The sequence below is a fragment of the Anomaloglossus baeobatrachus genome, chromosome 3, assembly GCF_048569485.1.
Source record: "Anomaloglossus baeobatrachus isolate aAnoBae1 chromosome 3, aAnoBae1.hap1, whole genome shotgun sequence".
Classification (NCBI taxonomy): Eukaryota; Metazoa; Chordata; class Amphibia; order Anura; family Aromobatidae; genus Anomaloglossus; species Anomaloglossus baeobatrachus.
Window position 1 is genome coordinate 487506127 of NC_134355.1, and position 288358 is coordinate 487794484.

At 47.2% G+C, this 288358-nt stretch overlaps 2 protein-coding genes across 4 annotated transcripts; one reads left to right on the forward strand and one right to left on the reverse strand.

Moving 5' to 3' along the window:
* The first annotated feature begins 17920 nt into the window (after positions 1-17920).
* On the forward strand, positions 17921-181474 carry PHC3 (polyhomeotic homolog 3). Of its 3 annotated transcripts, none has more exons than XM_075340638.1 (15): positions 17921-18291; positions 26642-26781; positions 44081-44239; positions 66804-66878; positions 70141-70299; positions 72841-72942; positions 95911-96151; positions 97713-98584; positions 100332-100488; positions 102207-102451; positions 129776-129935; positions 146910-147024; positions 152750-152897; positions 161365-161578; positions 178092-181474. In XM_075340638.1, the coding sequence occupies exons 1-15, from the start codon at positions 18234-18236 to the stop codon at positions 178244-178246; spliced, it is 3000 nt and encodes a 999-aa protein (XP_075196753.1). In that variant the 5' UTR covers positions 17921-18233; the 3' UTR covers positions 178247-181474. The 3 variants fall into 3 exon arrangements, with proteins under 3 accessions (XP_075196753.1, XP_075196752.1, XP_075196754.1); XM_075340637.1 differs by having other exon boundaries at positions 17922-18291; positions 146907-147024; XM_075340639.1 differs by having other exon boundaries at positions 18258-18287; positions 146907-147024.
* Positions 181475-243752: 62278 nt separating this feature from the next.
* GPR160 (G protein-coupled receptor 160) lies at positions 243753-255551 on the reverse strand. The gene is made up of 2 exons (XM_075338556.1): positions 255245-255551; positions 243753-245066 (listed from the first exon to the last, which is right to left on the reverse strand). The coding sequence occupies exon 2, from the start codon at positions 245041-245043 to the stop codon at positions 243931-243933; it is 1113 nt and encodes a 370-aa protein (XP_075194671.1). The 5' UTR covers positions 245044-245066; positions 255245-255551; the 3' UTR covers positions 243753-243930.
* Positions 255552-288358: the final 32807 nt, after the last annotated feature.

The window sequence follows — 288358 nt, forward strand, 5'->3', positions numbered from 1 at the left end:
ATGACCACTTTTGAACAAGAAACATAAGATAAAACGTCAAGACTGGGTGTCAGTTTTCTGGGATTTCCAGTTTGCTTCTGAAGGATCTTGCCCTTTGTTGACATGGAGTTTTCTGTTCTGTTGCCCTACTTCCTGTTCATCTGTTTAAAAGCCCACCCCTAAGCTTAGTCTAGTTGCTTGAGTATACTGCTTCCTGTCTACGCCTGCTCCACTGCTCTCATTTCCTGGTTGTTATTTTGGATCCTGGTGAATCACGAGATACCGGCCCTGGACTCCACCTGGTCTCATCAAGCTGTGCCCTCGCTGGTCCCGGACTCTGTCTGCCGTCTCTGGTCGGCGCTTGTGCCCGGTCCCTTCCAGTCCATATCCACCCTAGGACCCGCATTCCACATCACGTACGGACATTTTTGGACGATAACCTGTTGCCCTTTCGTGTCCCGGCTGCTGCGCATTTAGGCCTTCTAGGGTGATCGCCAGACAGCCCCTGTATAGGGGTTCGCTCCTGGTAGCCTCCCTGGGGGAGTCCGGTGCGCGGTCCTGGGAATTCCTTCTTGCTCCGAACCTGGCAGGTATATACTGTGTTTATGTTCTTTTCTGTGTACATATTGTTGGTTGCATATTATAAAACTTCTTTACACCAAGAACCTGTCTCTGGTTGTCATTGCCCTAACGCGATCGAAATCCTCAGTTCATACAATAGTATTACATTATACTCAAGCCTAAAATAAGAGGATTTCGCTGGGGCAATGACGGAGACACGAGTGGATCAACTTTTCTCCATGATTAACTCCTTGCAGCAGGCGATGGAGGCGGTGCAAACTAAACTTAGAGACGTGGAGGTACAGCTGGGCTACAATCACCAGGTACTTGGTCAGGCTCTTCAGGATGTGCAAGCCAGAGTGAAGGCTCAGGAAGCCGCCCCCACTACATCCGTATCAGCTCCCGGTATGCCTAGGTTACCTCCATTTCGTTTCAGTGGCGATCGAAGTCTGTTCCGTGGGTTTATTAATCAGTGTATACTGTTTTTTGATGTACATGCTGATTATTACTGGTCTGACCGGTCAAAGGTGTTATGTATAATTATGTTCTTAACATCACGAGCACTGGCTTGGGCTAATCCTATGATTGAGAATCGTGATATCCGTTTAGATAACCTGGATGACTTCTTGACAGCAATGGCACAAATGTTCGATGACCCAAATCACCGTGCTACCGCTGAATCGGCTCTGCTTTCCTTACGTCAGGGAAAGGGGTCTGTCATCGAATACGCCACCGAGTTCAAAAGGTTAGTGGTAGACACCGACTGGGAAAATAATGCACTATTGTCAGTTTTCAGAAAGGGTCTGTCCGGTACCATCAAGGACGAGTTAGCTCGTGCCGAATCTCCACGGGATTTTGAACAGCTTCTCCGACACTGTGTGCGTATCAATACCCGCTTGACGGAACGCAGACAGGAAAAATGGGCAGCTATAAACCGGGTAACCAACTTTGCTTTTCCTTCTAGGGAACCCGCTAACAAGACGCCACGGGAGGCAGAGGATGTTCCTATGCAAGTGGACTCTCTGCAAAGACGAGAGACCAACGAACGTCGTGAACATCGGCTCCGTGAGCGTTTGTGTTTCTATTGTGGTCAATTGGACCATTTTCTGATTGACTGCCCAAAACGTCCTAATCGCCCGAATAAGGTACTGGCAGCAGTGACAGAGTGTGACAACACGGACGCAGAGTCCGACGTCTCTGAAGCAAGTCTACATCTCAATGCGGTATTTCCCTCGACATTGATGTCAACTTCACCTAAGGACCCGGAAGGAAAATACACCCATTGCTCGCTTCCCATTCAGATTCGGTGGGAGGGGCAGTTAATTCCTACATCTGCTATGATAGACTCTGGGGCAGGGGGAAATTTCATGGACTCTTCTTTTGCCAGGAAACACGGTATCCAGACTCAACAAAGATCCTCACCGGTTACCATGGAGACGGTAGACGGTTCTCCATTAGTTACCAGACCAGTTAATCGGGAGACAGTACCCCTTGAATGTGTGATGAAACCGGGTCAGCAGGAGACTATTATTTACATGTTGATTTCTTCTCCTCATTTGTCGATTATCTTAGGAATTACTTGGCTGCGGTCTACAAATCCAGTCTTCGATTGGGAGACTAAAGAAATATCCTTCCCACCCCAGAGTGGTCCGACCATTTGTCCAACTGTACCGGTTAAAGTAACACAGAGCGCGGAGGGCACTATACAGGTACCTGTCCTACCCCCGGTTTATAATGAATTTGCAGATATATGCGACAAAAAAAAGCAGATCGGCTTCCCCCGCATAGACCGTATGATTGTCCTATAGAGTTACTCCCAAGGGCAGAAATCCCGTTTGGTCATGTCTACCTGTTGGCGGCCCCTGAGTTACAATCACTGAAAGATTATATCGATGAAAACCTAGCCAAGGGATTCATTCGACCTTCTACCTCACCAGCGGGGGCACCCATCTTTTTCGTGAAGAAGAAAAAGGGGACTCTGCAACCTTGTATCGACTACCAGGAACGTAATAAGATAACCATCCGGAACCAGTATCCGTTGCCGTTGATTCCCGAACTATTGGAGAGAGTACGGCAGGCCAAAATATTTACTAAATTGCATCTCCGTGGGGCATATAATCTACTCCGCATATGTCCCGGGGACGAGTGGGAAGACAGCGTTCAGATGTCGGTATGGACATTATGAGTATCTAGTGATGCCCTTTGGACTCTGTAACGCTCCTGCGACTTTCCAACACCTAGTCAACGATATTGTTAGGGATATATTGGACCAGTTCATGGTGATTTACCTGGATGATATCTTGATCTTTTCTGATTCCCTACAGGAACACCAGGAGCACGTCAAGACAGTACTTGCCCGTCTGAGGGATAACCACCTGTATATTAAACTGGAGAAATGCGAATTCCATTGCTCAAAGCTTCAATTCTTAGGATATGTTATCTCTCCTCAGGGACTGAACATGGAGTCTGGCAACATCTGGGTAATTCTAGACTGGCCGGAACCGGGAAGCATCAAGGAGGTACAACGCTGTTGGTTTTGCTAATTGTTACAGACGTTTTATCCGCAACTTTTCGGAGATCGTTTGTCCTATCACCTTGTTGACCAAAAAGGGGCAGAAGTTTGTGTGGTCCGCCTAGGCACAGGAAGCTTTCGATCGTGTCAAGGTTTGTTTTACCTCGGCACCCGGATCCTGCACTCCCTTTTATTGTTTGAGTCGATGCTTCCGATTATGCACTAGGGGCTATCCTTTCACAGAGGACTGGGGACAAGGGTCTCTTGCACCCGTGTGCCTTCTTTTCTTGCCGGTTGTCCCCTGCAGAAAAGAACTATGACATTGAAAACAAGGAATTGTTGGCTATTATTTCCGCATTTAAGGAATGGAGACACCACTTACAGGGAGCAGCGCAACAAGTGGTAGTTCTCACAGACCATTGTAACCTGGAATTCCTTAAATCTGCCAGGTGCCTGTCTCCATGGCAAGCCCGGTGGAGCCTGTTCCTTAACCAGTTCAATTTTATTGTTACGTACCGTCCAGGGTCACGTAATGGGAAAGCCAATGCCTTGTCCAGAATCCACGCTATGGACTCCGTGCTTGGAACCCCGTCTCAGACCGTTTTATCAGACGCCAATCTTGTTGGAGTAATCTGGGAACAGGATTGGTGGAAGGACATCAAGCTGGCCTATGATGGTGACGTACTTCTTGCTGCCTCCCCGAATGATGTGACTCTTGTCCTTCGGAATGGTGTGTGGTTGAGAGAGCGACGTATTTATGTCCCGGAGGCTGTAAGACTTCGGGTTCTTAAGTTGGTCCATGACTCCGTGTTGGCAGGTCATAGGGGGGTACAGAAGACGCAGGAATTTCTGAGTCGTTTTTTCTGGTGGCCCACCTGTTTGAAGGATGTGAAAGACTATATCCACTCGTGTGTGGTTTGTGCCCGGTGCAAGGTCCCTCGTGTTGCTCCTATGGGACTCTTTTAACCATTACCAGGACCATCTCGCCCTTGGGGATCCATCTCAATGGATTTTATTGTAGAATTTCCCATCTCGGGCGGTAATAATACCATTTTGGTGGTAGTGGACCGGTTGACAAAGGCTGCTCACTTCATTCCATGTACCAGTCTTCCCTCAGCCGCAGAGACAGTGGATTTGGTTATCCAGAATATATTTCGGTATCATGGGGTACCGGATGAGATCATCTCTGACCAGGGCGTGCAGTTCACTTTTAAATTCTGGAAAGGGTTTTGTTCTGCACTCCATATTGATGTCTGTTTGTCCTTTGCGTACCATCCCCAGACAAATGGGCAAACAGAATGGACTAATCAAACCCTGGAGCAGTACCTGCGATGTTATGTCAGCCATCTGCAGGACGATTGGTTGAAGCTGCTTCCTTTGGCGGAGTTCTCGTATAACAACACTCAGAGCAGCTCCACTAAAGTAACGCAATTTTTCGCTAACTTGGGTTATCATCTGAGTATTTTGCCTAGGTCACCGGTAGCAGTTTCGGTGCCAGCGGTGGAGGACAGATTGACGTAGCTACAGCAGAATCTAGAAGTTTTGAAGAACTCTTTGGCTTCGGCTCAGGAGCGTTACAAGAAGTTGGCAGACACTCACCGGAAACAGGCGCCCATGTATAAAGTAGGGAACTCGGTGTGTTTGTCTATCAAGAATATAAAACTGGGTGTTCCTTCGCAGAAGCTGGGGCAGAAATTCATTGGTCCGTTCAAAATCACCGGGATAGTGAGCGCTGTGGCCTGTCGGCTGAAGTTACCACTGCATTTGAAGGTACACCCGGTCTTTCACGTTTCCCTGCTGAAACCAGTTTTCCCTAATTAATTTCAGGGACGTATCGTGCCTCCTCCTCCACCGGTGTTGGTTGATGGCCAGGAGCAGTTTGTGGTTGAGGACATTCTTGACTCCTGGCTCCATAGGCATCGGCTTCAGTATCTGGTTCGTTGGCAGGGGTACTCCCACAAAGACGATTCCTGGGAACCTGTGGGTAACATCCGAGTGCCCCAGATGATTGCTCAGTTTCATCGGAGGTACCCAGACAAGCCTGGCCCTGGTTCGCCCTGAGGCCGTTTCTGGAGGGGGGAGTACTGTCAGTGTTCCGGGATTTCCAGTTTGCTTCTGAAGGATCTTGCCCTTTGTTGACATGGAGTTTTCTGTTCTGTTGCCCTACTTCCTGTTCATCTGTTTAAAAGCCCGCCCCTAAGCTTAGTCTAGTTGCTTAAGTTTACTACTTCCTGTCTACTCCTGCTCCGCTGCTCTCGTTTCCTTCTTGTTATTTTGGATCCTGGTGAATCAGCCGACACCGGCCCTGGACTCCACCTGGTCTCATCAAGCTGTGCCCTCGCTGGTCCCGGACTCCGTCTGCCGTCTCTGGTCGGCGCTTGTGCCCGGTCCCTTCCGGTCCATATCCACCCTAGGACCCGCGTTCCACATCACGTACGGACATTTTTGGACGATAACCTGTTGCCCTTTCGTGTCCCAGCTGCTGCGCATTTAGGCCTTCTAGGGTGATCGCCAGACAGCCCCTGTATAGGGCTTCGTTCCTGGTGGCCTCCCTGGGGGAGTCCATTGCGTGGTCCCGGGAATTCCACCTTGCTCCGAACCTGGCAGGTATATACTGTGTTTATGTTCTTTTCTGTGTACATATTGTTGGTTGCATATTATAAAACTTCCTTGCACCAAGAACCTGTCTCTGGTTGTCATTGCCTTAACGCAATCAAAATCCTCAGTTCATACAATAGTATTACACTGGGCCAAGAAATATCTTAAGACTGTTTTTTCAAAGGTTTTATGGACTGATGAAATGAGAGTGACTCTTGATGGGCCAGATGGCTGGCCAGAGGCTGGATCATTAAAGGGCAGAGAGCTCCACTCTGACTCAGACCTTATCGGGTTGAGTATGGAGTGAAGCTCAACTCCCAGACCTACTGCCAGTTTCTGGAAGACAATTTCTTCAAGCAGTGGTACAGGAAGAAGTCGGTATCGTTCAAGAAAAACATGATTTTCATGCTGGACAATGCTCCATCACATGCATCCAACTACTCCACAGCGTGGGTGGCCAGTAAAGGTCTAAAAAATGAAAAAATAATGATATGGCCCCCTTGTTAACCAGATCTGAACCCCATAGAGAACCTGTGGTCCCTTATAAAATGTGAGATCTACAGGGAGGGAAAACAGTACACCTCTTGGAACAGTGTCTGGAAGGCTGTGGTGACTGCTGCACGCAATGTTGATCGTAAACAGTTCAAACAGCTAACAGAATCTATGCATGGTAGGCTGTTGAGTGTCATCCTAAAGAAAGGTGGCTATATTCGTCACTAATTATTTTGGGTTTTGTTTTTGCATGTCAGAAATGTTTATCTCTAAATTTTGTGCAGTTATATTGGTTTAAATAAACAAGTGAGATGGGAATATATTTGGTTTTTATTAAGTTGCCTAATAATTCTGCACAGTTAGACGGTAGTTACCTGCACAAACAGATATCCTCCTAAGATAGCCAAATCTAAATAAAATCCACTCCAACGTCCAAAACTATTAAGCTTTGATATTTATGAGCCTTTTGGGTTAATTGAGAACATAGTTGTTGGTCAATAATAAAAAAAAAAATACAACTTGCCTAATAATTCTGCACTTGGTATATATATATATATATATATATACACACACACCTATATACACACACCTATATACACACATATATACACACCTATATACACACACATATATATATATATATATATATAAATATATATATATATATATATATATATATATACTCCCTGACAGAAGTTCTGTCGCTTATCCATGTTGTGTAAATAGAAGCTTATAACTTCACTTTAAATTCATCCATTGGTTTTATAAATTACTCTCTCGAAAGCTGAAAGCCTCCCAAATTTGGTTTAGGTTATGAAAATAAAGTTGCTGCAAAGCTAAAATATTGATCATTTAATGAACACAGAAAGGTCAGATTTTGGCAAGACAAAAGTTTAGTTGCTTTGTCATATAATGCACCCAATCCTAGTTTACATCCTCACCTGTGCTCACTAAATGATTGGTTAATTAGTGGATGTGTATAAAAAGAAACCCAGCACCCCAGACCTTCACTTGAACTGCAACTTGACCTCTGACAACATGACAAAAATCCACCTTGCGATCAAAGCCTTGATTATCAAGATGCTGAAGACCAGATCCACTGCAGAGGTGGCAAGCACCTTTAATGTGTCTCAGCATCAAGTACAAAGAAGTAAGAAAGGATTTGAAGAGACTGGAGACAAGCCCAGGTCTGGCAGACCCTGCAAGACAACTGCTCAAGGGGAACGTTTTTTGGTTAGAAAATCCAAAGCCAGCCTCTCTTCTACTGCAGCAGAGCTCCAACAGGCCTGGTCACCTCAAGTCCCTGTGTCAACTAGAACAGTTTGTAGGATTCTGTCTTGAAATGGTCTCCATGGTCGAATCAGTGCCCAGAAGCCAGCACTAAACAAAAGGCAATTAAAAAAACGTGTGGCATTTGGCAAGTCCCACAGCCTGCTAAACAGATGGACGCTGGAAAAGTGATAGAAGGTGGATTTCTCTGATGAATCTTCAGTTGAATTACACCCTAGCTGCCACAAATCCTGCAGGAGACCTACTGGAGCCTGTATGGATCCAAAATACACCCAGAAAACAGTTAAGTTTTGTGGTGGAAAGATCATGGTCTAGGGTTACATTCAGTATGGTGGTGTGCAAAACATTTGCAAGGTGGAAGGCAATAAAAATAGCCTAAAATATCAAGAAGTATTAGCTATCTCTTACATTCCCAATCATAAAAGGGGTCAAATTCTGCAGCAGGATGGTGCTCCATCTCATACATCCATCTCTACAACAAAGTTCCTCCTGGCAAGGAAGATCAAGGTGCTGAAGGACTGGCCAGCCCAGTCATCAGACATGAACATCATTGAGCATGTTTGGGGTAGGAAGAAAGAGAAAGCTTGGAAGACAAAACCTAATAATCCAGATGAACTCTGGGAGGCATGTAAGACTGCATTCTTTGCTATTCCTGATGACTTCATCAATAAATTGTATGAATCATTCTTGAACCGCATGGATGCAATCCTTCAAGTTCATGGAAGTCACACAAAATATTAAATATGGCTCTAATAGCACCACAACTTCATTCACCAATGTTATGCAACATATCTTTGTATTAGAAGTTAATTATTTGTTTGAATTTCACATTACTTTCTGTGGGCGACAAAACTTTTGTCTTGCTAAAATCTGACCTTTCCGTGTTCATTAAATGATCAATATTTCAGCTTTGCAGCATCTTTATTTTCATAACCTAAACCAAATTTGGGAGGGTTTCAGCTTTCAAAAGAGTAATTTATAAAACCAATGGATAAATTTAAAGTCAGGTTGTAAGCTTTTATTTACATAATATGGATAAGTGACAGAACTTCTGTCAGGGAGTGTACTAGCTGTTCTCAGCCAGCTAACGCTTGGCTCAAGGGTAAGCTCTCCTCCCCCCAAGATTATACAGCTCACCTCCTTGATATATAGCTCCACCAAAGATATACAGCTGTCCTCCCTCCAAGGGTATACAGCTGTCCTTCCCCCCAAGGGTATACAACTCCCCTCCCCCCAAGAGTTTATAGCTCCCCTTCCCCAAGGGTATATAGCTCCCCTCCCCAAGGGTATACAGCTCTCCTCCCCAAGGGTATATAGCTCTCTTCCCCAACAAGGGTATACAGCTCACCTCCCTGGTATACAGCTCTCCCCCAAGGGTATACAGCTGTCCTTCCCTCCAAGGGTATACAGCTGTCCTTCCCCCAAAGGGTATACAGCTCTCCTCCAAAGGGTAAACAGCTCCCTTCCCCCCCAGGAGTATACAACTCCCATCCCCTGGGAATGACCGGTGAGTATACCGTACTTATTCACTGCCCCCCGCGCTGATGTTGATGTGCAGGGGACAGTAAATATAGCCACACATGATCACTCCAGGCTGTAGTTGCCAGGGGTGATCACGTGGGTTGGCCGTTTACTATGCATGCACCATCAACCCGCCCACCTGTCAGCGCCGGCTTCAGCGCTGAGAAATGATGGGTGGGAGGATGCATGCATATGAAATGAGCAGGCCCACGTGGTCATGGCAAGAGCTGCTACAGCCTGCGCATGCCGCCGATGACCAGCTCCGCTGCAGCCCCCTCATTTTCTGCAGCCCTACATTCAGACTATAAGGGGTACTTTACATGCTGCGACATCGCTAGCAATTGCTAGCGATGTCGAGCGCGATAGCACCCGCCCCCGTCGTACATGTGATATCTTGTGCTTGCTGCCTAGCGAACATTATCGCTACGGCAGCTTCACACGCACATACCTGGTCGGCGACGTCGCTGTGACCGCCGAACAATCCCTCCTTCAAGGGGGAGGTGCGGTCGGCGTCACCACGACGTCACTAAGCGGCCGGCCAATAGAAGCGGAGGGGCGGAGATGAGCGGGACATAACATCCTGCCCACTTCCTTCCTTCCGCATTGCCGCTGGACGCAGGTAAGGAGATGTTTGTCGTTCCTGCGGCTTCACACACAGAAATGTGTGCTGCCGCAGAAACGAGGAACAACATCATATCATCAGCAGGATCGACATTATGGAAATGAATGATGTGACACAGATCAGCGATTTTTGTCACTTTTGCGCTCGTTCATCGTCGCAGATAGGATTTACATGTTGCGATGTTGCTACTGGCGCTGGATGTGCATCACTAATGACGTGACCACGACGATATATCGGCCTCGATGTCGCAACATGTAAAGTCCGCCTTAGACGCACCCTTCCACTTTCCCCCAACATTTGGGGGGAAAAAGTGCGTCTTATAGTCCGATAAATACGGTAATTTACCTGTGTGTAATGAAGTCTCCGTATAAATTCACCTGCTCTGTGATAGTCTCAGTGTTCTGTTAAAGCGCTGATAGCATCATGAAGACCAAGGAACACAACAGGCAGGTCCGTGATACTGTTGTGGAGATGTTTAAAGCTGGATTTAGTTGCAAAAAGATTTCCAAAATTTTAAACATCACAAGAAGCACTGTGCAAGCGATCATATTGATATGGAAGGAGTATCATACTACTGCAAATCTACCAAGACCCGGCCGTCCTTCATAAATATCATGTCAAACAAGAAGAAGACTGATCAGAGATGCAGCCAAGAGGCCCATGATCACTCTGAATGAACTGCAGAGATCTACAGCTGAGGTGGGAGAGTCTGTCCATAGGACAACAATCAGTCGTACACTGCACAAATCTGGCCTTTATGAAAGAGTGGCAAGAAGAAAGCCATTTCTCAAAGCTATTCATAAAAAGTGTTAATTAAAGTTTGCCACAAGCCACCTGGGAGACACACCAAACATGTGGAAGAAGGTGCTCTGGTCAGATGAAACCAAAATCAAACTTTTTGGGCACAATGCCAAATGATTGGCATAAAACAAACACAGCTCATCACCCTGAACACACCATCCCCACTGTCAAACGTGGTGGCAGGATCATGGTTTGGGCCTGCTTGTCTTCAGCAGGGACAGGGAAGATGGTTAAAATTGATGGGAAGATGAATGGAGCCAAATACAGGACCATTCTTGAAGAAAACCTATTGGAGTCTGCAAAAGACCTGAGACTGGGACGGAGATTTGTCTTTCAACAAGACAATGATCCCAAACATAAAGCAAAATCTACAATGGAATGGTTCACAAGTAAACGTATCCAGGTGTTAGAATGGCCAAGTCAAAGTCCAGACCTGAATCCAATCAAGAATCTGTGGAAAGAGCTGAAAACTGCTGTTCACAAACGCTCGCCATCCAACCTCATTCTGCTCGAGCTGTTTGCAAAGGAAGAATGGGCAAGAATTTCATTCTCTCGATGTGCAAAACTGATAGACACATACCCCAAGCAACTTGCAGCTGTAATCACAGGAAAAGGTGGCGCTACAAAGTATTAACTTAAAGGGAACCTGTCACTAGAATTTTCGCTATGAAACTAAAAGAATCCCCTTCTGCAGCTCCTGGGCTGCATTCTAGAAAGGTTCATCTTGCTACTAGGCCACCTTTCAGACCTAAATAAACACTTTATAAAATCCTACCTTTTGGTATGCCCAGTGGCACTATTGCGGGACTGAGCACTGTTCAAATCGCCAGCGCCGATGATCTTATTGCGCAGGTGCGAGATTATGGGCGGGTACTTGGATGACGCTGGTGATGACATTGTCATCACCAGCATCATCCAAGTAGCCGCTTATAATCTCGTGCATGCGCAATAAGAACACCGGCGCTCGCGATTTGAACAGTGCTCAGTCCCGCGATAGTGCCACTGGGCATGCGCGAGACTTCAGGCGCACTGTGGAAGATGTGGGCGGTGGCTTCATCTGTGTGTCAATCAACACTGGGGGACGGCGAACAGCGGCAGGAGGGGGAATAACAGACGAAATACAGCCTGACCCTATGGCCAGGAAAGCTCATTAGCATACCAAAAGGTAGGATTTTATAAAGTGTTTATTTAGGTCTGAAAAGGGGGGGGGGGCAATAGCAAGAGGAACCTTTCTAGAATGCAGCCCAGGAGCTGCAGAAGGGGATTCTTTTAGTTTCATAGCGAAAATTCTAGTGACAGGTTCCCTTTAAGTTAATACTTTGTAGCGCCACCTTTTCCTGTGATTACAGCAGCAAGTCGCTTGGGGTGTGTGTCTATCAGTTTTGCACATCGAGAGATTGAAATTCTTGCCCATTCTTCCTTTGCAAACAGCTTACTTTTGCAAGGCACTGTACTGTATGTGTGTATGTACTCTGTGTATATATATATAATGTTTGTATTTGTGGTCAATGTATGCATGTGTGTGCTATGTGTATACATATCTGTGTATGTGATCTGTGTATTATAATAATAATAATAATTTATTTCTATAGCGCCAACATATTCCGCAGCGCTTTACAATCCAAGAGGATCATATACAAGCAAGTAACAGTTATAGAAAATACAATAATTAGAGTAGAAAAAAAAAAGACAACCCTGCTCGTGAGAGCTTATAATCTACAATGAGATGGGGGAGGACAAGGTACAAGTGCAATAACAATCCAGCCATCTCAAGGAAATGGGGGATAGGTAAAGGATGCTTTTACCAGTCAGCCAGAACCTTGAGATGCATTTGGGTGCGGTGGAGTTTGACGTGGAGTTATGTTCTGTTATGTTCAGGTCACCCTAAAAAAATGCTTTTTAGGCCCTGTGCGCACTGGAAAATAGAATTTTCTTAAGAAAATTTCGCAAGGTCTGAAAGATTACCGCACCCGCGGTAAAAAACCGTGGCAAACCGCACCCGAAAACCGCATGCGATTTGCCGTGGTTTTACCGTGGTATTGTTCGTGGTATTGCCGCAGTTTTGCCGCGTGCGGGTTGCTACATGTGTTTTAATGCATTCAATGCAATAAAACACATTGAAGAAAAAAAAAAAAAGTCATTTCCTTCTGAGATAGATAGACAGATAGAAGAATAGATAGAAGAATAGATAGGATAGAGAGAGGGATAGATAGATAGATAGATTCCCTGTGAGCACACGCTGCATTTCTCCCGAGCGGTACTGAGTTCACATTACCGGCTGTGGGAAATGCCCTGTAGTTACCTCTGCAGTCTCGCTGCGAGGCTGCATTCAGCGCTGTGTGTCAGTGTTAGTCGCGGCCTGGATGCAAGCATCGCAGGACGTGCATTACGTCGGAGCTTTGTTTTGGGAGGGATTAATAAACGGGTGAAAGAGAAGGCTTTTTTGTGTTTTATTTAAAATAAAGGATTTTTCGGTGTTTTATTTAAAATAAAGGAATTTTCGGTGTTTGTGTTTATTCACTTTACTTACGGGTTGATCATGTCAGCTGTCACATAGACGCTGCCATGATCAAGCCTGGACTTAGTGGCGGCGATCCGCCGCCATTAACTCCTTATTACCCTGACTGCCACCGCATCACGGCAACAGGAAGAGCCGGGGACACTCCGGTACTGTCGCATAATGGATGCGACAGTCCCGGGGCAGCTGTGGGCTGATATTCTCGGCTGCGGGAGGAGACGGGACATTAACCCTGGCCCTCGCCCTCCCCAGCCTGAGAATACCGGGCCGCCGCTGTGTGTTTACTTCGGCTGGACGGTAAAAATACAGCGGAGGCCACATGTTTTTTTTTCTATATGTCCGTTTGCTTTCTATGTGCATTCTATATGTCTGTGTGTGAGTGCGATGTGTGTATTCTATGTCTGTGTTTGAGATGTGTGTGTGTTTATTCTCTGCTCCACTTCCTCGCATAATGACATCACTTCCCTGCAAACTGCAAGGCAGCGATGACCATTACTGCAGGTAAACCGCGAAATACCAGAGGGAATAACGCAGGAAAACGCAATGAACCGCACAGAATTTGCTGCCTGCGTTATTCCCTGCGGGATTTCACGATTACATTGCAGTCAATGGACGCAAGCGACGTGCGGAAAAGAAGTGACATGCAATTGTTTTTGCTGCGGGAATCCCGCAGCAAAACATGCAGCTGTCAAAATCCGCATAGTGCGCACAGCATTTTTTTCCCCATAGGTTTTGCTGGTGAATCACTGCAGAGATGTTATGAACATAACATGCAGCGAAACATGCAGCAAAACCGCAGGAAATCCACGGCAAAAAACGGCAAGTGCGCACAGGGCCTTAGGGAGCGTCTGAAGCTGAGTAAGTTGTGGTTCGTCCTGATTTCTTGGGGTAGAGCATTCCAGAGGATTGGTGCAGCTCGAGAGAAGTCTTGGATCCGGGAGTGGGAGGTTTGGATTAGTGTGGATGTTAAGGCCCCGTTACACGCAACGACATCGCTAACGAGATGTCGTTGGGGTCACGGAATTCGTGACGCACATCTGGCCTCGTTAGCGGCATTGTTGCGTGTGATACGTACGAGCGACCGCTAACGATGCAAAATACTCACCAAATCGTTGATTGTTGACATGTCGTCAATTTATCAAATATCGTTGCTGGTGCTGGACGCAGGTTGGTTGTCGTTCCTGAGCAGCACACATCGCTACGTGTGACACCCCAGGAATGACGAACAACACCGTCCTCCGGCAACGAGGTGGGAGTGACATTCATGCGGCTGCTCTCCACCCCTCCGCTTCAATTGGACGCCTGCCATGTGACGTCGCTGTGACGCTGCACGAACCACCCCCTTAGAAAAGAGGCTGTTCATCGCCCACAGCGACGTCGCTAGGAAGGTAAGTACGTGTGACGGCTCCTAGCGATATTGTTCGCCACGGGCAGCGATTTGCCCGTGACGCACAAACGACGGGGGCGGGTGCTTTCACGAGCGACATCGGTAGCGATGTCGCTGCGTGTAAAGCGACCTTTAGTCGAATGTCATTTGCAGAACTTAGAGAACGGGTAGGGTGATAGACCGAGATGAGGGTGGAGATGTATGGGGGGCCGCAATGTGGAGAGCTTTGTGGGTGAGAACATAACTTTGTAGGTGTATACATTTGTGTATATGAACTCAGTGTATCCATGTGTGTATGTGCTCTGTGTATACATATGGGGTATGTGCTCAGTGTATACGTGTGTGTGTGTGTAATATGCATTGTGTGTGTTATATGCTGTGTGTATGTGTAGTGGGTGGGCAGACCCCCTACAAAGGGAGCACAGTTAACCCGGAAATGTTATTATTAAAAGTGTTTTAATGTTTTTATGTGATGTGTCAGGTGGTTCCCCTAGTGGCCGGGTGGGACGGCTGTCACCACAGAAACAGAGCAGAAAGGGGAGGGAGGAGACAAGGTGCTAGAAAAGGTGGGGGCCAGAGTGAGCAGTTGTGTCCGGGACGGGAGAGAAGCAACAGCCAGGGGCAGAGTGTGGAGCTGAGTGGGCAGAAAGCAAGAAAGAAAGAAGGGAGCTGGAAATCAGGGAAGCCGGTGAGAAAAGGAGCGAGCGGAACCTCATAGTGTGAAGCAGTCCGGTGTGGGTCCGGGCTGTGGGTAGCCAGCAGTGGGAGCCGGGCGAAGTGGAGTAGTCAGGCACATCACCACTGGAGGGGACGCAAGGACGGGCTTCCCCCAGCTAAGAAAGCGTCTCAGCACCTTTATGGCTTTGTTCGGGACTTGGTGAGAAGTAGCATCCGGGACAGCAGTGTGTGCACGTCGGGCAGAGTGTGAGCGAACCATCAAGGGACACCGGAGATAAGGAGGTGGACGTAACCTCAGAGCCTATTCTGCCGGTGTGGGTCCGGTGTATGCTTGGCTGAAGAGTGGGTGACCCGAAGGAAGTAGAGTACGGAGGGCATAACCCCACCAGAGGTGACGTTTGGTCAGGGTGTTCCCCAGCTCCACAGGAATTGTCATCTGCCAGATTTATTGCTGACCGGATTGCTTTGTCGGGACTTTTATCTGTGAAGAATAAAAGAATGCTTGTTTCTTGCACTGTACCCTGCCTGAAGCGTGTTTGTGCGCCGGATAACATCTACACTACCACCACACTCTGCCCCACCAAGACATCTCCCGTCCCGGTAGTGACGGCGGGTCCAGGGGTAAGCCTGTCAGCAAGGGCCACGACTACAAGCCCGGAGGCACCCCTGGCACCCCGTTACATGTGGCGTAGTCGGCAGGATCCGGATCGTATGCCAGGGGACCCGCTCCAAGAAGATGGAGACCAAGTGGTGCCGAGGGCCCCTGATCCGGACTCTCAGCGAAGATTTGCAGTCCCATGGTGGGAAGAGGAGACGGTGCCTGAGGTGAAGGACCGGGCACAAGATGGCGGCAAGATGGCCGTTGTCTGTGAAGACACAGAAGGCGCGCGCAGAATTGGCGCCAAAAGAAGAGCCTGGGGCTGGCCGGTGCCGAAGAAGAAGGCCGGAGTACTCCGCCCAAAGAGGGGAGGCGCCAGCTCCAGGACACGGAAGAAGAAAAAGAAGTACCTCGGCGGAGGAGTCGAGATGATGCGTGAGGCTGGGGGTGGAGTCTGTTCAAGAGCGGGAAACGAAGACCTGCCTCCACTTCCTCCAGCCTCAGCATTGACACCGCCGCCATTACCAGCAAGATTGGCAGGGGCAGGGACACCTTCACCACCGAGAGGAGCTGCAGCAGCTGTACCCGTGGAGCCACCCTACGCCCCTGTGTCCTTCCAGAGGATCCGTCGGCAGCCGGGACAATCGCTGGGGGCATACATCCAGGCTCAAGCGGAACAATGGAAGCGGGCCTGGCCCCCAGAGTAAGTCACCACTGCTGATCTGTTGTTTAAGTCCGGCGCCGTTTAGCCGGCAGAAGTTTCTTTAAGGTTTACGGGCCTGTTGCCCTCCAGCAAAGACCGGGAGCGCTATTGAAGCCTCCGGGCACCTTCAGCAAAGACCGGGAGCGCTATTGAAGCCTCCGGGCGCACATCTAAGACCGGGAGCGCTGTTGAGCCTCCGGGCGCTATCCAGAGACCGGGAGCGCCGCTGAACTGGTGCCGCTGTTGAGGACGGACCCAAAAGGTTTTTATGTGTTTATGTGTTTAAGAGCCTTGCCGGGAGGCTCAGGCTTTAAGAGGGGAGGTATGTAGTGGGTGGGCAGACCCCCTACAAAGGGAGCACAGTTAACCCGGAAATGTTATTATTAAAAGTGTTTTAATGTTTTTATGTGATGTGTCAGGTGGTTCCCCTAGTGGCCGGGTGGGACGGCTGTCACCACAGAAACAGAGCAGAAAGGGGAGGGAGGAGACAAGGTGCTAGAAAAGGTGGGGGCCAGAGTGAGCAGTTGTGTCCGGGACGGGAGAGAAGCAACAGCCAGGGGCAGAGTGTGGAGCTGAGTGGGCAGAAAGCAAGAAAGAAAGAAGGGAGCTGGAAATCAGGGAAGCCGGTGAGAAAAGGAGCGAGCGGAACCTCATAGTGTGAAGCAGTCCGGTGTGGGTCCGGGCTGTGGGTAGCCAGCAGTGGGAGCCGGGCGAAGTGGAGTAGTCAGGCACATCACCACTGGAGGGGACGCAAGGACGGGCTTCCCCCAGCTAAGAAAGCGTCTCAGCACCTTTATGGCTTTGTTCGGGACTTGGTGAGAAGTAGCATCCGGGACAGCAGTGTGTGCACGTCGGGCAGAGTGTGAGCGAACCATCAAGGGACACCGGAGATAAGGAGGTGGACGTAACCTCAGAGCCTATTCTGCCGGTGTGGGTCCGGTGTATGCTTGGCTGAAGAGTGGGTGACCCGAAGGAAGTAGAGTACGGAGGGCATAACCCCACCAGAGGTGACGTTTGGTCAGGGTGTTCCCCAGCTCCACAGGAATTGTCATCTGCCAGATTTATTGCTGACCGGATTGCTTTGTCGGGACTTTTATCTGTGAAGAATAAAAGAATGCTTGTTTCTTGCACTGTACCCTGCCTGAAGCGTGTTTGTGCGCCGGATAACATCTACACTACCACCACACTCTGCCCCACCAAGACATCTCCCGTCCCGGTAGTGACGGCGGGTCCAGGGGTAAGCCTGTCAGCAAGGGCCACGACTACAAGCCCGGAGGCACCCCTGGCACCCCGTTACAATGTAATATCCATTTATAAATCTTGGATGTTCAGAAGTGTAAATACATCGGCAATCACCCAAAGAACCAACAAAATGCTGCTCATTCATCGGTGATTGGATTGTTTATGGGGAACACAAATCCTTGTTCTCAGCAGCACATCGGCCGACGGCAATCTCAGACGTGCTGCTGATAACATGATCCTGTATGGTGGCAGATTGATCTATTCGTGATCGTTCTGTGCCCATCATTGTTCGTCATCCAGTGTAAAGAGGCGGGAAACAAGCGCTGAAGGACATGAATATTGGTGATCGCTCATTACCAGTCTGCACTCAGCCCATGTAAATGTCACCTAATGTCTGAGTGTGATGGCGCAACATGGGAGCATTTAGGCCCCACGTTGCGCCCACCTCTGCCAGTTGGTGACAGTGCAGACTGGATGTTAGGAGGGCTTTTCTTGTGCAGTGGTTACGTGTGCAGTTACAGCATTGTTAGGGGCCGCATGACTATCATGACAGAAGAATCGCGACAGCTCTCCCGGATATTTAGTGAGAAATGTGGTCAGTGACTGTCAGGCGCTGGACCACCGTGCTGAGGCGGACACCAGCCCACCGTGCACAGTAGGCGCCGCTGATAATCACCCAGCAGAAGACAGACGGGGTTAATGCCCGTACCAGCTGAGAGTCACACGGCAGCATGACGCATGCGCAGCGACACCTAGTGACGAGGATAGAAAATGGCGGAACCTCAGTGAGTAAGTGAGTGTGAGCGTCCACTGGGGGAATGGAGATGCTGGTGGGCGGGAGTGGGAGCTGATAACCCGGGGAAGTCGTGCACCACAGTGCTCAGCTGGGAGGGGGAGCGTAATGTAAAGAGGCAGAGACGTCCAGCGCTGGGAGGGGAGGACCAGCATATCCTCCATAGGGAAGGCTGTCATAGAGACAGGTGACAGCAGCCCTGGGGTGAGAGGGCACAGCATGGGCAGCACCAGGGAGCACTACAGCACATGTCAGGGGCGTCATATTGTGATAGTCACTGATGATGTCCTGACACACAATAGTGAGGTCATCTATTGGAATATACAGTAATGATGCCGGCTACCATGATGTACAGTAATGAAAGTATCCCGATATATAGCAATGATGCCTTCTATCCCGATATATAGCAATGATGCCTTCTATCCCGATATATAGCAATGATGCCTTCTATCCTGATATATAGCAATGATGCCTTCTATCCCGATATATAGCAATGATGCCTTCTATCCCGATATATAGCAATGATGCCTTCTATCCCGATATATAGCAATGATGCCTTCTGTCCCGATATATAGCAATGATGCCTTCTGTCCCGATATATAGCAATGATGCCTTCTGTCCTGATATATATAGCAATGATGCCTTCTGTCCTGATATATAGCAATGATGCCTTCTATCCCGATATATAGCAATGATGCCTTCTATCCCGATATATAGCAATGATGCCTTCTGTCCCGATACATAGCAATGATGCCTTCTGTCCCGATATATAGCAATGATGCCTTCTATCCCGATATATAGCAATGATGCCTTCTATCCCGATATATAGCAATGATGCCTTCTATCCCGATATATAGCAATGATGCCTTCTATCCCGATATATAGCAATGATGCCTTCTGTCCCGATATATAGCAATGATGCCTTCTGTCCCGATATATAGCAATGATGCCTTCTGTCCTGATATATATAGCAATGATGCCTTCTGTCCTGATATATAGCAATGATGCCTTCTATCCCGATATATAGCAATGATGCCTTCTATCCCGATATATAGCAATGATGCCTTCTGTCCCAATACATAGCAATGATGCCTTCTGTCCCGATATATAGCAATGATGCCTTCTATCCCGATATATAGCAATGATGCCTTCTATCCCGATATATAGCAATGATGCCTTCTGTCCCGATATATAGCAAAGATGCCTTCTATACCGATATATAGCAATGATGCCTTCTGTCCCGATATATAGCAATGATGCCTTCTATCCCGATATATAGCAATGATGCCTTCTGTCCCGATATATAGCAATGATGCCTTCTGTCCCGATATATAGCAATGATGCCTTCTGTCCTGATATATATAGCAATGATGCCTTCTGTCCTGATATATAGCAATGATGCCTTCTATCCCGATATATAGCAATGATGCCTTCTATCCCGATATATAGCAATGATGCCTTCTGTCCCAATACATAGCAATGATGCCTTCTGTCCCGATATATAGCAATGATGCCTTCTATCCCGATATATAGCAATGATGCCTTCTATCCCGATATATAGCAATGATGCCTTCTATCCCGATATATAGCAATGATGCCTTCTATCCCGATATATAGCAATGATGCCTTCTGTCCCGATATATAGCAATGATGCCTTCTGTCCCGATATATAGCAATGATGCCTTCTGTCCTGATATATATAGCAATGATGCCTTCTGTCCTGATATATAGCAATGATGCCTTCTATCCCGATATATAGCAATGATGCCTTCTATCCCGATATATAGCAATGATGCCTTCTGTCCCAATACATAGCAATGATGCCTTCTGTCCCGATATATAGCAATGATGCCTTCTATCCCGATATATAGCAATGATGCCTTCTATCCCGATATATAGCAATGATGCCTTCTGTCCCGATATATAGCAAAGATGCCTTCTATACCGATATATAGCAATGATGCCTTCTGTCCCGATATATAGCAATGATGCCTTCTGTCCCAATATATAGCAATGATGCCTTCTATCCCGATATACAGCAATGATGCCTTCTATCCCGATATATAGCAATGATGCCTTCTATCCCGATATATAGCAATGATGCCTTCTGTCCCGATATATAGCAATGATGCCTTCTGTCCCGATATATAGCAATGATGCCTTCTGTCCCGATATATAGCAATGATGCCTTCTATCCCGATATATAGAAATGATGTCTTCTATCCCGATATATAGCAGTGATGCCTTCTATCCCGATATATAGCAATGATGCCTTCTATCCCCGATATATAGCAATGATGCCTTCTATCCCGATATATAGCAATGATGCCTTCTATCCCGATATATAGCAATGATGCCTTCTATCCCGATATATAGCAATGATGCCTTCTATCCCGATATATAGCAATGATGCCTTCTATCCCGATATATAGCAATGATGCCTTCTATCCCGATATATAGCAGTGATGCCTTCTATCCCGATATATAGCAATGATGCCTTCTGTCCCGATATATAGCAATGATGCCTTCTGTCCCGATATATAGCAATGATGCCTTCTATCCCGATATATAGCAATGATGCCTTCTATCCCGATATATAGCAATGATGCCTTCTATCCCGATATATAGCAATGATGCCTTCTATCCCGATATATAGCAATGATGCCTTCTATCCCAATATATAGCAATGACGCCTTCTATCCCGATAAATAGCAATGATGCCTTCTATCCTGATATACAGCAATGATGCCTTCTATCCCGATATATAGCAATGATGTCTTCTATCCCGATATATAGCAATGATGCCTTCTATCCCGATATATAGCAATGACGCCTTCTATCCCGATATATAGCAATGACACCTTCTATCCTGTTATATAGCAATGAAACTATCCTAATGTAAAGTAATTACGCTTGCTACCCTGCTGTACAGTAATGAAAGTATCCCAATATATAGCAATGACGCCTTCTATCCCGATAAATAGCAATGATGCCTTCTATCCTGATATACAGCAGTGATGTCTTCTATCCCGATATATAGCAATGATGTCTTCTATCCCGATATATAGCAATGATGCCTTCTATCCCGATATATAGCAATGATGTCTTCTATCCCGATATATAGCAATGATGTCTTCTATCCCGATATATAGCAATGATGCCTTCTATCCTGATATATAATTATGACAACTTCTGTCCCGATATATAGCAATGACGCCTTCTATCCCAATATATGGCCAGGATGCCTTCTGTCCCGATATAGCAACGATGCCTTCTATCCCGATATACAAAAATGGAAGTATCCCAATATATAGCAATGACGCCTTCTATCCCGATATATAGCAATGAAACTATCCCAATATACAGTATTCACGTCTGCTACCTTGCTGTACAGTAATTAAACTATCCCGTTATATAGTAATGACGCCTTCTATCCCGTTATTTAGTAATGACGCCTTCTATCCCGTTATTTAGTAATGACGCCTTCTATCCCGTTATTTAGTAATGACGCCTTCTATCCCGTTATTTAGTAATGACGCCTTCTATCCCGTTATATAGTAATGACGCCTTCTATCCGGTTATATAGTAATGACGCCTTCTATCCAGTTATATAGTAATGACGCCTTCTATCCCGTTATATAGTAATGATGCCTTCTATCCCGATATATAGTAATGAAACTATCCCAATATACAGTATTCACGTCTGCTACCCTGCTGTACAGTAATTAAACTATCCCGATACATAGTAATGAAACTATCCCAATATACAGTATTGACGCCTGCTACCCTTCTGTACAGTAATTAAACTATCCCGATACATAGCAATGACGCCTTCTATCCTGATATACAGTAAAGATGTCTTCTATCCTGATATTGAAACTCTATCGCAATAGAAATATATCATATCTCTACAATTAACCCCTTCACTCCCAGGCTATTTTCCATTTTTGTTTTTCCTTCCCCTTCTTCCAAGAGGCTTGTCTCTTTGTGGGATGAGTTGTGCTTTTGAGTGAAGCCATTATTTTTACCATATATTTTACTGGAAGACAGGGATAAATTTCCAAGTGCGGTGAGATTGCAAAAAAAGTGCATTTCCACAATTGTTTCTTTTTTTTAATTTACCATGTTCACTATATGGTAAATTGATCTGACAGTATGCAGATCCCAAACATGCATGGCTTTTTTATTTTTATTTAAGTGGTGAAAAAAAAAAATAAGAAATTTGTCCCAAAAAAAGATTTTTGCTATTGTTTGCCTTTTCCGAGACCCGTAGCATTCTCATTTTTGGGGATCTGGGGCTCAGTGACTGCTTATTTTTTTGTGCCCTGAGCTGATGCAATAACTGATACCATTCTTGGTGTAGATATGATGTTTTGATCAACTTTTATTGTATTTTATTGCAATGTTGCATCAACAAAAAAAACATAATTCTGGCCTTTTGATTTTTTTTCTTGGCAATATAAAGTGTGTATTTTTTTTCTAATTCTTTTATTTTTAATGGGGCAAAAGGGGATTGATTTGAACTTTTGTGTTTTTTTTCCTACTGTTTCCATTATTAAGGCTGCTTTCACACATCCGTTTTTTGCCGTCAGGCACAATCAGACGAATGCCGAATAAAACGGATCTGGCGTTGGATGCGTTTATATCCTCATTGAATTGTATTAGTGCCAGATTGTGCCTGATGCCCTTGCGTTTCATCCAGTGTGCGCCGGATCCGGCGAAATTTCTGTGTCCGGCTGCCGGAAAGAACGCACAAGGGAGCGTTTTTTGTCAGCGGTAAAAAAACGCACCGCGCTGGATCCTGCACCGAGCGGCGTGTTGTGAAATGAAAGCCTATGGGCTCCGGATCCGTCGTAATGCTGCAAAAAACGCATTCCACCGACGGATTCGTTTTTTTTAACTGAGCTGTGAGCTCCATGGAGCAACTGAAGTGAGTCACGGTATCAGTGGTGACATCACTCAGGTTACCTGCGGCCACCGCTGGATTTTTGGTACAAACTGCTACAACGGATCCGTTCGTTTACCGGATTCATCGTATCAGTTTTACCACAATCTGCGCCGGATCCGTAGCATCAGGCTCACACCGGATTGTGCCTGACGGCAAAACAACGCAAGTGTGAAAGTAGCGTAACTAGTCTCTTTAGGGGGCTTGAAGCTGCCATCATCCAGTTGCCTGGGCTATACTGAGCAATGCATCAACACTGCTCTGTACAGTAGAAATACCTGTCATCAGCTGACCCCCGGCTGTCATGACAACCCATCGGCGCCCTGCGAGGTGGGGCCACTGATGGATGGGATTAATTATTCGCTTCCTGTCAGTGCTTGTTAAATGTTACTGTCAGAAATTGACAGCGGAATTTAACTGGTTAAGAGGTGCGGGTGGATCTCCGATCCCAACCGTGGCTGTTAGAGGCACTTGATGGCTGATCAACTCGGCTATCAAGTGCCGGGAAAAATGCAGGATCAGCGTGTGAGCCACATCAAAGCCAGGGACACCGTGGATGACATACATGTGCGTCATCAGTCGTGAAGGGGTTAAGGGTGGTTGGTACGCTGGAAACACATCGTGGGTGCAATATGGAGCCATGCATGTAAGTTTTTAAAATAAAGGAAACCGGATTTTTAATGTCCTACCAAGTGCCAGCTCTTTTTGTTTGTTGTTTTGTTTATCCCGATATATGGTAATTAAACTCTCTATCCTGATATACCATAATGATGCCTTCTGCCTAGATTTATAGTATTGATGTCTCTGTCCCGATATACAAAAATGAGGTCCTTTTTCCCTAGTATTCAGTACTTAGGTGTTCTATTGGGACACACAATAATGATGACCACTATCCTGATATACAGCAGTCAGTTCCTCTATCCTGACAGATGGATATAATGCTTGTGAAGTGCAGTTCGGTGTATTTTCTCCACATCAAAGGCTTTATTTGTAGAGCAGAGATACTAGTGATGGGAGCCATGTGCGGACTAATGAAAGAATTTTTTAAGGCATTTTTATTACTTTCTGCAAAGTCAAAAGTTTACATACACAAAGAGTACTATGCCTTTAAACAATATGGGACAGCCCATATGATGATGTCATGTCTTTAGAAGCTTAGGCTAGGTTTATGGGCAACATCTGAGTTAATTAGAGACACACCTGTGGATGTATTTTAATGCACACCTGAAACACACTGCTTCTTTGGGTAGTATCATGGGAAAGTCAAAAGAAATTAGCCAAAATCTCAGGAAGAGAATTGTGGACTTGCAAAAGTCCGGTTCATCCTTGGGTGCAATTTCCAGATGCCTGAAGGCATCTTTACAAATAAGTATATGCAAGTACAAACAAGATGGGAAAGTCCAGCCATCATACTGCCCAGAAAGGAGATGGGTTTTGTAAACCAAAGAAAAATGAGCTTTGGTCAGACATGTGAATATCAACCCAAGAACAAAAGCAAAAAACCTTGTGAAGATGCTGGCGGAAGCTGATAAGATTGTGTCATTATCCATAATGAAACGAGTACTGTATCAACATGGGCTGAAAGGCCACTCTGCCAGGAAGAAGCCATTACTCCAATAGAAACATAAAAAATCCAGATGAATGTTTGCAAATGCACACAGGAACAAAGACCTTAATTTTTGGAGACATGTCCTGTGGCTAATGAAACTAAAACTGAACTGTTTGGTCATAATGAAGAAAAATGGAAAAGCTTTGAAGCCTAAGAACACTGGGATGGCAGCATCATGTTGTGGGGTTGTTTTTCCGCAGGAGGGACTGGTGCACTTCACAAAATAGATGGCATCGTGTGAAAAGAAGTTTATGTGGCAATACTGAAGCAACATCTGAAAACATCAGCCAGGAACTTAAAGCTTAGGCGAAAATGGCTCTTCCAAATGGACAATGACCCGAAGCATACTGCCAAACTTTTTACAGGGTAAGCATACACGGCGAGAAAAACGTAGCAAGTGGAATAAGATAAAAAGAAAAAAATCGCATTCCACCCGCACCTATGTTACTCTATGCGTCAGCTCCCATGAGCAATTTTGTTTCTCAGCTCTAATTGGACCAAGAAAACAATCGCAGCATGCTGCGGGTGCAATACGATTCGTTTTCACTCGCACTCATACAAGTCTATGAGTACGAGAGAAACATTGCATTGCACTTGCATTATAACGTTGTAATGTGAGTGCAGTGCAAGAATCGCATCAGCTGACAATGGAGGAGATGGGGAGATTACTCCCTGCCTCTCCTCAGCAGCACCCGCCCTCCTCCTCCGCAGCTGTGCTGCGATCGCAGGATAGCATCACAGTGGTATGACATTCGCATGACACTCGGCTTACACTCCAGCAGAGCGGGAGCCTCTGTGTCATGTGATTCAATTGCATTAATGACCATGTGGCCGCAGCCTTAAGGATAAAGTCAATGTTTTGGAGTGGCCATCACAAACCCCTGATCTTAATACAATTGAAAATTTAGGGACAAAGCTGAAAAGGCAGGTGTGAGCAAGGCGACCTACAAACATGGCTGAGTTACACCAGTTCTGTCAGGAGGAATGGGCCCAAATTCCTACCAACTATTGTGAGAAGCCTGTGGAAGGATATCCAAAACGTTTCACCCAAGTCATACATTTTAAGGGCAATGGTACCAAATACTAATGAAATGTATATAAACTTTTGACTTTGCAGAAAGTAATAAATATGCCTTATAACATTCTCTCTCATTATTCTGGCATTTGGTAAATATAAATCATTTGGTTCCTAATTGACCTAAAACGGGAAAGGTTTATTTTGATTTCCTGTCAGATAGTGAGAAAAACATGCAGATGTGTCTTTATAGAGTGTATGTAAACTGGTTTGACCTGCATGTCTTCTCACTTTCTATGTGTGATCAGGCCTCACTCCTCGTACCTCTCGTGGCTGTAGTGCGTGAGATCAGTATGTCGAGATGTGAATTGCATTATACCAATAATATAATAAAAAACTGCTGGTATCACTGTATTCAGAGAAAAGATGACTTTTCACGGTATTTTCGGTGTCTATATGAATATATAATAATGGCAATGATCCTTGTCCTCTGGGTCACATTACATGGCCTCTGCTGCCAGAGATCGCTTTTTTTGCAGACTTTCCTATGTGCAGTTGGCCCCATTGCTACAGCCGGGATGCAGAGACTCTGACAACTTCATAAACGTCTCCGTTATATTAATTAGTGTTGTAGTAAAATAATTGATCGATAACTGATAGCGCGTAGCTTACCTATATGATTATAACTTACAAACTTTACATTTAATACACTGATAGCATATATATGCATATTTTTTTATGCCAGAGTCGGAAATGTTAGTATTTTTTTTTTTTCAGACAGAATCGAACATATACCAGTAACCATGGAAAGTGAACATACCGTGACTACATCGTCACCATCTCCAACCACTATCACCACTTCTGCTTCCCATCCTCCCCCTATATCTGTGTACAGCTCAGACCGCCATGCTGTGCAGGTATGTGTAAATGACTGAATGCTGGATAATACTGCAGAGTAGCTGCCTTTTCTTGTGTTACGCCAAGTGGGGAATATTCTTTTGCCTTCAAGTCTTCTTAACCACTTTTTTATAATTTGAATGAATCCTTAAAATGAACCTGTGGCTAGCGATTAAGTTTTCTGCACACACTCCTGACAGGAGCAGGTCGGCTGTATGTATTTCCATGGAGCTGAGACGCTCCTGTCCAGAGAGTGTGCAGCCGTGTCGGGTGATGCGATGTGAGACTAACGCGAGTCACTCGCAAGTGTAACTCTAGCGCCGAAGCATTCACTACTGTATGCTGCGTGAGCGTACCATTGGGTCCTCACACTGGCTAATGGCAGTGTGCTCAGGACTTACATTGTGAGCGGGGTTAGCGCTCTGCGTTCCCGTCCCACAGAAGACGAGCAGCAGCTTCACGGCTTCCAGCACTGTGTGCCTACCCTCTGGTGCTGTGTGCCCCTCCCCAGTGCTGTGTGTGCCCGCTGTGCTGTGTTCCACCCATAGTGCTGTGTGCCCCTCCTCCAGTTCTCAGTGGCCCTTGTACTTTGTGTGCCCCCCTATGTTGTGTGCCACCCATAGTGCTGTGTGCCCCTTCTCCCCCATTGCTGTATGCCCTCTCCAGAGCTGTGTGCTACCCCCCTGTGCTATTTACCACCCCCAGTGTTGTGCCCCCCAGTGATGTCCATGTTCCCCTGTGCTGTCCGTGCCCCCCTTGTGATGTCTGTGCTCCCCTAGTGATGTCTGTGCTCCGCAAGTGTTATCCATTTTCCCCAGTGCCCCCCAAGTGCTGTCTGTGCCCCCTAGTGCTGTCCATGCTCCCCTCATGATATCCGAGCCCCCCTTGTGCTGACCGTGCCCCCCCAGTGATCTCCGTAACCCCCAGTGATGTCGGTGCCCCCCTAATGATGTCTGTGCTCCGGAAGTGCTGTCCGTGCCCCCCTAGTGATGCTTGCTCCCCAGTGATGAGTGATGTTTGTGCCCCAATAGTGCTGTCCTTGCCACTCCAAGTGCTGTCTGTGCCCCTCAGCCATATATATGCCTCCCAGTGATGTCTGTGCCCCAGCGTCTCTTGTGATGTATATATCCCAGCCCCTCCTGTGATGTGTATGCCCCCAGCCTCTCCAGGGGCATATACATCACAGGAGGGACTGGGGGCATACACATCACATTGGAGATGCTGGGGGCATATACATCACAGGAGGGGATGGGGCAAATGCATCACATTGGAAACGCTGGGGACATACACACCACAGGAGAGCCTGGGGTTTATACATCACAGGAGGGGCTGGGGGCATATATATATATATATATATATATATATATATATATAATCTGGGGCATATACATCACAGGGGGGGCTGGGGCATATACATCACAGGGGGGGCTGGGGGGGCTGGGGCATATACATTACTGGGGGGGCTGGGGCATATACATCACAGGGGGGCTGGATCATATACATCACAGGAGGGGCTGCAGGCATATGCATCACATTGGAGACGCTAAGGCATATACATCACAGTGGAGAAGCTGGGGGCATATATATCAGAGGAGGGGCTGGGGCATATACATCACATGGGGGGCTGGATCATATACATCACAGGGGGGCTGGATCATATACATCACAGGGGGACTGGATCATATACATCACAGGAGGGGCTGCGGGCATATACATCACGTTGGAGACGCTGAGGCATATACATCACATTGGAGAAGCTGGGGGTATATATATCACAGAAGGGGCTGGGGGCATATATATCACAATCACATGAGGGGCATATATATCAGATGAGGGGCTGGGGGCATATACATTACAGTGGGGGCTGGGGACATATACATCACAGGCGGGGTTGAGGCATATACATGTCCGCAGCCCCTCATGTGATGCATGTGCCCCCCAATGTCTCCTGTGATGTATATACAGCAGTCCCAATGTCTCCTATGTTATGTATATACAGCAGTCCCAGCGTCAGTTGTGAGATATATGATTTACCAATCTTATTGTCACAACGAGTTGACTGTGCTCTAGACAGAGACAAACTGGAAAAGTAGTTGTGCAAAGCAACGTTATGTGATCAATATAACCGAAAATTAACCGCCGCACCAAAGAGAAGCAGCTCCGGCCACCACAGTAGGGGTGAGTTAATTAATTGCTTGATCAAATATAGGTGGGTAATTTTCACATTGATAATTTTATGTGGCCCCCGAAGGTTGTTAGAAATTTACAAATGGCCCCCAGCAGTTAAAAGTTTCCCCACCCCTTCCATATGGTATACTCACACGTCACAGTTTTGGACAAACAAATGTAGCTTTTTACTGTCTTAGCAAAGTGAATGTGATGTCTGAAATCTCATGAACTTTTCTTTATTTTTTATCTATAAAAAATAGGCTAGTTTTATTATTATCGTGGCAAAAATGCTACTTGTGAATACAGTCTAAGGTCGGGGGAGACGGCCATAGATTTCCTCATCCGAGAGAATCTGGTCGATAATTCAAATGACAAAGTTTGATCTGAGCGTCAGCTTAGTGTGATTCGATTTTCTTGAATGTGAGTATCAGAGCACACTGTGAGAAGAAGATAAGAGAACAAAATATCTCCATTTTCTCCATTGTTTGAGCCTGCAGAAATCATATGTCATGTGAGTGCAGTCCGATATTTCCCACGCACTCATTGACTTACATGGCCGAGTTTGATCCGAATTTTGGATCAAACTCATACATATACATGCAGCGCCTTTTTTCTCCTTGGCTAGCCACTTTACCAGGAAAAAAATCTGACATGTTCGACCCCGTAGACTAACATTGGTCCAAGTGTGAGCCGATGTTTTATCGGATTGCACTCGGACCGAAATATGGTTGTCTGCACCTGCCCTAATTGTGTAATTTAGTCTAATATGCAGCAGACTGTGACCAGTTGTGCACAGGTTTATTCTATGCTATACAGCATGGGAAGGATTATATATGGCGATCTGTTATTGGTAAAAAGTGAGGGACCTGCCATAAATCCACACTCCTAATTTTGGGTCTACTTGTAATTTTGTTTTCTTTTTTTTAATAATTGTTATAAAGAAAAAAAAAAGTCACTTTTTTTCTTATAAACTGCTTTTCTGGTTTTGAGGTGGACACAACCCTGTTCGATACATGTTGCAGTATTTAAACATGTGTCATGCATCTTTCCTGTACTGTATTTGTCTGTATATATGTATATCACCACTAGGTGGCGATACAAAATGCAATAGATGGAGTGAAAGCTTTACCTACTGATTTCACCACCTCTTTTTGAGTGTAGTTATAGAATCTTGATAATTGTGTTTTAAATTTTATAAAAAAAAGAAAAGAAAAGTGGAAGAAAGTAAATTGAATCTAAGAGGGAAAGAGTCCCAGGTCATCTTGTAGGATGTCAGGTCAGTGTAAACTCTACATCTCTTTTCTCACACTTATTCACATTTACCTCTTGTTTTCTGCTGCATTTAAAGCACAGAAATCACCCAGCCGCCCTTTTTAAAGTCATTAGTTTAGTAATATGGGCACTTCTATGGCTGATGAGATCCGTACTATGTTCTGGCTCACCTCACGTTTGACCTTTGCCTTGTTTGCCCCATGATGATATCATACACATAAGACTAATTTCATATGGACATACTAGTATTGCAACAGCTAGACCTCTCTCTGTCCATATGGGCCAGACTTAAATCACCATATGGTCCTAAGTTTGGTTCCTTTCAGCTGTGAGAGATACCACCACAACATCTGTACACAGTTTTGGTACAGGAGACTGCACCTATCATTGATTTCTTGTTATAATGGCCCATGTGACTGAATGGGATATACTCGTGTCACACCACACATTAATGGAAAGCTCGCCGTGAGGCCAAAGTTACAATTAAAAAGGGGTAACACCACAACAAAAAAGGGGTACATCTGGGACACTTTAAAAATGGTCCTGATACTAGGGAGAGGGAAGATGGACACCTCCACTTAACTGCTGCTATACCCTGCACTCCTAGCCAGTCCCTTTAAAGGTTCCTTACCTGTCCCAGAGCAGGAACCTGAAGCCCTGAGTGACCCTACAATAGTCCTGGCTAGTGAGTGGGCAGGTAAGGGACGCTAGCTCCTCCGCTGCACTAAAACAACACACTAGGGAAGGAAGACAGACAGGGAAGAAACACAACGATGAACTGCTGCAGTCAGCACCAATACTACAGCCACTACAGCAACTTCAACAGAGGGTTACAGCAGCTCCTTCCACCTCTTGTCCAGCATCCAAATGGCAAAGAAAATAACCAGCACCCTCTGTTGATGGCAGAGGGTATATAAAGGGACTTGGAGTTGTCAAACTGGAAACACCTGAGCTGGTAACTGCTAGCCTCCTAAACTGACATTAACCCTACGACTGCCAAAGGAAAGGAAACACATTTATATTGAGAGTCAAGAATGGAAATGACTCTCAAGTCCTTAATCTGTCACTAGTCTCATTATGCAGAGACAGTCGTGACAATTAGGCAGCAGGTAGACGGTCACTTTTCAGATTGTTTTGTTGAAAGCAGAAGAAATAGACAAGTGCAAAGATGTGAGAGAGCTCGACAAAGGCCAGATTATGAGATGGCTAGATACAGTCATATGAAAACGTTTGGGCACCCCTATTAATGTTAACCTTTTTTCTTTATAACAAATTGGGTTTTTGCAACAGCTATTTCTGTTTCATATATCTAATGACTGATGGACTGAGTAATATTTCTGGATTGAAATAAGGTTTATTGTACTAACAGAAAATGTGCAATCCGCATGTAAACAAAATTTGACCGGTGCAAAAGTATGGGCACCCTTATCAATTTCTTTATTTGAACACTCCTAACTACTTTTTACTGACTTACTAAAGCACTGAATTGGTTTTGTAACCTCATTGAGCTTTGAACTTCATAGGCAGGTGTATCCAATCATGAGAAAAGGTATTTAAGGTGGCCACTTGCAAGTTATTCTCCTATTTGAATCTCCTATGAAGAGTGGCATCATGGGCTCCTCAAAACAACACTCAAATGATCTGAAAACAAAGATTATTCAACATAGTTGTTCAGGGGAAGGATACAAAAAGTTGTCTCAGAGATTTAAACTGTCAGTTTCCACTGTGAGGAACATAGTAAGGAAATGGAAGAACACAGGTACAGTTCTTGTTAAGCCCAGAAGTGTCAGGCCAAGAAAAATATCAGAAAGGCAGAGAAGAAGAATGGTGAGAACAGTCAAGGACAAGCCACAGACCACCTCCAAAGACCTGCAGCATCATCTTGCTGCAGATGGTGTCAATGTGCATCGGTCAACAATAGCGCACGTTGCACAAGGAGAAGCTGTATGGGAGAGTGATGCGAAAGAAGCCATTTCTGCAACCACGCCACAAACAGAGTCGCCTGAGGTATGCAAAAGCACATTTGGACAAGCCAGTTACATTTTGGAAGAAGGTCCTGTGGACTGATGAAACAAAGATTGAGTTGTTTGGTAATACAAAAAGGCGTTATGCATGGAGGCAAAAAAACCACGGCATTCCAAGAAAAGCACTTGCTACCCACAGTAAAATTTAGTGGAGGTTCCATCATGCTTTGGGGCTGTGTGGCCAATGCTGCCACCGGGAATCTTGTTAAAGTTGAGGGTCGCATGAATTCAACTCAGTATCAGCAGATTCTTGACAATAATGTGCAAGAATCAGTGACGAAGTTGAAGTTACGCAGGGGATGGATATTTCAGCAAGACAATGATCCAAAACACCGCTCCAGATCTACTCAGGCATTCACGCAGAGGAACAATTACAATGTTCTGGAATGGCCATCCCAGTCCCCAGACCTGAATATCATTGAAAATCTGTTGGATGATTTGAAGCTTAACTGAACTGGAATTGTTTTGTAAACAGGAATGGTCAAATATACCTTCATCCAGGATCCAGGAACTCATTAAAAGCTACAGGAAGCGACTAGAGGCTGTTATTTTTGCAAAAGGAGGATCTACAAAATATTAATGTCACTTTTATGTTGAGGTACCCATACTTTTGCACCGGTCAAATTTTGTTTAAATGTGGATTGCACATTTTCTGTTAGTACAATAAACCTCATTTAAATCCAGAAATATTACTCAGCCCATCAGTTATTAGATATATGAAACTGAAATAGCTGTTGCAAAAACCCAATTTGTTATAAAGAAAAAAGGTTAACATTAATAGGGGTGCCCAAACTTTTTCATATGACTGTATCTGGGTCAGAGAGTCTCCAGGTCGTGTGACGTGTCTTTGGTATGCAGTGGTTAGTAACTACCAAAAGTGGGTGAAGGTAGAAAACTAGTGAATCAGTAACAGAGCCCTGGATGCCTGGGATGCATTGATGTGTGCAGAGCAAGCCCATGTCTATGGTACTGTAGCATAAAGCTCTGGTTGGCTGTAATAGAAGCGGACTGACAGGCTGGTCAATGTGCCCATGGTCACCACAGTCCTCCCACAATAGTGTCTATGACGGACACATGAGCGGCAGAACTGGACCAATGATGATGTTGGCCTGGTCTGACTAATCACATTTTCTTCTACATCACATGGACTACAGAGAAGTGCAACATAAAAAAGCGAAATCCAGTCACACAGTGAAGGTTGGTGTATGAAACTCTCTAAAGATATGTGCACACGTTGCATTTTTATTTTGTTTCCCCCCACTTAGTTTTGTCACAAAGCCTGCCGTGCCTGAGATTCCTGAAGCCTCGTGCACACGTTACTTACCTTTTTCCTTGCAGATTTGCAGCAGATTTCATCCATACTAATGAGAGGGGAAAAGTCTGCAACAAAAACATTTGTATGAAGTGTGCTTATTTTCTGCATCATTGTTCTGTCCAGCACATCAGGATTTGCAGCAGAATGTTCTGTTTTCATATATTTTTATTAAGATAAGGTTAACAGAATAACATATCAAATCCACACAATCAAGATATTTTCATGCATAGCATACCATTATTTGAATACATATGGGGATCTATTGTATGAATACAACTTTTTTATCTGAGGGGGATAGGTATAGGAAAAGAGAAAGGAGGGGGAGGGGGAGGTAAAGTAATTACTTTATTGGGGATGAAAAAGGGGAGGAGGGTGGAGGCAAGGAAAAACAAGGTGAAGAGGGAGTGGGTAAAAGGAAGAACAATGAAAATATACAAATCTCAACTATGTTAACAGGCTTCCATTCTAGGAATATAAGCATATTGTCAAGAAAGTATGGCTGAAGGTTTGAATAAAAGGATTCATGCTATAAAAAAGGTTTTTAAGTAGTTATAAATATTTATTTATGTAATACCTTGTGTAAAACTAGTGATCCCATCTTCGGTAATAGGAGGCAAAGGCATTGTTAATGGTAGCAAAGTACTTCTCGAAGTTGTGAAGAGAAGTAATCTCTACGACCTCAGAGATAGTGGGCACAGTAGGTTTCTTCCAATTAGAAGCTATAAGATTTCTAATAACTAAAAATAAATGAGTTAGGATAGGTTTATATATAGGGTCAAATTTTTCCAAATTAAGTGAAAGCAGGGCCATTTGGGGAGTTACCTGAATTGTGGAGTTAGTAATATGATTAATCAGACTAGAAATATTTTTCCAGAGATTCTTTAATTTGGGACAACTCCAGAAAATGTGGAGTAAAGTACCTCTCTCATCGCAATCCCTCCAACATAAAGGAGACGTCTCTCTATTAAATTTAGCAAGTCTGCATGGAGTGAGATACCAACGCGAGAGAATTTTGAAGTGAGATTGATGGAGAGAGGCACATGCATTTGAAGAATAGGTTAGTGAAATGGCTTTCTGCCATTCCTCATCCGTAAAGCTATTAAGGGTGCTTTACACGAGATGATCTATCGTGCGATAGATCTTCGGGGTCACGGTTTTTGTGACGCACATCCGGCATCGCTTGCGACGTCGGGATGTGTGACACCTCCGAGCGACGCAGTATTGCTCACAAGTCGTGAGTCGGGTACTCGTCGCTCGGTTTCATAATCTCGTTTAATTAAAATGGCGCCGGTTGCTCATCGTTCCCGGGGTAGCACACGCCGCTCCGTGTGACACCCCGGGAACGATGAACAGCAGCTTACCTCCGTCCCGCGGCACCCGCTGGCTATGCGGAAGGAAGGAGGTGGGCAGGATGTTTACGTTCCGCTCATCTCCGCCCCTCCGCTTCTATTGGCCGGCGGCTGTGTGACGTCGCTGTGACGCCGAACGTCCCTCCCACTTCAGGAAGTGGATGTTCGCTGCCCACAGTGAGGTCGTCCAGAAGGTAAGTACGTGTGACGGGGGTTAAACGAGTTTGTGCGCCACGGGCAGCGATTTGCCCGTGACGTAAAAACGACGGGGGCGGGTACGATCGATTGTGAAATCGCACAATCGGTCGTCCCGTGTAAAGCAGGCTTTACCCAAATCTTTTTCCCAATCTAGCATATATTTGCTTTTGTGGAATGTTAGATCGTTATTGAAGTAGTTATAGATATTTTTACAACACCATAGGGACATTTTGGTTGGGTTACAGAATAACATGCAGGTTATTTCTAAAAAAGGGGTTTGTAAATAATAATTTTGTCTTTAAAATTTCCCTAAATTTGATGAGGGCCTTAGGCTCTGTGCGCACTAGAGCGTTTTACCCGCGGATTTACCCGCGGATTTGCCGCGGAAATTTCTTGAGAAATGTCTGCAATCTTTGTGCAGACATTTCCCAGCAAATTCTATGAGAAAAAAAAATAGCTGTGCGCACTGTGCGGATTTTTCTCAAGAAATTTCCTTGAGAAGAATTTCTCGAGAAAATTTCTTGAGAAAATGAGCATGTCAATTCTTTTCCGCAGGTACCCTGCGGATTTCGGCAGTACAGCCTGCAAAATCCGCAGGGCACCACCCGCGGGAAAATCGCGGCAAATTCGCGGCTATTTCGCGGCAAATCCGCATGCGGATTTGGTGCGGATTTTTTCCGGAGGTCCGGAAATCTTTCACTCCCAGAAGTTTCTCAAGAAATTTTCTTGAGAAACTTCACATTTCTAGTGCGCACATAGCCTAAAAGTCAGAGTCTGGGAGCTTGTGTTTGACCTTTATATCCAGGAAGTTTATAAAGTCTTTTCCGTTGAAGATGTCTTAAACCGTTTTTAGATTTGACTCCTGCCATGTTGAGTGAATTTCTGAGTTATCCAGAATCGCCAAAATTTTTAGGGGAGTATTTCTAAGAAGACGATTTTTATTAAGATTAGTCGGAGTTGCTGCCAATGCTGTACATGTGCACACACCCTAAAGATATTTGTCTTTGTTGCCAGTAGCGGTCAACCATAGAGAAGCTTTCTTTTTGTATTCTGCTCTTGAAAAATGAGCTGTGCTGTGATTGGTTGGTATAGGCAACAGTCATTTTTTTTGTTCCTTTATAGAGTTTTCTTAATGGGAATCTATCACCAGGTTTTTACCACCTAATCTGAGAGCAGCATAACGTAGGGGCAGAGATCCTGATTCCAGCGATGTGTAGGGCTCCGTAGTGTAGTTTTGATAAAATCACTGTGTAATCAGCAGTAGATTATCATTAGAGGACTACTTGGCATGCTGCCAGGTAGTCCAGCATATTCATGAGCTCTGTATAACTGCTAGATCTGCAACAGGGAAAACATTTTATCAAAATGACAGCAAACAGCCCAGTAAGTGACACATTCACTGGAATCTGGGTCTCTGTCTCTACATCATGCTGCTCTCAGATGGGGTAGCAAAAACCTGGTAACTGATTCCCTTTACATCTACCCAAATAAATATTGATTCTGATATAGGTAGAAGTTAGGACCGTAGTGAGATGTTATCAGTGAAATTAGTGGTGCTTCTAGTCAAAGTTCCCCGCACTTAGTTGTATACTCACCCTCCGACATCTTTATCTTCTTTCACTGCTGCTACTGTTGTCTCCAGCATTTTATGACCTGTCTCAGTGGCCTTGTTTAATGGAGTGTGCTGTAAGGGTACCTTCACACTTAGCGATGCAGCAGCGATCCGACCAGCGATCTGACCTGGTCAGGATCGCTGCTGCATCGCTACATGGTCACTGGTGAGCTGTCAAACAGGCAGATCTCACCAGCGACCACTGAACAGCCCCCAGCCAGCAGCGACGTGCAAGCGACGCTGCGCTTGCACGGAGCCGCCGTCTGGAAGCTGCGGAGACTGGTAACTAAGGTAAACATCGGGTATGGTTACCCGATGTTTACATTAGTTACCAGTGTGAGCAGGGAGCAGGGAGCCGCGCACACTGAGCGCTGGCTCCTTGCTCTCCTAGCTGCATTACACATCGGGTTAATTAACCCGATGTGTAATGCAGCTACATGTGCAGAGAGCAGGGAGCCGCGCACACTGAGCGCTGGCTCCTTGCTCTCCTAGCTGCTGTACACATCGGGTTAATTAACCCGATGTGTACAGCAGCTACATGTGCAGAGAGCCGGAGCCGGCAGCACAGGCAGCGTGAGAGCTGCTGGTAACTAAGGTAAATATCGGGTAACCACCTTGGTTACCCGATGTTTATCTTGGATACAGCTTACCTCAGCTGTCAGATGCCGGCTCCTGCTCCCTGCTCGCTTCATTTGTCGCTCTCTTGCTGTCACACACAGCGATCTGTGTGTCACAGCAGGAGAGCGGCTTTGAAGAAAACGAACCAGGGCTGTGTGTAACGAGCAGCGATCTCGCAGCAGGGGCCAGATCGCTGCTCAGTGTCACACACAGCGAGATCGCTAATGAGGTCACTGCTGCGTCACAAAAACCGTGACTCAGCAGCGATCTCGGCAGCGAGCTCGCTGTGTGTGAAGCACCCCTAAGTCACTCTTCAATGCAAGTTTAAAAAAGTATGCTGTGGATAAGAAGCCCAGATAGGGTCTTATCTGGTGCGATTTGACAAGACAAACTGGTAGGGTACTCACCTGTAGAGGTTGTGCCAGTCACAACTCCTACATAGGCATAAAATGGCCTCTGCTGCAGCCCCGGAGAGATATGTTACAGATGTGATAAAAGGAAACCGGGATATGCCGCGCTGACATCAAACATCCAGAAGTTGATTAATTTCTTTTTTATTTAATCAGGTCTACGCGTTTCAGAGGACGCAGCCTCCTTCTTCAGGACAATTATTACAGAAAAGTAGAAGAGTAAGGTTGATTTTTCTGTAATAATTGTCCTGGAGAAGGAGGTTGCGTCCTCCGAAACGTGTAGACCTGATTAACCCTCGGATGGGATTAATGTGCCTGACAGACGCTTCTCTTTTACTTTCATTTCTCCCTCCTCACCAGATATTCAGGAAATCCCATCTCTCCAGGTAGTCTCCTGGCTCTAGCTGCTGTGTGAAACCTGATACCACAGTTGGTCTGCAGAGCTTCAGGAGGGCAGATATACCTGTGCTGGCTTCTCAGGCTCATTGTTCCCGAACACATCACACTTTATAAGGTTGCTCTTGCTCTTTGCTCTGCAAATGTGTTGTTTTCTGGGGAAACTTCAGGATCTAATTCTGAATAATTATGTGTGTAATATTATTTTAGGTGCCTTGAAATCATGTTTTTTTGCCAAATTTTTTAGATTTTTAATAACCGTTATGTGTTATAACTGGAGGCTATTTGGTGGGAGTTTTGAAATGTGTGTATTTCAGAGTTATTACTTTTATTTGAGTAAATGGGTTTGTTTTGCACCTGATTATGTGTCGTCTCTTTTATTGCATCCCTATGAAGGTCTTTGATCACTTTTAGAGCACTGAAATTGCAAAAATTAGATATCATAGGTATTTTTCTAGCCTGTGCCTGACAGGCACATTATTCCCAAACTCGTTATTAAAGATATTGTTCCCACCAGAGGGTTAAATAAAAGAGAAATTAATCAACTTCTGGATGTTTGAAGTCAGCGTAGCATATCCCGGTATCCTTCTTTCACATCTGTTCAATGCAAGTCTATGAGAACCTCATTCTGGCTCCCATAGACTTTCATTGAGTGCTTCTGACCGTTACCTCTGACTTCAGGCCAGTCAGAAGTTGTGATCAAAAGATTGCGCAGCAGGACCGAAGCAGCGCTGATCAAAGGTAAAGACGCTGGCGGGTGCTTATAATATTAGGGTCAGGTAGTGGTGCTTTAAGGTGCATTTACACTGCACGCTTATCAAGAGCGTTTATAGGAACTCTGATTTAACAATAAATGTGTAATCTAAACAGACTGTCAATCACCCTACAAACAAGCAAAACATTGGGGTGAAGTGATCTCTTGGATTACCAAATAAATCATCGTTCTCAGCAGCACATAGACCTGTGTAATCATGTTTACTGACAGCCTACATGGTCTGAGCGATCTATTGCAGATCATTCACATCTGAAGCTGGGTCGGCTTGTGTGATCAAGCTGTTTGACCCACCGCCGACTAACAAGCTTGTTAGTGCTTGTTTAAGGGCATGTGCGCATGTTGAGTCGTGTCCATGCTGCAAATTCTGCAGCGATTTGGCAGTGCATGTGCGCTTCAACTCGCTGCAAAAACACTGCATAATGGAGGCAGTGTGTTTGCAGAATAGATGCCTATTTCATGCGCTTGGGATGCTGCCTCTTCCATAGACAGAGTAGGAGCTGCACCCAAAGCGTACGAAAGAAGTGACATGCTGCATTTTTGAACGCAGAGATTTTGTCAAATTTTTGACTCACAAAACGCTGCGTTCAAAAAAGCAACATGCGCATGGATTATGCACAATTATCATAGATTGTGCAGGGGACGCAGGACGCATGTTTTACACTGCAGTGCTAGACGCAGCGTAAATGCATGATATTACGCAACATGCACACATAGCCTATGGGTATGTGCACATCTTATAGACACCAGTGCACCCATGTTAATTTTTTCCAAGAAAATGTACTTTAGGAAAACACCAACATATTTTTCCTGAAGCGTCTTTTTACCCAACGTTTCAAATGTCTGTATTAATGGTGAGTGTCTTCCAAGTGTAAGTCGCTGCAAGAATGTACTGGTGACTTCTTTAGGCTATGTGCGCACACAGCGTTTTTTTGACGCTGCGTTTTTGGCCGCAAAAAACGCACCCGCGGCAAAAACGCACTGGTAAAAAACGCATGCATTTTTACCACGTTTTGGCTGTGTTTTGCTGCGTTTTTGATAACTGCGTTTTGCTGCATTTTTCCAATGCATTGCATGGGTGAAAAACGCAGTAAAACGCAGCAAAGGATTGACATGTCCATTTTTTTTAATTAGCTCAAAAACGCAGCTAAAAAAAAAGTTGTGTGCAGACAGCAAAAATGAAAAGTCATAGACTTTGCTGGGGAAGGAAAGTCATGCAGTTTTGAGCCCAAAAATGCACCTGAAAAACGCGCAAAAACTCCTAAAACTGCTTGAAGACCTGAAGTAGTTAAAAAAGCTACGAAACATGGAACATGTGCACAGCAAATCATTTTTACATTGCAGTGCACCTGTTCATTTTTCAGGTGGAATATGTCGGAAAAATACTCTGTGTTCAAATACCCTAACACTGACCATCGCACAATGTAAATGCACCTTTAGTTTTTCTCAATTATGAAGAGCCTCAACAGTCAATAACAGCAAATGTAATTTTCTCTATTTTTTTGAGTCTCCCTGAGACTTAAATCCAAAACGTTTACAATTGCAAGCAACAACTAAAGCCATGAGCCCAGGCTTCAGTGACATCAGTGGGTGAATTTAGTATACTTGATCTGCCGGTAACTATTACATTTAGGCTATGTGCGCACTGGGAAATGGAATTTTCTCAAGAAAATTCCGCAGGCATTGAAAGATTACCGCACCCGCGGTAAAAAACCACGGCAAACCGCACCCGAAAACCGTATGCGGTTTGCTGCGGTTTTACTGCGGTATTGTTCGCAGTATTGCCGCGGTTTTGCCGCGCGCGGGTTGGTACATGTGGTTCATTGCATTCAATGCAATAAAGCACATTGAAAATAAAAATCATTCCCTTCTGAGATAGATAGTAGATAGATAGATAAATAGACAGATAGAAGAATAGATAGAGAGATAGATAGATAGATAGAGGGATAGATAGATAGAGGACAGATCGCTGCATTTCTCACGGTCGCTAGTGAGTTCACAATACCGGCCGTGGGAAATGCCCTGTGGTTACCTCTGCTGTCTCGCTGCGAGGCTGCATTCAGCGCTGTGTCAGTGTCAGTCGCGGCTGGATACCAGCATCAGAGGATTACGTCGGAGCTTTGTTTTGGGAGGGGTTAATAAACGGGTGAACGAGGATTATTTGTGTTTTATTTAAAATAAAGGATTTTTCAGTGTGTGTGTTTTCACTTTACTTACGGGTTGATCATGTCAGCTGTCACATAGACGCTGCCATGATCAAGCCTGGACTTAGTGGCGGCGATCCGCCGCCATTAACTCCTTGTATTACCCTGACTGCCACTGCATCACGGCAGCAGGAAGAGCTGGGGACACACCGGTACTGCCGCATAATGGATGCGACAGTCCCGGGGCAGCTGCGGCTGATATTCTCGGCTTCAGGAGGTGGGAGGGAGGCGGGGGACATTAACCCTGCCCCTCGCCCTCCCCAGCCTGAGAATACCGGGCCGCCGCTGTGTGCTTACCTCGGCTGCAAGGTAAAAATACGGCGGAGCCCACGTGTTTTGTTTTCTATATTCTATATTCCATTTGATGTCTATGTGTGTTCTATATGTCTATGTCTGTGTTCTGTGACTGTGATGTCTGTGTGTCTGGGATCTGTGTGTGTTTACTCTGCTCCGCTTCATCTTCCTGTCATAATGACATCACTTCCTTGCAAAACCACAGGCAAGCGATGTACATTACCGCAGGTAAACCGCAGGGAATAACGCAGGAAAACGCAGTGAACCGCACAGAATTTTCTGCCTGCGTTATTCCCTGCGGGATTTTACGATTACATTGGAGTCAATGGAGTGAAATCCCGCAGCTACGTGCGGAAAAGAATTGATATGCAATTGTTTTTGCTGCGGGAATCCCGCAGCAAAACATGCAGCTGTCAAATTCCGCTTAGTGCGCACAGGATTTTTTTTTTTTCATAGGTTTTGCTGGTGAATCACTGCAGAGATGTTATGAACATTTTCTGCAGCGAAACATGCAGCAAAACCGCAGGAAATCCGCGGCAAAAAACGGTAAGTGCGCACAGGGCCTTACTGCGAACAAGTATACTAAATTCACCCATTGATGTCACTGAAGCCTGGGCTCATGGCTTTAATTGTTGCTTGCAATTATACAGTTAGGTCCAGAAATATTTGGACAGTGACACAAGTTTTATTTTAGCTGTTTACAAAAACATGTTCAGAAATACAATTATATATATAATATGGGCTGAAAGTGCACACTCCCAGCTGCAATATGAGAGTTTTCACATCCAAATCGGAGAAAGGGTTTAGGAATCATAGCTCTATAATGTATAGCCTCCTCTTTTTCAAGGGACCAAAAGTAATTGGACAAGGGACTCTAAGGGCTGCAATTAACTCTGAAGGCGTCTCCCTCGTTAACCTGTAATCAATGAAGTAGTTAAAAGGTCTGGGGTTGATTACAGGTGTGTTGTTTTGCATTTGGAAGCTGTTGCTGTGACCAGACAACATGCAGTCTAAGGAACTCTCAATTGAGGTGAAGCAGAACATCCTGAGGCTGAAAAAAAAGAAAAAATCCATCAGAGAGATAGCAGACATGCTTGGAGTAGCAAAATCAACAGTTGGGTACATTCTGAGAAAAAAGGAATTGACTGGTGAGCTTGGGAACTCAAAAAGGCCTGGGCGTCCACGGATGACAACAGTGGTGGATGATCGCCGCATACTTTCTTTGGTGAAGAAGAACATCAACTGAAGTCCAGAACACTCTCAGTGAAGTAGGTGTATCTGTCTCTAAGTCAACAGTAAAGAGAAGACTCCTTGAAAGTAAATACAAAGGGTTCACATCTAGATGCAAACCATTCATCAATTCCAAAAATAGACAGGCCAGAGTTAAATTTGCTGAAAAACACCTCATGAAGCCAGCTCAGTTCTGGAAAAGTATTCTATGGACAGATGAGACCAAGATCAACCTGTACCAGAATGATGGGAAGAAAAAAGTTTGGAGAAGAAAGGGAACGGCACATGATCCAAGGCACACCACATCCTCTGTAAAACATGGTGGAGGCAACGTGATGGCATGGGCATGCATGGCTTTCAATGGCACTGGGTCACTTGTGTTTATTGATGACATAACAGCAGACAAGAGAAGCCGGATTAATTCTGAAGTGTACCGGGATATACTTTCAGCCCAGAGTCAGCCAAATGCCGCAAAGTTGATCGGACGGCGCTTCATAGTACAGATGGACAATGACCCCAAGCATACAGCCAAAGCTACCCAGGAGTTCATGAGTGCAAAAAAGTGGAACATTCTGCAATGGCCAAGTCAATCACCAGATCTTAACCCAATTGAGCATGCATTTCACTTGCTCAAATCCAGACTTAAGACGGAAAGACCCACAAACAAGCAAGACCTGAAGGCTGCGGCTGTAAAGGTCTGGCAAAGCATTAAGAAGGAGGAAACCCACCGTTTGGTGATGTCCATGGGTTCCAGACTTAAGGCAGTGATTGCCTCCAAAGGATTCGCAACAAAATATTGAAAATAAAATTTTTTTTTTTGGGTTTGGTTTATTTGTCCAATTACTTTTGACCTCCTAAAATGTGGAGTGTTTGTAAAGAAATGTGTACAATTCCTACAATTTCTATCAGATATTTTTGTTCAAACCTTCAAATTAAACGTTACAATCTGCACTTGAATTCTGTTGTAGAGGTTTCATTTCAAATCCAATGTGGTGGCATGCAGAGCCCAACTCGCGAAAATTGTGTCACTGTCCAAATATTTCTGGACCTAACTGTAGAGGTTGTGGGTTCAATTCCCAGGGAGACACATAAAAAAGGAGAAAGCTCCTAGTGATGAGCGAGCGTGCTCTCCACTGCTCGATACTCTATTGAGTTTCGCGGTTCTCCGGCGCGAATCGAGTACCAAGTATAATGGAAGTCAACAGGAAACTCAACCTTTTTTTTAACTCCGGCGCTTGATTGTGAAACGAGCAGTGGAGAGCACGCTGGTTCATCACTAAAATCTCATTTACTGCAAATCAAGTATACTAAATTCACCTACTGATGGCACTGAAGCCTGTGGCTCATGACTTTAATTGTTGCTTGCAGTCAACAGCAACAAACCACAAACATTTATAGCAACAGTAAATTCTGACAATTTTCTTTTTGTTAAGTTGTATTATTCATTCTCTTGCAGGTTATTCAACAGACACTGAATCGCCCTCCAAGCTCTGCAGCCCAATACCTTCAGCAAATGTATGCAGCTCAACAGCAACATCTAATGCTACAGACAGCGGCACTGCAACAGCAGCATTTGAGCAGCACACAGCTTCAGAGTCTGGCCTCTGTTCAACAGGTAATATATATATATATGTTTTGAGGCATAACTTGTCCTTGACCTGTGTGCAAAATCCCTACAGAGACCCTCATCATTACAACTTATGTGATGCCATCTTATATAGCCTCCACACTAGAGTTGATCGAATCCATCAAAAACCGGGACCGGCGGATCCCTCTCGGATTGAAAATAAAATCCGGATCCGTTCCGGATTCCGATGCCCATATAAGTCTACCAGAATCCGGAGACTAAAAACGTTTGTAGAGGGGATGGGGGGCATACCCAAGGCGGTGTCATGGCGGCACACTCCTTCCGGGTCACGCTTTTCCCTTTCGGAGTCGGCAATTCAATATTCATTGTTTTGTCCGCCAACCAGCGCATGTAATTGGTTGCAGCTAGACGCGCCTCCACCCTGATTGGCAGTGTGTCAGCTGACTGCAACCAATCACAGGCGGCAGGGCGGCTGGTGGGTGGGGAAAGCAGTGCAAGTGTCTGCGGGTCAGTATGGTGAACGTGCATGTCTTTCAGAAACACATGCACGCTCCTGTCAGAAGTGTGTACGGCTGTGCCGGTGATGCGCTGTCAGACTCGTACAAGTCTGACATGACATCAGGCGGCACAGCCTGTGCTTTCTGAGCATGAGTGTGCATGTACACAGAAACACATGCACGCTCCTGTCAGAAGTGTGTGCGGCTGTCTCAGTGATGTGACTTTTTTTTTTCTTTTTATTATTTAAATAAATAACAAAAAAAACTATATGTCCCCCCTAATTTTTACCCCCAGCCATGATAATGCCGGCTGGGGGCTGATATTCCAGCCTGCAGCTGCCCGGTATTGCCACTTCTCTTAGATGTGACAATCCCAGTGCAATACCGGCTCTTCTCGATTGCCCTGGAGCAGTGGCAATCGAGAACATAAGGGGTTAATAGCAGCACACAGCTGCTACTAAACCCTAGGTTGGTAATGGCATAGGCGTCTATGAGATACCTGCATCACACTAAATGAATATAAATAAACACAGACACAGAGAAAAATCCTTTATTTGGAATAAAATACAAAAATGCACCCTCCTTCACCACTATATTAACCCCCAACACCCTGCAGAACTGGCGTAATCCATATGAGGTTCACACCGCTTCAGCTCTGCTACATAGCCAGCGGCCATAGAGTACGTCCGCTGGCTGTGCAGACAATGACAGCCAGATGACTGCATGGCAGATTCTGTCACAGGCTGGGGGCACGGTCTGCCTGCAACCAATCACATATAGAAATAATAGAGTCTGGCTCACTTTTTTAATGAGAAGGTGCCACCAAGGAAATATAGCAATCTGGAGAAGTGAACTCGGGCACACAAAAAGAAAAATAAAGACCAAGGGAATACTTGAAATTCAGTCTATTCGTTTTATTGGTGCGGAAGGTCAAAAAAGAAGGGGGAGGTACATAATTCCAACGTTTCGGCCCCTATCTCGCACCTTCGTCAGAGATATGGATATGGATTGGAAAGATGGATACCTTAGTTGGTCACCACTGTCAGTATGGAAAAAAAACTCAAAATGTCTGACGTATTATAGCTTATATGTCTGGAGCCACCAGAATCCACCAAGAGATCACGTATATGCTTGTGAAAAAAAATTATATATTTTTTATATATTTACTTCTATTGTTCAAGAATGCATAGGAGAATCCTTGTAGTCTAGATGAATCTTGGATAGGGATCGGTATATGTTACAGCAATATGCTGGAGACCAAGAATGGGGACTATGTCCTATCAAGTTGGATTGGAGATGTGGCAAAATCTTAATATTGGATGAGGATCATAAACAAAAACCAGAGAGCTGGTAAGAGAATATCTGTGATGTACCTGTACTCCAAGGTGAGGGGATCCTGTGGGATGCCGTCTCCATGTGAGGTATGTGGCTTGACACAAGGAACGTGACAGTTGTAGCCCATGTCCTGGATATGACTGTGTGTGTTGGCTCTTGAAGCACTGACTCCAGCAGCAGTCCACTCCTTGTGAATCTCCCCCAAATTTTTGAATGGCCTTTTCTTAACAATCCTATCAAGGCTGCGGTTATCCCGGTTGCTTGTGCACCTTTTTCTACCATACTTTTTCCTTTGACTCAACTTTCCATTAATATGCTTGGATTCAAAAATCTGTGAACAGCCAGCTTCTTTAGCAATGACCTTTTGTGGCTTACCCTCCTTGTGGAGTGTGTCAGTGACTGCCGTCTGGACATTTGTCAAGTCAGCAATCTTCCCCATGATTTTGTAGCCTACTGAACCAGACTAAGGGACCATTTTAAATGCTTAGGAAGCCTTTGCAGGTGTTTTGTAGTAATTATTCTAATTTCCTGAGGTAATGACTTTTGGGTTTTCATTGGCTATAAGCCATAATCATCAACATTAACAGAAATAAACACTTGAAATAGATCACTCTGTAATGACTCTATATAATATATTTGTTTCCCTTTTTGTATTGAATTACTGGAATAATTAACTTTTTGATGATATTCTAATTCATTGAGATGAATTTGTACATAAAGTTCAGCACAGATTAATCTCAACTGATAGCCTAGATTCTTTTATCACGAACAGAACCTTTATAAGGCCCTGTGCGCACTTGCCGGTTTTTGCCGCGGATTTCCTGCGGTTTTGCTGCATGTTTTGCTGCATGTTATGTTCAGAACATCTCTGCAGTGATTCACCAGCAAAACCTATGGGAAAAAAAATGCTGTGCGCACTATGCGGATTTTGACAGCTGCACGTTTTGCTGCGGGATTCCCGCAGCAAAAACAATTGCATGTCACTTCTTTTCCGCACGTCGCTGCGGCATTTCACTCCATTGACTGCAATGTAATCGTGAAATCCCGCAGGGAATAACGCAGGCAGTAAATTCTGTGCAATTCATTGCGTTTACCTGCATTATTCCCTCCGGTATTTCGCGGTTTACCTGCGGTAATGTTCATCGCTGCCTGCAGTTTGCAGGGAAGTGATGTCATTATGACAGGAAGAGGAAGCGGAGCAGAGAGTAAACACACACATATCAGACACAGACATAGAACACACGCAGATCGCACTCACACACAGACACAGACATATAGAATACACATTCAAATCAAACAGACATATAGAAAAAAAAACACGTGGGCTCTGCCATGTTTTTACCCTCCAGCCGAGGTAAGCACACAGCGGCGGCCCGGTATTCTCAGGCTGGGGAGGGCGAGAGCCAGGGTTAATTCCCCCCCCCCCCTCCTCCTGCAGCTGAGAATATCAGCGCGCAGCTGCCCCAGAACTGTCGCATCCATTATGCGGCAGTACCGGAGTGTCCCCGGCTCTTCCAGATGCCGTGATGTGGTGGCAATCCAGGTAATAACGAGTTAAATGGCAGCGGATCGCTGCTATTTAAGTCCAGGCTTGATTATGGCAGCGTCTATGAGACAGCTGACTTGATCAACCCGTAAGTAAAGTGAAAAAACACACACACCGAAAAATCCTTTATTTTAAATAAAACACAAAAAAAGCCCCTGTTTCACCCCTTTATTAACTCTCCGAAACACACAGCTCCGGCGTAATCCACGTCCTGCGAAGCTTGCATCCAGCCGCGACTGACACTGACACACAGCGCTGAATGCAGGCTCGCAACGAGACAGCAGAGGTAACCACAGGGCATTTCCCACGGCCGGTAATGTGAACAACACATTATCGCTCGGGAGAAATGCAGTGAACTGTCCTCTATCTATCTATATATCTATCTATCTCAGAAGGAACTTTTTTTTTTTTTAATGTGCTTTCTTGCATTGAATGCACTAAAACACATGTACCAACCCGCACGTGGAAAAGCCGCGGCAATACCCCGAACAATACCTTGGTAAAACCGCAGCAAACCGCATGCGATTTTCGGGTGCGGTTTGCCTCGGTTTTTTACCGCGGGGGCGGTAATCTTTCAGACCCTGCGGAATTTTCTTAAGAAAATTCCGATTTCCAGTGCGCACAGGGCTTAAGACATTTCAAACGTTCCCAAATTCTTATGAAAAAATATGCAGCGCATACTGCATTGAACTGCTGTATATATTTTAGGTCGGAGTCAACCCATTTTATACCCACTCCAACTCCGACTCCACCAAAGTGGACTCCGACTCCCCAGCCCTGGTTCCAAGCTCCCACATCTTCATATTGTCCCCCCACTCTCCTACCATTTTTGTAAAAGCAAAACTACAGATAAAATTGTGCCATTGTGTTTTTTCTCTGTGCAATTTCCCGACACTTAGAAGTTTTTCCCCTTTTTCTAGCACATTGAATGGTAAAATGAATAGTGTCATTCAAAACTACAACTCCTGTTAAAAAAAACACCCTCACACGCAGATGGAAAGATAGAAAAGCTATGGTTCTGGAAGCAGCGGATACCCCACAGTAAAATGTCATTTCTCTATCGCTTTCATTGGGGGACACAGGACCATGGGTGTATGCTGCTGTGACTAGGAGGCTGACACTAAGTAGACTGAAAAAAAAGTTAGCAGTGTACACCCTGAGCCGGAGGCGGACCCATGCCAGTTTTTTTGCTTAGTGTCGTAGGAGGCTGAAGTGGGCCCATATCTCTGTGGGCCAACCTCAGCCTAGGCTATTGCTTTTTTCCGTTTTTTTCGTGCTATACTGCGCCGCTCAGCCTTCTCATCTCTTCTAGGTTATTTGTCTCTTCTGCAGGGTTAAAGTCCCTGCATCAGAGAGAACCCTCGCCTTCTCCTCCCCCACGGGGTACCGTCCCCAGGGGTGTCTGAGGGCTCAAGACGCCAGGCCCTATCCCCCTCCTGCCCCCATGGTACCACCCCAGGGGCTGCTTGGGGACCGACATGGTTAATTTTTAAGGGCACACACTCCCCGTCGACCCCTATGGTACCGTCCCAAGGGGTGCTTCTGGTGGAGGCGACGAGGGATCTCTGCCAACCAGGACCCGATGTCAATCGCAGGCTGCAGCGCAGGAGCGCTCACAGCACCAGGTCTCCCCCAGCGTTCTTTCTTCTACCCTGGGCCCAGGCAATGGATTTCTTCAGGCAGCGCAGGAACGCTCTGCAGCGTTCCCCAAGCTCCCCAGCGCTTCCCCCTGGTGTCTCCCAGGGGCAGACTGGACTCACCGGCAGCCGCAGCATCAGAGGATGGGGCCCTGGATCAGAGCGACGCCGCCAGGACGCAGGTAGGATCTTCTCCAGCAGCGCTGCGCTCCCGGCGGCCGCTCTCTAATTTAGCTCCCGGCTTCGGGCCGGTGCGCTCCGCCCCCCTGTTTGCGTGCGTGCGCGTTTTTCCGGCCACGCCTCCCTCGACTTCTGCCTGGAGACAGCCAGCTCAGTGCTGCAGCACGCCCCCATTCCTCCCAGCGTCCCCTACGATCCAGGATCCAGGGAGAGGATCTCAGCTGCAGCGCAGGAGCGCTCAGCAACACCAGCCTCCCCAGCGTTCACAGGAGATCGTGGTTACACAGCGCAGGAGCGCTCAGCAGTTCGGCAACTCTCCAGCAGGCAGGATGGGACCGAGGATCACAACGACGCCGGCAGAACGCAGGTAAGACTTCTCTGCGCTCAGCGCTGCGCTCCCGGCAGGCCGCCCACTAATCTAGTCCCCTGCTTCGGCCTACCTCAGACCATCAGGCCTCCGCCTCCCCGTGTTGCGCGCGCGTGTTTTTTTCCCAAGCATGACCCCTGCAGGTCCTGCTCGGTCCCAAGACGGCCAGCCCCCTACTGCAAAAAAAAAAAAAAAAATGAAGGGCTGCTTTTCTTCTTCAGCAATGCTGCCCCCGCAGGTGCTGAGACCTCTGCGGACCTGGGTGGGACACAGGACCTGGGTGAGTGCTGCTCCTGCTTAGGAACAGACGATATCTCTTTAATTTTTTCCCCTTTTCTCCTGTCTCCCCCGTAGCGTCACTAGTGGTTTTTTCTAAGCACCTTATAGCTTTTAATGCATGCACAGCCTGCTAGGTAAAATCCTCCCAATCCAGGCTACGCCCCCCGCTCGGCTTACACCCCATGTCACCGCCAGCACCCGAGCTCCGCTGCGCCCCCTTATCCGGAGGGGCAGACCCTCTATCCCAGTCTGGGGACTCTCTCTCAAGGGCGTCTAGGACCATCGCGCAGGCGTTGCAGTCGCTTCCTACGCCCGGCCATGCTCCCCCGGTCCAGCTGGCTCTGGACAACAGTCGGTCTGATCCAGACCCTACCACTGGAGCGCAGAAGAGGACCTGCTGGGCCTCCTCTCAAGCCCTCCCGGAGATCTCCATCACCTCCAGGCCCCGAGTGTTCCTCGGCCCCGAGACCGGCCGACCCTTTTTTCAGGAAAAGAGTCGGATGCAGCCTCGACGCTGATTCCAGATCAGAGGGCTGACGTCAGAGGTAGGGTGGATAGTCCGGCCAAAGCAGTAAGTCATACGCTAGAGCTCCAGACGGACTCTGTGGCTACCCAGTGCTTGCATGTCTCCTTAAAACAGGTTAAGCGGGCACACAGGCAATTCGGTGACCATCCAGTCGCTGAAATTCTATACAAGCACAGACGACAACCGGTCAAGATATTCAACAAGGGTAAGTCGTTTGATTTTCTTTTTCCCCCTTCCTGAGGCTCTCAGGAAGGAATGGGCAGGCTCGCCTATGGTCGCCCTGCTGTTTTTTTCCAGCGGTCATCTTCCAGTACTATCTCTCCTGCATGGGTCATCGCTCCGAGACGCCACAGATCTAAACACTGGGAGAGTTGCCCGTTCAGTTTTTCTTCAGATGGCAGACACGGTACTCCTACTGCCCTCGCCGCCATCTAGCTGGCAGCATCCATGATGTCCGGGTCCGATAACCTCCACAGGGGTTTTTCGCGCGGGATTGAGCAATCCGGAGTTCACAACCTGGCACACAGTTTGCTCTAATGGGTGAGTACATACTCATCGCATCTGTGTCAGCAGCTTACCGCCCAGTGAAAACGGCTAGCAGCACGGGGACCATCTGTCGGGCGATCTGGCTCAGAGCCTAGTATGTGGACGCGGCTTCTAGGATATCACTTACAGCCCTCCCCTGTACAAGAGGTCGTTTGTTTGGGGACTGGCTGGATCAGGTTATCGACGAGATCACGGGAGCTTCGGTTCCACACGCACAAGAAAACCAGGTCCCCGCAGAAGAACTGGTAGATTCCATACCTCAACGCATGCCTTTTTCTGGCGTTTCTCAGCCACGCCAGCCATCGACGACGACGTCCGGATCACAGTGCTACCCCGCAAGATGACTCTTTGTCGTTGCGCGCGGGCGCAGACCAGGTGGAGGGAGGGGGCGCCTGTCTCATCTCAATCACGTCTGGCGGACTTGGATCTCGGACGCCTGGGTCGGAGAGATGCTGGACTCAGGGTACATAATAGAGTTTTTCAGCAGGTCTATCGTCGGACTTACAGGTCGCACCTAATTTGCCAACAGCACAGATGTTGCTGCGTCTCGCAATAACAGACGTTCATTTTTGGTGATTCCGTATCTGGTCGCCTGGTTGATCAGGGGTTCTTCTTTTTGACGACTGTCTCCTAAGTGTTCAGATCACCATCGATATCCTGTCCCGACTCGGCTAGCTCATCAATCGGAAGAAGCCCTCTCTTGCCCCGGCCAGCAGGATTACCTGTCCTGGCATGGAGTTCGATACCATCCAAGGACGCGTGTCCCTCCAAAGAGACCTCCGGATCCTCCGTCACTCCAAGCCGGAGAGTCCTCAGTCGGATGGTTGCGGCAATAGAGGCGGTTCCGTTTGCCGCTTCCACCTTCGTCTCCGTCATGCTGACTTGGCCGAACAGATGGGCAATTCTCTATTCACCTTGAATCGCAGGATCCAATTGACTCCGGGAACCCGCCGCTCGCTTTTATGGTGGACCAGCGGCCCTCATCGGTCCAGTGGAATGTCTTTCATACCAGTACACTGGCAGGCAGTCACCAACGAGACCAGTCTTCTGACTGGAGAGCGGTGTTCCGAAACACATGGCTCACGGTCGGTGGTCCTCCCAGGAGAGCCGTCTGCCTATCAATTTTTGTTTAGGGATCAGAGTTTTTTCTTTGAGCCCTACAGATTTTTTTCAGCCCTTCATACAAGAATCGCCATCCAGAATCCAGTCGGTCATCACCTGGGCGGAACAAGGAGCGTCATGGCGATGACATAGGTGAAGAAGATCTTACAGTGGGCATAGCCTCACCACTCCAGATTTTGTCCGCAATCATTTTCTCCGCCGTGGAGAATTAGACAGCAGACTATATCAGCAAGGTCTGGCGGCAGGCGAATGATCACTCAACAGAGAGGCTTTCGAATGGATCTGCCTCAGATGAGATATTCCGAATGTGGACCTGATGGCTTCTCGATTCCACAATCAAGTCACAAGAGTCCTCAAGAAACTCAGAGCAGAGGGCATCCCAGTGTGTCAGGTTTCCAGGTTTTCCAGTTCTCTTTTGAATGAGCTTGCCCTCGGTTAACATGGAGTTTACTGTTCTGTTGCCCTACTTCCTGTCCAGCTGCTTAAAAGGCCGCCTCTAAGCCTAGTCCAGTGCCTGAGTATACTGCTTGCTGTGTGCTCCTGCTTTGCTGCTGCTAATCCTGTTTGCCTTTGGATCCTCCTAAAGACTACCGACCGACCGACACTGGACCTTACCTGGTTTCTCAAGCTGTGCCCGGATTCCGTCTGCCATCTTCGGTCAGCACTCTGCCCGGTTCTCTCTGGTTCGTAACCACTCTGGACATTCATTCCGTACGGACACTCCTGGACTTTTAAAGCTTGCCCCTTGTGTCCCGGCTGCTGCGCATTTAGGCCTTCCGGGGTGATTGCCGGACAGTCCCTGTATAGGGGTTCGCTCTGGTGGTCTCCCTGGGGGAGTCCGGTGCGTGGCCCCGGGAATTCCCTTCGCTCCGTTTCGGGAAGGTATTGTGTGTATTTGTACCGCTGTGTTTTCCGTTGTGTATCTACCGTGGTTACATATTATAAAATATCTTGTACCAAGAACTCGTCTCTGATTGTCATTGCCCTACGCTATCGAAATCCTCAGAACATATATAAGTATTACATTATACTCAGGCCCTAAGAGGATTTCGCTGGGGCAATGACTGAGACACGAGTAGATCAGCTCTTCTCCATGATTAACTCCCTGCAGCAGGAGATGGAGGCGGTGCAGAATAAACTTAGAGATGTGGAGGCACAGCTGGGCCATGATCACCAGGTACTGGGGCCGGCTATACAGGATTTGCAAGTCAGAGTGGAGGCTCAGGAAGCCGTCCCCACTACGTCCGTATCAACTGCCGGTATGCCTAGGTTACCCCCATTCCGTTTCAATGGTGATCGTAGTCAGTTCCGTGGATTTGTTAACCAATGTATACTGTTTTTCGATGTACATTCTGATTATTACCGTTCTGATCGGTCAAAGGTGTTATGTATCATCATGTTATTAACCTCACGAGCACTGGCTTGGGCTAATCCCATGATAGAGAATCGGGACATCCGTTTGAATCACCTGGATGACTTTCTGAATGCAATGGCGCAAATGTTTGATGATCCGAATCGCCGTGCTACCGCTGAAGCGGCTCTCCTTTCCTTACGTCAGGGAAAGCGTTCTGTCGTTGAATACGCCACTGAGTTCAAGAGGTTAGTGGTAGACACCGATTGGGGAAACAATGCTTTATTGTCTGTTTTCAGAAAAGGTTTGTCCGGTACCATCAAGGACGAGTTAGCTCGTTCCGAATCTCCAGGGGATTTTGAACTGTTTGTCCAGCACTGTGTGCGCATTGATACCCGTTTGACGGAACGTAGACAGGAAAAATGGGCAGCTGTAAACCGTGTAAACAATATTGCGTTTCCTTCCAGAGAACCCGCTCTCAGGACGCCACGGGAGGCTGAGGACGTACCTATGCAAGTGGACTCTCTGCAAAATCGAGAGACCAATGAACGTCGTGAACACCGGCTCCGTGAGCGTTTGTGTTTCTATTGCGGTCAATCAGACCATTTCTTGATCGACTGCCCGAAACGTCCAAATCGCCCAAATAAGGTATTGGCAGCCATGGCGGAGTGTGACAACACGGACGCAGAGTCCGATATCTCTGAGGCAAGTGGACACTTGGATGCGGTGTTTCCCTTGACGGTAATCTCTACCTCACCGAAGGACTCAGAGGGGAAATATACCCATTGCTCACTCCCCATTCAGATCCGTTGGGAGGGACAGCTAATTCCTACCTCTGCAATGATAGACTCTGGGGCAGGGGGAAATTTCATGGACTCTTCCTTTGTCAGGAAACACGGTATCCGGACCCAGCAAAGATCCTCACCGGTTACCATGGAGACTGTAGACGGATCTCCGTTAATCTCCGGACCAGTGAATCGGGAAACCGTACCGCTCGAATGCGTGATGAAGCCAGGTCAGCAGGGGACCCTTGTTTTCATGATAATTTCTTCTCCTCATTTTCCGGTTATTTTAGGTATTCCGTGGCTACGGTCTACAAATCCCGTCATCGATTGGGAGACTAAAGAAATATCCTTCCCACCACAGAGTGGTCCGACCATTTGTCCAACTGTTCCGGTTCCAGTAACATCAAATACGGAGGGCACTGTACAGGTACCTGTTTTACCCCCGGTTTACCGTGACTTCGCTGACATATGCGACAAAAGAAAGGCCGATCAGCTTCCCCCGCATAGACCGTATGATTGCCCCATAGACTTACTCCCAGGGGCGGAGATTCCGTTTGGTCATGTCTACCCGTTGGCGGCACCTGAGCTAGAAGCACTAAAAGAGTATATTGATGAAAGCCTAGCCAAGGGATTCATTCGTCCGTCTACCTCACCCGCAGGGGCACCCATCTTTTTCGTGAAAAAGAAGGAGGGGACTCTGAGACCCTGTATTGACTACCGGGAACTGAATAAGATAACCATCCGGAACCGGTATCCGTTACCGTTGATTCCTGAGCTATTGGAGAGGGTCCAACAGGCAAAAATATTCACCAAATTAGACCTCCGTGGGGCATATAATCTGCTTCGTATACGTCCCGGAGACGAGTGGAAGACCGCGTTCCGATGTCGGTACGGACATTTTGAGTACCTAGTAATGCCTTTTGGACTTTGTAACGCTCCCGCGGCATTTCAACATCTAGTTAACGATATTTTTAGGGATATCATGGACCAATTCATGGTGATCTATCTGGACGATATCCTAATCTTTTCTGATTCTTTACAGGAACACCAGGAGCACGTTAAGACCGTACTTACCCGGCTGAGGGAAAACCACCTGTACATTAAACTGGAGAAATGCGAGTTCCACTGCTCGCAAATACAATTCTTAGGTTATGTCATCTCTCCTCAGGGACTGAACATGGAATCTAGCAAGATACAAGCCATTCTCGACTGGCCGGAACCGGGAAACATCAAAGAGGTACAACGCTTTGTCGGTTTTGCCAACTTTTACCGACGTTTTATCCGTAACTTTTCAGAGATTGTTCGTCCCATCACTCTGTTAACTAAAAAAGGACAGAAGTTTGTGTGGTCCGCCCAGGCCCAGGAAGCATTTCATCGTCTCAAGGTATGTTTTACCTCAGCGCCAATTTTAGTACATCCGAATCCAGCACTTCCCTTTATCGTGGAGGTTGACGCTTCCGACTATGCATTAGGGGCCATTCTTTCTCAAAGGACTGGGGACAAGAGTCTCTTGCATCCGTGTGCCTTCTTTTCCCGCCGGTTGTCCCCTGCAGAAAGGAACTATGACGTTACGGACAAGGAATTATTGGCGATTATTTCCGCTTTCAAGGAATGGAGACACCACTTACAGGGAGCCGCGCAGCAAGTGATAGTACTCACAGATCATCGTAATCTGGAATTTCTTAAGTCTGCCAGGTGCCTGTCTCCACGGCAAGCCCGTTGGAGCCTATTTCTTAACCAATTCAATTTTATCGTTACCTACCGTCCAGGTTCACGTAATGGGAAAGCCGATGCCTTGTCCCGAATCCACGCCGTGGACTCCGTGCCTGGAACCCCGTCTCAGACCGTGTTATCAGATGCCAATTTCGTTGGAGTAATCCAGGACCAGGACTTGTGGAAGGACATCAAGCTGGCCTATGATGGTGACGTATTTCTTGCTGCCCCCCCGAATGATGTAACTCTTGTTCTTCGGAATGGTGTGTGGTTGAGAGAGCGACGCATTTATGTCCCGGAGGCCGTAAGACTTCGGGTTCTCAAATTGGTCCATGACTCCGTGTTGGCTGGTCATAGGGGGGTACTGAAGACGCAGGAATTTCTGAGCCGTTTTTTCTGGTGGCCTACCTGTTTAAAGGATGTGAAGGACTATGTCCGCTCATGTGTGGTTTGTGCCCGGTGCAAGGTCCCTCGTGTGGCTCCTACGGGACTCCTCCAACCGTTACCCGTGCCATCTCGCCCTTGGGGGTCTATCTCCATGGATTTTATTGTGGAGTTGCCAGTCTCAGGCGGGCACAATACCATTTTAGTGGTGGTGGATCGATTGACTAAAGCTGCTCACTTCATTCCGTGTACCGGTCTTCCCTCAGCCGCAGAGACAGTGGATCTGGTTATCCAGAACGTATTCCGATTGCATGGGGTACCAGACGAGATCATCTCTGACCGGGGCGTGCAGTTCACGTCTAGATTCTGGAAGGGGTTTTGTACGGCACTCCAGATTGATGTCTGTTTGTCTTCTGCATACCATCCTCAGACAAATGGGCAAACCGAACGGACAAATCAAACCCTGGAACAATACCTTCGATGTTATGTCAGCCATCTCCAAGACGATTGGTTGAAGATGCTTCCGTTGGCGGAGTTCTCATACAACAACACTCAGAGCAGCTCCACTAAGGTAACGCCCTTTTTCGCTAACCTGGGTTACCATCCGACTGTTTTGCCTAGGTCACCGGTTGCGGTTTCGGTGCCAGCGGTGGAGAACAGATTGACAGAACTACGACAAAATCTGGAGGTTCTAAAGGACACTGTGGCTACGGCCCAGGAGCGTTACAAGAGGTCGGCAGACACTCACCGGAAACCGGCACCCATGTACAAGGTAGGGGACTCTGTATGGTTATCTACCAAAAACCTGAGATTGGGTGTTTCTTCGCAGAAGCTGGGACAAAAATTCATCGGTCCGTTTAAGATCACCGGGATCGTGAGCCCTGTGGCCTGTCGGCTACGGTTACCGCACCATCTAAAGGTACACCCGGTTTTTCATGTGTCTCTCCTCAAACCCGTTTCCCCTAATACGTTTCATGGTCGTGTTGTGCCTCCTCCTCCGCCTGTGATGGTCGACGGCGAGGAGCAGTTCGTGGTTGAGGACATTATTGACTCCCGGCTCCATCGTCGTCGGCTTCAGTATCTGGTACGTTGGCAGGGGTACGCCCCCGAGGACGATTCCTGGGAACCGGTGGGTAACATTCGGGCACCCCGGAAGATTGCTCAGTTTCATCGACGTTTCCCGGACAAGCCAGGCCCTGATCCGTCCTGAGGCCGTCTCTGGGGGGGGGGAGTAATGTCAGGTTTCCAGGTTTTCCAGTTCTCTTTTGAATGAGCTTGCCCTCGGTTAACATGGAGTTTACTGTTCTGTTGCCCTACTTCCTGTCCAGCTGCTTAAAAGGCCGCCTCTAAGCCTAGTCCAGTGCCTGAGTATACTGCTTGCTGTGTGCTCCTGCTTTGCTGCTGCTAATCCTGTTTGCCTTTGGATCCTCCTAAAGACTACCGACCGACCGACACTGGACCTTACCTAGTTTCTCAAGCTGTGCCCGGATTCCGTCTGCCATCTTCGGTCAGCACTCTGCCCGGTTCTCTCTGGTTCGTAACCACTCTGGACATTCATTCCGTACGGACACTCCTGGACTTTTACCGCTTGCCCCTTGTGTCCCGGCTGCTGCGCATTTAGGCCTTCCGGGGTGATTGCCGGACAGTCCCTGTATAGGGGTTCGCTCTGGTGGTCTCCCTGGGGGAGTCCGGTGCGTGGCCCCGGGAATTCCCTTCGCTCCGTTTCGGGAAGGTATTGTGTGTATTTGTACCGCTGTGTTTTCCGTTGTGTATCTACCGTGGTTACATATTATAAAATATCTTGTACCAAGAACTCGTCTCTGATTGTCATTGCCCTACGCTATCGAAATCCTCAGAACATATATAAGTATTACATTATACTCAGGCCCTAAGAGGATTTCGCTGGGGCAATGACTGAGACACGAGTAGATCAGCTCTTCTCCATGATTAACTCCCTGCAGCAGGAGATGGAGGCGGTGCAGAATAAACTTAGAGATGTGGAGGCACAGCTGGGCCATGATCACCAGGTACTGGGGCCGGCTATACAGGATTTGCAAGTCAGAGTGGAGGCTCAGGAAGCCGTCCCCACTACGTCCGTATCAACTGCCGGTATGCCTAGGTTACCCCCATTCCGTTTCAATGGTGATCGTAGTCAGTTCCGTGGATTTGTTAACCAATGTATACTGTTTTTCGATGTACATTCTGATTATTACCGTTCTGATCGGTCAAAGGTGTTATGTATCATCATGTTATTAACCTCACGAGCACTGGCTTGGGCTAATCCCATGATAGAGAATCGGGACATCCGTTTGAATCACCTGGATGACTTTCTGAATGCAATGGCGCAAATGTTTGATGATCCGAATCGCCGTGCTACCGCTGAAGCGGCTCTCCTTTCCTTACGTCAGGGAAAGCGTTCTGTCGTTGAATACGCCACTGAGTTCAAGAGGTTAGTGGTAGACACCGATTGGGGAAACAATGCTTTATTGTCTGTTTTCAGAAAAGGTTTGTCCGGTACCATCAAGGACGAGTTAGCTCGTTCCGAATCTCCAGGGGATTTTGAACTGTTTGTCCAGCACTGTGTGCGCATTGATACCCGTTTGACGGAACGTAGACAGGAAAAATGGGCAGCTGTAAACCGTGTAAACAATATTGCGTTTCCTTCCAGAGAACCCGCTCTCAGGACGCCACGGGAGGCTGAGGACGTACCTATGCAAGTGGACTCTCTGCAAAATCGAGAGACCAATGAACGTCGTGAACACCGGCTCCGTGAGCGTTTGTGTTTCTATTGCGGTCAATCAGACCATTTCTTGATCGACTGCCCGAAACGTCCAAATCGCCCAAATAAGGTATTGGCAGCCATGGCGGAGTGTGACAACACGGACGCAGAGTCCGATATCTCTGAGGCAAGTGGACACTTGGATGCGGTGTTTCCCTTGACGGTAATCTCTACCTCACCGAAGGACTCAGAGGGGAAATATACCCATTGCTCACTCCCCATTCAGATCCGTTGGGAGGGACAGCTAATTCCTACCTCTGCAATGATAGACTCTGGGGCAGGGGGAAATTTCATGGACTCTTCCTTTGTCAGGAAACACGGTATCCGGACCCAGCAAAGATCCTCACCGGTTACCATGGAGACTGTAGACGGATCTCCGTTAATCTCCGGACCAGTGAATCGGGAAACCGTACCGCTCGAATGCGTGATGAAGCCAGGTCAGCAGGGGACCCTTGTTTTCATGATAATTTCTTCTCCTCATTTTCCGGTTATTTTAGGTATTCCGTGGCTACGGTCTACAAATCCCGTCATCGATTGGGAGACTAAAGAAATATCCTTCCCACCACAGAGTGGTCCGACCATTTGTCCAACTGTTCCGGTTCCAGTAACATCAAATACGGAGGGCACTGTACAGGTACCTGTTTTACCCCCGGTTTACCGTGACTTCGCTGACATATGCGACAAAAGAAAGGCCGATCAGCTTCCCCCGCATAGACCGTATGATTGCCCCATAGACTTACTCCCAGGGGCGGAGATTCCGTTTGGTCATGTCTACCCGTTGGCGGCACCTGAGCTAGAAGCACTAAAAGAGTATATTGATGAAAGCCTAGCCAAGGGATTCATTCGTCCGTCTACCTCACCCGCAGGGGCACCCATCTTTTTCGTGAAAAAGAAGGAGGGGACTCTGAGACCCTGTATTGACTACCGGGAACTGAATAAGATAACCATCCGGAACCGGTATCCGTTACCGTTGATTCCTGAGCTATTGGAGAGGGTCCAACAGGCAAAAATATTCACCAAATTAGACCTCCGTGGGGCATATAATCTGCTTCGTATACGTCCCGGAGACGAGTGGAAGACCGCGTTCCGATGTCGGTACGGACATTTTGAGTACCTAGTAATGCCTTTTGGACTTTGTAACGCTCCCGCGGCATTTCAACATCTAGTTAACGATATTTTTAGGGATATCATGGACCAATTCATGGTGATCTATCTGGACGATATCCTAATCTTTTCTGATTCTTTACAGGAACACCAGGAGCACGTTAAGACCGTACTTACCCGGCTGAGGGAAAACCACCTGTACATTAAACTGGAGAAATGCGAGTTCCACTGCTCGCAAATACAATTCTTAGGTTATGTCATCTCTCCTCAGGGACTGAACATGGAATCTAGCAAGATACAAGCCATTCTCGACTGGCTGGAACCGGGAAACATCAAAGAGGTACAACGCTTTGTCGGTTTTGCCAACTTTTACCGACGTTTTATCCGTAACTTTTCAGAGATTGTTCGTCCCATCACTCTGTTAACTAAAAAAGGACAGAAGTTTGTGTGGTCCGCCCAGGCCCAGGAAGCATTTCATCGTCTCAAGGTATGTTTTACCTCAGCGCCAATTTTAGTACATCCGAATCCAGCACTTCCCTTTATCGTGGAGGTTGACGCTTCCGACTATGCATTAGGGGCCATTCTTTCTCAAAGGACTGGGGACAAGAGTCTCTTGCATCCGTGTGCCTTCTTTTCCCGCCGGTTGTCCCCTGCAGAAAGGAACTATGACGTTACGGACAAGGAATTATTGGCGATTATTTCCGCTTTCAAGGAATGGAGACACCACTTACAGGGAGCCGCGCAGCAAGTGATAGTACTCACAGATCATCGTAATCTGGAATTTCTTAAGTCTGCCAGGTGCCTGTCTCCACGGCAAGCCCGTTGGAGCCTATTTCTTAACCAATTCAATTTTATCGTTACCTACCGTCCAGGTTCACGTAATGGGAAAGCCGATGCCTTGTCCCGAATCCACGCCGTGGACTCCGTGCCTGGAACCCCGTCTCAGACCGTGTTATCAGATGCCAATTTCGTTGGAGTAATCCAGGACCAGGACTTGTGGAAGGACATCAAGCTGGCCTATGATGGTGACGTATTTCTTGCTGCCCCCCCGAATGATGTAACTCTTGTTCTTCGGAATGGTGTGTGGTTGAGAGAGCGACGCATTTATGTCCCGGAGGCCGTAAGACTTCGGGTTCTCAAATTGGTCCATGACTCCGTGTTGGCTGGTCATAGGGGGGTACTGAAGACGCAGGAATTTCTGAGCCGTTTTTTCTGGTGGCCTACCTGTTTAAAGGATGTGAAGGACTATGTCCGCTCATGTGTGGTTTGTGCCCGGTGCAAGGTCCCTCGTGTGGCTCCTACGGGACTCCTCCAACCGTTACCCGTGCCATCTCGCCCTTGGGGGTCTATCTCCATGGATTTTATTGTGGAGTTGCCAGTCTCAGGCGGGCACAATACCATTTTAGTGGTGGTGGATCGATTGACTAAAGCTGCTCACTTCATTCCGTGTACCGGTCTTCCCTCAGCCGCAGAGACAGTGGATCTGGTTATCCAGAACGTATTCCGATTGCATGGGGTACCAGACGAGATCATCTCTGACCGGGGCGTGCAGTTCACGTCTAGATTCTGGAAGGGGTTTTGTACGGCACTCCAGATTGATGTCTGTTTGTCTTCTGCATACCATCCTCAGACAAATGGGCAAACCGAACGGACAAATCAAACCCTGGAACAATACCTTCGATGTTATGTCAGCCATCTCCAAGACGATTGGTTGAAGATGCTTCCGTTGGCGGAGTTCTCATACAACAACACTCAGAGCAGCTCCACTAAGGTAACGCCCTTTTTTGCTAACCTGGGTTACCATCCGACTGTTTTGCCTAGGTCACCGGTTGCGGTTTCGGTGCCAGCGGTGGAGAACAGATTGACAGAACTACGACAAAATCTGGAGGTTCTAAAGGACACTGTGGCTACGGCCCAGGAGCGTTACAAGAGGTCGGCAGACACTCACCGGAAACCGGCACCCATGTACAAGGTAGGGGACTCTGTATGGTTATCTACCAAAAACCTGAGATTGGGTGTTTCTTCGCAGAAGCTGGGACAAAAATTCATCGGTCCGTTTAAGATCACCGGGATCGTGAGCCCTGTGGCCTGTCGGCTACGGTTACCGCACCATCTAAAGGTACACCCGGTTTTTCATGTGTCTCTCCTCAAACCCGTTTCCCCTAATACGTTTCATGGTCGTGTTGTGCCTCCTCCTCCGCCTGTGATGGTCGACGGCGAGGAGCAGTTCGTGGTTGAGGACATTATTGACTCCCGGCTCCATCGTCGTCGGCTTCAGTATCTGGTACGTTGGCAGGGGTACGCCCCCGAGGACGATTCCTGGGAACCGGTGGGTAACATTCGGGCACCCCGGAAGATTGCTCAGTTTCATCGACGTTTCCCGGACAAGCCAGGCCCTGATCCGTCCTGAGGCCGTCTCTGGGGGGGGGGAGTAATGTCAGGTTTCCAGGTTTTCCAGTTCTCTTTTGAATGAGCTTGCCCTCGGTTAACATGGAGTTTACTGTTCTGTTGCCCTACTTCCTGTCCAGCTGCTTAAAAGGCCGCCTCTAAGCCTAGTCCAGTGCCTGAGTATACTGCTTGCTGTGTGCTCCTGCTTTGCTGCTGCTAATCCTGTTTGCCTTTGGATCCTCCTAAAGACTACCGACCGACCGACACTGGACCTTACCTAGTTTCTCAAGCTGTGCCCGGATTCCGTCTGCCATCTTCGGTCAGCACTCTGCCCGGTTCTCTCTGGTTCGTAACCACTCTGGACATTCATTCCGTACGGACACTCCTGGACTTTTACCGCTTGCCCCTTGTGTCCCGGCTGCTGCGCATTTAGGCCTTCCGGGGTGATTGCCGGACAGTCCCTGTATAGGGGTTCGCTCTGGTGGTCTCCCTGGGGGAGTCCGGTGCGTGGCCCCGGGAATTCCCTTCGCTCCGTTTCGGGAAGGTATTGTGTGTATTTGTACCGCTGTGTTTTCCGTTGTGTATCTACCGTGGTTACATATTATAAAATATCTTGTACCAAGAACTCGTCTCTGATTGTCATTGCCCTACGCTATCGAAATCCTCAGAACATATATAAGTATTACACAGTGACTCTCATTGCCATGGATTGACCCAGGCAAGCGTTGTTCGCAGAACTCACGCAGCTCATCAGACACCCCTTGGTGGCTTCCAGATCGTCTGAACCTCCCTGTCGCAAAGTCCTCTTTGCCATCAATATTCAGGGGTTCTCAATTTGACCGCATGGCTGTGGAACCATGGCTACTAGCCCAGGCAGGTTTTACCCCACAGGGGTTACAGACCATGGTCAGAACTCAGAAGCCTCTGTCTTCAAACATCTACTACCGCACCGGAAAGGCCTCCTTTCAAGAGTGTGAGGTCAACGTCAATTCATCTACACTGGATCTCTCACTCCCAGTGTTACTGGTCTTCCTACACTCAGGCTTACAGGCGGGTCTCTCGCCAGCAACCTTCAAAGGGCAGGTGTCGGCTCTATCTCTCTTTTCCAGAGAAATCTTGCATCTCGGCCGCAAGTCAGGACGTTCATCCAAGGAGTTGTCCATCTGGCACCACTAGATCCCGCTAGAACCATGGGACCTCCTGCTGGCCCTAGGGTCTCGTCAATTAGCTCCATTCGATCCTCAATCTCACGCCTATCCGGGAAGGTGGCTTGGTTGAGGACAGTCACTTCAATCGGAGGAAGGTCTGCTCTGTCAGCCCTCTCATGCGGGTCATTTTTTTCTTGTTTTTTTCACCAAGACGAGATTGTTCGGCACCCGTCTCAGGTTTTTTCCTACCGGAAGTAGTATCTGAATGAGGTGATTTTGCTTCCATCCTTCGGTCCAGCCTCCATTCGATCCTTGGAGAGGTCACGGCTTACACCGGATCTAGTGCGAGCTCGGAGGAGTACATTTCGAGATCCACGCCCTTCTGCATCTTGGACGGCCTATTCGTCCTGTCTACTGGACCCAGGAGGGGCTTGCTGGCGTCCAAGGCTACCTACGGCGAATTGGATCAGGCCGACCATTTCAGAGGCCTACAGGATTAGAGTCAGGTTTTCTCCGAGGGGTGTAAAAACCTTTCCACCCGTGCAATTGGGGCGTCTAGGACAATCAGACGCCAGGCGTCAGCCAAGCAAGTCTACAGAGCCGCCGCGTAGTCAAGCTTTTCTTACCTTTTCCAGGGTTTCCAGGATACAGCAAGGGGCTGTCGCACACCTCTGATAGGCCGGTTTACTTTTGCACCGAGCATTCTTACAGGGTTTTGGATATGTTTTGAATCTGTATGATTACTACTGTACCCACCCAGGGACTGCTTTTGGACGTCCCATGGTCCTGTGTCCCCCAATGAAAGCGATAGAGAAAGAAGGATTTTTGTGTACTCACCGTAAAATCTCTTTCTCTGAGTCTTCATTGGGGGACACAGCACCCACCCTGTTTGGATATTGGGTTGCTCTTAGTTGCCGGATGTTACTGGTTCTTTATGGAAACACGTTCTTCTGTACCCGGCTTATTTATGTTTTTATATATATATATATATATATATATTTATATACAGTATAGGTTTAGATAAGATACTGTGTGTTTCTTGTTATTACCTTGATTAGTTATGGTTGTTCAGGTTTCTCCTACTACTGCTTGTACACTAAACTGGCATGGGTCCGCCTCTGGCTCAGGGTGTACACTGCTAGGGAGGAGCTAACTTTTTTTATGTCTACTTAGTGTCAGCCTCCTAGTCACAGCAGCATACACCCATGGTCTTGTGTCCCCCAATGAAGACTCAGAGAAAGAGATTTTACGGTGAGTACACAAAAATCCTTCTTTTGAGGGTAGTTTCACGCTACTGTTTCCCCCATATCAAAGAAAACAGTCCAATTATTCTAATCAGGCCTTGATCTGAGTGGCATCTGTGTTTCACAGATAAGGAACGGTAAAGAAAAAACTTTATTCACTGAACCATAGACTTGAAAGGGTGTCTGCCATTGGATTCTCAGAGAAAAATTGTATATGCTGTAATTTTGTTTTGTTTTTTACACACCGAATCAGTCAGTAGAAAAAAAGCCTTTATCTGCACTGTCCCATTGAATAACATTGGTCCAGGTGTGATTCATTTTTTTTAACAGTTTGCACTCGGACTAAAAATACGGTAGCGTGCACGAACACTAAGGCTACTTTCACACATCCGGTTTGAGCCCTGCGGCTCAATCCGGCTGTGAAAACTATGCAACGGATGCGGTGAAAACACCGCATCCTTTGCATAAGTTTTTACATGCGGCCGGTCCGGTTTTTTCCGGTTGCGGCATGCTACTGAGCATGCGCAGTGGAAAATACCGCATGCGGCGACCGGATGCGTTTTTTTTCCGCATCGCGCCGCATCCGGCCTCCATAGGGATGCATTGAAAAATGCGCCGCAGCGGCCGGATGCGGCGCGATGCGGTGTTTTTTGCCGGAGCAAAAAACGTTGCAGGGTACGTTCGATCCGGCCGCCGCATCGGCTAAATCTGCCGCATGCGGCAAAAACCGGACCGAACGCAAGCCCCTGCGGCACAATGCGGCACTAATGTAAGTCAATGCAAAAAAAAACCGCAATCGGCGTTACAAAAGCCGGTTGCGGTTTTTCTGCAGAACGCCGTATTGTGCCGCAGAGCAAAAATCCGGATGTGTGAAAGTACCTTAAAAGACATTTTGATTTTTGTGCGATTTTTTTTTTTTTAGTATTTTTAGTGTATTTTTACACTAGGTGTCAAGCTAACCCTAAAATACTTTTAATTTAGGTAATCAATATCAGATCAGTGGGGGGCTGATATCTCCACCAATTAGCAGATATTTTGCGCTACTGTCAGTGTTAAGGCCCCTTTACACACTGTAACGTCACCGGTTTTGTGATGTAATAGCGACCTCCCCAACGACATTGCAGTGTGTGACACGCATCAGTGACCTGGCCCCTGCTGTGAGATCGCTACAGGTCGTTCAGGACCATTCTTTGGTCCTTTTTTCCCGCTGCGCAGCATGTATCGGTGTGTTTGACACCGTTACAACGACATTGTTAGCGACCCAGCCCATAGGCGTGCTAGTGTTCCCTTTCCAGCGAGGTCGTTCTGCAGGTCCGTATTGCTGCTGCGTCATTGGCCAGATCTGCTTGTTTGACAGCTCACCAGCGACTGTTAGAGACTTTCCAGCAATCCCAGCCAGGTCAAGATCGCTGGTGGAATCGCTAGAACGTCTCAGTGTGTAAAGGGGCCTTAAGTATGCATGGTATGAAACTGGAGCTAGTGGTCGTTCTCAAATACTACAGCTCACTTGTCATTCACTTCAGTGCTGTAGTTTTCCTTTTCAGTACACTGTGCACTTCAACTGACCGCAGCACCTGGTTTACGTCATATGTTGGACCCTCACCGAGATGATATTTGGCTCTGCTTCATGTAATGTTCATCTTCTTGTGTTTGTCTCTAGACAGGTGTGTCTGGCGACAGGCGGTCTGCTTCCCCTTGTGCTGTTAGCCAGCAGTCCACTGTTCCTCAATCATCTGTAAGTTTCATTGTTCAAGTTTTATTGTGACTTTGACCTTTTCTAGTTCCTTGTAATGGAACATATTAATAGAAAAAAATTGCCATGAATAAGCTAGGATCAAAATCTGTTTAGGACTCCCTGGAATATTTACCGTATATCATGCAGCATGTTAGCTTGTGTAGAATATATATATATATATATATATATATATATATATATATATATACTATATAGTATATGTATATATTTATATATATATATATATATATATATATATATATATATATATATATATATATATATATAGGGTGGTCCAAAAGTAGGTGGACAGTATGTGTAATAGGGTTATGAAGGGGGAGATTTATCAAACATGGTGTAAAGTGAAACTGACTCAGTTGCCCTTAGCAACCAATCAGATTCCAGTTTTAATTCTTCACAGACTCTTTGGATAATGAAAGGTGGAATCTGATTGGTTGCTAAGTTTTACAGATCTAGTTTTCACAGATAAATCTCCACCAAATATGTTTTCTTTTCAAATAATTCAGATAACCTATAACGGCAAATAATTTAATTACAGATCAAAGAAAATAGATTTTAAAAGAATAATTGGAAATCTCAAAATGCTGAAACCGTTAGAGCAAATTGGGTTGAAACATTTGGTACTCAAGCCCCAAAGAGACAAACCATTTACCGCATTTGTGAGAAATTCGATGCCACTGGCTCAATCCTTAATGCTCCAAAAACTGGTCGACCCAAAACAGCCTGTACAGAAATTAATAACTTATTGCTGAAACGTTTGTTCAGAGTCCAAAAAAGTCCACGAGAAGAGTGTCTTTAGAATTGGGAATTTCACGAGCTTCTATCATGCGAATCCTGAAATCTATTGGGTGGAAAGCTTATCATCCACGTCTAATTCATGGTTTATCGGAGGATGATTCAGACAGGCGGCTGCAATTTAGTGAGATTATGCTTAACGAAATTGAAGAAAATCCAGTAATTTTAGATAACATTATGTGGAGTGATGAAGCTTCTTTCAAATTATCCAGCCATATTAACAGATATAATTGTATTTACTGGTATAATGAGAACATGCATTTAACATTAGAGCAACAACTAAATGAGCCTGGTGTCAATGTTAGGGGTGGTATTTCAAGCTTTGGTGTTTTAGGATCAATATTTTTTGATGTCGCATCACAGGAGATAAGTATCTCGTAATATTAATATATTAATGAATCAAGTTGTTCCCCAGTTACAGCAACAGCCTAATTCACATGACCTTTATTTCCAACATAGTCATATTTTCTGTCCACCTACTTTTGGACCACCCTGTATATATATATACATATATATATATATATATATATATATATATATATATATACTGAACAAAAAATATAAACACAGTACTTTTGTTTTTGCTCACATATTTCATGAGCTGAACTCAAGATCAAAGACTTTTTTGATGTACAGAAAAAAAAAAGTCCATGTTTTGTGTGACTATCATTTGCCTCATGCAGTGCAACACATCTCCTTTGCATAGAGCTGATCAGGTTGTGGATTGGGGCCTGTGGAATGGTGGTCCACTGCTCTTCAATGACTGCGAAGTTGCTGGATATTGACAGGAACTTGAACACACTGTCATATACATCGATGTAGAGCATCCCAAACTTGGTCAATGGCTCTATGTCTAAAACTGAACACGGACAAAACAGAATTCATTATCTTTCCTACTCACTCAACCCCTCAAATGACCTATCCATCATTGTCAATGGCTGCTCACTTTCCCCAGTCCCACATGCTCGCTGCCTAATCTCTCCTTCTCGCCACACATCACAGCCCTCTTGACCTCCTGCTGCCTCCAACTCATAAATATATCCCAGATTCGTACATCCCTTTCACAAGAAGCTGCAAAAACCCTAGTGCATGCCTTTATTATCTCCCGCCTTGGCTATTGCAACCCCCTGTTTTGTGGCCATCCTCCTAACAGTCTCGCACCCCTACAATCTATTCTAAACTATGCTGCCTGACTAATCCACCTGTCCCCCTGCTGCTCCCCAACCTCTCCTCTCTGCCAATCCCTTCTCTGGCTTCCCATTGCTTAATGACTCCAGTTCAAAACCCTAACCATGACATACAAACACATCTACAATCTGTTTCCTCCTTACATCTGTGACCTAGTCTCCTTGTACTTACCTGCACGTAACCTTCGATCCTCACAAGATCTCCTTCTCTACTCCCTTTGTATCTCCTCTTCCCATTATTACATCCAAGATTCTCCTGTGCATCCCCCATACTCTGGAACGCCCTGCCACAACATATCAGACTCTTGCCTACTTTGTCAAGCTTCAAAAGTAACCTGAAGACCCACTTATTCCGATAAGCCTACAACCTGAAGTAACCCTCAGTCTGCTATAACTCCGCATGATCATCTCCACCCTCACCTCCTGACTTTGAGTCCACGCGGGCAGGGCCCTCTCTGCTCCTGTACCAGTCTGTACCTTGTTTTGTTTAATTATTGTAATAGGGACAACTATTATGTGTAGATCTGAAGAAATGGCGCTATAATAAATAATAATAATAATGGGTGCCATGTCTGGTGAGTATGCTGACCATTCAAGAACTGGGAGGTTTTCAGATTCCAGAAATTGTGTACAGGCCCTTGCAACATGGGGCAGTGCATTGTCATACTGCAACATGAGGTGATGGTCGTGGATGAATGGCACAGCAGTGGGCCTCAGGATCTCATCATGGTATCTCCTTGCATTCAAAGTGGCATAAAAAAATGCTCCTCTGCTCATTGTCCATAACATATGCCTGCTCATACCGTAACCATACCGAAAAACTCTTAGATCTTTGAGTTCAGCTCATGAAATATGTGACCAAAAACAATAGTGTTGTGTTTATACTTTTGTTCAGTGTATGTAATAGACATTAGTACATTACATAATGCAATAGTGACAAAAATTTAATTTTTCTATACATCTTTTTTTTGGCCAAGAGACATGTTTTGATGCAGAAAAGTCTGAAGCAAATACTTAATGTGTACTCAAACCCTATTGTAGCATTTTCTAACTTGGTGAATATTGAGGTGAAAAAAGTGATACTTTTCTCTTATTTGTTGTAGCTTTTCTTTGTTTTCTGAATTGAGAGCTCGTATAAAGTCATTTTTTTCTACTTTGAAATTGAACCAATTAGTTTTTTAATTAACATATAGTGTATACTGCAATACTTCTGTTCTGTTATTGAAGTCTCATAGTTTCTCTTATTGTTTTCTGTCAAGCTTAACCTCTCCACTTCACCTCCTCCAACGCAAATTGTAAGTCGATCACAATCATCTAGTACAACCAGCAGCAGTATTACACAGAAAACAATGTTACTCGGAAGTACTTCTCCATCTCTGAGTGCAAGCCAGGCTCAGATGTATCTACGAGCCCAAATGGTAAGATGGGGCTTTTGTGTAGGTTTGTGGTTGCTATTTGTATCTTTGATCTGTGTTTTTCTTTTCTATTCATTGTTGGTATTTTGATGTGATGATAGGGCTTATATTATACATATAAAAAATATCTAATTATAAATATCCTTATTGCTGTATCCAAAAGGAAATCTACCAGAAGGAAATACAGCCTGCAGATTGGACTTCACCATTCCATGTCCTCTTTATAATTTATAACAGGACATAGTTCAGGGGCCAGATTACTCGCCTCGTCTGCCAGCTCTGTTTCTTTGTGAAACACAACATTTTTATGTTTATGGAAGACAAATTTGCTTGCAGCATTTGAAGTGGCGTCAAATCAAGGATTTAGTTAGTGAAATCTATTGTATGAAATTCCTTCACCTTAAAGGAAACAAATCACCAGGTTTTTCCCCTATAACCTGCGGCCACCACCAGTGAGCGCTTAGATACAGCATTACAGAATACTGTATATAAGAGCCCAGGCCGCTTTGTTGAACGTAAAAAAAAACTAAGGGTAGGTCCAGTTCAATGAGTGTTGCTGCTCTTGGTCTGATGCCTCCTCCATCTTGTGGGATTGTCATCCTCCTGCCCAACCCCCATGTACATGATGCGTTCTGTGTCATTCACAGAGAGGCCTCCATTACGCTCCTGCACAGGTGCACTCTGATCTGCCTGGCTGAGGGCAGATCAACGTACTGTAGTTCGCATGCGCGGGCGGTCTTTGCCCTTTTCTCATGTCTGTGCACTACAGTACTTTCCTCTGCCCTCAGCAGGGCATATCAGAGTGTGCATGTGCAGGAGCTCAATGAATTCCTCTCTGTGAATGACGCAGGACGCATCATGGACACGGGGCTGGCCAGGAGGATGGCGATCCCACAAGATGGAGGAGGCGTCAGACAGAGAGCAGCGACACCCATCAGACCGGACTGCCCTCTAGGTGAGAATTATAAAGGTGTTTTTCACGTTATACAGAGCGGCCTGGGTTCTTATATACATTATTCTGGAATGCTGTATATAAGGACTCACTGGTGTTGGCCGCAGCTCATAAGGGAAAAACCTGGTGACAGGTTCCCTTTAAACCATTTTATATATTAGAGATAGCACAGAGAGATTCACTTGACAGATGCCCCAAGTATTCTGTTGTGATTAGCATTAGGAGGGAGCAGGATGAACAATAAAAAAACGCTGCATACTTTGATGTATGTGTAATCCATTGCATTACATGCAATGCTGGAAGTATCTCTATTTTCTGCCAGACACATTTTGACTCAACGCTCCATGTTCCTGAAAATATCGGGGGGATAGCAGCAATTTCACATTGGATGTTTTCCTTCAAATCTTCCATTTGAGGCTTGTTCTGTTTGACTTTTTCTTTGAGCTTGCAAAAATGAAGGAAATCCAGTGGTGTAAAATCCGGCCATCGTGGTGGCTAAAAAACCCTTTCAAAATGACTGTTTTTCCGAAAAAAAAACCCCCTCAATTTCTGCCATGCTCCTTGTCGATGTGTGACATGCTGCTCCATCTTTCTGAAAGTACTCTGGAACTAACAATCATCCACTTGATTCACTCATTTTTTAAAAATGTCCATGGTGGTGTTATAGAAAATGAGGCCTATGATGTGCAAGCTAGGCATTGCACAACATACACTGACTTTTTGATCATATAGTAGTTTCTGGTGAGTGGCAAAGGCATTTTCCACTGCCCATCAACAGGATTGTTGTGCAAGTTAACATAACCTGACAAGTAGAACCACACTTCATCTGAGAACCACATGATGTCCAATATTTTTTTGTTGTCCCTTACAAACTTCAGGAACTAATAAGTCTCTGACTCCATATCACTTTCTTTAAGTTCCTTAAGATGACCCGATATGCAAGCAATTTTGTCCCTTTTGAAGATTTCCCAGTCTCCTGTGTTAGTTATCTCAGAGGTTTCATATGCGACTTCTCCAGTCCATGTTGTATATCGTCAATTGTGTCTCCTAAAATTTTCAGACAGCCTCTGCCATGAGAAGCTTTCAATGATCCTGATGTTTCCATACCTTCTCCTGAATAACACTCTGTGAGGGTACGAATAGCATATTTCTTCCTATATTAATTCTGACTACTTAAAGGAATTAGTTACCCAATAGCTTTGCATTATGAAGATACACTTTTAATACTGTTCACCACCATCTTGATCAGAAGTCAAGTGACTGAGTGGAGGGGTATGAACCTGAACATCGCAAACAGAGGTTAAATATGGTGTTGGTTATCCAGCACCTTCCTCATCGCTTTGATGCAGGGACATCCAGACTTGCTCCAGGTTCCATATACTGAGAAGCAAGCACAATTGTTTCTTTCATATTTCCTTGTTATAACAAGAGTTATTACATAATGTTTGGACCTGTTTTGAGTTAATCTCCCTACATTTTATTGTATTTATTAAACCTGATGTAAAGCAGATAACATTTTATTAGTGCAATTCACAGATCTAGGTAAAGTTTGAAAAAGGATGAAAAATTAATAACGTTTTCTGTGTTTTCAGTTGATTTTTACTCCGGCGGCCACTGTTGCCGCTGTGCAATCTGACATTCCAATGATTTCATCATCTGCATCTTCAACCTCCACTCAGTCGTCTGCCACCCAGGTAAGCAAATGTAAGCAACCTAAAAAAAATAAATCTCCATCTTTGAAGTGCATAGATTATGGAGCCTCAGCTGCAACATACACTTTAAAAACTACCCTCAGAAGAAACTGCAACTTAAACTGTGTCAGACATGCAAAACCCAAGGCAAGATCTGGCTTGGTGCTTGCTTAATTCAAACCAACAAATTTTGTTGTAATAAAAACTATCCTTTTGGTAGAACAAAGTGGGATAAACGATCTTGGGCCAATTTTTAGTTTCACTGATATATATTTTTTGTTTTATTGAAGGAACAATCTTCATGCAGAAAATCGTGCACTTCCAACGGTACTTTTAAAGTTTGAAAAATGACCATTTACATGTTAGCATGTTAGAACAATATAAAAGAATCCTTCACCATAAAATGTCCAAAATTTACTTCCTACAAGGATTATAGATAAGCACACTAAAAGGGTGAGGTATTGCCCTGGACAAAAAGTAGTGGACAGTATTGTAGAAATAACTTCTTTAATAATTTCAAGATACAACTAAAAATATTAAAATAATAATCAAAATTTCTGTATAAATATCACCATTAAATTTTATTAGATATCAAAAAAACCTTTAGATAAAAATCCGTAAGGATTCAATAAATAAAGGAAATGATGATGAAAAAGATGATGTTAAAAAACGGATTTTTGTGTACTCACCGTAAAATCGTTTTCTCTTAGCCATCATTGGGGGACACAGGACCATGGGTGTTATGCTGCTTATCCATATAAGGACACTAAGTAGATGCAAAGATGTTAGCTCCTCCCCTGCAGTATACACCCCCTAGCCCAGCCAGGCTACTTCAGTTTTAGTACACAAGCAGTAGGAGAACAAGTAACAAAAAACGTGAGTGAATACTCATAACAAAAAAGTACTGAGAGACAAAAAAGCTAAGGCCCAACAGGGCAACAGGGAGGGTGCTGTGTCCCCCAATGATGGCTAAGAGAAAACGATTTTACGGTGAGTACACAAAAATCCGTTTTTCTCTGACGCCTCATTGGGGGACACAGGACCATGGGACATCCTAAAGCAGTCCCTGGGTGGGTAAACAAACAACGCAACCCAAGGACTAGGAACCAGTCCCAGATAGCCAGGAGCGCCTACTGAGATAGGTGCTCCACTATCGTTTGCAGAATTTTCCTACCTAGGTTCACCTCAGCCGAAGCCTGGGTATGAACTCGGTAATGCTTTGAAACAGTACGTAGGCAAGACCAGGTCGCAGCCTTACACCCCTGTTCCACTGAAGCCTGATGCCCAAGAGGCACCAACTGCTCGCGTGGAATGAGTCCGCAGCCCACTAGGAATGGGCTTGAGTTTCAAGTGGTAGACCTTCTGGATCGCAGAGCGAATCCAGCGAGCCAGCGTTGCCCATGAAGCTGCCTCTCCTTTCTTAGGCCTTCCAGGAATGACGAACAAGGAGTCCATGTTCCTAAAGGGGCTGTCCTGGGTACGTAATATCTGAGAGCCCTCACAAGGTCTAGCGAATATAGGAACCTTTCCACCCTATGGACTGGGTGGACAAAAGGAAGGCAGAACAATGTCCTTGTTCATATGAAACGGGGAAGTAACCTTCGGAATAAAATCCGGAAGGGGGCGTAGAACCACCTTGTCCTGATGAAAGATCAGAAAGGGTTCGCGGCAAGAGAGTGCTGCCAGTTCCGAAACGTGTCTGATGGACGTAATCGCCACTAAGAATGTTACCTTCCAGGAGAGAAGAGCAAGAGAAGATTCCTTAAGAGGTTCAAAGGGGGACCTCTGGATACCGTCCAAAACGAGATTGAGGTCCCATGAGTCCAACGACCGTTTGTACGGGGGAACTAGATGGGAAACGCCCTTGAGGAAAGTCTAGACTTGTGGATTGCAAGCTAGGCGGTATTGATAGAATATTGAGAGAGATGAAACCTGCCCCTTAAGGGAGCTGAGGGCCAACCCCTTTTGCAACCTGACTGCAAAAAAAAAGTCAAGAATTCTGGGGATCGCCAGAGGCGTAGGTTGGACATTAGATTCCCTGCACTGGGAAAGGAAAGTTTTCCACGTACGGTGGTAAATACGGGATGAAGGCCGGCTTTCGGGCACTGTACATGGTGGAGATGACCACGGGAGAGAATCTCGCTCTTGTTAAAGTCCAGGTCTCAATGGCCAGGCTGTCAGCTTCAGGGCTCTGGAGTTCTGATGGGAAATGGGCCCTTGGGTCAGCAGGTCTGGGATGCTTACGAGGCGCCATAAGCAATTGTACTAATTCGGGATACCAGGCGCACCTGGGCTAATCCGGTGCTATTAGTATCACCCGGACTCCTTCTGCCTTGATGTTCATGATTACTCGCGGCAGCAGGGGCAGAGGCGAAAAACATGTAAGGTAGACGGAAGCGACTTCTGGAGACTAGAGCATCTGCGCCGATGGACTGTGGATCACGTGACCTGGCTAAGAACGCGGGTACCTTTGCGTTCAACCTTGAGGCCATTAGATCCATGTCTGGTGTACCCCAGCGAGTGCAGATGTGTGGGAACACTTCTGGGTGGAGAAACCACTCTCCGGTGGCCAGGCCTTGGCGACTTAGAAGGTCCGCTGCTGATTTTCAGGATGATTTCTGGGAAGGGAAGACTCCTGGGGCGTCCAACGTCCCCAAGCAGTGTGGAACCAGTGCGCTGCTCCCCAGACTAAGAGGCTGGCGTCCGTAGTCAGGAGTAGCCAGTCCACTTGGGGGAGAAAAACTCCCTCTCGATATGGAAGAGGACTGAAGCCACCAGCAAAGCGCATACCTGACTGAAGGTGTCAGGTGAAAAGTTTGTCCAAGGAAAAGGGGCTCTTGTCCCAGGCAGCTAGAAGCACAAGCTGAAGTGAGCAGTGGTGTGGCTAAGCGAGCAGCACTGACTCTATAGCTGCCAATATCCTACCTAGCACTCTCATACTGAATCGTATGGAGCGAGAGGAGTATGTAGAAGGCAGTGTACCGCTTGCTGTAGAGCGGTCGCCTTGTCTTGAGGGAGACATATCAAGCCCTGAAGGGTGTCCAGGGACATGCCCAGGGAGGTGACGGATTTTGACGGGACCGGGGAGGATTTGACTGGAGTCAGAAGCCGCCCTAAGCGGGATAGGGTGCCCACAGAGATCTGGACGCTGGTTGAGCCCTTGATGAGGAGGTCATCCAAGCAAGGCATAACAGCCACTCTCTTAGCGTGAAGGGCACTGTTAAGACCCTTGGTGCTGTGGCAGAGCCGAGGGTAGGGTCACAAATGAAAAAAAAAAAAAAAGTCCTGAACAGCGAAGTGGAGGAACTTTTGGTGAGCTGGAGCGATGGGTATGTGCAGGTACGCGTCCCTGATAGCTAGGGAGGCAAGGAATTCTCCTTCGACCATAAAGGTAAAAATGGACCCTAGGAATTCCATTCTGAATCTCCTTACGTTCACATGTTTGCTCAGGTGTCAGAGGTCCAGGATGGGTCGAACTGACCCGTCCTTTTTTGGGGACCACGAGAGGTTGGAATAGAAGGCCTTGAACCTCTCGCCGTCCGGAACAGGTACCATCACCCCCGCCGTTTGGAGGGAGTGGATCGCTGAGGAGAAAGCCTCTCTGTGTTTTGGAGCCTTTGGGGGGGTTTGAGAGAAAAATATGACCAGGGGATCGGGTTCGGAATTCAATGTGGTAACCAGAAGACACAAGGTATCGCACCCATTTGTGGTCTGAGGCGGCAGCCCAGATGGAGGAGGACGAGACTGCTCGGTCTTTGTCTAGACTGCCAGGACGAGGTGGACTTGGGGAGGGCTGAGAAGGTCGGGCCCTGCATGTCTAGTAAAAAACATCCTGGGCTAGAGTTGGGGAAGGGAGGTACTCTTTTCCTCCCGTGGCGTCAGACAAAAAAAGAGCCTGTCCAGACGATCGGCAAACCATCGGTCTGGAAAGGAGTACTATGAGAGGCTTCTTAGAGACCGAGTCCGCTCTCCATTATCGGAACTAGAGGGCCTTACAGATGGCTATGGTATTTGAGGCGGCAATAACTGCGCAGGTAGCAGCGTCGAGGAAGGCCTGCATGCGGGCCGCAGCAATGTGAACTGTTACATCTGTGAGGGTATGAGGGAAACTGGTAGTCCTGGTGCCTGTGCGACCCACACGGAAGGGGAGAGGGACCTGCAGCCTGAAGGCGGAGCGATCAAGCTGCTCCACTTGTCTGTCCGTCGGGTCCTTGAAGGAGGATCCATCAAGTAAAAGACAGGAGGGTCCTTCAGGCAGGCGGAAGGCAGGTGAGGGTCCACCGAGGCCGGATCGGCCCAGCCCTTAGAGACAGCTAAGCCAAAGGGGTACCGGGACTCCACGAGTTTACAGATACCTAAGCGGCGTCAAAAAACTTTTTTTTTTTTTTTTTTTTTTTGAGGTTTCTTCACCCTTTTAAAGGAGACCGCAGGGTCAGTAGTGAATGGGAGATCTTCCACATGCAGAGTTTTGGTTGATTGCTGCATTAAGGGAGTCCATCGCAGCTTGATCGCTCAGGGAGGTTTAAACCAAGGAATCATCCCGGTACAAACATCATTCCCCTTCCTCCGGCTCCTCAGAGACCGCGGAACACGTGGGAGAACCCCATCTGTGTACCCCAGAGGGAGAACCATGGGGGTCATGCTTTTTTTCTGATCTGCAACCGGTGAAGCAGAGGGCTGATTCTTATCAGAAGGACCCTCTATAGAGGTGTCATCAGGCTGCGTTCTGTCCAGGGGCCCCGAGGGGTGTGAGGACGATGTTGCATCGCCAGCCCAGGTTCTGGGAACTGTGCCCTTTCCGGGGAACTGGGAGCCGTAGGCTCTGAGTTGGCAGCGGTTGCTGCGGTGGTGGCGGGGGGGAGCTACAGGGGCACCGGACTCACAGAAGGAAGAGGTGCTATCATCCCCTAGTAGCTCAGCGTGGCAGGATGCATTAAAAGTCTTATAGTTGTTGCTGTAGTTGTGCAGGGCATAAAACATGTGACTCCAGCCTCTGGCTGATGAGCCACAAACTCTAGCTGTGCAGAGCATTGCTCCCTCATTACAATCAATGTGCAAGTGAGGCTATAACTCACCCAGAACCTGATGGCCCTTCCCCCCCCTCCTCCTGTGTCCCAGTTCCTGTGGGAAGGAGGAAGCCAGCTCTGAGAGACACCCACAGGCTCTGTTCACAACAAAAGGGAGCAATGCTCTGCAGGGCTCCTGTGTGAGGAGAGGTACGCGCGCTTTCGTGAGGGAGCGTGGCTTATCGAGTGTCGGAGGGGACGGGGCTTAGCTCTGACAAGAAGGCATGACAAAATATAATAAAAAAAAAATGGTGGGAAGGGACTTCCCTTCCCCCCTCCAGCCCTGCACAACAATGGTGGACAGAAAAAACTCTATAAGTGTACCGCAGCTGCGGTTGCACTGAGTCCTGGGAGCTGTCCCCTCCCCCCGCCACAGGTGGAATGCTTTGCAGGAGTCTGCAATTAGCCCAATCCAGTCAGTGTGACCTTTGCTCCAATTCCTGTCTGCTGTGCCCGGTCACAGAGCATGTATTAACTTAGACCCTGCCAGAGGGACTGAGGAAGTTTTTCATCTGCTCTGGGGCTCTGGAAAAATCAGAAGGATCTCTCTTCAACTCCTGTGGAGATGGCATTCTGATGACTACTGCCTGGTCACACTGGTGCGGAGCGTGTATCAACTCAGAGCCTGCAAGAGGGACTGAGGAAGTTTTTCATGTGCTCTGGGCTCTGGAAAAATCGGAATGATCTCACATCAGCTCCTGTGGAGATGGCAGTCTGGTCACGCTGGTGCGGAGCATGTATCAACTCAGAGCCTGCAAGAGGGACTGAGGAAGTTTTCATCTGCTTTGCATCGGCTTGGAAAATCACTGCCATGAGACCTGTCGTCCAGTGAATAACAGCCCAGGATCCAGCGTCGCAGGAGGGGGTACGGGGAGGTGACACTCCGCGTTCCCGCCTGTTGATGGTTTGGGGAAATCGGTCCCCGAAGGAACTGTCGCCCTCTAAAAACAAAAAATTCTTGCTGCAGTAGTCTGCAGAGATGTGCCTCCTATAGACACTAAGCTAAAACTGAAGTAGCCTGGCTGGGCCAGGGGGTGTATACTGCAGGGGAGGAGCTAACATCTTTGCATCTACTTAGTGTCCTCCTATGGAGAAGCAGCATAACACACATGGTCCTGTGTCCCCCAATGAGGCGTCAGAGGAATTAATAGCTTTATTCAATAATTAAAATAAATATTTAATACAAATCCATATAAATATAAATATAAGGCAGGAAAAAGTCCCATACATATGAAAAAGATTATGGTATAATTATTCTATATAACAAAATATTATAGCCATATACTGATTTGTAAGGAGAATTAGAGCACGCCCTGAGGAAAGGATCGCTGAAACGCGCGTCGGGGCATTAGCGGCATACTTTTGGATCATTCAAAGACCACTTTGTAGGTATAATTCTCCTTACAAATCAGTATATGGCTATAATATTTTGTTATATAGAATAATTATACCATAATCTTTTTCATATGTAGCATATCATTTGGATATTTATAATCTGCACTGTGCATTTTGTTATATATGAAAAATAGATGGATATTTATTAAAAAGTGGTCTTAGCACTAAGCACTTTATTTTCCTAGTAAAACTGCTGCTATATTTATGGGACTTTTTCCTGCCTTAAACTTATATTTCTATGGATTTAATAGTATGAAATATTTATTTTAATTATTGAATAAAACTATTAATTTTAACATCATTTACATCATCATTTCCTTTATTTATTGAATCCTTATGGATTTTTATCTAAAGGTTTTTTTAAAAAAAATATTAACTCCTTCACGACCGGCCGATTTTTCGCTTTCCGTTTTTTTTTTCCGCCATTCTTTTTCTGAGAGACGTAACTTTTTTATTTCTTTGTCGCTCCATTGGGAGACCCAGACAATTGGGTGTATAGCTTATGCCTCCGGAGGCCACACAAAGCATTACACTTAAAAGTGTAAACCCCTCCCCTCTGCCTATACACCCCCCCGTGCATCACGGGCTCCTCAGTTTTATTGCTTTGTGGAAGGAGGCACACATCCATGCAAGCTCCACATTTTAGTCAGCAGCAGCTGCTGACTATATCGGATGGAAGAAAAGTGGGCCCATACAGGGCCCCCAGCATGCTCCCTTCTCACCCCACTCTGGTCGGCGGTGTTTGTTAAGGTTGAGGAACCAAATTGCGGGAACAGAGGCTGGAGCCCACATGCTGTTTTCCTTCCCCATCCCTTAGGGGCTCTGGGTGAAGTGGGATCCTAACCGGTCACCAGGCACTGGGACCGTGCTCCCTCCGCAGCCCCTGAGGGAATCTGCTGGACAGGAGACCGGGTATCATCAGGGACAAGGCCCTGCTACTCTGAGGTACTCTGTGTCCCCTTGGGGACCGCGCATAGAGCGCCTGTGTAATGGACACTGCAGCAGCTGCTGGGTGTGTTTGTGCGCCGGGACTACCGCGCTGGCCGCGCTTGTTTGCCGGCCGCGCTTATAACTTTAGTCCCCGGCTTTTGCGGCCTAGTACCGCATATTCCCGCCCCCGGGCCTGCCAGTCAGGGGTAAGGGCGGGACGCTGCACTGGACGTCAGCGCTGAGGGCTGGAGCATACTTTGTATCCTCCTCCCCCCTCACTGAGCACCGTGGGGCACCAGATTCCCGCACTTTTACAGGCACGCCCACGGCTCCCTCCTCCTCTCTGAACGCCGGCAGCCATTGCTACAAGCACTTCAGACGCTGGAGTACTTCAGAGGGGAGACAACTCCGAGCTCCACAGCTCTGGGAGGCCCAGGCAGGGAATCTGGTGGTCACACAACCGCTGAGAGCGGTCGGTAAGCCGCACCTGTTATAGGTGCTGGTCCCCCTGGGTGCCGAAGTGTATATTTATATGCTTATATTGTATACATTTACTGTACGGCCGCACTACTAGCGTTTGGCTATATACCCTCACTGATTACTCTAAGAGGAGAAACAGCATGTCGTCCGCAAAAAGCAAGGGTACCAAAGCACAGGCTTACTTTGCAACCTGTACCTCATGTGCGGCAATGCTTCCTGCAGGTTCCACCTACCCTCATTGTGTGCAATGCTCGGCCCCTGTGACACTCACTCAGCCGGAGTCTCAGCCACTGGTGGGACCCCCGGCCCAGGTGGAACCTCCGGCCCCCACTGTCCAGGTGACAGGGACAGAGTTTGCAGTATTTGCTGACAAACTTTCTGAGTCTATGGATAGATGGTCTGCTAAGATTCTAGAAGCTTTGCAGTCCAGACCTGTAACACAGGCCCTGGGCACTGTTGATTCATTGCCCCCATGCCCCCCTCGGTCGGAGCAGCAAAGTGCTCCTGGGTCGACTCATAGGTCCCACGGGGAGGACTCAGACACGGACCGCAGTCCCAGACCGACTAAGCGGGCTCGCTGGGAGCTTCCCTCGACTTCATCTCACTGTTCAGGGTCTCAGCATGAGGACTCTCTGGAAGATGAAGCGGATGTGGCAGATCAGGGCTCTGATCCTGACGCCGCGCTCAACCTTGATACGCCTGAAGGGGACGCCATAGTAAACGACCTTATAGCGTCCATCAATCAGGTGTTAGATCTTTCTCCTCCAGCCCTTCCGATTGAGGAGTCAGCTTCTCAGCAGGAGAAATTTCATTTTAGGTTTCCCAAACGTACACGGAGTGCGTTTCTTGATCACTCCGACTTAAAAGATGCAGTCCAGAAACACCGAGCTTTTCCAGATAAGCGCTTTACTAAGCGCCTTCATGACACACGTTATCCCTTCCCCCCTGACGTAGTCAAGGGTTGGGCTCAGTGTCCCAAAGTGGATCCTCCAGTCTCTAGACTGGCGGCCAGATCCATAGTTGCAGTGGCAGATGGTGCATCACTCAAGGATGCCACTGACAGGCAGATAGAGCTCCTGATGAAATCCATCTATGAGGCTATCGGTGCGTCCTTTGCTCCGGCATTTGCAGCCGTATGGGCACTCCAAGCTATCTCAGCTTGTCAGTCTGAGATTAATGCGGCCACACGGGCCGCTACTCCGCAGGTTGTGTCATTAACCTCTCAGGCGTCGGCGTTTGCGTCCTACGCCATGAATGCTGTACTAGACTCTGCGAGCCGTACAGCGGTAGCATCCGCCAATTCAGTGGCAGTCCGCAGGGCCATGTGGCTACGTGAATGGAAGGCAGACTCTGCTTCCAAAAAGTTTTTAACCGGTTTGCCGTTTTCTGGCGACCGCCTGTTTGGCGAGCAATTGGATGAAATCATTAAACAATCCAAGGGTAAGGACTCGTCCTTACCCCAGTCCAAACCTAACAGACCTCAACAACGGAAGGTACAATCGAGGTTTCGGTCCTTTCGGCCCTCAGGCAGGTCTCAATTCTCCTCGTCCAACAGGCCTCAAAAGGGTCAGAGGAACTCTGATTCATGGCGGTCTAAGGCACGTCCTAAATAGACCGCCGGAGGAACCGCTCCCAAAGCGGCCTCCTCATGACTTGCGGACTCCCCAAACCGCATCCTCGGTCGGTGGCAGGCTCTCCCGCTTTTGCGACGCCTGGTGCCCACATGTCCAAGACCGATGGGTGAGAGACATTCTGTCTCACGGTTACAGGATAGAGTTCAATTCTCGTCCTCCGATTCGTTTCTTCAGAACATCTCCGCCCCCCGAGCGAGCCGATGCTCTTCTTCAGGCGGTGAACGCTCTGAAGGCAGAAGGAGTGGTTATCCCTGTTCCCCTTCAACAATGGGGTCACGTTTTTTACTCCAACTTGTTTGTCGTACCAAAAAAGGACGGATCTTTCCGTCCCGTTCTGGACCTCAAACTGCTCAACAGACACGTGAAAACCAGGCGGCTCCGGATGGAATCCCTCCGCTCCGTCATCGCCTCGATGTCCCAAGGAGACTTCCTAGCCTCAATCGACATCAGGGATGCTTATCTCCACGTGCCGATTGCACCAGAGCATCAGCGCTTCCTGCGTTTCGCCATCGGGGACGAACACCTTCAGTTCGTGGCACTGCCTTTCGGCCTGGCAACAGCCCCACGGGTCTTCACCAAGGTCATGGCAACAGTGGTAGCAGTCCTACACTCTCAGGGACACTCGGTGATCCCTTACTTGGACGACCTTCTTGTCAAGGCCCCCTCTCGGGTGGCATGCCAACACAGCCTGAACATTGCTCTGGAGACTCTCCAGAGGTTCGGGTGGATCATCAATTTCCCAAAGTCAAAGCTGACACCTACACAATCGCTGACATATCTCGGGATGGAGTTTCATACTCTCCCAGCGATAGTGAAACTTCCGCTGGACAAAAAGCGATCACTACAGACAGGGGTGCAATCTCTCCTCCGAGCCCAGTCGCACCCCTTGAGACGCCTCATGCACTTCCTAGGGAAGATGGTGGCAGCAATGGAGGCAGTTCCATTTGCACAGTTTCATCTGCGTCCTCTTCAATGGGACATTCTCCGCAAATGGGACAGGAAATCGATGTCCCTCGACAGGAACGTCTCCCTTTCTCGGGCAGCCAAGGCCTCCCTTCAGTGGTGGCTTCTTCCCACTTCCTTGTCGAAGGGGAAATCCTTCCTGCCCCCATCCTGGGCTGTGGTCACGACGGACGCGAGTCTGTCAGGGTGGGGAGCGGTCTTCCTCCACCACAGGGCTCAGGGTACCTGGACTCAGCCAGAGTCCTCCCTTCAGATCAATGTTCTGGAGATAAGGGCAGTGTATCTAGCCCTAAAGGCGTTCCAGCCGTGGCTGGAAGGCAGGCAGATCCGAATTCAGTCGGACAACGCCACGGCGGTGGCATACATCAACCACCAAGGCGGCACACGCAGTCGGCAAGCCTTCCAGGAAGTTCGGCGGATTCTGCTGTGGGTGGAAGCCACAGCCTCCACCATCTCCGCAGTTCACATCCCGGGCGTGGAAAACTGGGAAGCAGACTTCCTCAGTCGCCAGGGCATGGACGCAGGGGAATGGTCTCTTCACCCGGACGTGTTTCAAGAGATCTGTTGCCGCTGGGGGAAGCCGGACGTCGACCTAATGGCGTCCCGGCACAACAACAAGGTCCCGGCATTCATGGCACGGTCTCAAGATCACAGAGCTCTGGCGGCAGACGCCTTAGTTCAGGATTGATCGCAGTTTCGACTGCCTTATGTCTTTCCTCCTCTGGCACTGCTGCCCAGAGTGTTACGCAAGATCAGGTCCGACTGCCGCCGCGCCATCCTCGTCGCCCCAGACTGGCCGAGGAGGTCGTGGTACCCGGATCTGTGGCATCTCACGGTGGGTCAACCGTGGGCACTACCAGACCGACCAGACTTGCTGTCTCAAGGGCCATTTTTCCATCTGAATTCTGCGGCCCTCAACCTGACTGTGTGGCCATTGAGTCCTGGATCCTAGCGTCTTCAGGGTTATCTCAAGAGGTCATTGCCACTATGAGACAGGCCAGGAAACCAACGTCAGCCAAGATCTACCACAGGACGTGGAGGATCTTCTTATCCTGGTGCTCTGATCAGGGTTTTATTCCCTGGCCATTTGCCTTGCCCACTTTTCTGTCCTTCCTTCAATCCGGAATGGAAAAGGGGCTGTCTCTCGGCTCTCTTAAGGGACAAGTCTCGGCGCTCTCTGTATTTTTTCAAAAGCGTCTAGCAAGGCTTCCGCAAGTACGCACGTTCCTGCAGGGGGTTTGCCACATAGTCCCCCCTTACAAGCGCCCGCTAGAACCCTGGGATCTGAACAGGGTGCTAACGGTTCTTCAGAAACCACCTTTCGAGCCAATGAGAGATATTTCTCTTTCTCGCCTCTCGCAGAAGGTGGTCTTCCTCGTGGCAGTCACATCACTTCGCAGAGTGTCTGAGCTAGCTGCACTGTCATGCAAAGCCCCCTTCCTGGTGTTTCACCAGGACAAGGTGGTTCTGCGTCCGGTTCCGGAATTTCTCCCTAAGGTGGTATCCCCTTTTCATCTCAATCAGGATATCTCCTTACCTTCTTTTTGTCCTCATCCAGTTCACCAATGTGAAAAGGATTTGCACTTGTTAGATCTTGTGAGAGCACTCAGACTCTACTTTTCTCGTACGGCGCCCCTGCGCCGCTCGGATGCGCTTTTTGTCCTTGTCGCTGGCCAGCGTAAAGGGTCGCAGGCTTCCAAGTCAACCTTGGCTCGGTGGATCAAGGAACCAATTCTTGAAGCCTACCGTTCTTCTGGGCTTCCGGTTCCTCCAGGGCTGAAAGCCCATTCTACCAGAGCCATGGGTGCGTCCTGGGCATTGCGGCACCAGGCTACGGCTCAGCAGGTGTGTCAGGCGGCTACCTGGTCGAGTCTGCACACTTTCACGAAACACTATCAGGTGCATACCTATGCTTCGGCAGATGCCAGCCTAGGTAGGCGAGTCCTTCAGGCGGCGGTTGCCCACCTGTAGGAAGGGGCCGTGTTACGGCTCTATTACAGAGGTATTCTTTTACCCACCCAGGGACTGCTTTTGGACGTCCCAATTGTCTGGGTCTCCCAATGGAGCGACAAAGAAGAAGGGAATTTTGTTTACTTACCGTAAATTCCTTTTCTTCTAGCTCCAATTGGGAGACCCAGCACCCGCCCCTGTTCCCTTCGGGCTGTTGTTCTTTTGTGTACACATGTTGTTCATGTTGAATTGTTCTTTGGTTCATGGTTTAAGTTCTCCGAACATCCTTCGGATTGAATTTACCTTAGACCAATTTATAAGTTTCCTCCTTCCTGCTTTTGCACCAAAACTGAGGAGCCCGTGATGCACGGGGGGGTGTATAGGCAGAGGGGAGGGGTTTACACTTTTAAGTGTAATGCTTTGTGTGGCCTCCGGAGGCATAAGCTATTCACCCAATTGTCTGGGTCTCCCAATAGGAGCTAGAAGAAAAGGAATTTACGGTAAGTAAACAAAATTCCCTTCTTTTCAGTCAATATGGTCATGTGAGGGCTCATTTTTTGCGGAACGAGCTGTACTTTTAAATGAAACCATCAGTTTTACCATATAGTGTACTGGAAAACGGCAAAAAATTCCAAAAATGCAGAAAAATTGCCAAAAAAAGTGCGATAGCACTATGGTTTTTGAGATATTTTATTCACTGTGTTCACTATATGGTAAAACTGATGTGTGAGTGTGATGCCTCAGGTCAGGGCGAGTTCGTAGACACCAAACATGTATAGGTTTACTTTTATATAAGGGGTTAAAAAAAAAAACGGAAGTTTGTCCGAAAAAAGTGGCGCACGGTTTACGCCATATTCCGTGACTCGTAGCGTTCTCATTTTTTGGGATCTATGGCTCAGTGACGGCTTTTTTTTTGCGTTTCGAGCTGACGTTTTTAACGGTACCATTTTTGCGCAGATGCTACGTTTTGATCGCCTCTTATTGCATTTTGCGCAAAACTTGTGGCGACAAAAAAACGTCGTTTTGGCGTTTGGAATTTTTTTAGCTGCTACGCCGTATACTGATCAGATTAATTGATTTTATATTTTGATAGATCGCGCGTTTCTGAACGCGGCGATACCAAATGTGTGTATATTTTTTATTTTTTTAACCCTTTAATTTTCAATGGGGCGAATGGGGGGTGATTTGAACTTTTAGGTTTTTTTGTTTTTTTTTTTAATTTTTTAAAACTTTTTTTTTTACTTTTTTTTTATTTTACTAGTCCCCCTAGGGGGCTATTGCGATCAGCAATCCGATCGCTCTGCAGTATCTGCTGATCACAGGTACACGGCTGTAAACAGCAGATACGCTCTCTTTCTCTTTTGCTGTGCCGCTGGCACAGCGAAAGTGAAAGCAAGTCAGGTGTAGTACAGGAGTCATCACATGACCCTGTGCTACCTTGACAACTATCGGAAGTCACGTGATCGCGTCACGTGACTTCCGGTATCGGGCGGTAAGTAAAAGTTTACCGCGATCGCGCTTATAATGGCGCTGTCACATATTGACAGCGCCATATAAGGGGTTAAACGGCACGAGCAGATAACGATTCTGCTCGTGCCTAGCAGGCACACATCTCAGCTGTGAAAATCAGCTGAGATGTGTGCCGATCGCAGCATGATGCTGCCGGCAGACCGCGGGCAGTAACGTTATGACCACTAGGACGTAATTTTACGGCCCGCGGTCGTTAAGGGGTTAAAATAATACAAAACATTGCTTCTAAACTGAGGTACACTTAGGAGACCAGTAGGTAGTTTGGTTGATTAGATGGTAATAGATGCAACTGGAGCACAATAAAATAAATATAAATCCCTATGGGTAACAGATTAATCAGCATAACTGCATTTGAAGAGCCCCACTCATAGTTCCTTAAGTATATGTGGCCATAATGCAGCCATATAAAGTGCAATAGGCGATTAGGTATCAATGAATGCTAGTAAATCCATATGGGACAAAGTGCAACTAATAATAAAGTGCATCTGAAAAGTTAACCTTAAAATGGTAGTAGAAAGTAAATGGCTCCATCTCCTTTCACCCCGACGCACGTTTCACCCAGCTTCTTCACAATCCCTGAAGAAGATGGGTGAAACGTGCATCGAAGTGGAGGCACACAAAGTCATTTACGGTCTACTACCATTCTTAGGTTAACTTTACAGTTGCACTTTATAATTAATTGCACTTTGTCCCATATAGATTTACTAGTATTCATTCATACCTAATCACCTATTACACTTTATATGGCTGCACTAGGGCCACATATACTTAAGGAACTATGATTAGGGCTCTGCAAATGCAGTACTATACTGATTAATTTGTTACCCATAACGATTTATATTTACTTTATTGTGCTCCTGTTGCATCTATTACTGTTTATTCAACCAAACAACCTACTAGTCTCCTATGTTTCCCTCAGTTTAGAGGCAATGTTTTGTATTATTTTAATATTTTTAGATGTATCTTTAAATTAGTAAAGAAATTATTTCTACATTGTCCATCAGTATCCATCAAGCTGGTGCTGGGAGTCAACTTCTGAAGGCACAAGCTTAGAAAGTGCTCTGTCACACCCAAAGCACTTAACGCCTTATTTCCAAAATAATTAAAATATCTATTTTTTTCAGCAATGCAGGAACAGATAGAAGATATAAAGGAGTCTATAGATTTAGCTTTCAAAGACCTAAATGCCTATAAATTTAGTTGAGGGGGAGGGGGCTAGCTCTTACTGACAGAATCTTTTTAAATTAATTTTCAACTTTGATGTGGAAAATTTTGACTCTTAACCCAATAAAAAAACGGTTTTGTGGCTGAATGGATGCAAATCTTGCTGGTCATCTTTCAAATGGGCCAAGTCTTCCCAGGAGCCATAAAGAGGTGATTGAGGGACGACCAACATTTTACTTATAGACCTAAGAAATGGAATATAGAAATTGTTATTCAGTGAAAAAAAAGAAAGTGTAAACTTGTTTTTTATTATTAATCCTTTTTATCATAACCTGATTCTCTAAAATTAGAAGCTCGAGACTGAAGCTGTATTACTGAGAGATTCTAATGACATGTCCCCTTATGATTTTTCTGTGGAGATCCATTTCACTTATCAAGATGTTGTGTGGGTTGAATTTACCATGCACCATACATTTCAAGTTTTTGAAAACATGGCATTTCTGACCTTGTATTTCAATTCCGGAACTCATGTATTTTCTGTGGTGATCATTTATTGCCACATTACTGGTGCAATGAAGGGGGGTACTTGGTCTCCAACAGCATTTTAATATAGTCTGTAAATTAAGTCTTTATTTCCCTATGTTTGTGCAAAATAAAATGTTTGTGTTTGTGTCTGCTTGAATAAATATATATATTGTGTGTGTGTGTGAATAAATATATACAGTGATGGGCAAAAGAGTAACAATATTTTGAACTTCTAACTTTAAAGCTCCATTTCTCACTATACACTACAGCTTCAAACATGTGAATACCTTAATCTTATAGACCATCATCTTCCCGATCTATTACATAAGTTTGACTTGCAACCATTTAGCATATGATAAGTTAAGCAGATTCTTGTCATGTCACTGCATTGTTACTGGTGGTGGAAAAATCTTTTTCTTCTGGTATACTACAAATTACAACCAGTTCTCACATTCCTTTATAGCTCAGTGTGTTATTAGGTTGATTCCCAAGCGAAAGGTCACTGGTTCGAATTGAGGATCAGCCATGAACATTTCCCAAGAAAAGAGAAACCGCATCTTCCAGCTCATCAATATTGGTGTCTCAGCCAAGAAACTTGCCAAACTGCATCATGTGTGTGCCATTACAGTTGGAAGAATCCAAAATGAAGTCCATTCATCCGTTCAAAAGCCAAGAGGTGGACGTCCAGGCAAAATATCGGAGTCAGCAAGTCGGCTCCTCTCAAGGTCTATCAGTTCTGGTGCGACAAACAAGGCAGCGGAGGCGGCTCGTTATATATAGTGAGATCACAGACGTCCATGCAAGAACTATGCGACGCACATTGCACAAGTCTGGAACGGTGGCACGAAAAAAGATGAAGAAGCCTCAACTTCAATATCATCAGTCTCGTGTTTGCAAAAAAGTATGAAAAGTGGACAGCAAAAAATTGGAAATGGGTGATTTGGAGCAATGAGATGAAAGTGAATAGACAAGGCTCTGATGGGTGCAAATATGTCTGGAAAAAAACATTGTAAAAAGGTGGTAATGGATCGAAAAGTTGAAGGAACTGCCAGATTTTGTGGAGGAAGCCTGATGATATGGGGTTGTTTCACAGCCAAAGCCGTTGGACCAGTATCGATAGGTTCTCAATGCTGAGCTATATGTGAGTATCCTACAAGATGAGTTAGTTCGTACACTCAAGTACTATGGGTATGAAAAGTACTACATAGTGCTCCAGCAGGACAACAACCTGAAGCATATGTCGAGATTGGTGTAGAAATGGTTTAATGACCATGAAGTAGAGGTGCTGGATTGGCTCCCAGAGTTCCTAGACCTCAACCCAATCAAACACTTTTGGATAGAGTTGAAGAAAAAGCTGTATACATACCAATTTGAGTATACCTGTATGCAATGCAATGCAACAATGGGAATAGGTAGAAGACCTGCGATTAGATTTTTGTCAAGACATGCTTGAATCTGATAGGGCGCATGCCCAGAAGAATTCAAGCAGTGTTGAAAGCCAAAGGTGGATTTACAAAATACTAACATAATAATAAAGATTTTTAGGAGCAAAAGAGTAACAATGTTGTGGCATGACAAGAATCTAAATAACTAATCATATGCTAAATAGTTGCAAGCCACAATGATGTCTGAGATAGCCAAGATGATTGTCTATAAAATAAAGGTAGTGTCACATTTGAAGCTGTAGTGCAGGTGAGATCTGAAGCCTGAACTTCAAAAGTTGAACACATTGTTACCCTTTTGCTAGTCAGTGTAAATATATAGACAGTATCACAAAAGTGAGTACATCCCTCACATTTTTGTAAATATTTTACCGTATATTTTCATGCGACAACACTGAAGATATGACACTTTGACACAATGTAAAGTAGTCTGTGTACAGCTTGTATTTTGTGTAAATTTGGTGTACCCTTTAAATAAGTGAACACACAGCCATCAATGTCAAAACCATTGGCAACATAAGTGAATACACCCCTAAGTGAAAATGGCCAAATTGTGCCCAATCAGCCATTTGAAGAAACCTAGCAGACTAAGGACATGGATTATTGGAACCATATCCTGGGGTCTGATGAGACTAAGATAAACTTATTTGGTTCAGATCGTGTCAAGTATGTGTGGAGGCAACCAGTGGAGAAGTACAAAGACAAGTGTGTCTTGTCTACAGTCAGTCATGTTGGTTGGAGTGTCATGGTTTGAGGTTGCATGAGTGCTGCCGGCTGTGGGCAGCTACAGTTCATTGAGGGAACCATGAATGCCAGCATGTACTGTAACATACTGAAGCAGAGAATGATCCGCTCCCTTCGTAAAATGGGCCGCACGGCAATATTGCAAAATGATTATGAATCGAAACACATGTCCAAGATGACCACTGCCTTACTAAAAAAATGAAGGTAAAGGTGCTGGACTGGCCAAGCAGGTCTCCAGACCTAAACCCTATTGAGCATCTGTTGGGCATCCTCAAACAGAAGGTGCCAGAGCGCAAGGTCTTTAACATCCATCAGCTCTTTGATTTCATCAAGGAGAATACAAAAGATTCCAGTGGCTCGTGTGAAGCTCTAGTGAACTCCATGCCCAAGAGAGTTAAGGCAGTGCTTGAAATAATGGTTGCCACACAGAATATTGACATTTTGGGCACAATTTGGCCATCTTCACTTAGGGATGTACTCACTTTTATTGCAAGCGGTTTTGACATTAATGACTAAGTGTTGAGTTATTTAGAGGACACACCAAATTGATACTGTTATAGGCCTAAAACACACTTCCGCATAAAAAACGTACGTGTCTCATGTTCCGTTTTTCGGGTCCGTGTTCTGTTTTTTTATGGGCGTTTCTCCGGTACGTATGACATGCGTGTGATGGCGTATGCTCGCCGTGTGTACGTGTGTAACGTCCGTGTTGGCATTAAATACATACGTGTGTTGTCCGTGTGACTTCCGTTTTTTGAGATCCGCTTTCATACCCAAATTACGTTGTTAATGCTTCATTATGCGATTCTGGTGGGTTTAATTGGTCAATTTCCGTCCCTCATATGTTTATTAGGTTAAACATCGTTTAAATTCATTGTTTCGGGGCTCTTCCACTCATTATACAGACTCCAAAATGTCTCTATCAAATGAAGCAACCATGTATTTGCTATGGTTGATATCTAGGAGATTTGGTGTTAGGTGACATATGATTGATTATGAACCACCTGTTGGAAAAAGGATGTGGATCCACCCCCTTGTCAAGCTAAGGATAACGCATGGACATTTTAACATTCTTTATGGTGAAATGCGCAAATATCCGCCAAAATTTCAAGCATACTGCCATATAACCATAACGTCCTTTCACAACATCCTTGCCATTGTGCATCACCAATTGAAACATCAGTACTTTTGACAATTTGACAATTGACCTGATAGATTGGAAACAAGTGTTGCTGATGTTTGTATTAAAAACGCACACGGACGGTACGTGCTGCACACGGACATGCTACATGCAGGCCTGGACCCATTGACTATAGCGGGTCCGTGCCTGCGTGTTGACGGCCAAAAACGGACATGTCGACCGTGTGGAAAAACGCACACACGTGATAACCACACGGACACACGTTCTGTGTGGTTTTACGTGTGTGTGCCTTCTACCATAGGGTAACATTAGTCTACGTGTCTCTGTGCCGCCGGTACGTGCAAAAACGTGCCAAAACACGTACCGGAGGCACGGATGTGTGTCACAGGCCATACAAGATGTACACTGACTACTCTACATTGCATCACAGTGTCATATGTTCAGTGTTGTCTCATGAAATCATATAATAAAATATTTACAAAATGTGAGGGGGTTAGTCTCTTTTGAGAAAACTGTTTGTGTGGGCTCCTTAGACAGTGTTTCTATGGATGTCTGTATTGATCCTATACTTGCACAGAGTTTTGTCAGACAAGTGTCAGCTCGGCTGCAGAGGCATGTATGAAGAGGCCAGGAAAGTTTTATTCTCAGGCTGAAATTCTTATATTATGAATATGAACAATACAGCAGGTGAAAATATGATTTTTGACCCCAATTTTACAGAGTTTGAACATTAGACCATGATGGCTGATTCAATAGTAACTTGAAGGGTTATTCCCATCTCTGAGATCCAATCCTAATATGTAGTAGGTGTAATAATAATAATATTCACAAATAACTCTAATTAGAAATGTAGTATAGTTCTCCTGATATAGCCATGCGTCTTGCCTCATGTGCAGGTCCACTCATATCATGACAGTTACTTAGTTGCTTGTGGTAGTAACTAGTAATGGGCAAACCCGAACTGGAAAACTGTACATCATAGCTGGACTTTAGGGAGACAGACAGGGCAAAAGTCAAATGTAATTTCATAGCAATATAACAGGAATTATACAATAATGCAGAAATAATACAATACTGTATAATTCCCAAGTTGTGAGACATACTGTAACTATATTATTGCAGAAAAAAATAGAAATTTTTAAGATAGTTAAAAAATATCTAGTATACCAAGTATATCCTAGATTACTGGAGGTATCAGTAGTTCAATTACCCCTCTACCTTACAGCAGTGGTATAATATATAATGATTTTGGAAACATATTGGAAATTGTAACAACTATAGTAAGTGATTACAAATGGCTGGGGGTAGTAGATGAAAGTAGATGAGTGCCATGATTAGTAGATGATGTCATCACTTACTCTTAAGGCCCCGTCACACACAGAGATAAATCTTTGGCAGATCTGTGGTTGCAGTGAAATCATGGACATATTGTTCCATTTGTACACAGCCACAAACCTGGCACTGATTGTCCACAATTTCACTGCAACCACAGATCTGCCGCAGATTTATCTCTTTGTGTGACAGGGCCTTTACTGATAATAGGGGTCTTACTGCTGGGACACCCACTGCTTCTTAGGCCTCTGTCATACGTTCGTGCCTCCGGTACGTGTTTGACAGTTTTCTCACGTACCAGAGACACGTACACACGTGGACCTATGTATTCCTAATGGTTTGGACACACGTAAGTATTTTGGAACGGAACGTGTGTCCGTTCCGTACTTACTTGTGTCCGTGTGTTTCTTACGCTGACATGTCCGTTTTTCGCCGGCATCACGGGTGTCACACGGAATGCACCCGTACCACACAGATGTAGTGTGGATGCGGTCCCGTGTGACACGCGCCGGAGAAAACTCACGCGTCAGAGAAAAAAATAATAAATCTTTACTCACCTTCTTCTGCCCTCCTGTCTCTGCCGCTGCTGTCACTTGCTGCCGACCGCCGCTCATTATGCTCATTTAATATTCACTTCACTGCGGTCGGAAGCAGCAGCAGCGGGGAGTCGGCAGGGCTGGAGACCGAAGATCAGTACCCTGGACAGTAGCAAGGACCATGTGAGTATGAAAATTACCGGTTCTCCGTGTGTTATTGCGGATAGCACACGTAGAACACACATGGTCCGCATGTACCGGAGACACGTACTTATCAAACGCAACACGCAGGGAAAATACGTGTCTCGCTGCACATGCGTGATTTTCACATACCGTATTTTTCGCTTTATAAGACGCACTTTTCTTCCCCCAAATTTTGGGGGAAAGTAGGGGGTGCGTCTTATAATCCGAATATACGGGGGGGTGTATATATATATATATACACAGAGTCCAGTGGAGGTGCAGGCAGCTCTGGAGCGGTGCTGGGGACTGCTTGGGGCTGGGAGCGGCAGCGTTTGATCTCCTGCTCTCCCGCTCATATAATATGCACAGCCGCTGTCCATCAGAAGCGTGGTGCTGAAACTGCATCGCGCTGATGGGCTGAGGGAGCTGTGTATATTATCTGCCTGTGCTTACCTTTGATTGCACAGGATCTCCCCTCCCCCTGTGTTAGATATAGCCTCCCGTGCTGCTGCTGTAGTAAAATAATAAACTCTTTACTCACCTCCTCCAGCGTCTGGCCGGTCTCCCTCCTGCTGGCTGTGATTAGACACACAGAGATTTCACTCTGCCGTGCCGATCACATGACCTCCACTAGAACTAGGAAGTAGGAAGTGCAGGAGACAGGAGGAGTTCAACCCCGAGGAGGGAGACACGAGACAGGACTGTGCTGCAGAAGGTAAGGAAAGAGTTTCTTTTACTAAAAGCAGCAACATGGGGGCGATATGCCACAGAGGCTGATGTGGCCCTGTCTGCCTGCCACAGAGGCTGATGTGGCCCTGTCTGCCTGCCACAGAGGCTGATGTGGCCCTGCCTGCCTGCCACAGAGGCTGATGTGGCCCTGCCTGCCTGCCACAGAGGGTGATGTGGCCCTGTCTGCCTGCCACAGAGGCTGATGTGGCCCTGCCTGCCTGCCACAGAGGCTGATGTGGCCCTGTCTGCCTGCCACAGAGGCTGATGTGGCCCTGTCTGCCTGCCACAGAGGGTGATGTGGCCCTGTCTGCCTGCCACAGAGGGTGATGTGGCCCTGTCTGCCTGCCACAGAGGGTGATGTGGCCCTGTCTGCCTGCCACAGAGGGTGATGTGGCCCTGTCTGCCTGCCACAGAGGGTGATGTGGCCCTGTCTGCCTGCCACAGAGGGTGATGTGGCCCTGTCTGCCTGCCACAGAGGGTGATGTGGCCCTGTCTGCCTGCCACAGAGGGTGATGTGGCCCTGTCTGCCTGCCACAGTGGCCCTGTCTGCCTGCCACAGTGGCCCTGTCTGCCTGCCACAGTGGCCCTGTCTGCCTGCCACAGTGGCCCTGTCTGCCAGCCATAGAGGATGTGTGCCAGCCATAGGGGAAATGTGGCATCACTGGGGGACGTGTTCAATATAAGGTGGCCATATCCAGATTAAGGGGGCTAATTTTAGGATGAGGGGGCTATGAGGGACATATACCCTATATTATTTGTTAGACGGACACTGGCATTATAAGACGGACCCCATTTATTAAAAAATTCTCTATTCCTTCACCAAATTTGGGGGTGCGTCTTATAATCAGGTGCGTCTTATAAAGCGAAAAATACGGTATGTGTGGCAGAGGCCTTACAATGTAGTGGCCTCAGTGCCTTCACTACAGTGTATTCCTGCACAGCAACACTCCCGGTCCCCCTTTGTAGAATACACTGTATCAGCGCCCCACTTACTTGAACTGGGTTGTGTAGCACTTCCTGCGCAATAGATGAATGTCTCTATCAGTTATTCATAACATTTTATTTGTATAAATGGTAAACTGGTTGGAGGATTTAATTCTGTTTGGTTGTATGAGATATAGCAAGTATTAATGAAAAATGTCAATTTGTAAATGTTGAATTTTGTCAATAGCTTTCAATAATTATTTTCTGACAAGTGTATTTACTATATACAGTATTTTTTCTCAGGTTCAGAATTTAACACTACGGAGCCCACCAATATTGGAAATCTCGTGCCCTCAAAACAGTCCTCCAAAAATAAATAACCATGACCAGTCCCTTGCTATGTGTCACAAGACCACTGTCACAAGTTCCAAAACCATACACACTGACTCGTATGAGCCAAGCCGGAAAGGAGACAGTCCAGGATCCGAATCCCGCTGCACAGCTGTAACACGTACAGCAAGTCTACATCAGCTGCTCGCACCAGGCATGTTTTATTGTAATCAGTTTTTTCCTGTTATTCTATGAAACTACAAGTGCATTTTAAGTGTGAATAATTTCTACTATAATAACACACTAGTCAGGAACCTCAGTGCTTGAGCAGCCACACCTCACCGTTTTATTACTTGTCATTGGGGCTTTAATTGCACCCTTGGAGTGGTGCTTTACATGCAAGTCCCCTGACCCCTGTCTTTTACTCACCTTCTGACATCTTCACCTTCTATCACTGATTTGTGATCTGCCGGCAGCTCTAGTGTTTCATGGAGCGCGTGGAGGTCACAACTCAATACAAGTCTATGAGAGCTTAGTTTTGGCCTTGTTCTGACTCTCATAGAGATGCATTGTGACCTTGTGACATAACTTCCGGTAAGTGTACAGTTAAATACACACACACACACACACACACACACACACTGGAAAAAATAGTTAATTGAATAAAGACTTCCCCACACTCCCTTGTTCACTAGTTTATTAATGAAAAAAAATCTCGAAATTCCAATGTAATCCAATGGTGTAAGGTCTTACTGACCATGACTGACCTATGGAGCCTCGCTCTGATCAGCTCCATAGGTCAGCAGCTTACCCGATATTTCTCATGAGCAAGAAATATCATGCCTGCCGCTGCCCAGGAATGACCTATGGAGCCTCGTTCGTGGGACATTACACCATTGGATTACGTCGGAACTTTGAGAATTTCTATTTACGGTAATTAATATATAGTTGAATAAGAGAGTGTGAAGGAGTCTTTATTCAAATTACCAATTTTTTTTTCCTGTGTGTTTGTTTTTTTTAACTATACACTTACTGAGTTAGTAATGGTAGTAATATAGGGTAAAACCCGGCTCAACTGTAGTATTAGGTGCTCTGAAGAAAATTAAGTCAATAGAAACAATGTAATGATAGTGTCTGATGCCTCTCCATTACTAACCCCAAAAGCATTACCCTGAATGCCACCGCAGCAGTGCAATCGGGAAGAACTGTCTGCTTTACCTACACTGGTTATCAAATATAGGGTAGACCCCACTTTTTTTTTTTAATTTACTCCCTGTCCACATTTGTTTGCAGGACAATTGTCCTGCTCCTAGCCCCATTTTGCTTCCTTATGCAGCCCCTGAGCCCTTACTATGACCATTTTACAGCACCTAAATTCGGTTCCCATTGAGCTATATGGGGTTCGGGTCTGGGATCAAATCCGGGTACTGAACCAAACTTTTAAATTCCTGCCAAACCCAGCGAAACCGGACATTCAGGGTCTGCTCATCTTTACCCCTAGCAGTAGGGCTCTCAGTGCGGCGGCTGCACGGCGACAGAGTACTGTTATCCTGCAGATGAACCCCTACAGGTTAGTAGCATTGATTACATGGCAGGTTCTTTTTAAGTGGCTGTTACAAAGTTTCCTATGGGATAAGTACCATGTCTCTTGAATGATTATCTTGTTGTAGTAGGGATAGCAGTTATGAAACTCTTGAGTGATGTGACAGAAGAATATTGCTATGCAATGTCTTCATTGACTTGCTTAGTGTATATTTTACTATTTCTCTTCACAGTATCATATTCGTCAGTCCAGCCACATTCTTTGGTTAAACATCCAACAATCCAACTTCACCCCGATCCACCAAAGCTGCCACATCATCAAATGATACTACAACAGCAGCAGCAGATACAACATCGGCATCAGATTCAGACCATCACCTTACATAACCCAGCCTTAGAGTCTCCATCTACCCAACAGTGTGTGCCAATTCAGAGCCCGGCATTCCTGTCCCTGCCCAGCAGTGCTCATTCACATCACAGTACCCCAGCCCCAACTCCTCCTCCTCCATCTCCAACCCTCACACACACTGCTCAGCAATCTGTAGTTGTGTCACCATCAGCAGCACAGACCCCATGTCAGTCTCCAACTATAATCATTCATCCACAAGCCCTAATTCATTCTCAGCCGCCTCTGCTTGTGCAGTCAACACTTCCAACCAGAGAAAACACACAGCTACAGAGCACATTGCATGCATCACCACAAGTTGTCATTCCAACACATCCTTCATCTATAGTCACCCCAGGAACCAATACTGGAACATCGCATCAGCACACAATGGCATCCACGGCCCAACATTTACTGTCTCCTATAGACCCAATGCAGTCATCACTACAGTCCTTGTCATCACCAATTGCAACCTCCCCCAATATGCCTGTATCCCCTGCTTCCCAGCTCCAGTGTCTGCCCTTACAGTCCATGCAGACCATATCAGTACAGCCAGAAATCCTAACTCCAGGCCAGGTTCTGGTGCAGAATGCATTACTAACAGAAGAAGAACTTCCTGCTGCCGAAGCTCTCGTTCAGCTGCCTTTCCAGACACTTCCACCACCTCAGACTGTTGCGGTAAACCTGCACATACCATCAGCACAAGTGGAGTCACCAGTGGTAAGTTATCAATATGAGGTTACATAGGTAAGGATGGTTGACCTCGGGGAGATCAACATCCAACACCGCGGATACACCATCACGTGTTTCTCAACGCAGTGACACTAGAACAAGGCCCCCAGGGAAAATATGCAAAACAAGGATGCCTCGGAGACACCATCACATGTTTCTCAACGCTGGCAAGAAACTAGCCAGGTCTTTCACCGGGAAGGAACAACCACGGGAAGGGCAGTCTCCAGTCAAGGAAACTGCCTATACCAAAGCATGGTATCCATCCACAGACAGCTGTTTCGGGGTATTTGCCCCTCATTAGTGTGGAGTAGGAAGCACCTTGCTTTGACTGACTTTCATAGGAAATCTGCCTAGCTATGCAGTTAAACATCTGGAATGAGTGACAACCTCTCTCCATGGCTTCCATATTTGATTATTAGCCAACTGTTCCTATTTACAATTACCTAATCGGCCACTAATAAAATATGAAAGCAGTGGTGTTCAATGGTAGTTTCTCCAGCTGTTGAAAAACTACAATGCCAGCATTATTATGTGCTAACTTTGCAATGACTTGAGATCCACATCTTTGGGATGACTCGGATGGAAGGATATATGAAAGCACAAAGGGATTCTTTGTTGCTGCCTTACGTCTCTGGCAGCTGCTTACCTGCTGGAGAACAAAAGGGTCGGCCATTGGAAATTCAACAGGTCAGATGCTTCTTTTTTCCAGACATCACCTGTCAGGGAAGAGTTGGGAGACCCCATATACATTAGAATGTTGGCCGATACCAGCAGGTTCTGTATGGGGGCCATTTGTTCTCTGTAACTGATCTCCAAATATTAGTAACGCTTACGGTAGTTCTGTTATTTAATCTGTTATTTTACTTAATCTCATAAGACCCCATTCAGTAGTTTTGTGGGCATACGAGATGAAAGCAGACCCTTTTACATCATTATAAAAAAAGAGTAAATCAGCTCACCACCATGTAGTCATTCCAGGAAGGAAAATCCGGACGGTGCTCATGGGTCAAGAAGGCTGTAGTCAATCAAAAAAGGCGGATCCTCAGCACAAAGAACGTCCATAGAAGCTTGAAATATAGCTAAAATTTGATTTTATTCCAATAATGGACCATGACTAAGGACGATCGCGTCTGAAACGTGTATATCGGAGGAGTTATGTTTTATTCCTTCTTCCTCCCTTTTTAACCATTATTGGAATAAAATTAAATTTTAGCTTTATTTCAAGTTTCTAATGACGTTCTATGGACGTTCTTTGTGCTGGGGATCCGCCTTTTTTGACCTTTTACGTCATTGTTTTAGATCTGATTTTTAGATAATTTTGTCCCATGTGTGAGCTTTTGCAATATTTCCAATCTTTTCTTACCAATTACACCGTAAAATGGGACATTGTATTTCTTTTTTGTTTGACCCACTGACTTGATGGGAGAGATCAGATCCACATAAAAATAAACACATAGACAGCCCCATAAACTATAATGGGTATGTGCTCTGTTCTATCTTAGATTATGAACAGCAAAGTTAAGGGGCTCATTTTTTTTATGGTGGACATAGTATTGTTAATATTTTGTTTCTGTTTGCACATTTTACTGAAGGCTATGCTTCAAACTAAGTGCTTTAGTGCTTTCTTCACCTTTCGATTGGAAATGTTGGCAAAAGTTTTAGTTATAAGGATAAAATAAAGGAAATGTTTTGATTAGCTGCATTGTTCCCAAAGATACCTGCATTTCCTATCCAGGTTTACCAAGTAGAAAATTTGTGTCCTGAAGAAGTGCCAATGGAGCAACACGAATGTGTACGTGTGATTACTCAGACCCCCACACCGCCAACGCTGTCTCCCCCTGCACTTCCTTTAGAGAGTGGAGTGGAGCTTCCTGCAGATCATATCATGCAAGGTAAAAATAACCATATATTCCATGCTAATGTTTCTAGAGGAGCTTTGGCTGATACAGATTCCTTATAGTAATCTGGAGGATTTCCATGGCTTCCTTAGCCTCATGACAGATCTGTGGTATTTTGTATGGCTGCTGGTACATTTTTAGTTTTGTAGAGACATTTAAAAAAGTAGTAGAACTCTTTTTGGATGTTGCATAACTTTCCAATTTTCTGCATGAAGTTAGCACATGTCACACAGGGACTATGGGGATAGCGGGTATTTAGAGTCCCTAAGCTGACCCACAGAATAGGGTGCCCTGTGCTATCCTTATTCTCAGAGATCCACTAATGGTGGGGATGTCTGAGTCTCCTTCCTGGCTCTGCTCCTCACCAGCCTGATCTTATACCCCCTCCCCCAGGGGTGGGGGGACAGGAGTATGATTTCACCCACAGAAATAGACAATCAGGGTAAACCAAAACCCTGTCACGTAGCAGGCACACACAGAGGAATAAGACAATAACAGATTAGGAGGAAAACAACAGCTGGGTGGAAACAACAAGACGACAGTTAACTCCACAACAGCACAAAGCAACTCTTTCTCCAGCTAGCCTGGGACACCACAACTCACAGACCAACACAGCATAAACTATAGTTGGCATAGGTAGAAGATTCCCTCCAGGCTAAAAATGGGAGTAGCAGAAGGGATTGGCTTCCTTTCAACATGTGAGCAGGGACGTCTAACGAGCAGGGTAGCAGAGGCCAACTCTTGCTAGCCTGTCTGTGAAGGAGCCGACAGCAGGTCGATGCCCGGGTCTGCCTGTCAGAAACACAAGAGAAGCCATTGGATGGAGTGTAAGACTCTGCAATATAAACAGAGCCTGACGTCTCCATGACAGAAGGTGAGTTTTGTGCAAAACGCTGTGTGACAGCAATATATACAATGGATATTTTCCACTATTGTGTTGTTATGTAAAACGAGCATATCCTTAGAGTACCTGTATTTCTTCTAGTCAAAATACCCACTTATTCAAATGGTCACTGATGTTTCCGTAAATGTTGTCTTATCTCATCGTCGTTGTAACAACTAACAAAATTGAAAACAACTTTATTTACCCCAAATTTATGTTTTCAGCTCCCCCCAAAAGCATACCAAATGCTTGCATGAAGGTTTCTTCCTTACTTCAAACTTACTGTACATGTCGTGCGGGAATAGAATAGAAAGACCATGCTTTTGCTCCGGGTTTGAATGAAATGATTAGTACACTTTAAATAACGTGCTCAGGTGGGTGGCATGACAACCGATGCATTTGGGATTGGCATTGGTTTCGGATAGCATCCCCCGATCTAGCTAAGGAAATGTGGCTTGAAACATTGATGATATGCCCATAGGATAGGTAATCAAAATGGGATGTGCTGGCATATGACATCCAGCATCCCCACCATTCAGCTGTTATTATCCCCTGCAGACGCTAAATGTAAATGTTGATCGGAGCAGCACTCTACAGCTTCTTTCATTGTTGTAGCCTTGAAGCTCCTGTTTATAAGCTCCTGTCATTGCTTGCACCTGGTCATCGCCATAGTTAATAACAGCTGATCGTGGGGGAGCCAGGTTTCAGACTCCCATAAACTGTTATTGATGACCTATCCAAAGGATATCACATGACCAGACTACCTGTTTAACATATGATATGTTGCTGTACTTGGTTATAGTGAAGTTCTGTTTTTATACATTTCTAGGTCTCCCAACAGCAGTGTCTTCAGTTAGTGCCTCAGTAATCAAGTTCCCATCTGACAATTCATATGCCTCTATACCAGCACCACCACTACTTCTACCAGCTGCTACTACAAGAAGCAATAGTACACAGAAGCCTAATAGCATTCCAGGTTTGGATAGCAAGCTTCCTCAAGCCATAGTCAAACCACAGATTCTCACCCATGTGATTGAGGGATTTGTCATTCAAGAAGGCCTAGAACCATTTCCTGTAAGTATAAGCAAAGTCACTTTAGTAGTCATAAGATAAAAAAGGTAATCTGTGTTATATATATACACTTTTTGCCAGTCTGATTGCAGTCACCTTTTCACAGCGCTGTACTACTTAAAGTGAACCTGTCTGGTCCAATATGCTAAGAGGGCTGACTGGTCCCTGCGCTCATTAGCATATCATAAAGGATCTTTAGAAATTCTTTTTCTAAAGATCTCTTTATCTATGCTACTAGATACATGGAGAGTTAGGCAGGGATTAGAAATATGCACCAAGAACTGAGTATGGTTCTGGGTGCATATTGGACCTGACAGGTTTCCTTTAAAAATGCTAATTCTCATTCATCTGATTGGGGTACACAGAACCGTGGGATAGTCTGCTGATACTATTATTGCATCTAAATAAAATTGGCTTTTCTTTGTCGCTCCATTGGGAGACCCAGACAATTGGGTGTATAGCTTCTGCCTCCGGAGGCCACACAAAGTATTACACTTTAAAAGTGTAACCCCTCCCCTCTGCCTATACACCCTCCCGTGCATCACGGGCTCCTCAGTTTTATGCTTTGTGTGGAAGGAGGCACACATCCACTCATGCATTCTCAGACTTAGTTATATCGGTTGGAAGAAAAGAGGGCCCCCTCGGGGCCACCGGCATGTTCCCTTTCTCACCCCACTTTGTCGGCGGTGCTGTTAAGGTTGAGGTACCCATTGCGGGTACAAAGGCCGGAGCCTCATGCCGTTTTCCTTCACCATCCCTTAGCGGCTCTGGGAGAAGTGGGATCCTGACCGGTCATCCATTCACTGGGACCGTGCTCCCTCCGCAGCCCCTGTGGGAATCTGCCGGACAGGAGTCTATTCATCCTCAGGGACCGGGCCCTGCATCTCTAAGGTACTCTGTGTCCCCATGGGGACTGTGCATGGAGCGCCTTCTTCCCGGACGCTGCAGCAGCTGCTGATTTGTGAAGACTGGCGGACTTCCGCGCCGACCGCGCCTGCTTGTCGGCCGCAGTCTTAAATTTAGTCCCTGGCTTCATCGCGGCCTAGTAGCAAAAATCCCGCCCCCGGGCCTGCCTGTCAGGGGTAAGGGCGGGACTGCCGACCTGACGTCGGATGTGAGGGCCGGAGCATCCTGTATGTTTCCTCCCCCCTCACTGATCACTGTGGGGACCCCAGATTCGCGCACTTTTTCTAGCACCGCCCACGGCTCCACTCCTCCCCTGAGAGCTCCGGCAGCCATTTTTTTGGCATTCTGCCGGTGGAGGATTATCAGGGAAGAGCTCTGCAGCTCTGGGAGACCTAAGGCAGGGAATCTGGAGGACACACACTCCGCTTTTTAGCGGTCGGTAAGCCACACCGGTCACCCGGTGCTGGTCCCCCATAGGGTGCCGGAATAGATACGTATTCTATATATATATTTCTGTTCGGTCGGGCTGTATACCCTTTCCCATATACCTTCAGTGATCACTCTCCTAGGAGACAACAGCATGTCGTCCACAAGGAGCAAAGGTGCTAAGGCACAGGGTTTTTTTGCGACCTGTACCTCTTGTGGGGCTATGTTACCTGCGGGTTCCACCTACCCTCACTGTGAGCAATGCTCGGCCCCTGTTTCGCTTGGTCAGCCGGAGCCTCGGTCACTAGTGGGCCCCTCGGCTCAGGTAGACCCCCCTGCTCCCCCTGTCCAGGCGGCAGGGACAGAGTTTGCTGCTTTTGCTGAGAAACTCTCTGAGTCACTTTCACAATCCATGGCTCAGTCTATGGACAAATGGTCTGCCAAGCTGCTAGAAGCTTTGCAGTCCAGACCGGTCCTTACACAGGCCCCGGTCCCTGTTGGATCGTCGCCCCCAGGCCCCTCTCGGTCCGCGCCGCAGCGCGCTCCCAGGGTGGGCCCTAGGTCTCACGTGGAGGACCCCTGCCCGGACCACAGTCCCAGACCGGCTAAGCGGGCTCGCTGGGAATCTTCCCCAACTTCTTCACGCTGCTCGGGTTCCCAGCTTGAGGACTCTCTGGAGGACGAGGCGGACGTCGCAGCTCAGGGCTCTGAACCTGACGTTGCCCTCAATCTTGATACACCTGAAGGGGACGCCTTAGTAAATGATCTTATCTCGTCCATCAACCAGGTGTTAGATCTATCTCCCCCGCCTCCACCTGTAGAGGAGTCGGCTTCTCAGCAGGAGAATCACCAGTTTCGGTTCCCCAAACGTACACGGAGTGCGTTTTTCGATCACTCTAACTTCAGAGATGCTGTCCATAAGCCCAGAGCGGTTCCGGACAAGCGCTTTATTAAGCGCCTTACTGACACACGTTACCCCTTCCCCTCTGACGTAGTTAAGGGTTGGGCTCAATGTCCCAAGGTGGATCCTCCAGTCTCTAGATTGGCGGTGTGAGACTGTGACCTGGGTTATCTATGACGGCCGGTATGTCTCGCCCCGGCTGTGCTCCCTCCATGATAGAAAGTAAATCCACTCCAGGGTCAATGCTGTTTCCCTACAGGCTGAAGGAAGGGTTAAATGGAAACAGGAACGAGAGCAGGTGTGCCGGGTGTGAGGGAGTGAACAGAACTCCCTGAGCTTTCTGCTGGAGAGGCGTATGTATTTTGTTGTGGACTTTTGTTTTGGACATTAAACCGTGTGCTGTGAACCTTAATGCCTGGATCCCGTGTCTTCTGCTGCGCAGCCGACCGTGCTACCTCACATATGGTGGAGAATCGGCGGGCATGACAGCCGGTGAGGTGTAGCATCCATCCCTGGTGACCCAGCAGCACATGTCCTGGATTTGAGCGGCTATACTACAGCCCAAACCCGGCGACGCCATGGAGGACATACTAAGGCAGCAGCAACAGACTAATGCACAGCTACAAGAGGCTAATGCACAGCAGCAACAGACCAATGCACACCTGCTCCGGGCGTTGGAACGTCAGCAGCAATCCTTACAAGCGCAGGAAAAAAGGCACCAAGAACAGATGGTTCTCCTGGCCAAGTCGATCCGTGCCGGACCGGCAGCAACAATCCCGGGACCGGGTGACGACGGCAGCGTCCGGAAAGCGGTGAGACAAGCGTTGCAAAAGATGACCCCGGGGGATGATGTGGAAGCGTTCCTGGCGGTGTTTGAGCGGGTGGCCGAGCGGGAAAAGCTGCCGACCCCCCAGTGGGCTGAGGTATTGTCGCCCTATCTGACGGGGGAACCCCAAAAAGCGTACCTGGACCTCTGTACCGAGGACGCCATTGACTATGTGACCCTGAAAGCCGAAATACTGGCTCGGTTGGGGGTGAATACCTATGTACGGGCTCAGCGGGTAAATCAGTGGTTCTGTGAGGAAGCCAAACCCATACGCTCCCAGGCCTATGACTTGTTGCATCTTGTAAAAAAGTGGTTGCAGCCTGACACTCTGAGCCCGGCGCAAATGGTGGAAAGGGTAGTAGTGGATCGTTTTGTGCGCACTTTACCCGTCACCGTTCAACGGTGGGTCGGACAGGGTGACCCAAGTACCCTGGACCAATTAGTGTCCCTGGTAGAGCGGCATGTGGCTACGCAGGACTTGATACGGGACACTGAGACTTTGCGTACCGCTCGTCGGTCCGGCCCCTCCAAGCCTAGGGCCAAGGACCCACCGCTGACAACGGTGCAGGAGTCCCCTACCGTCCCGTCTGAGGCCGCGCCCACCATTCCTGAGGTCCGGAAGGTTCTGTACCCTAAACGACAACCCGTCAAGGGGGTTTCCGTCCCCATTAGATGTTGGCGGTGCCAGCGGGTGGGACATATGGAAGCCCAGTGTCCACTCACCACGGAGCCCATGGATTGTGGGGTTACCCGGCGGGGTTCAATGTATGCTCAGGTGGTGTGTACCGCTGACCTGGTCTCCCCAGAGACTGAGCCCCACTTGTGCCAAATACAGGTGAATGGATGTCCGGTTACAGGATTGTTGGATTCCGGAAGCTTAGTGACCCTGGTGCGATCCACCTTGAGGGCTAAAGTAAAGGCCACAGGACGTACCGTGGGGGTGGTTTGCATACATGGGGACCGCCGAGACTATCCCACGGGGATTGTCACCATCACAGCACCTTGCGGTCAGGTGCAACATGAGGTGGGACTTCTTAACACTCTTCCCTATGACGTGATCCTAGGAAGGGATCTGCCCTATTTTTGGACTTTATGGAAGGGACCCCCTAAGTCTCCTCAGATATTGGTCAGGCCGGGACCTGAGCCCTACAATCCTGAATCCGGGACACCTGCCGTAGGGGTCCCCATGATAGGGACAGAATGTGAACCCGATAGGTCGCCCCTAGAGGTATTGGCAGGAGAGGCTGAGACGGTCGAACCCATCCCGGAGTTGGAGGCGTCCCCGGATACGTTTGGGACAGCCCAACTCCAGGACCCTACAATAATACATGCCCGGAGTCGGGTGACAGTAATTGACGGGGTGGCACAGCTGCCCGGTGCCCAGGTAAGGTACCCCCATTTCGCTCTTAAGCAGGATTTACTCTACCGGGTAGATGAAATACGGGGCGTGGGGGTAGAGCAGTTGGTGGTGCCCCAGCCGCATCGCCGGCGGGTCCTCGACTTGGCTCATAAACACCTGATGAGTGGCCACCTAGGGGTCAAGAAAACGCAGGAGCGAATATTGCAAAGGTTCTATTGGCCTGGGGTCTTTGGGGAGGTAAAACGGTTCTGCGAAACCTGCCCGGAGTGTCAGCTTACCGCACCCCTGACCCATTTTCGCAGTCCGTTGGTACCGTTACCCATTATAGAAGTCCCTTTTGAACGGATAGGGATGGATCTGGTGGGGCCCCTCGTAAAGTCCGCTCGAGGGCACCAACACATCCTAGTGATCGTTGACTATGCCACCCGGTACCCCGAGGCGATACCTCTCAGACATACTGCAGTAAAGCTTATAGCTCGGGAGTTGTTTGCTGTGTTCTGCCGGGTGGGGTTGCCCAAGGAGATCCTTACGGATCAGGGGACCCCATTCATGTCTAAAGTGACCAAAGAGCTATGCCGGCTACTCCAGATCAAGCAGTTGCGTACGTCTGTGTATCATCCTCAAACGGACGGTTTAGTCGAGCGTTTCAATAAAACCCTGAAAACCATGCTCAAAAGGGTGATTTCAAAAGACGGGAAAGACTGGGATATGATGCTTCCCTATTTGATGTTTGCCATCCGTGAGGTGCCACAGGCATCCACGGGGTTTTCGCCTTTTGAATTGTTATACGGGCGACATCCCCGGGGATTGTTGGACCTGGCAAAGGAAACATGGGAGCAAGAGCCCACCCCCCATAAAAGTGTGATTGAACACATTTTGGGTATGCAGAACCGCATAAGCGCGGTCATGCCAATTGTGAAGGAGCATTTACAGGAGGCTCAGGCCGCGCAAAGCGGTCGCTACAATAGACAAGCCACCGTGCGGACCTTTAAACCCGGGGATCGGGTGTTGGTATTAATCCCCACAGCGGAGAGTAAATTCCTGGCTCAGTGGCAAGGCCCCTACGAGATAAAGGAAAGAGTCGGGGTGGTTAACTATAAAGTATTGCAGCCCGGTAGGCGGAAACCTGAACAAATATACCATGTCAACCTATTAAAACCTTGGCAGGAACGGGAAAGCCTGATGGCTGTTTTTTCCCCATCTCCCTCCTCTTCGGGTCGTTCACCTCCGGCTCCAGCGACCTCCGGAGAGGATGAACCGGAAGTAAGGATTGGAGAAGCCCTCACCAAGACTCAGAGGCGAGAGGCCAGACGGTTGGTTCAGCAGAACCCCGATGTCTTCTCCGAGCTGCCCGGTAGGACCAGTCTGATACGACATGATATTGTCACCGAGCCCCACCTGAAGGTACGCCTGAAGTCATACCGGGTACCGGAGGCTCGACGACAAGCCATATCGGAGGAAGTAAAGACAATGTTACGCCTGGGGGTCATCGAAAAATCCCGGAGTGAATGGGCTAGTCCGATTGTCCTAATACCAAAACCCGATGGCTCCTTAAGGTTCTGCAATGACTTTAGGAGATTGAACGAAATATCCAAGTTCGATCTCTACCCCATGCCCCGGGTGGATGAGCTGATTGATAGGTTGGGACAGGCGCGATATTTTACCACGCTCGACCTGACCAAGGGGTACTGGCAGGTGCCACTGACGGAGTCCGCCAAGAAGAAAACCGCTTTTGTTACGCCGGAGGGTCTCTTCCACTATGTTGTCTTGCCTTTTGGGTTACATGGCGCTCCGGCCACGTTCCAGAGGTTGATGGACTTAGTGCTGGAACCCCACCAGGCGTATGCATCAGCGTACCTTGATGACATCATTATTTACAGCTCCGATTGGCAGACCCACTTGGAACAGGTACAAGCGGTGGTGGACGCGCTTCGAACAGCCGGATTGACAGCCAATCCCAAGAAATGTGCGTTGGGACTCACGGAAGCCCGCTACTTGGGCTACTGAACCGGAAGTAAGGATTGGAGAAGCCCTCACCAAGACTCAGAGGCGAGAGGCCAGACGGTTGGTTCAGCAGAACCCCGATGTCTTCTCCGAGCTGCCCGGTAGGACCAGTCTGATACGACATGATATTGTCACCGAGCCCCACCTGAAGGTACGCCTGAAGTCATACCGGGTACCGGAGGCTCGACGACAAGCCATATCGGAGGAAGTAAAGACAATGTTACGCCTGGGGGTCATCGAAAAATCCCGGAGTGAATGGGCTAGTCCGATTGTCCTAATACCAAAACCCGATGGCTCCTTAAGGTTCTGCAATGACTTTAGGAGATTGAACGAAATATCCAAGTTCGATCTCTACCCCATGCCCCGGGTGGATGAGCTGATTGATAGGTTGGGACAGGCGCGATATTTTACCACGCTCGACCTGACCAAGGGGTACTGGCAGGTGCCACTGACGGAGTCCGCCAAGGAGAAAACCGCTTTTGTTACGCCGGAGGGTCTCTTCCACTATGTTGTCTTGCCTTTTGGGTTACATGGCGCTCCGGCCACGTTCCAGAGGTTGATGGACTTAGTGCTGGAACCCCACCAGGCGTATGCATCAGCGTACCTTGATGACATCATTATTTACAGCTCCGATTGGCAGACCCACTTGGAACAGGTACAAGCGGTGGTGGACGCGCTTCGAACAGCCGGATTGACAGCCAATCCCAAGAAATGTGCGTTGGGACTCACGGAAGCCCGCTACTTGGGCTACGTGATAGGCCAAGGAGTGATTAAGCCCCAAATTAACAAGGTTGAGGCGATCCAGAAGTGGCCTAGACCCCTGACCACGAAGCAGGTTAGGGCCTTCCTGGGTATCGTGGGGTACTACAGGAGGTTTGTAAAGGATTTTGCGGGACTATCAGCCCCCTTGACGGACCTTCTCAAAGGCAAGAAGTCCGTCATGGTGCGCTGGACTCCGCAGGTCGAGGACTCCTTCCGGGCCCTGAAGGGGGTCCTGTGCGGACAGCCCGTTCTTGTACACCCTGATTTCCGGAAGGAGTTCATAGTACAGACTGACGCCTCAGAGGTCGGCCTGGGGGCAGTGTTGTCTCAGGTGGTTCAGGGGGAGGAACACCCCGTCACCTTCTTAAGTAGGAAGCTCACCCCTCCCGAGCGGAATTATAGCGTAGTGGAGAAGGAGTGCCTGGCGATCAAGTGGGCCTTGGAGTCCCTACGCTATTACCTGCTGGGACGGCAGTTTCGCTTGGTGACGGATCACTCTCCACTGGTCTGGATGAGGTCCGCCAAGGAACGGAATGCCCGGGTTACCCGGTGGTTCCTTTCTCTGCAGAACTTCCGGTTTACGGTTGAACATAGGGCCGGTGGGTTGCAGGGCAACGCCGATGCCTTGTCCCGCGGCCCGTGTTTGATGGCGGGAGTTCAACCCCGCACGATTGAACTGAGGGGGGGGGGTATGTGAGACTGTGACCGGGGTTATCTATGACGGCCGGTATGTCTCGTCCCGGCTGTGCTCCCTCCATGATAGAAAGTAAATCCACTCCAGGGTTAATGCTGTTTCCCTACAGGCTGAAGGAAGGGTTAAATGGAAACAGGAACGAGAGCAGGTGTGAGGGAGTGAACAGAACTCCCTGAGCTTTCTGCTGGAGAGGCACATGTATTTTGTTGTGGACTTTTGTTTTGGACATTAAACCGTGTGCTGTGAACCTTAATGCCTGGATCCCGTGTCTTCTGCTGCGCAGCCGACCGTGCTACCTCACAGCGGCTAGATCTGTGGTATCGGTTGCAGATGGTTCATCGCTAAAAGATGCCACTGACAGGCAGATAGAGCTCCTGGTCAAATCCATCTATGAAGCCACGGGCGCGTCTTTTGCCCCGGCCTTTGCAGCCGTGTGGGCACTCCAAGCTATCTCAGCTTGTCTGGCTGAGATTAATGCGGTCACACGTAATTCTGCTCCGCAGGTTGCGTCTCTGACTTCTCAAGCGTCAGCTTTTTCTTCCTACGCCATGAACGCAGTCCTAGACTCTGCTAGCCGTACAGCGGTGGCATCCGCTAATTCTGTGGCAGTTCGCAGGGCCATGTGGCTGCGCGAATGGAAGGCAGACTCGGCCTCCAAGAGGTTCTTAACCGGTTTGCCGTTTTCTGGCGACCGATTGTTTGGCGAACGATTGGATGAGATTATTAAGGAATCCAAGGGAAAGGACTCCTCCTTACCCCAGTCCAAACCTAAGAAACCTCAGCAACGAAAAATTCAATCGAGGTTTCGGTCCTTTCGTCCCTCCGCCAAGTCCCAATCCTCTTCGTCCAGCAGGCCGGAGAAAGGCCAGAGGAACTCCTATGCGTGGCGGTCTAAGTCACGCCCCCAAAAAGCCGCCGGAGGCACTGCCTCCAAGGCGGCCTCCTCATGACTCTCGGCATCCCCGAACCGCATCCTCGGTCGGTGGCAGGCTCTCCCGCTTTTGCGACGCCTGGTGGCCACATGTTCAAGACCGATGGGTGAGAGACATTCTGTCTCACGGTTACAGGATAGAGTTCAGCTCTCGTCCTCCGACTCGTTTCTTCAGAACCTCTCCGCCCCCCGCTCGGGCCGACGCACTTTTTCAGGCAGTGGATGCTCTGAAGACAGAAGGAGTTGTGATTCCTGTTCCCCCTCAGGAACATGGTCGCGGCTTTTACTCCAACTTGTTCGTGGTGCCAAAGAAGGACGGATCATTCCGTCCCGTTCTGGACCTCAAACTACTCAGACATGTGAGCACCAGACGGTTTCGGATGGAATCTCTCCGCTCGGTCATCGCCTCGATGTCACAAGGAGACTTCCTAGCATCGATCGACATCAAGGATGCTTATCTCCATGTGCCGATCGCACCCGAACATCAACGCTTCTTGCGTTTCGCCATCGGGGACGAACACCTTCAGTTCGTGGCATTGCCTTTCGGCCTGGCGACAGCCCCACGGGTGTTCACCAAAGTCATGGCATCCGTTGTGGCGGTCCTACACTCTCAGGGCCACTCGGTGATTCCCTACTTAGACGATCTCCTAGTCAGGGCACCTTCTCGGGTGGCGTGTCAACACAGCCTTACAGTCGCTCTGGCGACTCTCCAGCAGTTCGGGTGGATAATCAACTTCCCAAAATCCAAGTTGACACCGACCCAATCACTGACTTACCTCGGGATGGAGTTTCACACACAGTCAGCGGTAGTCAAGCTACCGCTGGACAAACAGCTTTCTCTGCAGGCAGGGGTGCAATCTCTTCTTCGGGGTCGGTCACACCCCTTGAGGCGCCTCATGCACTTCCTGGGGAAGATGGTGGCAGCGATGGAGGCAGTGCCGTTCGCGCAATTCCATCTGTGGCCACTCCAATGGGACATTCACCGCAAATGGGACAGGAGGTCGACTTCCCTCGACAGGAACGTCTCTCTTTCCCTTGCAACCAAGACGTCTCTTCAATGGTGGCTCCTTCCCAATTCTCTATCGCAAGGAAAATCCTTCCTACCCCCAACCTGGGCTGTGGTCACCACGGACGCGAGCCTGTCAGGGTGGGGAGCGGTTTTCCTCCATCACAGGGCTCAGGGAACCTGGACTCTGGTAGAGTCTTCCCTTCAGATCAATGTTCTGGAGATAAGGGCAGTGTATCTAGCCCTATTGGCTTTCCATCGGTGGCTGGAGGGCAGACAGATCCGTATACAGTCGGACAACGCCACTGCCGTCGCATACATCAACCACCAGGGCGGCACGCGCAGTCGTCATGCCTTCCAGGAAGTCAGGCGGATTCTGCAGTGGGTGGAAGCCACAGCCTCCACGATCTCCGCAGTTCACATCCCGGGCGTAGAAAACTGGGAAGCAGATTTTCTCAGTCGTCAGGGCATGGACGCGGGGGAATGGTCTCTTCACCCAGACGTGTTTCGAGAGATCTGTCGCCGCTGGGGAACGCCGGACGTCGATCTCATGGCGTCACGACACAACAACAAAGTCCCGGCATTCATGGCCCGGTCTCTAGATCACAGAGCTTTGGCGGCGGACGCATTAGTTCAGGATTGGTCGCAGTTTCGACTGCCTTATGTATTTCCTCCTCTGGCGATGCTGCCCAGAGTGTTACGCAAGATCAGGTCCGACTGTCGTCGCGCCATTCTCGTCGCTCCAGATTGGCCGAGGCGATCGTGGTACCCGGATCTGTGGCATCTCACGGTGGGTCAACCGTGGGCGCTTCCAGACCGCCCAGACTTGCTGTCACAAGGGCCGTTTTTCCATCTGAATTCTGTGGCCCTCAACCTGACTGTGTGGCCATTGTGTCCTGGCTCCTCGCGTCTTCAGGATTATCTCAGGATGTCATTGCCACTATGAGGCAGGCCAGGAAACCAACGTCCGCCAAGATCTATTACAGATCTTGGCGGATCTTCTTATCCTGGTGCTCTGATAATGGTTTTACTCCCTGGCCGTTTGCCTTACCCACTTTTCTTTCATTCCTTCAATCCGGAATGGACAAGGGTTTGTCACTCGGCTCTCTCAAGGGACAAGTATCGGCGCTCTCCGTATTTTTTCAAAAGCGCCTGGCCAGGCTTCCGCAGGTCCGCACGTTCCTGCAGGGAGTTTGCCACATAGTCCCACCTTACAAGCGTCCGCTGGAACCCTGGGACCTTAACAGGGTGCTAACGGCTCTTCAGAAACCACCTTTCGAGCCGCTGCGGGATGTCTCTTTATCACGTCTTTCGCAGAAGGTGGCATTTCTAGTGGCAGTTACTTCACTCCGAAGAGTGTCGGAGCTTGCAGCGCTGTCATGCAAAGCCCCCTTCCTGGTTTTTCACCAGGATAAGGTGGTTCTGCGTCCTGTCCCGGAATTTCTCCCTAAGGTGGTATCTCCTTTTCATCTCAATCAGGATATCTCCTTACCTTCATTTTGCCCTAATCCAATTCACCAATGTGAAAAGGATTTGCACTCATTAGATCTAGTGAGGGCACTCCGGCTCTACGTGTCTCGCACGGCGCCCCTGCGCCGTTCAGATGCGCTCTTTGTCCTTGTCGCTGGCCAGCGTAAGGGTTCGCAGGCTTCCAAGTCAACCTTGGCTCGGTGGATCAAGGAACCGATTCTTGAAGCCTACCGTTCTTCTGGGCTTCCGCTTCCTTCGGGGCTGAAAGCCCATTCTACCAGAGCCGTGGGTGCGTCCTGGGCATTGCGGCACCGGGCTACGGCTCAGCAGGTGTGTCAGGCAGCTACCTGGTCTAGTCTGCACACTTTCACGAAACACTATCAGGTGCATACCTATGCTTCGGCAGACGCCAGTCTAGGTAGGCGAGTCCTTCAGGCGGCGGTTGCCCACCTGTAAGAGGGGGCCGTTTCGGCTCTTTTTATTGAGGTATTCTTTTACCCACCCAGGGACTGCTTTTGGACGTCCCAATTGTCTGGGTCTCCCAATGGAGCGACAAAGATGAAGGGAATTTTGTTTACTTACCGTAAATTCCTTTTCTTCTAGCTCCTATTGGGAGACCCAGCACCCGCCCCTGTGCCCTTCGGGTGGTTGTTCTTTTGTGTACACATGTTGTTCATGTTGAATTGTTCTTTTGGTTCATGGTTTTCAGTTCTCCGAACATCCTTCGGATTGAATTTACCTTAGACCAATTTATAAGTTTCCTCCTTCCTGCTTTTGCACCAAAACTGAGGAGCCCGTGATGCACGGGAGGGTGTATAGGCAGAGGGGAGGGGTTACACTTTTAAAGTGTAATACTTTGTGTGGCCTCCGGAGGCAGAAGCTATACACCCAATTGTCTGGGTCTCCCAATAGGAGCTAGAAGAAAAGGAATTTACGGTAAGTAAACAAAATTCCCTTCTTCCCCGACAGACTATATCTCGGCTGCCGGAGTCACACTTCCTCAGTTTCTAGTAGTGTCAGTTGAAGGCAAGGTCTGTCCCACACCTGTCTCACGTTAGACGCTAACTTTTCTTTTGTGTTTTTCAGATGGATATTTTATGGGTAACAGAGTGCAATTGTGCACAATGTTTCACCCACTTAGCAGCAGAGTGTGTAGGTTGTAATTGTTCAGTCCATGTCCTCTCCTGACGATGTGGCCGGACCATTTTACCTCTACACAGTCAGTAGTAGGGTACAGGGGCGGTGGCCTTTAAACCAATTAGCTCTTGCCCACTAGCCCACATAATGTGCATGTGCATGGAGCAGAAGATAGGAAGTTCTGGATCTTCAGGATAAGTAACTATGACCCTGTCATGAGTCCCCCTTTTCTTCGTGTACCCTCCACTCCTTTGTGTGTCCCGTCCCCCCCAAATTCCTTTCCTTACTGTTGTAGTTACCGGTGATTGGTGGATGGTCTATGCGCAGAGGATTGGTGCAGCTACTGGCTGTCCTGCTTGCCCATCTGAGCATTGTCTGCTCAGTGGGTTGGAACTAGACCGTGTTGCTCAGCTACCTGTTTTTCTGCGAGTTTCTCTTCCTCTGCATTCGGGTGTAGTGGGCTGGACGCTATTGGTGAGGGTCTTACAGGCAGTCTGCAAGTATGTGCGGCTGTTTGGAGCCCTCAGCCAATCGGCTGGCACACAATCAGTGGGAGTTTTTCATTTGGCCAATCAGTGCGACCAATTCAACCAATCAGAGATGGTGGTTAGACGACACACTGGTTTACCACCCCTCTGGCTTTGCCTCCTTTTAAATGGTGTTGAGCACAGAAGCACCTTAGTGTCCAGATTCCAGTAGCATGGATGGGATAGGTTGTTCGCTTCTGAAGGCTAGTATTAAGTACTCTTAACAGTTTTATCACATTTTAAAGTGAACTCTAGTGTTTTTTTTCTGGTTTTATTTCCTATCTTTTGGAGTGCCGTAGTCTGGAGAAGACAGTGCTCTCCATTTAGCACAACTTGCACTTGTTACTTTCTATGCATATACATGCATAGAAAGTAACAAGTGCAAGTTGTGCTAAATGGCGAGCACTGTCCTGACCTTTAATGCTAAGTTTTCTACCGGTCAGTTTGTGGCCTATTGTGCTGCCTGTACCCCTCGTGCATCCCAGCTGGCAGCCGCCCAGGGAACCCCAATGACATCGCAGGAGAGTATGGCTCCTCCTGTCTGGGTTTGTGGTTAAAGCTCAGTCTAAAGCCAAATTAACCAGTGTGTCCAAGAAGTTGACGTCTCTCTAAGAGTTATAGCTATACCACCCCCTCCCATTATCAAAACAGAGTTTTATAGGAGTGGTAAGCTGGTGGCTAGGTCTTTTTCTAACCTTGAAGTATTTTCAGAGGTTTTGCAAAGAGCTTTGGAGCACCCAGACAAATTCTTTTGGAAGCATATTCACATGGAGGTGTTGTATCCCTTTCCCAGCAGAACTGATGGCCTCTTGATCTACTCCACCAGCTATGGATACCCTGGTATCTCGTTTATTCAAAGTGACCACTCTGTTGCTGACAGAGGTTGCAGGAAAATATCTCTGTTCAGCAACTTAAGATGCAGCTAAGTGCTCTGCCCAGGCGACGAGAAATTGCCTGGCGATCCGCTGTATGCTCTGGCATAAGGTGTGGAGGGCAGGCATAGCTTCAAAGAAGTCACTCACAGGTCTCTCATTCCAAGGTTTTCGCTTATTTGAGACAAGGCTTGATAAAATTATTTCTCAAGCTACAAGCAGCAGAAGCACCCTGCTTCCTCAGTCCAGGACCAGCCGTCCTTTTCGGAAGTGGGGGCCTTTTCAGGGTCACCTCTTTCGTCAATTTCCAGCACAGGAGGTGTCAGGTCAGTAGGTCAGGCCGAAGGTTCCTCACATATACAGAGAACTACCTTTAGGGCCACTCCAGAGGTATGGCTCTTTGGATTCGGGTCTAAGTCCTCAAGATCCAGAGGCAGTAGAGAAGTCAATATTTGACGGGTGGCCTCCACTTGGGAGTTTCAGGGGCAATGAGCGATCTTTGGGTCAGGGAAGTCATCTGTTCAGGTTACAAGATAGAGTTCACCATCCTACCTCAGGATTATTTTTTTCATTCTCATCTTCCAGCATATCGGTTTCGATCGAGCCATAATGATTGAAGGAGTTCCCTTTTCAGAGCACTTCACAAGGGTTTTATTCAAACCTGTTCATTAACCCCAAAAAGGATGGCTCAGTGGGCCCAATTTTAGACTTAAAGCATCTGAACAAAAGGGTTCGGCTTCGTCGCTTCAAGATGCAGTCGCTTCATCTGTGATCGCATCCATTGAAGCTGGGGAATTTCTTTCATCGATCGATATTAAGGACGCTTATCTAATGGGGGAATTTTTCCAGCTCATCAACGTATTCTCCATTTTACAGTCAGACAGAATCACAATTAGTCCAGGGTTCTCTCATTAGGGCTAGCCACAACGCCCAGGGTGTTCACGAAAAACGACAGATCATTTTTCAGACCCCAGAGCAATTCTGTTGGATTGTCAACAAGACAAAGTCTGTTCTGGTCCCAACGAAGCGGTTATGATTTCTGGAAATGACACCATTGAGGATATTTCTTCCGGAGGATATCAATATTTCTTTTTCGGAGGAGAAGAGATTTTCTCTTCAGTTGTCCGTTAGGGCATTGAGACGTTCGTGCAAGTATAACCCTCGGTTCTGCATGAATGTCCTAGGGAAAATATTTTGGTCGAGAATTCTGCACGAGATGCTTCTAGACCCTTGGGACAGATCAATCCAGTCCCTGGATTGGCCTATCCATCTCCCCCTTCATTGATGTCGGTCTCTATAGTGGTGGCTAACATCTCCCCTGTTACTTCAGAGTCACTAATTTTGTCCCATGCAGTGGCAAGTGCTCAGCACAGATGCCATCCTTTCCGGCTGGGTAGTGGTCATCTGTCATTTCACGATTCAGGGAATTTAGAGCGACCAAGAAAGACTTTTCCTAATCAATGTGTTAAAACTCAGAGCAGTTTGTCTAGCCCTTTTACATTGACAGCACATAGTCCGAGGGTTGTTGATCACACTCCAGTCGGTAAATGCTACTACAGTAGCCTATATCAATCAAAGGAAGCCCAAGAAGTTCATCTGCCATGATGGGGGTCGCAGTAGTTTTAGAATGGGCAGAAGACAAAAATTCCTTAAATTTTGGTGGTTCATAAACCAGGCATTGAGAATTGGGAGGTGAACTTTTTAAGTCGCTAGCAGCTTTACATGGGGGAGTGGTCTCTCCATCCGTAAGTGTTCAGGCAAATTTGTTGATAGATTTGTTAATGTTGGGGTATGAATCTTTTGGCATCCAAGGTGCCGAAATTTGTGACAAGATGCAGGGACCCTCAAGTGTTCTGAATTAATGCGTTAGTAAATTCTTGGTCCCAGTTCTCTCTGCCTTACCTAATTCCACCTCTATCACTTCTATCCAGACTTCAAGAAGATCAAAGCAGAGGGTGTTCCAGTCATTCTCATTGCTTCAGACTGGCCCCGAAGAGCCCGGTATTCGGAGGTGGTCAGTCTCCTGGCTGATGTCCCATGGTTCTTCTGTTCCACCCAGACCTTTTATCCCATGGTACGTTTTTCCATCCAAATTTACAGGTACTCAATTTGATAGCGTGGCTGTTGAAACCGTGATTTTGAGGGCCGCAGAGCTGTCTCAATCTGTTATTCAGACTATGTCTAGGGCCCGGTAGCTATCTTCATTAAGAGTCTATCATTGCACAGGGAGTTCTTATTTCTGTTGGTGTGAGTCTACCAATACTTTGCCGATGTCGATTTCCGTGCCAGCCCTGCCCTCCATTTTGCAGTAAGGATTGGATATAGGGTTGGCGCTTAATTCCTTGAGGGATTGGGTGTCTGCCCTAACTATTTTGTTTCAGAGGGACTTGGCTTCTAAATCTCAGGGTAAGACCTTCCTCCAGGGAAATGATGCTTAGTATACCACCCTATCAAGTTTCCCTGGAGCCTCTTAAGTCCCACCTTTTAAGCCTATGAGGGAGATCTCTACACTTTTGATCTCTTATAAGGTTGCTTTCCTTATAGCCATCACTTCAATTAGGAGTCTCAGAGCTTGCGGCTCTGTCGTGTCATGCTCCCTACCTTGTTCTATATCAAGATAATATAATGTTGAGGCCAATTCCATCTTTTCTCCTGATGGTGGTCTCGAGTTTTAACAAAAAATGAAGATATTTTGCCCTCCTTTTGTCCGGCTCAAGCTCATCATGTTGAGAAGGCGCTGCACAGTTTAGATGTTGTTAGAGCTGTAAGGTACTATTTATCGGCCACAGCCTCATTTAGGCATTCTGATTCATTGTTTATTATACCAGAGTGCCCTCGAAGGGGTCAGGCTGCTTCTAAAGCAACCATCGCCCACTTGATCCAGACTGCGATTTATCCAGGCCTATGGTGCTAAGGCTAGGGAGACTCAATTGAGAGTTAGACCACATTCTACGCGAACAGTCGGAGCCTTCTGGGCGGTGCATCATCACGCATTGGCTTTGTACCTCTGTAGTGCATTGGTGCATGCATTTTTTAAGTTTTACAGAGTCCATATTTTTGCCTCATCGGATGCAAGCCTTGGCAGAAAGATACTGCTGGTGGCAGTATCCCAAACTTCTGCTGGAGTTGGGGCAGAATGCTAGGTGATAACAGTATGTTTAATTTTAGGACATCCCATGGTTCTGTGTCCCCCAATAAGATGAATGAGTAAGTAGATTTTAGCGCTCACCGTAAAATCTGTTTCTCATACTTTTCATTGGGGGACACAGCTCCCTCCCTTGGTTGCCCGGTTGGACTTGTGGTTATATTTTCTTTTCTTAATTCCTTTTCCTTTCTTTCTACTTTTACTGCTTTCTCACAAAATGGAGGAAGCATGATTTCGGCAGGCAAGGTATAGTCTGCAGGGGAGGAGCCAATTTTATTTAGATGCAATAATTCTATCAGCCTCCAGGTGGCAGTAGGCTATCTCATGGTTCTGTGTCCCCCAATGAAGACTACAAGAAACAGATTTTATGGTGAGTACTAAAATCTACTTTTGCCCCCAATTTTCTGTGATTTTGCAAAATTTGACAAAAAATAACCTAAGTAAATACAAAATGATGATTACTGGACATGTGAACTCAGCCTTTAATTGTTCTGTGTATATAAACTGTCATTAGTCTTGGCAGCACATTTCCTATTTACACAGGCCAACGTGCTGCCAAGAACAATGAATTTTAAGCCTGTTTTAAAAATTATTTGGACTGCTAAACATGCTTTTTGCTGGTTCGTTGAGTGATTGGCAGCCTGTTCACACTGCCTGATTTTTTTATTTTAAAAACTAGTGCTCCTAGGAATGCTTGCTTACAATAATTGAGCAGTATAAATGCAGCTTAAACCTGACTACATAGGAGACTGTAGTCAAATTCCACTTGTTAATTCTATTCAACTGTAATAAATATGCAAAAGAGTGAAACAGAACTCAGGCAAAATATGTAAAAGAGTTACATTACAAAGTGATATTTTGTTATAATTTATAAGTAATGTCTCCAACTTCCTTAAAGAGAGTCTGTCATCAGGTTTTTACTATGTAACTTTAGAGCAGCATAATCATAATATAGAGGCAAATAAACTGATTCCAGTAATGTATCTGCCTGACCCAGGGCCGTAGGGTACCCAGTCCCAGGCTTTTAGTTTTCAGGGGATTGTCACAGGTGGCTGGGCACAGTCCCGAGACCCTGGTGGTAGTTAAAAGAGGTCTGGTGTAAAAAATAGTAAAAAGTGTCTTGTGATGCCACCTACAGTTCCCGGTAATATTACCGGTGTTGCTTGCAGACCTCCGGGTGATGATAAAGCAGCTAGTTTGTCACGCTCCCTGTAGGTGGAGCAATGTCCACCGGGCCCTTGGAAAGGATCAAGAGTTTACACACAGGGAGGTAGCTTACCACACGAGTCTTGATACCGGTTTCCTCAAGGCCACTGATGTGCGGCTCCCCATGTTCAGGCAAACGACGTCCATAGTGAGAGCTGTACCTTTGATAATAACTATCACACACATACACACACACACACACACACACACACACACACACACACGCCTGGTCTTTCTTTCTATACCTTTACTGATGTTGTTGGCAAAGTTAAGTCCTGGGTACAATCCGGGTGGTCAGGTGGCAGTTAGGTTTTCCACATTTGTAAGTTATGAGGCCTCCTTGTTACTGTCTGTTTGTTTAAGCCCTGGGCTGTCTAAAACCTAGCCCTGACCACTCCTTATCTCTCCCTTGTATAGCAGGCGATGAGAACAATTCTCCTGGGTACCACTAACTCCGCTGTGGTCCCTGGCTCTATTAATGGCGGTGCTACAAGTGTTCCTGCGCGAAGAGACTGAAGTCCCCTTCGCTCTCCGGTCTTTTCTGCTGGGCCTGACTGAACCCGTGCAGACTCAGACTCCGGTGTCCGGGTTGCTTCTTCTGGGTTGAACCGAACTGGTCCCTCTGCCCCCTTTCTCTCTCGCCTCACCTCCGACCCTCACACAGGATCTCTCTCACTTCACTCGACTGACTCTGCCAACTGTCTCTTTTGGCTCGCCCTGACTGGAGATAACCGGCTCTGACTGGAAGTAACTGGCTTCCCGCCCACTCACCTCAGACACCTCACCCACTAAGCTCTACCCCCAGGCTGGTTTCAGGGACAGTGCTCACCACCATACAAGTTCAGCTGCACTAGACTCTAACCACGGTTTAGTGGAGTGTTGTGATGAGTCCGGTCTGTGTGCGTGTGTCATGTGAATTCTACTAATGTGGAAATCCCTTCCTGTACCTACCAGGTGTTACTGTGGCTACTTAACCATAGGGTGCCACACTCCCCCCTAGTTAATTTCAGTACTCCGGGACTGAGACACCTTATTTTTAAACAATAATAATAACAACTATGACAATTAATATATCAGAGTCTTACAAACAAAGAAATAAATTAATAAAAAACAATAAAACTGATGGAAAGCGAATAATGAAAAAGTGCAGTCTCTACGGCGCTAGTCCATCCGCCGCAGCTGTTAAATATTAATTACACCAAGTCTTTACCACAACCAGTCCTGTGGCTAATGGTCTATTTTCAATTTGAACATTCCAAGAAGGATACAAAAAGTTCTAAAGTTCTCATAGTATAGTCTCTGTAGGCTCAATATGCTTGATGGTTACTGGGTTTCTTTCTTTTTTAGTTGCAATAAACATTCAAAATACATAAACACTTACATTTTTCTAACTTTATATTCATGGGGTTGAGCCTAGTTTCCCCACCCTTCTGTACACTACTATTTATAATCTGTTTACATAAGGACACCTTTTTACTCTTTTCATTTTTACACCCACTCTCCGTACCGCGACGGGGGCTGACCAAAGTTGCTACGGCCGGACCTACATAGTTTAGGTGTCTCAATTTGTCCTTGCTGTACTCTGGTGTCTGGTGTTAGTGTCCCACCAGTGTCTGTACTCTGGATAGACCTGTGTGTTATAGGTAGACTGGGTAATTGTCTGCGACTCCTTAAGCGGGCTTTACACGCTACGATATTTCTAGAAATTGCTAGCGATATCGTACGCAAAAGCACCCGCCCCCGTCGTGCATGCAATATCGTGTGATCGCTGCCGCAGCGAACATTATCACTACGGCAGCGTCACACGCACTTATCTGGTTAGCGTCGTCGCTGTGACTGCTGAACAAACCCTCCCTCAAGGGGGAGGTGCGTTCGGCGTCACAGCGACGTCACCGCGACGTCACTAAGCGGCCGCCCAATCAAAGAGGAGGGGTGGAGATGAGTTTGACGAACATCCCGCCCACCTTCTTCCTTCCTCATTGCGGGCGGGACGCAGGTAAGGTGAGGTTCCTCGCTCCTGCGGTGTCACACACGGTGATGTGTGCTGCCGCAGGAACGAGCAACAAAATCTGTAAACAACCATTAACAATTTTTGGTTTTAGGACGACCTCTCCATGGCGAACGATTTTCATCACTTTGGAGGACGTTTAAGGTCGCTGGTAAGTGTTACACGCTGCGATACCGTTAATGACGCCGGATGTGCGTCACTAACGACGTGACCCCGACGATAAAACATTAATGATATAGTAGCGTGTAAAGCCCCCTTAAGTCTTACTATAGAACTGACAGGTTCACCAATTGCAGGCTCTTCTGGTTCTGCTACAATAAGTGGTTCTTCTGGAACTTGAACGAGTTCTTCCAGTCTTTCTTGTACTTCTACTGGTTGCTGGAAAGTGAGCATTAGCGATGTTGCTGCGTGTGACACCGATGACCGATGAGCGATTTTGTATCGTTGCAAAAACGTGCAAAATCGCTCATCGGTGACATGGGCGTCTATTCTTGATTATCGTTACTGCAGCAGTAACGATGTAGTTCGTCGCTCCTGCGGCAGCACATATCGCTATGTGTGACGCCGCAGGAACGAGGAACCTTTCCTTACCTGCCTCCCGGCCGCTATGAGGAAGGAAGGAGGTGGGCGGGATCATCACCGCCCCTCCGCTTCTATTGGGCGGCCACTCAGTGACGTCGCTGTGACGCCGCATGGACCGCCCCCTTAGAAAGGAGGCGGTTCGCCTGTCACAGCGACGTCGCCGGGCAGGTAAGTATGTGTGACGGGTCTGCGCGATGTTGTGCGGCACGGGCAGCGATTTGCCCGTGTCGCACAACAGATGGGGGCGGGTACCCACGCTAGCAATATCGGGACCGATATCGCAGCGTGTAAAGTAGCCTTTAGTCGTAATCAGGATAGGCCAGGATTTCCTCACCAGTCAGTGCCCATCTTATCTGTTTGAAGGAGTTCTCTTCTTTTTCACCCCATTCAAATGGAGGACCAGAAATCTTGACCTTCTTTGCCTGGCCTACCAGGACATCTTGCAAAGGTGCCGCCATCTTCATATAGCCCTTTATGAATCTCCTGTAGTATCCTACCAGCCCCAAGAACTGACGTACCTCTTTGACGGTGGTTGGTCTCGGCCAGTCCTTAATGACGGTGATCTTTTCAGGGTCTGGTGCTACTCCTTCTGCTCTGACCACATGCCCAAGATACTGAACCCCCTGCTTCAGCAAATGGCATTTCGATGGCTTTAGCTTTATTCCGAACTTTGACAGTGCTTCAAATACCTCAGCTAGATGTGTCAGATGTTCTTGATAGGTCTTAAGCCTGCTTTACACCAGGCAATCTATCGGGCGATAGATCGTCGGGGTCACGGTTTTTGTGACGCACATCCGGCATCGCTGGCGATGCCGGCCTGTGTGACACCTCCTAGCGACGCAGTATCGCTCACAAATCGTGAGTCGGGTACTGCTCGTTAGGTTCCATAATATCGGTTACTTTAGTCGCCCATCGTTTCCGTGGTAGCACACGTCGCTCCGTGTGACACCACGGGAACGATGAGCAGCTCACCTGCCTCCCGCGGCCGCCGCCGGCTCTATGTGGAAGGAAGGAGGTGGGCGAGATGTTTACATCCTGCTCATCTCCGCCCCTCCGCTCTGATTGGCCGGCGGCCGTGTGACGTCACTGTGACGCCGAACGTCCCTCCCACTCCAGGAAGTGGACGTTCGCCGCCCACAGCGAGGTCGCACGAGAGGTAAGTATGTGTGACGGGGTTTAGTAACTTTGTGCGACACGGGCAGCGATTTGCCCGTGACGCAAAAAGGACGGGGGCGGGTACGATCGATTGTGAAATCGCACAATCGGTCGTACCGTGTAAAGCAGGCTTTAGAGTACACTATAACATCATCCAGGTTTAGTAATGTGATCTCAAAGTTTCGGTGCCCCAGGCAACACTCAATCAGTCTTTGGAATGTTCCAGGTGCATTGCTGAGTCCGAATGGCATGCTGTTAAACTAACACAGGCCCATTGGTGTTGTGAACGTGGTCTTCTCCCGGTCTTCTTCTGCTACAGAGACCTGCCAATATCCACTAGTAAGGTGGAAAAGTAATTAGCAGCTTTCAGTGCAGCAAGTGACTTCCCTATGCAGGGTAACGGGTAAGTATCCTTATGTGTCATGCGATTTATTTGCCTATAATCCACACACATCCTCATTGTGCCATCTTTTTTTCTAACCAGGACCAGTGGAGCTGCCCAGGTGCTACAACTGTCTGTAATAACCCCAGCCTCTTTCATGTGTCGTAACACGCTGATAGTGAGCTGGTGGTACAGGCCTATATCTCTCCTTAATGGGTGGATGATTTCCTGTGGGTATATGGTGATGTACCCCTTTTATCCTCCCTATTGTCCTCCTGAAATCTAATGGATGTTTACTGAAGACCTGTTCATACTCTTGTACTACCCGATAAACTCCGTGATTTTGGTGAGAAGGAGTGGAATCAGTACCTACATACAGCTTCTGACACCAGTCCTCTAACTGTTCCTTGGAACTATTATCCTCCGCCAGGTTGACAGGATCAAAGGTTCCACTGCCTGGATGGAGTTGTTGCTGACAGTGAACAGCTTAGCAACGGTAGCGTATCTGGGCAGTTTGGCTTCCTCCTCTCCACAGTTTAGCACTCGTACAGGTACCCTTCCCTTGCATACATCAACCAACCCCCTGGCTGTCAGGATTGTAGGCCTACTCTCTGAGTATACGGGCTCAACCATTGCCTGGTAATCCTGCTCTCTAAGGCCTATTGCGGCCCGACACCATTTCAGCAATCTGTTGAAGTAAAAACAGCACTTCTCCTAGTCAATGTTCAATTACATTAGTACCCAAAATCATCTGTGGATTTTTCTCATTACTATCAGTTTCAACCACAATCAATCCTTGACCCTTTAGCTCCACCCTCCCCGCTTTTAAGGTTACTTCTCTGAACCCTATTTGATTCACTGGTAACCCATTAGCAGCATATATAGTGAGGTCCGAATCCGGACGAGTGAGCTCAGTTTCGGACAAAAAATCTCTTATAAAGGTTAAATGGGATGGTAGTCACCTGCAAGCCGGTGTCCAGTAATGCAGATGTGGGAATACTGTCCAGCGTGATGCACAAGATTGGCCGACCTCCCACATATCTATCACGCCAATCAGACGGGCCTGGTCGCTTTACTCCTGGGGGTTGGCCCTGGGCCCCAGGGGTTGCTGGTTTAAAGTACATGCTCTGGCGATGTGGCCTGACCTGTTGCAATGAAGGCAGATGGGTTGTCCAGATGAGTGGTAGCGATCACTGTATCTTCCTCGAAACGATAAGATCCTCTTCCCTCGCATCCATGGAACGTCCTCAGCGCAGTCGGCCAGCTGCTTCTCCTGTGACGACTTGGGTTCTGGCTTGAGCTGCATGGCTTTTAAGATCATATTCACATCCTTATGCGGGCATTACACGAGACGAGCTATCGTGCGATGCATCGTCGGGGTCACGGTTTTCGTGATGCACATCCAGCATCATTCACAACGTCGTCTCGTGTGACACCTCCGAGCGATGCAGTATCGCTCACAAATCGTGAGTCGTGTACTCGTCGTTCAGTTTTAAAAAATTGTTTAATTAAATTGGCGCCGGTTGTTCATCGTACCCGGGGTAGCACACATTGCTCTGTGTGACACCCCGGGAACGATGAACACTGCTTACCTGCGGCTCCCGGCGGCTATGCGGAAGGAAGGAGGTGGGCGGGATGTTTACGTCCCGCTCATCTCCGCCCCTCCGCTTCTATAGGCCGGCGGCTGTTTGACATCGCTGTGACGCCGAATGTCCCTCCCCCTTCAGGAAGAGCATGTTTGCCGCCCACAGCAAGGTCGCTCAGCAGGTAAGTGCGTGTGACGGGGGTTTCACGACTTTGTGCGACACGGGCAGCGATTTGCCCGTGACGCACAAACGACGGGGGCGGGTACGATCGATCGTGAAATCGCACGAACGGTCGACTCGTGTAAAGCCCACATTACTCAGCTGTTCCACCTGATAACGTAGATCATCAGTAGCACCTGGTGTCACAGTCTGTCCATTAGTCTCCATGGTGGTTAAGGTACAGGGCTCTACTCTCAAGGGGGAGGTGCTGACTTGCCATGACTGAGGAGCAGGGTCTGTAGTTGCAGGGAATTGCAGTGCTTTTATGGCCCGGTCTTTTATGACAACAAAGTCTGCATCAGGGTGTTATAAAGCCCACAGGCGCAACTGCTTGCGATCCTGAAATGATGGTAACCCTTCAAGGAATTGCTCAACCATCATTTTATTCTCTTCCTGCACACTGATAGGGACTACATGTTGTAAAGTCCGCAGTGCTCCTTGAAGTCGTAAAGCATAGTCTCTTATACTGTCCTGCGGCCTTTGTCTGCAGTTATAAAACCTCATCCTCAGCTCTGCCTGAGCGCGGGTCTCAAAAGCAATTTTTAGTTTTTCAAAGATCATAGTTACTGATTCTCGTTCTGTATCTCACCAGGTCTCTACCTCAAGCTCTGCTGCACCTGTTGGCTGTCTCAGCACAACAGACGCTCTTTGTTTGCCAGTCATTGCATACATGTCTAGTACATTGCAGATCTTTTTCTTGAATCCTATCAGGGTATCTGGTTTGCCATCGTACTTCGCGAACCATGCCGCTCCCGGGACACATGGCAGGGTGATCGGCATGATCAGTACCACAGCTCCAGGTGTTGCGGCTTCTCCGCCAGTTGAAGAAGCTTCTCCACCAGCTGATGTTTCATGGTGGGGAAGATTTGGGTTAATAATTACAGCATCAATGACACCTTGCTCCCCCCTAGTGGACCTTACCAGGCTCTGCGCTTCTCTTTCATGGAGTACAGGGTTGATTAACCGTTGCTCTGATGGCGGGCTTTCTTCGCGCTCTTTTTCTGGCACGCCCCCTTTCTCCCTGTGCACGGCGGGTTTAATGGCGGCGACAGTTTACTATTGCGCAATTCACCAGTTTATAAGCACACAGTACTTAGGCACCGAGCACGCAATCCTGTTCGTGACGACAAGAGCTGCCTGACCCAGGGCCGTGGGGTTTAGTTTTCAGGGGATTGTAAAAATAAATAAAATAAAAGTGTCTTGAGATGCCACCTACGGTTCCTGGTAACATTACCGATGCTGCTTGCAGACCTCTGGGTGATGATAAAGCAGCTAATTTGTCACGCTCCCTATAGGTGGAGCAATGTCCCCTTGGCCCTTAGGAAGGATCAAGATTTTACACACAAGGAGGCAGCTTACCACATGAGTCTTGATACCGGTTTCTTCAAGGCCACTGATGTGCGGCTCCCCATGTTCAGACAAATTAAGTCCATAGTGAGAGCTGTACCATTGATAACAATAACTATCACACACACACACACACACACACACACACACACACACACACACACACACACACACACACCAGGTCTTTCTTTCTGTACCTTTACTGATGTTGTGGTCAGGTGGGAGGTAGGTTTTCAAGATTTGTGAGTTATGAGGCCTCCTGGTTACTGTATGTTTGTTTAAGCCCTGGGCTGTCTAAAACCTGGCCATGACCTCTCCTTTATCTCTCACTTGTATAGCAGGTGATGAGAACTGTTCTCCTGAGTATCACTAACTCCGCTGTGGTCCCTGGCTCTATTAATGGCGGTGCCACAAGTGTTCCTGTGCCAAGAGACTGAAGTCCCCTTCGCTCTCCGGTCTTTTCTTCTGGGCCTGAATGAACCTGTGCAGACTCGGACTCTGGTGCTTCTTCTGGGGTGAACCGAACTGGTCCCTCCGCCCACTTTCTGTCTCGCCTCACCTACGACCCTCACACAGCATCTCTCACACTTCACTCGACTTGACTGACTCTGCCAACTGTCTCTTTTGACTTGCCCTGACTGGAACTAACTGGCTTCCCGCCCACTCACCTCAGACACCTCCTCACCCACTAAGGTCCACCCCCAGGCTCGTTTCAAGGGTAGTGCTCACCACCATACAAGTTCAGCTGCTCTAGACCCTAACCACGGTTTAGTGGAGTGTTGTGATGAGTCCGGTCTGTGTGCGTGTGTCATGTGAATTCTTCTTATGTGGAAATCCCTTCCTGCACCTACCAGGTGTTACTGTGGCTACTTAACCATAGGGTGCCACATATCACTTACTAGACTGCAGTTTTATTAGAATCTCTGTTTTCTCTGCTGTATATCTAGCACTGTTCTGAATGCTGAGCTCTGTAAAACACTGTTAAAGGGGCAGTCGGGGGCCATTGTAGTTGGGCCAGATACTGTTGTTCTTTGTTCTTCCTCTGCACCCCAACCACCACTTTAGTGCAATACAGTAATAATCATACTTTTTCTTCATGCGTCACAAGCACTGACACTGTCACAAGTTCTGTCAACCAAACTTCTTTTACTTGTCAACTTCAAAAACATTTTTTTATCTCGCCTGAGGACGGCACAATCTTGTTCCCCGAAGTGGTTTCCATTAGCAACGGATAATAATTTATACATTTTGCCAGCCAACCACTTCCCTGGTACTCGGGCTCCCATTGGGGTCCCTAAGCTCCTCATCCTCCCATTCAGCTTCATTGTTCATGGCAGAAACAACAGTCTTTCTGGTTAGTAATGACCTCACACTAACTGACTTCTTAACTGTTATTTTTCAAACTAAGCCCCTCCCCTTCACTAACTCCCTCTAGCCCAAGAGTAACCAGGGAAGCAGCTTACACATTGTGGCCACCTAGTGGCCATTTAAACACATTACACTATAACATAAACTTTAAATATTGCATTTCATACACAGTTGATTTGCAGGTCTGGGGCGGCCGAGCTTTACACCCCCTTACAACACAACAAACACCACTGATTGGCTGTTTTCTCTGTACATTGACAAACAACTGCTAATCAGGGGAGTGAGCCTGGGTTATACACAGTTCAGCAATGTACAGTGTACACGGAAAACTGACAATCAGCGGTGTTTGCAGTGTTTTTACACAGCTCAGCATTCAGAGCACTGCTCTATCTGCAGCAGAGAAGATTACAGCATTGCTGGCATCAGAATCTCATTATGCTGTTCTCAGATTACATAGCAAAAACTTGGTGACAAATTCCCTTTAAGACACTTCGTTTTATATTCTAGGTCAGTCAATCTTCTCTAATGGTAGATGAACTTACCAAAGGGCAACTACCACTTGATGAACAGATGATGAACCTTACAGACATGGAGTCGGATATTCAGAGTACAGCCAAGCTTCCAGATAACTCCACTGACTCTGATGTAGACGATCTAACAGCTGATGGTTAGTCTGTGTTTCTTATTTTCCTTTTCCTCCTTTTTATTAATTGTCAGAAGGTTTCTGCCTTCCATTGGTACAACCAAGGATTTCCTAATTTCATACTACATAAGATATAGAGAGACCTCGGTACTCAGGAGCTCATAGTGGTAAAAGACTACAGTTATTTCCTGTTTCCCAAACTAAAACCACAAGAACATTGTTAGTACGTTCTCATTACATAGCTGTATTTTCGCTTCCCGCATTCAAAATTTCAATATGAAAATAATCTGTAGGATCTGAAACGTACAAGGAATAGTTTTCCTATTACCCCTCAGGTCCCAATTATCGGTTCACTCTACATTTGCTGCGGATAAGTCTCATTTCGTAGAGGTGGGAATGTTCTTCACAGACTATGCCGTATGACTTTATGCTTATCGCTTTGTAGCCATTTCCTAGATATGTTTCTTAAAGTGAAATGAAAGAAAAGCTATTGCCTTTAGATATGGCGTGCTACAATTTACAAAGTTTAATTTTCCTCAAAGCTGCCATTCCAGAGCTCCTCAGTCAGGAACGCACATAGAAATTATGGGGCCCCATAGCAGAATTTTTAATTGGCCCCCACCCACCCCAAAAAAAAAAATAAAAAAATAATAAGCATATTCAGCTGGGTAACAGAAGAATACTTCACAACCTTACAGCCCTTATTGCAAAGTAATTTCCATCCTATTGCAGTCCCTAGATTCCCCTTTCTTTGCAGCCATAAACTATGATGACAACAAACACACACTGTATGATACCCCACAGAATATTCCTCAATAGTACCCTCCACAAGCAGAGTATGATGACCCTGGCAATGAACGGTGACTCTGACACAGTAAGATCCCCAACTGTGACTGCCCACACAGCCCTCCATGCAGTATAATGGCCCCTACTATCCCTCCAAATAGTATATTGGCCCCCACACAGCCCTCCATGCAGTATGCTGGCCCCACAAAAACCTTCACGTTGTATATATGCTTGCCTACAATATAATGTCCCTCAAATAACTGTAGATACAATTTTATAAAGGCTCCCTCATAGCTCTCCAAATAATATAATGGACCCCACAAAGCCTTCTGTATAGTATAATGGGCCACATATAGTCCTCCATATAGCATAATGTGCTCTCCCATAGTCCTCCATATAGTATAATGGGCCCCAAAAAGTCTTCCGTATAGTCTAATGCAACCCATAGTCCTCCATGTGTTTAAATGCTCCCCCATAGTCTTCCATATAGTTTAATGCACTCCACAGTCCTTCATATATTATAGTGCACTCCCGATAGTTATCCATATATTATAATGCACACTGCATAGTCCTTCATATATTATAATGCACTACCTATAGTTATCCATATATTATAATGCACCTCATATTGCATCATATAATATAATGCAGCCCACATATTCCTCCATTTAGTATTATGCAGACCTCATATTCTGCTATATAGTATTTGCAGCCCCCATATTCCCCATATAGTATTATGCATACCTTATATTTCTCCATATAGTAGTATACACCCCTTATATTCCTCCATAAAGTAGTATGCACCCCTTATATTTCTCATTATACTTGTATGCTGGCCCCATGTAGTGCACCCCATATTGTGCGACCCCGTATAGTATTGTGCACCAACATATAGTAATATGCAGCCTCATATACTTTTATGCAACCCTCTTATAGAAGTATGCAGCCCCGATAGTACTCTAGCCACTGTGATTAAGTACATATTCACGTCTCCTCATTCCCCCGCTGCTCTGGTCTCCTCAGCGTGTCCACTGTTCTGCCGCTCTGACAGTTCAGCACAGAAGCGCGCACAGGAATGATGTCATCACACACTTCTGTGCTGAGCTGTCAGAGCGCAGACACAACGTGAGAATGATGAGATAGGGAGCGTTCCTCTCACTCTCTCATCACTGCTTTCAATTGTATCGGCATCTCTGATGCCGATACAATTGAAAGTGTACTCCTCAGTGGGGGGCCCATCGGAGGGGGGCATGTTGCCAGTGTTGGCACCGGGTCCCCCTGACTCACGGGCCCCATAGCAGTCGCGTGATCTGCCTCTCTTGGCGGTATGCCACTGTCCTCAATGTTGTTCTTCTGTATTCTAAAGTGTACTCCTGAGCATAATATCCAGTAGATGGAGATTTTCCTGTGCAGACCTCCATAGGCTGTGGTTCGGCACAGGATTAAAGAAGACCTCCCATGAAGTTTATTTTTTCATTAAACTTGTATATATATGTATTTAATGTAGTGCGTGTGTTCATATATTCACCTATGCTGCCTTCTTCGAGATCTAGTGCCTCTCTGCTCCTTTTCTCAGTTAGATCACTACTCTTCAGGCTTTCTGGCTCACTCAATACAATGTAAGTATATGGAGCCTCATTTTGATGTTCATAGACTTGCATATATGAGTATATTAATACATTCACACTGCACATTAGATATAAAAAATATATGTTCATGGGAGTGTTTCTTTAAAGTTGTTGTCCACTACTATTATATTGATAACCTTTTCTCAGGATATGTAATGAATTTCAGATCAGTTGAAGTCCGACACTACATTATTAGCCGCTACCAGCTTTGGCCGGATGTAAAAAAAAAAAACATTTGGAGTAGAGCACTGCAGCTCTGTCATGCTGTTCAGTGGATGCTGCTGGTTCTGCAGATGAGCTCCTATTCACCTGAACAGCTGCTGATCTGCTGTATCTGGGAGTGGCTACTAAACAGTGTGACGAGCTGCAGTGATGACGTTCCAGTCGGAGCTGGTAGCTGCTGATTTGTGGTGTGGCTGGGTGTCAGACTGCCACCAATTTAATATTGATGACCTATTTAATACCATAAGAATTGGTCATCAATATCACAGTTATGGAAAATCCCTTTATAGCACCACTACAGTAAGTTTTTTTTTTTATCACTGGAGTAGTGCTTTAAACCCAAGTCCCCTGCCACCAAACTTATATTTACCCTCTGGTTTTGTCAACTTTTTTTCTGCGTCGCTCCTATCCTGCAGCGCCTTCTTGTGACTGTAAGGGGTACTTTGCACGCTGCGACATCGCTAGCCGATGATAGCGATGCCGAGCGCGATAGTACCCGCCCCTGTAGCACATGCGATATCTTGTGATAGCTGCCGTAGCGAACATTATCGCTATGGCAGCTTCACACGCACTTACCTGCCCTGCGACATTGCTCTGGCCGGCGAACCGCTTCCTTCCTAAGGGGGCGGGTCGTGCGGTGTCACAGCGACGTCACACGGCAGGCGGCCAATAGATGCGGAGGGGCGGAGATGAGCGGGACGTAAACATCCCACCCACCTCCTTCCTTCCGCATTGGCGGTGGAGGCAGGTAAGGAGATGTTCCTCGCTCCTGTGGCTTCACACACAGCGATGTATGCTGCCGCAGGAATGAGGAACAACATCGTATCTCCTATTGGTGCAACATTATGGAAATGTCCGACGCTACACAGATCACCGATTTACGACGCTTTTGCGATCACTTATCAGCGCATCTAGGCTTTACAGGCGTTGCAACGTCGTTACCGGCGCCGGATGTGCGTCACTTTCGATTTGACCCCAACGATATCGCAGTAGCGATGTTGCAACTTGCAAAGTACCCCTAAGAGCTGGCTGGCCACAAGTTAGAAATTACGTCACAAGGTCTCAATACAAGTCTATGAGAGCAAGAATGAGGCTCTTATAGACTAGGAGCTACCAACAGGTCACAAATCATCACAGATTAACGGGAGACGTAGGCGGGCTTTGCACGTTGCGACATCGCAAGCCGATGCTGCGATGCCGAGCGCGATAGTCCCCGCCCCCGTCGCAACTGCGATATCCATGTGATAACTGCCGTAGCGAACATTATCGCTACGGCAGCTTCACATGGACTCACCTGTCCTGCGACCGTCGCTCTGGCCGGCGACCCGCCTCCTTATTAAGGGGGCGGGTCGTATGGCGTCACTGCGACGTCACACGGCAGGCGGCCAATAGGAGCGGAGGGGCGGAGATGAGCGGGATGTAAACATCCCGCCCACCTCCTTCCTTCCGCATATCCTACGGAAGCTGCAGTGACGCCGGTAGGAGATGTTTCTCGCTTCTGCGGCTTCACACACAGCGATGTGTGCTGCCGCAGGAACGAGGAACAACATCGGACCGTCACGTCAGCGTAATCATGGATTACGCCGACGCTGCACCGATGATACGATTACGACGCTTTTGTGCTCGTTAATCGTATCATCGAGCCTTTACACACTACGATGTTGCATGCGATGCCGGAAGTACGTCATTTTCAATTTGACCCCACCGACATCGCACCTGCAATGTCGTAGTGTGCAAAGCCCGCCTTAGATTTAAAGCACCACTCCAATGGTGAAATAAAAAATTTTTTTAAAACACTGTAGTGGTAATTTAAGCTTTGGCCTAGAGGATGACAAAAGGCGCTCTCTTGAGCAGTGATCCACAAAAGTTTCAAAATGATTATGTTTTAATGTTGACATTAGGGAAGCTATACATTGTGGCATAGTCTGTGCAGTCTGTCCATGAAAACCTGGTGGAATTTCCCACTTAATAATGCAAAGAACTGCTACTTTTCTCCAAAGCTTTGCTTTATTTTTATGCAATCAATTAGTCTTCCTGCAAGTAGATATTTTTTTTCCAAGTCAAGTGTAATAATTTGGGGCAGTAATGTTTCTCTTAATTTCATAAGGTATTCTCCCTAATCCTAGTTTTAATGGTGTACCCCCCAAACAGAAGTCCCAAAAGCAAGGCCCAGGAAAAAGCGCTTCTTCTATGAAGATCTTACACTGGAATTTAGCAGGTGAGGTGCAGGCAGGTAATGCTATATTATAAGCTCACAGGAGGTTTCAGGAGGACCCCTGTTTATTGCTAGGGAAGCCGGCCATTACATGGAATATATAATTTTTGAGACAAGTATAAAGCTGGCAGATTACATCAATCCAGTGGTAAGTATTTTCCGCTAGCATTTGTTGAATGTCTACCTGTCTTATCCTGATGCTTCTGATTTGCAGAAGTGACACGACAGAAGTTTTCTTTAGTGAGGATTCAAGTTTGTAGACCCCATTTATTGTATTGTGGCCCTTCAGCTATAATTGTCTTTACTTAGCTGTCATCAGGAAGGCATACGGTATACGAATCATTGACTTAAGTTGTTTTCACAGATCTTGAGCTGACTCTCTCAGGTATAAATAAGGCAGAGAGATTAGGTTAAGAGACCCAGCGGTCTGGCTGGGTATTGGATCCAAGCAGTCTGTGTTTCATGGACATAAAATCACGTGACTTACCCAATAGGGTACATTGTTTAGTTGAGTTCTTCTGTCCCTTCAGTTCAGTGATTGGTTCAGGTCTCTACACTCAAAACCCCACTGATCAAAACTTCTGACTTGTCACTATGGGCTCAATCAAAGGTGACATCATGCAGAAATGTTGGGAGCTTTAATGGCAGGTAACAACACAGTTTAAGGGCAGGTTCACATGACCCTAGATTCTCTTTTTTGAGAGACTTGGGCCGATTATGCTTATGACACTTTGATAAAATTGTGATCTGAGTTTCGTGAGCGTCAGCATAGTGTGATCCGATTCGCTAAGATGAGAGAATTGGAGCGCACTCTGAGAAGATGGAAAACAAAATTTCTCTTTTCCATTGTGTGAGTCCTCGGAAATTGGACTGAAGTTGGATAAAATCCGAGTTGAGTTAAATGTTTTCCACGCACCCATAGATTTGAAGGGGTGAGGGGCATCCGATATAAGAGTGAAACTGACAAATGCTGCCATTTTATTTTCCCTGAGAGATTCTGTCAGTGCAAAAAATTGGACATCGACTCTGCCCTTTTGAATAGCATTGGTCCGAGGGCTATCAGATAAAAAAAGAAGGATAGCACTCCTCCAATTTATACGCTCATGTGACCCAACCCAACAGTAGCTTTACATTTCCATTCTTGGAATAAAGCTGCTCATGGGTTGCTTAGTTTAGGAAACCTTACTAAGATACAATTATACAATTAGTGCCATGATCGGGATGGGGGAATCTTTTATCATTTGAAAACTAAGATGAAAAATATGTGTATAAAAAAAATTACAGACTAATTGTGGCTAATATAAAGATATAAAAAAAGGACAAAACATGAGGCCGAGAAAGAACCTTTTGTGCGACGTATTTAGTGCGAACAGAACTAAAAGAAGAAGAAAAACTTTTAGAATAAGGTGCAGAAACGGCATAGAGATTGCATACTGCAAGGGGCAGATTCTGATACATGTCTGATGAGTGTGGGGTATGCTAGCATTTTTTTTATGTTTCTTTTTTAAATATTGCTGTGCAAGAGAAACAGTGAATAACAAAAGATTGGCAAAGATTGAGGTAGAGTTGGAGGCATCACTAAATATTAAATTGTTGGCCCATCATGACAAAATTGGCAGATTTGGATGCTTTGGAACTATATTTTTTGGCTAGCTGTTGATTTCAAAATTACACTCCTCATTTCTTTTTGGAAACTAGCAAGCTTTGAAAGAAAATAGGTCATTTACATACAATAAAGATCAAAATTAGAGAACAACACACAATGTTCAGGTCATTGTTTAGTCCTATGTGATTACATCCTAACATGAGTAATCTAGCAGTATTTTAAGCTTATTTCATAAATTGAATGTATTATTAAGCACATAATAAAAATGTAAAGGAGATAAGTGAAAAAGAACACTGATCAAAATTAATTAGAGAACACTTTCAGATACCTGCAAGTTATTGGTGTTAATCTGGCAACTGGTGCTAATTTCCTTAATTATCTGACAAAACCTATTTATCTGGCAGCCTAACTTTCCAGTTTGCGCTGACTTTGCAAAAATGGAGTGACGTTCCAAAGTGACTGAAACTCTCCGGCAGCATGATGTCCAGATGAAGGCCAAATGGGTGACCCTATCAGTCATAGCAAGAGAAGTTGGTTGTTCCAAGTCTGTGATTTTGAGAATATTGCATCTTTACAACATCACAAATTCTTTCAAGTTCCCCTAGAAGGCTGGTCGCCCTTGAAAGACAAATGCAAGAAAGGACATGATAACGCATAGAATCTTCATGGGTAATCATTTGAACACTGCAGCTGGAATTGCTCTGTAGTTCAGAACTGAACAGGGTAAAGATCTGTCTCATCATACAGTGTCACATCGGTTAAGAGCATTTGGACTGAAAGCCCACTCTGCAGTGACCAAACCTCTCATTAGCAGAAAGAATCAAAAGGATTGTTGTGTGGACAGATGAGAAGTGGTCCACAGTTCATTTTAGTGATGAAAGAAAGTTTAATACTTGTCTCTGATGGGAAACATTATGTTCGTCAACAAACTGGGGAAAGACTGAACGCAAAGCGTGTTAAGAAGTCAGTGAAAGTTGGTGAAGGAAGTGTCATGGTTTGGGGAATGTTTTCTGCAGCAGGAGTTGGACCACCCATACAGCTACATGGCAGAGTGAATGCAAGTGTGTATCAGAACCTTCTTCAATATCACGTGGTTCCTTACTTGCGTTCATCACTCAATCAACCAGCAATTTTCATGGTGAACAATGCCCCCTGTCACACAGCAAAACAAGTAAAAAAGTTCCTTGAAATAGAAAATGAAATGGCCAGCCCAGAGTCCTGATCTAAACCCAATAGAAAACCTCTGGAAAATACTTGGTGACAAAGTTATGGCAAAGAAACCCAAAACAGTCAAAGAACTATGGAACAGACTGGAAGACGAGCGGATCAAAATCACACCAGAGCAGTGTGAGAGACTAGTGATGTTCTGTGGCCGCAGATGTGCTGAAGTCATTCAAAACAAAGGCCTGTACACTTCTTACAGATTGGTGACTGTTGTTACTTTCAGAACATTTTGTTATAATTTCTCTCTGTTCTACAGTTATTGTTGTTCTCTAATTATGATCATGTTTTGGGCAAAATAAAGGTTTTATGTTGATAAACTTTGGATTGATTGTAAAACACTTCTAGTGGCATGATGTACCCCTTACAAAAAACCTTAAAAATGTAGATTACATTATTTCCGAAAAAGCAAGTGATCATACATTGTTCTCTAATTTTGATCTCCAATGTACATATTACTGTTTACACTTGTGGGTTAAAGTATGTGAACTATCACACCTACAAAAGCTTCCAAGTCCATACACATTATTATGGCATACGGCCTCCTTTTGTGGCTATACCAGTCTTCACACTTCTAGGAAAGCTTTTCTTAAGACTTCAGTGTGTCTGTGAGAATTATTACCTATTCAGCCAAAAGAATATTTGTGAGGTCAGACACTGATCAGAATTCCAATTAATCTGTACTCTGTGCAGCCATTCAACACCCTCCATATCAACCTATACAACCCTGTATTGAAGTTTCCTTTGTACACAGACGCACAGTCATGTTAAGCAAAGGAAAGGGTCTTCACATTGTTGGAAGAATAGATTTATCTAAAATGTCTGTGTAAGCTCTAGCAATAATATTACCCTTAACGGGACATACAAGGACATGTCCCAAACTCTGTAAAATAGCCTCAAACCATTATCTTTGATACGTGACTACAGTAGGCCCTATAGGCCGGGACCACACGGGGACTACTGCGATCCTCGCATGACATTCGGCTCACGCTCGCAGCACAGCGGGAGCCGAGTGTCTTGCGAGTGTCATTGTGACTGAGCTTCGATCATGCGATCAGACCACAGCTGCGGGGGGATGGGCCGGCGCTGAGGAGGGGCGGGCCGGCTCTGAGGAGGAGAGGGAAGGATTTATCTCCCTCTCTCCTTTGTTGCCGGCTATTGCCATTCTCGCTCTGCACTCGCATTACACCGGTGTAGTGCGAGTGCAGTGCGATGTTTCTCTCGCCCTGTAGACTTGAATAGGTGCGAGAGAAAGAGGATCGCATTGCACCCGCAGCATGCTGCAACTGTTTTCTCGGTCCGGTTAGGGCTGAGATAATAATCGCTCATGGGAGTGGCCCCATAGAGTAATATTGGTCCAAGTGGAATGCGATGTTTTATCGCATTCCACTCGCTCCGATTTTCATGCTGTGTGTCTTAGGGCTTATATTGCTGTACGTAGTAGACATGAGCAAAGAAGGGAATTTTGTTTACTTACTGTAAATTCCTTTTCTTCTAGGTCCTATTGGGAGACCCAGACAATTGGGTGTATAGCTTCTGCCTCCGGAGGCCACACAAAGTATTACACTTTAAAAAGTGTAACCCCTCCCCTCTGCCTATACACCCTCCCGTGCATCACAGGCTCCTCAGTTTTGGTGCAAAAGCAGGAAGGAGGAAACTTATAAATTGGTCTAAGGTAAATTCAATCCGAAGGATGTTCGGAGAACTGAAAACCATGAACCAAAAGAACAATTCAACATGAACAACATGTGTACACAAAAGAACAACAGCCCGAAGGGAACAGGGGCGGGTGCTGGGTCTCCCAATAGGAGCTAGAAGAAAAGGAATTTACGGTAAGTAAACAAAATTCCCTTCTTCTTTGTCGCTCCATTGGGAGACCCAGACAATTGGGACGTCCAAAAGCAGTCCCTGGGTGGGTAAAAGAATACCTCGATAAAAAGAGCCGAAAAACGACCCCCTCTTACAGGTGGGCAACAGCCGCCTGAAGGACTCGCCTACCTAGACTGGCGTCTGCCGAAGCATAGGTATGCACCTGATAGTGTTTCGTGAAAGTGTGCAGACTAGACCAGGTAGCTTCCTGATACACCTGCTGAGCCGTAGCCTGGTGCCGCAGTGCCCAGGACGCACCCACGGCTCTGGTAGAATGGGCTTTCAACCCTGAAGGAGGTGGAAGCCCAGAAGAACGGTAGGATTCAAGAATCGGTTCCTTGATCCATCGAGCCAAGGTTGACTTGGAAGCCTGCGAACCCATACGCTGGCCAGCGACAAGGACAAAGAGCGCATCTGAACGGCGCAGGGGCGCCGTGCAAGACACGTAGAGCCGGAGTGCTCTCACTAAATCTAACGAGTGCAAATCCTTTTCACATTGGTGAACTGGATGAGGGCAAAATGAAGGTAAGGAGATATCCTGATTGAGATGAAACGGGGATACCACCTTAGGGAGAAATTCCGGGACAGGACGCAGAACCACCTTATCCTGGTGAAAAACCAGGAAGGGGGCTTTGCATGACAGCGCTGCCAGCTCCGACACTCTACGGAGCGATGTAACTGCCACTAGAAAAGCCACCTTCTGCGAAAGACGTGATAAAGAGACCTCCCGCAGCGGCTCGAAAGGTGGTTTCTGAAGAGCCGTTAGCACCCTGTTGAGGTCCCAGGGTTCCAGCGGACGCTTGTAAGGTGGGACTATGTGGCAAACTCCCTGCAGGAACGTGCGGACCTGCGGAAGCCTGACTAGCCGCTTTTGAAAAAATACGGAAAGCGCCGATACTTGTCCCTTGAGAGAGCCGAGAGACAAACCCTTGTCCATTCCGGATTGAAGGAATGAAAGAAAAGTGGGTAAGGCAAAGGGCCAGGGAGTAAAACCCTTGTCAGAGCACCAGGATAAGAAGATCCTCCAAGACCTGTGATAGATCTTGGCGGACGTTGGTTTCCTGGCCTGTCTCATAGTGGCAATGACATCTTGAGATAACCCTGAGGACGCTAGGAGCCAGGACTCAATGGCCACACAGTCAGGTTGAGGGCCGCAGAATTCAGATGGAAAAACGGCCCTTGAGACAGCAAGTCTGGGCGGTCTGGGAGCGCCCACGGTTGACCCACCGTGAGATGCCACAGATCCGGGTACCACGACCGCCTCGGCCAATCTGGAGCGACGAGAATGGCGCGACGACAGTCGGATCTGATTTTGCGCAGCACTCTGGGGAGCATCGCCAGAGGAGGAAACAGATAGGGAAGTCGAAACTGCGACCAATCCTGAACTAATGCGTCCGCCGCCAGAGCTCTGTGATCTTGAGACCGGGCCATGAATGCCGGGACTTTGTTGTTGTGCCGTGACGCCATGAGATCGACGTCCGGCGTTCCCCAGCGGCGACAGATCTCTCGAAACACGTCTGGGTGAAGAGACCATTCCCCCGCGTCCATGCCCTGACGGCTGAGAAAATCTGCTTCCCAGTTTTCTACGCCCGGGATGTGAACTGCGGAGATGGTGGAAGCTGTGGCTTCCACCCACTGCAGAATTCGTCGGACTTCCTGGAAGGCTTGACGACTGCAAGTGCCGCCTTGGTGGTTGATGTACGCGACGGCTGTGGCGTTGTCCGACTGGATTCGGATATGCCTGCCCTCCAGCCACCGATGAAAGGCCAATAGGGCTAGATACACTGCCCTTATCTCCAGAATATTGATCTGAAGGGATGACTCTATCAGAGTCCAGGTTCCCTGAGCCCTGTGGTGGAGAAAAACCGCCCCCCACCCTGACAGGCTCGCGTCCGTCGTGACCACAGCCCAGGTGGGGGGTAGGAAGGATTTCCCCTGCGACAGAGAGTTGGGAAGGAGCCACCACTGAAGTGATTGGGTCGGTGTCAACTTGGATTTTGGAAAGTTGATGATCCATCCGAACTGCTGGAGAGTCGCCAGAGCGACGGAAAGGCTGTTTTGACACGCCAACTGAGAGGGTGCCCTGACCAGAAGATCGTCTAAGTAGGGAAACACCGAGTGTCCCTGAGAGTGTAGGACCGCCACAACAGATGCCATGACCTTGGTGAACACCCGTGGGGCTGTCGCCAGGCCAAAAGGCAATGCCACGAACTGAAGGTGTTCGTCCCTGATGGCGAAGCGCAAAAAGCGTTGATGTTCGGGTGCGATCGGCACATGGAGATAAGCATCCTTGATGTCGATTGATGCTAGGAAGTCTCCTTGTGACATTGAAGCGATGACAGAGCGGAGAGATTCCATCCGAAACCGTCTGGTGCTCACATGTCTGTTGAGTAGTTTGAGGTCCAGAACGGGACGGAACTAGACGTTCTTCTTTGGCACCACAAACAAGTTGGAGTAAAAGCCGCGACCATGTTCCTGGAGGGGAACAGGGATCACAACTCCTTCTGTTTTCAGAGCGTTCACCGCCTGAAAAAGTGCATCGGCTCGCTCGGGGGGCGGAGATGTTCTGAAGAAACGAGTCGGAGGACGAGAGCTGAACTCTATCCTGTAACCGTGAGACAGAATGTCTCTCACCCATCGGTCTTGAACATGTGGCCACCAGGCGTCGCAAAAGCGGGAGAGCCTGCCACCGACCGAGGATGCGGTTCGGGGATGCCGAGAGTCATGAGGAGGCCGCCTTGGAAGCAGTGCCTCCTGCGGCCTTTTGGGGGCGTGACTTAGCCCGCCACCATATGAGTTCCTCCGGCCTTTCTCCGGCCTGCTGGACGAAGAGGATTGGGGCTTGGCGGAGGGACGAAAGGACCGAAACCTCGATTGTATCTGTCGTTGCTGAGGTCTCTTTGGTTTGGACTGGGGTAAGGAGGAGTCCTTTCCCTTAGATTCCTTAATAATCTCATCCAATCGTTCGCCAAACAATCGGTCGCCAGCAAACGGCAAACCGGTTAAGAACCTCTTGGAGGCCCAATCTGCCTTCCATTCGCGCAGCCACATGGCCCTGCGGACTGCCACAGAGTTAGCAGATGCCACCGCTGTACGGCTAGCAGAGTCTAAAACTGCGTTCATGGCGTAGGAAGAAAAAACTGACGCCTGGGAAGTCAAAGACGTAACCTGCGGAGCAGAATTACGTGTAACCACATTAATCTCAGCCAGACAAGCTGAGATAGCTTGTAGTGCCCACACGGCTGCAAAGGCCGGGGAAAAGACGCGCCCGTGGCTTCATAGATGGATTTCATCAGGAGCTCTATCTGCCTGTCAGTGGCATCCTTTAGCGATGATCCATCTGCAACCGATACCACAGATCTAGCCGCCAATCTAGAGACTGGGGGATCCACCTTGGGACATTGAGCCCAATCCTTAACAACGTCAGAAGGGAAGGGGTAACGTGTGTCAGTAAGGCGCTTAGTAAAGCGCTTGTCCGGAACCGCTCTGGGCTTCTGGACAGCATCTCTGAAGTTAGAGTGATCGAAAAACGCACTCCGTGTTTGTTTAGGGAACCGAAACTGGTGTTTCTCCTGCTGAGAAGTCGACTCCTCCACAGGTGGCGGTGGGGGAGAGATATCTAACACCTGGTTGATGGACGAGATAAGATCATTTACTATGGCGTCCCCTTCAGGTGTATCAAGATTGAGGGCAACGTCAGTGTCAGAGCCCTGAGCAGCGACGTCCGCCTCGTCCTCCAGAGAGTCCTCACGCTGGGAACCTGAGCAGCGTGAAGAAGTCGGGGAAGATTCCCAGCGTGCCCGCTTAGCCGGCCTGGGACTGTGGTCCGGGCCGGAGTCCTCCACGTGAGACCTAGGGCCCCCCCTGGGAACGTGCTGCGGCGCGGGCAGAGAGGGGCCTGGGGGTGAAGATCCAACAGGGCCCGGGGCCTGTGTAGGGACCGGTCTGGACTGCAAAGCTTCAAGCAGCTTGGCAGACCATTTGTCCATAGACTGAGCCATGGATTGTGAGAGTGACTCAGAGAGTTTTTCAGCAAAAACTGCAAACTCTGTCCCTGCCGCCTGGACAGGGGGAGCAAGGGATTCTACCTGAGCCGAGGGGCCCACTAGTGACCGAGGCTCCGGTTGCCTCCTTCCACACAAAGCATAAAACTGAGGAGCCCGTGATGCACGGGAGGGTGTATAGGCAGAGGGCAGGGGTTACACTTTTTAAAGTGTAATACTTTGTGTGGCCTCCGGAGGCAGAAGCTATACACCCAATTGTCTGGGTCTCCCAATGGAGCGACAAAGAAAAAGATTTTCTAGACCAGAGTCATGCAAAACATCTACTAACCGCAGCATGGCAGCATACTAATCAGAGGGATATGGCAGGTAGTAGGAGATTCATAATACTTTGGACAACCAACATTGCTGCTGGACTATAGTTCCCCAAATCTTTTTGCTTAAGTAGTATGTAGCTTTTTGTGGTCTCCCTAACTCACCATATTGCCAGATAAGGAAATGTGTTTCTTTGATCCAAATAACACAATTCTCCTGCTTCACTGTCCAGTAGCGATTACGTTACACCATATTCCTGAAATTACTGAAAGTGCTGATATCTAAATTACTGTGTGTACTTCTGATGGTCTGGTATAATATAAAGGGCCTATGTACAAGTGCATCTCAATAAATTAGAATATCATCAATATCATCAAGCTGAAGGCTGCTATCAAAGCAACCTGGGCTTCCATAACACCTCAATAGTGCCCCAGGCTGATCGCCTCCATGCTACACCACAATGACGCAGTAATTCATGCAAAAGGAGCCCCGACCAAGTATTGAGTGCATTTACTGTACAGACTTTTTAGTAGGCTCAACATTTTTGAGTTTAAAAGATTTTTTCAGTTGGTCTTATATAATATTCTACTTTTCTGAGATAATGACTTGTGGGTTTTCATTGGCTGTAAGCCATAATCATCAACATTAACAGAAATAACAATTGAAATAGATCACTGTAAATTACTCTATATAATATATGTGTTTCACTTTTTGTATTGAATTACTGTAATAAATTAACCTTTTGCTGATATTCTAATTTATTGAGATGCACTTGTATGTGTCCCCGGTTGTCTGGTGCAGTGAATGTTCTTTTGTCTGTAACTCAGGTGATCTGGTGAAGTGAATGGACTTATGACTGTACCCCTGGTGGTCTAGTTTAGTGAAAGTGCTTACCGTATTTTTCGGACCATAAGACACACTTTTTTCCCCCCAAATGTTGGGGGAAAGTGGGGGGTGCGTCTAATGGTCTGAATGTAAGGCATGGCTGCGGGGAATGAGGGTGCTGCGGTGGAGCGGGTCATCGGGGGCACGAGCAGGCAGCAGCAGCGCCTGCCGTGACCACGTGGGCCCGCTCATTACATATGCACGCCCATCCTCCCGCCCATCTCTCAGCGCCGACAGGTGGGCGGGGTGATGAGCGGGGACGCGCGCGAAGTAAACAGCCAGCCGTGATCACCCCTGGCAACTACAGCCAGGAGTGATCATGTGCGGCTGTATTCACTGCTCCCCGCACATCATCATCAGCGCGGGGTGCAGTGAATCAGTGCACATTACTCACCGTTCCCCGCAGCACCGCGATGTCCTCCTGATTGCCGGCCGCGCTGTGTAGAGACTAACGGGGCTCACAGCGATGACGTCATCGCTGTGCGCACGTGTCCACACAGCATCGCCGGCACAGACAGAAGGAGATCGTGGTCCAGCAGGGAGCGTGGCTGGCTGGAGCTGCGCTGCCGGCACAGACGGAGGAGGAGCGACGCTGCGTGGAGCGAGGAAAGGTGAATATAAATGTTTATTTTATTTTTTTTATGTGTGTTCCGCAGGATGATGGGGCACATATGAGCAGGATGATGGGGCAAATATGAGCAGGATGATGGGGCAAATATGAGCAGGATGATGGGGCACATGTGAGCAGGATGATGGGGCAAATATGAGCAGGATGATGGGGCACATGTGAGCAGGATGATGGGGCAAATATGAGCAGGATGATGGGGCAAATATGAGCAGGATGATGGGGCAAATATGAGCAGGATGATGGGGCACATGTGAGCAGGATGATGGGGCAAATATGAGCAGGATGATGGGGCACATGTAAGCAGGATGATGGAGAACATATGAGCAGGATGATGGGGCACATGTGAGCAGGATGATGGGGCAAATATGAGCAGGATGATGGGGTACATATGAGCAGGATGATGGGGTATGTATGAGCAGGATAATGGGGCACATGTGAGCAGGATGATGGGGCACATGTGAGCAGGATGATGGGGCACATGTGAGCAGGATGATGGGGCACATATGAGCAGGATGATGGGGCACATGTGAGCAGGATGATGGAGCAAATATGAGCAGGATGATGGGGCACATGTGAGCAGGATGATGGGGTACATATGAGCAGGATGATGGGGTACATATGAGCAGGATAATGGGGCACATATGAGCAGGATGATGGGGTACATATGAGCAGGATGATGGGGCACATGTGAGCAGGATGATGGGGCAAATATGAGCAGGATAATGGGGCACATGAGCAGGATGATGGGGCAAATATGAGCAAGATAATGGGGCACATGAGCAGGATAATGGGGCACATATGAGCAGGATGATGGGGCACATAGAGCAGGATGATGGGGGACAAATAGCAGGATGATGGGGGACATATAGCAGGATGATGGGGGACATATAGGAGGATGATGGGGGACCTATAGCAGGATGAGAGACCTATAGCAGGATGAGGCACATATAGCAGGATGAGGGACACACACATACATACATACACACACACACATATATATATATAAAAATAAATATAAGGATGGGGATTATATACAAGGCAGGACAATCATTACCAGGATGGGGTACCTTACTAGAGAATTTGGGGACATTACCCCCATAATAGTGTGTCAGCAGCAGATCCTCGCCCCATAAGTGTGTCATGACCACATTTTTTGCTTAAAATTTTAATTTTCCTATTTTCCTTCTCTAAAACCAGGGTGCGTCTTATGGTCCGGTGCGTCTTATAGTCCGAAAAATACGGTATACCTGTACCCCTGGCGGTCTGGTGATGTGAAGTTGCATTTGTCCTTGTAATCTGGTGCAGAAAAAAAGGCATTTGACAATATTAGTGGTACCACCTGCCACGCAGCTTGAAATGAACATTGGTCATTCCCGGCCATCGGTGTTTTTTTGAACCTCTAAATCCTATTGTTAAAGTTTGCAGGTTACGATTAGAGATTGAGTTTTGCACATGTAACTGCACTGAACTTTCTTTTTCTGGTATGGTGAATTGCTGAAAATCCATAGATCCGGTTTCATTACATTTTTCCATTAAAGTGGATTTGCATCTTATTTTAATGAAATATTATATGTTTGGTAAGTTAAGCTGTACAACATTGTGTTTGGTTCATTTTTCAGCAGAAGGTGTCAATGAACTGGAATGTGAAATGTTGGCGTGTGAGTTTTGTGGAAAGACAGACTATCCAACCAAGTTCCTGAGATCAAGAAGATTTTGTTCACATTCTTGTGCAAAGAGGTAACATTAATAGTTTTGTTTGAAATAATTTATTATTTGGACTTTATCTTCCTTGGAAAAAATGTACTGGGATTTTATATTTGCTATATTATTATAAACTATATGCAGCCAAAGAGAGTAAACCAGTACAATGTGGTGGAAAATTGTGAAATTAGCAACAGTTATGCAGCAATTGCTGGAGAACATTTTTTCATTTTGAGTAACCCCCTACTAACATCGACTACCATATACAGGCGCATTACTATAAAAATAGCAAAGTATTAAGGGGAAAAAACAATAAAAAACAACTTTTGACCCCCAAGACCTAAACTGACCAAGGGGATCCTCTTTGAAAAGACCAATATTCTCATGATAGCTGCTCTTACTGAATGCTGAGTGCGTCCTCTAGATAGAAAATTAGCAGCAGGATCTTTAGATTTGTGGATTTATGCAAATATACCATCATGACAAATATACATCATAAAAAAAATATTAAATTCATGTTAATGTTCCAGAATATGGCCAAAAGGGTATTTCACATTAATAACTACAGGACAAGTAATAAGGGTCCTATTTATTATTTGGCTTTTTTAAAGCCACTTTTCTGTGCCTTGGGATATTTTTTTGATGCCTTGTGAACCACGTTCTCCAAATTGGTGTATTTTGTTCATTTTTTACAAAATAAGGAATGCTTTTTATTTTTATTTATCTAAAGCAGTTGTCCATTACGGGACACTCCTGCGTAATCAATTCAGTACCCCATTTACAATAAAAGTCGGCCGTCCGGACTGATGGAATATTTATGATCTGCTGCCAGACAGCGCACATGTGACAAAGTAATGGCACGTCACCCTCCGGGAACAGCAGCACTGACATCGTTAGAACAAGACCACAATGGGAGGCGAGCATCCATTGATTTTATTGAAATTGGGGTCCTGAATTGATTAACCCCTTCACGACCGCGGGCAGTAAAATGACGTCCTATTTTAACGTGACTTAACGACCAGGGACGTAATTTTACGGCCTAAACTTCATTTGATTGCCGCGGCCATAGCAACGGCTTTTAAATGATGTCCCCTGCTGTTTCTTACAGCAGGGGACCTTTGCTTGACCCCAGGGAGGGTGGCATCGCCACCCCCTATCGACGATCGATGTGATTGGCTGTTCAAATCTGAACCGCCAACCACATCATTCGCACTAATTTCGGCAAAAATAATGCCCGAATTAGTGCGATACTGTGAGATCCAGCTATGAGATGCCGCAGCTGCTGCAGCATATCATAGGTGGACCTCAAGCATGTGGCCCCCAGCCCCTGCAACACTGATTGGAGCGATCGTGCTATGACGCGCAATCGCTCCAATCAGTGTGCAGTGGGGCGGTCTGATCTGCCGGTGGCCGCCTCCCCAGGCCTGTGCTGGCCTGCGAGCCCTCCCCCAACATATCTGCAGCGTGGCTGGTACTTGTGGTACCACGCCACCGCCGCTGCTGCTGCCGCCGCCGTAGCTGAGGTCACCGCTCCTGCTGCACGTGAGTACTGTGCTCACCTTTCAGCCCGTGTGCGCTCCCGTGGTGCCCCTGCGCGCTCCCGTGTTAGCCCCTGCCCGTGCCCCCCTGCGATCTGCCCCACCGACATCCCGATCTGCCCCCCCCCCCCGACATCCCGATCTGCTCCCCCCGCGATCTGACTGCCTCCCCCATTATCTCTATTCTGCTTCTGCAGCTCCCGCTCCGGTCTCCCCCTCTGCTCTCCCCCCCCCCCTCTCCCCCTCTGCTCTCCCCCGACGTCCTCTTACCTGTCTTCACCGGCCCGATCACATCTGCCTCCATCGCTGGGTCCTTCCTGGGCATTCTGCTGATCTGCCTGCTGCTCCTGTACAGATGTCTATCTTGCTTGCCTTCTGTTCCTCCTGCTACTCCTCTGGGTACTGTGAGTATAACTTTTTTTTTTTTTTCTGTATCCCCCTGTCCATTTTTACACCTCATCCTTCCGTGTGTCCCGCCAAGCGCTGATCAGGGATGCAGATAACGTATCTGCATCCCTGCTCAATTTTTGGCGGGACTTTTTTTTCCGTATCCCCGACGCTTTTTGTATCGCATCCGTCCGTGCGTCCCGCCAAGCGCTGATCAGGGATGCACATAACGGATCGGCATCCCTGCTCAATTTTTGGCGTGACTTTTTTCCGTATTCGCAACGCTTTTTGTATCCCATCCGTCCGTGCGTCCCGCTGAGCGCTAATCAGGGATGCACATAACGGATCTGCATCCATGGTCAATTTTTGGCGTGACTTTTTTCCGTATCTGCAACGCTTTTTGTATCCCATCCGTCCGTGCGTCCCGCCGAGCGCTTATCAGGGATGCACATAACAGATCTGCATCCATGGTCAATTTTTGGCGTGACTTTTTTTTTACGTATCCCCGACGCTTTTTGTATCGCATCCGACCGTGCGTCCTGCAGCGGCCGATCAGTGCACTGCGTCTGTGCGTTTGAAAAGTCAAATGGCGCTCCTTCTCTTCTGAGCCCCGCCATTTGCCCAAACAATTACTTTCCACCACATGTGAGGTATCTACGTACTCAGGAAAAATTTCTCAATACGTTTTATGCTGCATTTTTTCCGGATAGCCTTGTGAAAAAAAAAGCTACCTAGTTGAAGCAACCGTTTTGTGGTAAAAAAAAAAAATTTCTTTTCACAGCTCAACGTTATAAACTTCTGTGAAGCCCCCAGGTGTTCAAAGTGCTCACCAAACATCTAGAAAAATTATTTGAGGGCTCTAGTTTGCAAAATGGGGTCACTTGTGGGGGAGCTCCATTGTTTAGGCACCTCAGGGGGTCTTCAAACCCGACATGGCGTCTGCTAATGAGTGCAGCTAATTTTGCACTCAAAAATTCAAATGGCGCTCCTTGCCTTCCGAGCACTGCCGTGTGTCCAAACATTTGATTTCCACCACATGTGAGGTATCTGCGTACTCAGGAGAAAATGCACAATACATTTTATGGTGCATTTTTTCCTGTTACCTTTGTGAAAAAAAAACCTACCTAGTTGAAGCAACCGGTTTGTGGTAAAAAAAAAAAATTTTCTTTTCACGGCTCAACGCTATAAACTTCTGTGAAGCCCCCAGGTGTTCAAAGTGCTCACCAAACATCTAGAAAAATTATTTGAGGGCTCTAGTTTCCAAAATGGGGTCACTTGTGGGGGAGCTCCATTGTTTAGGCACCTCAGGGGGTCTTCAAACCCGACATGGCGTCCGCTAATGAGTGCAGCTAATTTTGCGTTCAAAAATTCAAATGGCGCTCCTTCCCTCCCGAGCTCCGCTGTGCGCCCAAACAATTGATTTTTACCACATATGGGGTATCAGCGTACTCAGGAGAACATGCACAATAAATTGTATTGTGCACTTTCTCTTTTCTCCCTTGTAAAAATGAAAATTGTATGGCTAAAGTAACATTTTTGTGTTAAAAAGTAAAATTTTCATTTTTTCCTTCCACATTGCTTTGGTTCCTGTGAAGCACCAAAAGGGTTAATAAACTTAGTGGATGTGGTTTTGAGCAGTGTGAGGGGTTCAGTTTTTAGAATGGGGTCACTTTTGGGTATTTTCTGTCACCTAGGTCTCTCAAAGTCACTTCAAATGTGATGTGGTCCCTAAAAAAAATTATTTTGTAAATTTTGTTGGAAAAATGAGAAATTGCTGATGACCTTTGACCCGTTCTAACTTCTTTTATTTTAGCCCTTCCACGTCCTATCACTTTTCCGATCATTGCGCTGTCCAGGGGGAAACACAGGGGCTTAGTTGAGGAGTCCTGGCTGCTCTCCTTTCGTCTGAACTCCATTGTCCCCTTGCCAGGCTGTCTATTTGATTGCTGGAAATGGCCGCCATCCCCTCTCCTCCGGCCGCGCGGTTCTGGCCTATTCCATGCCGGCTCTCTCCATTCGTTCTTGGCCGGTGGTGCCCATTGCTTGGTCGTGGTCGTTGTCGCCGCACTGCCGCTGTCATACTCTTCCTCCCAGTCAGACATGTTGCACCGAGCTCTGTACTCCAGTCAGTGGTGTAACGACGTCCGTTCTAACTTCCTAACGAAAAAAAAAATTGTTTCGAAAATTGCGCTGATGTAAAGTGGGAAATGTTATTTAGTAACTATTTTGTGTGACATATCTCTCAGATTTCTGGGCATAAATTTTCAAAATTTGAAAATTGCAAAATTTTCAAAATTTTCGCAAAATTTCCTAAATTTTCACAAATAAACGCAAAAAATATCGGCCTAAATTTACCACTGACATGAAGTACAATATGTCACGAAAGAACAATCTCAGAATCGCCAGGATCCATTGAAGTGTTCCAGAGTTATAACCTGTCAAAGTGACACTGGTCAGAATTGCAAAAAATGGCCCGGTCATTAGGGTGTTTTAGTGGCCGGGGGTGAAGGGGTTAAGCAGGGGTTGTCATGTAGTGAACCAACCCCTTTTAACCTTTTTTGCAACTTTTAAGCACAAAATATTGGATGTTCAGCCAAAATGTTGCAGAATTTGGAAAAAATTCCAGATATACAAAAAAATCACTTAAGTATAGAGGCAGTGGAGCACATTTGCAGAAAAATATAACTTGTTGCAAATTATGAATCTGCCAAAAACATCAGGAGACTCCAAACCCCACCCAAAATCACCATTAGGGTACTTTCACACATCCGGATTTTTGCTCTGCGGCACAATACGGCGTTCTGCAGAAAAACCGCAACCGGCTTTTGTAACGCCGATTGCGGTTTTTTTTGCATTGACTTACATTAGTGCCGTATTGTGCCGCAGGGGCTTGCGTTCGGTCCGGTTTTTGCCGCATGCGGCAGATTTAGCCGATGCGGCGGCCGGATCGAACGTACCCTGCAACGTTTTTTGCTCCGGCAAAAAACACCGCATCGCGCCGCATCCGGCCGCTGCGGCGCATTTTTCAATGCATCCCTATGGAGGCCGGATGCGGCGCGATGCGGAAAAAAACCGCATCCGGTCGCCGCATGCGGTATTTTCCACTGCGCATGCTCAGTAGCATGCCGCAACCGGAAAAAAACGGACCGGCCGCATGTAAAAACTGATGCAAAGGATGCGGTGTTTTCACCGCATCCGTTGCATAGTTTTCACAGCCGGATTGAGCCGCAGGGCTCAAACCGGATGTGTGAAAGTAGCCTTAAAGAAAAGAACATAAAAGTAGACTTTAAAAATGTACAAATTAAATGAAGATGCAAATAAAAAAAAAACAGGCGAAAAACACGAAAAAGTAGACAATAAAGGCACAATTGCAATAATGGCTCCGGTGCTAAATGTGTGACTCCACAGCACCAATTGCTAGAAGACGAGTCCTGAGCCCCCTGTTGCTCCTCATTACGTGACCGTAGTAAGGGGGTGTTCAAATGGAGTGAGAGTCAAGTATTGAGTGTCACTTCATACTCTCCCTTATTCATGTAGTGAGGAATAGCAGGTTGTTTTGGACCTCAGTTCTATGTTCTGGTGCAACTTCTTTTTAAATGAAGTAGAGTAGTCCACTGTGTAAAATAACATATACTCACCTCCTGCATCGGATCCGCTCCACCAATGTCACAGCCACAACTCGCATGAGATTGTTATGCCATGGGTGCAGTCAATCAGCGTCCTGTTTTTATTGACAAGCTGCAGTCAAATCACAGGAAAATATTTTTTGTAGTTGTTGGATTAGTTTTATGCTTTCAGTGTTTTGTCATATGTCTTAAAGAAACATATTATTTTAGGTATAACATAAGCGGTATAAAGCGTCATGGGCTTTACAAGGCTGAAAAAGGCAACAGATGGAATAGGAAGCCAGAAGGTAATCCAGGCCGACGTGGGAGACGTTCACACAGCTCTGGATTGTCAATACGAGACCACTATTTAAGACAGGTTTGTAAAATATAGTTTATTTGAAGGTGGCCCGATTCTAACGTATTGGGTAGTCTAGAATGTGTATGTAGGTTAGCAGATTGAATAATAAGGTAATGAATGGACTGGATGGGTTAGGTTTAATTTAGTATTCTTATAATTGTTTATTGGTTTTAAAATTACAAACAACAGAAGGAACAGTTTTAATAGATGAGTCTAATGTTTAATGATGTCCATGGCTTGAAATGAAAGATGGCCATGAACAGTGTAAAGTTAAGTAAAAATATGCTGATGCTGTGATGTGACCCAATGCTGGTATGTGCCCCCATCATGGTGCAGCCACCATCCTGACATGTGCCCCCATCCTGCGGGGTAAGGGCGCTTTCACACTTGCGTTCAGCGCAATCCGCCACTATGGAGAATAGCGCAGTCCATTAACGCACTGCGCTATTCTCCATAAACTTGTATTCACGACGTACTGTAATGCAAGTGTCTGCATTGCATCCGCTGGACGACGCTGAGTCGTTATTTTGACGCAGCGTCGGGCGGAGGGAGCACTACATGTAGCGTTTTTTGGTTCGTTAAAATAACGCACATTGACAGATCCCGTTGGAATCCGCCAAGGTGTCTAATGATTGTCTATGCTGACAGGTTCCACCGCTATGCGCTAAGCGGCGGAATCCGCTGACAAATTCCGTCACGTTCTACTGAGCATGCTCAGCATGTCCAGCAGAACAAACTAAATCGTTTAAAATCAATCCTAGTCTCTCTCCCCCCCTCTCTCATACTCACCGATCATGGGCGCGGCACTGCACAGTTGTCACAAAGCTCCGGCGGCTTTTGCTCTTTTGAAAATGCCGGCCGCTCATTATTCAATCTCGTATTCCCTGCTTCACCCACCCACCGGCGCCTATGATTGGTTGCAGTCAGACCTGCCCCCACGCTGAGTGACAACTGTCTCACTGCAACCAATCACAGCCGCCGGTGGGCGGGTCTATATCGTGCAGTAAAATAAATAACTGATTAAAAAAAAAAACGACGTGCTGTCCCCCCTAATTTTGATACCAGCCAAGATAAAGCCACACGGCTGAAGGCTGGTATTCTCAGGAAGGGGAGCCCCACGTTATGAGGAGCCCCCCAGCCTAACAATATCAGCCAGCAGCCGCCCAGAATTGCCGCATCCATTAGATGCGACAGTCCTGGGACTCTAACCGGCTCATCCCGAATTGCCCTGGTGCGGTGGCAATCAAGGTAATAATGAGTTAATGGCAGCAGCCCATAGCTCCCACTAAGTCCTAAGGTAATCATGGCAGGCGTCTCCCCGAGATACTTTCCATGATTAACCTGTAAGTTAAAGAAAATAAACACATACACCCGAAAAAATCCTTTATTTGGAATAAAAGACAAAAAAACCCTCTTTCTTTGTCGCTCCATTGGGAGACCCAGACAATTGGGTGTATAGGCTATGCCTCCGGAGGCCGCACAAAGTATTACACTTAAAAGTGTTAAGCCCCTCCCCTTCTGCCTATACACCCCCCGTGCTCCCACGGGCTCCTCGGTTTTTTGCTTTGTGCGAAGGAGGTCAGACACGCACGCACAGCTCCACAGATTGGTCAGCAGCAGCTGCTGACCATGTCGGATGGAAGAAAAGTGGGCCCATATAGAGCCCCCAGCATGCTCCCTTCTCACCCCACTCTTGTCGGTGGTGTTGTAAGGTTGAGGTATCCATTGCGGGTACGGAGGCTGGAGCCCACATGCTGTTTTCCTTCCCCATCCCCCTCAGGGCTCTGGGTGAAGTGGGATCCTATCGGTCTCCAGGCACTGAGACCGTGCTTCATCCACAACTCCTGTGGAGCCTGCTGGATAGGAGCCGGGTATCGTTCAGGGACATGGCCCGGCTACTTGGAGGTACTCTGTATCCCTGTGGGGACAGCGCACAGCAACACTCCAGTGTTGCTGGGTGTGCTAGTGCACCGGGGACCACGGCGCTGACCGGGTTAATATGTGCCATTACACACTCAGCGTTGCTGAGTGTGTGTTTATGTATAGGGACTGCCGCACTGACCGCCGCGGCCATGGAAACACTGCGGCGCGGCTGGGACTTGTAGTGCGCCGGGGACTTTCACGCCGGCCGCGCTTTTACGGCGGCCGCGTTTATTACTAGAGTCCCCGGCTTTTTGCGGCCTAGTTTCCTTTCCTCCCGCCCACAGCCCTGACAGGCAGGGGAAGGGCGGGACGCTGCACAGAACGAGCAGCACTGAGGGCTGGAGCATGCTTTGCATACTCCACCCCTCTCACTGTGCACAGTGCGGGCACCAGTTCCCGCTCTTTCTGGGTCACGCCCACGGCTCCCTCCTCTCCTCAGGACGCCGGCAGCCATTCCTGTCAGCTCCTCGGACGCTGCAGAGGGGGACAAAGTCTGGGAGACCCAGGCAGGGACTCTGGTGGCCTCACAACCGCTTTAGGCGGGTGGTAAGCAGCACCTGTGGTGCTAGCCCCATTGTGCAGTAGTGTAACATTATATGTTTATGGTATATATGTTTTACACTGTATGGTGCACAGTTGATTTCTGGCTATATACCCTATTGTGTTACTCAGGGAAGATAATAGCATGGCGCCCACGAAAGGCAGGGGTGCCAAAACACAGGCTTATTATGTTGCCTGCGCCGCATGTACGACCCCGCTACCGGCAGGTTCCACTGACCCTCATTGTGTGCACTGTTCGGCCCCTGTGGCACTTACTCAGCCGGAGCCTTTGCTAAGAGGGGCCCAGGGGGAGCCACCTGCTAACACTGTTCAGGTGACGGGGACGGAGTTTGCAAAACTCTCTGAGACTATGGCTAAGATACTAGAAGCCTTGCAGTCCAGGCCGGTATCTCAGCACAGGGACTCTGTTGAATCTTTGTTCCCTGGCCCACCTCAGCTGGACCAACAATGTCCTCCCGGGGTATCTCATGGATCCCAGGCTGAGGGTTCTGACACAGACCCCAGCCCCAGACCGACTAAGCGAGCTCGCTTAGATTTTCCCTCGACATCATCATATTGTGCAGGGTCTCAGAGGGGGGAATCTCTGGTTGATGATGCGGAGACAGCTGATCAGGATTCTGATCCTGAGGCCGCTCTCAATCTTGATACTCCGGACGGGGACGCCATAGTGAACGACCTTATTGCGTCCATCAATCGTATGTTGGATATTTCTCCCTCAGCTCCTCCGGTGGAGGAGTCAGCTTCTCAGCAGGAGAAATTCCGTTTCAGGTTTCCCAAGCGTACACCGAGTATGTTTCTGGACCACTCTGATTTCAGAGAGGCAGTTCAGAATCACCATGCTTGTCCAGATAAGCGTTTTTCTAAGCGCCTTAAGGATACACGTTATCCTTTTCCCCCTGACGTGGTCAAAAGTTGGGCTCAGTGTCCCAAAGTGGATCCTCCAATCTCCAGACTGGCAGCTAGATCCATACTTGCAGTGGAAGATGGGGCTTCACTCAAAGATGCCACTGACAGGCAGATGGAACTCTGGTTGAAATCCATCTATGAAGCTATCGGCGCTTCTTTTGCCCCAGCGTTCGCAGCCGTATGGGCGCTACAAGCTATCTCAGCAGGTCAAGCGCAAATTGACGCAGCCACACGCACGTCCGCGCCACAGGTGGCGTCCATAACCACTCAGACGTCGGCATTTGCGTCTTACGCTATTAATGCTGTCCTGGACTCTGCGAGCCGTACGGCGGTTGCAGCCGCCAATTCGGTGGTACTCCGCAGGGCCTTGTGGCTACGGGAATGGAAGGCAGATTCTGTTTCCAAAAAGCGCTTAACCAGTTTGCCAATTTCTGGCGACCGATTGTTTGGCGAGCGTTTGGATGAAATCATCAAACAATCCAAGGGAAAGGATACATCCTTACCCCAGCCCAAACCGAACATACCCCAACAGAGGAAGGGGCAGTCGAGGTTTCGGTCCTTTCGGGGCGCGGGCAGGTCCCAATTCTCCTCGTCCAAAAGGCCTCAGAAAGATCAAAGGAACTCTGACGCATGGCGGTCTAAGTCACGTCCTAAAAAGGCCACCGGAGGTGCCGCTACCAAAGCGGCTTCCTCATGACTTTCGGCCTCCTCACTCCGCATCTTCGGTCGGTGGCAGGCTCTCCCGCTTTTGCGACGCCTGGCTGCCACGGGTAAAAGACCGTTGGGTGAGAGACATTCTGTCTCACGGTTACAAGATAGAGTTCACCTCTCGTCCCCCGACTCGATTCTTCAGGTCATCCCCGCCTCCCGAGCGAGCCGAGGCTCTTCTGCAGGCGCTGGGCACTCTGAAGGCAGAAGGAGTGGTGGTCCCTGTTCCTCTTCAGCAACAGGGCCACGGTTTTTACTCCAACTTGTTTGTGGTCCCAAAGAAGGACGGGTCTTTCCGTCCTGTCCTGGACCTGAAACTTCTCAACAAACACGTAACGACCAGGTGGTTCCGGATGGAATCCCTCCGCTCCGTCATCGCCTCAATGTCCCAAGGAGATTTCCTTGCATCCATCGATATCAAAGATGCTTATCTCCACGTACCGATTGCTCCAGAGCACCAGCGCTTCTTGCGCTTCGCCATAGAAAACGAACACCTGCAGTTCGTGGCACTGCCGTTCGGCCTGGCAACAGCCCCACGGGTTTTCACCAAGGTTATGGCTACTGTAGTAGCGGTCCTCCACTCTCAGGGTCACTCGGTGATCCCTTACTTGGACGATCTCCTGATCAAGGCACCCTCTCAAGAGGCATGCCAACACAGCCTCGACGCTACCCTGGAGACTCTCCAGAGTTTCGGGTGGATCATCAATTTTCCAAAGTCAAATCTGACACCGGCCCAATCGCTCACATACCTTGGCATGGAGTTTCATACCCTCTCAGCGATAGTGAAGCTTCCGCTGATCAAGCAGCGGTCACTACAGACAGGGGTACAATCTCTCCTTCAAGGCCAGTCACACCCCTTGAGGCGCCTCATGCACTTCCTGGGGAAGATGGTGGCAGCAATGGAGGCAGTTCCTTTCGCGCAGTTTCACCTGCGTCCTCTTCAATGGGACATCCTACGCAAATGGGACAGGAAGCCGACGTCCCTCGACAGGAACGTCTCCCTCTCTCAGGCGACCAAAGCTTCCCTTCGGTGGTGGCTTCTTCCCACTTCATTATCGAAGGGGAAATCCTTCCTACCCCCATCCTGGGAGGTGGTCACGACGGACGCGAGTCTGTCAGGGTGGGGAGCGGTTTTTCTCCACCACAGGGCTCAGGGTACGTGGACCCAGCAAGAGTCCTCGCTTCAGATCAATGTTCTGGAAATACGGGCAGTGTATCTTGCCCTGAAAGCGTTCCAGCAGTGGCTGGAAGGCAAGCAGATCAGAATTCAGTCGGACAATTCCACAGCGGTGGCATACATCAACCACCAAGGTGGCACACGCAGTCGGCAAGCCTTCCAGGAAGTCCGGCGGATTTTGATGTGGGTGGAAGCCACGGCCTCCACCATCTCTGCAGTTCACATTCCAGGCGTGGAAAACTGGGAAGCAGATTATCTCAGTCGCCAGGGCATGGACGCAGGGGAATGGTCCCTTCACCCGGACGTGTTTCAGGAGATCTGTTGCCGCTGGGGGGTGCCGGACGTCGACCTCATGGCGTCCCGGCACAACAACAAGGTACCGACGTTCATGGCACGGTCTCAAGATCCCAGAGCTCTGGCGGCAGACGCCTTAGTTCAGGATTGGTCGCAGTTTCAGCTCCCTTATGTGTTTCCTCCGCTGGCACTGTTGCCCAGAGGGTTACGCAAGATCAGGGCCGACTGCCGCCGCGTCATCCTCGTCGCTCCAGACTGGCCGAGGCGGTCGTGGTACCCGGATCTGTGGCATCTCACGGTCGGCCAACCGTGGGCACTACCAGACCGACCAGACTTGCTATCTCAAGGGCCGTTTTTCCATCTGAATTCTGCGGCCCTCAACCTGACTGTGTGGCCATTGAGTCCTGGATCCTAGCGTCTTCAGGGTTATCTCAAGACGTCATTGCCACTATGAGACAGGCTAGGAAACCAACGTCCGCCAAGATCTACCACAGGACGTGGAAAATTTTCCTGTCGTGGTGCTCTGCTCAGGGTTTTTCTCCCTGGCCTTTTGCCTTGCCCACTTTTCTGTCCTTCCTTCAATCTGGACTGGAAAAGGGTTTGTCGCTCGGCTCCCTTAAGGGACAAGTCTCAGCGCTCTCTGTGTTTTTCCAGAAGCGCCTAGCCAGACTTCCACAGGTACGCACGTTCCTGCAGGGGGTTTGTCACATCGTTCCTCCTTACAAGCGGCCGTTAGAACCCTGGGATCTGAACAGGGTGCTGCTGGTTCTTCAGAAACCACCATTCGAGCCAATGAGAGATATTTCTCTCTCACGCCTTTCGCAGAAAGTGGTTTTTCTAGTAGCAGTCACTTCACTTCGGAGAGTGTCTGAGCTAGCAGCGCTGTCATGCAAAGCCCCTTTCCTGGTTTTTCACCAGGACAAGGTGGTTCTGCGTCCGGTTCCGGAATTTCTCCCTAAGGTGGTATCCCCCTTTCATCTCAATCAGGATATCTCCTTACCTTCTTTTTGTCCTCATCCAGTTCACCAATGTGAAAAGGATTTGCACTTGTTAGATCTGGTGAGAGCACTCAGACTCTACATTTCTCGTACGGCGCCCCTGCGCCGCTCGGATGCACTCTTTGTCCTTGTCGCTGGCCAGCGTAAAGGGTCACAGGCTTCCAAATCAACCTTGGCTCGGTGGATCAAGGAGCCAATTCTCGAAGCCTACCGTTCGGCTGGGCTTCCGGTTCCCTCAGGGCTGAAGGCCCATTCTACCAGAGCCGTGGGCGCGTCCTGGGCTTTGAGGCACCAGGCTACGGCTCAGCAGGTGTGTCAGGCGGCTACCTGGTCGAGCCTGCACACTTTCACGAAACACTATCAGGTGCATACCTATGCTTCGGCGGATGCCAGCCTAGGTAGACGAGTCCTTCAGGCGGCGGTTGCCCACCTGTAGGAAGAGGCCGTTTTACGGCTCTCTTACGAGGTATTATTTTACCCACCCAGGGACTGCTTTTGGACGTCCCAATTGTCTGGGTCTCCCAATGGAGCGACAAAGAAGAAGGGAATTTTGTTTACTTACCGTAAATTCCTTTTCTTCTAGCTCCAATTGGGAGACCCAGCGCCCGCCCCTGTTTTTTTGTGTACACATGTTGTTCATGTTGAATGGTTTCAGTTCTCCGATATTCCTTCGGATTGAAGTTACTTTAAACCAGTTTATAATTCTTTTTCCTCCTTCTTGCTTTTGCACCAAAACTGAGGAGCCCGTGGGAGCACGGGGGGTGTATAGGCAGAAGGGGAGGGGCTTAACACTTTTGAGTGTAATACTTTGTGCGGCCTCCGGAGGCATAGCCTATACACCCAATTGTCTGGGTCTCCCAATTGGAGCTAGAAGAAAAGGAATTTACGGTAAGTAAACAAAATTCCCTTCTTCACCACTTTATTAAACCCCCAATTACCCCTCCAGGTCCGATGTAATCCACAGAGGTCCCACGACACTTTCAGCTCTGCTACATGAAGCTGACAGGAGCGGTCGTAGAACACTGCTGCTGTCTATCAGCTCCACGCAGTAACTGAAGTGAGCCCCGCGATCAGCTGTGCCCTCATTCAGGTGACCCGGGTGGAGGACTTCAGCTGTGGCCATGGGTCACCTGAGTGACGGCATCGCTGATCACGCGGCTCACTGCGGTCACTTAGGGGATTGGCGGTTACCTCTCTCTCTCCTCCCGATCGTAAATCTCCTTTTCCCGGCGAAACATTAAAAAAAAAAAACGCAAAACGTTCTTTTACAGGAATCCATTACTTTCTTAGCTCACTATTTGCAACGCATCCCTCACATGCGTCACACAACGCACTGTGACGGATGCCTCACAACGCAAGTGTGAAAGCAGCCTAATGTGTGCGGGGGGCGAAATGCGGGGTGGGTGGAGCCGAGCGGGCCCAGACGCTGAGGACGTCAGTGCCGTGAACTGCATGGCTGGGGACAGGTGAGTGTGTGTGTGTGTTCAGTGTATACATGCGGAGTGCGAGGGGGGGGCGGAGTCGAGCTCCCTGCCCACGTAGCCAGGGTAAATATTGGGTAACTAAGCAAAGCGCTTTGCTTGGTTACCCGATATTTACCTTGGGTACCAGCATACACCGCTTAGCGCTGGCTCCTTGCACACCTAGCCAGGGTAAATATCGGGTAACTAAGCAAAGCTCTTTGCTTAGTAACCCGATGTGTACCCTGGTTACGTGTGCAGGGAGCCTTAGCTGAGCCGTTGGTCGCAGGCTCTTTAGCGCACGCGCTGTGGTGACGGTTGTCACTGTAATGACGTCATTTTGGATCAAGACAGACAGACAGAGACAGAATAAGGCACTTATATATATAGATAAGCATCAATTCCTCACATGATCTGTTTGAGCGCGTTTAGTTCAAGATCTTTTGTGTGTCTTGCAGCTCCCCACTTCATATTCTTGTTCTGAAGCTTTAGAGGATCCCATCCCAGCGCCTATGACCACTCGTCTGCGGCGACAAAGTGAGAGGGAGCAGGAATTACGTCTTCTTCAGTTAAGGAAAGCATCCTCACCATCTGAGTCACCACCGGATACACAGACCGAACCATCCCTATGGACAGTTGAGGATGTGTGGGCATTCATACATTCTTTACCAGGTATTTCCAGATGTTTTTATTAGGTTTCTTACAGAATAACTAATAGGGATTTGATGTCATAGAATATATGACATCTTTTCTATCACAAATTCCAAAAAGAATGTGTTTAGGCATTATTTTAAGGGGGTCAGTAGAATAATATAGTTAATTCCTCTCCAACAACTGCAAAACTAAAGGACCAGATACCACTGACAGTGTAATATGTACTGAGGCTACCCAACAAATGATGGGAAGAGAAGTATTGTGTCAACAGTCTATCCTCTTGTTCTCTGGGAGGTAAGCCAGTGCCACATGAGTCTAGCAGAAGCGTTCTCATAGAAAACACAGGAGTGCTCGGATGAACAAAGCATTCCTGTTTATGAGGTTGTTGGCCAAATGATCCTTCCGCTGACTGCAATCTTTTGTATATAGGGGGCTTAAAAAGATGCTATTATCAGAAAAAGGCCTATTTAAAAGTGTTTTTTTGTGTTGAATTTATTTTTTGCGCTATGCTTTTGTTCATTAGACACAATGAACGGACTCAAAGAAGCATCTAATGCAGAGGTTTTTATCCTTTCTGACCTCGAGAGCCAAATTCAGCTCTGAAAGAGGTTCGTGGGTTACATCCAGCTCCCACCCCCCTCACAGTAGTGACACCCAGAGTCCCCATTACCAGTACAATAACAGCCATAGCTTGTACACAGAAATCATACCAAGGCAGCATACCAAGATCCTGGGGTTCTCACCTTACCACCATTTAAATATGCTCTGCCATGAACCGCAAACCACACATCACAGCCCATGAGCGTCATGTCGTGTCCTGTGCCTTTAATATCCATGGGTGGGGTCTGTTAAATGTTGCCTTCAATCTTTCAGGGGGAAGCGTCATTCCATGTGCTCATCGGCACGCCAGCGACGTGATTGCGGTGTGCCAATGAGTCGTCATGACATCCAGGGGAGCTGATGACCCCTGAGCCTGTCATTATGATTTTCCTACGAACTCCATCCCATGGCTGGTGTTCATAGGAGATTGTAATTCTAGCTATTCATAGCACAAGTGATCGAATGATTGCAGCTTCAGGTCCCCTAAGGGGACTATTAAATAATGTAAAAAGCTAAAAATATATTGTAAAAAACAAAACAAAACCCAAAAGTTTAAATCACCCCCATTTTGTCCCATTAAAAATTAAACAATGTAAAAACAATTAAAATACACATTTGGTATCGCTGAGTTTGTAAAGGTCTAATCTATGAAAATATATTTATATATATATATATATATATATATATATATATATATATATATATATATTATATATATATATATATCTGATCTATAAATGGCATATTGATAAAAAAAATAGCTAATGACCCGTGTCTTTCATGACGTAGTTCCTGTGAATGCCAGCTGATTGTCGGCATTCATAGGAAGACAACATTTGTACTGTACAGAGCACTGCTGATGCCCTGCTATGCACAGCACAAGCAATCGGAAGATTGCCGCTCCAAGTCCCCCAAGGGAACGAGTAAAAACAATAAAAAGTGAGAAAAAAAGTGACACAAAAAAAAACAAGTTCAAATCGCCACCCTTTTGTCCCTTTGAAAATAATATAATTACAAAAATATAAAAACTACATATTTGGTATCGCTGCGCTCAGAAGTGCCAGATTTATCAAAATATAAAATAATCTGATTGGTAAAGGGCGTAACAAGAAAAATATCAAAACACAAGAATTACTTTTTTTTTTCTTCACTACTCCAACATTGCAATAAAATGCAATAACAGGCGATCAAAACATTTTATTTGCCCCAAAATTGTATCAGTGAAAACGTCAGCTCACAGTGCAAAAAAGGAGCCCTTACACAGACACATATCCTGAAAAATGAAAACGTTACAGGTCTTGGGTCAAGCAGTCCCTGACCTGGTGTCAGTCTTCTCCATTCATTCTCTGTAGAAGATTTTTCTCTGGGTTCATTGCTTGGTCGTAACAATGGATGCTAGTCTTCTCGGTTGGGGAGCAATCTTCCGGAATCTCAGTGTTCATGGAGGTTAGAAGACTCTTGAGATCTCTCTTCCCATCAACATTTTGCAACTCAGAGCCATATGCCTGTCTCTTCTTCATTGGCAGGACCACTTGTTGGGCTGCCGTCTCTGCATCCAATCTGACAATACCACAGCTTACATCAACCATCAGGATGGTACTCTGAGTCTGGCGATCTTGTCAGAAATCTCCCGGATCCTGTTATGGGTACCTGCGCTATCCCTGGTTGTTTAACCCCCCCATATGCCGTGATCGATACTGATCGCAACATTTATCTTCTATCGGTGCCCCCGCAATGTGATCATAAGGACCCAAACGTTGCCATGGTGACCCAAGGTCGTCATGACGACCTCTGGGTGGCCCCAACTGCGGGAAGCCACAAGGATTATAATAGGAACATGATCCCTGATGCTTCTGTCAGTATGAAACTAAAAGTAAAATGTATTGCAATGATTGAGCATTGCAATTACCGGTAATTATACAAGTGATCAAGGGAATTAAAAGTAATGTCCCATTTAGAGACAAAGTAAAAAAGGTAAAAAACATTTGCAAAAGTATTATAGAAAAAAAATCAGAAAACAAAAAATAAAAACGAATTCCAATAAATATGTACAGTATATTTATGCTAAAAAAAGTTTGTTTTTTTTAAAAAAAATGTACACATTTGGTTTCTCTGACACCTCATTGGGGGACACAGGACCATGGGTGTTATGCTGCCTATCCATAGGAAGACACTAAGTAGATGAAAAAGCATAGCTCCTTCTCTGCAGTATACACCCCCTGGCCGGGCCAGGCAACCTCAGTTTTAGCTTAGTGTCTGTAGGAGGAACTTCCTTTCAAGGTTTGTTATTTTTTGAGGGCGACGGTTTCCTTTTGGGACCGATCTCCCACTACCATCAACGGGCGGGAACGTGAAGTGTTGCCTACACGTACTCCCTCCTGCGACGCTGGATCCTGGGCTGGACGACGGGTTCCACAGACACCGATTTTTCCAAAGCCCAGGGTAGAGGCCTGTGCCCCTATAGCCCAATTCCTCAGCCCCTCTCTGCAGGCTCTGAGTTGAAGATGGCACCAATTCCTCAGCCCCTCTCTGCAGGCTCTGAGTTGAATATGACACCGACACAGCAAGCTGACTCTGCTATTTTCACTGCCTGGAAAGCAGTGTTTTAAGGTGAGATCCCCCTGACTGGTTTCCCAGACAAAGGGAGAAAAGACGCTGCAGGGAAGGCTCCCAGGACATTTACAGTTTTTATTATGTGCAAGGAGCAAGGATCCTGCACCACAGTGTTAACTTTCTCTAGCTTGCTGGCTGGAGGAGGGGGAAGTTCTGCTGTTTGCAGAAAGTCTTGCAGATAATTTCCCGGTGGCAGGGGGAGGGCCCAGGGCTCAGGGACTCACGCTGTTTTATTTGCTCTGTTTATTTGCTTTAGCAGAAAAGACGGCTGATAACCACCAGTGACAAGCTGTGTGCTGACTGTAGGGAGAGGGAGGAAAACTCAGAAGCTCCCTTCCCGCCGTTTTTTACTACCCACAGCAGGGGGGGGCACACTGACTCATCTTTCCGCTCTTTTAGCGCTAAGCCCCCCCCCTCCCCCCGCGGGCGTGATAAGCCCCGCGCCCCCAGGAAAGTGTGCGAAGATCTTCATAGAGCTTAATCCCTCCTGAGGACAGGGTAATCGGCAGATTCTGGTGAGGTGCTTGCTTCAATTGTAGCTCTGCTGAGCAGTGCTAGCTTTGGCAGCACATATGCTCAAAGGCAGAGCTACACAGAAGATTGATTAGCATATTAGCATGGCCCCTGCACAGCAGGCCAAGGATGATGACATGGAAATGAAATGAAACATTCAACATTTAATTGCTCCCCCTTCTGGCATACTCCTATAAGGAACATGCAGAAATCTAAGGGCACTAAGAGTACTAAGGCAGACGTAGTCTATTATTCAGCCTGCACTGCCTGCCACGCTGAGCTACCACGTAAACACACCTCTTCTCTCTGAGTCTTCTGCCCCTATAGCCCCCCAAGACCCCCCCCGCCACCACCGCCGCAACCGGCAGCCCAGAGCCTAGGGCCCCCAGCCCACCGGAATGGGCACAGTTTCTGTTCCAATCCATGGAAAAACTGTCACAGAACCTGGTTCTGGCTATGCAATGTCGTCCTCCACACCCTTCTGGGTCCCTGGACGGAACGCAGCCTGAGGATAACCCCATGGAGGATCCTTCTGAGGTAATCCGGGCATATGCTTCGCCGGTTGCAGGGATCAGGAAAAGAGCACACGGCCGGTTGTCTCCAGCGGGCTCTCCCTCGGGAGCACACAGGGCAGGCTCTCCCACACGCTCCACGGCTTCTGAGGAGGGAGAATGCCGTTTATACCAGGAGGATTCCTTGGTTTCATCACCCCCAGATGATCAAACTGCAATAGACTCCCTTATAGCAGCAATCAACCAAACTCTGCATGTGGAGGATCCCCCATCCACTACCACTGACCATGCGGTGTCCTTTAAGAGGGCAAGGAAACCCCAAAAGGTTTTCGCTGATCACCCAGAGTTTCAGGATATCCTCACAAAACAAAGGGAGAAGCCTGACAGGCGCTTCAGTAACCGAAAACTCAGGAGTCCCGGTACCCTTTTGCCCCACCTGCCCTTAAGGGCTGGGCCGATCCGACCTCGGTCGACCCCCCGGTCTCCCGCCTTACCACAAAGACGCTCCTGTCTTTACCCGATGGTTCCTCCATCAAGGACTCGACAGACAGACAGGTGGACCACCTCGCCCGCTCTGCTTTTGAGGCTGCGGGTTCCTCCCTCTCGCCCTCCTTTGCCTCTGTGTGGGTCGCAAAGGCGATCTCGGTCTGGGCAGACACCCTTAACACTTCGCTTGAGGAATCCCAGTTGACTCATACCTTCACAGAGGTAACAGCTCAAATTGCCACTGCGGCGGAGTACCTCATCCAGGCCTCCATGGACGCTGCTACCTGCGCAGCGTTTGCCGCCTCAAATACCATAGCCATCCGTAGAGCTCTCTGGCTCCGACAATGGCGAGCGGACTCTGACTCCAAGAAGTCTCTCACGGGCCTTCCCTTTTTTTCCAGACCAATTGTTTGGCGAACGTCTGGACAAGCTCATTTCTGACGAAAGAGTACCTCCCTCCCCCAGCTGAAGTCCAGGACGTCCTTCACCAGACGTCCACAGTCCTCGTTCCGCTCCTTTCAGAACTCATTTGGTTGGTCGACATCCCGTGCTGTCCCCGCCACCAGCCGCGGACTACGCAGGGACCGACCTTCTCGGCTCTCCCCGAAACCCACTTCGTCATGGCAGCCTAGACCGAAACAGTGCAGGACTAGGGAGACTCGGCCACGACGTTTCCCCCCCTCATGACTCCTTCGGCACCCCGGAAGACACACTCATTGTAGGAGGTCATCTGCGGCTCTTTCAACACATCTGGGCTGCCGCCTCAGACGACAAATGGGTGCGAGACCTTGTGTCTTCCGGTTACCACATAGACCCCAGAGTCGGTTCTTTCTCTCAAACCCCCTCGAAAACGACGCAAAGCTTTTTTCTCAGCAATCCACTCGCTCCAAACAGCAGGAGTGATAATACCTGTCCCAGACGACGAGAAGTTCGGGGGTTTTTATTCCAACCTCTTTGTGGTCCCCAAAAAGGATGGGTCAGTTCGACCCATCCTGGACCACAAACACTAAACAAACATGTGCACATACGGAGATTCAGAATGGAGTCCCTAAGGTCCATTATTGCATCCATGGTCGAAGGGGAATTCCTAGATCACCAAAAGTTCCTCCGCTTCGCAATTCAGGACTCCCACTTTCAATTCGTAGCTCTACCCTTCACCAAAGTCATGGCGACCGCTATGAGCGTCCTTCACGCCAGGGGAGTAGTCGTTCTCCCTTACTTGGACGACCTCCTCATCAAGGCCCCCTCCTTCCGCGACTGCTCAACCAGCGTACAGATCACTTTGGACACCCTATCCCGCTTAGGGTGGCTAGTGAATCTGGACAAATCATCCCCGATCCCATCACGATCCATCACCTTCCTGGGCATGTCCCTGGACACCCGTCGGGGCTTGGTCCTTCTCCCTCAGGACAAGGCGTTCGCTCTTCAACGAGCGGTACGCTGCCTTCTACGTCCTCAGTCTCGCTCCATTCGATTCAGCATGAAAGTGCTCGGCAGGATGGTGGCGGCTATGGAAGCAGTACCCTTTGCTCAACTGCACCTCCGCCCACTGCAGCTAGCCCTTCTAGCGGCCTGGGACAAGAGCCCCTTCTCCCTGGACAGACTTCTTCACCTGACGCCTTCAGTCAGGTACGCACTCCGCTGGTGGCTTCGGTCCTCATCCCTATCGAAGGAGGAGATCTTTTCTCCCAGTGAACTGGCTGGTCCTGACCACGGACGCCAGCCTCCTAGGCTGGGGAGCAGTGTACCGGCACCACACTGCTCAAGGACGTTGGACGCCCCAGGAGTCTTTCCTTCCCATCAACATCCTGGAACTCCGCGTGATCTTCCTTGCGCTCAGAGCGTTCTGCCCTCTGGTAGCGGGTCATCAGATTCGAGTCCAATCGGACAATGCGACAGCTGTAGCCTATATCAATCGGCAGGGGGGCACCCGCAGCAAAGCGGCTTATCTAGAGGCCCACAAGATCCTCAGCTGGACTGAATCGACGGGATCAGTGATATCAGCGGTACACATACCGGGGGTAGAGAACTGGGCAGCAGACTTTCTAAGTCGCCAAGGCCTGGCTGCCGGAGAATGGTCTCTCCACCCAGATGTGTTTCTACACATCTGCACTCGCTGGGGCACACTTGACGTGGACCTAATGGCCTCAAGGTTGAATGCAAAGGTACCCGCGTTCATAGCCAGGTCACGCGACCCGCAGTCCATCGGCGCGGATGCTCTAGTCTGCTCCTAGCACCACTTCCGCCTGCCTTACATATTTCCACCTCTACCCCTGCTGCCGCGGGTAATCAGGAAGATCAAGGCAGAGGTAGTCCCGGTGATACTGATAGCACCGGACTGGCCCAGGCGCGCCTGGTACGCCGATTTAGTACAAATACTCAATGACGCACCGTGGTGCCTTCCAGACATCCCAGACTTGCTGACCCAATGGCCCATTTCCCATCAGAACTCCAGAGCCCTGAAGCTGACGGCATGGCCATTGAGACTGGGATTCTCCCCCGCGGTTATTGCCACCATGATCAGCGCCCGAAAGCCTGCTTCTTCCCGCATTTACCACCGTACGTGGAAAATCTTCCTTTCATGGTGCAGGGAAACTAACGTCCAGCCTATGCCTCTGGCCATCCCCAGAATTCTCGACTTTCTACAGTCTGGCTTGCAAGTGGGGTTGGCTCTCAGTTCCCTTAGAGGGCAGGTCTCAGCGCTCTCAATCTTTTACCAATGCCGCCTGGCTCAAAAACCGCAAGTCAAGACCTTCCTCCAGGGCGTTTCCCATCTAGTTCCCCCGTACAAACGGCTGCTGGAACCATGGGACCTCAACCTCGTTCTGGACGGTCTCCAGAGGTCTCCCTTTGAACCCCTCAATGAATCCTCCCTTCGTCTTCTGTCCTGGAAGGTAACATTCTTAGTGGCAATTACGTCCATCAGACGGGTTTCGGAGCTGGCAGCACTCTCTTGCTGCGAGCCTTTTCTGATCTTTCACCAGGACAAGGTGGTTCTGCGCCCCCTTCCGGATTTCCTTCCAAAGGTTTTTACCCCGTTTCATTTGAATGAGGACATTGTCCTGCCTTCCTTTTGTCCACACCTGGTTCATAGGGTGGAAAGGTCTCTGCATTCGTTAGACCTCGTCAGAGCTCTCAGATATTACATATCCAGGACAGCCCCCTTTAGGAAAACGGACTCTTTGTTCGTCATTCCTGAGGGGCCTAAGAAGGGACAGGCAGCTTCAAAGGCGATGCTGGCTCGCTGGATTCGCTCTGCGATCCAGGAAGTCTACCGCTTGCAACTCAAGCCCATTCCTAGTGGGCTGCGGGCTCATTCCACGCGAGCAGTTGGAGCTTCGTGGGCCATTCGGCATCAGGCTTCAGTGGAACAGGTGTGTAAGGCTACGACCTGGTCTAGCCTACATACGTTTTCAAAGCATTACAGAGTCCATACCCAGGTTTCAACTGAGGCAAATCTGGGTAGGAAAATTCTGAAAACGGCAGTAGAGCACCTCTCTCAGTAGGCGCTCCAGGCTGTCTGGGACTGGTTCCTAGTCCTTGGGTTGTGTTGTCTTCTTTTATGTTTCCCACCCATGGACTGCTTTAGGTCATCCCATGGTCCTGTGTCCCCCAATGAGGCGTCTGAGAAAAACTGATTTTTGTGTACTCACCGTAAAATCGTTTTCTCTTAGCCATCATTGGGGTACACAGTACACACCCTGTTGCCCTGTTGGGCCTTTGTTCTCTCAGTACCTTATTTGGTTATGACTCTTTTTCTCATGTTCCTCTGTTGAGGTAAGCTTTTACTGTTTTTTTCTCCTACTGCTTGTGTACTAAAACTGAGGTTGCCTGGCCCGGCCAGGGGGTGTATACTGCAGAGGAGGAGCTATGCTTTTGCATCTACTTAGTGTCCTCCTATGGATAGGCAGCATAACACCCATGGTCCTGTGTCCCCCAATGATGGCTAAGAGAAAACGATTTTACGGTGAGTACACAAAAATCCGTTTTTTGCCATGTCCGTAACAATCCGATCTATAAAACTGTCACACTAATTAACCCCTTCAGTGAACACCTTAAAAAAAATGTAGCAAAAACTGTCTTTTCATCATACAGCTGACAGAGTGGTATAAAACACAATGAAAAAGGCATATATAAATAAAAATTGTACCGCTGAAAATGTCATCTTGTCCTACCAAAAACAAGTCACCATACTTCAGTCGGTCAAAAAAATAAAAAAAGCTATAGTGCTCAGAATACAGCAATGCAAAAACTTTTTTTCTATAAAAGTTTTTATAGTGTCAAAATATAAAGAAAATTATGTATTGTGGTATTTCTGTAATCATACTGACCCGAAGATTAAAGCTGTCTTATTACTTTTATGACACGGTGAACAGTGTAAAAAAAACAATTCCTGAATTGCTGTTTCTTTATGATTCTGCCTAACAAAAAGCGGAATAGAAAGCGATCAAATATTATGTGGCCAAAATTGCTATTGATAAAAACTCCCAACTCATCCCGCAAAAAACAAGCCCTCACATGACTCTGTCAACAGAAAAATTAAAAAACTATAGCCTTCAAAATTCAGTGATGCAAAAACCTTTATTTAGTAAAAAAGCGTTTTTTAGCGTAATAGTAGCCAAATCTAAAAAAATATATAAACCTGGTATTGCTGTAATCGTGCTGACCTGAGAAATAAAGCCGCCTAATCACTTTTACTGCAAGGTGAAGGGCGTATAAACTAAATAAAGCAAATTCTTCAACTGCTGTTGATTTGTTCATTCTGCCTGCCAAAGATCGCAGTACCGCGCGGCTTACATTTAACCATGCGTTTACATATCAATCTTTGAAAAACGTGATTCAGACAAAAATCCATGGATGTCTTCCAGAGACTAAAGCTGGGTTCACACTAAGCGACAGCGACAACGACGTCGCTGTTACGTCACCATTTTCGGTGACGTAACAGCGACCTTGTAAGTCGCTGTTATGATCGCTGCTTAGCTGTCAAACACAGCAGAAGCAGTGATCATAACGTCGCTGTGCTACATGTGCAGAGAGCAGGGAGCCGCTCTTAGCGCTGGCTCCTTGCTCTCCTAGGTACAGTACACATCGGGTTAATTAACCCGATGTGTGCTGCAGCTACATGTCACAGTGCAGAGAGCCGGGAGCCGCACGCACTGCTTAGCGCTGGCTCCTTGCTCTCCTTGCTACAGTATACATCGGGTTAATTAACCCGATGTGTGCTGCAGCTACATGTCACAGAGCAGGAGCCGGCACTGGCAGCAAGAGCGGAGGCTGGTAACGAAGGTAAATATCTGGTAACCAGGGAAAGGTCTTCCCTTGGTTACCCGATGTTTACGCTGGTTACAGCTTACCGCAGCTGCCAGTGCCGGCTCCTGCTCGCTTCATTTCGTCGTTCTCTTGCTGTCACACACAGCGATGTGTGTGTCACAGCGGGAGAGTGACGACCAAAAAATGAAGCTGGACATTCAGCAACGACCGGCGACCTCACAGCAGGGGCCAGGTCGTTGCTGGATGTCACACACAGCGACAGCGACGGGACGTCGCTGCAACGTCACAGAAAATAGTGACGTAGCAGCGACGTCGTTGTGTGTGACACCAGCTTAAATCGTCACTACAAGCGTAGATGAATTCCCAGAGGGCTGTAATTTCCAAAATTTGGTCACTTGAGAAGTTTTCTGTTATTCTGGCACTTAAGGGCTCTGTAAATGGAGTCCACAAACTATTGTAGGAAAATCTGTGCTCCAAAAATCAAATGGCGCTCCTTCCTTCCTGAACCCTGCAGTGACTCCAAACAGTACTGTACAGTCACGTGTTGGATATTTCCACGTTCAGGAGAAATTGTGTAATACATTATGGTACCTTTTTACCTATTCCCCTTGTGAAAGTATAAAATCTGGGGCTACAACAACATTTTAGTGGTAAAAATGTAATTATATTTTCTTCACCGCCCAAGAGTATAGCATTTTGTGACACACCTGTAGTGTCAATATGCCTCACTGCACCCATGGATGAATTCATTGAGGGGTCCAGTGTATAGAATGGGGCAACTTTTTGGGGATTTCTTATGTTCTGGCTCCTCAGGGGTTCTGCCTATGTGACATGGCAACCGCAAACCATTCCAATTAAATATGAACTCAAACTGGGCCTCGTTCAATTCTTCACTTTGTATTCTGTCTCAAAAATAGTTTTCAACCACATATAGGGTATTGGTGAACTCAGGAGAAAATACACAACAAATGGTCAATTATCTCCTGTTACCCTAGTGAAAGTGAAAAATTTGGGGATCAAGCAACATTTTGTGGTTAAAAATGTATTTTTTCATATTCATGGCTCAACGTTATAAAATTCTGTGAAGCACATGTGGGTTCAAGGTGCTCACTAAACATCTAGGTAAATTCATTGAGGGGTCTAGTTTCCAAAATGGGGTCACTTATGGGAGAATTTCACTGTTTAGGCACCTCAGGGGCTTTGCTAATGTGACATGGCACCCCTAAACCATTCCAACAAAATCCTTCTTCACTTTGTACTGTGCCTCAAAAGTAGTTTTCAAACACACATAGGGTTACTTAGGAGAGATTACAATTTGTATGGTTTATTTTCTCCTGTTCCACTTGTGAAAATAAAAGACTGGGGTTATAGGGAACCTGTCACCACTTTTTTGGACTATAAGCTGCGGCCACCACCACCGGGCTCTTATATACAGCATGTTCGAATGCTGCATATAAGAGCCCAGGCCAGGGGTATAACATGAAAAACCCTTTATAATACTTACCTAACGGTCGCGCTGTGGGCCTTATGGGAGTCTCCGTTGTTCGGTGACGGCACCTCCTCTTTCGGCCATCTTCGTTCTCTTTCTGAAGCCTGGGTGCATGACGCGGCTATGTCATACACACTCGCCGGTCCTGCGCAGGCACACTACAATACTTTAATCTGCCCTGCTCAGGGCAGATCAAAGTGCGCCTGCTCAGGACCTGAATGCCGGCGAGTGTGTATGACATCGGACCCGTCATGCACCATGGCTAGAGAAGAAGGCCAACAAAGATGGCCAAAAGAGGCGGCGCCGGTACCGGAGAATGGAGACGCCCATAAGGCCCACAGCACGACCATTAGGTAAGTATTATAAAGTGTTTTTTATGTGATACCAGCGGCCTGGGCTCTTACAGTTAGGTCCAGAAATATTTGGACAGTGACACAATTTTCGCGAGTTGGGCTCTGCATGCCACCACATTGGATTTGAAATGAAACCTCTACAACAGAATTCAAGTGCAGATTGTAACGTTTAATTTGAAGGTTTGAACAAAAATATCTGATAGAAATTGTAGGAATTGTACACATTTCTTTACAAACACTCCACATTTTAGGAGGTCAAAAGTAATTGGACAAATAAACCAAACCCAAAACAAAATATTTTTATTTTCAATATTTTGTTGCGAATCCTTTGGAGGCAATCACTGCCTTAAGTCTGGAACCCATGGACATCACCAAACGCTGGGTTTCCTCCTTCTTAATGCTTTGCCAGGCCTTTACAGCCGCAGCCTTCAGGTCTTGCTTGTTTGTGGGTCTTTCCGTCTGAAGTCTGGATTTGAGCAAGTGAAATGCATGCTCAATTGGGTTAAGATGTGGTGATTGACTTGGCCATTGCAGAATGTTCCACTTTTTTGCACTCATGAACTCCTGGGTAGCTTTGGCTGTATGCTTGGGGTCATTGTCCATCTGTACTATGAAGCGCCGTCCGATCAACTTTGCGGCATTTGGCTGAATCTGGGCTGAAAGTATATCCCGGTACACTTCAGAATTCATCCGGCTACTCTTGTCTGCTGTTATGTCATCAATAAACACAAGTGACCCAGTGCCATTGAAAGCCATACATGCCCATGCCATCACGTTGCCTCCACCATGTTTTCCAGAGGATGTGGTGTGCCTTGGATCATGTGCCGTTCCCTTTCTTCTCCAAACTTTTTTCTTCCCATCATTCTGGTACAGGTTTATCTTGGTCTCATCTGTCCATAGAATACTTTTCCAGAACTGAGCTGGCTTCATGAGGTGTTTTTCAGCAAAGTTAACTCTGGCCTGTCTATTTTTGGAATTGATGAATGGTTTGCATCTAGATGTGAACCCTTTGTATTTACTTTCATGGAGTCTTCTCTTTACTGTTGACTTAGAGACAGATACACCTACTTCACTGAGAGTGTTCTGGACGTCAGTTGATGTTGTGAACGGGTTCTTCTTCACCAAAGAAAGTATGCGGCGATCATCCACCACTGTTGTCATCCGTGGACGCCCAGGCCTTTTTGAGTTCCCAAGCTCACCAGTCAATTCCTTTTTTCTCAGAATGTACCCGACTGTTGATTTTGCTACTCCAAGCATGTCTGCTATCTCTCTGATGGTTTTTTTTCTTTTTTTTCAGCCTCAGGATGTTCTGCTTCACCTCAATTGAGAGTTCCTTAGACCGCATGTTGTCTGGTCACAGCAACAGCTTCCAAATGCAAAACCACACACCTGTAATCAACCCCAGACCTTTTAACTACTTCATTGATTACAGGTTAACGAGGGAGACGCCTTCAGAGTTAATTGCAGCCCTTAGAGTCCCTTGTCCAATTACTTTTGGTCCCTTGAAAAAGAGGAGGCTATGCATTACAGAGCTATGATTCCTAAACCCTTTCTCCGATTTGGATGTGAAAACTCTCATATTGCAGCTGGGAGTGTGCACTTTCAGCCCATATTATATATATAATTGTATTTCTGAACATGTTTTTGTAAACAGCTAAAATAACAAAACTTGTGTCACTGTCCAAATATTTCTGGCCCTGACTGTATATACTGCATTTTAGAATGCTGTATATAAGAGCCCGGTGGTGGTGGGCGCAGCTTATAGGTTGAAAAAGTGGTGACAGGCTCCCTTTAAAGCAACATTTTTGTGGTGAAAATGTATTTTTTTTCATTTTCATGGATCAACGTTATAGAATTATGTGAAGCAGCTATGGGTTCACGGTGGTCATTAACCATCTAGATCAGGGGTCGTGAACCTATGGCTCACAAGCCAGATGTGGCTCTTTTGATGGCTGTATCTGTCTCAAAGACAAATCTTTAATAAAAAAAAATACAGTATGTTCTGGTTTGTAAGATGCACTTTTTTTCCCCGAAAACTGGGGAAAAAATGGGGGTGCGTCTTACAATCCACATACGGCTTACCAGGGTGGGCAGTGGTGGCACAGATTCGGCGATACTGCGGGCTCATGGAGTGTTGTGGAGCACCATTGATCTACCTGTGGAATGCGGGCTGCTTTGAATCTCTCGCAGTTGACGAGGCGGCGGCAGCGTATGTGCAGATAGGACTATGAGGCCATTTTCTTGAAGTCTATCGCGCGATCTGTGCACGTGAAGCTGCAATTTTCTTCAAGTCAATCTCATCAACTGCGGGAGATTCAAAGTAGCCAGCCGGCAGATCAATGGGCCTCGCTGACACCCCTCGAGCCTGCAGTATCACCGTCCCTCTGCTGCTGCACAGAGCCACGACACCCTCTCTTCTGAGCCCCTCTGGCAGATCAATGGAACTCGCCGCCGTGACACCCCACGAGCCCGCAGTAGTATCACCAACCATCCGAACACTGACCCCCCCTCCTCCGTGCCCATAGCATTGCATATCCTGCCTTTTGGGACCTTCTGAGCCGCTCCACCACTGCCGCTCTCACCTGGTGAGTATGGCTCTCACGGAATTACATTTTAAAATATGTGGCGTTCATGGCTCTCTCAGCCAAAAAGGTTCCTAACCCCTGATCTAGATAAATTCCTTGAGGAGGGTCTAGTTTCCACATTGGGGTCTCTTGTGGGGTTTAGGCACCTCAGGGGCTCTCAAACACGTGTTCCAGACAATTTTGCCCTCTAACATTCAAATGGCGTCATTCCCTTTCAAGCCTTGCCATGCGCCCAAACAGTAATTTTCCACCACATATGGGGTATCATTGTAAATCAGGAGAAATTGCATAACAAATTCTACAGTTAATTTTCTTTTAAATCCATTGAGAAAATGCAAAATTTGAAATAATTTTTTTGTGGGGAAAAAGTAAAATTTTCATTTTTTACCTTCCATATTGCTTTAGTTGCTGTGACGTACTTAAAGGGCTAATAAACTTCTTGGATGTGGTATTGAGCAGTGTGAGGGGTGCAGTTTTTAAGAATGGTGTCACGTTTGGGTATTTTCTGTCACATAGGTCTCTCACAGTCACTTCAAATGTCATGTGGTCCTTAAAAAAATGGTTTGGAAAATTTTGTTGGATAAATGAGAAATAAACTTTGAACCCTTTCTAACAAAAAAATTATGTTTCATAAATTGCGCTTATGTAAAGTAGACATGTGGGAATGTTAGTTATGCTAAATTTCCAATATTTTTATAAATAAATGCAAACATTATTGTCTTTAATTTACCACTATCATGAAGTACAATATGTCACATAAAAAAAAAATCTCAGGATCATTGGGATATGTTGAAGTGTTCCAGATAGAGTTGAGCGAGTACCTAACTATTCCTACTCGCTATACTCATAACAAGTACTGTCTAATACTTGCGTACTCATTCCGAATAGCGCCTGCAATGCAAGTCAATGGGGAAAACTCGCAAAGTAACGAGTAACCCGAATGTCGTTCTATTTGTGCGAGTAGCGAATAGTGCGGTATTCAGGTTACTCGTTAATTTGCGAGTTTTCCCCATTGACTGACATTGCACACGCTATTCGGAACGAATACACAAGTATTAGGCAGTACTCGTTATGAGTATAGCACTCGCTATACTCATAACGAGTACTGCCTAATACTTGTGTGGAACTAAAGCTGAGGGAGTACCTAACTATTCATACTCATGAATAGTTAGGTACTCCCTCAGCTCTAGTTCCAGAGTTATCACTTCATAAAGTGACACTGGTCAGAATTGAAAAAGTGGCCTGGTTATTAAGGTGAAAACCAGGCTCAGGGGTGAAGGAGTTAACCCTGTCTGCTTGATAGGGCAAGACTGGCCATTCTTGGTGATTGCCTCACATTCAAACACTGCATTAGCCACTAGATATTGATGCTGTCCTAGACAGCACCAATCACCAGTGACAACTATGTAACAACATCTTTTATTGAATTTTATGATGAAAACACTAGAATTTGCACCCAGACTGGCTTGCAAAGTCTCCTTAAGGAGACTAGTGTTCCCCCGTGGTCCCCACAAAGCTTCTCATGAGCCAGATCAGACACCCCATACTTTGCACTGATGAGGGGCAAGCCCCCCGAAACACTGTCTGCAAATTGGGATTCTGATCTGGCATATATATCCTAAGTCATATGCAAAGGATTGTTAAAAATCCACATTTGACTTTTAGGATCGCTACTTCCAATTGGTGGCGCTGCGTTAGAGTTTGTCTCCTGTCCTGGAGAGACAATCTGGTCAGAATTGACAGTCCATAACTGCCTTTGTCTGATAGGTAAAGATGGCCCATTGTCCGGAACAGTAACCATCTTCATGTCTTTAAACACTTTGACCACTTCCCATTATGACATCCATTCTTGACCATAATTGACCGTAATGCACTTATACATCATATTTTCAGATGAGGGCAAATTTAATTTTCCAGTTGTGTTCAATTATAGAAATGTATGGCTGAAACACACAAAAAGTTTGGAATTAATAGAATTGTTTGGACAGCAAATACATGACCGCATTCAATGCTACAAATCCACCACGTATGTCTTTTTACCCTAAATTTTGTTCTTGACTATATGGTATATCAGACCCCAGACCTCACCTCTTTCTTATGTTTGTCCAGGCTGCCATGAAATCGCCGATGAATTCAGAATACAGGAAATCGATGGACAGGCTCTTCTTTTACTGAAGGAAGATCATTTGATGAGCACCATGAATATTAAGTTAGGACCAGCTCTTAAAATCTGTGCTCGCATTAACTCACTAAAGGATACATAGTATATTTCTCGGTGACATTGACTATCTGTACAGTGAAGAAGACAGTCTTTGCAGACTGACAGTCATTACATAGGATCATTTTGTAGCCATTTGTTCCGTACTTCAGTGTAAGCCTGATACATTTCTGGCCAGTCTATGGAAAGCTTTACTACAATTGTTACATAATACATGAATTTGCGTGTCTTCTTTGCTTCTCACAGGTTGTTCCTATCCACGATCACCAGTTTATATTGCGTTTCTTCCTGTTCCTTCCGTTTCTATAATCAAATTCTGTAAAGCTCCAGTAACCATGCACAAGCTTCCAGTGTATGTTTTCTACCCCTTGTATTTTTCTATCTTTCTGAAAGAGAATCAAGTATGGCACAAACAGATTGCCAGTGTTCTTTATAATGTAAAACGTATGTAATACAACAGCTCTGTGTGTTATTTACTAACCAGGATTACTCCTCAATGTATTATTAAGTAATATATCAGTGATCTCAGTGTGAAAGCATGTTTGTATCATGATGAGAGAATGCCGCAAAATGCAAATAGAGGCTTTGGCCACTTTTAAATGTTGTAAAATAGTATGTTACACAGCTTACTGTAACTGTTTACTTACCATAGGTGGCACGGTCTTCAGATAGCCACTCCATCCCATGGTCCAGGCAGGCTTACTTCTGCTTTTTCTTGACACATGAGTGTTTGCGATGTCCTCACTACAACAGTGCTGAATGTCACTCACTGCTAGTTTCAGTAGCTAAGACAGTCCCTTTTTTGTCTATGCATTGGTCATGGCAACAAAAGGGGCTGACTATTGCATTGTGCTTTCAGCCAGCCCCTTTAAAGAGGTTTTCCCATGAGCAAAGTAAATTTTGATCAATAAATCTTGGAATAAAAATAAGTTCCACAATTGGATGTGTTAAAAAAAAAAAATGTTCCTGTGCTGAAATGATCTTATAAATGTTCCCCTGCTATGTACTGTGTAATGGCTGTGTCTCACTGTCCAGGGACATGATCTGAACATACTACGACTCATTGACAGCAAAAGAGAGTATACAAACAAGAAAACACAGCCAATTCTTTCTGTGAGGCAAATCATTTTCCTGCCTACTTCACAGAAAGAATCATCGACAATCCCGTGCTGTCCTTTCTGCATAATCTTGTATAGCCTCAGCTACTGTTAAGGGTAGCAATGTGCAGACCATGTCCCTGCACGGCTAGTCACATCCATAACTGTACATAACAGGGGCATATTTATAAAATTAAAAGCCGCTTTACACGCTGCAATATCGTGACCGATATTGCTAGCATACGCACCCGCCCACATCGGTTGTGCGACACGGGCAAATCGCTGCCCATGGCACACAACATCGCGCAGACCCGTCACACTACTCACCTGCTTACAGACGTCGCTGTGACCGACGAACCACCTCCTTTCTAAGGGGGCGGTTCGTTCAGCGTCACAGCAACATCATAGCAGCGTCACTGAACCGCCGCCCAATAGAAGCGGAGGGGCGGAGATGAGCGGGACGTAACATCCCGCCCACCTCCTTCCTCACTGCAGGCGGACGCAGGTAAGGTGAGGTTCCTCGTTCCTGCGGTGTCACACATAGCGGTGTGTGCTACCGCAGGAGCGACGAACTACATCGTACCCCGAACAGCAGCGATAATCGAGAATAGGGGGGCATGTCACCGATGAGCGATTTTGAACGTTTTTGCGACGATTCAAAATCGCTCATAGTTGTCACACGCAACGACATCGCTAAAGCGGCCGGATGTGCATCACAAATTCCGTGACCCCAACGAGATCGCTTGAGCGATGTCACAGCGTGTAAAGCAGCCTTAACGCAAACCAGGAACTTTTTTTTCTTCTTTCTTTTTTTTACACATCCAATTGTGGATATTATTATTCCAAGATCTATTGATTAAAATGTACTTTGTTTGTGGAACAACCCCATTAAACTTCAGCGCTGATTAGGTGGTAGATCTGTGTCATGAACATAAGCCAGGACTGGACCTTCTGGGCACAGGATTGTAGTAGATATTTGAAGATCAGAGCACCTTTGATAAATTAAATATACTAATAAGTTGTACAACTTAAAATTTTATGCACATTTAGGAATATTTGAACTTTTTTTCAGGACATCTGTCCTTGTATCGTATTGACCTTGCTGAAAAGGATATACCACCCATACTCACACCTCCCCATAAATTATCAGGTATGATGGATGCAGTGTAGGAATGAATGTAGTTTCAAGCAATATGGCACCTTGCTTTTCTTATATATATGGAGAAAATAACATTTTCAAGTATTTTGAATATATGCAATGAAGGTTATGTATACATATAGACATTTCAGCTGTAAAAGAAAACTTTAAATGTAATTTTGTTTCGGTTTATTATTATTTATTACAATATGTTTAATATTAACTTGTTACTTAATGAATTGTGGTATGTGTCATAGAGACACAGGAGGTAAATAATTGGTGAATTAGGCTATGTTCACACAGGACTGTTTTGGTAAGTTTTTGCTGCATTTTTTAGCTGCAGATTTGCCTTGGTTTTATGCAAATCCATGCTAATAATCCATGCTTCTTTTTACAGTCCCAGCAAAGTCTATGAGATTTCTGAAATCTCATACACACACACACACACACACACACACACACACACACACACACACACACACACACACACACACACACCAGGATTTTTTCCTGACTGTTTTGTCAAATACCTGCGTTTTTGGTTGGGTTTTTAATGAATGAGCATGTCAATTCTTTGCTGCAGATTTGCTGTGTTTTTTCATTGATACAACCCATTTTGTAGAAAAAAAGCAGCAAATCTGCAGCAAAAACATCACTAACAAAACGCATGATAAACACCCCAAAAACGCAGATGACTCAAAGGAGATTTCCTGCCACAAGATCAGGTTTTGGACAGGAAAAAATACCAAAAAAGCCCTGTGTGAACATAGCCTTAAAAGGGGTTTTTCACTTCAGTTATATTGATTACCTATCTTTAGGGTAGGCTATCAATGTCAGGTCAGTGATGCGCCACAGACCCACTGATCTGACAGCTTTTATCATTGCCAGTTATCATATGAAAACAGTGAACAGAGTGGAACAGTACCGCTCTATACACTGGTTAGTGGTCATTCAAGGGTACTACAGCTCTGCTGTTAAAGAGGTGGTTCACTACTGTGCAAAAGTGGCCACATCTCTGTAAAACTGATAGGGCATACTTTTTCTAAATACCTTGTTCAGCCAATTCTGATTCTGAGCGACACTATTGCGGTCCACTCATCCCCATTAAATGACCCCCAGGCTCCGTGACATCTTGAGATTCGATGAGGTCAGGTCAACATCCAGTTGACCTGACATCACCGAGGCAGCCCCAGTCTCCCTGAGTGACTGGGCTGTGGGCGAAGTTTCACGGCTCGTCACAGCCCAGCATCGCTCTTGCATATGGCGCTCTCCAGTGAAGGAGAGAAAGCGAGACATGCTGCACTGTGACGACCGGTGAAATACTGCACACAGCCCAATTACTCAGGGAGACTGAGACCGGCCTCGGTGATGTCAGGTCAACTGGAAGTTGACGTGAGATTACCGGATCTCAGAGGTCACGGAGCCTGGAGGTCACTTCATGGGAATGAGTGGACCGCAATAGCACCGCTCAGAGGCAGAATTAGCTGAACAAGGTATTTGAAAAAAGCCTTCCCTATACGTTTTACAAGGATGTGGCCACTACTGCAGAGTAGGGAACTACCTCTTTTATGGATAGGTCATCAATATTATTTTAATAGTAATCCCCTTTAAGCTTTTCTGCTGATGTTAAATGTAATGCCAGGAGATCCACCAGATTCAGAATGTGGTCTTACAGGGTAAACACCCCTTAACCGTTTAATTACTTATTAAAACACTGTAGCCAGTATAAATATAACATTGTGTGTACATATTAAATATATAAAGCTATATAATATTAATTCAAATGTTTTCACAAGTAATTATTTCAGATATTAATCATCAACCTAAAGCTTCCCTCCATGAAGGTAATTTTTCATAAAATGTTGTGGCTGAAAAGTTACATTTAAGCATTCAGATTTTCGCCTTGTTAAAAAAATGATATTTTTGTTGCATTTTTTTTAAACATCTCAACAGCCATCATACCAAAATAGTTAAAATCACAAATACATTTGAGAATAGCATACTTAGTTAATGCATTGACCATAGGGACCATGTGGGTAATTATGTCATAACACAAATAGAAAATCCACCTATTCCAACAAACCTATGGAATGGCAGTCATATGATAAATATGAGCATCAACTACCATTGTACTCCACAATAGAAGTAAGAACTTATTCATAATTATATATTATAGTTTGTCTAATATTAAGCATAGGTGAATACAAGCTTTATTTTTATATATCCTCCAAGTTTCTCATTTTAATAATTTTCGCTTGTGGTGTCCTCCTCTCACCAGTTTCAGCATTTGCCATGTGTTACGGTCGTCTCTCTATTTTTGGAGACTAGTGACGGATTCAGGGCTGGGATCCTTCATTTCCATCTGGGACTCAACATTTAAATGTGGTTTCATTTGCTTCAGTGCATTATGAGTTAGTCAGTTTTGTTGTTCAGGAGTCCTAGCTGAGTGTTTCAGCTGCAGGTACTTTGTAGCCACGCCCTTTCAGGTGTAAGTAGAGGTGTTACCCAGCATTCATTGCTGAAGATAAAAATCCATTTGTTCTCTGGCCGCGCTGGTTGATGGTCCTGTGAAGGCTGGTTTCTGAAGTCAGACTTTTTCCTTTTTTGTTGCTGTTTTCCCGTTTGTCTTACATCCCCTGTGTCATATTAGTGCAGCGGTGGGGCTAGCATCTACCACCTGCCAACACACTAGCCAGGGTCACTACAGGGTATTCTTAGGGTCCTGTTTGGCGACAGTTGAGGAGACTCTATAGGGCCTGGCTAGAAGGGTAGGGACAGCTGCAGGTTAGTGCAGGAGGTGTCCCTTTTACCCCCCTCACTAGTGCTAGGGCCCACCATTGTTATTGTGTCACCAATGTTTCCCCCTGTTGTATTGTTTGTTGTATATTTAGTTGTGTGTCAAACATCCGTAGGTCTGAACGCACGTGTCACACTTGTCATACCCGGCACCATGACTACATTTATAATGTATTAATTACATATTCAGCCATGGCAGATGGGTTAAGGGGCATTTACACTGCAAGATTATAGTGATTGAGTATTGTTAAAAATTATTGTTTAATAATTAGCTTGCAGTGTAAACAGGCTGCAAGATAGTGTAGCACAAAAGTTCATTGTTCTCACTGGTGCATTGGTCTCTGTAAACAGTACTCTCTTTGCCAAGAACTCTGGCAGCCTAGGCGCAGGGAAAGATATTGTAAAGATTGGTCAGTGTGCATTGTTTACTTTGGTGTGCCTGTGTAAACAGGAATTCAAATGACGACCAATTGGGAAAAGTTTACCTCTTGAAGATTATATTGTGCCGCCAATTGGTCTGGGTAAATGGACCTTCACAGAGACTGGGAGAAAGAATTTTCAGTTACTACTTTTATACCTTCAAAATGTATAGGTGTTTATAGAATTGTTTTAAAATTCTTGTCTCAATAAAAATATAGATACAGTTCTAGCAAAAATTGAGACCACTGCAAAATTTTCAGTTTTCTGATTTTTCTCTTTAAAGGTTTATTTTTGAGTAAAATGTAAATTGTTCTTTTATTCTATAAACTACTGACAAGATGCCTCCAAATTTCCAAGCAATAAAGTTTGTATTTATTTTCTGAAAATGAGAAATGGTCAAAATAACAAAACAATGCATTGCTTTCAGACCTCAAATTATGAACTTGTTTTCTTTGCATTATCATTTAGAAACAATACTAATGTTTTAACTCAGGAAGAGCCCAGAAATCAATATTTTGTGGAATAACCATGATTTTTAATCACAGCTTTCATGCGTCTTGACATGCTTTCCACCACTGCTTTTGGGTGACTTTATGCCTCTCCTGGCGCAAAAAATTAAGCAGTTCGTCTTTGATGGCTTGTGACTATCTATCTTCCTCTTGATTACATTCCAGAGGTTTTTAATGGGGTTCAAGTCTGGAGATTGGGCAGGCCATGACAGGGTTTTGATGTGGTGGTCCTTCATCCACACATTGATTGACCTAGCTTTGTGGCATGGCACATTGTCCTGCTGGAAAAACCAGTGTTCAGAGTTTGGGAACATTGCCTGAGTAGAAAGAAGCAACTGTTTTCAAGGATAACTTTGTATGCGGCTTGATTCATACATCCTTTGCAAAAGTTTAATCAGCCCAATTCCAGCCTTGCTGAAGCATCCCCAGATCAGCACCGATCCTCCACCAAATTTCACAGTGGGTGCAAAACACTGTGGTTTGTACGCCTCTCCAGGTCTTTGTCTAACCATTAGACAACCAGGTGTTGGGCAAAGCTGAAAATTAGACTCATCAGAGAAGATTACCTTACTCCAGTCCTCTATGGTCCAATCCTTATTGTCTTTGCCAAACTTCAGTCTGGCTCTTCTTTGCTTCTCATTGATGAAAGGCTTTTTTCCAGCTTTGTATGACTTGATCCCTGCCTCTAGGAACCTGTTACGAATTGTTTTAGCCGTGCACTTCATCCCAGCTGTCATTTGCCATTCCTTTTGTAGGTTACCGCATACTGCGGTTGCTGAGTGACATTTGAATAAGATGATGGTTATCCCAGTCAATGGAGAGTCGCTTTCGCCCTTTGTCAGTCTGTAGCTTTGGTGTCCCCAATGTCTGCTGCTTGACCTTGTTGTAATGGACTGCCATCTTAGGAATTTTAATAATAGAGGCAACATGATGCTCATTGTATCACACTGCTAGTAAAGCCTGTATTGAGCCCTTCTTTTCCTCACACAAGACTTTTCTCTTTTCAACTCCTTTGGCATGGTTAAAAGTTAGTTTTTCATTCCTATTACGTTTGGGTTATTACTACCACTTGCTTTGCGATCCAGCTTGTCCTGTTGCAAGAGGATTGTGAAGACCACAGCAGTGTTTTTTTTTATACTTTCCCTCATTAAAAAGGGAATTTTGTTTACTTACCGTAAATTCCTTTTCTTCTAGCTCCTATTGGGAGACCCAGACAATTGGCTGTATAGCTTCTGCCTCTGGAGGCCACACAAAGTATTACACTTTAAAAAGTGTAACCCCTCCCCTCTGCCTATACACCCTCCCGTGGACCACGGGCTCCTCAGTTTTGGTGCAAAAGCAGGAAGGAGAAAACTTATAAATTGGTCTAGGGTAAATTCAATCCGAAGGATGTTCGGAGAACTGAAGACCATGAACTAAAAGAACAATTCAACATCAACAACATGTGTACACAAAAGAACAACCAGCCCAAAGGGCACAGGGGTGGGGGCTGGGTCTCCCAATAGGAGCTAGAAGAAAAGGAATTTACGGTAAGTAAACAAAATTCCCTTTTTCTTTGTCGCTCCATTGGGAGACCCAGACAATTGGGACGTCCAAGAGCAGTCCCTGGGTGGGTAAAAGAATACCTCAATAAAAAGAGCCGAAAACGGCCCCCTCTTACAGGTGGGCAACCGCCGCCTGAAGGACTCGCCTACCTAGACTGGCGTCTGCCGAAGCATAGGTATGCACTTGATAGTGCTTCGTGAAAGTGTGCAGACTAGACCACGTAGCTGCCTGACACACCTGCTGAGCCGTCGCCCCGGTGCCGCAATGCCCAGGACGCACCTACGGTTCTGGTAGAATGGGCTTTCAGCCCTGAAGGGAGCGGAAGCCCAGAAGAACGGTAGGCCTCGAGAATCGGTTCCTTGATCCACCGAGCCAAGGTTGACCTGGAGGCCTGAGAGCCCTTACGCTGGCCAGCGACAAGGACAAAGAGCACATCTGAACGGCGCAGGGGCGCCGTGCGAGACACGTAGAACCGGAGTGCTCTCACTAGATACAAAGAGTGCAAATCCTTTTCACACTGGTGAATTGGATTAGGGCAAAAGGAAGGCAAGGAGATATCCTGATTTAGATGAAAAGGGGATACCACCTTAGGGAGAAATTCCAGGACAGGACGCAGAACCACCTTATCCTGGTGAAAAAACAGGAAGGGGGCTTTGCATGACAGCGCTGCAAGCTCAGACACTCTCCGAAGTGAGGTGACTGCCACCAGGAAGGCCACCTTCTGCGAAAGACGGGAGAGAGAGACATCCCGCAGCGGCTCAAAAGGCGGCTTTTGAAGAGCCGTCAGGACCCTGTTAAGATCCCAAGGTTCCAACGGACGTTTGTAAGGTGGGACCATGTGACAGACCCCCTGCAGGAACGTGCGGACCTGCGGAAGCCTGGCTAGACGCTTTTGAAAAAACACGGAGAGCGCCGATACTTGGCCCTTCAGAGAGCCGAGGGACAAACCCTTGTCCATTCCAGATTGTAGGAATGAAAGGAATGTGGGTAAGGCAAACGGCCATGGAGGAAAACCGTTATCCGCGCACCAGGATAGGAAGATTTGTCAAGACCTGTAATAGATCTTGGCGGACGTTGGCTTCCTGGCTTGTCTCATGGTGGCAATGACATCCTGAGATAACCCTGAAGACGCTAGGAGCCAGGACTCAATGGCCACACAGTCAGGTTGAGGGCCACAGAATTCAGATGGAAAAACGGGCCTTGTGACAGCAAGTCTGGGCGGTCTGGAAGTGCCCACGGTTGACCCACCGTGAGATGCCACAAATCTGGATACTACGACCGCCTCGGCCAGTCTGGAGCAACGAGAATGGCGCGACGGCAGTCGGACCTGATCTTGCGTAGTACCCTGGGCAGCATCGCCAGAGGGGGAAACACATAAGGCAGTCGAAACTGCGACCAATCCTGGACTAAAGCGTCCGCTGCCAGAGCTCTGTGATCCTGAGACCGTGCCATGAAGGCCGGGACCTTGTTGTTGTGTCGTGACGCCATGAGATCGACGTCCGGCGTTCCCCAGCGGCGACAGATCTCTCAAAACACGTCTGGGTGCAGAGACCATTCCCCCGCATCCATGCCCTGACGACTGAGAAAATCTGCTTCCCAGTTTTCTACGCCCGGGATGTGAACTGCGGAGATGGTGGAGCCTGTGGCTTCCACCCACTGCAGAATCCGCCGGACTTCCAGGAAGGCTTGACGACTGCGAGTGCCGCCTTGGTGGTTGATGTAGGCGACGGCAGTGGCGTTGTCCGACTGGATTCAGATCTGCCTGCCCTCCAGCCACCGATGGAAAGCCAATAGGGCTAGATATACTGCCCTTATCTCCAGGATATTGATCTGAAGGGACGATTCTATCGGAGTCCAGGTTCCTTGAGCCCTGTGGTGGAGAAAAACCGCTCCCCAACCTGACAGGCTCGCGTCTGTGGTGACCACGGCCCAGGTTGGAGGTAGGAAGGATTTTCCCTGAGACAGAGATGTGGGTAGGAGCCACCACTGAAGTGATGTTTTGGTTGCAAGGGAAAGAGAGATGTTCTTGTCGAGGAAAGCCGCACTCTTGTCCCATTTGCGAAGAATGTCCCATTGGAGCGGCCGTAGATGGAATTGCGCGAACGGCACTGCCTCCATAGCTGCAACCATCTTCCCCAGGAAGTGTATGAGGCGCCGTAAGGGGTGTGACTGACTCCGAAGAAGTGATTGCACCCCCGCCTGCAGAGAAAGCTGTTTGTCGCGCGGTAGCTTGACTAACGCTTGCTGGGTATGAAACTCCATCCCGAGGTAAGTCAGTGATTGGGTCGGCATCAACTTGGATTTCGGGAAATTGACGATCCACCCTAACTGCTGGAGAGTCGCCAGAGTGACGGTAAGACTTCGTTGACACGCCACCCGAGAAGGGGCCCTGACTAGGAGATCGTCCAAGTAGGGGATCACCGAGTGGCCCTGAGAGTGCAGGACCGCCACGACGGATGCCATGACTTTGGTGAAAACCCGTGGGGCTGTCGCCAGGCCGAAGGGCAATGCGACGAACTGGAGGTGTTCGTCCCCGATGGCGAACCGCAGGAAACGTTGATGTTCGGTTGCGATCGGCACATGGAGATAAGCATCCTTGATGTCGATCGATGCTAGGAAGTCTCCTTGTGACATCGAAGCGATGACTGAGCGGAGAGATTCCATCCGAAACGGTCTGGTTCTCACATGTCTGTTGAGCAGCTTGAGGTCCAGAACGGGACGGAATGACCCGTCCTTTTTTGGCACCACGAACAAGTTGGAGTAAAATCCGCGACCACGTTCCTGAAAGGGAACGGGAATCACAACTCCTTCCATCTTCAGAGCGTCCACTGCCTGAAAAAGTGCGTCGGCCTGTGCAGGGGGTGGGGAGGTTCTGAAGAAACGAGCCGCAGGACGAGAGCTGAACTCTATCCTGTAACCATGAGACAGAATGTCTCTCACCCAACGGTCTTGAACGTGTGGCCACCAGGCGTCGCCAAAGCGGGAGAGCCTGCCACCGACCGAGGATGTGGGTAGGTGAGGCCGAGAGTCATGAGGAGGCCGTCTTGGAGGCAGTGCCTCCTGCGGCCTTTTGTTGGCGTGACTTGGACCGCCACGCATAGGAGTTCCTCTGGCCTTTCTCCGGCCGGTTGGACGAAGAGGCTTGGGGCTTGGCGGAGGGACGAAAGGACCGAAACCTCGATTGGATCTTTCTCTGCTGAGGTCTCTTAGGTTTGGACTGTGGTAAGGAGGAGTCCTTTCCCGAGGATTCCTTAATAATCTCATCCAGCCGTTCGCCAAATAAACGTTCGCCAGAAAAAGGCAAACCAGTTAAGAACCTTTTGGAAGCAGAGTCTGCTTTCCATTCGCGCAGCCACATGGCCCTGCGGACAGCCACGGAGTTAGCGGATGCCACGGCCGTACGGCTAGCGGAGTCCAGGACGGCGTTCATGGCGTAGGACGAAAATGCTGATGCCTGAGAGGTCAAGGAAGAAACATGCGGAGCAGAATTCCGCGTGACAGCATTAATCTCAGACAGACATGCCGAGATTGCTTGGAGAGCCCACACGGCCGCAAAGGCCGGAGCGAAAGATGCGCCCGTGGCCTCATAAATAGACTTCACCAAGAGCTCTGTCTGTCAGTGGCATCCTTCAGGGATGAGCCATCGGCAACAGACACATCGGACCTAGCAGCCAATCTAGAGACTGGCGGATCCACCTTGGGTGAGTGTGCCCAGCCCTTAACGACTTCAGGTGGAAAGGGATAACGTGTGTCAGAGTGCCTTTTAGCAAAACGCTTGTCCGGGACCGCTCTGGGCTTCTGGACAGCGTCCCTGAAGCTAGAGTGATCAAAAAACGTATTGCGCGTACGTTTGGGGAATCGAAATTGGTGTTTCTCCTGCTGAGAAGCCGACTCCTCTACAGGTGGAGGTGGGGGAGAGAGATCCAACACCTGGTTGATGGACGAGATAAGATCATTTACTAAGGCGTCCCCCTCAGGGGTATCAAGGTTGAGGGCGAAGTCAGGGTCAGAGCCCTGAGCTCCCACGTCCGCCTCGTCATCCTGAGAGTCCTCAAGCCGAGATCCAGAGCAGCGTGAGGAGGCAGGGGAAGAGTCCCAGCGAGGCCGCTTAGCCGGTCTGGGACTGCGATCCGGGCAGGAGTCCTCCGCCTGGGACCTAGGGGCTATCCTGGGAGCGCGCTGCGGCGCGGACCGAGAAGGCCCTGGAGGAGACAAACTAACAGGGGCCGGGGCCTGTGAAGAGCCCGGTCTGGACTGCAATGCCTCAAGGAGCTTAGATGACCATTTGTCCATAGACTGTGCAATGGATTGAGAAAGTGACAGAGAGTTTCTCAGCGGAAAGAGGCCAATGACGGTGACTCTGTCCCTGCAGCCTGCTCAGGAGGAGCAGGGGGATCTACATGAGCCGAGGGGCCCACAAGTTCCCTAGGCTCCGGCTGAGCAAGCGTGGCAGAACTCGAGCATTGATCACAGTGAGGGTAGGTGGATCCCGCAGGCAACATAGCCCCACAAGAGGTACAGGCTGCGAAAAAAACCTGTGCCTTAGGGGCTTTGCTCCTTGTGGACGACATGCTCTAAGCAATAAGTGTCCCTTAGGAGAGCGACCACTGAGAGTATATGCAAAAAGGTTCTACAGCCGTTCCGAATATATATAATATTATACATATATATATATACATATATTATATATATATATTATATAATATATATCACGGCACCCTAGGGGAACCAGCACCGGGTGACCGGTGTGGCTTACCAACCGCTGGTGTCCTCCAGATTCCCTGTCGTGGGTCCCCCGGAGCTGTAGAGCTGTGCAGCTGCAGCATACACCGGCAGAATGCCAAACATGGCCGCCGGAGCTCTCAAGGGGGGAGTGAAGCCATGGGCGGCTCCGGTAAAAGGCGGGAATCTGGAGGCCCCATAGTGGTCCATGAGAGGGGAGGGGAGACATGCAAAAATGCTCCAGCCCTCTGTCGGTAATCCTGCCCTTACCCCTGACAGGCAGGCCCGGGGGCGGGATTTTTCGCGACTAGATATTTAAATTAAATTTAAGGCCGTGCCCGACAAGCAGGCACGGTCGGCGCGGAAGTCCGATGAAAAAACAACGGACGGCGCTACTGGGGAGAAAGGCGACCTCTCTCCCCGTACTGTCCCAACATGGGGACACAGAGTACCTTCAAGGTTGCAGGGCCCGGTCCCTGGGGATGAAAACGCTCCGAACCAGCAGGTTCCACCAGGGGCTGCGGATGGAGCACGGTCTCAGCAGGTGAATGACCGGTGAGGCTCCCACTTCTCCCAGAGCCGCATAAGGGATGGTGAAGGAGACGGCATGTGGCTCCAGCCTTTGTACCCGCCATGGGTACCTCAACCTTAACAACACCGCCGACATAGTGGGGTGAGAAGGGAGCATGCCGGGGACCCCATAGGGGACCTCTTTTCTTCCATCCGTCATACTATGTATGAGAAATCTTTTTTTTTTTTTTTTCCTATGAGTGGATGTGTGCCTCCTTCTACACAAAGCATAAAACTGAGGAGCCCGTGGTCCACGGGAGGGTGTATAGGCAGAGGGGAGGGGTTACACTTTTTAAAGTGTAATACTTTGTGTGGCCTCCGGAGGCAGAAGCTATACACCCAATTGTCTGGGTCTCCCAATGGAGCGACAAAGAAATAAAGATTTTATTCAGGTGATCACCTAATCAGAAGCACATTAAGTACAATGAGGTGTACTCTGGTTAGAATGCAACTGACACTGGATTGGAATGGCTGTCAGGCATGTAGAGAAGCTGATTTTTATTAAACTGTGTGCAGTGGTCTTTTAATTTTTGCCAGAGCTGTATGTATTTAACTAAATACAGACGAGAGGAGGGGAAGGGGGAGTGAGGGGGGGAGGGAGTCAACACAACTGCACAAAACTAGTAGTAGTGGCTGTGACATGTTGGCTTCCTATCCTCAATATAGGAGCAAACTTAAAATGTCCATCCGTCATTCTTAGATCCCCTCAAAGTAAAGTAAATGAAAAGTCCAATGTTGGAAGAATAGAATAATACTGACCAGTAGGGACGAGATCTTAATATCTTCCTAATGTGTATAACAAAGAAGGGAATTGCAGGCAACACTGAGGCTAAATCCACTTCGCATTGGCCTGCACTTCTGTCCTAGAAGAAGGACAGATAGCGCCAAACAGCCGTAGCCTCAGTGTTGTCTGCGATTCCTGCTTTGTTTTGCACTTTATATAGATAATTATAGGTATGCATTATTATTTTTTTGATTTTTCTAAACTGTAGGCTATGGAATATTGTAATACTAATAGAGTGTGTAGTATGTGGGGATTTGTCCCTTTCTTGTTTTTAATGTGTAGCATTTCTGCTCAATATGATTTACTATATTAGATAACCTAATTTGGTAAATAATAATAAGCAGGCCTTCATGGTAAAGTAGCTGCTAGGAAACCACTGCTAAGGACAGGCAACAAGCAGAAGAGATTTGTTTTGGCTAAAGAACACAAGGAATGGACATTAGACCAGTGGAAATCTGTGCTTTGGTCTGATGAGTCCAATTTTGAGATCTTTGGATCCAACCACCGTGTCTTTGTAGAAAAGGTGAACGGATGGGCTCTACATGTCTGGTTCCCACCGTGAAGCATGGAGGAGGAGGTGTGATAGTGTGGGGGTGCTCTGCTGGTGACACTGTTGGGGATTTATTCAAAATTGAAGGCATACAGAACCAGCATGCCTACGACAGCATCTTGCAGCGGTGTGCTATTCCATCCGGTTTGCGTTTAGTTGGACCATCATTTATTTTTCAACAGTACAATGACCCCAAACACACCTCCAGGCTGTGTAAGGGCTATTTGAACAAGAAGGAGAGTGATGGGGTGCTACGCCAGATGACCTGGTCTCCACAGTCACCAGACCTGAACCCAATAGAGATGGTTTGGGGTGTGCTGGACTGCAGAGTGAAGGTAAAAGGGCCAACAAGTGCTAAGCATCTCTGGGAACTCCTTCAAGACTGTTGGAAAACCATTTCCGGTGACTACCTCGTGAAGCTCATCAAGAGAATGCCAAGAGTGTGCAAAGTAGTAATGAAAGCAAAAGGTGGCAACTTTGAAGAACCTAGAATATGACATATTTTCAGTTGTTTCACACTTTAAGTATTTCATTCCACATGTTTTAATTCATAGTTTTGATGCCTTCAATGTGAATCTACAATTTTCAGAGTCTTGAAAATAAAGAAAACTCTTTGAATGAGAAGGTGTGTCCAAACTTTTGGTCTGTACTGCACACATATCTACTGTATATTAACGCAACAAAATTCACGCATACATAACTAATACTTCATAGCCATGTGGTGATAAACATGTAGAGTGACAAAACTCCAAATAACAATGATTAGGAGAACAGGAGTGTAAAACCACAAATTAAATAGAGAACAATTTAGTGAAAAATTACAAAAATATTTTTATTGATAAAATACATGTGCAATAAAATCAGCACTGAAGTTGCTGATCCAAAGATATAAGGATGTAAATGACCAAGTACGGTGATTGAACGATTATGACATTGTTACACCTACTATTGAAAATACAGAATACAAAGTAGGCAAATCATCCAAAAATAATATAAATTAGACAGAGAAGTTAGTGAATGCCTGTAAATATTCCATCTGATTTCTGGTCAAGGTAGACACATATGACCTCTGATGAAGCTGCACACACTTTTTAATCTTAAAACGCGAAATGTACGTTAGGTCTTTCTTTGGTCTTTTCTGTGACCTGCCGGTTTTTGCTACTACCATATTAGACCTTGTGAGTATGCCTTATGGGATTGCTTAATGTTCTGATTTCTGGTCAGATCATTTGATCTTATGCGCACAATGCATTTGGTTTTTTGGTATTGCATTTTTTGGTTATATAAATGACTACTTATAATTCAACAATATTATGACCCTTTAATATACTCTACTTCTATACCATGTAGTTTTGTGCAGCTTTAATGAGTCTACCTTTGTCTAATTTGTATTATTTTTGGATGGAGTGTCTACTTTGTATTCTGTATTTCCAATAGTAGGTGTAACAATGTCATAATCGTTCGACCACTGTACTTGGTCATTTCTATCCTTATATCTTTGGATCAATAACTTCAGCGTTGAGTTTATTGCACATATATTTTAATCAATAATAATATTTTCGTAATTTTCACTAAATTGTTCTCTATTTAATTTGTTGGTTTCACACTCCTGTTCTCCTGCTAATCACGCACACACACACACATATATATTATATATATTTATTTTTTTAATAAAAAATAATAGGCGATGCTCTTTTATAGCCAAATTAGGTTAATAGATATATCACACACACACACACACACGAGTATATATGAGATATTGATTTATTACTCCTATCCTGAGAGCTGTGCAGGACAATAATACAGACTGAACATTAACCCCTTCTCTACATTGGACATACCGGTACGTCCTATTTTGCAGTACGTTTCCATAAACAGACATACCAATACGTCTATGCGATTCTGCAGGCTCAGGAGCTGTGCCCACACTATCACTGCCAGCAGATTGGCGTTAGCGATAGCTGAGCTCCAACCGTTACAGTTAGGGCTGGAGTTCGCACCACCCCTGGCTCTTTAAGGCCCTGTGCACACTTGCCGGTTTGTGTCGCGGATTTCCTGCGGATTTGCTGCATGTTTCGCTGCAGAAAATGTTCATAACATCTCTGCAGTGATTCACCAGCAAATCCTATGGGAAAAAAAATGCGGTGCGCACTATGCGGATTTTGACAGCTGCATGTTTTGCTGCGGGATTCCCGCAGCAAAAACAATTGCATGTCACTTCTTTTCCGCAGGTCCCTGCAGTTTCGAGGGATGGCAGATCAATCACCCGCTGACTCTGGGTCGGCGGAGGATTGATCCCCGGTATCTAGCCAGATGCTGCTACTCATATAACGTTTATGGGGAACAGAATCTGGCCCAAAAGGGTAGGAGCAAGCGCTTCATACTCACTGATGACCGGGCGGCTGTCACACTGCTCCCGCTGTGACTCTTTCATCTTCCAGAGCCGCCGCTCATTATTCCATCTCGTATTCACTCCTTCCCTGCTCACCGGTGGCTGTGATTGGTTGCAGGCAGACACACCAACACGCTGAGTGACAGCTGTCTCAGTGTACCAATCACAGCCGCCGGTGGGCGGGTCTATAGCATACAGTAAAATAAAAAAAATAATTAAAAAAAAAAAAACGGCGTGCGATCCCCCCCAATTTTGATAACCAACCAGGATAAAGCCTCACCGATTGGGACTGGTATTCTCAGGATGGGGAGCCTCCCAGCCTAAAAATATCAGCCAGCAGCCACCCGGAATTGCCGCATCCATTAGATGCGACAGTCCCGGACTTTTCCCGTTGCCGTGATGCAGTGGCAATTGGGGTAATGAAGGAGTTAATGGCAGCAGCCCATAGCTGCCACTAAGTCCTAGTTTAGTGATGGCAGGCGTCTATATGACAACCCCTCATCACTAAACTGTAAGTGAAAGTAAATAAGAACAAACACCCCAAAAATCCTTTATTTGAAATAAAAGACAAAAATGCCCCCCTCTTTCACCACTTTGTTAATCCCTAATAACAGCCCTCCAGGTCCGACGTAATCCACAAGATGCCCCACGACGCTTCCAGCTCTGCTACACCTGGCACTCACAGTGAGCGCCATAGACCATGACTGCTCACTGTGAGGGTCAGGACGCAAGTGAAGTGAGCCGCCGGGATCAGCGGTGACTTCACTGATGTGCTTTGCAGTGACAGGTGGAGGACTCCAGCGGTCACTGCACATCAGCTGACTGAAGTCACCACCGATCTTATACTCACCTTCTCCTGCAAGGCTTCCTCCGGACACTGCTCTCCTGCTTCCAGGCCGGCTCATGCATATTCAGTTATGCAATGCACAGTTGACCCGCAAACAGCAGAGCGCCAGAGGCAGCTGCGCGGGACAAAAGCACGGCCCGGAGACTTCAGCACCACGGACAGCAGGAGCGAGGAAAACTGTGAAATCGCGCAGGCAACAACCTGCTCCTATTCCGTACCAAATCCGCAACATATTGCATGCGGAATTCGGATTTTGTTTTTTTCCCGCAGGTGCGGAAATCTTTAAGAGCCTGCGGATTTTTTTTAACAAAGTTCCTTTTTCCAGTGCGCACAGGGCCTAAAGCCTTAAATGCCTCAATCAAGAACAATCACACCATTTAGGAGGCTGGGATGGGAAGGCGCTCCCTCTTCCATCCGATCAGGACCCTCACAACATGATCTTGGAGTCCAAATCCTTGCCATGCCAATGTATGTAAAGTGCTGTGGAATTAATGGCATTATATAAATGAATAAATATTATATTATCATTATTATGATGACCTCCAGGTTACCTGCCTATGGTGGCCTGTAAGACAATGCTATAAGTATGGTATAACAGGCGTTCGGTCAGTGTCAGACTGATTTTGTAATGCATAACAATGCATTATAACAGCAATCAGACAAATAAAAGATAATGTCCCATAGGGGAACTAAGTAAAGTTAAAAAAAAAAAAATCCCCAAATAATCCCCATGTTCGTTAACGTACTGAGATGTGTGTTGTAATGAATCTTGTGGTATGAACTTCAGGCTCAGTATGCAGTTTTTGTCTTTGCAGCTCAGGGTTTTGCGCGTCTTCTAGGGCATCTGCTTTGGTAGAGCGACTGCGGCTTCTTTTTCTGCTGCTACTCCCTCTAAGGCGGCATACAGGCGCACTTTATCCATTTATGACCTTCGCTCTTGTTCGGCCTTCTCTAAGTCTAGGCACACTTTTTCCATTTGTGATATTTGCTCTTGTTCAGCCTTCTGTATGTCTAGGCGCGCTTTCTCAACTTGTGACCTTTGCTCTTGTTCAGCATTCTCTACGTCTAGGTCTGCTCTCTCACGGTCTAAGCATGCTTCCTCAATTTGCAATCTTCTCTCCTGGTCGGTTTTCTCTAGTTTCAGCTGTATCTCTTGGTCAGTGAAGGTTGCTCGCATTTTGGCCGCTTCAGCTTTCGTGCGGGCAATGGCGACGACACTGCTAATATATGTCTGAGGAGATGGAAGCTACAGATCTCAATCTGTATGAGGATTTGTGGGACATGTTGCCTTTAAGGGCATTGTTTGGCTGTGCAGAGATTGCTGTAGCTGTACTGAGTCTTTGAGTAGCAAGTATCTTGAATCCCACTAGCTGGATAGCCGCTGTTTCACTGTTCTGTCCTCCCTACACGTGCCCTGGGCATATATAGTTTGACAATCAGCTTAAACCTTTTTCCACTAAGCTCAAGGAAGAGACTGTTGCTTGAAGGAAGTCTGTTTATTGAACTTTAGCAGATGTGTTATAGAGGTGAAACTGGAACAACAAATATGCACAATAATCATGTTATATTATAACAGGGTAACGTACATAACAGATGCCTGCACAATATACATACAAATTACAAGCCGCTTAATCCTAACTTGGTGATGCAGCTAATTAAACACAGTGAAAGTCCTGAGCTTCAGATGGCAACAAACGTAGAGCTCCTTACCAGCGATGCTTTCACAAGGGAGAATCAAAATGGAGAATGCCTTCAGCTTGTGAGCCAGCAGGAAATGAGGCTTTCTAGGCTTTCTACCCAGAATGCACTGTAAAGGGCAGATAGAGGGAACATGAAATACAAGCTGGTGCTACTAAGGTTTAGTCACTAGAGGGAGCCAAAGTACAACCTACTAAATAAACATGAACAGCAAATGAAACGATGCAAACACAGATGAATGCGGGAGGCAGAACAGAAGGAGATGGGCGATTCTATAGATGAAACTGCTTCCTGGGACAGGTTACTCAACCCAAACACCTTTACGAAAAATCCAGATGGATTCTAATTTCATTATTTTAGCTGTGTCTATATTTAGCGTAAGATTATAAAAAAAACTGATTACATGTAATAAAGTATCTGCAAATTGTTGTAAATGAACATGCATATGCTTTTCTGAGCGTTTGTGCCAAGGCTCTACTAGGTTTGTTACTGAATTCATAAAAGCATCTCCTTTGCTGTACCCAAACATATCCCTTGGTGTCTATCCTGTTACATTGAAAAAGGAAACCTGAATCAATTGACCCATCTTGGGGGACCCAGAATGTCTGGAAATATAGTCCAATTGTGAACTGGCAATGGGGACACACCTAAAAAAAAAATAGAACATTTCTGCAAGATTTAAGTGAAATTTTCCTAAAAATGTCAGTTCTTCTTTCTGAACAATAAGATGAAGTGGATTGCCCAACCGATAGGTAGACCTGAACACATCCAATAAAAGGCGCAAGACTCGACCCATGTACAGAGAAAGTCTGGAAACATCAGGAATTATAGTTATTTAATTTTCATTGTGTAGAACAGGGCCCAATTCCTGACCTTTCCTCAAGATATCTTCTATTTAAATAAATTGACTGCATATTATCATTGGGTTAGATGGGATACCCGGGGACCGGGGCTCAGAAACTGGCCCTCAGATTAGGGGGGCCCTAGCTATCCCGGATCCCAGAAACACATCCAACAGTGACGATGTCTGGGCCACATTCATTACCCTGCTCCTGAACAGCCCTGATTTAATACCACCCCTCGCCCTCACCCCTGGTGAGGACCGGGACAGGAGTGGTAGAAACCAAAGATAAGGACAAACAGGAGAAACGAAAACTTGATCACACAGCACGCTCACACAGAGGTATAAGACAATAATTGATAAGGAGGAAAATAGGAGCAGGGAGGAAACAACGAGATGACGAGAGTACTCCACAACTAGACCACATACAAAGCAATATAGTCACCAGCAGGATTATGATACAACAGCACATGGACTGGTGTAGCTAAAGCTATAGTCTGCATGGGAAGACAGGCTCCTCTTTCTTAAAAAGGCGGGGAGTAACTGTGATAGGTCTCCCACAGCATGTGATCCAAGAGGTAATCAGCGGGCTAGCAGAAATTAACTCCTGCAAGCCAGATCACTAATGAGAATACCCACACGAGCCTGTCTTCGTAATTCAGAAGCACCAAAGGAGGCATCGTGTGGAGTGTAATACTCTGCCGTGCGAACAGCGTTAAATGTCTCCATGACACTCAGCGAGTTTAGAGCCAAACACCGTGTGACAATATCACATCTTTCAGGTGATTCAGGTCTGACTAAAACCTGCAGTCCTTTGGAATCTGTCTAATTTAATATCTTTATCATTAAGGCATTCCAAGGTCTTATTGAAGTTAGTGACTACCATGTTCTATATATATTCTGAGGGGACAGATTGATTCAGGCAAACCTCTTAGCTTCAGGATATTATGATGCCCTATTCACAACGTCATGGAAGTGTAATGAGTAGAGATGAGCGAGTACCGAAATATTCGTCATCGCTATACTCGTAAAGAGTACTTTGTAATACTTGCATATTCGTCCTGAGGAAAAGGTGGAAATGGATGGGAAAGTGATGAAACTGAATGGGCAGACCCTGGAGAATATGCCTGCATGCATTTCTCACTCATGTGATTTCTGGGAATAAGGATGTCACAGTATTTTGCCACTTTTACAGATGCACAAGAACACCTACCAAGCCTAACCTAAATTGCATTTTACAGGCCAAAAGGTTAAGAAACAGTTTTTCCTGCAGAATTCCTTGTATATAAGGCTAAATAAACCGGGGAAAAAATATCCCTTTTAGCAAACGCTAAAAGGGATATTTTTTCCCCGGTTTATTTAGCCTTATATACAAGGAATTCTGCAGGGAAAACTGTTTCTTAACCTTTAACTACTGTTCACACGTAGTGTATTGGCTTTTTTTTTTTTTACTTTTACAATTGGGAGGGTCCTGACTTATACATTTTGTAGATCCCTCTGTCATACATAATTTCTAGTTAGCTATTCCCCGCACTTTACAAAGCTAGCTAGAATGTGCCCCTTGGTATGTTGATTTTTGACCTGAGGGGCCTCAAGTAGTCCTGTAACACGTTTTCGAGTGACTGCTGTTACTTGTACATTTGGGCGGTCCCTCCCTCATTGAAACTCAGATACATATTCCATAGCAGTCTACAATGTGCCCATTGCGGCGGTGGGCTTTACCCTCCTTCTCCTTCTCCATCTCCATGTCATTCTGAGGCCCTAAATTCAGGTTTTCAGAGGGCCTGAAGGTGTCAGGAAACCTGACTTTGGTGAGGGCCCTGAGATGGCACAGTAACATATGTTTAGGGGGGCCCTCTATACATTTTGGAGGGGCCTCCCTCCATAAGACTCAGATAGTGGAATACATATTCCATAGCAGATTACAATGCGCCCATTGTCTTCAATTCAAGTTTTTAGAGGGCTTGCAGGTGTCAGGAAACCTGACTTTGGTAAGAGCCCACAGGTGGCCCTGTAACATACGTTTGGAAGGGGCCCATTATACATTTTGGAGGGCCCTCTTCTGTACATTTGAGCGTACCCTCACATATCACAGGGCCCTCACTAATTCAATTAACTCATTTAAGGGCAGAGACTACAGAGAAGAAGGGCAAGTGACATGGAGTACAAGAAGGGAGCAGTGACTGCAGCCTGCGAGCCTCAAGTTTGGCTGAACTCTGCCAACAGAAAAAATAAAGCTGCATTAGTCAACTGGATGACGAGCTCAAATATATCACTTGTGCAAGTGAATGGACAAAGGATATATGGTGCCCCCCTTCAGAATGGGAATTTAGAGAAGCTCCTCCAAATGGCTCAGATATTTATTGGCAATCTTCCCCAGATTAGATAGGAAAAGAAATCTTGTTGATATTCTAGTACTTGGTCCAAGGCCAAAAGTGCATTGGATTTATAAAAATTACTCCTGGGGGCTGTGTCATAGATGCTGGAATACCTCATGACAAGGGCCTCCCATGATAAACCATGATAAACATTACAGTGCCTTGCGAAAGTATTCGGCCCCCTTGAATTTTTTTAACTTTTTCCCACATTTCAGGCTTCAAACATAAAAGATAAAAATTATAATGTTATGGTGAATTATCAACAAAAAGTGGGACACAATTGTGAAGTTAAATGAAATTTATTGCTTATTTTAAACTTTTTAAAAAAATAAATAACTGAAAAGTGGAGTGTGCAATATTATTCGTCCCCTTTAAGTTAATACTTTGTAGCGCCACCTTTTGCTGTGATTACAGTTGCAAGTCGCTTGGGGTATGTGTATCAGTTTTGCACATTGAGAGACTAAAATTCTTGCCCAATCTTCCTTTGCAAATAGCTCGAGCTGAATAAGGTTGGATAGAGAGTGTTTGTGAACAGCAGTTTTCAGTTCTTTCCACACATTCTCGATTGGATTCAGGTCTGGACTCTGACATGGTCATTCTAACACCTGGATACGTTTATTTGTGAACCATTCCATTGTAGATATTGCATTATGTTTTGGGTCATTGTCTTGTTGGAAGACAAATCTCCATCCCAGTCTCATCCATCTTCCCATCAATTTTAACCATCTTCCCTGTCCCTACTGAAGAAAAGCAGGCCCAAATCAAGATGCTGCTACCACCATGTTTGACCGTGGGGATTGTGTGTTCATGGTGATGAGCTGTGTTGCTTTTACACAAAAAATTATGGTTTGGCACTGTGCCCAAATAGTTTGATTTTGGTTTCATCTGTCCAGAGCACCTTCTTCCACATGCTTGGTGTGTCTCCCAGGTGGCTTGTGGCAAACTTTAAACAACACTTTTTATGGATATCTTTGAGAAATGGCTTTCTCCTTGCCACTCTTCCATAAAGGCCAGATTTGTGCAGTGTACGACTGATTGTTGTCCTATGGACAGACTTTCCCACCTCAACTGTAGATCTCTGCAGTTCATCCAGAGTGATCATGGGCCTCTTGGCTGTATCTCTGATCAGTCTTCTCCTTGTTTGAGATGAAAGCTTGGATGGACGACCGGGTCTTGGTAGATTTGCAGTGGTATGATACTCCTTCCATTTCAATATGATCGCTCGCACAGTGCTCCTTGGGATGTTTAACGTTTTGGAACTCTTTTTGTAACCAAATCCGGCTTTAAACTTCTCCACAACAGTATCATGGACCTGCCTGTTGTGTTCCTTGATCTTCATGATGCTATCTGTGCTTTAAACAGAACACTGAGACTATTACAGAGCAGGTGCATTTATACGGAGACTAGATTACACACAGATGCATTATATTTATCATCATCAGTCATTTAGGACAACATTGGATCATTCAGAGATCCTTAATGAATTTCTGGAGGGAGTTTGCTGGTAAATAGCAAAGTGAATTTATAACAGAAAGGACGCCTAAAAAATACTGGCACATTTAAACACTGCGTTGCGGTGCTTCTGACGCTTTCCTGCCCAGGATTTCCTTGAGGTGTATGAAATGTGTGTGCCATGCATAGAGGTCATTATGGACCAGAATTTTTAAGCATGTTCCTTCCCTGATGATTTTTGGAAACGCGTTGGAAGATATTATACCCTGCTGGATGTTTGCTTGCGATATATGAGAACCCTGTGTCATGCGGATAAGGACCAGGCTATCTGGTGGTTGGTAACCAATACATCTAAGCGGCGGCACAAATAAGAAAGGGATTTACGGCAGATGTCATAAGACCGTTCCCTTTTCTTTCCAATGTATTTCTGGTGGAGTCTAATATAGGTATTATGGTCTTTGATACACCTACCTAGAGCTACACCTCTAGAGAGCGTTGGCAGATCCCTCTAATCTGGGATTTGATTCACCTACCTAGAGCCACTCCTGTGATGAGCATTGGCAGATCCCTGCATTTTGAGAGATTTGGCCATTGGGTTAGTGGCTTCAAGAGGATTTATATGTTTGTTTGTCATTGTCTGTTAGGTCATACTGACCTTTTTATTATAATTTATTAAAAGGTATTTTTTAGGCGTCCTTTCTGCTATAAATTCACTTTGCTATTTACCTAGTGAATTGCTATCCAGTAGCTATTATTGTGAGTTTGCTGGACTGAAAGTAAAGGGGATGAATAATATTGCACGCCCCACTTTTCAGTTATTTATTTTTAAAAAAAAGTTTAAAACAAGCAATAAATTTCGTTCAACTTCACAATTGTGTCCCACTTCTTGAATCTTCACCATAACATTAAAATTTTTATTTTTATGTTTGAAGCCTGAAATGTGAGAAAAGGTTGAAAAATTCAAGGGGGCCGAATACTTTCGCAAGGCACTGTACCTACATAGGACTAGTGTAGAAGTTGTAGCCCTCAATTCATGTTTTCAGAGGGCCATCAGTTGTTCATCAACAGTCATTGTAAATTGCTATTGAATATGTATCCCCTATCTCAGTCACAATGTGGGAAAACCCGTGACAAGGGTCTCCAATGACAAATATTAGTTTGGTAAGACTACTGTTCTGGTTTGTCCAATGCACAATGTGCATAGTGTTGACAAAAAATAGCCCTAAGGGCTGAGTCATGGTTGACGAAGGGAGACAACATCACAAGGGCCTCCGATGACAAATAGTTAGGCTGGAGTAGGAGTACTGCTAATAGTAATATTGTGGAAAAAGTACCAATGGGTACTTTGTACCAGGTAGCCCAAAATGCAGGTAGTACTGCTTCGTATTTGGCAAGCCCACTAGCACCGTATTAATGTGGCTGATGTGGACAGCACAAGCCAAGCTGTGACCCCAAAAATAGCGGGGAAAAAAGGACCAGCGCTTTTTTTAAAAAAAAAAAAAAAAAAGGGGCAGCACAAAATGACAATACTCTGTGTGCTGGAAAAACAGAGCTCTGCCTCTGACAAGAGCTGTTCTTCTATGGACACGGGAAAAACAGTTTAAAGGGAACCTGTTACCAGATTTGGTGACTAAAAGCTGCAGCCACCACCAGTGGGCTCTTATATACAGCATTCTAACATGCCATATATAAGAGTCCAGGCCACTGTGTAGAATGTAAAAATTACTTTTATACCACCTACCTAAACGGTCTGTATGGTGCAGATGGGTCAGATGGGTGTCTCCATTCTCCGGTGCCGGCGCCTCCTCTTTCAGCCATCTTCGTCCTCCTTCTTATGAAGCCGGGATGATGCATGACGTGACCTACGTCATGCACACGCGCCGACATTGAGGTCCTGCACAGGCGCACTATAATACTTTGATCTGCCCTGCCTCAATGTCGGCGTGTGTGCATGACGTAGGATGCGTCACGTACCCAGGCTTCAGACGAAAGAGGACAAAGATGGGAGATAGAGGAGGTGCCGCAACCGGAGAATGGAGACACCCATCTGCACCGTACCGACCGTTTAGGTAAGTATTATAAAGTCATTTTTACATTCTACATGTTAGAATTCTGTATATTAGAGCCCACTGGTGGTGGCTGCAGCTTATAGTCACCAAATTTGGTGACAGATTCCCTTTAACCTCTCCCTACCTAATCCACAATCTCTCGCTCCCTGTACTGTGAGCTTGTTCAGTGGTTTCAGCTATTAAAAGAGCTATTGTATTCTGGTACTATGGAGGTATGACAGGCTCCTTTAAACTCTGTCCCTGCTCGAAAATCTCTCCTTCCCTACATTACACTGACCTAGTATACACTGCAGGTAGCGCTGAAAAGGGCTTTTGTGTTAAGAGGCCTAAACACTCTCCCTAGCAGCTGTTCGTTCTGTCCCTATGCTGATACAATGCTGGCTCTGGATGCAATGTGCACAAAATGGCGGTGGAAGGGCTTTTATAGACCCTATGACGCTGTGCAGCCAGCCAATCACAGTGATGCCACAAGCAAGATGGCTGTTGTATTACTGTGATTGGTTAAGAAGTCCAGGATGTTTAGTGGCTGCAAATCAGGCACCAAACCTGCTGGGCGGGACATACGAATGTCACGAGGCGAGTACACAAAAGACTCGCAATGTAACGAGTAACCCGAATACCGCACTATCCGTGTGAGTAGCAAATAGCAACGATTACACTCGCTCATTACTAGTAATGAGAGATCTTTCATCTGCATTGAGTTTTTGACAATGGTTGAAGAAAGTTGAGATACCTTATTTGATGTGTATTGTTGCCTCAGTTGGGGAACTTCCTCTTCTAGTGACTGTACAGATTGGTGAACCATCTGGAAAGCTTTGGCAGATATTTCTTCTCTCCTAGATATCTGTTTTTCCAGATCTGCATGTCTTGGTAATTTCCCATTGACCTGCAAGGGTTTGCTCAAAGGAGACTGGTATGGATGAGAGGAGGCGCCTTCTGGGGAGTAATAGAGATATGGATTGGCTATGTACAGTCTTTAAAGAAAGCAGAAAGCTTCTGACTTCGAGTCCTTGCTAAGTATTTGCGTGGAGGTTAGCTTGATAGGAACAAGAGCTAGCCATTCTGCAGGGCCTATTGGAGATCTCAAAGGAAGTCTTCCTCTTTCCAATCCCTTATTTACTGCTTTATGATGGCCTTACTGAGAAGTCCCAACTGGGGGAGCAAATAATTAAAACGTACCCTTACCTGATTTCTGTCATTACAGAGATTTTGGGTAATTGGGAAGCTGTGTACATTTGTATAAGTCAGCAGTCATCCATGCCTGCCACCAGGGCCGCCATCAGGGCATTACTCCTGGGACTCCTGTACTGGGCCAGATGAGCAGCAGGCAGGAGAGGGGGGCCCGGTTGACAGCCCGGGCCCCTCCCCTTTCATTTCTCTGCTCACCGGGCCCCTTGGGCAGGGACGTTGTACTGGCAGACATGCAGTCGCACAGGGGCCCCAATTGCCTGAAAACGTGTTAACCCCTTAGCGACCTATGACGTACTGGGTACGTCATAGCGCCCTAGTACTTAAGGACCCATGACGTACTCAGTACGTCATGGAGAGATCGCGGCCCCGGAGGCTGCGATCGCTGCAAATATCTTAGATTCGGGGAGGAGGGGCCCTCTGCCTGACCTCAGAAGGGGTGGTGTCTCCCCCCCAGACCTAAGGAGGTTGTGATTGGCTGAGTGGCGTTCGTCAGCCAATCACAGCCACTTTAATATTTTAGCCATTGACAATGGCTAAAACATTGAAATCCAGCCATGACCAGTGCAGCTGTAGCACCGATCATTGGCTGGAGCTGGGTGACCTCAGTTTCACCCGCCCCCAGCTCTGATTGGAGAGATCGGCCTTGTGACCGATCTCTCCAATCACTGTGGATCTGGGGCCGGTGACCACTCCCCTCACCTTCACTCCGGCGTCTGTGAAAGCTGAGGGGAAAGTTATAGACACTGTCACTTTTCAGCCTCCGCCATTGCCCCAGCCCCCACCCTTCAGCTGCCGGTTGCAGAAGTCACTGCCCCCGATCCACTGTCACTGAACCCATCTGCTGCCTCCCCTCCATCTGCTACCGCTCTCCCCCATTAACCGCTGCCCCCTCCCTCATCTGCTGCCCCCTCTCACCTTCCTCCACCTGCTGTGACCACCCCACCTGCTGTGATTCCCCTCCAACCTGCTGTGATTCCCCTCCCACCTGCTGTGATTCCCCCCCCCCCACAATCTCTCTATCCCTCTACCTATCCCTCTATTTATCTATCTGTCCATGTGTCCCTCTGTCTCTCTGGCTGTCCGTCTCTCATCTATATGTAGCACCCATGGGGCAGGGGTTAAATGTTACTCGTCGCCGGGCCGGTGATGTCGGGTCAGGGGGATGTCACAGGTGGCCCTGCCCGGCTTCGTGACCTCGAGTTGTACAATAAAAGGGGATTTGGATGATGGTGGGGGTATGATGAGGATGATAGTCTTGTGACACCACCTGTGGTACGTGGCCAGGGATTAGCCGCCACTGCTGTTGGGGGCCTCCGGGGCGGATGGTGTTGCAGCAAGGATGGTTCTGCTCCCCACAGGTGGAGCAGGGCCCCGGGGAGGATGATAAGGAGAGTAGTGGCCATTAGCGCCAAAGCGTGGGGCGACTGCAATCAAAAGGCTGAATCAGCTGCTGTGGTTCCAGCCGTGATGGGCCCCAGCCGATCCCAGATCCGTTGGAGGTTAGAACCAGTACTATGGTCGATGGGCTCTTCCTTCTTGCGCCTTTAAAGATGGATCCCCGTGTCCTGATGCTGTTTGGGGACCCCGGTTCGTGTAGTGTTAGCTCCTGTCCCCTGTGTAGCTGACACGGGGCCTCTGTGGGGTTTGACTGTAATCACGACTCCGGACCCTATGTGGCACTGTGCTCCGGGATCGCGTGGTGGTCAGAGGGACATGCAATCCCCCTGGCCTGCAGATTCTGGTGATACAACGTGAAGTCTGTTCCACCCTAAGACTCTGCACCCTGAACCACACCGGTCCCGCTCCTGTTCTCTCCTGCTGGAGAACACTCTACCTGTTGTGTAAGCTCCTACCTCCCCCTGGTGGCTGCTCCTCCCCTGGTTCCCTGTCACTAGTGGGTGGCTGCCCCCCATGTTTGGTGACTACCTTAAGACCCAACCCTAGCCTGGTCCCCAATGGGGAGGGCAACCTGGTTGTGTGCATGAGTTTGTGTTGTGGAACTGGTACCGACCTCCTCTGGATCCAGGATGAGTACTGCACCTTAAGTGAGGTGCAGTACCCTGTGGTGACTGAAGCCTCAGGGGCGCCACATATCTATGATTCTATCTGCTGAAAGAGCGTTAAAGTGAATCTGTCAGCAGGTTTTTGCTCCCCCATCTGAGAGCAGCATAAAGTAGAAACAGATACCCTGATTCCAGCGATGTGTCACTTACTGGGCTGTTTGCTTTCATTGTGATAAAAATCAATGTTTTCTCTGCTGCAGATCTAGCAATTATACAGAGCTCATGAATATGCTGGACTACCTGCAGCATGACAAGTAGCCCTGTAATGATAATCTCCTGGTGATTAACCAGTGATGTTATCAAAACTATACTAAGTAGCCCAATAAGTGACAATCGCTGGAATCTGGATCTCTTCCGCTATGTTATGCTGCGTTCAGATTAGGTGTCAAAAACCTGGTGACAGATTCCCTTTGAAGGGGTTGTTAGGTCTAAATCCACAAGTCTACATTATTACAATTTGGTTTCAATTACTTTAAAAACTGTATGGAACACATTCCCTTAAAGAAAGAAAAATAGATATACCAAAAATAAATATTTACAAAAGAAGTTAGATTTAAAAAGAAAAAAAAAAGTTAGAGTAGAGTGGGGCCCTGCCAAAAGAGTCCACCTTGTCTTGGAGGCAGGCTTAAAAAAAAATCTTTTGGCCAAAACAAAATCTGATGGCTGCGTGTGTGACACGGTGTTCAATGTGAAGGGTTAATGTGTGATTGGTGAGGTTGTAGTGCAGAAGTGAAGTTTTTCCAAGAGTGGCAATGGGACTATGGATGATTCGCGGGGTGGAGGCGGAGATGGGGCGGAGGCGGAGCTAGGGTGGCGCATCAAGGGGGCCCCGAACGTTTGCCACTATGGGGCCCTGAAATTCCTAGTGGCAGCCCTGCCTGCCACCATTGGCCAATGTACCTTATCAATCCTTTGGTAATTTTGTGTAGAGCTGTGCTAAAATTTCAGGGTTGTTCATTACAGACACAAAACCCATACAGACATACATGACGCAATATATGAACAAATATAGTCACTAAACAGCAAGCTCTCAGAGAACATGATCTAGGTGTTCACACCCAACCTTTTTGTTTGAAGCAGAGCTGTGCGCATGGACACTGGAAACTTTTGCTGAACTAAACGTTTGGGTTTCTCCTAACGATCACTTCCTCATTCTATTACTGCTATGGCAATAGAATTCTTAAAGAGCAGATTTTCCGGTTTGTTAGAAAGGTGTACTGTGTACATAGATAATTACACAGAAAAAAATTGTATATATTAGTTCCCTAGCTATGCACTACAAGGGCTTCCAGCTTAAAGAGCTTTATAAAAATGTAGCTAATCACAGATAATTAGAAGAAAAAACACACAACAAAAGCTCACAACTTATGCCTATGCCGTCAATCCCCCAACTGTTCCAGGACAATCGCTCTAGTGGCTCCCTCTATTTCCTGCTCATCCTCCAGCAATCTCATGCTGTGCATTAGTGGCGTAACTAGAGTTTCATTGCCCTGCTGCAAAATTTGGACTGGGGCCCGCCCTCCACGTACACCGACACTTTGGGTACGGGATAATGACATTGACACTTGGCTTTTACCCACAGCACCCAGCTTTCCCTTGATCTGAAATCCCTCTATCAGCACCCAGCTTTCCTATGTTCTGATATCCATCTTGTACTCGGCACCCAGTTTCCCCAGGCTCTGCTATACATCTTTCCCTCCGCACCCAGCTTTCCCATATCAGAGCATGGGAAAGCTGGGTGCTGAGGGAAAGAGCCTTTTTCCCTCAGCACAAAACATTCCCATCCATGCTTGTATCTTTGTCCCTCCTTGTATATAGTTCTCCAAATACTATAATGGCCCCCACATAACCTTCCATATAGTATAAAGGGTCCCACATAACCCTTCATATATTAGAATAGAATGCACCCCCATAGTCCCCCATGTATTATAATGCATTTCCCATAGTCCTCCATGTATAAAGTAGCCCTTATATCCCTCCAATTATCATGCATTTCCCATAGTTCTCCATGTATTATAATGCATTTCCCATAATCCTCCATGTATAAAGTAGCCCTCATAATCCTCCAATTATTAGTATAATGAATTTCCCATAGTTCTCCATATATTATAATCCACCCCATAGTTCTCCATATATGATACTGCACCACATAGTCATCCATGTTTTATAATGCACCCCCATAATTCATGTATAAGGTAGCCACTATAGTCTTCCATATATTATAATGTAGTCTCAATAGTCCTATTTGTATTATAATCCAGCCCAATAAATCTTCATATTGTATTCTGTAGCCCCATACTCCATGTATAATGCACCCCTATATTCCATGTATAAGGTGTCCTTCATATTGTATTACGCAGCCCCATACTCCTCCATGTACAATGCACTCCTACAGTCCATGTATAAGGTGTCCTTCATGTTTATTATGCAGCCCCATAGACCTCCATGTATCATGCAGCTTACCCCCCCCCCCAGGGCCGCCATGTGTCATGCAGCCAGCCCCCCCAATGCCTCCATATGTCCTGCAGCCAGTCCCCCCCCCCACCAATGCCTCCATGTGTCCTGCAGCCATATAAAAAAAAAATAAAAAAACAAGTACTCACCTCTATTCTCCTTCCACCGTTGTTCTGTCCTCACCTCTACATGTTTCACCGCTGCTCGCCTCATCTCTGTCCTCATTCCCCTGTGGCTCCGGTTGGCGTCCTCCCGTCCTGCGCTCTGTGCTCTCACTACAAACAGCAGTCGCACAGGAGTGACTTCACTGCGCAGTCACTGGGGGAAGAATGATGATGCATAGAGCGGCGGGGGCCGGCCACTCTATGCAATATCATAGCAGTGTGCGACGACGTGGGCCTGGTGCCACCGCTGCCGCTGACACCAGGCAGGGGGGCCCGGTGTCAGCGGCGGCGATTGTGTCATATAGCGGCCGTGTGGTCTGCGGCAGAACAGTGCAGCAACTCTCTCACAGACAGGAGCTGGCTGCTGATCTGCCGGGTGGCCGCGGGCCCATAAGCTCCCAGGCCCGGTTGCAGTGGCGACCGCTACGACTGTGGTAGTTACGCCCCTGCTGTGCATCATTCACGTGACCGCTGCAGCCTATTTTGCAGTGAATAGTCCAAAGTAAAAACAGAAAAACTAGCTCATCTGTTTATGTTAGCTCAATGTGCTTTCGCGTTTCCTCTTAATGGATTTGATTGTTTATTGGTTTAAAAAATAAACATGGTATTTCATGGACCTGGAAGTTTTTTCCCTTTTTCTTTTATAATATTTTGCAATGATGTTGGTATTTACAGCAGTTGGTCACTGCATGATGTAAGCGTGTGCTCCAGATTAGTGAGGATTGCAGAAGTCAGTATAAGGGCTAAGCCACACGGCGAGAAAAACAGTGCGAGTGGAGTGCGATAAAACATCGCATTCCCCTCGGACCAATTCTAGCCTGTGTGTCAGCACACATGGGCGATTATTTTCTCAGCCCTAATCGGACTGAGAAAACAATCGCAGCATGCTGCGATTGTAAGCTGAGTCTCTTTCTCTCGCACCCATTCAAGTGAATGGGGCGTGAGAAAAATCGCACTGCACTCGCGGTACACCGGTGTACTGCTAGTGCAGTGCGAGAATGGCAATAGCCGGCTACGCAGTAGAGAGGGAGAGAAATCCCTCCCTCCCCTCCTGAGTGCCGGCCCGCCCCCCGCAGCTGAGGTCTGCTCGCACGAACGGACCTCAGTTGCAAAGACACAGGCATGACACTCGGCTCTGCTGTACTGCCAGCACGAGCCGAGTCTCATGCAAGTGGATCGCAGTAGTGCCCGTGTGGCCCCAGCCTAATAGTCTGTGTGTAACATATAGTGCATCCATTGCCTACTTTTGGCTACAATTTTAAAAAGCACAGAAAACATCTTTAAAGGGGTGTTCACTACTCAGCATAAGTGGCCACATCGCTGTAAAATTCATAGAGAAGGCTTCCAGTTGACCCGACATCACCGAGGAGGGACCCAGTCTTCCTGAGGGACTGGTCTGTAGGCGGAGTTTCATCATTTGTCCCAGCCCAGTATCGCTCCTGCTTGCGGCGCTCTACAGTGAAGGAGAGAGCGCGCAAGATGATGGGCTGGGATGGCTGGTGAAACTCCGCCTACAGCCCAGTCACTCAGGAAGATTGAGTGAGCAAGGATGGTTGACCTTAGGGAGATCAACATCCACCACTACGGAGACACCATCACGTGTTTCTCAAAGCAGTGATTCTAGAGCAATGCCCCCTGGGAAATATTCAAAGCAAGAAGGCCTGCGGAGACACCATCACATGTTTCTCAACGCTGGCAGGAAACTAGCCAGGTCTTTCACCGGGAAGGAACAACCACGGGAAGGGCAGTCTCCAGTCAAGGAGACCACCTATGCCAAACATGGTATCCATCCACAGACAGCCGTTTCGGGGTATTTGCCCCTCATCAGTGTGGAGTAGGAATCTGGCTAGTGGGACATTGCCTAGTAAAAGACTCAGGAAGATTGAGGCCGGGCCGGCCTTGGTGATGTTGAGTCAACTGGAAGTTGATGTGACATCACTGGATCTCAGAGGTCACGGAGCCCGGGGGTCACATTATGGGGATGAACAGACTACAATAGCACTGCTCAGAGGCACAATGTGCTACACAAGATATTTGACAAAAGCCTTCCCTCTGAGTTTTAAAGCGATGTGTGGCCACTAAAGCTGAGTGGTAAACCACCCCTTTAACATACTAATGTGTTTGTGTGTTCAAGCAAGGAGACTTATAAATTATGCAATGCTATTCTGGAAACGTAAATATACAATTAATCTCTCTGATATTAACTTTTAGGACTGCCCTTCCAATAGGTCACTGTAAAGTTATTGTCCTCTTCCTCTCTGAAGAAGCTAAGTACCGTATTATTTGTTTTATTACACGCACTGGATTGTAAGACACACCCCAAATTTCAGGGGTCTTCATGTTGACTTGGTACTAGCCACTATATGAAACTTTACCCCTTAAAAACACTGAAACTGCAACACCAAGAAGTAAAATTTTTGGAAATCAGAAAATCACAGGATCAATAACAATCAATTATATAAAAAAATGTTCAAACGTCTGAATTTATTTAGTATTGAGCATGAGCGCCATATGCAGAAATCCCCGCACGTAATAATCTCATTGATATCCGCTATGATGATTTAATAGTTGACCGAGGAATGTTCTACCATGCTGAAAGTACTTGGGCACATAAAGCAGATGGGTTCCTGGGACACTGACGTTCCCTCATGAAGGCCTCATCATGGTGTTGCCTATGTGTTCTGCTGAGCAATCTTCAGCTATCCAAGGCAAATGCGGATCCCATCGCTTTCATTACACTCTTGCTCTGCACTACAGTATGGTAACCTTTGAGAGCAGTGGTCTGAGGTCAATGGCGCACCTCTAGACAGACGTCTTGCTCATAGCCCAATGTCATGTAAATGCCTTCTGATGGTTTGTGCAGACAGTTTAATGCCTTAAGGGGGCTTTACACGCTGCGACATCGCTAATGCGGAGTCGTTGGGGTCACGGAATTCGTGACGTACATCCGGCCGCATTAGCGATGCCGTTGCGTGTGACACCGATAAGCGATTTTGCATCGTTGCAAAAACGTGCAAAAATCGCTAATCGGTGACATGGGGGTCCATTCTTAAAAATCGTTACTGCAGCAGTAACGAAGTTGTTCCTCGTTCCTGCGGCAGCACACATCGCTGCGTGTGACGCCGCAGGAACGAGGAAGCTCCCCTTACCTGCCTCCCGGCTGCTATGCAGAAGGAAGGAGGTGGGCGGGATGTTACATCCCGCTCATCTCCGCCTCTCCGCTACTATTGGGCGGCGGTTCAGTGACGCTTCAGTGACGTCGCTGTGACGCCGCACGGACTGCCCCCTTAGAAAGGAGGCGGTTCGCCGGTCACAGCGACGTCGCCGGACAGGTAAGTATGTGTGATGGCTCTGGGCGATGTTGTGCGGCACGGGCATCGATTTGCCCGTGTCGCGCAACAGATGGGGGCGGGTGCCCACACTAGCGATATGGGGACCGATATCGCAGTGTGTAAAGTAGCCTTTAGGCTTTGTAAGTGACAGTTGTCACTTCCAGCACAGAATGGATCACGGTCATTCTTCAAATTGATCAAAACGATATGGGCAACACCACGAAGAGCCCTTTACGAGGGAACATCACACCGGTCTCACTCCTTGGATTATGAAAAGAGTCAGATTTCTAGGAATGTGGTTTTTTAGTCTATGCATTTCAGAGCTTCATACAACATCAGAACAAACCACAGTCTGTAGTTTGTCCTGATACAGTATGAAACTCTGAAACGCATAGCCTAAAACCGCATTCCTGTAATTGACTTATTTGCCTGCCAGCAGGCAGTGTAACCCATGTATTACAGTCCTTGATATATACAGTCAAAATTATTAAAAAAAATTACAGTAGGTTTAATAGTAAAATTTACAAATATGTGCTGTTTGCAATAAACCAATGGAACATCAAAAAAATAAATAAATTGAAATAAGTGTTATTTCCAAATTCAACATAAAGTGCTACTTTTCATGACACTGCAATCTCAGAGTTCTTAATACTAAAGACATGGTGTTTTTAGAAGAGCCCCTTTAAGCTAATGACTCCAAAACATAAGTAACAAAACCCTGGAGTTTAAAATTCTCTGCCTGAGAAAGATTAAATTATTCTGGACTGTACAGTCACTGAGGTCATATGTTAATTGTAACAAAGTACCAAGAGGTCTAAGGCCTTGTGACCACAGGGCGTTTTTTCTAGCGTTTTTCCTTTTTTTTTTACATTAATAAAAGCAAGGAAAAAATCATCCCAGCAAAATCTATGAGAGTCGTGACTTGCTGTGCCCACGTTGCTTCTTTTCTCCTTGCTTTTTTGTTGCTGAAAAAAGAAGCAACATGTCAATTGCTTTAGCGTTTTTTTCCTGCTTTTCCCCCCAATTGACTTTAATAGAGTTAGTGAAAAACGCAGGAAAAAGCACATGTGTAATGCCCAGGCTGTTTTTTTTGTGACCTTTTTTAGGTCACTGGGGTTTCCTGGAGTAGAGCTGAACGATCCTGATTGGCACAGATCGGAAAATGTTAAAATTGTACGATCATTGACTGGTATTGAGATCGGATATCTGATCATTTAACGCAAAAGATCTTGCCAAGGTTCGGTAAATGATTGGATGTCAAAAACCATCCTCTCCCTGCCCATCACAACTATGTCAAGTATTAGCATGGCTGTGATTGGCCACTGTAAAAAAACAAAAGTGTTAAAGCAGTAGATACTTACCGTGTCCCCGCTGGTGCAGCGTTACTTCCAGGTATGACATATATCTCTAATAGATATTCACTGCTTTCCCCGCCCACTAACATATCTGATTGGCTACAGTCAGACTCCGCCCCCAGGCAGAGTCTATGATTGGTTGGAATCAGAAGCGCTGCCTCCAGGCCTAAATCGTGCTATAAAATAAATAAATAAAACAAGTGATGTAGGGTCCCCCCATGTATTGATACCAGAACAGATAAAGCAATGACTACAGGCTGCAGCCCCCAGCCATGTGCTTATCTTGGCTGTGTCAAAATAAAAAAAACACATGCAGCTTCTTTTTTTTTTTTTTAAAGAAGTTACATAAATAATAATAATAATAATAATAATAATAAAAAAAACAGCGTGCGGTCCCCTTTAATTTTGATACCCATACCCAGCCATGCTAAAGCCCGACAGCTGGGGACTGATATTCTCAGTCTGGGGAGTCCCATAGGTATTGGGACCCCTCCAGGATAAGAAAAGCAGCCTACAGCCACCTCGGAATTGTCACATCCATTAGATGCAACAAGCCTGGTGCTTTACCAGACTCTTCACGATTTCCCTGGTGCGGTGGCAATCGGGGTAATATAAGAGGTTAATAACTGCCCACAGCTGTCACTATGCTATAAATTAGTAATGGCGAGGGTCTATAAGGGTATGTGCGCACGTTGCCTTTTTTTGTGACCACAAAGATGCAGCGTTTTTGTGCGTTTTTGGCCACAAAAACGCACTGGTAAAAACGCATGCGTTTGTGCGTTTTTTTGCTGCGTTTTTGTTCCTGCGTTTTTCCCAAAGCATTGCATTGGTGAAAAACACTGGCAAAAACACAGAAATAATTGACATGTTGCATCTTTGTGGTCAGCACAAAAAGGCACCTCAAACAAAACTGCAGTGTGCGGACAGCAAAAATTAAATCTCAGACTTTGCTGAGGAAGAAAGAACATGCAGTTTTGAGAGTAAAAATGCACCCGAAAAATGCGCAAAAACGCGGAAAAAAAACCCGCAGCATGCGCACATACCCTAATACCCCATCACTAATCTGTAAGTGAAAGTAAATAAAAATCCTTTCTGTGAAATAACAGAAAAATAACCCAAACCCTCTTTTACCAATTTATGAACCCCAAAAACACCCCTGAAGGTCCGATGTAATTCACACGAGGTCCCACGACGATTCAGCTTTGCTACATCTGAAATTACAGAGGGTGATCATGGAACATGACCAAATGCTGTAACTGCAGACAGAGAGTGAGCTGCGATCAGCGGTGATGTCACTCAGGTTAGTTACTGTCACAGCTGGATGTTCACCTGTGACTGTGGGGTGTGGGCGTCCTTTCCTTACCAGGAGGCAGCATTATATCATCAGTTGTGTAAATATTTCACTATTATGTGTACCCTGATTTGTACTCTGATATTTTGAGGGGTTTTCCTCCATTTATTACCGCCTCCTGCATTAAATGCAATCTTTTGCGGTGGTCTGGGTGAACTGCACTGGCTACTACGGAGATAGGCATTTGTGCTCCTGTGGCTTGTCTCTAGCTGCAATTTAGTGCTCTCTGCCTCTATGCATATGTGTATGTGTGATATGATTTATATGTGCATATTTATATTTACTTTATATACACTATACGATTGCATTATCTCCTGCTAGTTCACCTACACCACTGTATGATATTATATGATATTATGTGATATGTATTTTTGTGACGCCCCCTTTTTTCAGTCACAGTGTGCCTTTAAACATATATGTAATGTTCAATATTTTAATAGACATTAATAAAAACTGTTTTTATGACCTCTTGTTCAGTTAATTTTTTGGGTGATTTACATCTGAAATTACAGAGGGTGATCATGGAACATGACCAAATGCTGTAACTGCAGACAGAGAGTGAGCTGCGATCAGCGGTGATGTCACTCAGGTTAGTTACTGTCACAGCTGGATGTTCACCTGTGACTGCAGTTAACCTGACTGACGTCACAAGGTGAATCGCATTCATGCTGGCGGATTACCGGGGTTTCCTGCAGATCCACCAGCATGACCTTGATTCACCTTGTGACGTCACTGGGGTTCCCTGCACCTAGGCCTTCCGGTCTTTACCATGGGACCTTGCTGGAGGGAACTCCGGTGACATAGGTGCCCTGGTCTATAAGGCGTTCTGTAGTTCAGTACCATGACAGCGATCGAGTCCATGTCATCACATTACAGGGACCCGATTGCCAGGGAGAGGTAAGAGATTCCTCTCCCTGCCTCTTGAATGCTGCGATCACATTGTTTGCATCGTTCAGGGGGTTAAAATGCCAAGAGTGGTGCGGGTAACTCTGGACAGTAAAAGCCAAGTCCCAGCTGTAAAATCAGCCGGAGACCCGGCAGAAATTGCGGGCGTACAGCGCCTGACCCCCAACTATTGCCATGGCAAAAAAAAACAACAAAAAAAACACAAAAGCATGAAAAAAAACGCGCGAAGAAAAACACAGTTTTTCAGCAGCTTTTTTCCTACCAAAACATGCTTTTTTGTGTACATAAAAACGCTACATGGGCACATAGGCTTAGAGTTATGAAAAATGTTTCTTTTTTTCAAGATGATCCTGAATTTGCATCGTAATGTGAAAAATATAATTAGAGTATGTGCACACGATCAGGACGCTGGATCCTGGACTCAGCGGGTCTTGACCTGTGGGGCCGTGAGTTACCTCCGCAGGAGAATGCAGAAGACCGCAGCGGCCCGTGCACACAATCAGTGTTCAGGGTGCTGCAGTCTCTCGCCTGTGTTCTCCCTATGGAGACACTTGCGACTCTGCAGCAAACAATTAACATGCTACGGCTCGGTCAATGGTTGCTGCGGGAAAAGCAAACACAGTGGGCACAGGATTTCTAGAAATCCCATCCACTATGCTTGTACTGTACGTCGCAGCATTTTGGATGCAGCTGAAGCATGCTGCGTCCAAAACGCTGTGAACACTGATCGTGGGCACGCAGCCTTAGGGATACTTTGCACGCTGTGACATCGCTACTGCGATATCGTCAGGGTCAAATCGAAAGTGACGCAAATCCGGCGCCAGTAACGATGTTGCAACGTGTTAAGGCTAGATGCGCCGATAAATGATCGCAAAAGCGTTGTAAATCGGCGATCTGTGTAGCGTCGGTTATTTCCATAATGTCGGTACGATGTTGTTCCTTGTTCCTGCGGCAGCACACATCGCTGTGTGTGAAGCCGCAGAAGCAAGGAACATCTACCTGCGTCCACTGACAATGCGGGGGGAAGGAGGAGGGCGGGATGTTTACGTCCCGCTCATCTCCGCCCCTCCGCTTCTATTGGCCGCCTGCCATGGGACGCCGCACGACCCGCCCCCTTAGGAAGGAGGCGGGTCGCCGGCCAGAGTGACGTCGCAGGGCAGGTAAGTCCGTGTGAAGCTGCCATAGTGATAATGTTCGCTACGGCAGCTATCACAAGATATCGCGTCTGCGACGGGGGCGGGTGATAATAAAAGAAAAACATTTGCACAAAAGATAAGAATAAAGTAGTAAATTTGACTGATCATGACATTGACAACGATATTCTTGCTGTTTTGTCTAAAAGGGCTTAATTTTTGTTTGCCACAAAAATTTGATTTGGTGGACTTTAAAGTAGATTTGTACAAAAGCAACCCATAAAATGCATTTAAGAAAACACTTTGGCATGGGTGGTGGAAAAGATGAGCCGCTGTTTGAAGGAGAAACCCCTAGTTCTATAGGCCCTCTCGGTTTTTTGGGTTCTGGCTCTATTTTAGAGTCGGTCAAGTGAGATTATTTAGGCTTATTGAGTCTTTGTCGGGACAAAAGAGATATTGACACTGTAACAGCTACAGAGGATGAAATTGTAAAATCCTTTTTAGGCTGTGTAAAATCTACCTTTTTTCCCCCCGTAAAGGCCCCTTTACAGACTGAGACTTTCTAGCGATCCCACCAGCGATCCCAACCTGGCCGGATTCGCTACAAAGTCTCTGGTGAGTCGCTGGTGAGCTGTCAAACAAGCAAACCTGGAAAACGACGCAACAGCGATACGGACCTGCAGAACGACCTAGCTAGTCATTGGGGACGTTGTAAAGCAGCTTTTTGAAAGGGAAGTCGCTAACAAAGTCGCTGTAAAGGCCCCTTTACACACAGACTTTCTAGCGATCATGCTGCACAGCGGGAAACAAAAGGCCCAAAGAATATTCCTGAACGATTTGTAGCGATCAGCAACTTCACAGCAGGGGCCAGGTCGCTGATGTGTTTCACACACTGCAATGTCGCTGGGGAGGTCGCTATTACGTCACAAAACCGGTGACGTTACAGCGATATCGTTTGCGATGTTGCAGTGTGTAAAGGGGCCTTTAGCCCAGAAAATGTAATAGATTTATTCCAAGAACAGGTTATTAAAGAAATAGATTTGCATATTTCCCTGGGAGCAATGTACCTAGGATTTCACTGTCTTGAGCGCCCTCGCTGGCTGCCGGCAGTGTTCTCTCTGGCTGGTCTCCCCGAGATCAGTGATTGTTTTGTCTTGTTGGTCTACTAGGCATTGCTCCCACCTGGCCAGAATCCTACTCCACACTGATGAGGGGCAATACCCCGAAACAGCCGTCTGTGGATGGATACCTGGCTTTGGTATTTCCCTTGTCATATCTTTAAACTTGTCAAAAAGTTGGATATTGACTAAAAGGGCCACTTAATGAAGGGAATTTTGTTACTTACCGTAAATTCCTTTTCTTCTAGCTCTTATTGGGAGACCCAGACGATTGGGGTATAGCTACTGCCCTCTGGAGGCCACACAAAGCACTACATTAAAAGTGCAAGGCCCCTCCCCCTCTGGCTATACCCCCCCCGTGGTATCACGGGTTCTCCAGTTTTAGTGCCAAAGCAAGGAGGAAGCCAATAACTGGTTTAAACAAATTAACTCCGAATAACATCGGAGAACTGAAAAACCGTTCAACATGAACAACATGTGTACCCGCAAACAACAAAAAAACATCCCGAAGGACAACAGGGCGGGTGCTGGGTCTCCCAATAAGAGCTAGAAGAAAAGGAATTTACGGTAAGTAACAAAATTCCCTTCTTCTTCAGCGCTCTATTGGGAGACCCAGACGATTGGGACGTCCAAAAGCTGTCCCTGGGTGGGTAAAGAAATACCTCATGTTAGAGCTGCAAAACAGCGCTCCCCTACGGGGGTGTCACTGCCGCCTGCAGGACTCTTCTACCTAAGCTGGCATCCGCCGAAGCATAGGTATGCACCTGATAATGCTTGGTGAAAGTGTGCAGACTGGACCAGGTAGCTGCCTGGCACACCTGTTGAGCCGAAGCCTGGTGACGTAATGCCCAGGACGCACCCACGGCTCTGGTTGAGTGGGCTTTTAGCCCTGAAGGAACCGGAAGCCCCGCAGAACGGTAGGCCTCTAGAATTGGTTCTTTGATCCATCGAGCCAGGGTGGCTTTAGAAGCCTGCAACCCCTTGCGCGGACCAGCGACAAGGACAAAAAGTGCATCGGCACGGCGCATGGGCGCCGTGCGGGAAATGTAGATTCTGAGTGCTCTCACCAGATCTAGCAAACGTAAGTCCTTTTCATACCGGTGAACCGGATGAGGACAAAAAGAAGGCAAGGATATATCCTGATTAAGATGAAAAGAGGATACGACCTTAGGGAGAAACTCCGGAATAGGGCGCAGCACTACCTTGTCCTGGTGGAACACCAGGAAGGGAGCCTTGGATGACAGAGCTGCCAGCTCAGACACTCGCCGAAGCGATGTGATCGCAACAAGAAACGCCACTTTCTGTGACAGCCGAGAAAAGGAAACTTCCTTCAGAGGCTCGAAGGGCGGCTTCTGAAGAGCAACTAGTACCCTGTTCAGATCCCATGGATCTAACGGCCGCTTGTACGGGGGCACAATATGACAGACCCCCTGCAGGAACGTGCGCACCTTAGAAAGACGTGCTAGACGCTTCTGAAAAAACACGGATAGTGCCGAAACTTGCCCTTTAAGGGAGCTGAGCGACAAGCCCTTTTCTAACCCCGATTGCAGGAAGGAAAGAAACTTGGGCAATGCAAATGGCCAGGGAGACACTCCCTGAGCAGAGCACCAGGATAAGAAAATCTTCCACGTTCTGTGGTAGATCTTAGCCGAATTCGACTTTCTAGCTTGTCTCATTGTGGCAACGACTCCTTGAGATAATCCTGCAGATGCTAGGATCCAGGACTCAATGGCCACACAGTCAGGTTCAGGGCCGCAGAATTCTGATGGAAAAACGGCCCTTGGGACAGTAAGTCTGGTCGGTCTGGCAGTGACCACGGTCGACCGATCGTGAGATGCCACAGATCCGGATACCACGACCTCCTCGGCCAGTCTGGAGCGACGAGTATGACGCGGCTGCACTCGGATCTGATCTTGCGTAGCACTCTGGGCAAGAGCGCCAGAGGCGGAAACACGTATGGGAGCTGAAACTGCGACCAATCTTGAACCAAGGCGTCTGCCGCCAGAGCTCTTTGATCGCGCGACCTCGCCATGAATGCCGGGACCTTGTTGTTGTGCCGGGATGCCATTAGGTCGACGTCCGGCACTCCCCAGCGGCGACAGATTTCCTGAAACACGTCCGGGTGAAGGGACCATTCCCCTGCGTCCATGCCCTGGCGACTGAGGAAGTCTGCTTCCCAGTTTTCTACGCCTGGGATGTGAACCGCGGATATGGTGGATGCTCTGTCCTCCACCCACATTAGAATGCGCCTGACTTCTTGGAAGGCTTGCCGACTGCGCGTCCCTCCTTGGTGGTTGATGTATGCCACCGCTGTGGAGTTGTCCGATTGGATTCGGATCTGCTTTCCTTCCAGCCACTGTTGGAAGGCCAGTAGAGCAAGATACACTGCTCTGATCTCCAGAACATTGATCTGAAGGGTGGACTCCTGCGGAGTCCACGTCCCCTGAGCCCTGTGGTGGAGAAATACTGCTCCCCACCCTGACAGACTCGCATCTGTCGTGACTACTGCCCAGGATGGGGGCAGGAAGGATCTTCCTTGAGACAATGAGGTGGGAAGGAGCCACCATTGTAGGGAGTCCTTGGCCGTCTGTGAAAGCGAGACTTTCCTGTCCAGGGACGTTGACTTCCCGTCCCATTGGCGGAGAATGTCCCATTGAAGTGGGCGCAGATGAAACAGCGCAAAGGGAACTGCTTCCATGGCTGCCACCATCTTCCCTAGGAAATGCATGAGGCGCCGCAAGGGATGCAACTGGCCCTGCAGAAGAGATTGCACCCCTGTCTGTAGTGACCGCTGCTTGTTCAGCGGAAGCTTCACTATCGCTGCTAGAGTATGAAACTCCATGCCAAGATACGTTATTGATTGAGTCGGTGATAGGATCGACTTTGGAAAGTTGATGATCCATCCGAAAGACTGTAGGGTCTCCAGCGTAGCATTCAGGCTGTGCTGACATGCCTCTTGAGAGGGCGCTTTGACCAATAAATCGTCTAGGTAAGGGATCACCGAGTGTCCCTGAGAGTGCAAGACTGCTACCACCGCCGCCATGACCTTGGTGAAGACCCGTGGGGCTGTCGCCAGACCAAATGGCAGAGCTACGAACTGAAAATGGTCGTCTCCTATCACAAAACGTAGAAAACGTTGATGTTCTGTAGCAATTGGCACGTGGAGATAAGCATCTTTGATGTCTATTGAGGCAAGGAAGTCTCCTCTGGACATTGAGGCAATGACAGAACGCAGGGTTTCCATCCGGAACTTCCTGGCGTGCACATGTTTGTTGAGCCGTTTTAGGTCCAGAACAGGACGGAACGAGCCGTCCTTTTTTGGAACCACAAACAGATTGGAGTAAAACCCTAGCCCTTGTTCCTGAGGAGGGACTGGGATCACCACTCCTTCCGCTCTTAGGGAGTCCACCGCCTGCAGCAGAGCATCTGCTCGGTCTGGATGTGGGGAGGTTCTGAAGAACCGAGCTGGAGGACGAGAATTGAACTCGATTCTGTACCCGCGAGACAAAATGTCCGTCACCCACCGGTCTTTGACCTGTGACATCCAAATGCCGGAAAAGCGGGAGAGCCTGCCCCCGACCGGCGATGCGGAGGGAGGGGGCTGGAAGTCATGAGGTAGCCGCTTTGGAAGCGGTACCTCCATTTGCTTTCTTGGGGCGCGTGTGAGCCCGCCACGAATCTGAGTTTCTTTGCGTCCTCTGAGTCCCTTTGGACGAGGTAAATGGTGTCTTGCCCGAACCTCGAAAGGACTGAAACCTCTGCTGCCACTTTTTCTGCTGAGGTTTGGTTGTTCTGGGTTGTGGTAAAGAGGAGTCTTTACCCTTGGACTGCTTAATGATATCAGCCAATGGCTCGCCAAACAGTCTATCTCTAGATAAAGGCAAACTGGTTAAACATTTTTTGGAACCAGCATCTGCTTTCCAGTCCTTTAACCACAAGGCTCTGCGCAAAACTACCGAATTGGCGGACGCCATTGAGGTGCGACTGGTAGATTCTAGGACCGCATTGATAGCGTAAGACGCAAACGCCGACATCTGCGTGGTAAGGTGCGCCACTTGCGGCACTGCTGGATGTATGAAAGCATCCACTTTTGCTAAGCCAGCTGAAATAGCCTGGAGTGCCCATACGGCTGCGAATGCCGGAGCAAACGACGCGCCGATAGCTTCATAGACAGATTTTAACCAAAGGTCCATCTGTCTGTCATTGGCATCTTTAAGTGAAGCGCCATCCTCCACTGCAACTATGGACCTAGCTGCGAGTTTGGAAATCGGGGGGTCTACCTTTGGACACTGTGTCCAGCGCTTGACCACCTCAGGGGGGAAAGGGAAACGCGTATCTTTAGATCGTTTAGAGAAACGCCTTTCTGGGTGAGCGTCGTGCTTCTGGATTGATTCTCTGAAGTCAGCGTGATCCAACAAAGCACTCAATTTACGCTTGGGATAAAGGAAACGAAACTTCTCCTGCTCCGCAGCCGCCTCTTCTGCTGAAGGGGCTGGGGGAGAAATATCCAACAGCCTATTGATGGCTGAGATAAGGTCGTTTACCATGGCATCCCCATCAGGGGTATCCAGGTTGAGAGGGGTTCCAGGAATGGATTCCTGATCACTCTCATCAGACACATCACAGAGAGACTGATTGCGCTGAGACCCTGAGCAGTGTGATGACGTCGAGGGTCTTTCCCAGCGAGCTCGTTTAGGGTGGCTGGTGCTATCATCTGAGTCATAATCCTCGGCCTGTGAAGCCGGGGACCCCCCTGTGGGCTGGATTAATTCCAAGTGAGGGGGACCTGAGGACAGAGGCCTCGCCGTGCCCAAAGACTGAGCCCCATGCATAGATTGCAAGGTTTCAAGGATTTTTGCCATAGACACAGACATATTATCCGCAAAAACTGCAAAGTCTGTCCCTGTCACCGGGGCAGAACTTACAAGCGTCTCAGCCTGGGTCACTACCTCTCCTGACTCCGGCTGGCGAAGCAGCACCGGGTCGGAGCATTGCACACAATGGGGGTCATCGGAGCCTGCTGGTAGATTAGCCCCACATGCAGCACACGCAGTATACACAGCCCTAGCCTTGGCAGCCTTGCGTTTTGAGGATGGCATGTTGTTGCTTCCACAGAGGGATCTGGGAGATGCAGCCAGAAGCGACCTCACAGTGCAAGAAATACAATATCTCTATATCCTACACAGTACACCGATACACCGTGAGGCACTAGAGGGACCAGCACAGAAAAATCGCTTACCGCCCGCTTAAAAAGCGGGTGTGTGGTCGCCAGATAGCCCCTAGTCCAGGTCTCCCAGAGCCTTGCGTCCTTCCTCCAGCCAGACTGCATGTAATGGCTGCCGGCGTCCTGAGAGAGAAGGGGGGCGGGCCCTGGGCGTTCCTGGCTAAGAGCGGGAAGCCTGCTTCCCTCTGTGCCTAGTGTGAGGGCTGGAGCATGTAAATCAGGCTCCAGCCCTCGTCGCTGCTAGCGAACAGCGTCTCTCCCCTACCCTGAATGACAGGGTGCGGGCGGGAACGAATCGGAGCTGCCGGCGTCCTAGGCCCAAAAAGCCGGGGACTCAATTTATAACCGCCGCCGCCGTAAAAGCGCGGACGGCGGATCCCCGGCGCACCACAAGTCACAGCAGCGCCGCCCGGTCCAGAGGGGGTCGGCGCTGCGTTCCCATACACAAAAAATCCCCCAGTAATCTGTAGGGACACTAACTCCAACGTTGCGGTCCCCGGCGCACTACAACACCCAGCCAGCCCGGAGTGTGTCTGTGCCTGCCGGGGACACAGAGTACCTGTATGATGCAGGGCCTGTCCCTGATCGTACTCCTGCTCCGTCTCCATCAGGTTCTAATGGGTCTGTGGATGGAGCCCGGCGTCAGAGCTGAGAGGCCGGCAGGATCCCACTTCCACAGAGCCCTACCAGGGGATGTGGAAGGAAAACAGCATGTCAGGCTCCAGCCCTGTACCAGCAATAGGTACCTCAACCTTACAACACCATCCAGGGGTGAGAAGGGAGCATGCTGGGGACACTATATGTGTCCTCTTTTCTTCCATCCGAAATAGTCAGCAGCTACTGCTGACTAAAATCTGTGGAGCTATGCATGGAATGTCTGACCTCCTTCGCACACAAAGCTAAAACTGGAGAACCCGTGATACCACGGGGGGGGGGTATAGCCAGAGGGGGAGGGGCCTTGCACTTTTAATGTAGTGCTTTGTGTGGCCTCCAGAGGGCAGTAGCTATACCCCAATCGTCTGGGTCTCCCAATAGAGCGCTGAAGAAATGGTGGTTATGGTGGTCTCCTAAAAAGAGCCACCCCTTGGCTGGGTTCTTCCCGGAGGGATATCTGGCTGGTTTCTGTGTTGAGACTCCTAACAGAGGCTCCACTGACTTTTTTGATTAAAGAAATAGAGGCTGTTATTTACCCAGAACTTCCCAGCAATTTAACAAATTATGAAAAAACAGCAATTAAGGGTTTAAAAATATGGGCTGATGTAATAATCCGTAAAGCCGACAAAGGAGGCAATGTTATGTTAACTAGGGATTATTACATAGCTGAAGCTGAGCGCCAATTGAAAGATACCTCTAGATATCTGCCTTTACAGTTTGACCCTACAAATAAAATAAATTACGCAGTTTTCTGAATAAAAGTGTTTCAGAAGGAATTCTGTCCAAAAAGCAGGCTGAAAAGTTGCCCCTGATGTTCCCAATAAACCTCATTGGTAATTTTTACCAAAGATGCATAAATCCCTGTCCATGCCATGAGGACGCTCTATTATTTCAGGGGTAGGGTCAGTTATAGAACCCTTGTCAAAATACATAATTGGTTACTGAGGCCTTTATTGCATAAGATTCCTTCTTACGTGAAGGATACCAATCATTCTTGCAAATTTTGGAAGAAACTGATTGGCAAGACAACTTTTAATTGATGTTGAAAATCTATATACTCGTATTCCCCAAGATCAGGGAATAAAAGCGGTCAGAGAAACGCTGCATAATATCGACAGGGACTGGTCTTTTATAGATTTTGTTTGTAGAGTCCTGGAAATAATCCTAAAGAATAATACCTTCAAGTTTTTGAATGACTGGGTTATCCAATGCTACAGAATTGCAATGGGTATGCCCGTTGCATGTTCCTTAGCTGATATTTTGTAGGTACATTTGGAAAACAAATATGTTGATAGTTTAAACAACCCCTTTTTGAAAAACATCAAACATTTTATTAGGTTTGTAGACAATATATTTATCGTCTGGGATGGTGCGGAGGAAAATTTCCTGGGCTTTGCTACATATTTTAATAACAAATTGCCATATACCGTATTTTTCCGATTATAAGATGCACTTTTCCTCCCAAAAATTTGGGAGGAAAATGAGGGGTGCGTCTTAAAATCTGAATGTAGCTTACCGGGTGCTGCCGGCGCTGGTCAGTACGGCGCTGTTGTGTGCATAGTGTGCACTGTGCTCGGCGTGCGGCTGCTCTGATCGGCTCGGCGTGCGGCTGCTCTGTTCGGCGCGCGGCTGCTCTGTTTGGCTCGGCGCGCGGCTGCTCTGTTCTGCCCAGCGCGCGGCTGCTCTGTGCGGCGGGCGGTCATTCTGAAGATTTTGGCGGTCAGAGATTCAAAAAATTGTGCTTAGAGTCAGCTCCTGCACAGATGGCCAGCTCAGACAGCCATTATTTGAAGCACTCACCATAGACCGCCGACATCTTCAGAATAGCGGGTGACTCACCGCTCCCCCGCACAGAGCAGAGCGGCGTCACCGGGCCCCGCACAGAGCGGCGTCACCGGGCCCCGCACAGAGCAGAGACCGCAGTGAGTATCTGGGCTTCCCTCTGTACCATTACCAGTATTACCGTACTCCAGTACCTACCGCCTCTGCCTTCTGTGACTCCCGCTCCGCTGCTGCCCCCTCTCCCTGGTAAGACACAACCAGATTATAAAATGGACCCCATTTTTTTTTCTTCACCTTTTTTTTCTCCAAATTTAGGGTGCATCTTATAATCCGGTGCGTCTTATAAAATGAAAAATACGGTATATAGTGAACACTGTGAATATAACACCCCTAAAACAATCGTGCAATCGCACTTTTTTTGCAATTTTTCCGCACTTCGATTTTTTTTTTGCCGTTTTCCAGTACACTATAGGGTAAATAGTATGGTTTCATTTAAAAGTACAACTCATCCTGCAAAAAATAACTCCTTATATGGCAAGATTGACGAAAAATAAAAAGTTACGGCTCTCGGAAGAAGGGGAGCAAAAAACAAACACGGAAAATTGCCCAGGGGTGAAGGGGTTAAACATTAAAAAATTTTCCTGAAGTGTTACAACAATTCTGACTTCGGATTTGGAATATGCACATTCAATTTAGTATTGGACAAAAGGTTTTAGCGCAGTAGCAGACGAAAAGTTATTTTTTGTTGTGGAGAGTAATCAGATCTTCTTCAGGTCGCTACGATTACAGGGACACCAAATATGTCCATGTTATTTGCTGATTTGTGATATTTCTTTTAAAAGTGCAATAAAAATTACATTATTCTATTGTTTCATTATTTTTAATAATTTTATTAGAATAAAAAAAAATCTCTTTCTCTTCTTTTAGAATACAGGACACAGAGATGCTGCTCTGTACAATGGACCTCTGTGTCCTGTGTAATCTGTTGTGAAGTCATTAAAAAAAAAGAAGGGGTGAAAACTGAATAATAAAGAAAACACCACAGTGCAGGGAGGGAATATAAGGGTGCCATCATGGGTTCCGAAAAAAAACATTACCGGTAAGTAAATTATGCATTTCTTCATCGTTCCTTATGGGAGACCCAGACCATGGGTGTATAGCTTCTGCCTCCGGAGGACACACAAAGTACTACACTAAAAAGTGTAGCTCCTCCCTCCGAGCATATACACCCCCTGGATAACCAATTATAGCCAGTTCAATGCTTTGTGTTCAGGAGGCACACATTCACACATGCATTCTCATCTGATTTTGATTTTTTGGAAAAGAGTTTGAAGAAAAGCGGGTCCAATCCTGGACTCCCGGCATGTCCCTTCTCACCCCACTGTGTCGGCGGTGTTGTTAAGGTTGATTTCAGGGCTGGAGCCCTTCATGCCGTGCTCCTTCACCATCCCCTAGGGCTCTGGCTTGAAGTGGGAGCCAGCACGGTTCTTCCTGCCTTGCAGGAGACCGGTCTCCATCCGCAGCCCCTTTTGGATCCTGCCGGACGGAGCACTCATCCCTCAGGGACCTGGCCCTGCGTCTTACAAGCTAAGTATATGAGACGTGGTTATTGAGGGGTCCCTTGTACTTTATTGTTGGGGAGAGTGTGCTGTGTAACTATGCTGACATTTCCGGCCGGTTCTCTGGTTTTCACCGGAGAACCCCGCCGATGGTGCCTGCTAGCCGGCCACATTGTTAAATTTAGGCCCCGGCTTCGCCTGAGGCCTACTTTCGTTTTCACTGCCCCTGCATGCCAATCATGCAGAGGGACAGTGCGGCTCCGCCCAGTGGCTGTTCAGCACAGGGAAGGGACACTCCTCTCTGAGGAAAGATTCCCTCCCCTGTATACCTCCTTTGCCCTCCAGTTCCCGCTCTTAGAGTTGGCCCCGCCCCCTCTCCTTGCTCCGGTGCCATTTTATCAGCGTTCTCACACTGATCGGACCTGGCTGCAGCATCTCTCTGGGGGTCCGGCCTGTGGGATTTGGAGGGCACACAAAACGGTCTGGTAAGCCACAACCTCCGGTTGTGGACCTGCTTATATACTCTCTGGGGGCCATTCTAGCTCAGAACCCCCACTTCAGCAGCATGTCTCACACAAGGAGCAAGGCTGCAAGGCTGTACTCTATATGCACTGCATGTAAGCTCGTACTGCCTGAACCGAGCACATATCCACATTGTGATGCCTGCTCTAACATGTGGTGCCTCAGCCTGAGGTCTCATCCCCAGTGGTCCCTCCGGCTGCTCCGGCTCCGGTGGCTGAACCCCCGGCTTGGGTAGAATCCTTCTCTAAGTCTATCTCCCAGTCCTTTGCCGACTCCATGGGACAGCTGTCCCGGACTCTGCTGAGCATGCATCAGCCCCCTTCACAGGGTGCCCCTGCTGCTACGGCTCGCTCAGCAGAGCTCGCAGAGGATTCTTCATCTGGTCCCAGACCCCGTCCTCCTAAAAGGAGACGCAGGGGCTCCTCTCCTTCCTCGTCCCGCGGCTCTGATTCACGAGCTGAATCGCAGGACGAGGAGGATGCTTTTACTGTGGGCTCGGACGCTACCTCCATGTGCCCCATTGATCTCACCGAGGGTGATGCAGATGTTAGTGATTTGATTGCGTCCATTAATTCTGTACTGGACCTCAATCCACCAGTATCAGAGGAACAACCCTCTCTGGTAGAAAAACACCAGTTTACCTCACCTAAGAGAGCAAGGAGTGTGTTCTTTAACCACTCCAGTTTTCAGGCCACTGTGACCAAGCCCAGGGCCTGTCCTGACAAACGCTTCCCAAAGCGTAGTTCTGATGACCGTTTTCCCTTTCCACCAGAGGTGGTCAAGGAGTGGGCTCATTCACCAAAGGTAGACCCTCCGGTGTCTAGAATCTCAGCCCGGACAGTTGTATCTGTGGCTGATGGCACCTCACTTAAGGATTCCACTGACCGCCAGGTTGACCTTCTGGCCAAATCTGTATATGAAGCGGCAGGGGCCTCGTTCTCCCCATCTTTTGCAGCAGTGTGGGCTCTTAAAGCAGTCTCTGCTTCTCTGGAGGAGATGCATTCCCTCACCAGGGACTCTATGCCCGAAATGGTTGCCTTAACTTCCCAGGCTTCAGCCTTTTCATCCTATGCCATGTCTGCCATTCTGGAGGCTTCTCACCGCACGGCGGTGGCTTCGGCTAATTCCCTCGCTATCCGCAGGATCTTGTGGCTTCGAGAGTGGAAAGCAGACGCTTCTTCCAAGAAGTACCTTGCTGGGCTCCCATTTGCTGGGCCCCGACTGTTTGGCGAAAAACTGGATGAAATTATTAAGGAGGCTACTGGCGGGAAGAGTACTTCCTTGCCACAAACTAAAACCAGGAAACCTGTCCAAGGCAGGAACCAGTCGAGGTTTCGTTCCTTTCGTTCCTCTAACTGGTCATCCTCTAAGCCCTCAGCCTCGTCCACTAACTCAGCCAAGGACCGAAAACCCAGCTGGCGCACGAGGCCACGTCCTCAGAAGGCCGCAGTAGCCGCTGCCACTAAGGCAGCCTCCTCTTGACTATCTGGCCGCGCCAGCAACGTCCTTGGTCGGTGGCAGGCTCTCCCACTTTGGAGACGTGTGGTTTCAACACGTCTCCGATCAGTGGGTGCGGGATATCATCTCCCACGGCTACAGGATAGAATTCTCTTCCAGCCCGCCAAACAGATTTTTTCTGTCCACTCCCCCCTGCTCCAAGGCCGCCGCCTTCTCTCAGGCCGTGGCATCCTTGCAGGCCAACGGAGTAATTGTACCGGTTCCCGCCCGGGAACGGTTCAGAGGTTTCTACTCAAATCTCTTCCTAGTCCCCAAGAAGGACGGTTCCTTCCGGCCCATCCTGAATCTCAAGCTTCTCAACAAGCATGTTCAGGTGCGGCATTTTCGCATGGAATCTCTGCGATCAGTCATTGCCTCAATGACCCAAGGAGATTTTCTAGCATCCATCGACATCAGAGATGCTTATTTGCATGTGCCAATTGCAGTTTCACACCAGCGTTGGCTACGTTTTGCAATCGGAGAGGAACATTTCCAATTCGTGGCTCTCCCCTTCGGGTTAGCCACGGCCCCTCGAGTATTCACCAAAGTCATGGCAGCAGTGGTTGCGGTTCTGCACCTCCAGGGGTTGGCAGTGATTCCTTACCTGGACGACCTTCTGGTCAAGGCTTCATCCAGTGCAGACTGTCAGTGGAGTGTCTCGCTCACTCTCGCCACTCTAGTCCAGTTCGGGTGGCTTGTCAATCTACCCAAGTCCACTCTGACTCCGACCCAGAGTCTTACGTACCTGGGGATGCAGTTCGAGACTTTGCCGGCACTTGTAAAGCTGCCCTTAGTCAAACAGCAGTCCCTTCATCTGGCGGTGCGCTCTTTGCTGAGGTCTCGCCGTCACTCCATCAGGCACCTAATGCAGGTGCTGGGTCAGATGGTGGCGTCAATGGAAGCGGTTCCCTTTGCCCAGTTCCATCTGCGTCCTCTGCAGCTGGACATTCTCCGCTGTTGGGACAAGCGGACTTACTCCTTGCACAGGTTGGTAGCTCTGTCGCCACAGACCAGGGGCTCCCTTCAGTGGTGGCTTCGGCCCCTCTGTCTCAGGGACGCTCCTTCCTGGCCCTGTCCTGGGTGATCCTCACCACGGACGCCAGTCTAACCGGCTGGGGAGCAGTATATCTCCACCACAGAGCGCAGGGCACTTGGACTCAGTCCAAATCAGCCCTCTCGATCAATGTGCTGGAAATCAGAGCTGTGCTTCTAGCTCTCTTAGCCTTTCACCATCTGTTGGCGGGCAAGCACATTCGAGTCCAGTCAGACAACGAGACTGCGGTTGCCTACATCAATCACCAGGGCGGGACACGCAGCCGCCTGGCAATGTTGGAGGTTCAACGCATCCTTCAGTGGACGGAGGACTCCAAGTCCTCCATATCCGCAGTCCACATCCCAGGTGTGGAAAACTGGGAGGCAGATTATCTCAGCCGCCAAACCGTGGGCAGCGGCGAGTGGGCTCTGCATCCGGCAGTGTTTCGGACAATCTGCCGCAAGTGGGGCACTCCGGAAGTGGATCTAATGGCATCCCGGCACAACAACAAGGTTCCGGTTTACGTGGCTCGCTCCCACGATCCCCAGGCCATTGCAGCGGACGCGCTGGTTCAGGATTGGTCCCAGTTTCGTCTGTCTTACGTGTTTCCCCCTCTAGCTCTCTTGCCCAGAGTCCTGCGCAAGATCAGAATGGAGGGCCGTCGGGTCATCCTCATTGCTCCAGACTGGCCCAGGCGAGCTTGGTACCCAGACCTGCTCCATCTGTCCGTAGAGGTGCCGTGGCATCTTCCGGACCGTTGAGACCTTCTCTCACAAGGTCCGTTTTTCCGCCAGAATTCTGCGGCTCTCAGATTGACGGCGTGGCTCTTGAGTCCTGGATCTTGACGACTTCTGGTATCCCTCCTGAAGTCATTTCCACTATGACTCGGGCCCGTAAGTCTTCCTCGGCCAAAATCTATCACAGGACTTGGAAGATTTTCCTGTCCTGGTGTCGCTCTTCCGGCCATGCTCCTTGGCCTTTTTCTCTGCCGACTCTCCTGTCCTTTCTACAGTCCGGTCTGCAGCTAGGACTATCCCTCAATTCCCTCAAGGGACAGGTCTCGGCTCTGTCAGTATTGTTCCAGCGGCATATCGCCCGGCTGGCTCAGGTGCGCACCTTCATGCAGGGCGCATCTCATATCATTCCGCCTTACCGGCGGCCTTTGGATCCCTGGGACCTTAATCTGGTCCTCACGGCCTTGCAGAAACCCCCTTTTGAGCCACTTAGGGAGGTTTCTTTGTCCCGTCTTTCACAGAAAGTGGTCTTTCTATTGGCCATAACTTCCCTCAGGAGAGTCTCTGATTTGGCTGCTCTCTCTTCGGAGTCACCTTTTTTGGTTTTTCATCAAGACAAGGTGGTTCTCCGTCCGACTCCGGACTTTCTTCCTAAGGTGGTATCTCCTTTCCACCTTAACCAGGATATTTCCCTGCCTTCCTTTTGTCCGGCTCCTGTTCATCGCTTTGAAAAAGCGTTGCATACTCTGGACCTGGTGCGGGCGCTCCGGATCTATGTGTCTCGCACCGCTGCTCTTAGGCGGTGCACCTCTCTTTTTGTGCTGACCTCAGGTCGGCGTAAGGGCCTCTCGGCTTCTAAGCCGACCCTAGCTCGTTGGATTAGGTCGGCCATTTCCGATGCCTACCAGAGTACTCAGGTGCCTCCCCCGCCGGGGATCAAGGCACACTCGACCAGAGCTGTCGGTGCCTCTTGGGCTTTCAGGCACCAGGCTACGGCTCAGCAGGTCTGTCAGGCTGCCACTTGGACTAGTCTGCATACCTTTTCAAAGCACTATCAAGTGCATGCTCATGCTTCGGCAGATGCGAGCTTGGGCAGACGCATCCTTCAGGCGGCTGTCGCCCATTTGTGAAGTTAGGTTTCGCCTACTTCTCAGTTTTCTGTTTATTCCCACCCATGGACTGCTTTGAGACGTCCCATGGTCTGGGTCTCCCATAAGGAACGATGAAGAAAAAGAGAATTTTACTTACCGTAAATTCTTTTTCTTATAGTTCCGTAATGGGAGACCCAGCACCCTCCCAGTTGCCTGTTGGCAGTTTTCTTGTTCCGTGTGATTTCACCGGCTGTTGTTGTAGACAGAGTCTCCGGTTGTTCCGGTTCTTGCTCTATTTCTACTTGTGGGTGGCTGTCCTCCTTCAGCTTTTGCACTAAACTGGCTATAATTGGTTATCCAGGGGGTGTATATGCTCGGAGGGAAGAGCTACACTTTTTAGTGTAGTACTTTGTGTGTCCTCCGGAGGCAGAAGCTATACACCCATGGTCTGGGTCTCCCATTACAGAACTATAAGAAAAAGAATTTACGGTAAGTAAACAAAATTCTCTTTTTTTCCTTCACCCAATGACAGCACCCCAAAAGATTTACAGTAGAAAGAAAAACTCTAGTGAGGGACTACAGCCTGCAGAGCCCTTCTCCCAAAGATGAGGTCAGAAAATGATAGATCTAACGTATAAGGTCTGAAGAAGGTTGAGGTCGATGACCACGTAGCTGCCTTGCAGATCTGCTCAATGGAGACTTCAGCTGTTCCTGCCCATGAAGATTCTACCGCCCATGTGGAGTGAGCCTTCAGGCCTACTGTTACTTCTTTACCACTAGCTGAATAAGCCAAGGCTATGGCTTTCCTGATCCACCTCGCTAGAGTGGATTTTGAGGCTTTAATGTAGCACCCCACGGGACCTGCAGGGCATAACTCATCACCGGGCCAGTGGTTTTTTGGGGTTGCTGTGAATGGCTTGACCCGGCTCCGTGGGCCCGTCGGCTACAGGCAAAGAGAAAATCAAAAAGAGGGGATGGGGGGGGGGGGGTTTGCTTTGCAGAACCACCCATGGTGCACGGCCAGGGATTATCCGCCACTGCGAGATTTTGCTCTCCTCCGGGGCTGATGTTACCGCAACCCAGATAGTCCAGCTCACCACAGGTGGAGCGAGCCCCGGGGAGGACGGTGGTGACGGAAAAGGGCTGTTGGCACCGAAGCACGGGGCGGTGGCGCCGGCAAATCAGAGTCGTCTCACACAGGGGCTGTGGTTCCAGGTGTTTTACTCACAGTTCGTGTGCTGCGCCCGCAGAGTACCGGTCATCGCCGTGGTGGGCCCCAGCAGATCTCGGATGAAGCAGAGGTCACCACCGATGTTGTGAAGCATGGGAGACTTTCCTCCTTGCGCCTTGTAGTGTGGATCCCCATGGCGTGAAGCTACTTGGGGACCCCGGTGTCCTTGGTTTTGGTTGTCATCCCGAACGTAGGCAGCGTGAAACTTGTCATGGAGCCGACCGTGGCAGTGACTCCTGTTTCTATCTGCTGCTGTGCCCCGGGACTTTTGGTGGTGGGCAATGGGACGTGAAATCCCCTTTCCCTGCAGATTTGTTTGAGTCCATGAAGGTTCCCCTAACCGAGGGCTCTGCACCCTGACTGGCGCCGGTCCCGAAGGGGCTGTTAGTGGTTCACCCTCCAGCTACAGAGTTGATCCTCTGTCGCACAGCTCCACTCGGTCGTCTCCTGCTTCTCTCTCTGTCTGCCCAGCACCCGGTCGGCCCCTCTGGGGGAAGCTGTGGCATACCCCCAGAGGCCTTGCTCTTCTATGCCTCAGCTTTTCTCTCTCATGCGTCAAAACTGTTCTGAGGTAAAACTCCTAAAGTGAAACTAAGTGTGTTCGCTCACTTCCCAGGCAGCCCCCACCTTTTTGATAACTCATCCTGTCCAGGAATTTCCCAGCCTGGCTTCCTGAGTAATGTAAGTGCTGGCTCACTAACTGGGTATTTATGCAAGTGTATTGTGTAAGCTCCAAGCACCAGCAGTTAATCTACTTTTACCTGGGATAAGTATTACACCTTAAGACAGATGGAATACTCTGTGGCAACTGAAGCCTCAGGGGTGCCACACTAACCCCCTTTTGATTATCCTTAAAGGAAACGAATAAAGACATATCCTTCCTCCAAGCACTAGTGACTGATTGTGCTTCCATCATACTGTGATAGTACCTATCTCCTGGGATGTATGAAATTTAGACACTACTTTAGGGAGATACGCCGGGTCAGGTCCTAACCCCTTCACGACCAGCCGATTCTGCGCTTTGTTTTTTTTTTCTTCATGAATAGGTTTACTTTTATTTAAGGGGTTAAAAATTTTACATTTTACGCCATATTCCATGACCTGTAGCGTTCTTAATTTTCAAGATCTATGGCTCAGTGATGGCTTTTTTTTTTCTTTTCTTTTAACGGTACGACTTTCTTCAAGGTCCTACAATAAATTTTTGTGGTCACCAACTTTTTACTCTGCAATAAGGTGGAAATTAAATTAGGGGAAAACGCCTCCTACTAAATGGTGTCCTCTCAAACTCCAGGCCGTCGGGTGTAATCTGCCTGTCAGAGGATGGAAAGCCGGCCCCTGAGAGAGGAGATCCAGAAGTAGCCACAGACTGGTGCCTGACATTTGATTTAGCCAAAAAAACCAAGGCCTCTTTGGCTCTGTCATCCCTCATCTTCTTCAGGACTGTCGGAATTAGTGCTAATGGAGGAAAAGCATATGCTAGAATGAAGTCCCAGTTCATCAACAGGGCATCTACGCTGCACGATGGCTCCCTTGGGTTTAGGGAGCAAAATTGCTGTACCTTCCTGTTCTGTCTGGTGGCGAACAGGTCTATAACAGGGAGTACCCCACTTCTCCGCTATCTGCTTGAAAATGGACTGCTTGAGGGCCCACTCCTCCTGTCTTACCCGGGTGCTGCTCAGGAAATCTGCTGTGTCTTTTCCTCTTATGTGATAGCGGCCCCAAATGGGTTTCTGCCAACTGCAGCAGTCTGTCCACTATTGTCATGAGTGACCTGATGATTCAGGTACGCTACTGTGGCACACAGGGGCAGGGGGTTAACCTTACTCGTCTCCGGGCCAGTGATGTCGGGTCTGGGATGTCACGGGTGGCCCTGCCCGGCTTCATGCCCCGAGGTGTCCACAATAAAAGAGGGGTAGGAGGTGGATGAATGATTGTTGTGACTCCACCTGTGGTATACAGCCAGGGAATTTAGCCACCGCTGCTGTCGCGGTCCTACGGGGCAGATGGAATAGCAGCAAAGATGGTATCGCTCCCCACAGGTAGAGCGAGCCCCAGGGAAATTAGGGCAGTGGAGACGGCTGGTGGCGCCTAAACGCAGGGCGACGGCAATGGCAAGGATGACATCAGGGCTACGGTTTAAAGTTCTTTTTACTCTGTTTGTAAGATGCGCTGGTGGTGCCGCTCACCGCCGCGATGGGCTCCAGCAATCACCGGTGTCTGTGGAGTGTGAGACCTTCCTCCTCTGCGCTTACTTGTGGATCCTCGTGGCTTGAAACAACATTGGGTCCCCGGTGTTCTTGTAAAGTGCCCCGTCCCGTATGCAGGTAGCGCGGATCCGCCATGGGGCCAGACTGTGATCTTGGCCCCGGACCCTATGTGTCACTGTGCTCTGGAAAAATGGGTGGTGGTCGATGGGACTTAAAATCCCCATCTCCTGCACATTCTGGTGCTCCAACGTGGAATATGTCCCACCCCAGGGCTCTGCACCCTGACTGCACTTGTGCCGCCCCGGGGCTCGGCCGGCTGCCGAGCCGCTCGGATCCGTGCTCGTCAGTGGGTGGCTCGAGCTCTCCACGGACCCGGGGGTCACGTCGCTCTGAAAGGGGGTTGGCGCTACACATAGGGACTTCGGTGGGGAGGTCCACGGCCGGAGCCGCGGTGGTTTGCAGGGGATTTAAGTTCGTGACGCCACCCACGGGTTGTGGTGAATGGATGGCCACCACCGCTGCCATTGACTAAGCTCCCGGGGACGGTGTTGACCCCCTCCGTGGGTAGGGGGATGATGGTCCCGGGGGCCCGAGGGAGGTGCTGAGGCACGGGGATGGATACGTGCTGGGGTGTCGGTGCAGTGTGGCGCGGTGCACGGCCCGAAGGCACTGGTGTACTCACTATGATAAACACGCTGGAGTCTCTGGTAAACCAAACAAGATGATGAACGGTGCCCGCAGCCGGCTGCAGTTTCCCCTTAACAGGTTGGTGGTTTCCGCCTCTCTCCTGCACCTCTCTATGACTCATGCCTAAGCAACGGTAGTCCGCTCCCCGGCTTGCTATGTATCAGGAGAGCCCTCTTTGCCCGCAGACGCTGGCCCCTCAGGTCTCTATGCCTGGGCGGTGGCTTTACCCCAATGGTTGGGCTGTTGTCTTCAGGCGGGTCTTATGTGGGAAAGGTCCTAAAGTCCAGTCCTCAATCAGTTGATTTGACTCAGCCCGGTTGTTTCTGGGCTTCGTACTGGGTCTGAGTACCGCTCCTGGTGCTCCAGTTTCCAATCTGTTCCCCGGTTCGGTACCAGCGGGCCACCGCCTGTCCCCGGTCCCTACGGTTCCACCGGCTGTAATCGCAGCTCCTGCAGGCGGCCACCACCGTCTGCCTCTTTGCCAGAGGTGACTGGGCTCCAACCCAGACACCTGGTGTAGACTTTGGCAGGCCTGAGCACAGGTCTGCCCTTGAACTTGACTCCACTGTCAAAGCTCAACTCCAACGCACTGTTTTCCCGTCTCCAGGCCTGTGAACTCATCGGTGGGCGGAGCCAACCACCTGGCTCCACCCCCCCTGGTGTGAACATCAAACCCGGAGGGAGGTGACAAAGGTTTTTAGTTTGGCTCTTGTCACCTTACTAAGGAGGGGGGGGGGGGGGGTTGTGTGTGCATGGGACGACCTGGCTAGTCCAGGGAGTCACACACTGGCCATGTGTAAACGGTTAGTCTCGATCTCCAGCTACCATGTTCTCCTCTGTCTCACTAGCTCCACCAGTTGCCTCTCGCCCTCTTCCAGTCTGCCTGGTTCTAGCAGGAGACGCTCCAAAGCACTCTCTCCTGCGACCGTTTGTTCAGAGTATCAGACTTTTCTAAGAGGAAACTGTTTGTGTGTTCCTACTCCCTCAGTGTACCGTTAAAAACGTCAGCTCAAGATGCAAGAAATAAGTCATCACTGAGCCCCAGTTCCTGAAAAATGAGAACGTTACGGGTCACAGAAAATACGCCACTTTTTTTAGGACAAACTTCAGATTTTTTTTTTAAATTCTAGATGAAAGTAAACCTATAAATGTTTGGTGTCTTCGAAACTTCACCGACCTGAGGCATCACAGTGACACATCAGTTTTACCATATAGTGAATTCACTGGCTGTGTGGACCGTATAATAAAATATAACCTTTATTGATCAAGCTTAAAAACTTTAACAATTCCACACTTTTTTTGAAGCCTATCTGAAATACACAGTTAGGAATAACTGGGTTCAGATACTAGAATAGCAGATGGACTGGCAATTATCTCTTCAGTCCAACCTGCTGTAATTTGTTATAAAATAGTGTCCAAACCTAAATGAGTAGGTCAAACTTATATATATAAAACTGCATGTCAATCAGGACACATAAATCTAAATTCTGTCCCATTAATTTAGGAAGAACCATATGTGCCCCCAGTTCCAGGCTAACCAGATCCTTCTTGCCTGTTATACCTATTTAAAGGCTAATTCAATATATTACTACTTGGTATATCTCATAATACCAAGGAAAAAAAAAGATCCATTTGACTCTCAATATACTGAATAAGGATTTTATGTCCACTGAAGTCAAATATCATTTCCTAGGTTCACACGTGTCCCTAGCATCCTTTTTTGTTAGGCGTTCTTAGATGTATATGAAAGGCATCAGCCTTTATGGTATATATTTACTCCGGATTATGCACTATAATGGTCATTCCCCATCATGGATCAGGGTTAGATCAATTTACACATGAGGTAGATATCATAATGCTCATCTCACCCCCATACCCAGTTATCCACACTTCACCAATTAATTGCTGCTGGAATGTAGGGAATGGTATTAACACCTACAGTATTATATTAGACTCCCCAGCTTATTAGATAAAACTCTAACAATTTTGGCAGTTCAGATTTTACTGCCTATTATAATTGTTCTTATCAGTAACCTCAACGCGTTTCTTCTCACCTATAAAGGTGAGACACATCCGGAGGTAATTTGAACACTCATGTCACTATTCTCAGACCAGGTGTTAAGCGGTGCCTAGGGTATCTCAATATACCAGCACCATATGACTGATAGATATCATAGGTGCAGACCGTAGGCAACAGTCTATTGAATAGAGTATCAGAAACTCATATGATCTATGTTTTACAGCCCTGCCTGATACATGTTAGTTCAGGGTGCATCACAGTATGGCTCAGATGTGCCTCAGTGTGACCCCTATCTCCTTACCATATAGTGAAAACAGTGAAAAAAAATATATCTTAAAAATCGTGCAATCGCACTTTTTTTTGCTATTTTTCTGCATTTGGAATTTTTTTTCCTTGTGTCCAGTACACCATATAGTAAAACACATGATTACATTTAAAAGTACAACTCATTCTGGAAAAAAAACGAGCCCTCACATGCCTATATTGATGGAGAAATAAAAAAGTTACGGCTCTCTGAAGAAGGGTGGTGTAAAAAAAAAAAACTGAAATCACAAAATCGGACGATTGTGAAGGGGTTAATTAATTATAGAAGGTGTCAAAATTTAAGGGACGTTTTGGTGCATAATAGTCTCACCACAAAAAAGAACTACTTGCAGAAATTTGGCCCAGTGGGCAATTTTAAGTATGGCAACCGCTCATACTGTGGGTTTCACTCTACATTTAACCCTGTAAGAATCGGGGAAAAAATACACTATGTGAAAGATTTAATTTCACGGAAAACCAAAAATATGTGTACATAATTTGTCAACGAAGTTAGCATTTTTATCTTTAAAACGGAACAAGATAGAGAAAAAAGTTTACAAGGTTGTGGGACAATCAATTCAATACGAATCGACACCTTGCATACAGAAATGCTATGATTAGAACGTGTAAAACTCACAAGGCTGCGGATGTGAAGCGATACCTCATGGAGACCTTCCTACAAGTCATTGGGTATGGTGGCTGCATGGAGTGGCGTCCACGCTCATCTGACCTGACCCCATTGGACTTCTTTCTGTGAGGTCACATTAAACAACAGGTGTATGCGACCCCTCCACCAACATTGCAGGACCTACAACGACGTATCACAGATGCTTGTGCAAACGCGTCACCTACCATATTGCACAACGTGCAGCAAGATACAGTATGCTGTCCAGAGTCCAGATGTGCATTGCAGCTGACGGTGGCCACTTTGACCATCAAAGTTAAATGAGTGCCATATGCGTGACCAGCATTCAGTGTTTTTGGGGGGGGGTGGGGGTCATGGGTTTCATATCATAGCATTTCTGTATGCAAGGTGTCGATTCGTATTGAATTGATGATGCCCTACAATTTTTTAATTCACTTTTTTCTCTATCTTGTTCCGTTTTCAAGATAAAAATGCTAACTCCGTTTTACACCAGGTGACGCAATGGATGGTTTCATTGCGTAGCGCACGGCTACTTTACTATACCTAGACACCACTTTGATGCCTATAGCTGCTACCGTTCTCAAGTTAATGGCGGTGGACAGGATATGGGTGGACACACTGTTCGATTTCCCTTTTTCTATTACATTTGTCTTATATTGTTATTCTGTTACGTCCCCTCCTGTGAAGATCTGGTCATCAGCTTACCTGAAAAGGAAGTAGGGGCATCCCAACAAAGCGCGGCTGTGCGCAAACGGTCACCGTTGTCCTAGACGTCTTCCGCATCCCCCTCTTGCTATTTTAATGTACAGATGAAATAAAGAAGAATTTTTAACAGGGTGAGTGCCACTAATTTTTTTTGTTTCTCATCTTTGGACATTATTAGAAGCTATTGACTGCCTATGGATCATGCTACTAGTGATGGGCAAACCCAAACTGTAAAGTTTGGAGTTCGTACCAAACACAGTGCACACGATCCCAAACACGAGCTTTCCTGGGGAGCTCGTGTTACAGTTCGGGTCCATGGGCTGTAAAACAAAAAAAACAACAACACATTAAAAAATATTCTGATTATACTTACAGGTCCCATGAAGTGTCCTGCGTCCTGTCTTCATGCTGCTTCTGTGTATGAACTTCACTGTACCACCTGATAACTACCACTGACTAAAGGACCTTCCACGACGTCACAGCCATGTGACCAGTCTGGTGTGAATGTTGTACAGACATTGGCTTACAGACTGGTCACATGGCTATGACGTCATGGAAGGTCCTGTTAACTTCCAGGGGTATTCAGTGCACTGCTCATCACTAGGCCGTCTTCGGCTGTGTTCGAGGCGGCGTCAGGGTTCACCAGAGTCCATTGCTCATTGAGTCAATTGAACTTTGACTGTCACTGTGTGAGTGGCGCATCACATCACCCGGCATGGCGCACACTTTCCCGACAGGAGTGGGTTGGCTGCATTTATTTCCATGCAGCTGAGCCACCCGTGTCCGGAGAGTGTCAGGGCGTGTGGGGTGATGCAATGCAAGAATGCACGAGTCATACACAAGTGGAATCATATCCTCAGTGTCAGCCTGCTTCTCGCGCTGTACAGAGCGATGAAGCAAATCTGACATGGCTCTCCCTGCTTCACGCTCTGTATATGTCTGTACAGAGCAATGAAGCAGAGCTGACATTGATTGGAGTATCTAATTGTTATTTTTTGTTTTATTTCTAATAAACATTTTTCTATGTGTTCGGTTTGGTTTTTTTTTTTACTGTTTACTATAAATTCATGGTGGCCATGTCTAATTTGGTGTGACATGAATTTCGGGCTTAGTATCAGCTGAGAATACAAGGCTGGTATTAACCCCTTTATTACCCAGCATGCCACCACCATCAGGGCTGCTGGATGAGCCGAATAAAGCGCCTGGAAATGGCGCTAAGAAACAATGCGCCATTTCCAGGGGTGGCTGCGGGCTGCTGTTTTCAGCATGGGGTGCCCAGAATGCTTGGGCCTTACCACGCTGAGAATCCCAGCCTTGAGCTGCCTGGCTTTACCTGACTGGTGATTAAGATATGGCCCGATCTCACGCTTTTTTTTTTTTTAAATAATTAAAAAAAAATAAAATAATGGGCTTTCTGTATTTTGATTGCCAGGCAAGGTAAAGCCAAGCAGATGGCCGTCCGCTTTATCTGCGCTAAGAATCAAAAATACCACGGAGCGCTACATCATTTTTTTAATTACACTACACTACACTACTATATGTGTGAGGGACTCAACAGCCAATCACAGACGCTGTCACGCAGAATGGGTGTCTGATTGGCTGTTGGAGTAACCTGGAATCTGCCCATACATTCTCGATGCTAGAATGTATGGACTGGTTTCAGGTTACTCCTGCATCCAATCACAGAGGCCCACTCTGGGCACTACACTTAATTTTTGACAATTTGATTTAGCTTCTTCTTTATGCCACGTGCAGATAGTATAGCCAGTGGTTCTTTCACTTTGAACTTGTGAACTCTGCTTCCAGCTGTACTGCATAAATAAATTTATGGTAATGTCTACCATTTTTTTTTATCCTTTTCCTTGTTTGTGCAGGGTAATGATAGTTATCTCTTCTCAACTTTTTGGACCATTCTATTGACATATTTCTAACATGCAATGAAACCCTTAGGCAGTCCAGGTATTTCATGTGTTTTATTTCAAACACACATGCTGTAACCAATAAATCCTTTATTATATCTTGGATCCTGGAGACAACACTTGATTTGTGAGAAAGGCTGACATTTGAAGTACTGTATGTGAAAGGTAGATTTTATTACAGTCTTTGAAAACCAATTTAACTACGAAGTTGCGTTCCCACTGTGCAAAGTAGTGGTTTGTTATGGGGGAAGCAATGATTTCCCCAAACTAATCCACCTTATCATTATGGGCATGATCAATATATTTTGCAAAAGAGACGTCTCTGCCAATCACGCGCATACGTACGATGTTCCCCACTCCAGAAATGCACAATACAGCCATGGGTATGACCAAGACTTAAAATCGGGGCACTGCGCATGCTCAGGGAGGTTAAAGTGATGCTGGACTTTGACAGGCATGGAGGAGATCTACATTTACCAGCCAAAAACCATACGGTCAGCCTCACAGCTCCTTTATGCCACCGATGAAATACACAAACCACTGATAACTATATTTACATTGAATTTAATTGCTCTCGGCATGCACCTGTCTTCATTGTGCATTCTCAGGGAGGATGTCTTGTGCATGCATGAGATTTGCAAAGAGCAGGTGGTGATAACGCTTTTGCAAAGCATGTCCACAGGGGTGTGCTTACATGATGAGAAAGAGAATTACTGCAGGAAAATCAACACATTGACTAGTCAACCACTAATTTGCATAGCATGAAGAGCAACTTCGAAGTTACTAATCTATTAATTCAACAATCGATAAATCTCATAAAATGGCTTGTTAGAATGTAGGGAAGTGTTGCTATACATGCAAACATAGTAGGGGTTTAGAGGACTATGGTAGCTGCCAGTTTCTCCTCAAATCTCATTTGTGGGAGAGCATCAGATATATATATGGCCCTATGAATAAACAAAAGGACGACTGTGTGCACTATTGTACAAATAGACTTTTTTATTCTATACAACCTGAGTAGTTTTGCATACGATAAAAACATTAAACTATAATAAGTGAGGGTGGTAACTTGTCCAGGAGAGATGCCCGTTTGTTATAGTCAGCCTCCATGTAAGGCGGTGGTAACTTGTCCAGGAGAGATGCACCTTTGTTATAGTCAGCCTCCATGAAAGGCATAACACAGCATTTCCAGCCAATAAATGGGTCTCTAGAAAATGTGTTTTCCATCACTTGCAGGTCAGGATATTTAAGTCCTAAGGAGACTCCTATTAAAAAGCTGTTCATAAAATATAACCAAGGAACATTCATATCCATGTATCCTGGGATATGTGCACACAAGAGCAGTATGATTATTTGAAAAACAACAAATAGTGCCCAAATGCCTAGAAAGGAAAACAAAAGTGTGGCCATGAGACGTTTACCTCCCTGGACAGGCCAAACATTTCCAGGTGGGAATGAAAACAGGATCACAATGTTATTGGCGTAGGACATCACTTTCAATGACTTTAGGAAAGTCAGCGTTTCAGAATAGCAGACAATAAGAGCCATGAAAATGGCACACACCAAACAAGTGGATAAATAAAAACTTTGGCTGCTAATGTAAAAATTGCACTGATATGTAGACTGTCCAGTGTCCAACTCTAGAGATACAAGAGGAGAGATAAGAACATAGGCAAAAGCTCCGGTCCATAACAAAAGAACACAAGCCAAATATAGAAGTCTGGAGCAATATGGAATATGTACAGACTTGACAAGGGTCACATAGTAATCCAGTCCTGAAGCCAAGAAAAATGGCCAATGTAGTATACCATAGGTATGAGATATAATCTGTGTAAGCAGACAGATGTGGTAATTGGTGAATCTGAAGCCCAAAATTGTAAAAGACTGGAAGCAGTGAATGGCAGAGATGGCAAACAGCAGCACAAAGTCAACAATGGCAAGAGAGATGCAGCAGTAGCCCAACAAGCTGGCGCTCACATTACCGTGTCTTGCCCAAAATATGAATATGTTCATGATTACTTTTCCGGTAAGTAGTAAGATCAATATGCAGCTGGGTTCAAGGCTCTGCCAGTCTGTAGGTGGCACCTCATGTCCCTTCAATGTGTCCAGGCCTGAGGTGTTGTCTGCCACAGAAAAAACTAGGTAATTTAACATGGTAGAAATGTGGGATCTTCCTCCTGTTGGAAAAATAAGACATTTTCAATCATTTCATAAGGAAGGATTCATAAAACCTCTTCCCCCCTCACCAAAGTGCAAAATGTGTAAAGAAGTGTTCTGCTTCCAAAATTCAAAAACGCAAAAGATTCCGAAGAATAACATCAGTCTTACTCACTATTGCTCCAGTGCTGCCTCTCAGCTGCGCACCGCCGGCGTCTGCTGATAGTGCTGTAGCAGTGATATGGCCAGCATTTGTTGCAGCCAATCACTGGTCTCAATAGTCTTGTACCAAATATCTCAGTACGACCCTTGAGGTCAGTAACTGTTTTTGTGATGTCCCCGTTGCTGAAGTGTTAAGGACCAGTCCGATTGGGTGCAGTGAAAAGGGGATACTGGATCAGCAAAAGGTAAACATTCTGTTATTTTAAAGATATTATGGCTATTAAAAAGTTTTGGAACCATTCTAGCATTTTTATTTTACAGCAGGAGTGATGCTTCCAACCCAAGTTCTCTGCCCTTATTCTTATTCTTATACTCACCCTCCTGTGTCTTCAACTTTTATCACCACCGCTTCCATCGGTCTTCTACAGTTTTGTAACCTGCCATCTGTTTCAGTGTTTCATGGAGTAAGCCAGTGGTCACAACTCCATGCAGGTCTATGAGAGCCTTGTTCTAGCTCTCATAGATTTGAATTGAGAGCTTGTGATGTAACTACTGACTTTCGGACAGTCAGAAGTTACAGCCACAAGATGGCGCCGTAGTACTGAAGCGACGGCGATAAAAAGATGAAAACGCCAGAGGATGAGTGAGTATAACACTAGGGGCAGGGCCCAGGGGATGCGTATAACACTAGGGGCAGGGCCAAGAGGATGCGTATAACACTAGGGGCAGGGCCCAGAGGATGCGTATAACACTAGGGGCAGGGCCCAGAGGATGCGTATAACACTAAGGGCAGGGCCCAGAGGATGCGTATAACACTAAGGGCAAGGCCCAGAGGATGCGTATAACACTAAGGGCAGGGCCCAGAGGATGCGTATAACACTAGGGGCAGGGCCCAGAGGATGCGTATAACACCAGGGCCCAGAGGATGCGTATAACACCAGGGCCAGGGCCCAGAGGATGCGTATAACACCAGGGCCAGGGCCCAGAGGATGCGTATAACACCAGGGCCAGGGCCCAGAGGATGCGTATAACACCAGGGCCAGGGCCCAGAGGATGCGTATAACACCAGGGCCAGGGCCCAGAGGATGCGTATAACACTAGGGGCAGGGACCAGAGGATGCGTATAACACTAGGGACAGGGACCAGAGGATGAGTATAACATTAGGGGCAGGGACCAGAGGATGCGTATAACACTAGGGGCAGGGCCCAGAGGATGCGTATAACACTAGGGGCAGGGCCCAGAGGATGCGTATAACACTAGGGACAGGGACCAGAGGATGCGTATAACACTAGGGACAGGGACCAGAGGATGCGTATAACACTAGGGACAGGGACCAGAGGATGCGTATAACACTAGGGACAGGGACCAGAGGATGAGTATAACATTAGGGGCAGGGACCTTAGATTAAAAGCACCACTTTAGCGGTGAAAAGAACAAAAAAACAAAATTGAGGGAGTGGTGGTTTATCAGGCAGAACACTCCTTTAATGATCAATATGTAATTGACTCTCAGAATAAAAGCTGAAAAAAATCACCTTGGCTGCCCTACATCTCACAGTTCATAGACAGGTTTGATGGCATTCCTAGCTGTTAAACAGGATCTGATATCAGTAATCTAATTGTCCATCAAAGAAGGGTCAGGCTAGAGCCTACAAACATCTATGGCGTCATCATTTAAGGTTATTAATTTTATTGATGGTAGCAAGGCATGCTGGGAAGTCAGGAGATCAGTGGGGGATGAAGTAATTAGCTTCTCCTATTATAAAGCTAAATTCAGAAATGGTAACATTTTTGTGACTAACAATCAGTTTCACAGACGTGGGATTGAGGTTGTTTGGCACTTCCCATGATATAATTATATTTGCAGTAATCACTGGTCCTTCACGTTTTCCAGTGACGCTGTAAGGATCAGGGAGGCTGGGGGAAAAAAAAACGACAATACAAACCATCAATTCTCCAGGGCATGACAGCACTGGGAATAATTGTAAGTGCACCTGAACATAAGCACAATGACGTGGAATGAATGAGGGGACTGAACTTTATGTTCTCAGGTAAGCTGTGTCACATCTGTGGCCCTTGAACATGTCTACAATTAAGCTTTCTGGATAATACCTCGTCATAAAAAGCATCCAAAATGGCACTGCGATTTTCTTTTAGATTTATAAAGGTAAAGTAGACATCTTGTAGACCTCTATGGACATGGATTTGGTCATGTGCATGACTCCTTGTTTGAAGTCCATTATCCACGCCACCTATTGAAAATGTCATCACTTTTTTATTCAACTAAATAAGTCATAAGGGAGACGAGGATAATAAGGAAAGCCATCAGTGTCTGTTTTACAAGCATTCTGTAAGTATCAGAATAACCTTATAGGCCATCATCTGACAACTAAACACCAGTAACAGATCTATAAACAGTTAAGGAGGACTTATCACCAGGGAACCGTAAACCCCTCCCCCCAAAAAAACAACCAGTTTTGTTTTGTTTTTTATTCACTGTACGGTTGTAGAGATGAGCTTTTTATGATCATTACCAAGAGAACATGGCTCACAGATTATATGACGACGTGTCTTGAGGCTACTGTGCATTATTACTCTGAGTTACGACCCCTTGGTGAAGACCATGAAAATGAGCACAAAACAAAACAGGCCAAACGTCTGCCAACACATGTCGAATTTTAAGAAAACACAGCCAAAGACTCATAGGAGCAAACACTAGACACATGACTTGGTGACGGGTGCTCTTCAAATTAACACAACAACTAAAAACAAATAGGATCAAAATAAAATGTATCATATAAAAGGAAAAAAAAAAATGTTCATATGGCAATCAGGTGCTGTACATATAGCATAAACTTACTTGCATCAATCATCGGTGTGGCTGAGACCACTGCTCGTTTAGGGTGAATGGACAAATTACAAGGAAGGAACCTACACAGAAATCACACTGGTTTGTAAACATTGTGTGCAGCCTGGAAAATTTGTCACCAAGCCAGTTTGACAGATTTGCGTTCCAGAAAGCCTTAGTCAAATATCGTATATAGCCTTGAGCTTCACAACACACGCTACACACTCAGTAATAAATATATATATATATATATATATATATATATATATATATATATATATATATAATAATAATAATAATGCTATGGAGGGGTACAGGAGTCTCAAAGCAAATAAACCCCTTCCCGACATATAGATATATGGATGTTGCAGGGGATCAATGGCACAAGCTAAGGTGCTGACAAAGCTTCACATAATGGCGTAGCTAGCCTCCCTAAAACAGGAATAAAAAGTGATCAAAGAGGTGTTTGCATCCTATTCTCTAAGCATCCTAAAATAGTACCAATAAAAACTACAGTTCACCTCGCAAATAAACCTTCACACAACAGAATAAAAAAAAAAAAAAAAGTTATTGGCGTCATAATATTTCGACACAAGCCAACTTTTAATATCACCTGTGATTGGCTGCAGTGTTGTAGACATAACATCACCGCTGCAGCCTGTACACAGTCTAAGGGTGAACATATCATTGGTACAACCTGTGAAGCCACACAAGGGCCAAAGAGGAAATAGGGGGCTATTTCTACCTCTAAAGCAGCTGGAATTGTGCATTATGAAAAACTCGATCTTCAAGGGGCCCATATATTGTTGCTGAACCGGGGCCCTCTTCTGTCTGTGTTAGTCAGTGACACAATATGGAGAGAAGGTATGCACACCAGTGACTATGCAAGGGGAATACATGTAATAGCAGAAACTGCTGTGTGAATACCGGCCTGAAAAATACAATAGCTACATGCAAAAATGAGAGTGGAATCTGCATTACTGCCATGAAATATGAATTAAGAGAAATGTAGCTATTGAATTGATCAATGCAACAGAGCCAAACCTCTTCACAGTATTCTCTTATTTTTGGGGTCCCTAGCTAATGTGTCCTCTCATGAAGTTAAACTTACCATGTATATATGTATAATGTGGACCGGCAAGGTATGGGTGGGGTCGGGTTCACAAACGAAAGACTACTAACTCTCCATATAGTGATTTTTTTTTAGGTTTTTGCACCCAGTTCAGACTTAGAATGGAGTTCCAAACGTTATTTCTTTATTTGTTAGTAGTCTTTAGTTTGTGAACCCTCCCCAACCACACCTATTGCCAGTCCACATGTCCACATGATACGGATATATAGCCTGGGTCTCAGCTTCCCATACATGGTAAGTTTTTTTTTTAACTGCATGAGAGGACACACACAAGCTAGGGACCCCAAAAATAAGAATACCGTGAAGAGGTTTTGGGGCTCTGTTGCATTGATCAATTCAATAGCTCAATTTCTCTTTATTCATATTTCATGGCAGTAATGCAGATTTCACTCATTTTTGCATGTAGCTATTGGATTTTTCATGTCAGTATTCACACAGCAGTTACTGCTGTTACATGTATTCCCCTTGCATAGTCACTGGTGTGCATACCTTCTCTCCATATAGTGATTTTTTTTTAGTTTTTTGCAGCCAGTTCAGACTTAGAATGATGTTCCAAACATTATTTCTTTATTCGTCAGCGACACAGTCACTGGAGCAGCAGAGGAGACGCAGTCCTATAGAATGACTATCAGCTAAAAGGGGAAAATACTCTTTACTGTGGTGTCATCATTTTTACCACACAGTGTAAGCCATAAAAAGGAGATTTCCAAAAAATCTTCATTTGTGGAATTGTTAGCGGTTTCCATGCTACACCACAGATCTTCCCCCCTGAAGCTTTTAATACATTATATGACAGTACTGGTGCCACTAAAACATAAAACTCACTCTGTATAATATAAGCCCACATATGGCAATGTCAACGGAGAAAAGAAAACACTTCTTAGAAGGCAGGGATGAAAAAATATAAACTGGTTGTGGCTGGAAGGGGTGAACCTGATGGGAGGAGATACGTCCGACATCAGCAATGTGCCACACCAGAACCTCAACTGGCTAACACGGTACCAAAACCTTTTTCTTTTAACACCAGAACCTTTCCTGCTGATCCCCCAGCTGCCTATCCTGCCATCGGATCCAGCAAGGAGCAGCACATTTTATGACATTGTACAATACCTGTCCATGTGTGCATTTAGAGACAGATGTCGTTGGGAGCAGTCCCCTATTACAGGCCTGGAGTAGCCAAATATTTTAGCTTATATCCTTCAGGTTCCACAATTCTGAAATATGACGAAAAGTAGATGCAACACTAGTTACCTTCATTCAGATGACTGCATATCACAGTCCTATTGACCGTGACTTCAGGACTGACAGTGGGTCTCCTGACGTGATTCACTGGAAGTCTGGAAATGATGGTCTGTACTTGGATCTTGATATATGGACATCTGAATTTAGCCTTAGGAAGAGACTGTAGGAAATCCTAGAACTGAAGTAAGAAAACCCCCCAAAACATCCATTGTTCTATGAGAACAAGCAACGAACCAACGCATTTCATGCCATAGCCAGTGATAACATCTCTCTCTACAGCTAGTCTGGAAACTAAAGCCCTGATCCATGCGAATTCTTTGTATGTTCCTCTAACTTTCTATCTACATCCAAGGGTCTCCAGATGTGGGGGGACGATCCGGTCCCTTCCCCCTTACAAAAATCTATGTCTCCATTCTTGCATACACCTGGAGCAGACCTAGAAGAATAGACAGGATTTGAATATTCAATAATGGTGAAATCAGCACCTCTAGAGGTACTCGGATTACACATGCAGTAGTCAAGGTGTCCACATACACAGTCTCATCCAGCTTTTCTCCATTCAGGAATATTTCATACACCCATAGTAGACTGTGTGCGATCAGCATCTGTTGGTCGGGGATATTTTAGGTTTTATTCAAACTTTGTAGTAGTGAAGAGAGTCTTCGTCACAAGTAAAATACTGTTCTATAAAATATGGGTGACGATAGGCCTCTATTTAAAGGGCAAAACACATGGAATAAGAAGGCAGAATTGGGATTTAATAACCAACAGCAGACCCTAATAATTTATCTTTTTTTCTCATGCAAATCGCAAATTACAGCTGCCATATCCCTAATCTCATGGTGCATCTAATGGTCAACATCTGACCATCTCCATATATAAGCACGCGCAACTAAAGCGGGCTTTACACGCTGCGATATCGGTCCCGATATTGCCAGCGTGGGTACCCGCCCCCATCTGTTGTGCGACACGGGCAAATCGCTGCCCGTGCCGCACAACATCGCCCAGACCCGTCACACATACTTACCTGCCCGGCGACGTCACTGTGACCGGCGAACCGCCTCCTTTCTAAGGGGGCGGTCCGTGCGGCGTCACAGCGACGTCACTGAGCGGCCGCCCAATAGCAGCGGAAGGGCGGAGCTGAGCGGGACGTAACATCCCGCTCACCTCCTTCCTTCCGTATAGCGGCCAGGAGGCAGGTAAGGAGAGCTTCCTCGTTTCTGCGGTGTCACACGGAGCGATGTGTGCTGCCGCAGGAACGAGGAACAACCTCGTTACTGCTGCAGTAACGATTTTTGAGAATGGACCACCATGTCACCGATGAGCGATTTTGCACGTTTTTGCAACGATGCAAAAATCGCTCATCGGTGTCACGCGCAACGGCATCGCTAATGCGGCCGTATGTGCGTCACCAATTCCGTGACCCCAACGAGTTCGCATTAGCGATGTCGTAGCGTGTAAAGCCCCCTTTAGCCAATTGGGACAAACAGACATGATCATACCCCATTGGTGAATTTGGAGTTAAAAGAAAGGGTGTCATGGTCCAACTCTTCTCATCTCGTGGCCACAGAGGTGAGTGGCTACAAAGAGCATCTCATGTCGTGGAAGACCTGTCCTGCCTTAGATTACACAGACAACTTGTTGCTTTGAATGGACAGTGTTTAATGCTCAATCTCCCCAATGGTGGCGCTGCAGAAAAAGTAAATGTTTACTGCCCTGCTCCCCATAGATTGCTGAGCGACCAGCTTATTGGCAATGGGTCTTAAAGGGAATCTGAAGTGCCCACGGGTAGTAATCACCTATGGCGCAGGGGCGCAAGGTTGAGAGCGCTGGCAGTAATGGGACGGCACAGAGGGCACAGTTCAAGTTCTTTTCTCACTGGAAGTGTACCGCCCTGAGAGGGGCCCGGCCGCTTCCTCCGCTTGCTCGGGCCGAGACGCTCGAGGTCCGGGCTCGGGTTGTCGGTGGCACGAGCGCCTCCGGACCGGGGGCCACGTCGCTCTGTTAGAGGGGAGAGATAGCGGGGTGGTGGTGGTGACGGGACGAGGCTCGCAGCCCGGGGAGGGCCGCGCGGTCGTTTAACGGGTCGTGACGCCACCCACGGGTCGTGGTGACGGGATGCACCACCGCTGCGGCTGGAGTGAAGGCGGGCTCGTCCGAGATTGGTGTTGCGGCCGTAGCCTAGATGTTAGCCCCTCCGTGGGTATGGGCGGCATGTCCCAGGGCCACGGTTTGGTCGGGGACCGAAGCGCTGATGTTGTTGTCGGGGTGCAGGGTGCCGTGCCACGGTGTAGTGTCGTGCCCGGATGGCACTGGTGTACTCACGATTGATTCACACTCAGAGTCACTGGTAAACCAAAGTTCGGATGTGGTCGGTTCCCGCGGCCGGCTGCTGATGTCCCCTGTGGGGTTGATGGTGGCCCCTTTTCCCGTGCACCTCTGGATGTTGTGTTTTGGCTCCCCTGCCTGAGCAGTGGTAGCCCGCTCCCCGGTGTTGAGCTGCCGGAGGAGCCCTCGGTTGCCCGCAGGCGCTGGCCCGTTGGGTGTTTGGCCCTTGGCGGTGGCGCTCACCCGGTCTCGGTGGTCTTTTGCCTTCTTTCGGGACTTTGGGTGTGGATGAACCCATGAGGTTCAGCCAGCAATCAGTCAATTTGCCTATACTCAGTGGCTTCTAAGCTAGGACGGGGTGTGAGTACCCGGTTTCTGGTGCTCCGGTACACGGTTGACTCCCCGGTTCGGGACTGGCGGGCTCCAACCCAGGCCCGGTCCGTACGGTTCCGCCGGTTGCTGTACCAGTACTCCTGCAGACGGCCATCACCGTCTGCCTGCCTGACGTTTACAAGGGGGCCCAGGCTCCTACCCGGGTCCCTGACAGCTGCTCCACTACCACTCACTGTAAACTCAAAACTTAAACTCCAACTGTTTGAACTTCCTGCCCCAGGACAGTAGTCTCCTCGGTGGGCGTGCCTTTCCGCCTGACTCCGACCACCTGGTGTGCTCTACTGGCCCTGAGGGAGGCATCAGGTCTCCCTTTCGGGTGACATGTGTGTGACCTCACAGGGGGGTGGGGGTGTGTGTGTATGTGGCTGATGTAATTACCTGTGACCCCTGGGGTCCAGGGCGTCACAGAAGCACACTGCCGTTGGAGCACCGAGCTACGCTGTGATGGGCTTCAACCGATCCCGGATACTTCGGAGGTCGTAACCGGTGGTTCCTTCTGTGCATCACCTTTCGACAGTTTCCCTCCACCCCAGCTCCTGGTCCGTGAAACAGGTCACGGGTGCCTTCTGCACTCCCCGTAAACCCTGGGATCCCCCTTCTTTTCGAAGAACCCGGGTCGAGCTTCCAGCTCCAGACCACGGGCCCCTGACTATCTGAGTCCATGCTTGCTTATCTCCTCCTGAGTGCGACCTGGCGCTTCCTGCGCCCAGAGCTGACTAACAACTGAGTGTGATGGCTTCTAACTCCCCTGTTTGTGTCCCACCTCCCAGGTTGCTGAACTAGAGGGCAAGAGGTCCCATACCTCATGATGGCCACCCCAGCACCTACCCTAGCCCGGTCCCAGTGAAGAGCTGCCGTGTTATGTGTTGGTTGAGTGTTGTTGGTTGTTTACCGGTGACCTCCTCCATATCCGAGTTGAATACTGCACCTCGGGTGAGTACAGTACCCTGTGGCACCTGAAGCCGCAGGGGCGCCACAAATCAGCAGGTTTTTGCTATATAATCTAAAGACCGCATGCTGTAGGGGGGAAAGACCAGTGAGGTGTCCCTTTTCACACTGTGCAGTTGTTTACCTATAATATTTGTTTAAGCTTCAGAAGATTCATTGCTGAACTAATAGTCTGCTAGTCAGGCATACCCCATGCAGTGATTAGCACATCACTGTCTATAGAAATGTACAGAAAGAGTCTGATGTTGGTAGGAGCAGCTTTATGAGCTTTACTACATCATAAATCCAAAAACTGTCACAACTACTGCACCCAGTAATGTAAGTGATACTGTTGGATTCAGGGTCTCTTTTACTACATAACGCTGCTCTCAGAGGAGGTAGCAAAAAGCTGCTGACTGATCCCTTTAACATGTAGAGAAGTCTCCCAAGATTAATTCAATTGTAAAGTTCTCCATCTGTAGATGATGGTGGTTGTACATTTTCACCTGCTTTTGGCCAGGCAGTTCAAGTATGTGCTCCCTTATAGGATACAGTGGGGACATGGACGTGTTGCTGGAGCTTCTATAAGGGGACAGAAGTGGCCCCTGCAGGACATGTCCATAGGAATCACTCCACCGGTGTGTCCCCACTCTCCTCAACAGAAGAATCAGATATGTTGAGTTTAAACAAACCCAATCTTTTTTCTTTTTTATCTCACAGGAGCATTGGGAACAGACAGAAGAGGGTCCCTGTGCATGAACAGTATATGGGACTTTTACAGTCCAATAAAGCAAGATTCCAGCAGCTTTGGAGTTGGACGTGGCCCCCTTGCCTCTTGGGCCCCTATGCGGCTGCACCAGTGACATATCCACACCGCCATCCACAGATCTGCCACCACCAGAAGCATGTGAATGTGGGAAAAGGCCACTTACACCCCTCTACCCATGAAGAGCACATACACTAGAGCAGGTCTATAAGGACTCAGAGGGATTATAGTCTGTTCCTCCAACTAGGGGTCATGGGCACCTAAAGGAGACAGCTATCTAACGAGACAAGAGTGACTGGCCACAGCCACCCTTATAATTAACACCAGCAGCAGCATTCATGGGGGTTTCAATGGGGAGAGGGAGATGATCTGCAGCCAGACATCTACACCGAGAACTTACCTGCTAGTTATACATTAGGATGGAGCCATCTCGTCTAATTTACCAGCCCAGCAGACAGTGCAGGTGCATCCGGCTCCATTATCGGTGCAGTGTAGAAGACGGGGCTGATACAAGGAAGACTGACGGTGGGTACAGCGGCTGCACTGGTCCGGATACACGGAGCTATTTCCCTGGGCACACTGTCGGACGGGTACACCCTGGATCTCCGGCGTCACATACCGGCAGCAGTCCGTGCTCTCTGAAAGACAGACACGACCTCCTGCCGCTCCCGGAGTCTCTACAGCCGGCACTGGGTGTGAACGGTGCTTTGCTCTGCTGGGCGGGACCTGTGCTCCCAGGTGGGGGGCGGGACTTGTGCACTCAGGTGTGGGGAGGTCCTGTGCACTCAGGTGTGGGGAGGTCCTGTGCACTCAGGTGTGGACAGGTCCTGTGCACTCAGGTGTGGGGAGGTCCTGTGCACTCAGGTGTGGGGAGGTCCTGTGCACTCAGGTGTGGAGAGGTCCTGTGCACTCAGGTGTGGAGAGGTCCTGTGCATTCAGGTGTGGAGAGGTCCTGTGCACTCAGGTGTGGGGAGGTCCTGTGCACTCAGGTGTGGAGAGGTCCTGTGCACTCAGGTGTGGGGAGGTCCTGTGCACTCAGGTGTGGGGAGGTCCTGTGCACTCAGGTGTGGAGAGGTCCTGTGCACTCAGGTGTGGAGAGGTCCTGTGCATTCAGGTGTGGAGAGGTCCTGTGCACTCAGGTGTGGGGAGGTCCTGTGCACTCAGGTGTGGAGAGGTCCTGTGCACTCAGGTGTGGAGAGGTCAGCTAGAGGGTGGGACCTGTGCACTCAGGTGGGGGGTGGGACCTGTGCACTCAGGTGGGAGGTGGGACCTGTGCACTCAGGTGGGGGGTGGGACCTGTGCACTCAGATGGGGGGGTGGGACCTCTGAACCCAGGTGTGGGTAGGGACCGCTGCACTCAGGTGTGGGTAAGTTCCTGTGCACTCAGGTGTGGGGAGGTCCTGTGCACTCAGGTGTGGAGAGGTCCTGTGCACTCAGGTGTGGAGAAGTCCTGTGCACTCAGGTGTGGAGTGGTCCTGTGCACTCAGGTGTGGGGAGGTCCTGTGCACTCAGGTGTGGGGAGGTCCTGTGCACTCAGGTGTGGAGAGGTCCTGTGCACTCAGGTGTGGAGAGGTCAGCTAGAGGGTGGGACCTGTGCACTCAGGTGGGGGATGGGACCTGTGCACTCAGGTGGGAGGTGGGACCTGTGCACTCAGGTGGGAGGTGGGACCTGTGCACTCAGGTGGGAGGTGGGACCTGTGCACTCAGGTGGGAGGTGGGACCTGTGCACTCAGGTGGGAGGTGGGACCTGTGCACTCAGGTGGGAGGTGGGACCTGTGCACTCAGGTGGGAGGTGGGACCTGTGCACTCAGGTGGGAGGTGGGACCTGTGCACTCAGGTGGGGGGTGGGACCTGTGCACTCAGGTGGGGGGTGGGACCTCTGCACCCAGGTGTGGGTAGGGACCGCTGCACTCAGGTGTGGGTAAGTTCCTGTGCACTCAGGTGTGGGGAGGAACTGTGCACTCAAGTGGGGGCAGGACCTGTGCAGCCGGATATAGAGGCCCTGTACACTCATATGTGGTTAGGGACCTGTGCACTCAGGTAGTTTGTGCACTAGGGCAGGATCTGTGCACATAGATGTGTGGAGGACCTGTACACTCAGGCGGGGAGCAGGACCTGTGCACTTGTGCCACCCCAGCAGCGAAATCGAACCGCTCGTAACCGGGGGTGGTGTTCATTCGTGGCTCGAGGGTCTCCAGACCCGGGGGCTTAGGAGCCACACTCAAATGTTAAAGGGGAGTATTTACAGGGGATTTGGTGTAGTTAGTGACGCCACCCGTGGTGTACGGTAATTTAGGAGTACCGCCGCTGCCATCGGGAGTACCCGGGATGATGGAATGGGGCAGCTAGGTGACGTTGCCCTCCACGGGTAGGGACAGACCCTGGGACTCTGTTTGGAGGTGCTGGGACACAGTGCAGGGGTCAGCCGGGTACTCACTCAGCAATGTAACAGGGTAAACCAACTCTCTGAACGCCGTTCCCTCTCGAGGTGAGCTCGTCCGGGTCCCGTGGCCTACAGTGCTGCTGGTGGTCTGTAACCTGCCTCCTGGCACTAAGTTTTAGATTGTCCGTTGTGGTCCGGTAGCTTGGAGCTATCCGGGCCCCACTCCCCACTGTGGCTAAGTGAAGGAGCCTTCTCTCAGGAGCTCACTCTTGGGATTTCAGTGGGCTGCTTGCTAGGAAAGCCCTATCCCCCTCTTTGTGCTAGTGCCCCCAATCTCTGAGCTGGGTGGGAACAGTCCATAAAGGCCCCGTTCTCCTGAGGTTAATTGACGGGTTGCTGAAGCTTCTCCCCGATCTAGGGTCCGTGTACCCCGTCGTGCCTTTGGTCCCAGACCGGTGATAGGACCAGGCTGCCGGCTGTCCTCCTCGACCACCTAGCCTCAATCCCCTGCGACCGGGGGTCTGACTCCTCTAGGTCCAGACCACCGTCTGCGACCTAGATTTCCTCTCTCCTGGGAGCTCCAACTCCCAGCTTCCTCAGAGCTCCTTACAGCTCGAGGGCTACCACTCAACTGACTGACCTTGACAGCTCCCATCTCCCTGTCTGACCCCTAGGTGGGCAGCCCTATTCCTGCTTAAGCAGCCCACTGGTGTGCCTGACAGGTGTGGTGCAAAGTGCATCTAAGATTTGTAAATGCTGATGGAGGCAGCACTGCAGGATAGAGACCCAGAACCATGGGGGGGTTGAATACTGCACAGGGAGGGCAGTTTGTGTAGTACCCTGTGACGACCTGTATAGACCAGGGGTGTCACACACTCATGTGTGGGGAGGACCTGTGCACTCAGGTAGGAGGCAGGACCTGTTTACTCACGTGAAGGGCGGGACCCCTGTGCACTGAGGTGCAGGGAGGACCTGTGCACTCAGGTGCTTGGGCAAAACCTGTGCACTCAGGTGTGGGGCGAGACCCACTGGCGGACATACCGCATGTGCAGTCGCACAGGGGCCCCGAGCGGGAGGGGGCCTACAGGGCCTGAAAACATATGAGGATTTACTTTACCAGCGGCAGCTTTGAACCCTAACAGGAGAAGCAGGGGCCCGATCAGCTGAACGCATATGCTGCAGCTGAGCTGACACCGGCCCCTTCCTCACCTGTTAGGAGCTACAGGAGGGAGAATTCATGTCTGCCACGCAGAGGATGACATCATTTGTCAGAGACAGAGAGGAGGCTCCGCCCACCAGCTCCGTCTCCAGCACAGCAGGGGCCTCTGTATGCAAACATGGCTCCCTGCCCTCCCTCATGCCTGAGCTGCTCTCCCCCTCCTGCACTGGAAATATTTCAAGAACAGCAGTTGGGCCCCAGGAGGAGAGGAGGCTGCACCATAGACAAGATGGAGGTACAGGCTCCAGAGGGAAGAACCAGCTGTCCTGACCACCATGTGGCATCATTTGCAGACAGGTTGAGTCCATGTGTAATGTGTGAATATCTATCTATCTATCCCTATATCTATCCCTATATCTATCCCTCTATCTATCTATCCCTCTATCTATCTATCCCTCTATCTATCTATCCCTCTGTCTATCCCTCTGTCTATCCCTCTGTCTATCCATCTATTCCTCTATCTATCTATCTATCCATCTATCTATTTATCTATCTATCTATCTATCTACAGTCATATGAAAAAGTTTGGGCACCCCTATTAATGTTAACCTTTTTTCTTTATAACAGTTTGGGTTTTTGCAGCAGCTATTTCAGTTTCATATATCTAATAACTGATGGGCTGAGTAATATTTCTGGATTGAAATGAGGTTTATTGTACTAACAGAAAATGTGCAATCTGCATTTAAACAAAATTTGACCGGTGCAAAAGTATGGGCACCTCAACATAAAAGTGACATTAATATTTTGTAGATCCTCCTTTTGCAAAAATAACAGCCTCTAGTCGCTTCCTGTAGCTTTTAATGAGTATCTGGATCCTGGATGAAGGTATATTTGACCATTCCGGTTCTCAAAAATATTCCAGTTCAGTTAAGTTTGATGGTCGCCGAGCATGGACAGCATGCTTCAAATCATCCCACAGATTTTCAATGATATTCAGGTCTGGGGACTGGGATGGCCATTCCAGAACATTGTAATTGTTCCTCTGCATGAATGCCTTAGTAGATTTGGAGCAGTGTTTTGGATCATTGTCTTGCTGAAATATCCATCCCCTGCGTAACTTCAACTTCGTCACTGATTCTTGCACATTATTGTCAAGAATCTGCTGATACTGAGTTGAATCCATGCGACCCTCAACTTTAACAAGATTCCCAGTGCCGGCATTGGCCACACAGCCCCAAAGCATGATGCAACCTCCACCAAATTTTACTGTGGGTAGCAAGTGCTTTTCTTGGAATGCCGTGTCTTTTTGCCTCCATGCATAATGCCTTTTTGTATGACCAAACAACTCAATCTTTGTTTCATCAGTCCACAGGATCTTCTTCCAAATTGTAACTGGCTTGTCCAAATGTGCTTTTGCATACCTCAGGCGATTCTGTTTGTGGTGTGCTTGCAGAAACGGCTTCTTTCGCATCACTCTCCCATACAGCTTCTCCTTGTGCAACGTGCGCTGTATTGTTGACCGATGCACATTGACACCATCTGCAGCAAAATGATGCTGCAGGTCTTTGGAGGTGGTCTGTTGATTGTCCTGGACTGTTCTCACCATTCTTCTTCTCTGCCTTTCTGATATTTTTCTTGGCCTGCCACTTCTGGGCTTAACAAGAACTGTACCTGTGTTCTTCCATTTCCTTACTATGTTCCTCACAGTGGAAACTGACAGTTTAAATCTCTGAGGCAATGTTTTGTATCCTTCCCCTGAACAACTATGTTGAATAATCTTTGTTTTCAGATCATTTGAGAGTTGTTTTGAGGAACCCATGATGCCACTCTTCATAGGAGATTCAAATAGGAGAACAACTTTCAAGTGGCCACCTTAAATACCTTTTCTCATGATTGGATACACCTGCCTATGAAGTTCAAAGCTCAATGAGGTTACAAAACCAATTTAGTGATTTAGTAAGTCAGTAAAAAGTATTTAGGAGTGTTCAAATCAAGAAATTGATAAGGGTGCCCATACTTTTGCACCGGTCAAATTTTGTTTAAATGCGGATTGCACATATTCTGTTAGTACAATAAACCTCATTTCAATCCAGAAATATTACTCAGTCCATCAGTTATTAGATATATGAAACAGAAATAGCTGTTGCAAAAACCCAAATTGTTATAAAGAAAAAAGGTTAACATTAATAGGGGTGCCCAAACTTTTTCATATGACTATATCTATCTATCTATCTATCTATCTATCTATCCCTCTATCTATCCCTCCATCTAGCTATACCTCTATCTATCCCTCATCTATCTATCTATCCCTCTATCTATCCCTCTATCTATCTATCCCTCTATCTATCCCTCTATCTATCCATCCCTCTATCTTTCCATCTATCTATCCCTCATCCCTCTATCTATCTATCTATCTATCTATCCCTCTATCTATCCCTCTATTTATCTTCATAAACCAAGTTAAAAATTTTGAAAAAGCTTTTCTTGTCTTGCACAATGCTCTCAAAGCCAGATACTCTTAATCCAAGGTTCCACTGTATATATAATATAGGTTACCCTGACGAAGGAAGGTTCTGAAACGTACGTCGGATGTGTGAGCGGTGTGCCCCATGACCAGGTAAAACTATCGGTTGTCCTTTTCCCCCTTTGTGTCCCTAGCATTTATTTACATTATTTGGGTTACAAAGTTTGACCAATAGCAATTAGTACATATGATATAGGCTATGTGCGCACGTTGCATACTGCCGTGACAAATATTCTGCAGCGATTTGGCAGCACCTGTGCGCTTCAAATCGCTGCAGAAAAACTGCGTAATGGATGCAGTGTGTCTGCAGAATAGATGCTGATTTCATGCGCTTTGGATGCTGCCTCTCCCATAGACAGAGTGGGAGCAGCATGCAAAGTGCACAAAATAAGTGACGTTGCTTTTTTGAGCGAAGCGATTTGGATCAAAATTTCAGCATGAGATTTCTCTGTGCTCTCAAACGCAACGTGCCGCTGGATTATGCACAATCTTCATAGATTGTGCTGGGGACGCAGGACGCATGCGTTTACGCTGCAGTGCAATACGCATGAAATTAAGCAACGTGCGCACACAGCCTAAGAGATGCGCAGTTCGTATGCCCTACCATTGTTATGAGCTTTGTGGACACGTGTATTTATTTTGTGACTGTGTAGACTCCCCGATCATTACCCTTTGGTGTGATTTATATTTATATACAGGTACATTATACACTGTACTGTTTCTGGCCACACTTTTTTGTAGTAGGTTACACAAGTGCACACAGTCACTTTATTATAATCGTGAAGGGATAGTTAGAATAATTGCACTTTCACTTTAAGGCTATGTGCGCACTAGGCGTTTTTGCCGCGTTTTTAGCGGCGTTTTTTACCGCGTTTTTGTGCTGAAAACGCAGTGACATTGCTTCCCCAGCAATGTCAATGGGTTTTCAGAAGTGCTGTCCTCACACAGCGTTTTTTTTTAGCTGCGTTTTTGTGGTGACCACAAAAACGCAGCATGTCAATTATTTCTGCGTTTTCCACTGCGTTTTTCACTCATTGAATTCAATGAGATGTTAAAAACGCAATGAATAACGCATATAGCCGCGTTTCTATGACTAAAAACGCAGCTATAAACGCAAGGGGTGGGTACTACAGTGACGTGTACAGGAAGAGGATTCCTTCTGTTGGTAAACACAGAAGCATGAATCCTCCCGGTACCGTCACCGCTGCCTCCACCTCCCGTCCTGTGCATGTCAGCTCCGTGCGGCGCCATGTCTGGGCGGGAGGTGGAGGCAGCGGCGAAAACCAAAGTGAACAGTAGAAAAAAAAAAAATGTCATATACTCACCTGTCCGCAGGGTCCCGGTGCCATGCCCGCTCCCAGCTCCTCCCGGTCCCGCCGCTCTGGCTGTGTGCAGTCTCCCCGGGGCAGGACCTTGCTTGCAGGACCTGGCGGTGGATCACCTGATGCAGTCACCTGACGCATCAGCTGATCGCGGTGTCGCCGGCTTTTTCGCGCCCGGCCGGCTATCAGCTGATCCTGCCGTCAGGGGACTTCATCAGCTGATTACCGGCAGCTCCGGCAGCGATCGTATAGGATCAGACTCCTGTCCAATCGATCGCTCCAGGAGCTGCCGGTAATCAGCACAGCACATAAGTGAGTATTATTATTTTTTTTTTTTTCTACTGATGCATCAGCTGATTGTATAATCGGCTTTTATACAATCAGCTGATGTGTGATGTGATTCAGGCACTTGATCCTGACACATCATCTGATCGCTTTGCCTTCCAGCAAACCGATCAGATGATATTGGATCCTGATTGGACGGCGCGGGACCCTGACCCAGGATTACTGCGGAGGGGGGTTTATTTCAATAAAGATGGAGTCACTAATTGTGTTGTGTTTTATTTCTAATAAAAATATTTTTCTCTGTGTTGTGTTTTTTTTTTATCATTACTAGAAATTCATGGTGGCCATGTCTAATATTGGCGTGACACCATGAATTTCGGGCTTAGGGCCAGCTATACAGCTAGCCCTAACCCCATTATTACCTAGCTAGCCACCCGGCTTCAGGGCAGCTGGAAGAGTTGGATACAGCGCCAGAAGATGGCGCTTCTATGAAAGCGCCATTTTCTGGGGTGGCTGCGGACTGCAATTCGCAGTGGGGGTGCCCAGAAAGCATGGGCACCCTGCACTGTGGATTCCAATCCCCAGCTGCCTAGTTGTACCCGGCTGGACTCAAAAATTAGGCGAAGCCCACGTCATTTTTTTTTTTAATTATTTCATGAAATAATTAAAAAAAAAGGGCTTCTCTATATTTTTGGTTCCCAGCCGGGTACAAATAGGCAGCTGGGGGTTGGGGGCAGCCCGTACCTGCCTGCTGTACCCGGCTAGCATACAAAAATATGGCGAAGCCCACGTCATTTTTTTTTTCTTTTTGGGCAAAAAACTGCATACAGTCCTGGATGGAGGATGCTGAGACTTGTAGTTCTGCAGCTGCTGTCTGCTCTCCTGCATACACTAGTGAATGGAGGATGCTGAGACTTGTAGTTCTGCAGCTGCTGTCTGCTCTCCTGCATACACTAGTGAATGGAGGATGCTGAGACTTGTAGTTCTGCAGCTGCTGTCTGCTCTCCTGCATACACTAGTGAATGGAGGATGCTGAGACTTGTAGTTCTGCAGCTGCTGTCTGCTCTCCTGCATACACTAGTGAATGGAGGATGCTGAGACTTGTAGTTCTGCAGCTGCTGTCTGCTCTCCTCCATACACTAGTGAATGGAGGATGCTGAGACTTGTAGTTCTGCAGCTGCTGTCTGCTCTCCTGCATACACTAGTTCTGCAGCTGTCTGCTCTCCTGCATACAATGAACATTTTGAAGAAGGAAATGACATCAGACCTTTTTTTTTTTTTTTTTCATCAACAATCTTTAATGGCATTGTGCACTGATTAAAAACGCAGTGAGCAAAAACGCAGCAAAAAACGCACCAAATCGCGGCAAAAACGCATGCGTTTTTGCCGCGTTTTTTAGCCGCGGGTGCGTTTTTTAGACAAAAACGCACATAAAAACGCAGCGTGAAAAAAACGCCTAGTGCGCACATACCCTAATATTTATATACATATCTGTATTTACCTATTTAATTTATTGCTGTTTATTCACCGAGATAAACATTATTTTATATATATCTTTTCACTTGGTTCTTTTTACTCAATTAATATTTTATATTTTTTGTTTTACCTTTAGGCTATATACAATTTTGGTGTGCCCTACCATTTTGGGTAGTCTGGTGGACACATATGTGATTACCTTATTGATTAAATAGATTTCCTGTCCATTTACCCTGGGTTAGATATACGTTGCATTGCATCAGGATATATTCTGTTTTATTTTTGCACAGGGCACTAGGTCACTTTTCTACATAAGTGAATGAATTGTGTTAATTGCAGTTGCACCTTATTGTATATTATACTAATAAAGCTTCTTTGTAATATTACCTTGACCTTTTGTTGTTTTTTTTGCAAAAGTTTCATTTCCTAGTGGTTCCGATGGTTACTATAGTGATGGTTGTATCATGTCCCTGTCATGTCCCTGTATATATCTTTGAATATATTTATATTATTTATTAATTATTGCTGAGCAGGGTTCCGTTTATATTGCTTTTATTCTATGCCTATGAGTCGCCCACCACAGTGCTGCAGCGGTCGCCTGCGGGGCACTGCGGGGACTTCTCTGTAGGGACCCTTCTGGCAACAGGTATGTCAGGTTCACTTGTATAGGAGTCGTGACGCCACTCTCGGTTTTGCGGTCAGGATGAGGGGTGACCGCCACTGCAGTTTAGCGAGCGTCTGGGGCTGATGGTATTTGCAGTTAGATGGTGTTGGCCTCCCGAGAGTGAGGCTGGCCCCAGGGGCTCGAGTGTAAGTGCGTAGAACCACAGGTCGCAGAAGAACTCAAACACAGTCCTGAATGTCTTTCACAGTTTTTACTCACTTTCAGTTGTTTCTGTGAGGTAACCCGGGCGATACTGGGACAGACCAGAGAGAACCAGGTATCCTTCAGGCTGATATAGAGGTGACTGCAAGCTCGCCTTCCTAGCACTTCTTGTTTCGGATAACCCCCGACTTGAAGTATGTGGGATTCATCCAGGGAAGTCGCATCTGCCTTTTCTCCCCTTTCTGGCCCGTTTGCTGGTAGCGTGGACCAAGTAAAGATGGCTCCTTGCCCTATCTCACTTATGGGCCGCCTCATTGCTGCTGATGCTGCGGACTCTGTGTTGTTTGGTGAGACACTTCGAGTGCCCTCACCGGCAGGTTTAGTAGGTAGTTAAACTTGAGCCTACTTCGGGAACCTGTTTCCCCCTGCGTGCCTGGTCTACCAGAAAATCCCCGTACTCAACTACCTCGCTTCTTCCTGAGGTGTCTTTCAGGCTGACTGTGTGGCAACCGAACTCCCCCCGCAAACAGCCACTACACTTGCAGGGTCTGACTAGCGTGTCTGCGTGCCCGCTCTCCACTTCAGACTGACATGTGTCCTCCTCCACTACTCCTCTCCCACACACTGCTGCTGCTCAACTCCTTCCAGCTTCTCCACTGCACCACTAGCTGAGATGTGGAGGCCACACCCCCTCCTGGGTCTGCCCAGGGGTCCCCTCTAAGGTGTGTGTGAGACCTGGTTAAAGTGTGTCTGTGTGTCCACACCCTATTCAGCCTTTGGGATTACCTGTTTGTACTCACCCAGCATGGGTGCAGTACTCAGTGGTGCCTGACCAGGTCAGGGGCACCACATCTACATATGTATGCGTGCATGTGCCTGGCTGCATACTTGTGCGAGTCTGTATGTGTGCGCGCGTCTGTCTGTGTGGTTATGTATGTGTGCATGTCTGCATTCATGTGCGTGTTTGTGTGAATATGTATATGTGTCTGTCTATGTGCACCTGTGTGCATGTGTGTGCATGTCTGTGTGTCTACCTATGTGTACGTGTGCCTGTTTGTGTGTGTGTCAGCATATTTGTACATTTGTCTGTGTGTCTATGTGTGTCTTCATGCCTGTGTGTTTACGGATGTATACATGTATGTGCTTGTCTGCATGAGTGTGCATGTCTGTGTGCATGTGTCTGTGTGCCTATTTGTGTATGTCTGTGTGCATATGTCTGTGTGTCTGTGTTCCTGTCTGTGTTCCTGTCTGCATGCATTTGTCTGACTATCTTCATATATCTATGTGTCTATGTATATAAGTGTGTGTGTGCATGTATGTCTGTCTACATACGTTTACATGTCAGTCCATCTGCGTATGTGTGCATGTGCCCATCTGCATGCATGTATCAGTGTGTGCCTGACTGCATATGTATGCATGTACTGTATGTGTGCTACATCACATCTTTTAACATCGCTGCTGTGCGCCACGCTCTGATGTCAGCGCGGCCTTGGATGAGTTGGGTGGTCATTTGATTGCCACGGATATGAATCCACAAGAGGACACCGAGGGCGCGCAGGGAGGTGAGAAGAATCTTTTTGTTCCTCCCTCTGTGAATGCACAGAGTAGGAGATGTAGGAGACCAGGATGGGGTGGTTTAGGGGCCTGGAATGGAGGAACATAGGGGCCCAGTATGGGGCAGTTTAGGGGCCCTTGGATGGAAGAACATAGGAGCCCAGGATGGAGCAGTTTAGTGGCCTGGGATAGAGGAACATAGGAGCCCATGATTGGGCAGTTTAGGGGCCTGGGATAGAGGACCATAGGGGTCCAGGATGGGGAAGTTTATGGGCCTGGGATGGAGGAACATAGGGGAACAGGATCGGAGACATTATTAAATACAGGCGTCCAAGAAGGGAGACATTCTTAAATAAAAGGGGCCAGGATGAGAGACATAATTACTATATGGGGCCAGAATGAGGAACATACAGTACATGATTGCTTTATAACGACAAATAGTGGAGATAATTACTGTAGGGGTAAATTAGGGGACATTATTACTGATGAAATATAATTGAATTTTGAGGATGCTGTTTTTCATGGAGGGAGCAAAAGTCTGATGTAGTGTAGAAATTGGGGAAAATTGTGGAATGTGCTCTGGGAGTGACCAGCTATAGGTGATAGTGTTATTTTCTGTAGCGTCGCGTCATGACAGGAAGAAGTGATGGCGGTCAGTGCCAGGTGAAGAGGAAAAGCGAATATGAATAACTTCAGCTAGAGATGTCACTGGTAGGTCAGTATATTACATGTGTATACACACACACACACACACACACACACACACACACACATACACACACACACACTATATACAGAGCTCCTGTGTATAATGCCACTGGTGATCACTGTTTGGCTGTTTGGAGGGATAGCACGGACCATTATACTATATGTAAGCCCATTATACTGCATGGAGGGCTGTGTGGGGGTCACTTTTGTGGAGAGTACTGTGGAGGAATTCACTGTGGAGGCATCATACAGTGTTTGTGGGGCACTTTTGTTGCCATCATATTTTATGGCTGCAATGGAAGGGGAATATAGGGGCTTCAATAGGAGGAAAAATACTTGGTAAGGGCTGTAAATTTGTTTTTTTTTGGGGGGGGATTAGAAATTCTGCTATGGGGCCCCATGATTTCTATGTACGCCCCTGGCTCTTACTGTAACAGTCTAGGGACCTGTGTCTCAACAGTAACCTCTAGGATCCCTGAGTCATTGTCTGAGTTTAGTGATGTGTTCTCTGAGAAGGGTTGTCAGAAGCTGCTGCCACACAGACCTTATGACTGCTCTAACAGATTGAATGTAGATAGGTAGAAAAAAATCCAGCACCGTGGTCTGCTTAAAAAAAAGGTTTTTAAAACTACATTTTAGTAAAGATAGTTAAAAATCACATATATTTAAAATCTAATGGTTTCAGACTCTAAGAATAGCAGGTCCTTAATCATAGATAGTGTATTGTTCAGTAAGAACAAATTTATGTGAACACATACAAAAGGAAGTCAACTAAAGGGAGACGCCCAGGGTAATGATAATTAAATTTGCAGCTGAATAGATATAATTAAATCATTAACATTCATGAAAGTCCATGTCATATAATACTGTATGTTTTCCAATTTTATAGGTAAACGTCATGCCTATAAACAGAAATCATTTTTTTGGGCTATAAGCTGCGGCCACCACCACCGGGCTCTTGTATACAGCATTCTAACATGCTGTATAAAAGAGCCCAGGCCGCTGTGACTACATAAAAAACACTTTATAATACTTACCCAACAGTCGCGCTGGGGTGGAAATGGGTCACGGAGGCGTCTCCGTTGTCCAGCGCCGGTGCCTCCCCTTTCGGCTATCTTCGTCCTCCTCTTTCTGAAGCCTGTGTGCATGACGTGTCTACGTCATACACACTCGCCAGTCCTGCGCAGGCGCTCTACAATACTTTGATCTGCCCTGCTCAGGGCAGATCAAAGTGCGCCTGCTCAGGACCTGAAAGAGTGTGGATGACGTCGGACGCGTCATGCACCGCGGCTTCAGAAGAAGGAGGACGAAGATGGGCGAAAGAGGCGGCGCCGGCGCCGGACAACGGAGACGCCTCCGTGACCCAATTCCACCGCAGCGCGACCGTTAGGTAAGTGTTATAAAGTGTTTTTTATGTACTCACAGCGGCCTGGGCTCTTATATACAGCATGTTAGAATGCTGTATATAAGAGCCCGGTGGTGGTGGCCGCAGCTTATAGCCAAAAAAAGTGGTGACAGGTTCCCTTTAAATTTAATACATATTATTGGTAGCAATTTATCTAATATCAGCTGACCTAATATAATACAAACAAAAACTGTACAAATTTTCTTCCCTGAAAAATATTTTCACTTATTTTTAAAAAAAAAATACATTAGCTCATTGTGGTAATTAAAACCCATGGGAATGCATGTATTCAGATTTAAAATCCAGCAAGCTTCCTTTGAAAGAAGCAGATTTTTCTAATCTCCTCCTTTAGGAGGTTTTCTGACTTTCTCAATTCCCATTACCAAAAGGGAGGACAGATTACCAGAGTGGATTTCTACAAAGTGCCTGGATAGTCCTGAGACTGGTATATTAGTACTATTAGAAACGGGAGCTGCTGCTGAAATGTGTTCTGCCATACGCTTCTTTAAGGTGCGTGTGGTGCATCCTATATAGTATTTATCGCATTGTACCTTGTAAATAACATGAGTGCTCGAACAATTAATGAACAATTTTATAGCATAGACTTTACCTTTATGGTCAGTAAATGTCTTAGTTTTTAACATGTATTTACATAAATTGCATTTGGAGCCCCCGCACTTATATGAACCTCTTACATCTAACCATGTATCCTGTTTGGAGCCAGAATAAAAAAGACTGGGTGAAAGCATATTGCTCAAACTACTTGATTTTCTGGCTACAAAATTGTCGCCAGGAATTAAAAATTTTTGTTTATGGGACCCTGATGCAGCATGGGGGAATATTTTTTTTAATTATATTATTTTATGATAATCCGTACTGAAAGGTTTTGAGAATGTAACATTTTTGTTGACAATATTATTGTTACATTTTTTTTATCAGATAGCAAAGACTCTTGAATTATTTTTGAGCCCTTTTTAAATTGTGTGGTATACCCCCTCCTCCTAAGTTGTTCATGTCAACCACCACCAAAGTGACATTCCCCAGATATTCACTGCCCAGGACCGAGTACCCCATAACCCTGGGTGTCACATTTGTAAGAATTCTCCATTAAATTTGAAACAATTGTTCTCCAACAAGAATTTAACAACCAAAAGGATGTATTCACACAACTGTGGAGAATATTTATCAAATTTAGGAAGAAGGTTTGTGATAGCAAGAATGTCTTTATCATTGGGTATACAGGAATAGAGGGACATGATGTCACAGGTGATCCATCTGTCACCTTATTTCCATTTTATATTTTGTAAAGCTCCCAATAGATGTTTGCTGTCTCGTATGTATCCAGTGGTGGAATGCACAATAGGTTGTAATAATTTACCCCCCACAATGGATAACCTTACAGTGACTGAATTGATGTCTGCTACAATGGGACGAAAAGGAGGCGGGAACTCCCCTTTATGCACTTTTTGAAGTGCATGAAAAATCAGACAGATCAGCAGGTCCACAATTAAATAATCATGTGTACGTTTGTCCATTAAACCTTGTTGTAAACCCATTGATAAAGCACTTAAAGGGAACCTGTCAGCAGAAATTTCGCCCAAAACCTAAAAGATTCCCCCTCTGCAGCTCCTGGGCTGCATTCTAGAAAGGTCCCTGTTATTATTGTGCCCCCTTTCTGACCAAAATAAAGACTTTATAAAGTGGTACCTTTTTGTATTCAGATTCTGTAAATGTGACACAGGGGCGGGCTGCCTGATGGCCGTTAGTCTGCCTCCTGCCGCTTTAGGCCGTCCCCCATCGCTGATTTCCATAGCTGTGGACGCCGCCCAGTGCTCCACAGGTCCCCGCGCATGCCCAGTGCCTATCTCTCGTGGATGAGCACTGTGCCCAGTGTCACCGCTGGTGACGTGCGCGCAGGCTTTAGATTATGGGCGGTGCTGTGATGTTTATTACCAAGCAACCGCCCATAATCGCGGGACCGTGCTTTCCCCCTCGGCCTCCTTCGTTCTGCGCAAGCGCGGTGCTGCTGACCCCACGTCACCTCCTTCCCATTTATTTCCTGCCTCAGGGCAAGATGGGAAGGAGGTGACGTGGGGTCAGCAGCACCGCGCTTGCGCAGAACGAAGGAGGCCGAGGGGGAAAGCGCGGTCCCGCGATTATGGGCAGTTGCTTGGTAATAAACATCACAGCACCGCCCATAATCTAAAGCCTGCGCGCACGTCACCAGCGGTGACACTGGGCACAGTGCTCATCCACGAGAGATAGGCACTGGGCATGCGCGGGGACCTGTGGAGCACTGGGCGGCGTCCACAGCTATGGAAATCAGCGATGGGGGACGGCCTAAAGCGGCAGGAGGCAGACTAACGGCCATCAGGCAACCCGCCCCCGTGTCACATTTACAGAATCTGAATACAAAAAGGTACCACTTTATAAAGTCTTTATTTTGGTCAGAAAGGGGGCACAATAATAACAGGGACCTTTCTAGAATGCAGCCCAGGAGCTGCAGAGGGGGAATCTTTTAGGTTTTGGGCGAAATTTCTGCTGACAGGTTCCCTTTAAGTGCTTTATCAATGGGTTTACAACAAGGTTGGCAAAGGGTTAAGGTACCGTCACACTAAGCAACATCGCTAGCAACATCACTGCTGAGGCACGACTTTTGTGACGTAGCAGCGATATTCATAGTATCATAGTATCATAGTTTTTAAGGTTGAAGGGAGACTCTAAGTCCATCTAGTTCAACCCGTAGCCTAACATGTTGATCCAGAGGAAGGCAAAAAAACCCCAATGTGGCAAACAAGTTCCAATGGGGAAAAAATTTCCTTCCTGACTCCACATCCGGCAATCAGACTAGTTCCCTGGATCAATACCCTGTCATAAAATCTAATATACATAACTGGTAATATTAAATTTTTCAAGAAAGGCATCCAGGCTCTGCTTAAATGTTAGTAGTGAATCACTCATTACAACATCATGCGGCAGAGAGTTCCATAGTCTCACTGCTCGTACAGTAAAGAATCCTCGTCTGTGATTATGATTAAACCTTCTTTCCTCAAGACGTAGCGGATGCCCCCGTGTTCCAGTCGCAGGCCTAGGTGTAAAAAGATCTTTGGAAAGGTCTCTGTACTGTCCCCTCATATATTTATACATTGTGATTAGATCCCCCCTAAGCCTTCGTTTTTCCAAACTAAATAACCCCAAGTTTAATAACCTGTCTTGGTATTGCAGCCCACCCATTCCTCTAATAATCTTGGTCGCTCTTCTCTGCACCCTCTCCAGTTCAGCTATGTCCTTCTTATATATCGGTGACCAGAATTGTACACAGTATTCTAAGTGCGGTCGCACTAGTGACTTGTACAGAGGTAGAACTATATTTTTTTCATGAACACTTATACCTCTTTTAATACATCCCATTATTTTATTAGCCCTGGCAGCAGTTGCCTGACACTGTCCACTAAAGTGAAGTTTACCATCCACCCATACACCCAAGTCTTTTTCTGTGTCTGTTTTACCCAGTGTTCTACAATTAAGTACATAATCATAAATGTTATTTCCTCTACCCAAGTGCATGACCTTACATTTATCTACATTAAACTTCAATTGCCACTTCTCAGCCCAATCCTCCAATTTACATAAATCTCCCTGTAATATAAAATTATCCTCCTCTGTATTGATTACCCTGCAGAGTTTAGTATCATCTGCAAATATTGAAATTCTACTCCGCATGCCCCCAACAAGGTCATTTATAAATATGTTGAAAAGAAGCGGGCCCAATACTGACCCCTGTTGTACCCCACTATGAACTGAGACCCAGTCCGAGTACGTACCATTAATAACCACCCTTTGTTTCCTATCACTGAGCCAGTTTTTAACCCAGTTACACATATTTTCCCCTATCCCCATTATTCTCATTTTATGTACCAACCTTTTGTGTGGCACCGTATCAAAAGCTTTTGAAAAGTCCATATACACAACATCCACTGCATTTCCCTGGTCCAGGCTTGAACTTACCTCTTCATAGAAGCTGATCAAATTAGTTTGACAGGATCGATCCCTCATAAACCCATGTTGATACTCTGTCATGAGGTTATTTTTCTTGAGATACTCCAGTATAGCATCTCTCAAGAAACCCTCAAGGATTTTACCAACCGTAGAGGTTAAACTTACCGGCCTATAATTTCCCGGCTCAGTTTTTGTCCCCTTTTTGAATATTGGCACCACATTTGCTATGCGCCAGTCCTGCGGTACCGACCCTGTTATTAAGGAATCTGAGAAGATAAAAAATAATGGTCTATCTATCACAGAACTCAATTCCTGTAGTACTCTGGGGTGTATGCAATCCGGGCCCGGAGATTTGTCAACCTTAGTGATTTCGAGGCGGCGGCGTACTTCCTGCTGGGTTAAGCAGGTAATATTCAAGGGTGAATTTATGCCATGGCATTTTCTTGTATAAAAACCGTAGAAAAAAAGTCATTCAGCAGGTTGGCTTTACCCTCATCCCCTTCCACCATTTCACCAAGACTATTTTTAAGGGGGCCAACACTATCGCTTTTCAGTTTTTTACTGTTTATGTAGTTAAAGAATATTTTAGGATTATTTTTACTTTCTCTCGCAATGAGTCTCTCTGTCTCAAACTTAGCTAACTTAATTTGCTTTTTACATATTTTATTTAATTTTCTATAATTATATAATGCCTCATCACTACCTACCCTCTTTAATTAATGTTGCTAGCGATGTTGCTGTGTGTGACATCCAGCAACAACCTGGCCCCTGCTGTAAGGTCGCTGGTTGTTGCTGAATGTCCTGGACCATTTTTTAGTTGTTGCTCTCCCGCTGTGAAGCACACATCGCTGTGTGTGACAGCGACAGAGCAACAACTGAATGTGCAGGAAGCAGGGAGCCGGCTTCTGCGGGCGCTGGTAACCAATGTAAATATTGGGTAACCAAGAAGCTCTTTCCTTGGTTACCCGATATTTACCTTCGTTACCAGCGTCCGCCGCTCTCACGCTCTGTCAGTGCCGGCTCCCTGCTCCCTGCACACATAACCAGACTACACATCGGTTAATTAACCCAATGTGTACTCTGGCTAGGAGTGCAGGGAGCCAGCGCTAAGTGGTGTACGCTGGTAACCAAGTTAAATATCGGGTTGGTTACCCGATATTTACCTTAAGGCCGCTTTACACGCTGCAATATCGTGACCGATATCGCTAGCGTGCGTACCTTAAGGCTACTTTCACACTTGCGTTGAACGGCGTCCGTAGCATTGCATTGTGTGACGCATGCAACGGATGCGTTGCATATAGTGGCACAACGGATGCTACGGATCGTACAAAATAATGCAATCAGTTATAGGTTTTTTCCTTGACTTTACACATATGGGCATGCGCAGTTGTGTAAAAACGGATCCGTTAACGGAATCTGTCAAATGACTGATTCTAATGGAATCCGCCACCATAGGCGTCCATTATAAAAACAACGGACGCCAACGGATTCCTGCAGGTTGCGTTTTTTTGACACTCCGCAAAGCTACATGCAGCGTTCCATCCGCCCGTCGGTCACTGACGGTCAGCGGCAAAACAACTGATGCGCCGTGAGGCGGATGCAACGCAAGACCATCCGTTGCTATCCATAGCTAATAGAAGTCTATGAGGAATAAAACGGTTTCCTGCAACGGTTACCGTAATTCCTCCAAGGCTGTGGATAGCAACGGATCACGTCCAACGCAAGTGTGAAAGCAGCCTAACAAGGGTTTGTCATTCCTGTTTGATTTAGTAATCTAAGCAGAATCATTGGTTATATCCAGATCTGTTGAAGGCAAACTGACTTTTCTGTTGAAATCTGAAGATTTGTTAGATTTCAAAATGGATCTTGGTCTATTAGATTTCCATGTATTTTGTATATTTGCTTTAGTTCGTAGTCTCTGCAATCTCTTGTGAATTTGCTTTATTTTAATGTTGATAATTGTACTTTCAACAGAATTAAGTTTAAAAAGATAGTCTATTCTATTTTTTAAAAGAATCAGAGTCGGTGTATTTTTTCGAGTCCTGTAAAAGGTTTATTATAGTTTCAAGTTCCACCAATTTTTTTTATTCCTCTGCAGCTATGAGGTGCATCAACTTTAAAGAACAATCAGATAGTATGTTTTTCCATTTATCCACAGATTCATCTCCAAAATGTACATTGGATTGGATTGGATTTTCCTAAACGCAGTCCTCTTGGTATTATATTTTGATCTACTGTATATACTTGGTTAATGTAATAGACTCCCAACATGTGTCTAGTCTTTGGAGCATGATTTTTTTCTAAATCTCGAAAAATGTTATCAATATCTACAGCATGTTCACATGGGGGATTTATTTTTAGTGAAAAAATATTTATTAATGTCTTTCAATCTGTCTTCATTGGAGACCGATTGACAACACGTGAAATTATTCATAATGTCCAAAATTTCACACACAAATACTTGAGCCCAAATAACAACCCCCCCCCACACAACCATTTGGTAGGGTAGGCTGAAGAAAACTTGGTATGGTATGGCTTGGTACGGTAGGCTGAAACAAACCCTTTTTTTTTCACTTACAGGTTGAAGTCAGGGTCCAAATTACCTTAGTGCATGACGTACAATCTGTCCTGTCCTGAGAGATAAGGTCTCAAAAATTACATAACTCAGAATTTGGCCAATGGTCGCATTAGGCCGTCCTCTTCTCTGGTAGCAGTGGCACTTTTTTGTTAAAAAGAAAAATGGTGGACTTCGTCCACCTCTGGATTTCCAGGAGCTTAACCAGATTACTGTAGAAGAGAAAGGTTACAGCAATCTGTGTCTTTATAAAATCATTATTTTTATTACAAAAGGTTTTTTTTAACACTTTTGGAATAAAATTAATGATTTTATGAAGACACGGATTGCTGGAAATTTATGCTACTGCTATATCTCCTGCTGGCAGTAAAAGAACCTGCTGCAACAGACTTCATTTCCACCTGGTGAGCTGACATCCCTACTTTTTGTTTTCTTAACCAGATTACAGTTCGTGAGCCATACCCTATGCCTCTGATTCCAGAATTATCTAACCAGATTTCTGGGGCATAGTAATTCTCTAAACTTGACCTCAGGGGGGCCTATAATCTTTTTTGGGTCGAAGAGAGGGATGAGTGGAAGACAGCATTTAATACTACTGAGTGTTACTTTGAAAATCTGGTAATGTCATTTTGTTTAAACAACGCACCTGCAGTATTTCAACATTTTGTAAATTATATATTTGCTCACCTGTTAGGAAAATTTGTCATCATATACCTGGATGATTTTCTCATTTATTCTCTAGATTTCAGGTCACACATGGAACATGTTAAACAGGTATTGCAGATACTCAGTGCTAATGAGTAGGGCTGAGCGGATCCGGACTGTAAAAGTCCGGATCCGCGCGGTTTCAATGATATCTAGGTGCCGTACCCGGGCGCGGGATTCCGAGTGCACGATCCGGATTCGCCTAATTAAGTAAAAATAAATAAAACCACAATTAAGCGTCAGTTTCATACTTCCTGAGACACGGTGTCATGGCGGCACACTGCTTCCGGGTCGTGCATCCAGTTCCTGTACTGTGCACGCAATCACACAGATTTCCGTGCTTTCCCCGCCCACCGGCCGTCCTCTCATCTGTGATTAGTTGCAGGCTGATGCGCCCCCAGCCTGTGACAGTCTCTGCTACGCTCATCGTTTACCGCTGCTCAGTCATAAGCTACACTCAGAGCTGGCAGTCTTCTCTATGGCTGCTCGCTCTGAGATGTAGCAGAGCTGGATGTGTCGTCGTGGGACGTCGTATGGATTACGCCGTACCTGGAGGGGTGTGTTGTGGGTTAATAAAGTGGTGAAGGAGGGCGTGTTTTGTACTTTATTTCAAATAAAGTATTTTACTCTGTGTGTGTGTTTACTGTTATTTACAGGTTTGTGTGATGCAGGTATCTGATAGATGCCTGTGCCATCACAAACCTAGGGTATAGTAGCAGCTGTGCGCCGCTATTAACCCCTGCTATTGCCCCGATTGGCACCGCATCAGGCCACCGGGAAGAGTCGGTATTGAACCGGGATTGTCACATCTAATAGATGCGGCAATACCGGGTGGCTGCGGGCTGAGAATATACTAGCCTCCAGCCGGCATTATCATGGCTGGGGATGAAAACTGGGTGGGACCGCACGTCGGATTTTTTTTTAATTATTTATTTAAATTAAAAAAAAGCCGCATGCGTTTTTTCTTAAGCCGCAGTCACACTTGCGAGGGACTTCTGCGAGTCTGACATCGCAGCACAGCTGCAAACATGTGACAGGAACGTGCATGTGTTTTTCTAGGTACATGCATGCTCATGCTCATGTACCGCCCTGCACTCGGCTGCAGCTGAGCCGTTCGGATCCGGGCTTGTTGGTGGGTGGCTCGAGCGCCTCTGGACCCGGGGTCACTTCGCTCTGAAAGGGGTGCTGGCGCTTTTGGAAGGGGGTAGGTAGATGCACGGCCGGAGCCGTGTTTGAGTTCAGGACACCACCCACGGGTTGCGGTGAAGTTGGACACCACCGCTGCGATTACTGGGCACCCGGGGGAGATGGTAGTGCAGCAAGATGTTAACCCTTCCGTGGCTAGGGATGATGGCCCTGGGACCCGTTGGGGATAGCTGGGCGGTGCAGAGCGGTGCAGGGCGGTGCGCGGCTGGATGGCACTGTTGTACTCACAGTTATTGACACACACAAGTCTCTGGTAAACCAAGTTGATGGTGGTCGGTGCCCACAGCTGGCTGCGTCTGGTCCCCCACCCGGTTTGGTGGTCTTGGCCTTTCTCCTGCACCGTGTACTTGGGCTGCCTGCGTCTCAGCATCAGGAGTCCGATCCCCGGCTTGGTAGATGTCGGGAGAGCCCTTTTGCCCGCAGACGCTGGCCCGTGGGATCTCTCTGCCTGTGCGGTGGCTTTCCATCCCCCTCGGTGGGCTGTTGTCTTCAGTCGGGACTTCGGTGGGAAAGGACCTATAGTCCAGACAGCAATCAGTTAATTAACTCAGACCAGTGGGTTCTGGACCTCGTTTCAGGGTCTGAGTACCCCCTTTTATGCTCCGGTTTCCGAGTCGGTTCCCCGGGTCGGTACCGGCAGGCCACTACCCTGTCCTGGTCCACCACGGTTCCACCGAGCCGTCTTCCAGGCTCCTGCAGACTAAGGCCACCATTTGCCTCCTAGCCAAGGTACCAGGGCTCCGACCCCGGCACCCGTCAGACTCCTTCACTCCACTCTACTCAACTCCACTCTCTAACTACTCTCTTAGACTAGACTGAACGGTGTTTCCTGCCTCAGGCTCTCTGAACTCCTCGGTGGGCGTGGCCAACCGCCTGGCTCCACCCCCTGGTGTGTCCATCAAGTCCTGAGGGGGGTGACTAGGGTTTAAAGTTTGGCTGATGACACCTTATTGGGGGACAGGTGTAATGCGGGGGTCTACCTGTGACTACCTGGCTAGTCCAGGGCGTTACACTCACAGAACGGCAGGCTGTGCCGGGTGATGTCATGCTTGGCAGACCCGCAAGAGTCTGACATCACCGGCACAGCAGCACTCTTCTGACAGGAGCGTGCATGTGTTTTTAGGTACATGCACGCTCATGTTCAGAGAACGGAAGGCTGTAAAAAAAAAAAAAAATCCTGCCAGCAGGTGGAAATTTGGTGCTGAAATCTAGTGCAGACGGTTTCAGCACCAAATGTGCACCTCCTGGCAAAACAAACGCGGCAAAAATCGCAGAAAAATAACCGCGGCAAAAAAATGCGTCAAAGCACCGTGTTTTTTTGCCAGGAGGTGTAGATTGGATGCAGGACTATGGTGTAAAAATTTCAGCACCAAATTTCCATCTCTTGACCCAAAAAAAAAAAAAATTCTGCCAGCAGGTGGAAATTTGGTGCTGGAAGCTAGTGCAGACGATTTCAGCACCAAATGTGCACCTCATGGCAAAAAAACGCGGCAAAAAAACGTGGCAAAAAAAATGCGTCAAAACACCGCGTTGTTTTGCCAGGAGGTGTAGATTGGATGCAGGAATATGGTGTAAAAATTTCAGCACAAAATCTGCATCTCTTGGCCAAAAAAACTAGAAAAAAGAGAAAGCTAGGAGATGCAGGTCTGTGAACTCAGTGACCTCCACCTGAGGTCAGGTTATCTGCGATCACAGGTGAAGAACTATGGGAACCTGCAGCTGTGACCTCAAATGACCTGAGTGATGTCACCGCTCATTGCGCAGCTCATTCATTCTCTGGAGCTCACAGAGAGCGGTCCTGCTCTATGGCCTCTCTCTGTGATATTCAGATGTAGCAGAGCTGCAGCGGTGTGGGACCTCCTGTGGATTACGCCGGACCTGGAAGGGTGTGTTGGGGGTTAATAAAGTGGTGAAGGATTAAAGGATAAAGGATTTTTCTCTGTGTCTTGTTTATTTACTGTTATTTACAGGTTTGTGTGATGCAGGTATCTCATAGATGCCCGTGCCATCACAAACCTAGGGTTTAGTAGCAGCTGTGCGCTGCTAGTGACTTCTCATTACCCCGATTGGCTCCGCACCAGGCCACCAGGAAGGGCCGGTATCGCACCAGGATTGTTACATCTAATAGATGCGTCAATACTGGGCGGCTGCGGGCTGGAATACCAGCCCTCAGCTGGCGTTATCTTGGCTGGGAATGAAAACTAGGGGGAACCGCACGTGTGACTGGATACACAGCACAGATACAGCCCGACAGCTAGGACTGCAGCTGCGAGCTATATCTGTGCTGCCGGTTGTTTATTTTTTACCACCATGCTGACCCGCAGACATTTGCACTGCTTTCCCCGCCCACCGGCCATCCTGGCGCCTGTGATTGGTTGCAGTCAGCTGACACGTTGCCATTCAGGGTGGGGGCGCATCTAGCTGCAACCAATTACACGTGCCGTGGGTCGGCAAAACAATGAATATTAAATTGTCAGCTCTGGAAGGTAAAAGCGTGACCCGGAAGGAGTGTGCCGCCATGACAGGGCCTTGGTGAGTATACCGCGCTCGCTCCTACCCCCCATCTCCTCCACGAACATTTTTAATCCCCGGATTCCGGTCCCCATTGACTTATATGGGCATCGGATTCCGGATCAGATCGGACTTTTTAAAATCTGGCAGTGATCGGCCGGTCCCGTTTTTTTGGGCGTTCAATCAGCTCTACTAATGAGCTGTACACTAAGCTTGAAAAATGTGTATTTGTGGTTCTGAAGCTGCCGTTTCTGCGTTACATTGTTTCTGCCTTTAGGATTTAGGATGGATCCTGCCAAGCTCCAGGCTATTCCAAAATGGGACTATCCTGAAAATGTTAAGGTGTTTCAAAGGTTTTTGGGATTTGTCAACTATTACAGAAAGACTACTATTACTAGACCCTTGACTGACATGACAAAGTAAGTTACAGACTTTTATGACTGGTCAGAGAGTGTTTTACATGCGTTTGACTATCTGAAAAAATATTTTATGTCAGCACCAGTTCTTATACAGCCTGGTGTGTCACTTGCTTTTACTGTGGAGGTTGACGCTTCTGAAGTAGGGGAGTTTTGTTTCATTGTCCGTCATTTGGTAAACTTCGTCCATGTGCATTCTTTTATAAGAAGCTATCGCTGGCTGAATGACATTATGGCATTGATAATAAGGAATTGTTTTCCATCAAATTGGCATTTGAAGAATGGCGACACTTTTTGGAAGGGGCCGTTCACCCTGTTACTGTCTTTACGCATCATATGAATCTACTGCATCTCAAGTCAGCTAAGCACCTTTCTCCAAGACAAGCTCAGTGGTCTTTGTTTTTTAACAGGTTTAGTTTTTTCGTTATCTACCATCCTGGCTCAAAGAACACTAAAACAGATGCGTTCCCCAGGAGTTATCCAGGCGGGGAACCCTATGAAGAACTGGTGACCATCCTCCAGCAGGGAGTAGTGATATCAGCACTCAGTACACAGGTTGAGTCTAAGGGCGGCTTTGCACACTACGACATCACAGGTGCGATGTCGGTGGGGTCAAATTGAAAGTGACGCACATCCGGCATCGCAGGCGACATCGTAGTGTGTAAAGCCTAGATGATACGATTAACGAGCGCAAAATCGTCGTAATCGTATCATCGGTGCAGCGTCGGCGTAATCCATAATTACGCTGACGCGACGGTCCGATGTTGTTCCTCGCTCCTGCGGCAGCACACATCGCTGTGTGTGAAGTCGCAGGAGCGAGGAACATCTCCTACCAGCGTCACCGTGGCTTCCGTAGGATATGTGGAAGGAAGGAGGTTGGCGGGATGTTTACATCCTGCTCATCTCCGCGCCTCCGCTGCTATTGGCCGCCTGCCGTGTGACGTCGCTATGACTCCGCACGACCCGCCCCCTTAGGAAGGAGGCGGGTCGCCGGCCAGAGCGACGGTCGCAGGGCAGGTGAGTGCATGTGAAGCTGGCGTAGCGATAATTTTCGCTACGCCAGCTATCACACGATATCGTACCTGCGACGGGGGCGGGGACTATCGCGTGTGACATCGCAGCATCGGCTTGCGATGTCGCAACGTGCAAAGCCCGCTTTAGATTGCTGATGCCCAGGATAAGGCACTGTCTGGTGGTAATACGGTTATTTTTGTTGTGGTTGACAGGTTTTCCAAAATGCCACATTTCATTGCCTTACCATCTCTGCCGAATCATAAGCCCAGGTATTCATACTTGAGATTGTCAGATTCCATGGAGTCCCATCTGACATTGTCTTTGATAGGGGTACTTAATTCATTGCTAATTTCTGGAGGGCATTCTGCTCTCACCTATGGATTAAGTTATCTCACTCATCAGCATTATATCCACAGAGCGCATGAATCAGAACCTGGAGCAGTATTTACACTGGGCGACATGGTGGCTCAGTGGTTAGCACTGCAGTCTTGCTGCGCTGGGGTCCTGGGTTCAATTCCCACCAAGGACAACATCAGTAAGGAGTTTGTTTGTTCTCCCCGTATTTACATGGGTTTCCTCCGGGTTCTCCAGTTTCCTCCCATACTCCAAAAACATACTGATAGGGAATTTAGATTGTGAGCCCCAATGGAGACAGTGTTGCCAATGTGTGTAAAGGGCTGTGTAATTAACGGCACTATATAAATGAATAAATTTTGTTATTGTTATTGTTTTGTCTCAGATAACCAGGATGAGTGGTCCTCATTCCTCCCTTTAGTGGAATTTGCTATTAATAATCATCGTCATGAGTCCTCTGGTGTGTCTCACTTCTTTTGTGTTTATGGTGATCATCCTAAGTTCTGTACATTCCTTAAAGGTCAATCTTCTGGTGTACCTGAAAAGGATCAGTTGTGATCAGCATTATTGTCTACATGGAGAAAGGTTCAGCAACATTTTCTTAGGATAAAAATTCCTTCTGTTTCTATCAAAATTATATATTGGTGGCTGTTCACATTGAACCACCTCCCCCTTGTCCACAGGCTTGGTTAATTAAGCACCTTATACTTGAACCCTGGTCTGGCACTGTGAGGGCCAATTCTGATATTGTCCCAGCGTGTGTGGCGTTCGCTGCACATGCTGGGACCTGGATTGCCTTCATTCACAGTTGCCTTTCCTTGAAAACATGGAAGCGGTTTCTGATATGTTACATGTATATGTGTTGCTTCAATAAGATTCTGCTGTTAATGAATTTAGGAGGCCGCATGGCACAATGTAAATATTAAATATACAGTAGAACCCCCTTATCGAGATTTGCATTGATGTGGCAACGGGTGGCTCAAAAAATTGATCAATTATTTGCTAAAAATCTCATTTTGCATTATAGTACAGTTGCAATAATATGTGAATTTTCACTTTTAATTGTTTGCATGCCAATCTCAAGCAGTGATGGCTCCCCCTCTTATTGTTGTTTTCTTAGTATGAGTTCTAGATATAAGTGTGTGGCTGATTGCTCCGGCCCTGTGTGTGTCATCTACATGCTCTTGAGCACACTTTGAATAGTTAGTAGTAGGAGCTGTTGGTCCCAGAGGAAGACGAGGAAGCAAAGGAGGATGCAGAAGGGAGACCAATATCGCTTAGGTCCGGACTGTCGTCACACAGGCGGGTGGCATGGGAGGGTGGAGTACAGTGATCGAAGGTGGCTCATGGTACCACACAAACTGTTTATGTAGGTACAGGAACTGAAAAACAAATGGAGGAGGACAAGGAAGAAGAGATGATGGGCGCGCAACAGTCTGGAGATGAAGAAAATATTGATCCCCTCTGTTAGATTCCCGAATTATTAGGATTAGAAAAAGTGCTGACTTCTGGGCTGCCATTCTGTTAGATCCATGGTACAAGAGTAAATTTTGCCAGATGTTTCACCCCCTGGAAAGGGAAGCACATGCTGGAGTATCGAAACCAACTTGTACACAATCTTAAGAGTGGTTTTCTCAAAGACAGCAATAAAGCATACAGTATGCATCACTGTTCTAGACTTCCAATCTCGGGAACGTTGAGTCGGCAGAAACAATAGCAGTAGCAGTTTAAGTGGCAGAAGCAATTTCTGTGAGTTGTGACACACATTTTTTTAGACCATCCCATGCACTAGTAGAATAGAGTGCAAATCTGACACATAGTGATCGACCGGAAAGGACCGTGCAGGAGTATCTAGAGCTCAATATCATTGCCATCAGGGGGTTACATCCTTTTGCATTTTGGTATTCAAAAATGTAAGCGTGGCCTGAGCTCGCCAGTCACACCTTGGAGGTTTTATCATGCCCAGCAGCCAGCATTCTCTCAGAACGTGTCTTCAGCGCTGCTGGTGGTGTATTGACAAATAAGTGTACCGCCCAGGGATATGGGGTACTCAGTCCCGGGCAGTACTGATACTTGGGAATGTCACTTTGGTGGCCGTTGCCCGGTACCGTGCCCTGGGCCCCTTTTGTAATGGGGAGTATTTACAGGGGAGATAAGAGTTTTTGTCATGTGATGCCACCTGCGGGTTGCGGTTAAGGATGGAGAACCGCCGCTGCGAAAAGTGGGTACTCCCAGAGCTGATGGTAGTGGCAGCTGTGAAGGTAGGCCCTCCGCAGGTAGGTCTGTGTCTAGGAGATGTAATGGGGGTAATAACGGAGACCACACCAAGTTGCCCCCGGATTATTTGGGTCGATGAAGTCCGTGAAGGTGTCCTCACCGGGCAGGTATTTGCCAAACAGTACAAAACTTGTGCTTGACCTAGGGCCCTGTGCCCCGTTCGTGCTCCAGTCCCAGCGGTATCTCCGGTACCTGTCCTGACGACCTATCTCCTGTGCCCCCGGGGTCACCGTTACACGGACCCAACTCAGACACGTCCGCACACCTCTCCTGTGTGCTACACACTCCACTGACTACTACTGACTGACTGACCCCTCCCACCAGGCTGGCTATACCCAGGGACTCGTTCCCATGGTGACCATCACCTTACATGGTTAACCCTCTATGCCCAGTGTGGAGTGGAGAACTAGGATTTTAGTTGTGTGTTGGTGTAATCGGCACTGGTATCCCCTGGGACCTGGAGTAGGTCCTGCATCCCCAGGAGGATGCAGTTCCCTATAGTGCCCTGAGGGTCTCAGGGGTGCTACATAAGCACATTCGGTTGTCCCCCTGGAAGTGTAGAACGCCTAACTTTCCTTAAGATGAGCAAGTCATGAATTTCCAATGACCTTGCCACCCCAGTTGCAGACGGTGAAGACTAGGCGATGGTATAGTTTTCAGTGTGCTGCATTGATCTCACATTATTGTAGTTCGTGACACCTTTATCGTGGCTTCTGTAGCTACTATTGCTACTGCTGCTGATGTTACTAACAAGTGCCTTGGTGGTGCAACATTCAGGCAGTGTGTCCACCACTGTTACTTTTACAGTTAGTTTTTTTTACATATGTATGAAGCACCTAATATTCCTCCTATTCCTCCTCCTTTTGCTTCCTCCTGGGTCATGGCAAGCAAATTTTTGGGAAATGTTGATATTCCAAGTTGAGTCTCCAAGTTGTGTGTTGTCTGTAGTGGCAGGGGTCTCAGATGACCATGCCTTCACCTATCACTCATCCACTGGTTACTGATCAATATTTAAGCTAGAAATGCTGGGCCAGGCCTTGTTCCAGACCCTGTAAAATGCATCCATGCTGCGCCATTATACTATTTGTACTCTGGGGCAATTGGTGACACTTTTACTGCTGTCTGCACCTAAATTTGTGGAAATGTTGAGACTCCAAGTTGGGTCTCCAAGTTGTATGTTGTCTGTAGTGGCAGGGGTCTCCGAGCACCAGGCCTAAATCTGTCACTCATTCACCTACTACTGATCAGTGTTTAAGCTAGAAATGTTGAGTCAGGCCCTTTCCCATGCATCCACGCTGCACCATTATACTATTTGTGTGTCGCCCCGGGAAGGGGGTACTCGGTCCCGGGCGGTTGCAAATGGGAATGTTGCTCTGGTGGCCGTTGCTCAGTCCCGTGCCCTGGGGTTCTTTTCTAAGGGGGAGTATTTACAGGGGAGATAAGAGTTAATGTTCATGTGACGCCACTTGCGGGTTGCGGTTAAAGGTGTAGAACCGCCGCTGCTAAATGTGGGTACTCCCAGGGCTGGTGGTGGTTGCAGCAATGATGCTGGGCCCTCCGCAGGTAGGGCCGTGCCTGGGAGATGTGTAGGGCTATAACGGAGACCACAAAAGGTTGTAATGAACAGTCTCTACTCACTCGGACCTAGGGCTTGCTGGTTTAGGTCCCATGGAGAATCAGTAGCAATGTAGTGACCCAGGTTGCTCTGTCCCCGACACTCTCTGTAGGTTGGGTCCCTGTAGCGTGGAGCGTTTGGGCCCCGACTGTCTCTTTTGGGCTACAGTCTCCTTCTCCGTATGGAGGGCAGTGCGGACCCTGTGGGGAGGTAAGCGTCTCAACCCCGATCCTAGTTTACTGCTGACACCCCTGGATTATTTGGTTCGGTGAAGTACATAAAGGTGTCCTCACCGAGCAGATATTTATCAAGCCGTGTAGAACTGGCGCCTGATCTAGGGTCCTGTGCCCCGTGCGTGCTGTGGTCCCACCGGTATCTGTCTGTACCCGACCTGGTGACCTCTCTCCCGTGCCCCTGGGTCACCGTCGCACGGACCCAGCTCAGGCACGTCCGCACACCTCTCTGTGTGCCACACTTCTCTCTACTGACTGCTGACCCCTCCCACCAGGCTGGCTAATCCTGGTACTCATTCCTTTCCTAATTTTTGGAAATGTGGAGACTCCAAGTTGGGTCTCCCAAGTTGTGTGTTGTCTGTAGTGTCACCAGACCTACACCTGTCACTCATCCACCTCAATATTTCTTATGTTAATAGTCTAAGAAGCTATTGGCTGTGCCCCAATAGTGTGGCTGCACTGTAAGATGGTTTGAGCTGTGGCAACTTTTGCCCCCCCACCTAAAGGTGTTGTCTATGTCTTTGTTTTTGCATCCCATTTTATTCAATGGGGTTTGGATATTATAAGACGCACCCCAAATTTTGAGCTAAAAAAGTAAAGAAATTAAAAATCTGGGGTCCGTTTTATAATCCAGTGGTGTCTGGTGTGGGGCAGCAGCAGTGGAGCCATGGGTCACAGGAGACAGCGGTGGTGGTTGAGCAGGTCCATGCTACAGGTAGTGCAGAGGGGAACTCAGATGCTTACTGCAAAGCTGTGCTGAGGTGGCCGGCACTGCTGTGTACTGTTGCGCTGCTGTGCTGTGTGCTGAGGCGGCCGGCGCTGCTGTGTGCTAGTGCTGACTGCGGGCACTGGCCATTCTGAAGACGTCGGCGGTGCGCGGGCTTCAAAGAAATGGCGGCCGCAGTTGGCTCTTGCGCAGATGGGAGCTTGAGCCGAGAGCTCTATCAGTGCATGCGCCGACTATGGGCGCCATTATTTGAAGAACTTACCGCTGATATCTTGAGCACCAGCACACAGCAGCGCAGGCCGCCGCACAGAGCCTTTCCAGGCAGCACCGAGTGGCCGCTGCTTGCCAGGCAGCCCCAGTCGCCGCACAAAACCTCGCCAGGCAGCACCGGCCGCTGCACAGAGCCACGCCAGCCACTGTACAGAGCCACGGTGGCCGCCGCACAGAGCCTTTCCAGGCAGCACAGAGTGGCCGCTCAGTGCCTTGCCGGGCAGCCCCAGTCGCTGCACAGAACCTCGCCAGGCAGCGCCGGCCGCCGCACAGAGCCGTGTCAGCCACCGCACAGAGCCACGCCGGGTGCCGCACAGAGCAGCACAAAATTGTCCTGCCTCCAGTGACCCCTCTCCTCCCCCCACCAGGTAAGCTTTATTCAGATTTTAAGACGCACCCCTCATTTTCCTCCCTAAGAGAATGCACCCCACTTACTCCACCAAACACTCTAACCTGTATTCATGTAGCATGTCGGCCAGGTACACAACTACGACCCCTGGCCTTAGTGGATCCCCCGGCCGAAACTACAGTCGCAGGACGGATTCAGGGATACAGGACAGGTTCTCGTGCATGGACTGATTCAGGGTCACAGGACACGTTCAGGTACACAGGCTGGTTCAGGGTAACAGGACAGGTTCAGATACACAGGCTGATTCAGGTACACATGCTGGTTCAGGGGCACAGGTTGGGTTCTTGTACACAAGATCACAAGCAGGATGGGTTCAGAGACACAGGATGGGTACTGGTATAAAATCTCTGGACAAATTCAAGAACAGGGACCTGACATTGTACTAGTTGGTAAAGAAATGACTAGGTACTAAAGTTGCTCAGGCACCTCCCTACAGGGCACGCACATGTTTTTGGTTACCAACACATTAGAAATCAATCTATTTTGTGAATAGAGCCTCCTACACATTATCTTAATGTTGTGAATGTGCTTTATGTCACTGAATACCTTCCGCTCACTCTGCAGGTAATTCTGACACCAAAGCATAATTATATCTGAAGGTAATTATCTAGAGAATACCTGATCTGGGCTGTAGACAGATGGTAAGGCTAGATTAAACCTGGAAATTCCCTTGACACTCTGCTTTCGAATAGATATTGTCGTTACCTGTTCTTGTTGGTGGGTGTACCAAGCATGTAGAAGAATAAGAATTAATATATATTTAAAGAACAATATCCAAATCACCGATGACCAGGTTCTCCAATTCCTTCACTTAGCACTATAGCAATAGTCATTTGTTTTATCATAGAGTATTAAATTATTGCTGCATTACTATGTTTTGTTACACTGTCATGCTTTATGCAAATGACTGCACTAAAAAAAATATATAAAATCTATGTTTGATCCTTAGCCTTTCTCAGGGGTGGCCACTAATGACTTTTTGGCACAGCAGGTACTGACCATTCACATTTCTTTTGATTGGAAAGGAAGCCTAAAACATGTTGAGTAAAACGCTCTCTCATCTTGTGCCTGATGAAACCCTAGTGAAACATGCATGGTAGCTGTAGACTACAGTCAGCACTATATAAAGGATATTACATAGAACTGCTTTTTATTCACAGCAGGATTTTCACAGCGCTATTTGGTCATTTCACTAGGCCTTACATTGTTCTCTTGTGTTTACGTGGTTTGAAAGAGGATTTATGTAATTAATTTACTATTTATATGTAGCTTCATAATGTATTTTTCAGTACAATACTGACCAGTGTCACTTTGACAGATTATAACTCTGGAACGCTTCAACGGATCCCGGTGATTCTGAGAATGTTTTTTCGTGACATATTGTACGTCATGATAGTGGTACATTTAGTAAGATATTTTTTGCTTTTATTTGTGAAAAAAAAAAAAAAAAATACAGAAATGTGACGAAAATTTAGCAATTTTCAAACTTTTCATTTTTATGTCCTTAAACCAGAGAGTTATGTCACACAAAATAGTTAATAAATTACATTTTCCACATTTC

What these genes read in the sequence shown, in the direction of transcription:
- PHC3 (XM_075340637.1), top strand. Translation starts at nt 18,234, where the DNA reads ATGACGCATGCGCAGCGACACCTAGTGACGAGGATAGAAAATGGCGGA. An exon ending in CCACTGTTCCTCAATCATCT is followed by an intron (nt 66,879 to 70,140) that starts GTAAGTTTCATT and finishes TTTTCTGTCAAG; the next exon opens with CTTAACCTCTCCACTTCACC. An exon ending in AGACGATCTAACAGCTGATG is followed by an intron (nt 129,936 to 146,906) that starts GTTAGTCTGTGT and finishes TTCATTTTTCAG; the next exon opens with CAGAAGGTGTCAATGAACTG.
- GPR160 (XM_075338556.1), bottom strand. Translation starts at nt 245,043, where the DNA reads ATGTTAAATTACCTAGTTTTTTCTGTGGCAGACAACACCTCAGGCCTG.